Source organism: Solanum dulcamara, chromosome 8 (genome assembly GCF_947179165.1).
Source record: "Solanum dulcamara chromosome 8, daSolDulc1.2, whole genome shotgun sequence".
NCBI lineage: Eukaryota > Viridiplantae > Streptophyta > Magnoliopsida > Solanales > Solanaceae > Solanum > Solanum dulcamara.
The window spans coordinates 73,121,088-73,358,494 of NC_077244.1; the positions used below are offsets into that span (position 1 = coordinate 73,121,088).

Here is a 237,407-nt window from a genome sequence, read left to right on the forward strand (position 1 = left end):
ACTTTTTTTTTCACCGTCTTTTGAGAAATCATGATAAATAAAAAGAAGAAGAGTAATAAAAACAAACATATTACATATTCAGTGAAATTTCACATGTGAGGTCTGAAGATGGTAGAATGTATATATACACAGATCTTACTACTACCTAGTGGGTAGAGAGGTAATTTATCAGTTAGAAAACTTTTTTAAAACTTTACAAACTTCTTTACACTTTTAAGAAAAGAATTAATTGTAAAGATAAATTGAAAGAAATGTAATTAATTCTATCTTAATTTTATAAATTAGCAAGTATAATTTAAGACAACTGTTTATAATAAGGTGGAAAACTGATATGTGGGACGGATGGAGAGTACGATAATAGAAAACGTTATCCTCGCCAAAATTTGTTTGGATGGAGTTATGATACCAAATCTCTTAAAAATGGATGTTTTGATTATTGAGACTTTTTCTATATATGTCATTAATGTCATGATTTCATTTCTAGAAATCAACAAATTACACTAAACAAACATTACCAAACAAATGTTCTGTCCATGTAATTAATTAAAATAGTATAATATAAAGAAGGACAATTTGGTCAAATTACAACTCATTTATGTTAATGATAAATAGTTTAAAATAATTATTTAAAAGAAATCAAAATAAAGGAAGTAAATATAACATCACAAATCACAAAGAATGTTGGTGTTATGAATACTATTCATTCGTTCCAAAAATTTGTCTTATCATTTTGTTTTTCAAGAGTCGATGCACATTAATTTTGACAAATATTTAAGATGCATTTTTTCATCATATTGACATCATGAGAAGAACGGCAACTTATAGTACTTTTGATATTTTTTTTATGAATACCTAAATTTTAATTTTAAATATTAATTTAATCAAATTCAATTTAGCACTAAAAATTAGTAATTATGAAAAGATGAAAATTGACAACTATTTTGAGATGGAGTGACGGATTAAAGCTTAGAACTTAATCCACTTTTTTTTTGTACTTGTAACTCATACAAACATGAATATTGACGTATGCTTCACCAATTTATTTTGAAATAATTAAAGCCGCAAGAAGAAGAAGAGGAGGAGACGTTAACGGAACCAACGTGTTAGTGATTGTACACGGAGATTATGGGTGACTTTAATTTCCATGAGTAATCAACATTAATAATATACTTTTCAAAAGAAAAAATATTACTAACATTTTATTGCTACATCATGGCAATCCCTGTTAATTGTTGTAGATTTAATTCTATGTTACGTTGTTATACGATTTTAATTAAAATGATTAAGCATGAATATTGCGTTAAACTAACGGAATGCCTAACTTGGTGATTGTGGACCAAAGAAGAGAAAATGGCGTGATGGGAAAAAACTACTCCTCTTCTGTCACACTCCAAAGCTCAAATATTATTGAGCACATACAAAAATATGCATAAAATTTTGGAAAAATTCATACATTTTAATAAAATAATATATTTTCATAAGACTCCTATATAAATATGTGGTCCCATTAATATTATAAATTAGTAATTTTTTAAAAGTACAAATATATCTTAGATAATTTAGTGAAATATGATTCTATATTTTATTTTTTTTGTTAAAATTTATAGTTAGTTGAAGCTCATCTCTAACCTTCCTTATTGCATCCAAAAGTTTCGGTGTTGTCACACCTATAAATCTTTTTGAGTGTATGTGGAATGATCTCTTTTGTACTCACATAATACTTTATGTAATTGATCTGTCATTATTGATTCTGTGACAACTTTTAAATGAGAAATCATATTTGGATATGGTTTCAAGAATTTTCCTACGTGCTTATATAATTTATCCTCTAACCATCATACATTGAATGTTTTTAGTAAATATACAATGAATAAATTTGATTATTACAAAAATGATCATTATGTATAATGAATTTCTTTTTACTATAAATCATTGAATTCTTGAATTTATTTTACAATGAATCATTTCACAAAAAATATATTACAATGAATCATACACATACATTGTACTTTATATATAATGAATTTATTTTTTATATGAATTCAATAAATATGATACATAAATTAGTAAGATACAATAGTTTTGATATAATCAATTAACCTTCATTGAATCTCAAAACACTCTACTTCTATAAAATAATAATATTTCATGGCCCCATTTATATTGATCAGTGAAGTCTTTCTGTATGTGAATTTATGTAGTATGTTTTATATAATATTTTTTTTCTCTATATTTTTTTTCAACATATTTGTCTTAGGTGTCTTATATATATATACATATATCCTTTCTTCAAAAGCTAATTACCAATCTAGAATCTTGTCGTCTTTCATGAGTTTGTCGTGTGCATCAAACTAATTAAATTTATTCGATCTGTATTTCAAAGAACAGAAAAATAGTAACCAAAAATAAATTGGATAGGATAGAAATATAATTGAGCTCTCTGAATTTATAATGTGTCATTAAGGAAATTATTTCTCTTAATATATTTGAGATAATGAAATATATTCTACTAAGATAAACTGATTTACTCACTAATATAGCGGTGTCATAAACTTTGGTGAGCAGTGAACTCACTCAACAATAATAAATCATATAAGATTTTTTTTAAAAAGCTCAAGAAGAAGAGTAGAACATCAGAAAAAATTGTATATCAAAAATGAGAGAAAAGCCCTTTAATTATAATGAACAAAGGATAGTATGAACATGTGTTATTGTGTCTTATCAGAAAAGCCATAGCTTATCGAAAAAGTCACAAATCATTCAATATGAAAAGATGCTATATTCAAATTGCATTTTTCTCTTGATGCTTTTTCGCGAAAAAAATCATTGTTCATTCACACCTTTTAAAATCCAACATAAATATTTCATTTAATTAATTTATGTATTTTTATCTCGATTTAATATTATTATACTATTAAAATGATCCTAAATTAACACGGTCACCCACTTTGGTAAGTTTTTTTTTTTCCTATGAAGACGTAGACATAGATTCCATTCTCTCTGGTGTTGTCACTATTATAAATAAGGGTAACAGATCGGCATAACGTATACTTTGCTCTTCTTATTAATTAGCTGATCATTTGCTTATAATTACTGTTTAAAACTCCCTTCTTTTTCAGAAAAAAAAATCGTACTGCGTTTGTATGGCCACTAATTTACAGAAGGGTGGAGTGGTGAGCTTGGCGAAGCGATTTGTGAACCATATCAGTTATTCAAGTGCTCGAAATTCTGCGAACTCATCTCGTGGCCTCTCTGGCAGGTATATATATAGTTTGAACTTTGAACATAGGCGGAGTCTGAATTTATGGATTCTAAATTCTTGATAGCTTGCTGGATTTTGGATAACTTAATTATATGTATTGAGTGAATTTCTTATCACAAATATATAATTTTGACCAAATTTACTTAGTTCTAGTCAAACCTGTAACTTTCTCTCTGGCTCCGCCAGTGGGAATTAATTTTTTTGGTGTATGTGTGGTGCAGGAGGGCGGTGCACATGTCAGTGTATGAAAAGAATCCAGAGGAATATGTGTCGTTGCGGGTACCTGATGAAATAGTCGAGACAGAATCAGACGAGTACTGGACTCCTCATCCCCAAACTGGGGTATTTGGGCCAGGTACTAATCACATCATAAACTATGGTGAATATGGTTCCCATTTCTCCACCGTAGATTCTGTGTTGGAACAAAAGACATTCTTTCGCGATCTTGAGGATCTGGAGAAGCCAATTTACCCAAATTAAGTTTCACAAAATATTTAAGTACAACAGAAAATATATACTACTAATAGCAAAGGTGAAAGCTAAGAGGTGTTTGTTGTGTTCGAGACTTCTAGCTACGAGTACGTTAGTTAATTAATGGAAGTACAATATGGAGTGTGTATATAAATATATACATATAGAGAGAGTGAGAATAAAACTAGCCACTGTATGCTGGCTGCTTTTAAATGATGATCATATGGTGTGGTGTAATATTGATAATCAAACTTCTTTATAATATCATTGTTTGTTCAAAAAAAATTTAAATTATTATAGCAAAATGCTATTACAGAATATATAATATAACATAGGATTAAAAGTCATGTTCTGAAAATAACTCTATTGTTATAATTAAATATTTTTATTTAAAGAATGACCGTTATAACAAGAAATTGTGGCTATGGTTTGCATGGTTCATCATGGAGCATTTATTTTCCTTCACTAGAAGAAATAAGAAATTGTGAGTTCGAGTTACCAACGAAACAAAAGGGATTGGAAGTCCTACAAAGGGGTAAAAAATAATATATTTTTTTACAAAAAGAAATAAATGTTGATTGTTATATATTTGGAGAGAGAGGAACTGTAGAGTCTTTCAGAACAAAAGACAGTGATTATACTATATGATTAAGTTAATTGTTCAAGAGATTCATGCTAGAGTTGTTAAGAATATTAGAACTACGATTTACTGATTCATCAACAAGCTAAGGTTAAAGTTGGATTACCCAATCAGCTAACTGAGTCACTAAAATTCATAAGTATTTTTGCTTGTTTAGACACGACATTTAAAATAATCGGAGAGATGAAATATCCAACAACTTATCGTGTTCATGTATTGTCAAAGTCTACTTTTAGTAATAAAATTATTTATTTATCAAAAAATAAATAAATTTAACTCACCAGTTGAGCGAAATTAATTGAAATTGGTAAAATTAGTTCATAAAATTATGAGCAGCCTAATCCACTTAAGTTTGGATGGTTTAATAACTTGCTTATTTTGTCAACTTAAATTGCACATTTCAATCCAGGAAGACAATTTACATGCACGATTTTATAGGAAATCACTTTTCACAGAAAATGTATCATACCTACTAGGGGGTGTACATGAACCGGGTTGGTTCGGATTTTTTTACAAACCAAACCAAATCATTTGTATTGGGTTATTAAATCTATAAACCAAACCAAACCAATAAAAATCGGGTTTTTCGATATCAATTTTTCTCGGGTTTTTCGGATTTCTCGGGTTTTTCATAATATCTAATAAAAAGCACAGAAAAGTGCTTTTTAAAAAGAGTTCTAGTACAAAATATCAACATATAAGATGGAGGCAGAACATTGTTTGAAGTTTTAACTTTATAATATAACTTTATAAGATGGGCTTTTTTTGTATATTATTTAGATGAGCTTCTCAAGTCCAAATCTAAATGTAAGAAATAAAACAAAAATTATGAAAAATTTTAAAAAAATATTTATAAATTACATTTTAATAAATATTTTTATGTATAACATAATTTAAAAGTAGTAAATCTATAATCGGGTCGGTTTGGGTTCGGTTTGACTTTTTTTGGTTTAAACCAAACCAACTCTACAATGGTCGGGTTTTTTTTCCATACACTAAACCAAGTCAAACCAAACCACTAGTCGGGTTTTTTTTCCGTTTGGTTCGATTTATCGATTTGGTGCGGTTTATCGATTTGTCCAGGCCTAATACCTACCTTTACCAAACACACTCAAAACCACAAACATGAAACATAAATAACATTTTCTAATCAAACAAGTGCATTTTTAGCTGATTGTTTCAGTTGGAATTCTTGTATTTCCTTGATTAAAAGTGTCATATTGAGGTGAGAAGATCCACCACCTTCTACAGCCCTTTTTGCCATTTCTCCAAGTTCCTTAGCTCTTTTTCTAATCTCGTTTCCTTCTTTCTCCTTGTCCATCACCTTTTTTATGGCATCCGTTACTACTTTGTTGCTCACTTGGACTTCAAACTTCTCTTCTTCCCCCAAATGCACAATTGTCTGAGATTCAACACCCGCAGCTATCTTCAATACATGTAGTAATAACTTCTCATTAAGAAACTGCTCGGCGAATAAAGGCCATGTGATCATAGGCACACCAGCACTAATCCCTTCAACAGTTGAATTCCAACCACAATGAGTCAATAACCCACCAATTGCAGGGTGTGATAGAATTAGTACTTGTGGTGCCCAGCCACGTATCAAAAGCCCTCTTTCTTTTGTTCTTTCCTCAAATCCATTTTTCGATATCCAGTCCTCTATTCGAGCTTGTCCTTCCCCTGTTTTTATGACTAAAATGAATGGATAGCCTAATGCGTCCAGTCCTAAAGCCAGCTCCACAAATTGTACAACTGTAATACGACCGAGGCTCCCAAAACATGCATACACAACAGTCTCAGGCTGCCAAGAATCAAGCCATTTCTTCAAACTGTCCTCTTTGTCAAACGAGCCCTTATTCCCTCTCTGAACTTTATCTAGATTGTCATTGTTACAGAGAGACAGAGGTCCAATACACCAAACTCTACCATCTTGAAGTTTTCTGAATTCATCAACGTACCTCGGTTCCAACTCCTCAAAAGTATTGATTACAACCCCATAGGCTCTTTTTTCAGCTTCTCTTATTTTGTCACGAATATTTTGTATGTAAATTGTCCTTCCTGGATTGAAATGTGTAGGCAGCTGAGCTTTAGTGACTTCAATTCTATCTGGCAAATCAGGTATGACAAAAGTCCCTGATTCAGGAATTTTGTTTTGATCCTTCAAGATGTACAAGTTATGCTTACACATTTGGTTGAAACAACTCCTTCCATCAAAAACAATTCTTGGAATCTGGAACTTATCAGCTGTATCAGCTGTCCAAGCAACATACGCATCAGAAATAATGCAACTCGGTTTAGGCTTCATCTCTTGAAGTACTTTTTCAGCTTGTTCTTGTAACATATCGATTGCAGCAAAGAACTGTCTTCGATAGTTCAGACCGGGCACATCATTATGGTTTTAGCACCCCTCTGGCAGTCCTGCTTCCTTACCTCTAAACAGGAGCTCCACTACCCGAATAAGGAGTCCAGAAGTAATGGCACGATCAATTGCTGCAGTGAATCTGGCGGCATTTAGAGCTGTCGTGACTAACGTGACTGTCACGCCTTGCTGTGCTAATAATTTGGCCATGTCCACCAGGGGTATGAGGTGACTGGTAGAAAGTAAAGGTATCATAACAAAGTTTAGCTCTGCTAATGCTGTCATCTTTACTCAGTAAGAACTGAATATGTTAAATGATTCAGTTGCAAATGAAGATAGAAATTCTACACCTCAATAAACTGACAGGAATAGACGTAAACTGCACATATTGTGTCATTTAGACGCTCATGACATAATAAAGTTTGGAGGAAAATAAAAAATAAGAAAAAGACAGCACAATAATTGTCAGGATTTGGTGTCACATGTGTAGTGGAGGAGGTGAGAGCGGTACATTTCATTTTACAAGTGGGCTTGCTATATTAAATTGTGTCCTCCCCTATTTTTTATGGATATGACAGCTAATCAATTTTGTCTACATTATTACAACATGCGTATATATAGTATAGCCACATTTAAGTCGAGATATTATAATTGGAAGGCCGATTTACAAATATGATCTTTCGTTGCTATCATCGTGTATGCTTCTTTTCTGTTTTCTGAAGCTGGTTGTTAAACAACATAAACTGGTTTGTTAAAATTACTGCATTGAACATAGTCTGATATATATAATTCACAAAGATGAAACAAAGAAGTACATTCCATACTACTTGTGCATTTTCATTTTACGATTTGTTGAGATGGAATTCTTGTATTTCTTTGATTAGAATTGTTAAACTGAGATGAGAAGATCCATTATTTTCTAGTGCCTTTATTGCAATTTGTCCAAGTTCTTTGGCTCTTTTTCTCCTGTCATTTCCTTCTTTCTCTTTGTTCATCACTTTCTTAATGGCTTTAGTCACTTCTTTTTTGTTCACTTGGACTTGAGGTTTCACTTCCTCTCCCAAATGCATAACTCCTTGAGATCCAACACTCTCACCTGTTTTTAAGACATGAACTAAGAATCTCTCGTTCAGAAACTGCTCAGAAAATAAAGGCCAAGTGATCATAGGCATACTAGCAGTGATCCCCTCGAGGGTTGAATTCCAACCACAATGAGTCAAGAACCCTCCAATCGCAGGGTGTGATAGGATCAATACTTGTAGTGCCCAGCCACGGATCAAAAACCCTCTTTCTTTTGTTCTTTTCTCAAATCCATTTTCCGATATCCAGTCCTCTATTGGTGCTTGTCCTTCCCCTGCTTTTATGACTAAAATAAATGGACAATCTGATTCTTCCAGGCCTAAAGCTAGTTCTACAAATTGTACAATCGTAATACGTCCCAGGCTCCCAAGACATGCATACACAACAGTCTCAGGCTGCCAAGAATCAAGCCATTTCTTCAAACAGTCTTCTTTGTCAAATGACACCTTATTCCCTCTCTGAGCTTTATCTGGATTGTCATTGTTACAGAGAGACAAAGGTCCAATACACCAAACTCTACCATTTTTAAGTTTTCTGAATTCATCAATGTACCTCGGTTCTAACTCCTCAAAAGTATTGATTACAACCCCATAGGCTCTTGTTTCAGCTGCTCGTATTTTGTCTGGAATATCTTGTATGCAAAGCGTTCCTGGATTGAATGCTCCAGGCAGCTGAGCTTTGGTTACTTCAATTCTATCAGGCAAATCAGGGATGAAAAAAGGCACCGATTCAGGAATATTGCGTTGATCTTTCATGATATGCAAATTATGCATACATAATTGGGTGAAACAACTCATTCCATCAAAAATGATTCTAGGGATCTGAAACTTCTCAGCTGTCTCAGCTGTCCAAGCAATATGAGTATCACAAATAATGCAACTTGGCTTAGGCTTCATCTCTTGAAGCAAATTTTCAGCTTGGTCTTGTAGCATATCAATGGCAGCAAAGAAATTTCTTCGGAAGGCTAGAGCGGGCAGAACATCTGCACTTTCACATCCTTCTGGCAGTCCAGCTTCCTTGGCAGGGAACTGGAGTTCAAGTACCCGGATGAGAAGTCCAGAACCGATGGCACGATCAATTACTGCAGTGAATCGGATAGCATTGAGTGGCGTCATGACTAAAGTGACCGTCACGCCTCTCCGTGCTAACAATTTTGCCATGTCCACCATGGGTATGATGTGACTTGCAGCAAGTAAAGGTATCAAAACAAAGTTTAACTCTGGCTCTGTAATCATCTTTAGCATGAAGTAAGAGCTATAGTGTTTTATATTATATAAGTAGTGTTAGTACTTTTTAAGGTTATGATGTAAGGGCTTACATTTGCATTAAATTAATTTGCACTAAATTAATCTTGTATCCTCAAGTGTAGCAGTCCATTACGGCACTTTGAGCAATTACACAAGTAATTAAGAAATTCTGACCATATGCAACTCGACATTTCATGTGTACATAATAGCTAATCAATTTTGTCATTGAAGTGTAAGCTGACGTTCACATTCATCGTCCAATAAAAGATCAACTTTTGTAAGATAAACTTTAGGCATAATACATAAATATGCTCTTTGACTTGGATTCAACTGACATCTATGTCCTCTAACTTTGGGTGTGTACAAGTAGACACTCATATTTGCATAAAATTGAACAAGTGGACACACGTGTTCTATGTTCAAGTTTTGAATAGTTAAAGTGTCTATTTGTGCACTAGTAAAGTTATAAGTCATGGTTGTTTGATGAAGCCTAGTTAAGAGTTATATTTATGTATTATGCCTAAACTTGAAGTTGGATAACTTTTATATGACAAAAAAAATACTAAAAAATGATTTTTGTATGACAAACTTTAATTTGGAGGACTTTTACGTGATAAAAATAGAAAAGTGATTTTGGTGTGATAAATTCAAAGTTTGATGACCGCTGTGAAATTTTCTTAATTGAGATATGTTGTAGTGTGTGTTCTATAAAAATTCTTTTGGCCAGGCACATTATGAGCAACAGTTCCTTTTATGTGGCAAATACAGTAACCAATCACTCAATTAAAGTATACTTTATATAGAACTCACTGTTGAGAGTTGAAACTGGCAAAGTTAAGTTCATCTATAATTGTTCGTGTACCTCATAGTCACAGACAAAAGTGCAAACATGAACAAAAATAATGGTAAATCATAGTAGTTCAGTTGGTTGACTATCTGAATTTTCACCTTGCTGGTAAGAGCTCGATTCTCCGCCTTATAATCCCATCCCCAACTCCCTTTCCCCTACCCCTAATTTTAAGAAAAGAAAAAATCATAGTACATTGCATACTTGTGCATATTCATTGTAAGCTGATTGGTTAAGTTGAAATTCTTGTACTTCTTTGATTAGAAGTGTCAAACTGAGGTGAGAAGATCCACCTTCTTCTATAGATCTTTTTGCCATTTCTCCAACTTCTTTGGCTCTTTTTCTCCCATTATTTCCTTCTTTCTCTTTGCCCATCACTTCTTTTATGGCTTTAGTCACTTCTTCTTTGCTCACTTGGACTTTATATTTCTCTTCCTCGCCTAAATGCACGACTTCCTGAGATCCAACACTGATGCCCGTCTTCAAGACATTTACTAAGAATCTCTCATTTAAGAACTGCTCCGCGAATAAAGGCCAAGTGATCATAGGCACACCAGCACTAATTCCCTCAAGGGTCGAATTCCAACCACAATGAGTCAAGAATCCACCAATTGCAGGGTGCGATAGAATTAGTACTTGTGGTGCCCAACCGCGGATCAAAAACCCTCTTTCTTTTGTTCTTTCTTCAAATCCATTTTCCGTTATCCAGTCCTCTATTGGTGCTTGTCCTTCCCCTGCTTTTATGACTAAAATAAATGGACAACCTGATTCTTCCAGGCCTAATGCTAGTTCTACAAATTGTACAATCGTAATACGTCCCAGGCTCCCAAGACATGCATACACAACAGTCTCAGGCTGCCAAGAATCAAGCCATTTCTTCAAACTGTCCTCTTCATCAAATGGCGCCTTATTCCCTCTCTGCGTTTTATCTAGACTGTCCTTGTTACAAAGGGACAAAGGTCCAATACACCAAACTCTACCATTTTTAAGTTTTTTAAATTCATCAACGTACCTTTGTTCCAATCCCTCGAAAGTATTGATTAAAACCCCATATGCACTTGTTTCAGCTGCTCGTATCTTGTCTCGGATATCTTGTACACAAAGTGTTGCTGGATTGAATGCTCCAGGCAGCTGAACTTTAGTTACTTCAATTCTATCAGGCAAATCAGGGATGACAAAATGCCCTGATTCGGGAATTCTGTTTTGATCCTTCATTATGTACAAATTATGCATACATAATTGGTTGAAACAACTCATTCCATCAAAAATGATTCTCGGAATCTGAAACTTACCAGCTGTCTCAGCTGTCCAAGCAATATGTGTATCAGAAATAATGCAACTCGGCTTAGGCTTCATCTCTTGAAGCAATTTTTCGGCTTGGTCTTGTAGCATATCAATTGCAGTAAAGAAATTTCTTCGATAAGCTAAACCGGGCAGAACATCCACGCTTTCACATCCTTCTGGCAATCCCGCTTCCTTGGCTGGAAATCGGAGTTCAAGTACTCGAATGAGGAGTCCAGAACCGATGGCTCTATCAATTACTGCAGTGAATCGGATAGCATTGAAGGGTGTCATGACTAAAGTAACAGTCACGCCTCTTTGTGCTAACAATTTGGCCATGTCCACCATGGGTATGATGTGACTTGCAGCAAGCAAAGGTATCAAAACAAAGTTTAGCTCTTCTAATCTCAACTCTGAAGCCATTTTTACTAAGAACTGAACTAAAATCTTTAGTGTTTAGTTGCAAATGAAGAAAGAAGAGAGGTGTTTTTGTATTACTCTCTACGTGATTGGAATTTCGAGAGTTTTTCTTTTATAGTTTTTAAACATATAAGTATAAATTTTATTTTAAGAAAACGTAAAGCTTTTATGTTTGAGTCCATAATCAAAATTTAAAAGTTTGAATCTCAAAATTTTATCTGTGGCACATAAATTAGAATAGAAAAAATATTTTCTCTGTTTAAAAAAGATTGACGTAGTTTGACTTGATATGAATTTTAAAAAAATAAAAAAGACTTTTGAGTTTTGTGATTTTAAATTAAAATTATGTTAAATATATTAAAATATTCTTTAATCTTATGTCGTAAAAAATAAAAATAAAAATATTATTAAAAAAGAAAAAGAGTCCTTTTTTAAAAAACAAATTTAAAAAAAAATTAAATCATTTTTTATAAAAAGAATGGATGGAGTATATAATAACTAGTGCTAGTACTATTTTTTTCTTCTTTTTTTTCCCCGTATTTTGAAGGATTTATAGTGTTTTCATACTGAATGACTTGAACTCAGAACCTACTAATTATGGGTGAAGGTGATTAACCAACTGAACCATCTTCACTTGCCTAGTACTATTTGTTTAGGTTATGATGTAAGGGCTTACATGTACACTACTTTTGTTACGTTTAAAATGTGGTCGAATCTTTGTCGTATTGTCTTGTAGCCTCACGTGTAGCGTAGGTATCCATTACGGCACTTTGATCAACTATATATTCATGTAGTCCACAAATTCTGACCATATGCAACTCCATATTTCATGTGATAAGTCAGGTTTCTGTTTTTATGTGCACATGATACCTACTCGATTTTAATTGTTGGTGAAATTACAAGATATATCAAATTCACATTATAAAAAGGCTTATTTAACTATCATTTTGATGATTTGATAAAAAATATTTATTCTAACAACTATGAAATTTAAAACTCTATATTAAAAAAAGGAAAATAGTGAATTTAGCTGCAATGTGTGCACGTGTATGAATGAAAATAGTGAGGCAAAATATAATGTTAAAATGTTAGTTCAGTGGAATAGCTATCTAAACTGTAAAAAAATGATTCTCCTGTAGTTTTATTCTTAAATTTCTCTTTTTCTATTTTTGGTTTAATAAAATTTAAAATAAAATAAAATATACGTATCAATTATCAAATGAAAAAAATAAATATATAAATAATTGGGTAAATAAAATTCATGATTAAAAAAAAAGATTTGAAAGAATTTTTTTTAAAAAAGCAAAAGGAATGAAATGGAGAAGAGGAGGGTTGAGGAGGAAAGGAGAGGAGAAAGAAATAATATAGATGAGAGACGTAGGACCACATATTTTTTAATTCGAAAAATAATCCCTCACATACCAACTCTCTTTTTTTTATCTGTTTTTTCCCCAAAATAAAGGTTTTTTATTTATTAAAATCTCAAAATAACAAACTCATTTGTATTACGAAAAGTAATAGTGGATGTCCATTTTTATGGATCCACTAGGTAAGCTGCTCAACTTGCTTTCTTTTTTATGGCTATAAAAATAGTTATTCTTGGTCATTTTTTGGAATGTAAGAACACACAAAAAATACAAAATACATTACAAAATTCTCTCATCTTCTCCTTTCTTTTTTTCTTACTCTCTCCTTATTTTGTAGGTTAGTTTATTTTATAAGACATTATCAGTAAAAGCTTTCATCGCTTTGAGCTATATTTTTAAGAAGGTAACAAAAGGGGTAAAAAATTTATTTTCTTAAAAATATCTAATAGTTCTAAATTTGAATTTGTTGCTCTTGACATATCTGAAAAGGCTACTCATCATGGAAACTAGATGCCGAAATACATCTAGAATCGATGGGTCCAACAAACAACATTAAAGATGACAATATGACATCTAATCAAGACCGTGCCAAAGCCATGATATTTCTCCGCCAGCATCTTGACGAGGAATTAAAATTATAGTACCTTACATTAAAGGATCCCCTTAAATTGTGGAAGAATTTAAAAGAAAAATATGACCACCTAAAGTTGGTCATCCTTCCACAGACACGTCATGATTGGCTAAATCTGAGATTAATTAATTTTAAATATATAACTGAATATAATTCTGTCTTGTTTAAAATTATAGTTCAGTTAAATTTATGGGGAGAAGAAATCACTAAGCAAGATAAACTTAAAAAAACATACTTCATATTTCCACCCGCGAATATGGTCCTGCAGCAGCAATATCGCGAAAAGGAGTTTAAAAATATTCTAAATTACTTTCTCACCTTCTGATTGTTGAACGCTAAAATGAACTATAAATGAAAAATCATGATAGTCGGCCCGTTGGTTCTTTGCCACTCCTTGAAGTGAATTAGGTAAATTATAACCAACGAGAAATAGGTCATGGCCCCAATCGTGGTCGTGGTCATGGTCGAAAAAGAAATCATAATCATGATGCTCGGCTGACACCGACAAATGATCAGCAGTACAAAAAGAAGAGTGAAAAGCCAGAAGCTTTACCAAAGAAAAATTCAGAAAGTATGTCATAGATGTGGAGGTATAAGGCACTGGTCACGGACATGCCGGTCATCAAAACACTTGATTCAGGTATATCAGGCATCCTTGAAAAGCGCAGAAAATAATCCAAAGACAAACTTTATCTCTGAAGATAATATTGAGCCTATGCATCTGGATGTAGCTGATTTTTTTAATTTTTCAAAAGACAATATGAATATTGATAAGCCTAATAATATTAAAATAATTTCCTTTTTATTTTTCTATACTAAATAATGTGTTTGTATTTGTTTAATCCATGTAAATAAATAAAATTTGTATAATGGACCATATTTTAATTATAATATTTATTTTATTTCTTTTTGAAGAAAAATATGGATATGCCTCAAATTTTATTTGGATCAATGATCAATCATGAGGATATTTTTGTAATTGATAGTGGAACAACTCATGCCATTTTTAAAGAAGAGAAATATCTTTTCAACTTGCTTAAAAGAAAAATAAATGTTACTACAATTCCTGGTAATTCAAAAATGATAGAATGCTCTAGAAGAGCTACTATATTTCTGCCTAAGAGGACAAAAATTATTATAGAAGATGCCTTATTCTCTTCTAAATCCCAACAAACTTGTTAAGTTTTAAAGATATCTGTAGAAATGGATATCATGAATACTGAATATTTTGGTATAAACAAGAGTGTCTCAGGCCAGAAATATATTTTGGAAAAATTATCAACTTTGTCATCTGGCCTATATTAAGCAAAAATTAGTTCAATTGAAGCACATTTGATCATAAATCAGGAGTTTACTGATTTAAATACATTTGTGCTATGACATGATCGAATAGGTCATCCAAGATCAATAATGATGAGACGAATCCTTGAAAATTCAACTTGACATCCGTTAAAGAACCAAAAGATTTTTACGAATGATGAATTTTCATGTGCTGCTTGTTATCAAGGCAAATTAATTGCCAGACCATCAACCTTGAAGGTTGACACCGAATCTCCTAGCTTTTTAGAGTGTATATATGGAGATATATGTGGACTTATTTATCCACCTAGTGGATTTTTTAGATATTTTATGGTCCTAATAGATCCATCGTCTAGATGGTCTTATGTGTGTCTCTTATCATCTCGCAATCTGGCATTTGCGAAGTTGTTAGCACATATAATAAGATTAAGGGTGCAATTCCCAAATTATCCAATTAAGGTCATTCGCCTTGATAATACTGGAGAATTTACATCCTAAACTTTTGATGATTATTGCTTATCAATTGGGATAAAATTGAACATCTTGTTTCTCATGTTCATACTCAAAATGGCCTTGCAGAGTCATTTATTAAGCGCCTACAATTGATATCAAGACCTCTACTAATGAAAACAAAATTGTCAATTACTGTTTGGAGTCATGCTATCTTACATGCAACAGAATTTGTAAGTCTCAGATCGACACATTATAATAAATATTCTCATTCACAATTAGTATTTGGTCATGAGCCAAATATAGCCCATCTATGAATTTTTGGTTGTGCAGTATATGTGAATATAGCACCACCACAACGTACAAAAATAGGCCATCAACGAAGGTTGGACATCTATGTTGGGTTTGACATACCCTCTATAATTCGATACCTTAAATCGTTGACTGAAGACTTATTCACTCCTCGATTTGCAAATTTTCGATTTGATGAAACAACTTTTCAGCCATAAGGGGGAAAGAAAAAGGAACCCGTAAGAGAAATTGTGTGGAAAGTTTCATCACTATCTCATTTTGATCCATGTAATCGCACATGTGAGCAAGAGGTCCGAAGATCATCCATTTACAGAAAATAGCAAATCAAATGCCAGATGCATTTATTGATTTAAAATGGAAAACTAAGTCATATATCTCTACAGTGAATGTGTCTATCTGAATTGATGTCTCAAAAGGACTATCTACTAGTATCATAGTTTCTGAATCTCAAACACACCTGAAACATGGTAGATCATTGGGTTCAAAGGATAAAAATCTTAGAAATAGAAGCGTGAAAAATAATAAAGATGATACTACACAAGAACCTCCAAAAGAAGGTCAAGATTTGAGTAATCCTGATATTCCTGAAGAAATCAGTGAATCCGAGATTCAAGTGAATGAAGAACTTTCAATAAGTTCTATCGGTGATGAGATAAATTTAAATTGATCAAATATTACGGTGGATAATATTTTTGCATATAATGTTGTACTTAACCTCATCCAAGATAATGAAAGTCTTGAGCCTAAATCCATCGAAGAATATCGACGTAGATGTGATTGGCCAGAATGGCAAAAGACAATTCAATCAGAATTAGACTCACTTGCTAAACGTGAGGTTTTTAGACTTGTAGTCCAAACCCCTGAAGGTGTAAAACCAGTTGGCTATAAATGAATTTTTGTGTGAAAACAAAATGAGAGAAATGAAATTGTAAGATACAAAGCACACATTGTTGCACAAGGATTTTCTCAAAGACCTGGGGTCAACTATGAAGAAACATATTCATCTATTGTGGATGGAATAACATTTCGATATCTCATCAGTTTAGCTATACATAAAAAATTTGAAATACATCTAATGAATGTAGTTACAACCTACCTTTATGGTTCACTTGATAATGAAATTTACATGAAAATCCAGAAGGATTAAAATTTTATGAATCATGTACTAAGTCTCGGGAGATGTACTCAATGAAACTGCAAAGATCATTATATGATCTGAAACAATCAGGGTGTATGTGGTATAATTGCCTTAGTGAGTACTTGATAAATGATGTTATTTTCCTATGTGTTTTATTAAAAAAATAGAATCAGAGTTTGTCATACTCGTCATTTATGTTGATGACATAAATCTCATTGGAACCCCTGAAAAGGTACAAAAGACGATTGAATATTTAAAGAAAGAATTTGAGATGAAAGATCTTGGAAAGACAAAACTTTATCTGGGTCTGCAAATTGAATATTTAGCAAATGGGGTATTTGTCCACCAATCTTCCTATACTGAGAAAATCTTAAAATGATTTTACATGGACAAAACACATCTATTAAGTATTCCAATGGTTTTTCAATCACTTGAAGTGGAAAAAGATCCATTTTGACCTCTGGAATAGGATGAAGAACTTCGTGGTCCTGAAGTACCATATCTCAGTGCTTTTCGCTGCAAGTTTTATCCGCCTCATGGTATCCAAGTTGAAAGAGATAAATTGAACAAGTATTTTCATTTTCCCCCTCAAAACTAAAAACTACAAACACTACTAGAACGGCACGACAACAATACCATAACAGATATACTTACCGACAAGAGAGAGCGAGACTGTATCTTGCTAACGCAACCAGACCTGATATAACATTTTTGTTAATTTGCTGGCAAGGTATATCTCATCCCCAACTGGAAGGCATTGGAATGGTATCAAGCATATTTTGTGATACCTAAAGGATACCATTGATATGAGTTTGTTTTATACTAACAAAGGTTGTGCAGACCTTATTGGTTATGTAGATGCAGGTTATTTATCAGACCCACATAAAGCTCGATCTCAGACATGCTATCTATATACACACAGAGGAACTTCTATATCATGACGATCTACAAAGCAGTCTATTGTTGCTACTTTTTCAAATCATGCTGAAATAATAGCAATTTATGAAGCAAGTAGAAAATGTGTGTGGTTGAGATCGATGATACAGTTCATTTAAGAAAGATGCGGCCTAGAAAATGATGTCAAAGTAACCATAATTATATTCGTAGACAATGCTACGTGCATACCTTAATTGAAAGGTGGTTTCATAAAAAAAAGGAGACAGAACGAAACATATTTCATCAAAATTATTCTTCACACATGATCTTCAAAAGAATGGTGATATTGATGTACAACAAGTTCGTTCAAGTGATAATCTTGTAAATTTATTCACAAAGGCATCACCAACATCAACTTTTGAGAAGCTAAGATATAAGGTTGGAATGCGTCGTCTTCAAAATATCAAATAAAGTTTTCATCAGGGGGAATAAAATACGCGTTGTACTCTTTTTCCCTTAACCAAGGTTTTGTCCCATCGGGTTTTTCCTAATAAGGTTTTTAATTAGGCAACACTCAAAGCATATTAGCAGATGTGTGTACTCTTTTTCCTTCATTAGCCTTTTTTCCATTGGGTTTTTCCTAATAAGATATTAACGAGGCACAACATCCATAGATGTTCAAGATAACTATGTATATTTGTTGTTTCACTAAAATTTCTTTTTCCACGTGGACATCCAATGGAGAGTATTATGAAAAGTAGTAGTGGATGCCCATTTTTATGGACCCACTAGGCAAGCTGCTCAACTTGTTTTCTTTTTTATGGCTATAAAAATGGCCATTCTTTGGAACGCAAGAACAAACAAAAAATACAAAATACATTGCAAAATTCTCTCATCTTGTCATTTCTTTTTCTCTTACTTTCTCCTTCCTATTTTTCTAAGTTAGTTTATTTTATAACAATTTGAACGTATTACCCAAATCCAATCTCCTTCCCTTCCTCCTTCACAGTGTTGGTGCCTTAGCTATCAAAAGTACTCTTCCCCAGCTCACTCTTGTACCTCTTCCTTCCAAATGTGACTTTCTTGTTCCTTTTCTTTCTGGTACTGAATGTTTGTGATATTAGCTGTGTATTCCTTTTCCATGGGATGTATCCTCTTTGTTTTGCTGATGGATCCTGTTTAATAGCTTGAAACTTCTTCACTAGGTACGTATTCACTGTTATTCTGTTGAACCTTGAGCTCTTCTTTCCCCTCGATTTCTTGTAGGTGGTGGTGATATGGATTGCATGACTCAGACCCTCTCATGTGAAAAACTTTATGTTTTAGCCTCCCCTGTCCCATTATCCTTTCTCTGGTGATATTCTTAAATATGGGCTCTCCAACTTATCACTGTTGATAATCTTCCGTCCTGCTACATCCATGCTGCTAAAATTTGTAAATCTACATCCCACCTTGTCAATAGCTCTGTTAGCTAGATAGTCAACTAACTGATTTCCCTCCCTTAATATGTGCTGAAACAAATGATGCTTTTGATGCATGCTAGCTTTAATTTCTGCTACCATACCTGATATACTCCATGGCACTGCCCATTTATCCTCTAGAATTTTTAACATTAGCATGATTACTTGGTTGTGTTATGCTTGCTTACTGTGCTTACAAGCTTCTAGGATAGCTCTGGCTTCTGCAACTATATTATATGTATTATCTATTATATCACATTTGGCAAACAGAAGATCTCCTTTTTCATCTCTCAAACGGTAAGCAAAGGAATGTAATCCTGGGTTCCCCCTTGAGGCTCCATCTGTATTGTATTTAATCCATCCTTCTGGTGGAAATTCCCACAGTACCTTTGTCCACTTCACTTAGGAACATCTTTTTCCAGAAAGTTTAAAATTTCTGGCCAAATGTCAAGGCATGTCAAGTGTGGTTTCCTCACTTGAATGAGCATCTGCACGTGTCTAGTTACATTATGAATGATCCTTGGCTCTGATGTATCCTTTCCTTCATGCTTCTTTCTATTCCGTCTTCTCCATAATTCCCGTATAATAAAGCTTGGCATCGCTCTATAGTATGGTCTCTTTTCCTTGTTGACTTTTGATCCCCACCATAGCATAATGACTTCTCTTAATTGCCTCCCTGTCATAGTTAAACCTGCAAAAGAACAAAAGTAGGACCAGGTCCTGTTAGCCGTGGATGATTTTAGGAATACATGTGGCAATGTATTCTTTTCAGGATTTTCGCAATACCAACATTTGGATGGTCCATGCAATCCCCACCTCACATACCAACTCATACTGCCTCTCACGTCATAATTTTTTTCCTCTTTAAGGCTTGTCCATGCATTTTACTATACAGACGTTATGTTATATATATATATATATATATATATATATATATATATATATATATATATATATATACTGTATACATGTACTGTAACGACTCTGGGCTACAGTAACTCAAGTTCATGGTGCATAAATGCCTGTTGCGCGTGACATGCCATCTGTAGATCTTGTCAAGGTTATTGAAAAGATGAAGTCATGCAATATCTATGACAAGCTACATGTGGAGCGGATGAATGAGCGTTACATTGGTGCTAGGATGAAGAGGCTGAGAAGGAGGGTAAGTAGTGAGGTTTATCCAGTTGATATACCTGTCTGTCCCATGTTTTTGAGTTCTATTAAGTTGATTAGTGAATTCTCTTCAAATTTAGCTATTATAGCATTCAATTTCAGCTGATTGCGTCCATTTGTTACTTTGTTGATGAGATTTTAAGAATGTTTAAAATTATTTCCCAATGTTGTTACTTTGTTGATGGGCTTCCTCTGTCCCCATTAAAAATGCAATTATTAACTTAAAGTTGTCGAACAGTACGCTTTTGCTCCTTATCAAGTATATCAAGTGTAAGTTAATTGAGGCATCGAAATAACAACTCCTTTTTGTTGTTCTAAAATATCATCCTCAAGTCTTTAAAGAATAAAGTGCAAAAGCTATCACAGCAGATTTGGATGTTTTCAATCGGAAAGATATTCGACAGAAGAGCTTCTACAAGGCAGAGTCAGGAATTCAAATAAGATAATTGAAACAAAATAAATTATGCCAATGAGATTTAACAATTTATTTATATATATATTTGATTTTTTAAAGTTTTATTCCACAATGACAATAATTGATCTCAATTATTAACAAAGGACATATATAAATCATTTCCCTATTTTAGGGATAAATTTGACCATTTAAGAATTGGTAATACAATTGGCGGAGTTGATCATTAGAAGGAAACTATCATGACTGACGGTTGCTAAATATCATTCTCTCTTCAATCTATCTTATAAAGGAAAAATCATGCAAAAAATTTCCATCAAATTAATCATTGCTTCGTGAATAGCCTGGATATTTAATTCTATCTCTTTTTCTTCCATTTGAAGAAAGGAAGAATCCCAAAGAATCATTTGTCTTGTTGTTTCTATGAAAATTGATCCCAAATAACAGCCATTGTAGGGAGAAATGGCGGGGACCAATGTGGATATTGGGCCATTGAGCCAAAACTTTGGCGAAACGAGCAAAGAGAGATTGCTTCCCAAAAATTCAGAGTATGGATTGGATGCATCATTTTTCATCGAACGCGAAGGATTTTGGCGTCGATTCTGCAATCGAATTAATGAATTATGCAGTAACGTTAAACAAGGTTCGATCAATGCAATTGAGATGGGTCGTAAGGATCCTCGGAAGTTCATTTTTGCTGTTAAAATGGGTTCAGCTCTTTCCCTTGTTTCGGTTATCATTTTCTTTAAAGAGCCCTTATCCTATATTGGTACATATTCCATTTGGGCCATCCTCACTGTTGTCGTTGTATTCGAGTTCAGCATAGGTATGCTAACAATTTTGTTTCATATTCAAATTATTTTGTATTTGGATGAAATGGGCTTGAGTGGCGTGGAATGCTGATTACTAGAGAGGACTGTTCCCAATTAGTTTGGTATTGAGGCGTAGAAGAGGTATGGTAAATGTGGTCGTGTTCCAGTAATTAGAGGCAAATGAACCTAAATAGAGCCAAATGATGATTCACATGGCCAACCTGAACTACTTGGGATTGAGATCCAAATAAAGATGTTAAATATCGTCATGTTTAATTATTTAGTATTAAATGGAATGAGCATGAGTAGAACGGAATAGTTAATGGGGATTCATATTGATTATGGTATATAATATATAGTCAGTCGTATTCAAATTATTTAGTATTGGTATGAACCAAGTCCTGATAAGAGCAGAGTGTTTATGGATTTATACGAATAATCCCAAATACGGATGACCCTAACTGGTTTTGGATTGAGCCATGGCTAATTTATTGATCATGTTTACACAGGGGTAGTAAACAGTTATCAAGAAACTGACGAGGCACTTTAACTGTTCATTGTTCTTTTACATTAATCTATGTTTATATTTTTAATTTTGACTAGTAACATTTGTCTATTTTTAGTGGATGAGTGTTCCTGGATGATATCCATAATCTAATTGATTTACCAAAATGCTAGGTGCGACACTTAACAAAGGATTCAACAGGGCTTTGGGGACATTGTCTGCCGCAGGACTAGCTGTGGGCATTGCTGAATTGTCTGTTATGGCTGGAAAATGGCAGGAGGTTGTGATTGTGGTCAGCATTTTTATTGCAGGTCTCGTTTGAATTCTAGTATTTCACATCAAGAATATCCTTGAAATTTTACTTTTGCTTTATTCGTGATGTGTGAGAAACTTCAAGCACATGGGGTACAATTTTATTTCAAAACTTAGCAGTTGAACTTTTGAAGTGTCAGTCATTCTATTCATTTAAGAAGAGTCATTTTTAGACAAAACTATTAACTGAGGACATTTTTATTCAATTTCGCATAACCTGTTACTTCCTCTCCAAAGTAACACCTCTGTCTCCTTGTACTTGTGTGCAGCTTTGGTCTTATTACTTTTCTCTTTTGATTCAGGATTTTTTGCAACTTATTTGAAATTGTATCCTGCAATGAAGCAATATGAATATGGATTTCGGGTGTTCTTGTTGACATATTGTATTGTACTGGTATCGGGAACTTCACATTTTCTTCACGCAGCTGTTTCACGATTGTTGCTAATTGGGGTTGGTGCTGGTGTCTGTCTGCTTATAAACGTTGGCCTCTACCCTATTTGGGCTGGTGAAGATTTGCACAAATTGGTGGTAAAGAATTTTAAGCGTGTTTCTACCTCTTTGGAAGGTGAGGATTTCCTCTATTCTTCTTCTTTAATTTGAGTTTGAATTTGCTATCTCCAGGCTACTGCTGAACTGAATATCTGTGACTCTTCTTTTTAGGTTGTGTTAATGGCTATTTGCAATGTCTTGAATATGATAGGATACCGTCAAAAATTCTTGTTTACCAGGCCTCTGATGACCCTGTGTATAGCGGATACAGGGCCGCTTTGGAGTCAACAAGCCAAGAGGATTCTCTGGTACACATATTTCATTGATGCTTTATGGTATTTCATTCTTTCTTTTCAAATTGAATGTCCTATTTGAAGTGTTATGAACGTTAAAGGTGATAACTGAAAGTTCTGTGTAATTTTAAATGATATAGCATGTGGCGACCATTGGTAATGTCACGCTCCGAGAGGGTACCCTAGACGTAACCGGCACTCAGAAACCATTTCTGGCTCCCAAGCGAACCACATAGCCTGATCACACATCCGTTCATTCATTCAATCAGCGGAAAGTTTAAAAATGAAGAATAATTTAGCGGGCCACTCAAATCACCCATCTAACTCAAAGAATAAAGGTCATGGGCCGACAGATCAACTAAAATATTTGTCATTAAAAAAAATAGTTTGACAAGAATAACTCAAGGATAGAAATACTCAATCGACTCATTACTATCTAGTCTATGAAGCCTCTATCACTACTATCTAATTGGTGCCAATGACATGTTCATGGCTACCTCAAATCAAAATAAAAAGGGCTAACTCGATGCAAGAATACACAGATGGTGTCCTCTGAATGTAGGGGAGGACTCACCAATACGCTGAGTGCGAATAGATCCCCAATGATGCTCCTATTGACGATCTCTTAAACCTGTCTCTGCATCATGAAACGATGCAGGTCCAAATGGGCGTCAGTACGTGGAATGTACGAGTATGTAATATGGCAGAATGAAACATACCTCAAGGAAAAGTAGCAACGGTCCAAATATCTCAAATCAGAAAGATAAGAGAGACTCAACAAGGCGTCATAAGTCTAAAGTAATAATACATTTTTTTAGACAAAGACCACTCATATACCATACAGTCCAATCCAATCATACACAATACAGTTCAATCAAATCATTTACAATTCGACCCCTTTCAATCATGTACAATCCGATTATATACACTCAACTCAACAATCAACTCAATAATCAAATCCAATCTAGTCACAAACCATTCTATTCAATCCAATCACAAGGCACCTACTCCAGTCCAACCATATACAATCTACTCAACATTCAACTCAACAATCAGCTCAAAGGACTCAACTCAGTAAATATGTAACAACTCACTCAAGCGTCCTAAGTCTAACAAGAAATAGTTTAGACAGGACTAACTCATAAGCATATAGCAACTCACTCAACTCAACTACCTCAGAGTACTATCAAGACCTAAATGGGAGTTTCTCTTAACCGACAACCATCACTTATGAGCCAGTGAAAGTACAACAAACCGACGTTGTTGCCGCGTCCGTTCATACTTTGCCAGGGTATGAACGAATTAACCAATCATGGATCCAATCCAACCAAGTCCTATAATGTCAGGACAAATCTCTCGGGGAAGCATCTGACTTTAACGGTTCAATCCCCCCTACGTTTGGCAACATAGGTATTGGGTTCGAGTATGGACTATACTCTTGCCCAATTCGGTGCTCGATACTCCTCCCATGACTCCATGCTCATAAAAATCCTCCAATCATCTCAAACAAGCCCTCACGGCTAGTTTCATGTGGTACATTGCTACCTCATCAACTCTGTTCTCATTTCAACTCAATCAAGCCTCATTGGACCTTCTTTCAAATCGACTCATCTCAAATCATCAAACTCTTCTCTTTAAAAATTTATACAACCTCAACTCAATGAATGCAGAAAATATTATGTACATTAAAATATAATTTCAACTCTTCAACTCAAACTCAAAATAGATACTTTAATGTAAAAATACTCAACTCATTTAAAGGCTCCTCATACTCAACTCATACTTAAACTCCTTTCTGAATCAAAGATGAAACTAATAATTCTTTAGACTCAAAATAGTGTATAAGTAGGTTATGCAAAAAGGTTCACAAATAATTTATTTAAAGCTCCTCCTCAAAAGATCATTTATTTTCAAAATATTCCTAAGACTCCAATCCACTTCATCACATAACATCTTCATCAATATAGTATCATTTACATCATCATCAAACATTATCATCACATCATTGTCAAGTATCATCATCACATCAATCATCAAACATCTACTCCAAAATCCTTATTTTTGTCCTATGTTCATTTTATAGAAGCAAAGGGACATTCTTAACTAATCAATTCATTCTTTTCATTCCAATCAATACATATATATACACACAACTATCCATCTCAACCTCAAGACATTTATGACAAGAAATCTCATCTTGGGTTCATGTGAATGAAGCATGAACCCATACTCTCAACAAAACTCAACTCAAGAATATCGTCAATACCTATAAATCTATATACAAAGATACATTTGTAGTTAATAATATGAAAAATAACTATTTAGCAACTCAAGTCATTAAAATCATCAAGCAACCATTTGTATCTAAAAACATTCCATAGTTTAGGGAAAACTTTCAAGAAAACCTTTCTAGAAGGTGCAACTCTTTCACAACTCCTAACCAACACATCTATGGGCATATGGAAGAACTCAATCCATATTTTAGGTTAGCCTTACATACCTTGTTTGAAGACTTTGAAGGAACTTGATGTTAGGTCTTCAATGGAAGGCTTGAATTCTTGAAGCTCTTGAACCCTTCTTGTTGGAAATGGAGAAGAAGAAGAAGAGAGAGAGAGAGAAGCTCCTAGGGCTTTTAGAGAGAGAGTGGGGGCTGAAAATATGATCTCAAAATAGTCTAGGGTGATACATATATAATTTGGGTAAGTTCCCAAATTACCCCTCCTCAAAAGTTCTGAAAATAGGCTAAAAATGCACCTGGCGTGATAGTGGCGCGTCGCGACATTGCAGCGCCAGATCAATTACGCCAAAAACCTACACACCTCGCAGTGGCGCGCCGCGCCAGAGACCAAACTACTGAGGCATGTTTCTGGCGCGATAGTGGCGCGTCGCGCCCTTACAGCGCCAAGGACAAAATTTCTGGGTTCTTGAAAATTGGCTGAAAAACCCTGCACAACTTTTAGCGGCGCGTCGCGCCAGGGGCCAAACTACTGAGGCATGTTCCTGGCGCGATAGTGGCGCGTCGCGCCCTTACAGCGCCAAGCCCAGATTTCCAATAGTTGAACCTCAGGCCTGAAAATCTCTACTGTGCTCGTTCATCTTAGGATCGCCATATCTTTCGACTCCGAACTCCAAAATTTACATTCTTGGTGGCGTTGGAAAGAAGACTCGACGACCATTAATCTAATAGGTCGCAGGGCACCCAGATCATCATATATCAAAAGATAGGGTCGTTAGAAGTCAACCCCTCATGCAAACTCCTCCTCAAACTTAGCCACGACGAACCTTTTGGCTTGATTTGGTCCTAGGGGTCCTTCATGACCCCACATCACCTCTAACGCTCTTTAATTACTTAGGAACTCATCCTAACTCATGTGAAAAATTTCAAGTCCTCCGGTCCGAGTCTACACTCACGTGAAGAAATGTTCGAATCTTAGCGAAAAAAATTTCCGGGGTGTCACAGGTAACTTTTGGGATATTACACTTTCTTTTTTTACTAATTTTCAATATTCCTGGTGCAGCTAGCTTTTGCTGTATGGGAACCCCCTCATGGACGTTACAAGATGTTTAACTATCCGTGGGCTGAGTATGTTAAAGTCAGTGGTGCGCTGAGGCATTGCGCTTTCATGGTCATGGCTATGCATAGCTGTATTCTTTCAGAAATACAGGTAAAGCTTCACACTTCAATTCCTGCTGCATAACACTACGTACATCAAACTCTCTTCCTATAGGTGCTGTCCTTTTTACTGCCAACACAATCTACACTGTCCAGTTTCCTATGGCTATGCATAGCTGTATTCTAATTATAGATCCTTCGGAATATATAAACGTAAAAAATGCCAGCCTACTCATTGAGTACTCTTAGAAAATGATTAATGACTTTAGGCTTCATGGTTCCATATTAATTTATGCAATTTTTCCTTATTGTAGGCATCATCTGATTTGAGACAGATCTTTTGCAAGGAGATCCAGAGAGTTGGAGTTGAAGGAGCTAAAGTGATACGACATCTTGGAGACAAAGTAGAAAAAATGGAGAAACTTAGCCCTAGGGACCTTCTCGAAGAAGTTCATGAGGCTGCCGAGGATCTACAACTGTTGATTGACCAAAAATCTTATCTTTTGGTTCAGGTGGAGAACTGGGAAAATACAAAACAACATAACCAGTTTGAAGATCCTGAACGTATTCAGGAACTGAAAGACAATGAACCTAAAGGCATGGTGATAAACTCCCTTAGTGAAGCAACTCTTAATCTAAGGTCAGCTCATACATTGAAACACATGGATACTTATAATCCAAATTCTAGTATGAATATTTCTGCTGCACAATTGTGCTCCTCTGGAGATGTGTTCAATCAGATGGTGTGGCCTTCACGGCTTTCAATTCTTGGAGATGTGATTTTAAATGAACGTGAAGTACGTACATTTGAAAGTGCATGTCCATTGTCATTGGCGAATTTCACTTCCTTGTTAATTGAGTTTGTTGCAAGACTCCAAAATCTTGTAAATGCATTTCAACAGCTTAGTGAGAAGGCAAAATTTAAGGAACCCGTAGATGCAGCTGGTGCAGAGGAGGTGGTTAATTTCTAGAAATTAAGTCGATCTCTTTTTAAGAAAATTCAGTGTCATAAGTTCTATTTGTGCTAATGCTCATCATGAAGAAGATGATATAAGCAGCACATCACTTATGTAAGTATTTACTCAGTATGAAAACTATTCTTAGGAAGCTTGAAGATACATTTTATTTAGGAGATGACAACAAGTAGTACAGTAGATTTCTATGAGATGTCGAGAAAGTGGATTTTTCGTCTGCAGCAAGGCGAGGAATTCCAGAGTTTGAGATCACAGAAAACGAACCTGCTCAACCAAACAAGTAAATTCGTGTAGATATGATTATAGTACTAATGCAGCTAGACATGAGACCTGGCTTCTTTTTCCAGATTCCAAAGAGTTATTTTCTTGTATATTATTAAAGCTGTCAGGCTTTGATGAATTTTGAGGAACATTATCTGGAAACTGATGTGTTGTTATACATGAATTGCAGATAGGTTTATTTGTCTTTGTAATGGTTTAACATTGAATTGTTTATCAGATATTCACCTGAATGTTTCGAGACCCTTTAGGAATTTGGAACATCTTATAAAATTGGAGGGATCCTCCATCTAACATAAGCAAAAATGATCTATTTATCTTGCAGATATATCTAATGTTGTGGAGAAAATTTCTTTTTCTCAATATGTATCGTGGTAAAAACATAAGCATGTGATGCTTTTAAGTTTTTAAAAATAATTGTCAATTTTAATTTTTGAATTTCTAAAGTGATAATTATTTTAATTCAGGACACTTTAATATTTTTACTTTGACAATTAGATTATTTTATTTAGTATAGCCAAATAAAATCTGGATTAAAGGCGAATTAAGCAAACTGTCGTCGGGCAGGGAATCAACGAGTGGAAATGGCCAGTGCTGCTACTGCTCATCCATTCCCTACTAGCTTCCGGCTTTCTCCTCGCACCACTGCACACTTGGCTTATTTCCTATCATCACTACAACTTCAGGCTAAAAGGAGCTATTTCAATCAGCTCAAGGCTTGTCCTTTATCGCCTTTCTCAATTAAGTGTTCATCCTCGAGTCACGGATCTACCGTTGATGATAACTTTTTCCAACAAAACAAAGAATTAGATGTCAGTCTCTCTCTCTCTCTCTCTATCTCTATCTCTATCACACACACATCCCATTCTCCTATTGATTTTCTGATTTTTTATGTTTTTTGGTGTGGGATAAGAGCCAAGAGAGCAAAGGGTTTTGGAAGAAATGGAAGGTAAAGTAGACCCATTTCCTATTTTGAGTATAATGTCGAGGGATTTGGTGAAAACTGATTTGAAATTTGGTTAATTGACACTGTGTGTGCTTATCAGGAGAACTCAGCGGAAATGAGTGCGAAGCTAGCAAAGCTGGGGCTTGCGGCAGTTCTCGCTTATGGTATTATTGATGGTGTCACATATACTAGTTTCTTCGTACTTGCATTCTTGGGCTATGAGAAGACTACTGGGAATAATCCTGCTGCAAATCTCCAAGCTTTATTGGGGGTAAGTAGTAATTCTTACCTGCTAAGGATATTAGTTAGGTATGAAATATGCAATTGTTTCTTTCTGCCAAATGACCAATTGATAAAGGGGGGAAATTGGCATTAGCTTTGGTTTAAAGAAATGGAAACTTGATTTCCTAGAACAAACGGTCTATTGGAAATAGCCTCTCTAGTCCACAAATAGGGGTAAGCATCTTATCCTCCCCAAACCCCACTTGTGGGATTCTGTGGGATTATACTGAGTATGTTGTTGTTGTAGACTTGATTTCATAAACTCTTTAGCGCAAAGGTAAAAGTGACCTTATTATCGAAATGCAATAGGAAATTTGTGTTCTACACATTTAGAGTACTGGATGAATGCTTATCATACCATTTTCATTTGTTGTAGAATATCCACTCAGTATTTAGCATACCAAATTATCTTTTCCATTTCCTTAGATCAAAGTTAAGACCATTGTTTCCTTTTCACCAAATTGTTTGTTCCTTTATCTTAGAACAAATTTAATGTCATTTTTTTTTCCTCTTTACCAATACGGGCATCCAGGACAAACTCTGTAAGACTCTAACAATAATACTAATGAGAGTCATTGAGCAACTATAGCGAACTCGGAATTTTCATGGTGCCAATCTACTTTCCTGATTGGATATGTGCTATTTTAATTGCCCCCTTGTGCATTTTCCTTTCTCCTTTGCTCAAAAAAACATTATTCATAACGGCAGATTATAATAGCAATGTGGACGGGAAATAATGTGACAAGGCCGTTTAGGGTTGGAGGAGCAGCTGCTCTGGCACCTGTCATTGACAAGGGACTAAAGAGAATACAAAAATACTTGAACTTTCCAAGTCTGGTATATGCTTTTGCTTTAGTGGTGACTATAGTTGCCGGGACATGTTTCACCATTATTGGTTTACTCATCCTTTCAAGATGGGGAAAGTGAAAGATTGTACCCATAATTTATCTGGAAATTCGTTGTAATCTGTCTAGTGTTACTTGTATCATTGAGATAGTCCTCTGACTATATAATTTTTCCATTTATATGGTCTCGTGATAGTAGTTGGAAATGTATGTTTAGTTATTAAACAAATTTCTAAAGCTAAGAGATACTTAAATGAATGACAAGTTGATGCAATTAGATTTGTGTTTCTTTGCATAAGTAAATGCACAAATAAAAGGTTAATTTGAAAAAAATACAATTTCTTGCAGTACCTGTTCCTACTGTTTCATTTATATTACAGGATATTTTTGCTTCTTGCACCTATTCTGTTGTTGTTCTTCTGAAGTAACCTTATAAGTAGGGTCAACTTGAAGTACAATTTGATGAAGTGCAGGTATTGTAGGTTGTTGCCTTATTGGGTTGAAAATCAAACCTAATCTCCATCTCGTAGTTCCCTCTGTAGTAGATATGCATTAGTAGAGGGCTAGAGGATGTATGTGTTGGATCACCATCCAGCATCCAAAACACATAAATATGTACACTCAATCTAAATAGTTTTCTAAATTTGTAAACAGGAATTTATGTTTTACATCTAGTTGAAGCTTTAGAGGAAAGTTGTAGATTCCAATGATAGATCACAGACAGCATAGGCATGCCACAATCAGTGAACCAGATAAACCTTATACCATATCTAACATGTTACACAGATAAAATAGAATCACTGATATCCTAAACCATGCTCACTTTCGACCTGTGAACAAATCTTTTCCTAGGTTAAGGCATTATTGAGCACTGCAAGAGGGCATCTGAACTCAAAACTTCCCATCTCTCATAAGAAAACACAGGGAGCTCGTCACATAAAAAGGGAAGTATCTTTTTTTTCTTCTTTTCACTTCACTGAATAACTTTGTGAAATTTGTAAAGTAGTGCAAGGCTTCAAAATGCAGAACCTTTTATATAAAGACGAAGTCCTCCTATGTGAAGAACTTACATTTATATAGCCTAGATAGAAATATATCATACTCTGCATATCCATGCAGGACACAGTGAGTTAAGGCAATGTATTTTTTTCAACATGTACTTGCCTTTGGTTGTAAATATATAGTTCCTCTCACCATATACAAAATCTTTTTTTTTTCTTGGAAAGATATTGACTTACTGACTATCGTTTGGTAGCTGGTTTGAAAGTGAGTTATGTAGGTATCAAATCCTACCCAAGTAATACCATTTGGTAGTTAGTTAGGAGTTAAATTATTCATGTATAAAATTAAAACGGTGTTTGATTTGCAATTTAGAAACCTGCATAACTAATACATGTATAAGTTATGAGGAAATCTATATATTACTTTATGCAAAATAGAATGTGGAATAACTAATACATAAATAATTAATTCCTACATAAAATAATATGTAGATTCCCTCATAACTAATCTCTTCATATCTCTATCCAGCTACCAAATGATCCCTAAAAGTCAAGCTAAAAGTGCATGGATAAGGACGTGTTTGTTTCGAAGAAAAAATACTATGACAATGATAAGACTTATCATATAAACTAAAGAAGTTGGAACAGATATCAATATGTTTCTCCTGCTCCCATTCTAAGGACGTGTTTGGTTCAAGAAAAAATATTTTCACGAAAAATGTTACTCTTTTCATGTTTAGCTAAACTTGAATTGTTCTATGTTTGAGCTTTCTACCTTATTTTTCCTGAAAAAAATTAAATATATACATGGGATTACAATAAAAATTTAGTTTACCCATAACTGCAAATATTAATAGCAATGACCAATAAAGACAATGGATAATAGTCAAGGCATAACGACAGATTATGGATACTCAAAGGTACACAAAAACAACCATGTGTGCACTGGAAAAATGTTTCTGCATTTCGTAGATATGATATGTAGGAATGTCATCCAAGTTTGACAAATGGCACAACAAGGTACCAAAATTAATAGTTGATACTTCGAGTGTGTTTGGTATGAAAGGAAAATATTTTCTTAGAAAATGTTTTCTTCAAAAACAGCATGAATATAATTAAATACAATCAAACAAAATTCAATTTTGATGCAAAAATTCAAATTCAAAAATGAAATAGAAAAGATACAAAATCAAAAAATAAATATCACTAAAGGTGGGTCATAAACCTTATTAGATATCAGAGTCTTTCTAACTTATTTTCTCATGTTTGGTTGGTGAGTGGCAAATATTTTTCGGAAAATATTTTCTATTGTTTTGTTATTGAATGAAAATATTTTTTAGAAAATATCTTTTATTTTTGGCTAGAGAATAGAAAATACTTTTTAGGAAAATAGTTTCTGACATAAAAATCAACCTTAGTAATTGATTCGGGATCCAACCCCGACACTTGATGTGGGACCCAACTCGGCTTTCAACTCAAGATTCGACTTCCAAATTTAGACTCGATTCCGACTTTCGAACCGAAATCCGACTCCAGACCTAACTTTCAAATAATTTGATTTTTTTAAAAAAATTATTTTATAATTTTTTTTAGAGTGGGACGGGGGAGGGGGATGACAGGGGGGGAGGGGTTGGAGGGAGATGAAAAATGAAAATTTTCAAAACTTGAAATATATTTCAAAAATAAATTCTTAAATTTTTTGTGTGGGGGATGGGGGGGGTCGTGATAGGGGGTGGAGTAAAAAAATAAATTTTTCAAAATTTAAAATAATTTTTGGTAGGGAATGGGATAAAAATATTAAACTTTCAAAATTTGCAATATTTTTGAAAAATAAATTTTTAATTTTTTTTGTGGGGCGGCGAGGGGGGAGGGGGAAGGTGAGGATGAGGGGCGGGGGTGGTAGGGGGAGGGACGGGGGTGGAGATGGGGTAAAAAAAATGAAAATTTTAAATTTTGAAATATTTTTTTAAAAAAATAAAGTTTTAATTTTTTTTGGGTAGGGTGGTTGGGGTAGGGATGGAATAAAAAATGAAATTTTCAAACTGTGAAATATTTTTCAAAAATAAATTTTTAATTTTTCTTTTAAAAAATTATTTATTTATTTATTTATTTATTTTAGAGGAGAGTTTTGGAAAATGTCTTTTTAAATTTTTTGAAGTAAGTCATTTTCCTTAAATATGAGAAAAATAAGTAAATTTGAAAAATATTTTTCAAATTATTTAAGCTAACCAAATATGAGAAAATTAAAAAACATTTTCCGCCTTCGTACCAAATACACTCTTCATATTCATATCGATGTTGTCTTGCTTAATTATTTAACTTTATTATTAATTTAATAGATCAAGAAAGATATTGCACTACAATCCAGATTTTCAAATCAGCAAATAAAGTTCTTGAAAACTGTACGTTGTGAAATTGAAAATTCTGTACTTTAATGTAGGGGGTCGCGGTTTGGATAAAACAATCAATTCAAATTAAAAATATGAATTATGGTTTACCGGTTTAGATGTAGTTGGGTATGGTAAATAAAAAACGAATAGCGTATATACCACTAAATAGTAAATTCTTGTAATGTGTGGTTGGCTGTTGGATTTGTATCCTTGCACAAGTTGTCAAACTCTTGTTTTGCCATTTATATTATACTAGATAATTTATCTGCGCTTCGTACGGTGATAAATGACTCTTTAAATTTACGAATGATTTTTCCAATATCCAAATAGCAAGAATAATGAAAGTAAAAACTCTTACTTTACTACATGTTCTATGTTTTTTGGGTAGTGTCAAATCTTTTTTTTCTTTCTTCCTCTCTAATGTATAAATAATAAAAGTAGGTAAGTGAAGAGAATCAAAGGCATAAGAAAGATAGAAGAGATTCATGAATTTCTGCATAGACACAAACCAATATTAGGAATCAAAAGGCTTTGTACTTTCTTTTTAATAAAACAATGAAAATATTATTATCAGTAACAAGAGACAGTACAAATAAAATAAAAAGTCTACAAATTTGTAACTATTAGCTCAAAGAGTCCAAAACAATCCATAAACTACACCATTCTATCTTATGTATTTTCCTTGCACCAAAAATACAATGTTTGTAAAAAATTAAACTTAACAAAAAAAATGTGTACAACTATCTCTTCTTAAAGGACCTCATGTTGCTTTCAAGTCGTGTATTTAAAATGACATACATGGGGTTAGCCTTCCAGATATGTTTGCCTTGGATGTTCACCTTCTATCTCATCCAACATAATTGAAGTTTCTTGATATTTGGTGGCATTTGGTAGCTTATACCAAACAAATTCAAGAAAAGAGGCAAACACTGAAATGACCTGCAGTGCATAAAATATATGGTTGTAGTTATCCATAAATTTACTTCCAAAATGACATTTGTTGCAAAGTGGAATCATGAAGCTTTAGGTGTTAAATATGACTTCAAAATCTATATCCTTGGTCATTCGTGAAATTCTCAAAATGAGAAGTAAAAGGGAAAATATATCGTAATTAATTGCACAAAAAAATAACTCACTTAAAATATCTTTTGATATAGGTGGTTGGGATCTCTTTTTGGTAGTTCGACATCCGATTAAGAACAGTTTGATATCTTGATTGAAGAACACAACTACAAATAACATTAAATAACCAATCCAAAAGGAGTTTTTGAAGCTAATGGTGGGAAGATGAGTAGAAAATAATATACCGAGTCATCTTCTCATCTTTCGACACCATAAGCACAATTTGTGAACTCCACATATAAGAGAGATAAAAGTGAAAAACAGAACTCAAAGCACAAACAACACTTCTCGTTGAAACATCATTGATTTTTAGTAAGATTTTGCAAATGTTTTCTACTTCTTGAATAATTTTTAGGTTTTTGAGATTGGTAATCAATTCATGAACATATATTTAGAAAGGTTATTAAATTATTGAAATTCTGCAATAAAGTGAACGGGGTGTTTTCTGCAAAGAAAAGACAGACAGCAAAGCAAAAGTCAAGGAAGAAAAGGAAAAAGCAGCAATTGTTGAAAAGCAATTACAAGGAGGAAAAAGTAAAAGGCAGCAAGACAGTTGGCAACAGCTTTTGACTTTTGAGGATAAGTTGTTGCCTAACTTTGTTAACACATAGAAAACGCGTTCTTCCTTTGAAAAATTGCAACACGCAAATTTTTTTTACGCGTTTACACGTTATTGTTTCCTATAAATAGAGGGTCTTTTGCCCTCATTTAGAGCATCCACAATTCAGAAAGAGAGAGAGTAAAAATAAAAAGATAGTTACACACCAAGATAAATATTGTAGTCTTGAGTGTCCTCTTTAGTGAGTTGTTCCTTTTACAAGAGAGGAATGTTAATTGTTGTTTTTCTCCTTGTATTTGAGATCAGTGTACTCCCATATTTGAATAGTAAAATCCTTCTACCCCGTGGTTTTTCCCCATATTTGAATAGTAAAATCCTTGTATTTGAGATCAGTGTACTCCAATTTATTTTCATTATTTATTATCATATCAAACTTTAGTTGTGGTGTTTCCTCCACCCAACATTTTCTTCTCTTTTTTTCCATGAAAGATGTGTTCCTGATTGTTTGTTAAATAACTTATTGTGTACTAATCTATTTCTTGGGCTTAAAGAAACTTAACTCCAGTCACCCGACAAAACATACTTGAAGCCATGTAAAAAATTTATTGCTTCTTGTGATCTTTTTTCACTTGAAATTATCTTCAAGCGATGTCCTTAAGGATTTTTAAAGGAATTTCTTATTATACGTACCCATAACAATTTCAGTAGCCAAAACTCACGTGAATACTCATTAATCATATACTTGATGCTTCATATAACAATTCAATGGTCTAATAAATAACATTAACCTTCAATGTGTATCTTATAACCTCCTAGACAAAGTAAACCAATACAAATGATCAATGGAAAAAATTGATAATCCAAAAACGGTATAAACAACAATGCAAGTATACATAGGATTAGATGAGGGCATTCACTATTTCAAAATAAGAAAAACGTGTTTCAGTGACATTTTATTGACCGAAACTTACCTATGTCTGGCGCAATCATTAATGAGGAATATTGTTTTCTAATATTCATGTCTAGACTTAATAACAACATACCCATATAATCCACAAAGTGAAATTTATAGAGGAAAGAGTGTACAATGTTCTTACCCACACCTCATAAGTGGAAAGGTGGTTTTCGATAAACCCTCGACTCAAAGAATCTGAACTTAAAATGTTTGATAATGAACATTATCCCTTTTTATACCTTTAATAGGATTCCTATCAATCGAAAGCTGATGTAAGTAATTGCTAGTTACAATGAAAATAGATGTGAAGCCTTAAATAGTGAAGTCATATAGTTTATTAAATATAACTCACCCATAAAAAAAATTAAATCAGTCACCGTCATAATATAATTCGTCAAACTCAACAAAATAGATATATACAAAAATCAGACCACAAGAAAAATAAGAAAAAAGTTCTGAAATTTATCAGATTTAGTAATTTAGCAACTAATGACTTAGAAAAATCATCTCAACAAAAAAAAGAATGACATTTTGTTACACAAAATCGCCAAGACAAATGGATAAAGGAAAAGGAGAAAATTGCAAGCCCTGTTGCAAAGTCGGGATTGAGTTCATCGTAAGACCTTTTGGTCCCTCACCTCGCAACGACGAAATTGTCTTTTAAGTTAAGCTATTTCATAAGACGACTTCGCTTATTCTAGGTAGGAAAGTGAAAATAGAACCACCATGAAAATAGAGTCATCATAGCTTTCTTCCTCTTCTTCTTTCTCTTTCTTTATACCATATGTAATTTTTTCTAATCTTTTTTCTCCTATAGTCTTAGGTTGGAGATTTTGTTTATGGTTTTATGAACTAAAAACACTCAATTATAGAGAGATATAAAACTAAAGAAAGTAAAAAAGAAGAAATATTAGAAATAGACTTCAATAACTTGGTGAGATGATCAAAACGATAAGAACTTGTTTGTTCTTCTTAATGTAAAAATTTGCTACATAGCTCTGTGATTCTCGTGAATGTTGTTGTCACTTTTTCACTGGTTCAGCCTATGTAAAAAATCAAAACAATACCAAATTTAAATACAGAAGATGTTTGGATTTTTGTCTTCTTTAAATAAAAATTATTTTACTCAAAAAACAAATAAAAAAACAATAAAATAACATCACTAATGTTTTGATTTACAAAAACAAAATATATGCCGCAGTGGGTTAATCAAGAGCGCTAGGAATTGAAAATTGAACAGTATCTGTCATTTCAAAGTTATATATATTGAAGTTGGCTATATTATTGTTTTATGAAGTACATTGATCTGTAATTTCAAAATTATTTGTTATTGGCCTGGCTGAAAGAAGTGGAAGAGAGAAACAACAATAAAGGAAAATTGTACCCGATGGCCAGACATTCAGTAAAAATCAAACAAGATGACAAAGATGGTGGATTAAATTTCTATAAATTAAAGTTGGAGAATTAAAAAGGGAATTAAGAACCAATGACGTCGTTTAGGATAGGAGTGTTACCTTGAATTTGCAGTGTAATTCAGTAAATTCATCAAATATATTTTTTACTTAGACTCCAACAATGATAACCCTAGATATCTTGACAGTAAAAAAGAACAAGAAGAAACTGGGTGCAATTAGGAATGGGAAGATGCACCTTTTCTTTTCTTCTTTAGTAAACGGCACAATTTAATTTGTAAAAAAGGACAATAAATTTAAAGAAAACATAAATTAAGAATACTGATATAAGAATGTGTCACATCAGCTGGTAAGGATTCTCTTTTATATATATATATATATATAAGATTATGCTTGCAAGTTTATAGTTTTCTTTGGTTAATGTCTTGGTTATTTAAGGTTGCAATTTTAAGACCTTTTTATTTTTGTTATGTTTTCTTTAAAATTGAAACGAAAATAGTTACTTGTTCAAATGATGAAATCGAACAAACCAATTTGTGTAATTGAACCAAAATAATAATTTAAAAAACTGAATGGAATTGGACCTAGAATAGATCGAGTTAGGATGAGAGTTTTAGACAATTCAAATTTCAAATCGATGATGGCCAAAACCAAACCAAATCAATTCATGCACAGGTCTAGTGATTAATACTCTATCATTCTTAAATTAGAAATAACTTGAATATGAAATCGTCTTTAATAAGAAGTATTTTACTCATAATTGATGGAGCAAATCTAAACTAATCGGGTCAAAAGTGATTAGTGGAGATGGTGGAAAGCAATGGAGCAATCCTTTTCCTTATTTCGAAGAAAAAGAAGCGTAATTAGAAGCAAAGATGCCACACTTTACGTTACTAATATGTTTGTGTCACCAATTATGAAGTGTAAAATAGGGGACATTTGCTGGTTTAGGTACAAATGGCTCACTTATCTATAAACTGATGGAGTTTGCCCAATAATAAACCTGCAGCCACGTGATAAGTAACCTTCCAAGATATCAAACTTGTTAGAGAAGGGAACATAAAAGAATGACCCTAACTTGATCATAGGCAAGTGGTCAAATTGCTGCATGCCAAGTATACAGCAGCGTAGGGCTCGTTTAATTGTTAGAAATAATAGTAACCATCCAATCCGATCCATTAAAATGCGTGTTGGCTGACTTATGAATCACTTGTACAACAACAACGGATCCAATAATAGGGGTTTGGGAGGTCAATACAATCAATAAATATGGGATAATTACGGTAGATGATCATTAGGTTATTTTAATTATTAAAAAATATCATTCCATATATATTTGGTGTATATTTCATGTATAGAGTGTATCATAATGTACATTCAATATATAGCTCATGTATATGTAATCAATATTGTATAGTTAGTATATACTTTCTATAACTTTTGGCAAGTTATATTGTAGAGTCATTGTATATTTCCTATGATTTTAATTTGGCTATTTTTTATGTAAATAAAACATGGCTATATTTGTAGTAACTAATTAGTTGATTGTATATATATTTGAAATTGTCTCTAAAATATACCCATTGCTTCTGCATATGGTGCAAAAATTAAGTATCTACTGAACTGAATTAAATGTACATTTTTAGAGTATTATCTCAATTCAGAACCTATAACGTTTAAATTCTGGATCAACCATTGTGAAACAGAGGAAGATCACCTCGTGCATATTCATCAACTAGTCTTCTTAAACTTACTATATTAATTCAGTATTGTTAAGACTAAGATTGTGGTCCTAAACATAAAGTGACGATATCCACATGTTGAGCCAAAATCCCGTTACCAATTGCAATACTATAGACATTCTTTTACACTCAATTCCAGAATATATGAAAAAATATATTTTTCACAATCATAACATATACCATTAATCCCCACATAAGCCTTCCTCTAATAGAAATCTTTCCATATATATCAACAACAACAAGGAATGTCACTCAGAAATCATATAAGAAAGTAGTCTTCTTGTGGTAAGTATCATTCAATTACATATGCAAAATTGTGTACTTGTTTTACTATCTAAATCATTTAGTTCACACATGTATAATCTTTCCTTTTCAGTAAACTCTATAAGTAGTAAAAAAAAATCTTTCATGCAGAAAGGTCTTCATGATGTATTATAATTAAGTACTTGATTAGTACAAGTTGAGTTCCCAGAATACAATTGCTTGGTGAAAACACATCCATGCCACTCATGGCTCAGCAGAGTTCCCTCGACTACAATGTGAGTTGTTGTTTTTTCACTTCTGCTTTTGCTGTTGTTAGTGATTTTACAGGATTTGTGATCACGTTCTGAATATTTTTTGCTCTTAAGAAGGGTAAGTCAAAGAACACAATATTGACAAGAACTAGAAGGTGTTTCGAGCTAATAAGCAGAAATAATGTCACTTCTTATAATCAATCATCAGAGGTACCTAGCAGCCCTGCCAATGCAATGGAGTTCTTGAGTCGTCCGTGGAGTCCATCTTCTAGTGATCTCCTGCAGATGTTCTCATCAAGTGTAAGAAACCAACATATTGCTATTTCAGTCAGAAGCATAGTTAAGGATTATAAATAGAGAAAAGATTGTTAATCGTTAACCATATTCGTTTCAAATGAAAAGTTAAACAGCAGGAGTTGATCCTAACCACCATGCTTAACATTGCCCTCTCTTATCTTCTAAAAAGTTGTGCCTTGTTGAACTTGCTTAATGATCTTAAGACACTTCTCTGCTTTTGCAGAATCTCTTAATGAAAGACAGAGAGGATTATGAAGAACAAGGTGAGAAAATACTGGACAGTTCAAGCAACAGAGATTTTACCAACAAACAGTATATTAAGGTGATCAATCACAAACTCATTCCACTCCCCACCCCCACCCCAAAAAAGAGGACACTTCGAAGTATCAACTACAAAAAATGATACAGCACAATGACTCAGAGAGATTCTTTAAAAAAAGGTCTCACCAGCAGTCTTGGCTGTTAGTTGCTACTTAGAATGTCAAGCAATAACCATTGCCTGCAGTTGATGAAATCGAGTCTCTAGTTAACATGTATCATTGTTATTGAAATTCAGCTCCATTTATAATGTTGTACTCATCCTTTCGTGTCATAATTCATAGGTGAACTTGCATCTCATGAAGGGATGGCTGAAAAGCAAATCTCCATTTTGGTTCTTTAGATCAGATCAAGAGAAGAAAGAGAAACTCCGATTACAAACTGCAAAATTACATGCTGTACTTTCTCTCACACAGCTTGCTTCAGGTATTGCTGGCTTTGCCAGCAATAGCAGCTCAGAAATACGAGACTCGCATCAAATCAATTATGAGAGGGAAGGAAAATGGAGCTACAATATGGGTAATGTAGTTGCTTCAGCTGCTGCTCTGATGACTACGGTATGTGCTGAGGCAGCAGAATCTTTGGGAGCAGGAAGAGCTCAGGTTGCATCTGCAGTCAATTCTGGCCTGGCCATCCAAACTCCAATGGATATGATTGCGGTGACAGCAACAGCAGCCACATGTAATATATAACACATGTTTCTGTTTTTTCGGTTACATTAGCGTTAGTTCTAAATGATTGAAGCTCACTGCTTGTTCACTAGGTTTACGAGGAGCTGCAATTCTTAAATCGAGAGCCATAGAGGATTCCACTACTAGGATCCCAGAGATGCTCACTGCAGGTGCCCGAATATGGATAATAATGCCCTCAGGTAAGAATCGAATCTCCTGAAAAAATTTCTTATAGGAGATGCAGATAGGTGATTTAGCAAGAGACTCTCTACCTCAATGAGGTAGGAGTATGGTCCGCGTACACTCTACCCTCCGCAAAGCTCACTTGTGGGACTACATTGCCTAAATATGATGGTTTGAGTTTTGTTATTACATCACAGGACATAAAGAGGACAAATGGGTGACCCTACACTTGAAGCAAAACCAACTGATACTGAGCCTCAAAAGGAAGTACTTTGGAACTCTAGGAGCTTCAAAAGAATGTAATTTATCTATTCAATTTCTATTTATTGCCTCAAAACTTGATTCTTCTCTCCTTTTTAGGCATTATTATCCTCATAAAAAAGCTCCTAATACTTAAACCAAAAAAAAACTTACTGTTGTCCAGACAAGCTGATCAACATCATAAAAGAATGTTTGGAGGCTCAAGACGAGTACTTTGTTAGCTTGAGGACGGACAATGGAATCATCAAGCTTCTTTTCAAAGATGAAATGCAATCAAACATCTGGATATCTACCATTTCCGGTGTCTTGAAGATGCAAAGATCCTATTGAGAAAGAGATCTCTGTTGTACAAATTTGTTATGTCATACAGACAAGTCTAATACTTGATTACCATTCTTGAAATCATGCTCAACCAAGAATGTATACAAAATAATTCATGCTACATTTTTCTCATATGAAACATAATTCTGGTAGATAGTTACCGCCCAAAGTCATACATGACTAGAGGCAGAGCCAGGATTTGAACTTCGCAAGTTCTAAATTCTAGGATATATAGAGACATCATGTATTAGTAACTGATCAGTTCTAATTTAATTAAGCAAACTTCACATGCCAAAAGGTAATTCTAATTGTGGGATTAAACAAGAAAGATACTCATTGAAACATAGTGTTTCTATCAATTTAAAACTTCTAACCATAAAGACAAAACTATTACTAAAAAAAAGGTAAAAATCCCTGATGTATAAAACTTCTAAAAGCCCAATAAGAAGAGAAACAGCAAATGGTAGAATGAATATGGTGGGAAGATATATATAAATCAATATTTTATATTTTAGGTGGGAATATTTGCGGTTTAATAATTATATATCTTTGGCAGTATGGCAACTTCTAACATTTCATTATCAGCAATCCATATATACAGCATTCGAATTATTTGAGTTAATTATATCTGTAACTATCTATAGAATATTTTCACCAAAATTGATTTAGCATAACTTTCTTATAGAGGTAATGTACATAATCGAAATCAAGTTTCACTATTCATAAACGTTCACGTTTACTTTGATTTATAAAATTACTAAAATAAAAAGTTCCGGTTTTTGTCACTGAGTAGTTGTTTTATATTAGAATTAGTAATTCAATGACATAATTAATTTCCTTATTACAAAGAATAAAACAGTGGAGTCGATCCAAAACACTGGTCATTATGTTCTTTTTATTTAAAGATTTTTAGCTTTGTTCACTGGAGGGTTTTATACGTTTTTTCAAATGATACTCTTTCCTAATTTCCCAAAAGTATTTTACCACTTTGGTCCTAAATGTCTTATGAATAGCTAGTTCATCTGAACTCACTATTTTTTTAAGTACAAAATTACACTAAGATAGCAATAAATAGGTCATATGAAAGCATAACTTTAGAAATATAAAGGTCCAATACTAAAAACTCATAGAACTAAAATTTTGAAGCCGCATTTGCTGGTGGTACTAAACTATTCGTCCGCTGTACGGGTACCGGCAAGCACTTGCTTATAACTAATAAAGACAATCAGATGGCTGACACCCACTAAACCTTAATTCCCAATAGACAAATGCAAATACGCAATGAACTATTAAGAACAACGCAAGTGTTTCATATTTTATTTTCTTCCTCGAATCCATAAATAACTAGAGTTTATTTTTTATCACAAATTTCAAAAGGTTTTTCTTTTTTTACTAATATTATGTCAAGTCAAACGATAACACACAAATTGAATAGAGGGAGTATTTGTGCTCAAGTCAATTTGATCTGAAATTAAAGAAAAAAAACTATCCTGACAGGGACTAAGATTTTAAACCAATAGATGTCTGTGTAGAGAAAAATGAATATATTCAAGTTACAGATGCAATAAATATTAATCTGTCAATTTAAATTAATGGAATGATATCTTTACTAATTAATACATATTTCTATGTCGTCTAAAAATTATTTTATCTGGATAACTTACACTTGAAAACGTGTTCCGCACCCATTCTTTTCCCGAGTAATACAAGTTGATCTTGATAATGTAGAATATACAGTGGCATTACAATAACAATAACATACCCAATGTAATTCAACAAGTGAGGCTTGAAAATGATAAATTGTACGCCAATCATATTGCTATCTTTGCAAGGTAAACAAGTTATTTCAGATGGACCTTAACCCAAAGTAACATTATTGAATCAAAATAATACACTCAATCGGTTTTAAATGCCACAATAATTTAATCTTCTATTATATTTGTAATTTTGTTCATCAAAAGCAAGTGAAAGCAATTATACTTGATAGAATATACCGCAGAATAACGAATATATAGCAAACGCATAACTATGGGAATTAGCTTCTTGGATTCCTCAACTGCATGAGAGACTTGGTCCAATGACTTAAATCTTAAAAGGGAATTGAAAATAGTATACTATACCTAAATCCCGTAGTGAAAAAGCCCAATTATAACTTATTCCTTATTTTTTTTTAAATCACCCGATTTTCCTGATTTCTCCCAAATTTCTCATACATCAGTGGTTCTTCTAATACATCACGTTTTGGGTGTATAATAATTAATGTTGTTGATTTATTTATGGATAGTGACGTAATTTAAGGTAGGATTCCTTGTTTCAATCAATTACTTAGCTAAAATAAGGGAATTAACCCATACAAAGCATAACAGTTATAAGGGACTTGAAAAAGTAAAAAAACAAAGCATAGGATCGTACCAAAACTTCAATCCAAAATTCGAAATTCATCAAGCAATTCGAGATACATGAGAAGCATTAAAGTTTGATACACGAGAATCTGATACATAAACTTTCATCTTATATTTGAGTTTGGTATATGAGAATAACTGATACATGACCATTCGACAGATTTAGTACAAAAATAAGGAAAATTAAAATTGTTTACATACATTGGGCTTGCTGATGTTGCTACTTGAACAAGCAGATTGTGAATCTCTAGTGCATGTGAGTCCAGATTTTTGGATTTTTGCTTCTGGTGTTTGTACAGAATAATTTTCAAGTATCGGAGTATCATTACCAAAACAGAGCATTTTTGGGGAAGATGAAGTAGTGAAACTGAAACATCCTGCTAGGCCGCCATCATCGTCGCCGGCAAATAGTAGTTCTGAATAGGTTCCTCCGTCCAGTGTACTCTCTTCTTCACCCTCCATTGCTCTATCTGACATTTGTATTGCTCTATTCGACATATTAAGAGTTGATACATTGAAGATTTTTGTATTAGTTTTCAACTGAATTGTGGTTGATACATAACATCTTGTATTGATATAGGTTGTAGATGTATCAGAAGCAGTAAAGCTTCTGATACATGAGAATCTGATACACAAACTGATATATGAGAATAGTTGATACATGAGAATAGCTGAAACATAACCATATCTAATACATTCGATAGATTAAGGGTTGATACATTGAAGATTGTTGTATTAGTTTTCAACTGAATTGTGGTTAACACATAACATCTTGTATTGATATAGGTTGTAGATGTATCAGAAGCAGTAAAGCTTCTGATACACAAACTAATACATGAAAATAGCTAAAACATAACCATATCTGATACATTCGATAGATTAAGGGTTGATACATTGAAGATTGTTGTATTAGTTTTCAACTAAATTGTGGTTGATACATAACATCTTGTATTGATATAGGTTGTAGATGTATCAGAATCAGTAAAGCTTCTGATACATGAGAATTTGATACACAAACTGATACATGAGAATAGCTGATACATAAGAATAGCTGATACATAACCATATCTAATACATTCGATAGATTAAGGGTTGATACATTGAAGATTGTTGTATTAGTTTTCAACTGAATTGTGGTTGATACATAACAACTTGTATTGATATAGGTTGTAGATGTTTCAGAAGCAGTAAAGCTTCTGATACATGAGAATCTGATACACAAACTGATACATGAGAATAACTGATACATAAGAATAATTGATACATTCGATAAATTATTGTATTAGTTTTCAACTGAATTGTGGTTGATACATAACATCTTGTATTGATATAGGTTGTAGATGTATCAGAAGTAGTAAAGCTTGATACATGAGAATCTGATACATAAACTTTCATCTTAAATTCGAATCTGATAATAGTCTGGCTCCCGAGCGAGAACGAGAAATAGGCGATGCACCATCCTTGCATTGCTGCTACGTACGTTTTCCTTGACTTGACAGATTCATTCAATTGAACCCACACTCAAAGGAGGACTACAAGCTCAGGGCTCGACGAAACAGAAAGTTTCAGCATGTTGAAAATAGGGCCTCAATTAAACTAGCTTCCTCATCTTCTCTTCCCCCAACAACTTCACTCAGGAGGAATCGCATATTCTTAAGCGAAAGACTGTACCCGGCGTCCCTTTCTCTCATCAGGCAGCTATCTCGAGCTCATGTCTCTTCTCTTACGCAATTCCTGAGCTAGACATCAAGTAAGTGGTTTGATGAGGATAACTAAGCTGACACGCCGGAGTTGCCTGCTGGCACAACAGGGTGGTGCCTTACCGCACCGCAGGCGACTGGAATACCTCACTGCACCGGTACCAGTTATGAGCCACATTCAGCGAAGAGTTTCTGGTCTTTTTCCCCTTAATGCATTCTAAATTTCAAGGAAAAAGAAAAAAAAGTGGAATTCTATAGGTTTAGCTAAGGCGATTTCGGAAATTCGAAACTTATTCCTTTTTTGTTTGGTGCGAGCTCAACTTAAGCTATACATTGCCCGAGAAGAGCTATTTGGGTGCACCCAAACAGCTCTTCAACCACTTGATAGGCGGTTTCGCCTTCAAGCCATCAATAAAATCGAGCTAATATGTGATCATGACAGTACACTGATGCATAGGTCCTCGAATATTGCCTTTTGTCTTCCTCCTTCACTCTATATCGTAGAGACAATAGGTTAAACTCATTCATGTACTTTCTCATAGAAATTTAGGAAAAACCTTGTTTCAGATTCAGTTTTTTTGAGAATGAAAGAGAAGGTCACGGCGAGACAAGCCCTTTATCATTATGATAGGTATCAAGTGGAAGTGCAGTGATGTATGCAGCTGAGGCATCCTAACTCCCTGGGGAGTTTCACGCTCAAGACCAATCATCTATGTAAAATAGATGAGAGCGAGAAAGAAGGCTCGAGAGACCTATCTGGAATCAATCAACAAAAGCTTCACTTCACCTGCACAAGCACATGGTACTATACTAATGGAAGCCCTACCTACCGACGAACCACATGAAACGAAGAATAACCCGATTCACTGCCTACGTGCCATTTACGCCCAGGTATTTTCTTTTATGGTTCATATTCCGGATTGGGTTCATCCCTGTAGTAATCGAATGAATTGAGTTGTCAACATGAAAGCGTAAGAACTCAACGGGATTCCCAGCATCTCGTAGAAAAAGAGTATGTAATGTAGATTTTTCAGAAGAGTCTAAATAAGACAAAGGAGTTTTCATAATTTCATTTTTTTTCTCATAAATAATTGCTAACAAAAATTTGGTTCTTTTTACGAACTTGATATCGATAAATCTGCGAATCTAGAAATTCATTTCGGCCAATTGAACATTCTCAAACTCTTTCTTTTTAAGAACCAAAAAGATTTGTGCCAAAATAACAGATGCCAAGAAGAACAAAAGTCCTTGGACACGTAATGGATCTTGAAGTACTATTTCTGCATCTCCCTGACCAAATCCGCCTACATTAGGATTACTCGTTAATGGTTGATCAAATTTGATAGATTCACCCTCGGAAACAAGAAGTTATGGTTCGGGAGGGATAATATCAACCACTTGACGCCCATCCGACGCAACTGCCTTCGGTCCCCCAAACTTACTTACTCGTGGCAACCTTCAGGCCGCCCAACGACCTATTTTCTCTTCATCATTAAAATCCGCCATTCAATCGCAGTGCGGTGCTCTCAAAAAGCTCAATCCTCTAAGGCCCTTTCTTGCTGGATGACTACTATGGAAAAAGAGGACGACTACTCCCAGTCTCTGGTCAATCCATGTTGATGCTAGAAGAGCTATTCCCGCTGCCCACCCAAAGTTTACTATTTGAAGTTTTTCAAAGTCTCAAATTGGTTCCGGCCTTGTTTCGTAGTGAATTTATGAATTTGAATACTTCTAACACTGATTTTTTTTTTTGTAAATTCAACTTGACTTGTACCTGGAACAAAGAAAAAGGGTATCCAATTGAAATCCAGGCACTTTTTTCTATTTTTCTCTTGGTGGCGACTCGGATGGCATCTAGTCTCTATCCAGTGCTCTTCCAGCTCGATATCAGTAATGAAATGCAGGAATATACCTTAGACAATGGAAGAAGTCTTGTACTGTGTGTTGTGTATGTCTCAGGCGACGGCGGACGCTCGTCTCTTAGGTCCTTTTTTTCGGTGCAACACAGGAAACTGTCCATAAAACAAATCATGTCACTTTCTCTTTGTTAGTGTTGTCTGCCTATAATGATGGATGAAGGTTTTGTCAAGGTTAAGAATGGATGGTGCCTATAATCAGACTCAACCATTGCAGTACTTGAGAAGAAAGAAAAAATTCTTCTCTTTTTATCTAACTAAACCAAATTTCATATTTAAGCAAAGGTCTCGGTGTCCCCGACCTTGGGGCCTAGTCGCTGGCTTGATGGACGCTATCATTTCATCAGTCTATGGTACTAAAGACCTTACCGGTCGGGTAAAGCTTGCGCGAGACTCTAATCACTCTAATAGTGAGGTACGAAGTGGCTGAACGATTCATTGAACATAGTTCAACTCATTTCGTACCTGACCACGCTAGCCATGCATATTGGCAACAGGGGCATAAGTTCATATCCCAAAGCGAAGATAGTAACAAGACTTGATTTCTATATTGCATTATAACGCTTTTATGAGAATTATCTAATTCCACATAGATGATATGAGAAGTGAAACGTCACTTTATCTGCAATATGATCAAGGTACTGTACTAGTAGTTACTCAACTGTAAAGGTAAAGGAGAGGTTCGAAGATACTCGTAAGAGGAACGATGTTGACTGATTGCTCAGTCAATCACTCGATAAGATTGAATTATTAAGGGCTCATGTAGCCTATTAGAATGAGTTTTCTTGTCTGAATGTGGATGACACACCAATGAATCGTTAAATGTTGTTTTATCAGTAATAATCTCGCTATCATAGTTAAGGTGCGTATAGGCACACTTACTACTCTGATTGGGCGTGGACTGGGAAAAAGTAATGTAATTATATAAAATAAAGACTTCTGCATCCCGTCCATATTTGGGCTATGACTGTACTATCAAGTCTTAAGACTGATGGTACATTCAACCAAGAACGTCCGTTGCAGTATCTAAGACTTAAAAGACCGAATTCTTGTCCTTCACTTAAAACACAGCCTATGATGTTTCTCAATTCCTTTTTTTAAAACTGAAGTAGGCTCCCCCTTCTTTGGCGATAAGGCTCATCAGTAGATTGACTACGAGGCCCAAGAGTCTTACTACAGGGGTTACCACTCCTGCAAGACTGATTTGGGTTCCAGAGTTGTTATAAGGGTGGGACGGCGACAGGAGGAAGCTACTACTACCGGGCGAGATGTTAGTGGAAAAGAATAGGGTTCAGAGGAGAGGTCACAAGCTACCACTACTACGTAATCTACTTCTACTGCTACTTGAAATCGATTCTCTTTCATGACTCTCTTTCTCATTCTCTTTCCACCACTAGTTAGAAATAGACTAGAGCATTCCCTGGAACAGTCAATTCCCATCTATGAAAGGGATCCAATTCGGTATCTTGCATACGAATTCATGTTGTCAACGATTCTCTGCATTTGGATTCCAGGAATAACTGGATATGAAGAGCAAGAACTGAGGGCATTCCTATTCCGAAAAGGCTAGCTGCTGATTTCACTCAACCTCTCCTCGAAAGTACCAGGCGACGATGAAGTATGAGTCTAAAACACTATATACAGAGCTGCCTTAGCTCAATAGATCAACGAATCAGGAGATGACTTCTAGGCCATTCCGGACCTTTTCCTCATGGAACGAGAAGACCGATGCCACTATCGCCTCTTGTCTTTGCTTTCATATAATCTATTCGACTGGAAGGAAGGTTATACGAATGACTGATCTAATCAACTATGTATTTTAGCTGACGTATTGTTTCACATTTGAATTTCTCTTACATTCTACGTTCCCAAAATGGATCCTATCAAATATTTCACATTTTCTATGATTATCTCTATTTCAGGTATTCGGGGAATCCTCCTTAATAGACGAAATATTCCTATTATGTCAATGATGCCTCCTTTGACTCGTGCATGCTTGCGTTTAGATAGGTTAGATACTTCTTATATTAGGAGAATTATTGTAAAGGAGTATTAAGGGAGTGAAACCCTGTCGTGACTTGAGGGTGAGGGGAAGGAGCAGTAAAGAAGTAAGGAGGTCGACTAGTTCTTAGCTTGATTGAACTATGTGTTAAGCATATAGTCTGAGTAGCATGATGTTCACTTCTTAGCGCTTAGGCCACTACCTAAAAGTCAGCTTTTCGCTCTTTTCCTCTTACATAACAACGATGGAGGAGATAGTAAGCACGACTTTCTACGCAACGATTTCCTTTTCTCTTATGATTTCTCAAGTTACAGGGGGGAGACCAAGAGAGTAGATTGGCTGGTTTTTCCAGTCAAGTTTTGAAATCCGATCGGTGTAAACATGATATTAATTAGTCTTTGTCCTTTCTTAAGAGACTCCAGACGCTCCTTGTCGTAAGCCCCAGGCATTCGGCTACCTTTGCGGATCTCCACCGCCTGCTTTTGCGCTATTGTTACTTATGACGTCTCTTCTCTTACGCAATTCCTGACTAGTTGTAGTTTTTCTAAGGACCGTCCCGCTGATTGACTACTACATCTAAGTACGGGACTGATCCCGAAAGAGAGGTTTTTCTTTAAGCACTAATATGGGTCTGAAAGCGATGAGCAGCAGAAAGGGTAGCTTCACAGCAAGACCCTCTACTAAAGTAAGTAGAGAATAGGAGAAGTGAGAGATGGATTCCTTTAATAAATAAGGCCATTAGCCTTTTCATTCTTTAATTCATTCGTTTGAATCACTAGTAATAGCGGATCAGCATGCCAGCTAAAAGCAAGAACTCAAGTCCCTAGTAGTCGAGTTACTTTCTTACAAGTAAGTGACTACACGTTCCTCATAGCATTGTACGGGGGTAGGTTAGCGTCAGCCGGTACCGCATTTCTCTTTGCTTGGGGAGAGAGCCCCGTGTAAGGGAGAACAGGAAAGCCTACCCCTGGATGCGCCCCTTCACTTAAAGGCGGCCAAACCAACCCACTGAGCCAACCTTTTAGATTGCCGGCTAACGAGGTTATTCCTGCGTATGAGAACATAGTAATGGATAAGGTAATAGCCAAAATAGGATTCGTTTTGGCTAGAGCGCCTAAATCCACTATATATTTGACACGGGTTTGCCGTAATGCTAAAACTATGGCGAATGCATCTATCGTCATTGATGCATAAATAAAGATACCAATTAGTAGTGATTGAATTCCTTCTATGGTTCCACATAAGAAACCAGTACGAATATAACCTACATGTCCAATTGAAGGAGTTAAGATTGGTGGTTCGGTGATCGAGCGAAGGCTTGGTTCCTCCCTCGCTGTACCGAGGGAAGCCTTTCCCACTTCATCTCTAATTATTGGACATTATCTCACTGTTAGCAAATGGAAAGCAGAGTTTAGACCATCCACGGCATCAATCAATCTAGTCGTCATAGAAAGGGGGGATGGAGCCCTCTTACCCGCTCTCCTCTCCTTCCACCCCTTCACCCCTCTTCTCGTTACTTCGTCCTTCTCTATTCCTCACTTTCAAGTCATTGATCGGACTTCTCACCCGAGAAGTACTCTCTCTTCCTTCTAACCGTTCCCATTTCTACATTTCTATCAAATAATAGCTTATTTAAAGAAGTTCCCTATCTTTCCAACTGAAAGAACCGAAGGTCGCTCTACGACAACAACTAAAAGACCCAAAGAACTGTTGACTATTGAAGATGCTAAAGTACAACCCCAAATCATTTCGATTAAGGTGTATATAACACTCAATGGCCAATGGTCTGTTGCTGATTTTAAAGATCTCGAGGTTTACTAGATGGAATTCGATCAAAAATGAAAACTTTGGATATTTTTCTTAGAAGGAGATGAACTACCTATAGATTTGTATGTAAGTGCACGAAGGAATTAATCCTGTAGTGAAATTGAGACTGCTCAACCTCGGAAGCTAATTCGCGTGAAGGTCTAGTCTAGAAAAAACCCGGATTTTCTCGTTAGGGATGGGATTCCTAAGACTAAGACCGGTAATGCCGTATACTACGACCGGAAAAAAGAATTGACCTCTAGAAAACTCATTTTTAAGGTCTCTTTATGACCGAAATCTTTTTATAAGCAAGGAGCTATCTATAGGAAGATAATTGCCAGGTCAGTCTGGTCGGAAAGAAGCTTGCTATCATCGTATTATAATGATTATTACGACGTCAGAGCAGACGGGACTACCAATCCCAGAGTGAATTAACCTTGTCTGCACTACCACCTTAGTTTACTAGACCTTGGGGAATTGGCTAGCTACCTTCACTCCGTGTGGCAGCCTACCTACGTTTTGTCTTTTTCCTACGAGACCTCTATTTCCATTGCTTATCAAAGAAAGAATTCATCTTATCTGAACTGCGAGAATAACTGACTAAGCCGTGCCATAAGGGGTCATTCTCCAAATGGGACGGGGCCAAGCCTTTAGGTTGTTTAAGTAGGTTGGGTGACAGAAAATCCATATCGTCCATCCGAATTGTCTCAATTACGGCCAACTCCCCCTCCCCTGTCTCTTTCCCTATCGAAAAACCAGCCCTACTTATTTTGTTCTACAAATGCTAACCAAGTGACACACTGGGGCCATGGGTCATGAAAGAGGTTGACCCCCATCCTCCTGCTAAATTGTTGAATATCCAAAAAAAAAAATTACTATTGGTACAAAAATAAAATTGTACATTCTACTACTACAAAATTCAAAAAAAAAATTAAGATTTTTGATATATAAACTTTGGGCGTGTAGTTACAAAAACAGCTTTTTTTCCTCTTTTCTTAAAGCTTTTTCAAAAGGTTCATCAACTTCCGACCCAGAATTCGAAGATTGAACATTTTTTCTCTTTGCTATTTGCAGATTCATTGTCCCTAATAAATTGTTCCTCGGAATGGACCTATTTTCTTGAAACCCATGAACATTAAGATGAAAAAGTTGGTAAAACAGAACTTGGGACTGGAAGTTTAGTTGGCTCAGGCAATGTTTCAGGTTGTTTCTCTTCAGCCATCTTTAATTTAGGTGTATACATGGTAATATACTTATTTCACATTCAGAGCCTTCCACATCATCTGCTAAGCCCAAGCCAGTGCAACAACAAGATATATCGGGATTTGAGGATTTTTCTACAAAATCTCCTACAATGATACAAAAGTAATGTTCATGATACATAAACACTAGTCCAAATTGTTTATCAAAAAATAGATCAAACTATATCAGATAAACAGAGCTAAAACATGTATCATAACCAGTTTATAAATTTGATACATAATGATGATTCCAATGTATCAGATACACATCAAACCAAAAATATACCTAATACTCCTTAAGACCTTAATTAAACAAATGTATCATGTATTATTTTTTTGTATAAAGTACATAAATTGGATTACAAACATCTCGAGATGCACTTTAAAACTTTAAACTCTGTATATCCTTATGTTGTTCGACTTGTAATAAGAACCGAAATTAATAACAAAATTAGGGTTTTTATGTATCAACAAACACAATTTAGAACATGATACATCAAAAAAAAATTATCAGCATTCAATGAACTACAATTCTAGAATCAAAAATCAAAATTAAGAAATTTACAATGAAAATCTATACCTTGGGAAAGGTGGGTCGAGAAATCTGGGATCCAATTTTTCTACCCTTTTTGGGTTTTTTTTCCACATTTCTTTTGAAAGAAGAAGATACATCCTTCTTCTCCTTCTCCTTCTTAGAATTCTGCTTCGCCATATTTAATTGATCCTTTATTGGTTCGGATCTGATTTGTGTCAAAGCATTTTCAACAACATTATGAAGACAATCAGTATTATGCATGTCTAATTGGGTAATATCAATACTAAATGAAGGTGCATCATCCATATGTATCAGAAGTAAGAAGATACGAAAAAAAATTGAAATAAAATAACTGAAGATGAAGAAGAACGAAAATTACCTATAGAGTAAAAGGAAGTTGAGATTGAGTGGAGAGAGAACAAAATTTGAAATTCAAAATGGTAATTAACTGTAGTGATTTGAGGGAGTGAAATTAGGAAGAGATGGAGTGAAAATAGGAAAGAAAATCGTGTCTTGGGTTTCAAGAGTGATGTATCCGGATGAAGGTGGATTTTGAATATAAATAGGGATTTTTGAAATATTTTAGAATGGTAGGGAATAATAGTAAATATAGTAAGTAATGAAGTGTAGTTAAGTAATTTTTCCTCGAAAATATTATAAACTGAATAATCCTCAGACTTGGACATACGGAAACAAAGTAAAAAAAGACTAAACTATTTTGTCGATAATCTCATGCCAGTTAATGGAATATCAATTAATATGATAACAACTCATACGTACTAACTAATCTGTGGTTTACCATATTCTATAAGGTTAGACAACATGACCGACTACTATGTTTGTATATTATTTCCTCAGGTATATCCCAGCAAATATTCTCTGTGGACGTTATCAACTACATGTTTGTATTGAATAATAATATATGTTAAAACACATGCATATAAATAGAGCCAGTACGTGTGCATGAAAACAACAGAAAGAAAGATGCCTCAAGTTAGAGAGGCCATTGATGATCACAATGAACAGAAAGAAAAAGCTGAGGACGCGGATGATGCGACTAAGAAGGCTACATCTGAGACTTTGCCATTTCACAAACTACTGAGTGAAGCAGATGCACTTGACTGGACACTCATGGCTTTGGGGACATTGGGTTCCATTGTGCATGGACTTGCCCAGCCTGTTGGCTATTATCTGCTTGGCAAAGCCCTTGATGCATTTGGAAACAATATTGATGACACTGCAGCTATGGTTAGAGCACTCAAAAAGGTATAACTAACTTTGCTGGCATATCTTGATTGAAATTGAAGAAAAAAGAATATTTCAAGTTAAAAGTTGAAACAAATGTATTTGGAAGTGTAATACATATTCACTAGGAGAAGGGTCTTAGTCAGCTGTTTTGCTTAACACGTAATTTCAGGTCGTCCCTTATGTCTGGTATATGGCCTTTGCAACATTTCCTGCTGGAGTACTGGGTAACCACATCCTTCCTACACCATCATACTAAAGTTTCGATTAGCAAGACTCAAAATATTACTCTTTCACACTGATTTGAAAATGAAACTCAACTCCATAATTTAGAACTTAAAAAGTGCTAATGTGGCAGAGATAGGCTGCTGGATGTACGCTAGTCAAAGACAAGTAGCACGTTTGAGACTGAAATTCCTAAGTGCAGTGCTAAGACAGGATATTGGGGCATTTGATACAGAGTTAACTACTGGCAAAGTACTTACAGGTATAGGCAACCACATGTCACTCATACAGGACACCATTGGAGAGAAGGTACAAAAGCTCATCCCTGTAAACATTATTGTAAGCTTCAAAGCATTTACCAAAAATATAAATTAAGAAACATCTTTACAAAGAGAACAATATTGGAAATGAAAGGGAGCAAGAGTTAGTTTTTATTTGCTTGGGGGGAGGGGTATGAATGGATATTTCATGCATTATTAGAAGATCCTAAAGATAACTAGTAAAAATCTTGATCAAACCTAAAGTGCTATAAGGCAAAAAACAAACTTCTGGCTAATTCGAGCTTGTAAACACTAGGCTTATAAATGTGAGTATATAACTAATCAAACACCCTCATAATCAGTAGCTTAACAACTCAAGAAGCCCTCCCTTCCCTAGATGAGATACAGTTAATTTTCAAAGATGCTTCTTCATACCTGCACCAGTTGCCTGTCGTACAAAATCGAGTTCAAAGACTGTCCAATAGCAGGTTGAAAGATTTGCTTAAAAAGAATTACTTGTAACATGGTGCACATCCAGAAGTCAATAAATATATAATTTACAATCTAATATCCGTTTATACCTAAGAAATCTTCTTTTCACGTGACAGTTGGGACATTTTCTATCATGCATTGCAACGTTTGGTTCTGGAGTATTAATTGCATTCGTATCCTGCTGGGAAGTGTCTCTCCTATCCTTAATAGTTGTTCCATTGATAATGTTAACTGGCGCCAGCTACACAAAGAGAATGAGTAAGATTTCGAATATAAAAATGGCAAACCTGTCAGAGGCCACATCAATGGTAGAAGAGGTAACAAGTTATAGCAATTTCTGCATTAACAATATCATGTTATACCGCATAATTCAATTGCCAATCTTATTTTGCAATATCAAAAGACAATTTATTCATACTGCATATCTGATGCTCTATGACAGACGATCTCCCAGATCAGAACTGTATTTGCTTTTGTTGGAGAAAATTTATCAATCAAATCCTTCTCAGATTGCATAGAAAGACAAATGAAGTTAAGCAAGAAAGAAGCATTTATAAAAGGTCTTGGAACAGGCACGTTCCAGACTATAACTTTCGCTTCGTGGGCTCTAATTGTATGGGTGGGAGCTGTTGTTGTAACAGCCAAGAGATCAACAGGAGGAGATGTCATAGCTGCAGTTATGAGTATTCTGTTTGGAGCAATGTAAGAGCAAAAACCTCATATTCTTCAACAGATTCTTCATATTATGAAGAAGAAACTCAAGTACCTTAAAAACAGCAACCGGATGAGTTTTTCTTTTTCTTTTTCAAATTTCAGATCACTTACATATGCTGCACCAGATATACAAATCTTCAATCAAGCAAAAGCAGCAGGAAAGGAAGTTTTCCAGATGATTGACAGAAAACCCACAATAAATGCCGACTCCGGAGGGATGACATTTGAAGAAATAGATGGCAATATCAACATACGGGATGTACACTTCGCTTATCCATCACGGCAGGAGAAGTTAGTTCTTCAAGGGTTTTCTTTGTCAATTCCAGCAGGAAAAGTAGTGGCAATTGTTGGAAGTAGCGGGTGTGGTAAAAGCACCATCATGTCCCTACTAATGAGATTTTATGATCCCGTGAGAGGTTGGTCAAATATTCATTATTAATCATTACTCTTAGATGCTGAATTTGCAGAAGCATCCATAACAAAAGAAAGTTTCACATGTAAATGTCTAAAAGCTTCATAATGTTCATAATCAAATACAATAGGTAAATAACAAAAATCCAAAAACTCACTCAGTATGAAAATCATCAGGTGAGATTCTCCTTGACAACCACAACATCAAAGATCTTGATTTGAAGTTTCTTAGGAGAAACATAGGAGTAGTTTCCCAGGAGCCATCCCTATTTTCTGGCAGCATCAAAGAAAACATTAAGATGGGAAACATTGGCGCGAATGATCAACAGATTGAAAGAGCTGCCTTGTTGGCAAATGCACATTCTTTCATATCCCAGCTACCAGATCAATATCTAACAGAGGTCAGACCACTATCACTCATATACATGACCAACTGTTTCATTAGGCTAATTCTATAAAGAAAAAACAAAAGAAATATAACCGTCTACACAGTTTGTGGTATTCCGTTCCTTATATTTTCAATAGAATGAATGATTAGATTTTCTATAGTCATGGAGTTATGGGCAGAACAATGCCGGAAGGAACAGGAAAATTAATAATTAATAATAATACAACAACATACTCAGTGCAATTCCACAAGTGGGGTCTGGGGAGGAAAGGATGTACGCAGACCTTTACCTCTACCTTTGTGAAATAGAGAAGTTGTTTCCGATAGATCCTCGGCTCAAAAGAAATTTAACCGATGCAACAAAGTAAGAAAGAAAAAGAGATAACAAAATAGCAATGTACAAAACAAGTGCAGGTACAAATATTAATACACATTGGAAAAAAAAAAAGAAACTACGTGATAACTAAATCATACTACTAGAAGTACAACAACACTCAACTACCTACTTACCTTATACACTAATCCTCGACCTCCATACCTTCCTATCTAAGTCCATGTCCTCAGTCAGCTGAAGTCCTGCCATGTTTTGTCCAATCACCTCTGCCAGTTCTTCTTCGGCCTACCTCTACCTCTCCTAACTCCTGCTACAGTCAACCACACACCTCCTCACTGTCAAAATTAATAATAATAATTATTATACTCATTATCTAAGAAAGAAGGTTTTCTGCTTCTCCACCTCTAGAAATAAAAAGGAGACCGAAAGGCGAAAGGCACATCTAAGGATTGAGAACACCTGGAAGAAGAAAAAAGTGTGCACCTAGCAAGTCTTGTGCCTTTACCTGATTCCAAGGCAAAATGACTTACCTGGAAAATCCTTTTCGAAACATTGAACATAAGAGATTGTTAAAGTAGAAGAATGAGAATACATTGCTTTCCAACTCTCACAGTAGATATACTATTCAAGTGAACCATATAATTCCATGAACACCAATTTCAGCTGCAGCCTGCAGTATAATCATTTCCTCAAGAAAGCATTTGTTAAGATCACCTGAAAGTGCTGTTGCTTATTCAATTTGCCAGTATGGCACAGAAAGAAAATGAAAGAAGGCAAACAAGAGCAGCAGGCTACTACATCCCATACTAAAAGTACTAAGTGACATAAGATATAACAATTTGATGATAAACGAGGGTTGCTTACGTAAGAAAGCCCCTAAAATAGTAAATTGAAAACTACCGGCAGAATACAATTAAGAATAAAAATTTACTAATTAATACTATAGGAAATCAAGAGCCAAATACCCTAAACTGAAGATTCTAAACTCTTCCGCCTCTAATAGCTAAAATATTTTACTGCTCCTCTGTCATCCTCTAAGCATGATAAGTCAAAAGGAAGTAGTTGTAGCATGACCAAAGTACATTCAAAACTATGTGTCAATTCTTGTATAGCAAAGCTTCCATGAAAAAATTGAGGCATGCTGAATTAGCTTTCTTGTTAAAATGTCCTACTCTAGGTAGGGCAAAGGGGTCTCCAACTATCAGGTGGACGGAAACAGAGAATTGCAATAGCAAGAGCAATATTAAAAAATCCTCCTATTCTGTGTCAATTCTTGTATAACAAAGCTTCCATGAAAAAATTGAGGCATGCTGAATTAGCTTTCTTGTTAAAATGTCCTACTCTAGGTAGGGCAAAGGGGTCTCCAACTATCAGGTGGACAGAAACAGAGAATTGCAATAGCAAGAGCAATATTAAAAAATTCTCCTATTCTTTTGCTTGATGAGGCCACCAGTGCACTTGACACAGAGTCAGAGAAGCAAGTTCAAGAAGCACTTGAGACAGCAGCACAAGGCAGAACAGTCATCTTAATTGCACACAGAATGTCAACTATTGTAAATGCAGACATGATAGCTATTGTTGAGGATGGGAAAATTGTAGAGACGGGAACACATAATAACCTATTAACTACGAGTACATTCTACAACAGGCTATTTAGCATGCAGAGCATCACACAAGATTGTCAAACTAGGTCAGATTAAACTCAATACCATATTCATCATTACAATCAGACTGGTTAATTGATTCAAATGAAATACATAATTGATAGGTTGGAGGCTACAAATAGAAAAGTTCAATCCATACAAGAGGATTCATCTCAGGACCATAAGCAACCTGATGAACCCAATGAAAGCAAAAGAGAGCTAAAGGAACTTCCTGAGAAGGAGCAGATCCGAAGAAAAGAAAGACATATATTTTTCAGAATCTGGTTTGCCTTGAACGAGAAAGAGATCATAAAGACTATTATTGGCTCCTTAGCAGCAGCTTTTGCGGGCATCTCTAAACCTGTTTTTGGATTCTTCATCATTACAATAGGAGTGGCATATTACCATCCTGATTCAAAGGAGAAAGTAGCTCTGTATTCAGCAATATTTGCTTCAATCGGAGTGGCTTCTTTGTTTGCTCACACTTTGCAGCATTACTTATTTGGAGTAATTGGAGAAAAGGCCATGACAAATCTAAGGCAAGCTTTGTACACAGGTATCCTACTTATACATTCCCAGAAGATCGGATCCATCAATCTATGTTTCTTTTTTCTTCTATTTTCTCTTTTCTCCCTGCCTATTTTAATATTCAATTTAGTCCCCTGTATAAAAGTTGATGCTTATCATATTTCAAAAATTGTTTGCAGCCACACTCCGAAATGAATTAGCTTGGTTTGAAAAGCCCGAAAACAGTATTGGATCACTTACATCAAGGATAGCCAGTAACACATCCACAGTCAAGATCATAATATCTGACCGCATGTCTGTCATTGTCCAGTGCATTTCGTCCATATTGATTGCAACAATTGTCAGCATGAAAGTTAATTGGAGAATGGGTCTGGTAGCCTGGGCGGTGATGCCATGCCATTTCATCGGTGGCCTCATTCAAGCAAAGTCAGCTAAAGGATTTTCTGGTGATAGTAGTCTAGCACACTCCGAACTTGTTGCCCTAACTTCTGAATCTGCAACTAATATAAAAACTGTTGCATCTTTTTGCCACGAAGAACAGATACTTGAGAAGGCCAAACTGTCCTTAAAGAGACCACTTAGGAAAGGCAAGTCAGAAAGCATCAAATTTGGAATTATTCAAGGCATCTCTCTCTGCTTATGGAACATAGCTCATGCAGTTGCCTTATGGTACACAACAATTCTTGTCGACAGGAATCAAGCCAGCTTTGAGAATGGGATAAGGGCATACCAGATATTTTCCCTCACTGTACCCTCAATTACAGAACTATGGACACTGCTACCCACTGTAATATCAGCCATAGATGTACTAAAACCTGTATTCCAAATCCTCGACCGGAGCACAGAAATCGTACCAGACATGCCAGATATTTCCAAACCTGAAAGCATCAAAGGAGAAATTGAGTTCCTAAATGTCCAGTTTTGTTACCCATCAAGACCAGAAATAACAGTTCTCAACAATTTCAGTCTACAAATTGAAGCAGGATTAAAGGTGGCACTTGTTGGGGAAAGTGGAGCTGGAAAATCTTCAATTGTAGCGTTGTTACTGAGATTCTATGATACGAATGAGGGAAAAGTTCTGATTGACGGCAAGGATATAAGAGATTACAATCTTAGAAAGTTGAGGGCACAGATTGGATTGGTACAGCAGGAGCCGCTCCTGTTAAGCTGCTCAATTAGAGAAAATATCTGCTACGGGAGTGAAAGAGCATCAGAAGCTGAGATCGTGCAAGTATCAAGGTCAGCAAACATACACGAGTTTATAAGTAACTTGCCTGATGGATACGACACACTTGTTGGGGAGAAGGGTTCTCAACTTTCTGGAGGGCAAAAACAGCGAGTAGCAATAGCAAGGGCCTTGCTCAAAAGGCCAAGAATAATGCTGTTGGATGAAGCAACAAGTGCCTTAGATACCGAGTCTGAAAGGGCAGTGATGAATGTGCTGGAATCAATGAAACAAAACAGCTCCGGGATCACAAAAGTGACACAGATCACAGTAGCTCACAGGCTTTCCACAGTAATAAATTCAGATACTATTGTTGTTATGGACAAAGGTAAGATTGTGGAAAAGGGTAGCCACTCAAACCTGATGGCAGAACCAGATGGTGTTTATTCAAGATTTGTTAGGCTCCAAAGTATGGAGAAAAAGAATTGATCCTCGCTGATAATTGCATCAAAGGTAAGAGTTAGGGTTCACCCTCATGTAAACTATTAATTTGTTAGTCATCACACTGTTGCATTTGGTATGGGATTGATAGGTGTTGAATTAGTTAATTAGCTTCAAATAGATCCACTGTTATCTAAAGCAAAAAAGCAGCGCAAATAAAGCATGCAATCGGAGGAAAAAATACAAATATATATGTTTAGTCCAAGACTAAAATATATGAACAAAAATTACAATAAAGTGAAATATCAGTTGTTTAGTGTCACTCTTCAAAAGAGGCTCATTGGTAAGGAAAAGTATGCCTTCAAACCTTGATGACGACGTTGAAGCGCACATTAAGCGAGGCAAGCACTCAACACGTTTTGAGCCTCGCTTCAGAGCTTAAGCGCATTTTGACAACACTTAATAGAACTTTCTTAGGTGAATTAGGACTCTTCCTACATTTATTTTGTTAGGACTCTTGCTATTCAGCCAGTGAGCTTACTCAATCTGTAACCCTCTGTCTGAGAGGAGGTTGAATTTCCCTTAAACGGAAGAGATCGGAAACTCTCTGATGAGTTCCAGGGTCTGCAATTCCCTTCGATGTATTGCAAAAATTCAGCAATCATAGGCAAGTCAAGGAACAAAGACAAGGCTGAGACTTGTGTGTTGGGCCTGACTGTCCCGTTAATAGTCCATTGATTGATCCGGATCTAGGGACCTTAACATACACCTCCAACTCAAAATCTTTTTCTCATTTTAATAGATACAATAGATACAGGAGCTTAGTGTCACGATAGCTAATATTTGCAGAATATATATGGTAAAACAGTTTAACCTATATTTCATCTCCAAAATGACAGTACACATAATTAATACATGCAAGCTAAGAGCACTCCTTTAAAAAACTGTGAAATTCAAGTTTACATCCTTTGGATTTTAGGACTAAAATTCAACACGGATGCTGTGTAGATTCTTTAGGCTTTCAATCTGCTCCCCGGAGGCAATTCCAGAATCAAGAAAACATAACTGCAAGATAAATAAAACATTATTGATAACTCAAAAGAGGACAAATAATTAAATGTCAGACGGTTGAAATGCAGTATAACCTGATATAATGGCTTCTTTAGAGTGTGGACACCTCTTTTTATTAGCTTTTGCCAACCGAAGTTTCCTTTAAGAGATTTAGCCAGGGATTCTGTTGTCTGAGACAAGGTATGGTGGAACTTCAGGTTAAGTAATCTAGAGATATTAGACATGATTATCTTAAAAGTAACATGATCCTGCAGCAGGACAGGCAATTTGATACTTTGACAATATTTATGAGTAAAAAGAACAATAAAAATCAGAAGTCATCAAAAAAAAAATTGATAAGGAGAAGTCATCAAACTTCTTCCCCAACTTGAAAGGGCATTAATAGCTTCGAAATGAGCAGCATTGTCAGATTTCTTTTCAACATCTCAACAAGAATAGGGAGGGAGGAGAAACAAAAACATTTTGATAACTACAATGACTATCCCATGCATCATGCATCCCAAATGATCTTTTAACCATAAGTGATGAGAACTAACAAAAAAGGGAACAGATTGTACCAAGTTGATGGAGATCCTTTTATAAGTGTGCACATTTGCAGCACAACTCCATTAATGGTGAGTAGCACAATCACAAATCTCTCATATGTATTTTTCTAAACCACATATTCAATTTCAGATGTACTGGTAATGTAAGAATACCCTAAACAATATATTTACTGCAAAAGGCTAAAATTCCTTACAGTCTTAGTTATGTTACCAATTATACATAAGCAGGTTAAACAATGAAAGCCAATTGCCAATAAAGGAACTTATGGAGCACAAAGCAAGTTTCCGAGTCCTCATCCACCATCTGATATAATATGATTTTACATCTTCTAAAAATCATTACGACCATTTAACTAAGGAAAGGAAGACTAGGGATTTCACATACACTTCTCAAGGAAAATAATAAATACAGCCATCAGAGATGACTCAAAACACCTTTCAAGAAATATGACAATATAGGGAAACCATAATGACCAAAGCAATAACAGAGCCGTGAGGACAAGTCTTGCTTATGAATGAAATGTGCAAATACTTACATGACCTGGATCTAAGATCAATAGATTGTACTGCATCGATTCATTTCTCTGACATTTAGTTTGAATCCCAACAATGGTTCTTGAATGGCCATCATGCTGGAAGTACAACGGCCTGTTTCAACAAAGCTTATAAGAGACCTCATCACCAAAAGGAGAATGATGATGAAACACGAGATCGGTAACCAAGAAAATTTATGCACAAGTAAAGATGATCACATACATCCAAGTTAATCAAGGAAATACAGTCACTGACTAAATTCACTTACGCTTTTTCACTGACTAGGATACCATGATTGCCGGGTTTCCTGGATTTATTGTCAGAGAAGTAATTCCACACCCAATCAATGAGTGCCTGCTGGACCTTAGGCTTAGCTTTTACATCATATGAAATCGAAACAGCCTCAGATACATCATTTTTCCCTTTGGACAGATATCTATCCATTGGTCCATAAACCTGTGGTTCCATGATGCCCGCACATTTACCAACTCCACTTGACCTAATGTCTATCTCCCTGCTTACAAAGTCCACTATCCTGGCACGAAGGCCAAATGAACGGAAGAGCGTAGCACATTCTGTTGCTCCAATCCAATTTCTTTTGCCATAAATCGCTTGATCAAAGTCTTCTGAGCCCTGTTTATCAAAGCCTCTTTCCCAAGCAATTTCAAGCCATCTTTGGAGTGAAGGGATGTCAGGTACAAACCCAGAACCTCCATACAAGACCTCCCTTGCTTCTTGCCGCTGCTTAAGCAAGTGAGAACTAAGCATCTGGATATTACGCCAGCCACAACCCCACCCAAAATCCTCTGAATGGTTGCTTTGGAAATGATCAACGTTACCACACAAAATAGTGGTGGTCTTTTCAGTCTCCAACTCTAAGCAGTTCTTCAACAAATCCATCAAGCCTTGTCCAATCTGAGGACAGGCTTCATTAAGGCGCACACTAGATAAAATCCTTATTTTTTCAGCAATATCTTTCTCTCCAGGATTGCAATTTTTAGCCTCACACTTCAAAGAACTACTATCCTGATTCTTTCGATAACTAGTTTCACACTGCATGTCATCATCAACCTGATAATCAGGTAAACAACGTTTTAGAAAATTAGAGCTAGCAAAAACAATTCTACACCTTTAAAATATCTTCTATGACCCTCTATCCTAATAATATACCAATTTAAAAGGGACAGAATATTATAACTTTTTATTTCTAAAATTCTAAAGATTTGCAACCAAATGATTACCAATTTGACTCCAAAATCTACGGAGGCAGGTTGATGACCTCAGAATTGGTACTCTGAAGAGATGGTAATATAGAAGAGAATAATTTACAAAGAGAAAAAAAAAGGAGTACCGGGATATAAGGTGGACTTGAAGGGGCAAGGGCAATTTCTTGAGCCAATTCGAAGTCTTTGGCAATGTCTTCGTCGTCGAAGTGACTATTAGCGTGCCTGTATTAATCGCATCAATTTCAGAACTTTCTCGAAAGAAAAAAGAATAGAAAAAATTGAGATAAAACAAAACAAAATCAAGAAGAGTAGAAGCACCTCTCCAGTTCATGGGTTACAACTCTGAGATTACAGATAGGGCAAGCTGAGAAATCGGCCATTTTCGATTGCGGAGGGAAAACTCTTCTCTTTCCCACTTTTCCTCTTTTTATAAACGGCCAAACCCATCGGTTGCGTTAAAAGTGGCACTAATTTTTACTTAAACACCTAAATTATGAAATGTTTATTTTAGACACCTAATGTAAAGGTTTGATGTGTCATTTTGACACTTTTTAAATAGTTGGCCCCTCGCATGTTTTGCACTTACCTAAGGCGCGTAGAAGCTATTTTTTCATCTGATGTGGCAACAAACAAGGCCTATAACGGTCATCTCTCTTATTTATATATTTATGCCCCTTCTTCTTCATTTTTGCCCTAATTTCTTAGCTTGTTTTTCTGATTTGAAAAAAGAAAAAGGCAAAAATCAGTTCTCTCTTCTTCTTTGTTTTTTCTCTTTCATGTCACTCTTCTCCTACACTTTCATGTCGAGTTTCTTCAACTCTTCCATGGCCTTTTTGGATAAATGTCGATATTGTAAATTTGGTAATGAAGCACTATTAAAGACTTCTTGGACCCAATTAAATCCAGGTCATAGATTTTTTACTTGTAAACTTTCAAAGGTAAAGTAATTCTTTATGTTAATATTTTTGCTCATCTATTGCAACTTTTATTCTATGTTAAGATTCTTTATGTGAATCTTAAAGCTCCATTTATTTCTTGTAAGTACAACAAAAGAGGAATAAGTATTTTCTGTTAATTGTGGGCTTCTTATTTTTTTCTGATTGATTTTGTAGAAAATGGATGGCTGTGATTTTTTTTATTGGTATGAAGATCGACACCCTCCTCAAGCAAATAAGGTGATCTGAGGTTTGTTGAAGAAAGTCAAGACTTTTGATGAAAAAATAAATCGAGCAAGAAATATATTTATTGTTGGTGTGATCGCTACTGGGTTGGTAATGTTTGGAATATGGAGATTGAAGCCTAATTGTTAAAATGTGTTGGTTATGTTTTGGATAGGTGGTGGTGTAGTATTATTTTGATGTTGTTGTTGCTGTAAAGTTGTCTATGTTTTGGATGAAATGAATCTTTATGTTGTTGTTGTTGCTGTAAATTTCTAGCTAGGCCACATTTGTATGTATTTTGATGTTATTGTTGTATACAATTCACAATTCACATCTTGTTGAAGTGAATACATATTTCACTTATTAAAAGTTCAAAATCCTACAAATTGTTGGATATTGTGGTAGCTTTTCATTGCCTTCATCAATGGTATTCTGCAGCATCACTATTTGAGAAACAAGGCGCTAATTGCATTATTTGGGCTGACAATTTAATACCAAAAACATTTAACAATATCACAATGTAACTCAAAAACATAATCCACAATAAACTACAAGTTAGCATTATGCTAAATACCACGATCAGTGGACTGGTTTAACAAGGTTACAATCCTCAAAAGTGATTACGTTACACTTTATGTTAAGCTGTTAAGCAATCCGCAAAAAGTATTCAAAACTTCAAGCTGCTGTTACTTCTTCTTTTTGTTTGCCATTTGCCGCAACTGGGAGGTTACATCTTAAAAGGAATACTTGGAAGTGTCATGCTTTCACCTCCAAGCATGTAAACTACATTTGACATTACAGGACGCTCAGCTGGATCTTCTTTAACGCATAGGAGCGCCACATTCACACACTTTATCACTTCTTTTTCATCGCACGACTCAACAATGGTTTGATCCATCACGTCTAATGCCCTGTCTTTCATCCAGAGTCTCCATACCTGTGATAAGTAATTTTGAGTCAATGAAAGCTTTAAGCAGAATGACATATGTATTAATGAGAGAAAATTTGGTACCTACGTAGCCAATGAGATTACATCTTCAAAAAATTCCATGTTTATCCTCCCACTTATGATCTCGAGTAAGACCACTCCGAAGGCAAATACATCAGACTTAATTGAAAAGAGTCCCTCCAATGCATACTCCGGGGACATATAACCACTGTTTTTAGTGTTCCAGAATAGGTTAGTTTAGCATCTAATTTGTGTAAATCAATACATAAGAGTGAACTAATACCAAGTTTTAGATGTGTATATATCTTTTGCCCACCAAAACAATGGTGAAAGCAGTACTAAGAGACTTACTATGTTCCAACGACTTTGTTAGTATTGATTTCTGTATTTTTGCCTTCAACGATCCTGGCCAAGCCAAAATCTAATATTTTGGCATTCATTTCTTCGTCTAGCAATATGTTGCTTGTCTTTAAATCTCTATGAATGATTCTTAGCCTTGAGTCTTGGTGAAGATAAAGTAGCCCTCGAGCAATACCCAATATAATTTCAAAACGAATCCTCCAGTTCAATATTCTACAGAATGCATGATCTAATTGCAAGGTTTGTAAGATAACTTCAGAGGGAATCGATCATAAACAAGGAGTTTTGAGGTAGGGAGGGGAGTATACTAACCAAATAGAAATGTATCCAAGCTTTTGTTGGGCATATATTCATACAACAAAAAATTTTCATTTCTCTCAACACAATAGCCTAGAAGCCTAACTAAATTTCTGTGCTGCAGTTTGGCAATTAACATTACTTCAGTTTTAAATTCTTCAACACCTTGCCCAGAGTTATTTGACAATCTTTTACCTGCCATATCTATAACTCCTAGGAACTTACCCTACATTAATATTTCTCAGAACTGTTGCATAACGAAAAAGAAAGAAAAAGAATCCGAATGGTAAAACAACTTAGAACAGAAGAAGGAAAAAAAGAGAGTTGCAAAACCTTATAAACAGGTCCAAATCCAACTCTCCCTAGCTTACTTGCATTTGAGAAATTTTCTATAGCAACTAGTATTCTATTCAGGCTGAAAAACGGGACATCAATCCGTTTCTTATCACCTTCAGTGATTAAATCTTCATCAGAACTATCTCTATGAGGCAAGTACTCCATAGGCATTCCCAAAACAATTTCTCTGGCTTCTATAATCAAAACAATAAAGTGATCACGATATTCAAAAGTTGAACTTGAGAAAAAGCAGATGAAATTTATGCATTGTTACCTTCACTTCTTTCCACTCTTTTGTTCAGATAAATTATATAACCAATGCCGCACAGAATTATAACTCCAAGAATTAGAGAGATGGAAATAACAAGGGGTCTCTGATTCCTTGAGGATGTCATCGTTGTGTTCAATGGTCCTTGTGTTCCAACTTATGAAAACAATTCAAGAAATGAAACAAGTGATGGTATCAGAAAGGTAAAATGAAGAACTTATGGTCACACATCAGCTTCTTATTTATACATAAGTTAAATTCAAAAGGTAAGTACCAATAAGGGGAATGCGGATAAAGAGGTTGAAGCCACCAGTGTAGTTCTCCTGGAGATTATTGACCTTCAACCCCCAAAACCAGCATCTTTGATTATCATAATATGTGTATGCTTGGCACGAACAGTTGCCAAGACAATGTCTGCGGCAGTTCTCATTGGTTTTAATATTTGTATCTGACCATTCTGGATTCGAGAATTTCATTGAGCTCAGATCCACAAATGTGTCTTCTTTGCACGGGTTATTTGATATTCTCGAACAACCACCTGAAAATTTCCAGTCTTCATAATCTTCTGGATCATCACTCTTAAACCACCATGCAAACACAAACTAATGTCACTTCAAGAAGCAGTTGATAGAAATGTCAAAACGCCCAACAAAAATGCAATTTTCAACACTTGATTTCAACCTTTAAACCTGGAAATTGGCAACATAAACTAACATAACAGTTTGTACTAACTAAGAATTGAATGAAAATCAAGAAAGATTGAACTTTCATACACTTACCTAAGTTTTGATCGGTGAAGAAGGAAGAGGGTTTCGTTTGAACTGAAGAGACAATGGACACAGTGTGTTGAAGATCAAGTTTTGGGCATTTAATCTTAAAGTTATATGTGTAAAGTTGATAGTGTTGGCATGATTTAATTGGTCAACTAATCTATGTGGAGGAAAGTGTAATACATGCTCTAGAATCCAACTTCAGATTATTTAAAAAGTGTCAAAATAACACATCAGACCCTTACATTAGGTGTCTAAAATGAACATCTCCTGATTTAGGTGTCTAAGTGAAAGTTGGTGCCAACTTTAAGGAGTCACCGATGGGTTTGGCCTTTTATAAACCCTATTATATTATGGGGCGACGTATTTTTGAATTTTTTGAAAATATTTATCTGAACTTAATTTTACGTAGTAATCCTAGTAATTACATATAAATAATTTAGAAAATAAATTTTGATTTTTTTTCTTTTTATCTTTCATAAATTTTGTGTCCGGTAAACATGTCTGATCAAAAAGAAGAGAAAAATATGTCTTATCATAAAGGTTTAAAATTAAAGCCTTGAACAAATAAAGATTGTGGTGGCACGAATATAATCTCTCATCTTTAACGGAGGTATAAAGTTTGAGTCATGTTAAGGAGCACTTCCCTCATAAATTGAGTGTTACGTGACATGAACTTGAATTAACTAATATTCTAATGCAAATATCAAACATCACGTAAGAAAAAATATCAAAGTCATGAAATAGATCTTGCCCTTAGTATACTTTTGGAACAAAAAATAAAATACTTACTTATTTGATTACACTTTAATAATTATTAAAAAAAAAACACATTCAGAATGTGACGTTACTAAAAATTTGAATCTTTTGGTTAATCGAAAACTAAACCAAACCAAATTATTCTAAAGTGAATCCACAAATGACTTCCCTGTTTTCATTTTTACTTTTATGTTTAACATTTCCCTAGTTGTTACTGCCTATTTTTTTGTTTAAAAGTTTCGATTATTAATTTCATTGCTTGGTATTTTTATAAATGCTTTTTTTACTTTTTATACTTTACAATATAAACCTAAAATGCCAGCTTCACTCTTTAAAACAAATAAAACTACAATCCAGTGGATAGTTTATGGCTTTAAGCACCATCACATTCCCAAAATACCAGTCAGCCTCTTCTTTTGATTGGTTCAATTTTCCAAAGTACTCTTTCCATCCGGTGTCCGATATCTGAACTGTGCCAGATTCATGCCGGATAGGACCCATTTGTGGTGGCTAATACTGGAGGATAACATTACAGGGGGAAAAAATGCTTACCAGCAACTTAATAGAGCATCTTCTTTTAAGATTAGTGCTACTCCTTTCTTTGATCCACAAATGTTTTTGAGTAGTGTCAAAATCAGGTAATATATTGACTATAATACTTGCCATTTCCCATCGTTTATGTACAGAATCTGTTAGTCCTCACTCCTCTCACACAATAAACGCTCATTAACGTTACTTAGAAACAAGTATATATGTACATCAAGCTAAGTTCCCACCCTCACTGCCTGAGCGGGTCGTGCTCTTGGGAAGTAACATATCTTTCAATTGTGTGTAAGCTTTGAGCTCCTCCAATGCATCTGATGCCTTCCTAGGAACATAGAACTGAGATACAGTGCCCGTTTCTCCTTCTACTTCTGCCTTCAAAGATTGTGAAGTATAACAGCTAGAATCTTGACGCAAAGGAGGAGCAGTTCTCAGCATGTGAACAAGGGCACCTACAGCAGCGTCTTGAGATTTTCTAGTTGTCGAAGATACTTGAGACGAGGCTTCTGAACCCTTTCTGGAATCAAGGTTCTCTCTGCATAACGAGAATAGTAAACACTTGTTGAGTTGAAAATCTAAGAAAAATATATATGAAGATAGATGTCCACAACTTTGACAAACTCAGCCAGTCAGCCTGTTGTCTGTCAGCAAAGTTTTGGTGGGATGTAACATCTCAACCCTAACAATATGCATTAAGGCATGATAAAAATGGATCCAGGTCATATCAAACTACTGAAAAGGGGGATTTGAAAGCCTAACTTGTACTGATTTTAAAGTACTCTACAATTCCTTACTGCAAGTCAAATCTTGCATGCTCAAGTTTTTTGCTCACTATTATGCCTACTGACACCAAAACACATATATATACCAATTGTTTACCGTTTTCAGCTTCCTTAAACCTCACCTGCTAACCTTCCTTCTATTTTCTGCCTTTTCAACTCCTGGAAGTACGGCCTGAAGTCCCCGTAATTTTTACCAAGCCAATAACAAACCCAAACACAAAAATAAAGTGCGTTACTTTTCTTTCCTTTTTCCTCCAAGGAGAGAAACAAAGTGGGTTGTATCAGATGATAAAGGAAAACTGATGCAAATGGCAGCTTTCCTAGAAGGAAAATTTGCCTTTGAGGACACTTACTAAAGAAAAGGAAATACAAGTATCCAAGAGGGCAAATAGGATTCCCTAATATCGTTTTTTTTTTTGGTGTTTAATAGAATAGAGTGTGATTCCCAATAGTTGGCTAAATAAAGTTTTCTTCCAAGCAAATCTTAGGCTTTTACATATCAGATATGCCCTGAGGTGCAAATGATATCACCAATACAGATCACTACATAAAAATTTTCTACAATGTATCAGTAAGCACTATATGCATATTGACAACACCAGCTCATATATAGCACAGCAGGCAAATAACACTTGAAGGGCTAAATTAGGACTCATAGTAACCAAAAATCTCCCTTTTTTCATATAACTAAATATGTAAACAATAGGCACAAACTTGGTTGGAACAATATATTGTGCTCTCTCTTTTTTTTTTTTTTTGAGAAACAACAACATACCCAGTGAGAAAGGTAACAGTATATATATATCCACAGATATTGTGCTTCTCTCTTTGGATACATTAAATTTTAAAATTTCTTTTCCTCCACCAAAATTATGATCTCCTTCTCTTCTTCTTAGCTTAAAAATCCAGTTTCATCTTCATCTTCCCCCATCTCTACCATTGTTCCTATTTCAGTACAAAGTATCATGACAAATTGAACCTTTACTCTATTTAACGGTCAACCAAACATGTTCAAGAAACTTCTCAATTAAATCAGAGATAAGAAGAGAGGAATAAAAAAGAATTTGTGAATTAGTTCACAAGCAACCATAAGCTTTTATGCAATTGCATATCATTTTCCAATCCTTACAATGGCTTGTCAAGAAACTCAATGATGGAAAACGAAGTGTAACTTGAGACTTACCATACGCCATATGAGGAAGAACCTAACTCAAAATTATAAAGCCAAAGGCAGTTGTTCCAATAAAATTTTGCCAGCCAAAATACTGGAGGCAGGGGAAGAGAACACAAACACTTACATGAAAACTGCAAGCAGTCGATCAGTATTGCTGCTACTGAGAGGAGGAAAGGAACTTTGGGTAGAGTAGGGAAAATAACCATTTGAGCAATAGATTTAGTTGATAGAAGGATGGGATGTTTCACTTGAAAGTTGTCAACGTTGTGAGGCCCTAAACAAGAGATAACTTTTTCCTGCTTCCTAGAAGTTTGGAGAAAAGGGAACCAATGCTCACAAAAGCTGACCTAGTTTCCAAAAAATAAAGAAAAAATTCTACACAATACAACAAATAACCATAAACTAAAGCTTCAGCAATTGCATGGTTAAAATCAAGCTGCAGGCCAACTGAAAAAAAAAATGATTATGGTATGACGAGAGGCATCCAGACAAAGATTTGCAGACAACAAATCTGAAGAATTTTGCATGAAGAAAAGCCTTTTCTCTTCTCGTCGAATACTATTTAAGCTTCTAATAAAAACATCCCCAAGAATTAAACTTATCTGACTATATCTACATTTGGGGCACTTGATATCACCTAGGAATTATGAAGTTCTAACATGTCCCCATGAAGAAAATTCAGCAAGCTCAAAACTAGTAACTAAATTATCGATTTTCATGTGTCTGTGCAGGGGCGGACCTACATGCAGCCTAGGGGGTTCATCCGAACCGATGAACCCCCTTCGTCGAAAAATTACACCGTATGTATAGAATCAATTTGTTGATTTATGAGTATATATTTAATAATGAACCCCCTGAACACAAGCCAAAGACTTGGTCCAGCGGTAAAGGGGTTCACGAAATTGCAAATTCTGGAGCTAAGTCTGCGGGTTCGAGCCCGGGTAGCAACATTTTTTTTTTCATATTTTAGTTTCAGCCAATTTTAATTTTTATTTGCTTAATAAATGAAACGTCCAACCCCAATATTGTAATATTAAACTATATTATATGTGTTTAATTATTTTACATTAATATTTTAGAGCACAACATAAAATGAATTACACTTTACAATAAATTTTTTTCTATTTTTATAAAATTAAGTAAAAGTTATAACTTTTTTTGAGTTTTCATATTTAAAATTTTAAAAAAAATTCTCTCATACTCATTTTAAGTCAAACATTTAATTTTTATTTGATTAAGGAATAATATGATTATAAGTAAGATTAAATAAATAGGATTGGATTTTGGAAATATTCTCTTATCCTTCTACTACAGATTAGTGACCACAACTTAAGAAAAAATATGCCTTTAACGTACAAATCAAGAATTAAGAAAATCCTCATTATTAAACTTTCATTTAATTATTTCTCTTATTTTAATATATTTTTTTGGATAGTATAATCTTTTGTGTTCCTTATTTAGTTTCAAAAATTGAATAATGTATTTATACAACAATGACGGCGACAGAACCCATAATTAAAATTTTAAAAATACATTTTCTCATATTGATTTTAATATTATGTCAAACGCGTACTTTCTCTATTTTATTGTTAGTGTTGAGCTAAAGTTGAATTTTATCTAGTTGCTTATATTTGATCCGACCCGTTCATATATGACCCGATCCGATCTGCTTATTTGTGGATACTATTAGCGTGTTTACTTATTTTTTTGAACCCCCTCGATGAAAATCCTGATTCCGCCACTGTGTCTGTGTGCATGTCGTATGCATACTACAGTTGCCTGGCTTTGTTTGAAAAGGAGCCACTCTTTCAGTAGATTTTACTGTTTCAACTTTCATCCAACTTCTTCCAATAAAATTTTCACTTACGTCACACAAGAGACAAAACTAAAAAGTACAAACCTAAAATTATGCAGGTAAACCCACAATAAGGTGTTTCTTCCCCTACTTTGAAATTTACATGCATAAATAGACACCATTAAATTAAAAGCAGCACAGCACTTAAAAAGTTAAACATAATCTAAAAATAGGCAATATATAAAGGGCAGATCAGACACGAAAAGGCTAAAAAAAAGTGGACAACCTTCAAGGACAAAGTAAAAAAGAAAAGTGGGCTAATATATAGCTAACACCAGCTTCTTATCTCGTGGAGAACAACTACAATTGTAATGTCAAGCAAAAACTGGATGGACCTAAATTCACTGATGTTACAACCTTATTGTCTATATCATGTTATTGCAATATCTTTCCATTGACTCATTAAGTGAAAAGAGAAAGACCCTTCTACTTGATAGACTTTTTGCATATTGGAGCTAAAAGTTAAAAAAGAACTTCAGTTGAAAATTCATATGTATCCCTGAGAGTGATAGCTACGTGGCACCATTCAATAGGTCAAATGCTAACTTTCTCTTCGACGTTTCATCAGAAGATCAATTCTCAAAACTACCTAAAGTCCAGTTTCTTATGATGTCCAACCTGTTAGACAACAGCTAAATGACCACACATAGTTGGCTCCTATAAAACCAATTATCCAATGACAGAAAAACTTCAACTAAGATGAATCGAGAGAAGTAGTGTTTGTAAGAAGATGAATACTTCTAAAGATACAGTACACTCTAGCAAAATTACCTGGCTCGGGAATCAGAAATATCAACATCATCAACTATAAAAGGACAGGAAAAATCACAGTCATCCAAGTCATCCTGAAAAGATAATCTGCTGCTAGAACTTCTAGAAACTCCAACACGTGGTGAATCACTTGAAGATAGCAGACCTGAGAACCGCCCTGAATCGTCTCTAGCATCTGTGGACACCTGGAAAAAGAAACACATCAACAAAAGTTAGAAGCTGGCTGAAAGAAGGATCAAGCAGATACCATTTTTTAAAATAAAAATATTAACCAGAAAATGCACATATTTACACCTTGTTTGGATGGTTGTTACCCGTTGTATTGTATTGTTAGTTTAAATACAATGTTTATTTTGATTGTTACTTAAATTCTATTGTATCGTATTGTTTAAATCCATCGTTAGGTAACGACGAAAAGACCCATTTTATGTAACGATTTGGTGTGTTCGCATCGTTACCTTAATATTTTATTCTCATTTTGTCTTTATTTATTATTTAATAATTATATTTCATCTTTTACCTACCTTTTCATAGTAACTCTACCCCGTATCCTACTTTTCTTGTAAGTTTTATCATTTGAATCATGGATGTGTGACATTATATAACGACAGAGAACGACAGAGTACGATACAATCTATCCAAACACTTTATTCATTAAAACAATACAATACGGTACAACACAACACAATACTATACACTACAATACATTATAAAATAATACGTAACAACCATCCAAACAAAGTGTTAGTAAGAAATAGAAACTGCCCACCTTTTGTCCAGGATTAGTAGTTCCAGTATCTGGCTCTGGAACCCTTAGCAAATCTATTTTCCTTGATGACCTGATTCCAGAAGGGGATTCATGGGATGAAGAATCGTGCTTTGTGCATCTAGGTGACATAGGTGGGAGATAATGCCTGTTTGGATCAGACAAATTAGGAGATAGGTGTCTGGAAGTTCTGTCTATCAATGGATGAGGGATACTGACAGGACCAGTTTCTGAACGCAAAGGAGCCTGCACAAGATTTGCACCTGAGAAATTTGTGGGTGGAGATGGTGAAAATGGAGGGGAAAGCTGGTCATCATCAAAACTAGTTGCTTTCTGGTGAATCGGAAATTTGTAGTTAGGTGGAATCCTCTGTCCATATACATCACTGACTGAAGTTGAAAGCTCATATGGTGCATGGTACAAAGGTGGAGATCCTACATATGGCTGAGGTAAAGAAGGTGCCCTGAAGAGACCACTTGTCCAGGTCTGCGGGCGCTGAACAGGTGCTGAACAAGATGATTGTGTCCTTCTCAATGGAAATGAAGTATGATGAACACCCTTGTCCATTGAGGTCAAAGGGAATAACCTCATAGGATCAGTGAGTGGACTACCAACATAATCTGTAATGATTTCAGGTGGAAAGGATGCAGAAGTCTCCAGGTTGAAGTCCACCAGATTTTCACGATATGTCACAGATAAGGAAAGACGGCCTTGCTGGGCATCAACTGAAGTAAAAGTAAATTGCTTCATCATCTCCTCCTCTGCCCTTGAGAATGGTTCACTAAATGAAGATACCTTAAAATTAATATCAAAATAACAACTCTGACTTGAAGAAGATAGTTTCTTGAAGGCCTTGAATGCAGGCAGGAGCTTCAACATTGAATAAAGGGTACGGAGGAGTATAATAGTCTTCTTGTACATTTTCTTGAAAGATGAATCACCCATGTGAGGAACCATTGACCTCCGATTCTCACATTGCACGACCCACCTCTCTATAATTGTTTCTGTATATGACCCTGCAAATGCTTTACCTGAATTGTGCTCAGATGAAGTACAATCTTTATCTTGAACAAGTATTATATCTATTATCATGGGTTCCACCAAATTTCCTTGCAACAGATTCAAGTTATCAAGAACCGCAGGACGATCTCCTAACACCATATTAAACCATTTGTCACTCCTCTTCACTTGTTCAATCCCACCATACCGTCGTATAGAAGGAACCCTCAAGCCCAAAATAATATGCAAGCTTTTCAGAAGATATTGAGCAAGTATTTGCTCAAATCTTCCATACTCACCCTGTTGGTTACTCTGAAAATCCATTTTTTTCTGTTTTTCAAACAGATGCCACCACTACCTGTTGGTCCTCAACCATGTACAATGCGTAGAAAAAACAGATAACCGACTGTCGATTTGATTCTTCATATGTATAAACACCTGAAAAGTCTATAAAAATCAAAGAAAATCTATGTACAACGAAATCTAACAATGACCCAAGTACTTGAGACACTCAACAGACGCCTTCATAGAAAGGATCTAAAAAACGACAACTTCTTAAAATATTTTATCAATTTTTTAAAAAAAAAAAAAACGACAAACCCCGACAAACAGCAGGTAAAGAAGAATCAGAGACAATTATAGTAATATGTTAAATTGAGATAATTTTTGGGAATTAAAACTGCTATAATTTAGATGATTAGACGATAAAGAGTTAATTGACTAGAGAATCGATTTAACAAAAATAAGAACTTACCTGAGAGAACAAAATTTGGAGAGCAGCAGCAGCAACAAGAAAGAAACCAGAGAGTCGTCGGAGATAATAAGAGAGATTCCGTGTAGTGTATGGAGAGAAAGAAGAGACCACATATATAAGGACTACTAAATGACTCAAGTCTCAAATTTTCATCTTTTTTTATTTGAAACAAATATCCAAACAATATCATTCGAAGTTTATTCCTAGTATGTCTCTTCCAATTTATGTGACTAATTTAATATTTTAAAATTATATGAAAAATATTATTCCATTCATTTAAAGTTAAGTTTAATGTTTTTTTATATTAATAGTCTCAAAAATAATTTTATTATATGATTTTGATTCCATTTTGTTTAATATAAATCATTTTTTTGTGGAAATATTTCACTAGATAAAGTTACAATTGAATAACCATGAGGCTAAAATAGGAAATTCTGATTTTGCTTATGTGCTTTCAAAGTAATAAATTTACAAGCTATAGCCAGGACAAGTACACAAATAGCTGATTTTAAAAATCCTTAAAAAATAATCAAAAGTTGTATTTTCATAATCTAAAATTTTAACCTTTTAGCTTCATAGGCTCGCCAATAGCCCAAGACCTAAATTGTATGAAGTTTGCCGATATAGGTTAAACTTTAAATGACTTTTAAAAATTAACTATGTTTTAAAAAGTGTCATCACAAAGAACTACTACCTGGTCTCATTCTTAGGATATATTCAGCATATTAGCAAATGATTTTCAATTTTATCATATGTTACGACCAAAGGAAAAATCAGTATATGGCCGGACCTATAAGACTTAATTTAAGGAAACTTACATAAATATAGAACAACAACAACACAGTGAAATCCCATAACATGGCGTCTGGGGTACATAAATATACAATATTAAGAAAATATTTACCATTTATAGCAATAAAAAAATAATTTCACTGAACACTTATAATACATTTATAATACAGTTTTAATACATATTGCAGAAAATTATTTATAAAACATATATAATACAAGTTTTATAGATGGATAATACATTTATCACATATTTTAATAGACTTGTAATACATTGTGTTAGTTTCTTACTACACAAATATAATATATATTTTAAAACACTTATAATACATTTATATTGTATGCATAATTCAATTTTAATACAAATATAGATTTATAATAATATTGTTATATATTACTATAAATGATAATAAATAAAAAATATCACTAAAATCAATAATTAATTTTTAAAATACACTCGATCAATAATTTTTCCATAATTTAACCAAGCAAAGAAGGCCCATAAGTCAGTATCCCCACTATCTGTATGGCTATAGAGTACAGACTATTTTAATAAGTGTCCATACTTGTTCTAAATGGGAACAAAAGGCGAATTTCTCCGTGAGAAAAATACTATCAATCGAACACAAAAAAAAAAATTAAAATATTTTCATGTGCCGAACACACCTCAAAAATTTGATTAGAAACAATCGCGTGATATTTTTCCTTACACGTGGTATCCTGCATTTTAATATGTTTACTATCTAAAATTAACAAAATAGTATCGCCATAAAAGAAAGAGAAAAAAAAGAATTTTTTTTTGAAACTCCACAAAAATCCGCAGTCGAACAACCTCTTGCTACGGTCTTTTCCCTTCGGGGTGAGCACTTTGTGTGCACTAAGTAAATCCTCACTGTGCAATCACTCGTAAACCACACAGAAGATGTAATTTTATTAGTGGTTAAAATTTAAATTTTTATTTTCGATAATTTAGCGGCTAGTAATTTTATGTTAACGGAAAAAAATATGGTTGGCCAGTTGTACCAAGCTGGACACTTATATTGGGCCAATGACCCAAGCCCAATCTATGGAGATGTTAGTTTTAGGAGCAAACAATATAAATCCCACTAATTTAGATCTTAATTATTACTATTCACGGTGGGTTCGAATATTACCTCATTACCATATTTCTTTGATTGAATATATGTATCTTAACTCGACAGATACATATATTCGAGAAATTGACAAAGCAGGATACATGTTTAATTAAGGACTATAACTAAAATGCTTAATTTAAGGAAGAAATCACTCTTTTAATAGCCTTTGAGCATATCTAGTCTAACACCTTCTAAGAAAATTCAAAAAAAATCTAATTTCTTCCATTTATTTTTGAGCAATGACAAAGTGAACAACTTTTTTTCTAGAAGTTCAAATTTGTTTCTCTGAATTTCGAGCTTCCTCTTTTAGATACACGTACCCGAGAAATGTCAATTGGCAAATATATTACAAACGCGTGTCTTTTTATGTAGCATGACAGAATTGCTCAATTAGTGGAGTAAATCACTCCTTTAGGAATTTTTGAGAATCTGTAGCATAACCCCTTCCTAAAAAAAATTCAAAAATCTTGAAATCCTTTCCTTTCTTTTGTGAAAAATTGACTGAAACAATATGCATTGCATGTTTTTACCAAACTTTAAATAATAATGTATCTCAAAATGAACACAATATATATCTGAGATAAATAAAAATTGAACGAATAATCATAAAAGCTAATATTCATTCCATCTATATATACATAACTAACACTGTATCTAAATTAAACACAATGTATACAAGTAGATCAGATACATACGAAAATAGTTATATACATTGTAATAACATATACACATGGTAATATTAAGATACATGATAGAAGGTCAGATATATAGACTCAGATACATGACTAAACAAATTATGCCAAATTCGTGTGTAAATCTTCAATAATGCATAAATCTCCAATATATTTATTAGATACATACACATTTAATCATATACACTAATAAAAACTAAATATATATAATCGTATATCAATAATAATGTGTCAAATAATCATAAATATTCGATTATTGAAACATTTGGATTACGTCTGTGGCTGGTCAGGGGATCTCACTGCATTGGTGTTTGCTTCACCTTTTAATTCATCGATGTTGCTCGCTGCGCCTAGATCTGGCGGACCTTCGCCAGAGCTACCCAAAACTTCATTTTTTCGTCCCTCCGACCAATAAAGGTTTGAAGAAGAAAACCCACGAGCAATAACCCCAAGTTGGACTTGGAAAGCAAAATCAACTGCCATTTGAAAAATTAGTCGAACATGTGATGGGCAACGATGGGTGAAGTGACACGAAGTTTCCTGGTTGAACCATAAGATACAAGGTATGCAACTAGTACGATCATCAATGTCGAATTTGATAAATCTATTGGGCTTGAAATCTCTACTTACAACGATACCCACTATATCTGCGCGCGAGAGGCGTTTCCCCTTGCGAGAAAAATTGATGGGTTCGTGGGGGATTGGTTTGAGAGTAAGAAAATCGAAGACTAAGAGCTTGACGTGTGTGTTGACAAGCTGTAGAACATCCATTTTAATGGAGTGTTTCTTCTCAACGAATTTCGACTGATCAAGGGAAGAGGAAGAGTTTTTACCCTAACTCCTACTCCCTGAGAGAGAGATATTTGATTGTTGTCAAAACGTTAATTGTGGAGTTTAAATATAAAGACAATTAATCAATCATAATTTTAAGGGACGTGGATATCTGATTATATTTTCAGTTATATATGATATAAAATATTAAAAATAGTAATATATGTAATTATTTGAAAGTAGAAATAAAGGTTAGTATATATGAATAAGGTAATTTATCCTAGTTTTAGCCCATAGATGTTGAAGACTACGGTGAAGGCACTGAGGTTCAATTCCATGCAATAATTGAGTGGTTTCGGTTTGAATTACGGTGTGGATTTTATCTTTAATAACCAACTACAACTTGTAAATTAATCTCTGAACTGTACGCTAGCATGGGCTTGGTATAGAGTACGGTATAAAAATACTTTACTTTGGTAATTTTAAAAAGGAAAAAAAGTCAAGAATATCTCTAATTTATTAAAAATGATTCAAAAATAAATGAGATATTAATCTGCCCAAACACACGTTGGGTGGGTCATAGTTTTGTGGGATGATTTTGACACCCCTAATTACCTCTTATGAAACTATGATATAATTATTAATAATTAAAAACATGCTTGACAAACTTTTTGGAAGGTCAAACGTGTTTGTTTTTTTAAAAAAATAATTAATTTAGAAAAGCAAGATGACCAAGCTTTTAAAAAAATATTATATATGGAGAGTACGTAGCAAAAACTATTTCTAAAGAAGTTAAAATAAGTATAATTTTCAAAGTAAAATAATTTTAGAAGCTTAACAAAACAAGTTATAAATTGTGTACTTCTAACTCAATATTATTGTAGAGAAATCATGATATGTTAAGATTTTTATAAAAAGAACTTATTTGAGTTTACTTTTTTCTTAAAAGATTAAAGTATTATCATATTTTCTTTTTACTTATCTGAAAAAATATATAAATCTTTTTCATAGTTTGTTATCCTTTATTGGAGGAAAAAAGGAGCTTCTATAAACTGAAGATCATTCTTAATTCTTATACCATCTATAACATTCATAATATATCATTAAAGAATTTTGTTTAAAATTTTATTTTCACTTGATAGTTTTAATCTATAAATTGATTGGCTAAATTATATAATAATATTATATTTTTTTTATTAATCTCGTTTTTAAACATAAATTTTCGTCGAATTATTTCGATCTCAATATATATATATATATATATATAGTATTAAACGAAAAAAAATGTGAAACGGAAAGGAGAGAGTATGCAAAGTTGTGGAAATTGCGTTGAGAGCTACATGTTCTCGCTATTTACGTGTCGAATGACGCACGCATTATTGTTGGGTGATGCCTAACGTGGAGTCGTCCAGGACACTGACTATATATTAATCGCTCCATAATTGCGATTTAAAATTTTTCCAAAGTTGCTATTTCAAAATGAGTTTAAGTTTACACTATTAAATTAACTAGAAGACACATGCAAAATTTTAATAGTTTAATTAATAAATATCTGATTTTTTAAAAAAAAACTTTAATGAGAATTTTGTTAACCGCCTTCATTCTTCTGATTAAGAGCTCATTTGAATTGACTTATTTTTGCCTTCTTTTTGTAAAATTTTAATTTTTTTTTATTTGTCAAATACTTTCAAAAATTACATAGTATAAAAGCTGATCTGATCAACTTTTAAGCCAATCCACACAGACTCTAAATATACCCACATATAATATTTACGATACCAAATCAGTAGTAGCAAGATATGTATTTTATTTATATACTTTTATCACCTAATTATAAATAATTAATGTATATTCTTACCTCATTCATTAGGTAAAGTATATTAATTGATATAAAATTAAGAGCTGATAAATATTTTCTGAGCGCTTATTAAAAAAAATAAAAATTATGTATAGTTAAACCTCTTTAAAATGTGGATTTGTTCAAAAGCAAAAGAGACTTTTAAATTTTCACCCCATTCAATTTTACTTGTTTAATATTTTTAAAAATAATTTTTTATTTTTATTTATCACTTTTAAAGACAATTGTTAGCATTGATTATTTATTTGTCAAATTCAATATTTAGTAGTATTTGTTTACCACAGATACATTGAACCTGGACATACTTTATGTGGGCTGTTGGTGTATAAAACGTTGTCCAACTCCAGCGTTTCTTTGTGTTATTTCAAAACCACAAAAGAAAGCTACCTTTGTCCCTGACTTTTTTGGTATCCTAATCAGGAGCAAAATTCATTCAAAGCTATCTAATTAAAATGACTCCGACGATAGCACTGCCTTTTTGGGCCCAATCGAAACCTCCCCGCGTCGTCGTACCGGAGGAGGCTGAGGTGCTTAGAAAGAGAAACGAAGAGCTGGAGAAGGAATTGAAGAAGAGCATAGAGAGAGAAGAGAAAATGAAAGAGGAATTGCAAAAGACATGGAAAAGGCTGAAGGTAGCTGAAGAGGCGGAGGAACGCCTTTGTTGTCAGCTCGGAGAATTTGAAGCTGAAGCTGTAGATCAAGCTCGGGCTTATAGGGCCCATCTTATTAATTTAATGGAACAACTTTCAGCCGCACAAAAACTTCTTCAATCTCAATAATAGTCGATCCAAAATAATTATGCATGCAGCATGCACCTAGTTAGCCTAGCTAGTTTTTTCTTTTTTTGGTATATCAGATTAATTGCCTTCTCTTAATTGCAATACCTTGCAGCTTATTTGCGGTGCATGATCTTTTTTCTGTTTTTTCGTTTGGTAATCACACATTGATATCCGAATAATTCGAATTTGAGACTTTTTATTAAGTATAAAGGATTTTTTACCATTTTATCGTAACTTTTGCTGGTTTGGTGCGTGATCTGGTCGTGATTGTAGGATTCTGAGTGAATGAATGTATTATATATATATATATATATATATATTGAAATTTGGTCGGTTCTTATTATTGAATCCATAATTATATATTTTATAATTAATTATTATCTATTTAAATAGTAATATTATTAGTTTTAATATACATATATAGTTTACAACAACAACAAATTCAGTATAGTTCCACCATGTGGGGTCTGGGGAGGGTAGAGTGTACGCCAAAATATACCTATATAGTTTAATTATATAAAAAAATTACACTACTATTTTTTTAGGAATTTTTAATGTAACAGATTTTAAAAAAATTTAAAAAATAATTAAAATGTTAAAAGTGCTGCCAAAATCCACTAGAGAGGTGTTATCCAATTTTTTTTTTAGATAAATATAAAATTTAAATTTCTAACCTCATTTAGAGAGACAAATTTAAAAAATATAATATTATTATATATGATTTTGGAAGAAAAAATATGAGTTCACGATGAAATCAGGTTACCACTAAATATAACCCTGTGTATATCCCCCGAAATCTTTTCTGTGGTTGATTTTTCTTCAGATAAAGGATTGTGGAAGTAGAAAAAAGTGACCAGGAAATTCAAACTCAACAATTACATTTGGAGACTTTTTCGTTATTCAAATGTTACTATTATTCTCCAATTCATATTGTAAGAGGGATTTTAGGCATAGAGATAAGTCACATATACGCAAGGAATATTGAAAAGCTTCAGCAAAGATAGCATTTATCTGGAATATATGTTACGTGAAGTTATCATATAGTACGTACATGCCAGGGCAATTCACTGTATACTTTTCACTTTTCACACTTCGCCTAGAAGAAAAAATATTTCAACATCCAAATTAAAGCCGAATTTATAGTCATATAAATATTATAAGTTTTTATTATTTTTATATTTATATAAATATTATATACGCATGCATAGTCAAATCTATTACAACATATACAGTAAAACTTCACTAAATTAATATAGGGGATCATGAAATATTATTATTTTATAAAGATATTATTTAATCGATAAACTATTATTTATTAATTTAAAGAATGTTTTGAGATTCAAAAAATGATATACAAGACATGGAGACTAAGTTGGAATCCATAAGAGAAAACGTCATTTTTTAATGAACTCACTTGTGAAAACGTCATTCATGAACTTGAGGTCATGATTAATGATCTCGGTTACCACAATAAAATAGACTTCAATAACCTTTTAGAATTACCCTGGTGAAAATGATACATGTTCAGAAGTCCAGAGCTTAGAAGAAACGGTGGATACTATCGAAAAAACAATATTGATGATGAAGAGCCCGTTTGGAATGATTTATAAGTTGCTTAAAACAACTTAACTTTTTTGAGTGTTTGACTGACCAACTTAAAAAGTATTTTGTGCTTAAAATAAGCCCAAAAAATAATTGAGTCTGTTTGGTTTAACATATCTAAAACAGCTTCTAAGTCAAAAAAAAATAGAAAAAATTAGCTAACTGGGCAAATTTTACAGCTTGTTCATTGAAAATAACTACACTTTAAAAATATTAGTAAAAAGGACAATATTTTAGTCAAGTAGCAAAATAATGGTATTCTAAGTCCCTTCATAAATTATCTGATTTTTATTCCACATTTTATGCACCTGGTTTTTTTTCTCTTTCTTTCAATTATCTCATACTTTATCTTTCTAAATTTAAATTAACTAAAAGGTGAAATATTTTTCTCTCTCTCTTTCCCTTCATTCTCTCTCTTTTATTCCCTGTTTTTTTTTCCAGAATTTGTAAGAATATCCACAAAGATTATTCAATAGTCCTACTAATTCAGCTATTCTTTTTTTAAGAGTTATCTTTTTTTATTTTTTTTCATACTTTTATGATTTCGTTTCTTATATTTGAGGGGTTTATATACTTTAGATTACTTTATAAAGACATGTAATGTAGTTTTTTTTTTGGGGGGGGGGGGGGATTTCAGTTTGCTAAGTAGCTATATAAAAAAGTTAGTATCTCTATTTCCTACAAGTTCTTATCATTTTTAGCCTCTTTATTATTTTTAGGCAAATTTGTATCTATTTACTTTTTCATATAAATAGCTAAGTAAATAATAAAGAATTTAGTATTCATAAGAATATTTATGCTTTTCACAGTAAATGGATGCAGATTTTTTCTCAAACTCACTTAGAGTTGTATTTCTTTTAAATGGTTGAATTATGTAACGAATTCCTTAAAATTGTATACTATCCTCCTCAGTTTGTATTCATTCCAAAGAAAAATTTTATTTTCTTTTTGATTTGTATTCATTCCAAAGTAATGCCAATTAGAAATGTATTTTCTCTTTAAATAGTTGAATTACGTATCGAATTTATTACCTTTTCCAAAAAATTGTATCCTTTTCTCTTCAATTTGTATTCATTCGAAAAAAATTGTATACTTGCCTCTTCAGTTTGTAGTCATTTCAAAGGGAGATTTTATTTTCTCTTTGGTTTGTATTCATTCCAAAGTAATGCCAATTAGAAATGTATTTTCTCTTTAAATGGTTGAATTACGTATCGAATTTGTTGTCTTTTCCAAAAAATTGTATCCTTTCCTCTTCAGTTTGTATTCATTCGAAAGAAAAATTTTATTTTATTTTTAGTTTGTATTCATTCCAAAGTAATGTCAATTAGAATTGTATTTTTTCTTTAAATTGTTTAATTACGAATTCAATTTATTATCTTTTTCAGAAAATTGTATAATTTCTTTACAACTGTATTCATTCTAATACATATGCCTTTTGCATAGACCATGCATCTTTCATGAATTTTGTATTTTTTTTTGTTTGCATTAATTCAAAATTTATGCCAATTTTTTTTCACATTTTCAAAAAAAAAATGATTGAAAAAAATAAAATAATTGCCGTTGCCTGACAGAATATTGTATCCGTTCTGAAATTATTTTCATTCAAATCAGTATGCTTTTTATTTTTGTATCACTTCAAATTTTAATGATGCATCTTTCATTTACAGTTTACTTATTTTAAATTTGTATTCATTCCAAATTTATTCAAGCTATAAAAGTTCTTTTTATTCATCTCGAATTCATCACGCTATTTTTATCACTCACAAACAATAAGACGGACCAAATTTGAGATCATATAAGATTTAAATACATAATAGAAAAAACCAGAACCACTCTTTGAATTGATGCATTCGAAAAAAATTAAATTCAAAATAACATATTCAAATTGATTTTTGAGGTTCAAAACAAATCGAACTCTAAACAAAAAATTGAATTCAAAATACCTGAATGATTTTACTACGAAATCGAATTGCCAGTATCGATCTCCTTTTTCCAGCTACAAATTTGATCAATCGAGTTGTATTATACAAGAATTGCAGTTCGTTAATGGAGGACGAAGAAGAGGGTTGAAGCTCGTTAATGGAGGAAGAGAGAGAAAGATGATCGAAGTCGCATGTTTCCTCTCCTAAAGCATAACTATAACTAATTGAATATTTTTATGGAAACATTATCATACTTGAAAGATTCTCTCTCATAAATTTCTCTAATTGGTTATTTATTAGATGTATTCTATTAAATTAAAAAAAAAAAGAATACATAATCAGGTGAATAGCAACTCAAAATATTGCTATTATCAATAAATGTTGAAAGTGTAGCTAAGGAGTCCTATTAAATGATAAAATATTGTTGTTTTAAAAAATTTTCCAAAAAAATAATAACTTGGGCTAACTGAAAGCAACTTATAAGCTCAAAAAAAAAGTTGGGGTAGCCCAACTTATTATTTTTTTTGGTTTATAAGTTGTTTTAGATAAATTAGGTCAAACAGGCTCGAAGTTGAAGATGATAAATTATCCTTGGAACCAGTTATGTGTATGAAAACACTTATCACATCTAGACTTTTCACAATTTTATGGTGCAATTCGAAAAGATAATACCGAAACTTTTGGATACGATAAGAAAAGATAGAGATGAATTTCAACTAGATTTAAATTTTAACAAAAATAATAAAATCATATTTCACTAAATTTTCTTAAATATATTTATACTTTTATAGAATTATTAATTTATAATATTAATGAAATCATATATTTATAAAAAGAATTTTTAAAAATATTTTATCTTATTATCTTATTAAATGGATATTTTTTTTTATTGATCTAAATTGATACCCAAAAAAATTTTGAATATTAATTTAGTGAGATTTTACGGGTGTAATTTGAGGTGACTAGGAGAATAAGATTCTGGACAACAAATCCATTTCTAATTCAGTGACAGATAAAAGAGCCCCATCCAATACGCACACCACATAGTTTATTATTTTATTCATTACCGTTAATGCTTTTGTCTTTCAAGTATATGTATGTACATTTGTAATAATTGTGACAATGATTTAACATATGTTCCTCCATTCTTTTAATTATTTTTTTGTTGGTCAATACTCATATTATTGAAGTCTTGATTATTTTTAATTTGCATCGAGTAGGATTTCATATTCAAGGGCCCTAATATAACTTTTTATTTATATAAGCTTTAATATATTAACCATTTTGAGGGCCAGTCTAGTTCATTTGTTTGGATGGTTGTTATCTATTATACTTTGTTTTGATTGTTACTTAAATTTTATTGTATCATATCGCTAAATTTATCATTATATAGAGAGAGATATATGATGAAAAGTTTTATTTTATGTAACGATCGATTTGGTGTGATTACATCATTACACTCTCCCCCTCCCATTTTATCTTTGCTTATTACTAATAAATAATAATTCTATTTTATTCTTTGTCTTATATATATATTTTTTATAATAATTTTACCCATAGCGTATTTTTCTTAAAGAATTATTATTTAAATTGATGATGCGTGACATTATATAAGTTATCACGACATGAAATAATATAATCTATCTAAATATTATATTTATTAAAAAATAATACAATATGTATATAATAAAAAATAATACATTATTAAATGATACGTAACAACCGTCCAAACAAGGTTAATAAATACGCTTTAACTGAAAAAAAGATTGGTACGCTTGTTCTTCATCTCGAAATAGGAGTCGGACGCTTCTTTTCCTTCTTTCTATTTAATTTTGGCGTTCATCAACTAATTCCAATTTTTTGAATACTTTTGATAAATCAACTAATTCCAATTTTTTGAATACTTTTGATAAATCAACACGCATGTACGTCTAAAACAAACTAAACTTCTCCAAAAAAAAAGAGACAAGAGACTTCTTGAAAATGTTACAACGAAATTTAGCCACTATCAATTGAAACAATCTCCACATCTTTTCTTAAAAGAAATAGTCCTCTTTACACCAAATCATACTTATTTATGGTCCAATTAAGGTCTAGACACCAAGCAATTTGAGATATAATCTGCTGTGGTAACTTGGGGATGTGTTCTTTAGAAAGGAAAATGTTTTTTTAAAATATTTTTTCAAAAAAAAACAAGTGGATAACATATATATATATATATATATATATATATATTCGTAATTAATACGTAAATAAGAAAATATTATTTTAAAACTATTTATAAATAATTTGGACAAATAAGTACGAGGGCAAAGTAGGGATGGTGGGGACGGGGGTGGAGATGCATAAGTTGTGTTAGAGAATTGAGAGGACACCATCAATATAGAATATCATTTGTAGAATTTATTTCCCCTACTTCCGTCATGAAAGTGATTTTTTTTTATTTTTTTTAAAAAATATTCTCCAAAAATTCGAACTAACCGAACATGCAAAATTGTAAAACACCTTAGATGTCAACTGTTTTGCAGTAATTTGAATTGGTAATATAAGATGCCACTTTTACTTCAATTGTATAATGGGGACACTTGATGGTTTCTCATTTGATTCTCCTGCAGAAGCTTCCAAATTAAAGGTTACTATTCATGAAAACCAATTAGAAAATTTGTTTTGTATAATTAGTATAACAGCACTAATTTCTATTTAGTAACGTTCAACATATTTATATTGCACTAATACAAAATGTTGAACTTATGTCATTCTAATAATCAAGATAAATTATATTTAATGTCCAATTATATTGATGTGTCCTCAACTTTCCCCTCAGATTGTGTAATTAAACTTTATTGTAACTTATAACAACTGGTGATTAAAACAAACACTATTTATTTTGAAAATAAGCAAGATGCATAGTATCTACTTATATTTTTCTTAAAAGTTAAGGGTGGCCTGGTATTGTTTGGCTCTAAAATTTTCAGAGGACGCAAAAGTTTTCCTTGAAGCACCAAATGTTCCTCTCTGATCTGCTCTTCTGAATGTGTTCTCTTGTTGTTCTGCTGAACCATTGGAGCGGCCGCGTTCCATTAATCTGAATATCTGATTGATGTTTACAGATACAAGCTGGAAATCAGCAGCACATGAATCAGCATTGGGAAAGGAAAGAGTAGAATGTTTGAAGATGAAGCCATAGATCCTGCAAACTTTCCAATTTTACTCTCTTCAATAGGCCGAGCTGCTGGATTTGTTGATGATGCTTCTTCATTTGGTCTCTTTACCCTGTTTCAAAATTCAATTAACGTGATGGTGTTTGACTGAGCACGGAGTTTAAAATGAAAAATAGACTTTTAAAACTAAATATTTTAGTAAAACATAGAAAGACGTCATTTTTGGGACGGACACGGACACGGACACGGACACGAACGGAATATTTAAGATGATGAAAGTTTTGAGAGAGTACCCATCCATAGGACAAAAGATTATTGCATAGTCACTAGCCTTGCAGGTAAAAGTACTGGTACCATCATCAAATGCATAGCTATAAGCCCTTGGACAAGCATTCTTAAAGATGGTGGAATAGAATGATGGTTGACAAGTTGTTGGATTTGCAAACTGTCCTGCACAGCAATATTGGTCTAAACCAAAAGCCTCACATGCACTCTTGCAAGCCACCACATTCCCTTCTCCTCCATATCCACCCACCACTTGAAGTTCTTTTGGACAACCTGTTCCATTTTGTTAGAAATGAAATTGTTATTTCTTGTGTCAATGCTTCTAAAAGACTACTTTTATGCTTCTTTTGTGATGCAAGCAGAGTTTTTTTTTTAATACTAATTCAGAGCAACTAATGTAAGTTCCTAGTATAAACTCATGTATGTCCATGTGTTTTATGTATAATTGTTGTGATGAGCTAACAAAAATGACTAGATTGATTTCAGGCTAAAAACAGCAAGGATACCCATGTTAAGATTGGAGAGGCAGCCAGTGGCATTGCATCCTCCGTTGACGCCTTGAGGGACAGCAACCATTGGCAAATTATAGCCATCAACAAGGCTAACATCATAGAAATCTTTGTTGTCTCCCACGCCAAGAGTTATCTCGAAGAGGGAGGCAGGTGGCGTGGCACCAAGTCCACTACATTCTAGCTTCCCACCACAATCCCCTGTTTGACATGAGCCAATACCCGATGCATCAAAAGTGCAGCCAGTTCTAGCCCAAATTCTCCCTGACCATCCAGCTACACTTGGAATTGTGATGCTTTGCCCTGCATCTAATCGAAAGCCAGTGGCGGGAAGTGGAGGAGTTCCCGCACCAGCCAATGTACCAGGCCATATTGTAAAAGGACAGTTGTTTCTAATAATGAAATTGTAAGCAAAAGAGTAAGAAAAAAACGTGCACAAAAGCAATGAAATTGAAATCTTTTTACAGGAAATTATGTTCATAAGCATATTATTGTTGCCTTTTTTAGTGTTTGGCTATGTCCTGTCCTTGTAGGAAATAGAATAGGGGCAGGGAGAGGGTCCAGTATAGAAAAAAAATGAATCGTTGTAACATATTTGTAAAAAAAAAAGAAGGGAATTTGAACATATTGGATGCAAAATCCAAAGTGTGAAGTTGCTTTAATTTGCATTAGCCGCAAAATGTCACATTTGGGTTTAGCATTTCTTGGATCTTGGATGGCCTCAATAAGAAGCAATGCCTTTCTTTGGAAACTTTAAGGATGCATCTCCATTGAAACAAATAGTATTGAGAGTCAACATATAGAATCTTGGAAGTGAATCAATTTCGTTTACTGTGTACAAAGGTATGACCATATGAAAAAGGCTACCTAGATTCCCCCAGAAATTATATAACGACAACATCAAAAAGGCAAGTTAAGTTATAAGCTACCAAAATTGAATTTAGCAAAGGGAAAATTGGCACTAAATTAGCCTTGTCCGCGAGTTATGCAGATATATAGGAGTATTTCTTAGCACTTTATTGGTGGTTTCTTCGATCTATATGTGTTTCATTGTGACTAGGGGTGTACATGGACCGGGTTGGTTCGATTTTTTTACAAACCAAACCAAACCATTTGTGTCGGGTTATTAAATCTATAAACCAAACCAAACCAATAAAAGTCAGGTTTTTCGATATCAATTTTTCTCGAGTTTTTCGGTTTTTTTCGGGTTTTTTGGGTTTCTCGAATTTTTCATAGTATCTAATTAAAATCACACTTTTTAAAAAGAGTTCTAGTACAAAATATCAACATATAAGATGGAGGCAGAACACTGTTTAAAGTTTTAACTTTATAATATAACTTTATAAGATGAACTTTTTTTGTATATTATTTAGATGAGCTTCTCAAGTCCAAATCTAAATTTAAGAAAGAAAACAAAAATTATGAAATTTTTTTAAAATATATTTATAAATTACATTTTAATAAATATTTTTATGTATAACATAATTTAAAAGTAGTATATTTATAATCGGGTCGGTTTGGATTCGATTTGATTTTTTTTTAGTTAAAACCAAACCAACCCTATAATGATCAGGTTTTTTTTCCAAACACCAAACCAAGTCAAAACAAACCACTAGTCGGTTTTTTTTTTCCGGTTTGGTTCGGTTTGTCGATTTGATGCGGTTTATCGATTTATCCTGTACAGCCCTAATTGTGACAATAGAACGTACAATCCTTGAATATTTGAAAGTATCGAAGTGAAATAACTTTCTTATTCTTTATCATTCAATGAACATACATTTCTGTTTAACAGAAAGTTAAAACAGGAATGCAGCAAAAATAATTAAATCCAGAGTAATAGCGTAGAAAAGGCGAAGAGAAATACAAGAATTAGTTTTTACTATTGTTGTTTGATGAAATACAGGAGCCTCAACAAATCAATCAACTAATTTAAGCCTAAAGATATGATTGAAAATAAATCTCAAGCCCATTATTTATTTATTTATACATTATTTACTTCATAAGTTTTATTTACTGGGCAACAGTTTCAGCCTCTTTCTCTTCCTCAGCTGTCTGCTCTTCTTTGGGCTCTTCTTTCACAACCTCAACTTTGACTTCCTCTGCTGCTTTGGCTGTTTCCTCTTCTGCTTCGACAACAGCGTTTGTTTCTGTGCTTACTTCCTCAATCTTTGGAGCCTCTGTTGACACATCAATCAAAGGCTCTTCCTTCTTTGTTTCCTCTCCATCCTGTTTCTCCTAATTTCACTAAATAAATTTCAATATATTCATGTTTCAAGAATATCTTAACATATTGTGATTTTGAAATAGGATAAAGGATTTGATAAGACTTAGAGATTGTGAACATGTATATAAGAACAACTCAACGAACTAAGCTCCCGTTATATATATGCACATGATTTGCATAAGGGCTAACCACATTGGATCTATTGTTTGTAAAGCTTACATTGTATTTCTACAAAGTGCTATTTTCATGACTTGAACCCCTAACATCCTTATCCCACAACGATAATTCTTACTGTATTTCAATTTATATTTTTCAAAAACAAAAAGAAGAAGAAAAGAACATGTATATTTATTTACTCCATCCGTTTTAATTTGTTTATCTGAATTTGACTTGATACAGAATTCAATAAAGTAAAAAAAAACTTTTAAATCTTATGATTTTAAATATAGAATGTATCAAAATATTTTTTAGTCTTGTGATTTTAAACATGTCACACGAAAAGTTGAGATTAAAGAGTTTTCAAAATAGGGAGAGAGTCCATCTTTTTAAAATAGAATAAAAAGAAAAATAAGACAAATAATAATGTAAGTTATATGAAAATCATACCTGAGGAACAACGTCACCCTCGGGGGTGACAGATTCCTCGGCGGGAACTGGGGCAGGGGCCAAGTCCCTGTCCAAATCCTTAGGTCTGCTCGCACAGGCTCCCATGGTTGTTAGAGGCGAGCGAGCGAGCTATCAGAGAGAGTAGTATTAATATTGAGGAATCAAAGCTGGAAGGCTTGTAAACTTTATTTTTGAGGCTGATTTTAGAAATAGAACATAATGAAGGTTTTATAGAAAGATCTCCTGATTTGTTGCTGTGGACACAATAGAAAAAGGCCTTTTCTATCGTCAAATACATGCTCACATGTTTGTAAGGGCAAGCTGATTGTTAGGCAAAGTGGTGGCCTCGAACGTTTCAAAGAGTTCGTTACAAAATACAGTTGGTAGACATTTCATCATTTAAAAAAAAAAAAAATATTTCGTGTCTGAAATTTGTTTCTGGACTAATTCAGATTCAAGTAGCATAATACTTTTAATCAATTCCTTCAAAATTAGTCTCACCTCAAATTAAGTTAAATTAATTAAATATATTAAACACAGTATTTAAAAATTAAAACGAGAATTTATACATATAACTTAACCATGAATAAATAGTATGTAGCAATTCCCCATTCGCAACATTGCAGGAGTTTAGTGCTCAAAATTATCTTTTATTTCTTTTACTGTATTTTTAACATATGGTCCAGTATTTCTCATCAAAAGATAAAAAGAAAAATAGAAAAGGTTTCTTTTGGCCAGCCATTTGCTTTCTTTAATTTATATAGATGTTAAAAGGAGGGTCTTACATATTGTACTTATATTTATAGAAACATTCTTCTATTTTATTATTATAATGTACTTATATTTATAGAAATATTCTTCTATTTTATTTTTTTTCAAATTGTACGTAGTAGTTTCATAGTTCACCCATCCGTACATATACTCGAATAATGAAAGTATATAACTTTTATGATCAGAGTTCGTTCATGCACAAGACCTTTGTATATATAACTAAATGAAACATTAAGGGCAGCCCGATGCACTTAAGCTTCTGCTATGCGCAGGGTCCGATGAAGGGCCCGACCACCTCCTGATCACATGGCAGGAACTTTACCAGTTACTCCAAGGCTCCTCTTCTACATTACGTAATTTGTAAGTTAGAGAAATTTGTTTGTTTTTATTCCACAGCATAACGTATATTTGTAAGCATTACGCATATTTAGACAAACTTTAAGATTAAGCTAAGCACAGGACCTGTATAACTCATTGAAACATTACGATTAGACACAAGGTGTAAGTGCATGTATCATTCAACGTATTACGATGCTATTATTACATAATTTTACACGAAGTGGTTGATCAGTTACTTAAATTTTGATAAGTATTATGTTTTGAAACAGACCTTAACAATATAATAAAGCAACAATAACAATAATAATAATGATTACTTGCTCAGTCCATTTTAGAATAACATCCCATTGAACATGGAATAAAATGATTGGGTTGTTAATTGTGATTGGCCAAGTATAGATGAACCACCCCACCATGTGGTTCCTTTTTAAAAAATGACTATAACATGATGAATTACCTTAAAGTGGAAAAAACTATAAAGAATCAAATTTGAACACAAATATCAGAATTCCATTAATATCAAACTCACATGGATTGTTCATACCAGCCTAGACAAGTCTGTCAACACCTAAAACTAAATTAATTCAAATGCACCAAAGCTAGCGTAAGAATAAAGAAAATTAAATTGGAAAAATTCCAAGTGGGTTGGACCCACCAAAATAATTTCAACAATAATAGCTTATTATTTTAAAGATAAGTGTGCATTTTGCGATGTTTATTGTAAAATTTTAAAAAAATAATTTTCGTTTTCAAATAAAAATTAAAATTATCTTTAAAGATGAATACAAATTGAAGTCGTTTTTAGTTTTCTGGCGAGTAATTTGAAGTGAATTTGTTGTTTTTCAAATTTTTAAAATTTTAAAACTAATTTAAATTAAATTTCACAATTTTATGACCAAACATATTTTCGAGAGTTCTGACTAAAACAAAAAAAAAGGGGGGGGGGGGGGGGGGGGCAAAAGCAAAAGTAGGATAGAGTCATAGAAGGAACATAAAGGAAGAAAACTTCTCCCTTTTAGTCAGCATAAATCCCTAAATTCAATTCTTTCTAGGGTTTACAATTTCCTCAATTAGGATTCCTCTGTATAATCAATTTTTGGGAAAACGAGCTTCTTAGTCTTTAGAGGAGGTTTCCAATGAAATCAGAGTTGAGAAAATCCCAATTTCATCTCCTAATTCTGCTATTTGCTGTGATCTTTTTATCCATTACTGTCTGTTCAAGCGGTCTAAATCCACTACCTTCCCAACAAGACGACGAAGATAAATGCCCTAGAACTCCATTTCCTACCGATTCTTGCCCCATCAATTGCTTCCGACCCGACCCGGTTTGCGGTGTCGATGGAGTTACCTACTGGTGTGGTTGTCCCGATGCTCACTGTGCTGGTGTACGTGTTGCCAAGTTAGGGCCTTGTAGTGTGGGAAATGGAGGGTCCGCTGCCGTTCCGGGCCAGGCTCTTCTATTGCTTCATATTGTTTGGTTGATATTTCTTGGTGTTTCTTTACTCTTTGGGCTTCTTTAGCTTGATCAACTCTTTATTCTCGGTTTCTGTCAAGTTGATTTGTTCATTATGTGATAGAGGTTAGATCTGATAGTGTGATTTTTACATGTATTTTATTGGATATACGCTTTTATCTTCTGTATATATGAACAAAATCCACGGTTGGTTTCAGATTTGTCATTGTTTATTGTTGCGATCAATATAATTCTTAGAAGTTTCTGATATTTTGTATCTTGGTCGTCCTTAATTTCTAACTTAATTGTCTTTATTGAGTGAAGCCTCGATGGATGGATTGTGCCGAAAGCAAGAGTAAACCTTGTTAAGTAGGAAGATTTTGATTATTTGATAAAGCAGAGATCTTTTCCTGTAAGATTCTCATTTGAATATCGATGCTGGACATTTCAATCAGCAGCAGCATTACATCCCGCTTACAGGATTGTGATCAGCTTCTTCATACTATAACTTCAGGGGGAAAGCAACAAATGCTCCATTGCTAGACTTCAAAAATCCCCCCTTTAGCTAGTTTTTGTACTATAACTTCAGAAGGAAATCAACAAATGCTCCCTTTTTAGACTTCAAGAAATCGTGTTGGGAGGAATCGCCATGAATTAGAATCTTCTAGAGGTCTCTAATGGGCACCTTGATTAAATTGGACAGGCCAAAACAGTTTTGAGTCAATGAAAGAGCCATGACTCAACACGTCAAAAGTATGATTAGGTCAAGATTGGTTGAGCAATGGATCAAACCCAACCAATTCAACATAAAACTATTTTCTCAATTCTTTTCAGCTTGCACTAAGTTTATCTCATTTTTTCCTTATTGGATGAAGTGTTTTATGTGCTTCGCGACTAGAGAAGTATTCAATCAGATATTTTTGTGCATTGTAGTTATTGCTTGTGGAGATTAGAAGTTAAACAAATATTTAAGATAATCTTTGCACCTGTATAAGGCCACTGTTAGGGAGATTGGCCTTTAACTTACTGGAGGATAGAACTCAGGAGTCTGGTGATCTTCTCTTCTTCTTTTGACTGGTGGAAGGAGACGGGGGGATCGGGGAGTTCATTTGTTTTGTTCTTAAGCTACTAAGATATGCGCTCATAGTAGCGAACATTATTGAAATGATGCAAGTATTTTCTACTTGATAACGAGAGGAGATACACTTGAAGGATTAATCAGAGGATTCTTTCGTTTTTATAGGTTTAAATTGAGAAGATTGGTGGAAACAAGGCCATATTAAAAGAATAGGAATCCTATCATTGACCAAATCTACTAAGACTATAGATGTATGTAAAGCTAGATAATACGTAATGGCTAATTAAAAAGTAAAGTTACTCTATAGACGAGTCTGACAAAGCACTCAGTGATCCTTCTCGTCTTCTTCATCAGTAAATTCATCAATAATAGAGCGGTCATTGCTGATTACTGTAGATGAATCACTCTGCTTCAACTTAGCTTGAGAGGCCTCTGGAAGCTCAATGCCAGCACTCTTGCTCGTTAAGTTTTTGTATATGTTAAGAGCTTGAAAAGGGAAACACCGAAATAAAAATGATTAGCGAATCAGTATGCGTGATGATGGACTAAATTAGAAGGTATCTATCATGCTTCACCTCCTTTGCAATGTTACTGAAGGCTTGGACATACTGCTCTGCAATCCTCAAGCTTGCTGCCTACAAAACCCACTAGTGAAAGAGTTGTGAATGAGAATGCAGATTGGCAAAGACTTGGGCATGAATTTAGGGATCTCACCTCTGCGCCTCCATGCTCTTTAAGGGTTCGCGACACTAAGACAATTCCTTTTGCGGTAGCTTGTGCTCTAGAGAGAATGGCTTCAGCTTCACCTGATTCATCAGAGAAGGAGAGAGAGAGAGAGAGAGAGAGAGAGAGTATATGTGAGGGAACCAATAAAACAAGTTTGAGATAACACACTATAGGCAACAACGTTACTAACCTTGTGCTCTGTTGACCTGGTCCATCTTTGCAGCTTCTGAGGCAAGGATCACTGAACTCTTCCTTCCATCAACGATGTTTATATTTGCCTGCCTTTCTCCTGTTGTACGTGGCAATATACATCAAGTTTAATACAGAAAAATGCATTTCTTCACATTGCTCAAATCAGGGTGAGGAACTGATACCTTCTGACTCAAGAACTTGAGCTCTTTTTTTAAGTTCTGCTTCAGCCTGCATCTCCATAGCTGCCCTAACCCCAGGAGGAGGAGATATATCCCCTGAAAAGGAAACATACATATTCAGCAATGAAGAACCATAAATGCTTTTGTAACAACAAATAAATCAGTAGAACGAGCCACAAACTTATTTCATAACGAAGACATTTCAATCCCCAGTCTTTTGCAGCATCATTAATGGCCATCTGCAAGGCGAGTGCAGAACCAAATCAAGACCTAAAACAACTAAAATTTGGTTCTAATCATAATTATTCTTTTTGAGCTTCAGATAATCATACAGTGAAAGAACAACTGTCCAAACGTCATTGATGACGGACAAACAGAATCGAAAGACGCTATAGTTTTCTGATCATAACATTCCATTAAAAAACTTACCACTATTTTTTCATTCAAAGTATCCCTTTCTTCAAAGGTCTTGTCGAGTGTGATCTTACCAAGTTCACTACGCATGGTTGTTTATGCTAGTTGAATTATCGCATAAAACCTTCTCAACTCCATACGACGCCAATTTCGGGTCCAGTCTACAATTTACAGAGCAAAACAATCACATTATCCCGCATTTTAAAAATTCACATATAAATTCCGAAGTTCGTGCAAAAGAATAAGTACTAGTAGAGATTAAACCTTGACATAGAGAACACTATCAATTGAAATGCTGACATTGTCTCTGGTGATGGCGGTCTTGTCAGGTATCGGAATAGCCTCTTCCTTGAGTGAATGAGCATATGCAATTCGATCAATGAAAGGGATCAAAAGGTGAATTCCAGGAGTCGATGTTTTCACATATTTCCCAAACCGTTCAACTACATATGCCTTCTTCTCAGGCACTATACGAATCCCCCCAATTTATCGGCACTCGAATATGATACCTTCATCACAACACACAAAAAAAATAAAAATAAAAAATCACACACTACAAACTTCAAAAAAATACAAACCAAATAATTATAATGGAAATTTTACTTGGCATATGGATCTGGAGAACTGAAAAAATGGCGGACGGGAGTGGAAGTGAAGGAAGGGGGGATAATCGACGTGGCAGGAGCTGATTGGAAGGTTGCTTTGTAATTAGAGAAGAAGTTGTTGTGGAGATTGTTCTGATATGGGGCGAATGAAGCTGGTGATTCAGTAGCCGAAGCTTGTTCATAGAGCTTGATTTTGCGATGTTCATCTTGGTATTCGAATGCTGTAGATATGAAAACTGCAAATTGGATTTGTGAAGAATGAATGGAGTAGAGTAAATAGCAAGAAAACGAAGCCCCTTGCTCAAGTTATATTATATTGATGTTTTCGTTATATGATGAATAACTAGTACTAATGATTTAACCGAATTAAAAAAAAGTGGGAACAAATTTTCCGGAAAAAAAAAAGAAGATAAAGCCTACCTTGTTTCAATACTGTAAATAAATAAATTAAAGGGAATTTCCATTCTTTTGACTAACTTAGATTTGCACGGGTTAATGATCAACTTATTTTATTTAAAAAAATTATCTAATTATTCAAACATTTCGACCATAAATACAAATCTATTCTATGATTTTGAAAAAAAAAATATTATTTCATTAATTAATAATTCCGTACATGATTTAAGGTCAAATACGCTAATTCTTCAAATTCTAAGTCAAATACGTGTATCAAAGATGCTAGATACATGTCTTTTTGATATGTGACACATCTGAAATACAAATTCATAGTGAAAGAAGCAAGAGCGAAAGAGTCAATATATCCAAATACATACACATCACGCTGGGATACAATATAACTGAAATAAATTACACCTAATTTGACTAGCATGTATCCGATATACATGTATCTGAGTGTGCTAGATACATGTATCTGGGGAAGTAATTGTGGTATGGAAGGTAATTTCGAAAACTAATTAAGTAAAGGCACATAATTGGGCCCTAAACTAATGAGATTTGTGTTGTTTGCTCTTTTATTAACTCAACTTATTTTGATCTGCTTAATTTTGATCATGCAACTTATATTGACCTATGAAAAGTTTTATTAGGTATTCAAATAAATTATAAGAAAACAAATAAAAAAATTATAACTTAGTAAGAGTTGATGGGTTTAAGTTATAGTCTAGTTTTTAGCCCATTTCATTCTAAACTTTTCAACTCAACAATTTTTGAGTGAATCAATAACTCACTTATTTATTAAAGTAGCGAATATTGATATACTAAGTTTCAGTTCAACCTAATCATTTGACACAACTATATAGATATGCTCTTCCAATGTACACTAAAGGGAAATCATGAATTGCTTACCCTTTTATTAGTCTATTGTTATGCGTATTAATTGGTACAAGTTAGAGTAATTGGTACACTAATATGTGTGTTATGATCAGCTATGTACGATTTTAAAATACAATGATGAATTAGAAATATTAAAGAGTGAAGTTGACAAAAATAAGAAGAAAAAAACACATAATGCAAACTAGTTGGTATGTCACACCTCACAAACTTATGCAAATTTGTGCACACCCAAATTAAAGGGGGATAAATATCTGCTAAAATCAAGTTAAATGATATGTTTATGTATTATGTCTAAATTATTATCATACCCTCAATATGTAAAATAAAAATAATATTACAATCCCTGCTAAATTATCTTGCAATTTAACATCAATCAAAACATGAAATAACTTCATCCTAAAATTAATTACAAGCCTGTACATGTCCTTGTAAGTTGCAAAAATGAGTGAAGTCTGTAAATAGTTTTCTGCAAATATAACTGTGTTTCCCATTTTCATTAACTCCATTTTTTACAATTTCAACTCTATAAATGTCGAATATGCCCTTATGATAAATAGAAGGCACAAAACGCATTTCATACAAGCGATTTACATATAAGACTATTATAGTAATCATTTGGTACAAAGATTAATAACACAAGGATTATTAACGTAGTAATGCAGTGATTAGTAATACATGGATTATTTTTATCAAGTGTTTGGTTCATTGCTTCCCACCTAATGTGTGTTTGATTTAAAACTCTACAAAAAACTTCTTTCCAGTTATACGCTTGAATTATTATGGAATTTTCTATTTCATGTAATTGGGCCAAGATAGATAATTGCCGGACAATATTATTTTTTTGTGGCCTTCTAACTAGCTGGGAGAAGAACAATCTTATCGCCATGTTTGCTATTTTCTCACTTGAATTATTTGAGGGTAAATAATTATCATTTTAATAAATTGATCACTCACAAAACGTTAATTTTCAATTTAATAAATATTGACTATCTACTTTTAAAATTGAAAGACGGTAAACAATAATAAAATTAAATAAACCATCTATGATTACACATAAAAATTGAGAGTAAATTAGTAAGTTCAACTGAATTTGAACGCATCAAAATAAGTCAGAAGTCATAAATAAGGAAATTACTGACACCATCAAAGAATACTCGAGTTGAAATAGATTGAGTAAACATAAAACTGCTAAAATGAGGTGCACATGTAATAACCTCTTACGACATATTAAATAACACTGATTGTGTAAACATCCGTTTACATTGTCTATAAAATAAACAACATAAAAATACTAAAGTGAAGAGCATATAATAAAACACATGTAAGAAAATTACTTGTTTTATGCATTTTTTTCAATCCCCTAGTGAGAAACTAAGAGCATAAACTAAGAAAAGCCTCTTTTATAAACTTATGCACCTCTTCAGAGTTCAGAACAATGTAGCAATACACCAATTCCTCCATCTCCTTCCAATCTTTAATGCCAACATTTTTCACCATCTCTTTTATAGATTCTCTTATATCTGTCAATGGATCCATCGAATACTTCACAACACAAGTACTATCCGCAAACCCCCCGCGAACATCGTCAGGCAAGTTAGCTGAAAAACTAACTCTGTTCCTCTGGTGCTTCAACATTTTTTCCCCCTTGGAATTCACCATTCTAACAATTTTAATGTGACTTTGTTGAATGTGTGTGTGTGTTCATTGATAAGGCCATTATATAAGATGGTGCTGTAAATAAATGTGAGAGATGTACTGGTGCAAACAAGCACACATAGGGCAGGTGCTTTGAATGTGGTGTGGATATGGAAATTAATTTTTTGAGAGATAAAAATTAATTGAGGGATAAGATGATCAGGAGAACATGCATGTGAGGGGTTATTTGTGGATTTGTCATGTTCTCTATAATTGTGGACCACCGTTTATCCGAACCTCTTCGATAAAAAATTACACTATAGATAAATATAAGATAATTTCTTGAAAATATTTTATACACATATATAGAGATTTTAAATCCTCTGAATATATATATAAGACTAGAGTTTGATTCAGTTCTTTAGAATTCAAACTCTATGACTCTATATTTTTATTTTTTGAACAACCTTAGTAAAATTTTTGAATCCGCCAATATTGTTCTAAGATAGAAAAACAAAATTGAATGAATATAGCAAATAGACAACTTACAAAGCATGGTGGGAGCCTAAAAAATTAAACAAAAACCTGAATCTTGTGAATTATTGAAACTATGGTGGGACTTGGTCCTGTTTTGTCTTACAACGGACGCCGTAAATCATTGAAGTTGGAGTAGATTCAAAAAAACTTGATTGTGTAAAGATGTTCAGAGTTCAAATCCCAGTAAAAACTTGTCCGAACCTTGATTAGCAGAATTATTTGTAATTCGTGACTAACGTAACGTTGAAAAATTTAAGCCACGAATTATCATAAATATCCAATGAAATAGTTAATTGTGGTGTACGTAGGCTACTTCAAACATCACTATGAAAAATATCCTAAGTTCAAATTCCAGAAATCAACACTTATCGAGCCTTAATGAAAAGAATTATTCGTAAATAAATTTCAATGTAACATTTTAAAATATAAACCGTGAATCATAATAAATATCCAATAAAATAGTAAATTATGATGCACGTAAGCTACTTCGAACATTATCATAAAATTTATCTAGAATTCAAATCCCAAAAAATCAAGACTTGTTCAAACCTCGATGGATAAAATTATTAATAAATAAAACCGATATAACATTTAAAAATATAAGCCATGAATCATAATAAATATCCGATGAAATAGTTATTGTGATGTACGCAAGCTACTTCAAACCTCTCCATGAAACAAACACACACACACACCCCAAAAAAAAAGTCTCAAATCCTCTAGTTCCCCTGTCCAAATTAAGACGAAGAAAAAATAAATTTTATTTTTTATTAGAGAAGCTAATAAAAATTGTTTGGGAAGTATGCAGTACAATCAACAGAAATATTGTTTGCAGAGAAGGTCAGAAGGAATGGCACAATTTTGGCTGGGACTTGTGATCCACTCAAGATGTTTTTCTTTTCTTACTTGGCGTCATAATTAAATTAAAATAATATATTATAAAATTCATTTAAAAATAATGCTCTCAATATAATTTAAATTTAAGATTTCTAATTAAAGATTAAACAATTCCATCACTATATCATAACACGCTCGAAATGTTAATTAGCTGAACATCATGCTTCCCAAAGTCAAAGGAACATTAATTAATTATACTCCTATTATATTCATCTTACTGAACTTTATAATTACTTGTTGGACTGATATAACATTGCTACTTTATTTAATATGGTATTCGATAATTATACAAAAAAATATATATTGAATACAATAATGAAATAATTACACAACCATTTATATATTATTATCCTAATATTGATAAATTTATAAATTACTATTAATACAAAATTAATTGTTTAGATAATAAAATATTGACTATTCTATTTTGATTGGAATTTTTTTTTTGTTACTGATCTCAACAAAGAAAATTGTTTATACTTTCTTTTGAATATTTCTATATATTTAAGGTGTAGTTAACATATAACTAAGACATTTGTTAAAAAGCTAAAGTTATAATTACCTATTTATTATAATTATATATAAGTCGAATTTAAATAAATTATGATTATTAATTTATCTTATTATAAAATATTAAACTTAAACTTAAAAATATTAAATCATACCAAAATAATTTATTATAAAAATAATTAAGTATTTTTAAAATTAAAAATCAAAATTATCAAATCAAATTTTTAAATACCATATCATACCCTCCCCTCTACTTTATAATAGTAAAAATATGGAACCCTGGGATGTAATAGAACTCGATAGAGAATCTTTTGAAGTTAGTAATCAAGACGAGCAACTTTTGGATTATGGCACATCTTTTAATACTTTGGAGCTCTCCAGTCAACTTTGGGTGTTTAAAGCAATCACTTGTTTTCCAATTACAACGAGGAAGTGACAGTAGAAATTAAAAATTTATGAATTATGAATTTATCATCGAACTCATAATTTATTTTAGCTTTTACCTCATATTCAGGGTAATAATTGAAGGGAATAGATCAAATTTAAATGAGTCATAATATGTTAAGATAATAAATGGATCAAAATTTAATTCAATTTAAACTTGCTTGGTCAAAATGAGTTATATAACGGTTCAAGTTTCAATTCGATTTAATTTTTACTAAGTTTAATTATTTTGTTTGGTCTTTTAAAATATTTTAGTATCTAATAATTTATTTTTTTTTATTATGGTTATATATAGCATATCAAATAAAAAAATAAAAAAAAATTGACAAAATTTCTCATGAGTTACTTTAAATTATATATCAATCCAATTTATAATGACTTTAAATGAATTAGATTAAAATGAATTGAGCTAATAAATTAAAGTATCAACAACCTGCTAAAATTTGAATAAATTGAACGAATTGAGCGGGTTGAGTTGAGGGTAAGAAAATTAGTGGATTTTGTCGAAGATAAACAATGTACAATCCCCTTGGGCCTTGACTAGGACCTTTGCGTAGCTTAAGGACTAAGGTTCTTTCGATCCTTTTCATGAAATTAAAATACAACAAACAATACACCAAAAATTGGAGTCTAATTATGCCAAACAAGTTGCTTTTTGTCTGTTTATACTTTCTTTCCACAGATCACTTGTTATTACTTAGCATAGATGGAAAAAAGATTGAAAATGACATTTTTGTTATTTATTGTGTTTGGTCCAAGGCTCAATAGTTTCAAAACTACTCAAGAGGCAAAACTGAATATTCCCCCGTCTTAAAATAAGTGAATATTCTAGTCTTTCTGTTATATATTAAAATAAGTGATGCTTTAAGATTTTAAGAAGGAATTGATTTTATTCTTTTAAAATTACCTTTCTTTGCATAACCAAGAACTATTATAGCTTTTCTTTGATTAGGAATAAATTAGTAAAAGCGTTTTTTATTTTCTAAAAATAAATAATTTTTAAAAGGGTGTATCCATAGCTAAAAACATTATTTATTTTTGAACAATAGTGTATCTCCATGGACAAATTAATGGTCCACAAAGAACGGACGTCTCACTTAAGGGAGTAGGTATACGAGCAATGTTTCGTGTGATAATTTATATATCATAATGGTGGTCTGTTATATAGTTTAATATGGTATGAATTAGAACTTCTGCCTTCAAATGTTGTGGTTACCAAAATATAAAAATAAAAAAATTAGAAGAATATTTATGTGTTTGATTCAAAAAGAAAATTAAACTCATACCAGACAAAGCATATTACAAGCTTAATATAAGTAAATAAATAAACATGTCTCATCCTTTTATTATACAATAAACATATGGACGAGTACACAGAAGAAGAAAAACCTGCTAAATCAGCAAAATTCTTCGAAAATGATTTCTTATGATCACTTACAAATTGAAAAAAAATAATAAATTAAATTTTTTATATATAAAAATAAAAATTTCTTAAAAATAAAAATAAAGAGATTTCATAAAAAAACATAAATTTCAAAATTTCTAGAATATCCTTAATATAAGCAACTTAGAGGAATATGATCGACTGTGATGGACTTGGTCAGAAAATTATTTGCCCCATAGTCTCTATTTTATTTTGGGGAATTTTCAGATATGACAAGTCTTTTAAGTATAATTACTCCATATGAGTATAATTTTTCTAATTATTTATAATAGCAAACATAAATTTTGCCATTATACAAATGTTGTAGCGAGTTATACAAAAGTTGTAACGAGTTATACAAAAGTTGTAGCGAATTATACAATCGTTATACCCACAAATAATTTGTATACCGAAATATACAAACATTGGCATATATATGTATTTGTATATCTGGCAAGCGAGATTGAGAGAGAGGGGGAGAGAGGCGAGCAAGTTCGAGAAATGGAGGAGAAAGGTGAGCGAGAGGCAAATTGTATATATATATCTGTCGAATTGTATATGTATATTTGTCAAAAAATTATATATATGTAACTGGTATACATATATATTTGTATATCTGGCAAGCGAGATTGAGAGGGAGGAGGAGAGAGGCGAGTGAGATCGAGAGAGGGAGGAGAGAGGCGAACAAGATTGAGAGAGGGAGGAGAGAGGCGAATTGCATATGTATAGCTGTTGAATTGTATATGTATATTTATCAGAAAAATTATATAATAATAACTGATATACACATATATTGTATATTTGGCAACGAAATTTGCCATACCGAGTAAATATGTTTACGGCGAGCCATAACTATTTTAAAATATATCCATACTACGTAATATAGTAGAAAGATTTACCATACCGCGTAATTTTCCCTTTTATTTTTAGAAAAGGTCCAAATAGATTCTTGAAACTTTGCAATTTATCTTATATTTATTTCACTATCTGTTGGTCGAGAATGATTTTTTTAATGTTATTTTTATCTCGAGTATGCCTTTCTCATTGATAATTTTCTACTGTAGAAAATTTAACTTGATTTAGTAGAGGTATATTTGAAATATTTTCAATTGATCAGAAATATTTTTAGATATTTTCAATTGATCAAGAACATGGTTTAAATTATATTTCTGGGATATATATAAATTAATATGATAATTTACGCGTAAATTTAGACTTTTTGTTTGTCTACCAAGTAGATGTCAAAGAGCCAAGCTGAATATCAAGATAGACATGTAAGACAGAGATAATAATGAGAACTTTTATAAAACAAATATATTTTAGATGAAAAAAATTATTACTCTTTTGTTATAAAATAAAGACAAAACTAAAATCAAATGGAAAAAGAGAGAAAGAGGAAAGCATAAAGTAGTAATAATTCTTTCAGTTTGTATTACTTGCGCAAGGAAATTTGCTACAGTGGAGTGGCCCCATATGGGCATCCACTTGACTATATTATTTCTAACACAAATGAAATATTTTGGGAATAAATTTGAACTTTTTCTCCTTGATTGAATTGATTCAAGTTTCATAAGCTATCTTTTTTTTTTTACAAAAGAAATTCACATCTAAATTATTAAATATCAACACTCCCTTCTTTATCCAACAAATTATCATGGACTTATATTAAACTATTTATATAACATGTCACGTGAACAAAATGCTTCAAAAACTCCCTCAAAAACTGATTTTCTTTCGAATGAACAGATTAAAACTATTTTTAAACTATTACTATTTTATAAGTTTCCTAGTTCACGAAGCTATCATGAATTCATTGTGTTATATTGACAATTGTTTATTTTTTAGACAACTCTCGATAAGTTATTCCAAACAGTTTGCCATATATTTAACCAAGAGATATTTTTCTTTATATAAAAAAGATGGGAGTAACTAATCACTTAGCTAATTCAAATGGGCTTTAACACTCTTCAACTAAAAGGTTTTAATTCAAAATAGAGTTATAACTCGAAAATAATAAGAATTTCAATAATTTAATGATATTTAATTCGATAAAAATGGTACTCTGAGAAACATCATTTTTTAGCCGACGTGTACAACTCCTACTGGAGCTATGACTTTTATTCTTGCCACTGTGATAATTATCAAAGTAGGAATGTTCTGTTTTACGCGGTCTTTCAAGAATTCCAACGCGCTCTTTCAACTTTACCCTTAATGTGGGGATTTTACGTAATAAATTTGAATATGAATATAAAACATTCAAAATTAAAAATTTGGCGTAGTGAATTTTAGGTAACTACCATCACAAAGTCACATCATGTATGTCACTTTCTGCGATGTTTCCTCTTTAGTATCTATGGAAAACCCCACTGAATTTCCCACTAATATCTTTGTAATTCGATAAAAGGGTTTTCCACATCGCCCCTTCAAATACCCTTTAATTCATTTTCTTCTCTTTTTCTTTTTCAGCTATTGTGGATCAGCTTACATCATCTAGTTTGAGTCAAATTCCATCGATTCATCCGCCCCAAATACAACTTCTTTTCGTTTTCTCTAATAAAGTTTGAATCTTGGTAATGACGGTGCTTCCGCTGGGAAATCAGGTGGCAGTTCCACCGTTGAGTACTTTACCGATTGGATACCGTTTTCGGCCGACCGATGAGGAGCTTATCAATCATTATTTGTGCTTGAAGATCAATGGTTGTGATGAGAAAGTGGGTGTTATTCGAGAAATTGATATCTGCAAATTCGAGCCCTGGGATTTGCCTGGTTAGTTCCGTCAACATTTTTTTTTTTTTGCCTTTTCTTGTTAAATCCTTTTTCCTTTAATGTGTGCTTTTGTATTCTTGGTCAGCGATTTCATGTCAAAATCGAATTTTGAGGGAAGGGGAAGGGGGAACCAGTATTCATTGAACAATTACCAAAGTGGTTTGTGTTATGATTCTTATTGGTGATACTCAATCCCTTAAAAAGGAAAAGGGGCAATTTGAATTGGCCACTAAGTTTGATTCCTAACTCATCTTTTCAAGCAAAAATTAATTGTGGACTTTTGGTGATTGTAATTTGTTCCTTCGAATGTAAGAAGAAAAAGGGTGTGATTTGGTAAGTTATGCTGATTAACAGCTTTCAGGCTCTTGATCATCTGTCGCCGTACTTTTTTTTTTCTGTAATATAATTTTTTTCTTCCTTTGGTGGGGTGGAGTTGGGGGGTGTGTGTGAAGGGAGACAGTTCTGTTGATAATCCTCACAGTTGAAACAAGTCAACAACTGTGCTTAGCTTTGTTTCTGGGTGCTTTTGACCTGCTTTTATAGTAGGGAAGTGTTGAAATGAATGGATGAAGCTAGATAGAGTAAAATGATCTTAGTTTTTGGTCCACTGATTATCATTTGTAGCAATGTGCTACCATATGATATACTCTGATAATGTTTAGTACCATATTGTTTTTGGCTTAAGAAGTTCAGGTTGCAGCTTTCATTGTGCCAACACTTTTTTCTCCGTTGTCCTAGCTCAGAAGCTCCAACACCAACAAAGCCTGTTTGTATTTGTTGACTTTCAAGTTCATTTTTGAAAAGAATCTAATGGTATGAATTGTTTCAAATGATTGCAGATTTGTCTGTTGTAGAGTCAAATGACAATGAGTGGTTCTACTTCTGTCCCATAGATAGGAAGTACCAAAATGGGCATCGATTGAACCGAGCAACAGAACGAGGATACTGGAAAGCTACTGGTAAAGATAGAAACATAGTTACTAGAAAGGGGGCGAAGATTGGGATGAAGAAGACTTTGGTATACTACATAGGGCGAGCTCCTGAAGGGAAGAGGACCAATTGGGTGATTCATGAATATCGTGCAACTGACAAGTCATTGGATGGTTCACACCCTGGACAGGTGGGGACTGAAATCTCTCTTCTCTCTTCAATTTGAACTTCTTTTCATGTATCTTAGTTTTGGGACGGTTTTAGTTAGAAAAAGATTGTTTGTTCCATATATGAAATTATAGGTTAATCTAATCTACTTGAAGGTATAGTGGTATATTTGGCTGTTTCTTATCTCAGAAAAATCATGTCATAAGGTGACATTATATCAATAGTGTTTACTTAAATGGAGTGGCATATGACTGGCCAGTTTAATTGTAGTTAGTAGTCCGCTTATCTTCTGTTAGGACATCAAGGGGTTGGGTGCAACATTTTGTGATGTAGCCATGTAAAGCTTACTTTTTGGCTGGTGCAACATTTTGTGAGATTTCCAAGTCAACAACTGTGGATCAGATGCATCGTTGTTAGTTTAATCATTAAAGCTTACAGTTCCATTCCTATTTTGTGATGTAGCTATGTAAATTGGGCCATATTTGATTATTAGTACTCATTTTTCTGTTGCAGGGAGCCTTTGTGCTTTGTCGTCTCTTTAAGAAGAATGAATTGAAGCAAGATGAAAATGTCGAAAGTTCACACTTGGATGAAGTTGAACAGCTTGTTTCTTCTCCTGCTGTTGGAAAATCACCTATCCATGGTGAATTATCAGAGGCAGTGGCTCCATCTGCAATCATGGGAAGTGATGGTAATAAAAGTAATCCACCAAAAACCTCTGGAGGCAAAACTCATGACACAAGATTATCCATTGATAGTTGTGGCAATAGTTGCATTGCTGGTGATGCTGAAGATCTGATGTTGGACATTACATCAGTACAAGTAAGTAGGGCAATTCCTATTTCTGCCTTTTTCTTAAATATTGAGTTTTTCATTGCAGACAATTGGTTAAACTGATATCTACTTATTTCCTTGCTTCATATTATAGCCAGATCTCGAGTTAGAGGAATTGTTGGGACTCTTTCGGGACACTTCACCAGAGCCTATTGATTGGTCCCCGTTGCATTCACAGTCACAGGAGGAGTTTGGATCTTCTAACTCACATGCTCCCATGACCAATGAGATCAGTTGTGATCAAAAGGATGTCCAATGTCAGAACGGAATAAATGCTCTCAATACTAATGAGTTTTTAAATTCAATTCTTGTCAGCTCTGATGAGCTTTCCTATGAAGATTCTGCACTGGAATTGAGGTCAGCCTGGTTTGTCTCGAACAGTATTAACACTATAACAAGGGCACCAGTTAAGGACTCTGGAACGTGTAGTGAGTTGAAGGCACAAGTTACAAAAGAGCCAGTAAGTGGAACCTAAGTTGCTCGGACTCTTCACTTTCAATGCCGCACTCATGTCGGATTCTTCAAAACTACACTAGTTTTGGAGAATCCGACACGCACCCGGTATACTTTTTTGAAGAGTCCGAGCAACATAGAGTGGAACTCTATAGGCATCTTTCAGTTTCGTGCTTTGTGAGTTATCTCAAGACATCAGTTACTTGAAACTTTTTAACGTTTTTTTATAGAGAACTGATCTTCTGCCGCTATTCTTTTTGTCCCAGGTTAGGAAAGATTTATTTGAACCCGAGCTGCTGTTGGGAAATTGTGGAGAAACTGCAGTAATGAGAGAGATTAATTCTGTTGCAACCACAGTGAACAAGGCGTTTGCAACACCTTATGTTAGCAATGGTTACCCTGGAGAGGTTATTTTGTCTGCTGGTTCTGGTGGAATGCAGGTCGACAGTTCACTAAACTTTGATGAATCAAGCGATTATAGCAATATAGGCACTGATTCTGCTTTTGAAATAACACTAAGGACTCGGCGGATGCAGAATCAACCTGATGACAGACAGCTAGGATCTGGAATGCAAGGAACTACTGTTAGAAGAATACGTTACCAAGTGAAACTTCAAGCTGGAAGAGTAGTGTGTCACATGCCGACTGATTCTGATCAGGGTGTAGCAAATCATGAAGGACTGTCAACTGTGTTTGAGGTAAGTCTCTCTAATCCCTCATGAAAAAAGGCTAAAATGTGACACATTGACATATATTTAATAATTGGCATGTGCAGAATGAAAAATTCTCCAATGAAGATAGTTCTACTCCGAGTGCTGCTATCTCCAGTGATGAGACAGAAGATACCATGTGCAAAGATTTTAAAGGGGATTGTCGAATGGCTGAAGATTTGAGTGCAAATGTGAAAGATACAAATGGTTCAAAGAGATCAGCATTGTCTTCGTTTTCATTAAGTTTCTACATATCCAAGGTGCTCGCGGTTGCAAGTTTACTCATGGTCTTCTTAGGTGTTTGGGGATGCTTTAAGCTGAGACCGTCTGCATTCAAATTGTAGCTTCTTTGTAAATAGGTCTTATGGATGATAGAGGGAACAGGCTTAATATGTTTTCTTGATTTTTATCTCCTTTTTTATTATTGCAGAGGAGCTGAAGTTGAGACAACTTGTAACTTACTAGTGTATATTTTATAATTGGCTTGTTTTGTACATTACTAGTACTATATTGTGTAAGGAGATTCAGTCATAATTTAGACTTTATCCAGAGATTTGCATTTGGCATTTTGACTTCACCTCCTTGATTATTCTACCTTCCCTCAATATATGGACATCTCCCTGGCTCTACTCAAAGGAATGACCATAAGTTGGAGCTATTAAAGCAGTTTTGAGTTGATGTATCTTTTATACATTGGAAAGGATTAAAATACAATCACTCGAATGCAATAATGTCTATGTCCGCTAGGAGAAGAAACTCCATATTCTTATTAAGTGCATTTCCTTGTATTATTAGATCTTCATCATGCTTGCGCTCTTCGTTTGTGAGAAAATCAGCACATTGGTTTCCCTCTTATGGTTAGTATATGCCAAATTCTCCATATATATAGGTTTAATGTATACGTTTTATTTACTTTGTTTTATGTTCTCTAAAGCAAACACATTATTGTTATTTGGAAAGCCACGTAACTTTGTCCTCTTATTACAAATGTTCTAGCCAGTTACTGAATATTTTATTTATAGAAATTCTGATTTAATGTACTTCCTGTTGTAAATTGATAGAAAATAGAATAATCTAAAACATGAAATATAGACAAGAGTTGTAGAGTTTTTTTCTCATTCAAGTATATATTTGTGAAAGGAGAAGACTACTCATTTATATGACTGTACAAATCATCCTTGAGTTGCATATCTCAAGTAATACATTAGTTAGGTACAAGTATGATAAATCATTCACTGAATGAACATCCACTATTACTGAATTTTTAACACTTTTTATGTAATCCAGTTTTTATTATATAAAGAGAGTATCTTATAATGTCGGTCCATTTTAATTGTCACGTTTATTAAAAATAAATAATCTAACATAGTTGCTATTTTAGAAAATTAATATATAAATTAATTATTAATTTTCATTTTTATCCATTTTGGTGAAAAAAAAAGTGGCACTATTAGATTGATAATTTAGTCAAATTACTTTTTAAGTTAATTTTTGTTCATTACTTCATTCTTTTTTTTCCTATCCGAAGGGAGTTCAGTTGGTCAAAAAGTACAAAATGGATGATACTCTTTCAATTCGTATAATAAAAGTAAATTTTCAATTTTACTTGTCGACTTTAATATAAATCTTTTTTTTCTATTTTACTTTTAGTATTAATTTAAATATTTTTAATTATTTTTTATTTACGTCAATTAATATGAATATCATAATAAAATATATACTTTATTAGCAGAGATGTAAAATTGAGACCTTCAAGCAGAATAAAAGTCGTCGTAAACGATTATTCCATGAACCATCAACAACCGCAATCACATAGAAAAACTGGCAAAATGTTCTCATTTTCCCCTCTTTTACTACCCTTATTGCTTTTCTGCTTCAGCTTCCTATATTCAATTCAAGGCAGCTACTTCGATCAAGAATTTGCTAAGCAGGTACTGAGCTCAGCAAGTAAAGATAAAGATTGGTTAGTATCCATAAGAAGGAAAATTCATGAATACCCAGAACTGAAATTTCAAGAATATAATACCAGTGCACTCATTCGTAGTGAACTCGATAAGCTTGGGGTTTATTATGAATACCCTTTTGCTAAAACTGGTTTTGTTGCTCAAATTGGCAATGGTTCTCCCCCTGTTGTTGCTTTGCGAGCTGATATGGATGCCCTTCCTATGCAGGTTTGTCCCAATTGCTATGTACAAAAAGATGAGATCCAATTTTTCCTTATTTACATAGTCTGTTTTAATTTAACATAAAAGTTACGAAAATAACCGAACTTTTGAAGATATATTGAATTTACTAAAATGTCAGTGAATTTCGTGATGTTAAAGACGCCACGTAAAAAGTTAGAATGAAAAGATTTGTTAAAAAAAAAAGAGGCATTTGTTTTGAAATGGACTAAAAAGGAAAGTAAGACACCCCTGCCTGCCACGAGTGACGAGTTGGGTCTGTATCAAATCTAGAGGATTCAATATTAGTTATATTGTTTTTACACTGTTCATCAGCCTATCACAATCGTCCAACTTTATTTGGAATTGTGACAGGCTATGTTTTGTGAAGGTTATATAGGTGGAGTTATAAAGAGATTCTTAGTACTGTGCACATTTAAGTGTGAATTGTCACTGGTATTGATCTTGGGTGAATATAACCGTAGGAACTTGTTGAATGGGAACATAAGAGCAAAATTAGTGGGAAAATGCATGGATGTGGACACGATGCTCATACGACTATGCTTCTTGGTGCTGCTAAGCTGCTGAATGAACGGAAGGACAAACTTAATGTGAGTTTTGTTGATCTTTGGTTTAAAGGAACTTTACTCTTCACTAGTACTGATTCATTTGGAATGTAACTTGTGCTTGTGTGATTCTGCAACAAAAGATTCTTTGCACAATATTGATAAATGACCCGATTGACTTGTTCTCAAAAGTAATAATACTATCCGTGTATTGTTACAAAAGGAGGCATTTCTTATAGACAATAACATTCTTTTATGGAGGGGATATTATGTGTACTTTGTCCACGTAATGAAAGAATAGACTCCAAAGGAATTGACAAACAAGATATCTTATTATTTTCTTACAGATTTTGTTCATTACTTGTATTTCTATTGTTTGAGAAAATAACATAGAACAGTTAAACAAGAATTTCTTGTATGTTCATCTAAGACAGGTTGAAAGAAAGTGAATATTTCCATATAGGATCTTGTCAGTCAATAGAACTTACAGTTTTTTGTGACATGAGTACTGAATTTTTGAAGTGGTTAACAATGGTTGAGTTAACATCATGAGTTTCTTCATATTTCTCTCTTCAAGCTTCTAAAGGCCTCACGTTGAAGGGACAGTTTGATTCACTGAATTCTTCCTTCAAGCTCGTAGAGACCTTATCAAGGCCTAAAAGGAACTTAGAGATTTTCTCATTTTCAAAAATCTCCTTGAATCTTCTGGAATCTCCTGGTGTTCAGAATAAGGACTTTCAAAAGTAGCTAGTTGTTTCCAGAAATGGCCGAGAGCACAATAATATTGGTAACTGACATTTCACATTGTGGGAGAACATGTGGAGCACTAGTCGAAAAAGTTAATCTGGATTTTTATTGTCTTAATATCATAATATGTCTCCTTTGGAACTGTCTGAACTTCATAGCAGTGTCATAAAAAGGAAGTTTTCCTTATTTAGTTGTCGATGTTGCTAATTATCTAGGACATGATCATATTCTTCTTTGATTCTCAAAATCTGAAGTTGGATCATCCTTCCCTGGAGGACTACATATGCTTCATCTTTCATATATCCATCAGATTCCTTGTCAGTCTGTAATTGTCTGAATGATAACTATTCGATTTTTCTTTTCAACTTTATTACAATACATATGTCACATGACACTCCTACGGCACTGTTCAAACTCACCTAATTTGCTTTGTTCTTTGTGTGGCATCACACAATATCAGTCAATATCTATTTTTTGCTAAACTCAACGTTATTATAATTCTTTTGTTAACCACAAAGGGGACCGTGAGACTTGTTTTCCAACCTGCGGAGGAAGGAGGAGCTGGTGCATATCATATGATAAAGGAAGGAGCTCTAGGTGGTGCAAAAGTTATATTTGGAATGCATGTTGATTTTAAAAGACCTACAGGGAGCATTGGCACTAGTCCTGGACCCCTTTTAGCTGCTGTTTGCTTCTTTGAAGCAAAAATAGAAGGAAAAGGTGGGCATGCTGCACAACCCCATGAAACTGTGGATCCAATACTTGCTGCATCATTTGCAATTGTGGCATTGCAGCAGCTCATCTCAAGAGAAGTAGATCCCTTTCATAGTCAAGTACGTACCTTAATCTCATTTTTTGTCCAATGAGTGTTATCAAAGCGAGGCGAAAAACATGTTAGCACTTCGCCTCGCTTAATATGCGCTTCAGAGTCATCATCAAGGCTCTAACACATACTTTTCCTTGCCAATGAACGACTTCTGAAGAGTCCACACTAAACAATTGATTTTTCACGTTATGATGCCACATATATATTTATATTGTTTCTCCATTTGCGTCTTTTTTTCCATTAAAGCCCATGCTTTATTTGTGCTTAAACCCCAATGGACCTAAGAGCTTTTTTTCGCTTTTCGCTTTTGATAACATTGGTCCAATCCTTTATCTTCTATTTGCTTCAGGTGTTTATTTACCTCATAAGAAGTGTACATTTCGGTATGTTTATAATTATGTAGGAACATATATTCCTTTTAGGAACATTTCTTGTTTTTAACAACTCGTTAATTTTGAGGTGGAAGCTGTATTATGTTTGAGACCTCAAGCTTCATTTGATAGTTAAGCTGACTGATATTGAATTACTCGCTTCTGCCTGAAGGTTCTTTCTGTTACTTATGTCAGAGGTGGATCAGCATCAAATGTAATTCCATCTTATGTTGAATTTGGGGGAACTTTGAGGAGTCTTACAACTGAAGGCTTGTTTCAACTTCAAAAGAGGGTGAAAGAGGTACTTTGCTGAAACTTGACTCTCGTTAACTATCAACATCTACCAACTAGATTTTCTGGCCTTTTTTCTTAACATGTAGTGATTTTTTTGAGTGATGTTTAACAGCCTTAAACTGACGGCCTTCTTAGGCCATTGGGAAATGATGGGTTGCCTGAACCTATGTAATGAGCTAACAGGAGTAAGGATGACTTCTTGAACACATATCATAACCCTTTCTCCAGCTGAACGAATGACATAACTAATGGCGTTCTTGCAGTTTGCCCATAAAGATGTCATGTGATGTAACTCTAGCATTCGTAGCGGATCATCTTTCCCAGCTTTGCTTCTCTTTCTCTTTCGTAATCAATTTTGTTCCTTTCCTCAAAATAGAAGATTATTAGAATTACTATTGAATCCTTTATAACAACAACAACAACAACAACAACAACATACCCAATGTAATCCCACAAGTGGGGTATGGGGAGGGTGGAGTGTACACCAACCTTACCCCTTTCTTATGTAAGTAGAGAGGTTGTTTCTGATCAATCCCAGCATAAACACAACATATATGGGAATTACCATTGAATCCTTTATTTCTCGACATATTGTTGCAGTAGATGCTAATTGTCTTCAATATCCAGTATCAACGAAAATGCTACAAGTTCTTTCTAATAAGAACAGAACCTAGAGTTCTCTTAGTAATTTGGTGCATTTGAAATACACATTTATAAGGAGCCTGCAGGTAATTGAAGGACAGGCAGCTGTGCACAGGTGTAAGGCGTACGTTGACATGAAAGTGGAGGATTTCCCAGCATATCCAGCTTGCACAAATGATGAGAGCTTACATCAACATGTAGAGAGGGTTGGCAAACTCGTGCTTGGTCCTGAGAACGTCGGGGAAATTGAAAAGGTTATGGCAGGTGAGGACTTTGCCTTCTATCAACAAGTGATTCCTGGAGTTATCTTTCAAATAGGGATCAGAAATGAGAAGGTGGGCTCTACCCACGCCCCACACTCCCCTCACTTCTTTCTTGACGAGGATGTCCTGCCAATTGGAGCAGCGATGCACACAGCCATAGCAGAGATGTATCTGACCGATTACCAACATTCCACTGCATTTTAGATAATACATTGTTGTTTGGTGTTCTCTCGAGTTGCATAAACGTTCCAATCACTCATTCATTCTGCACATTGTATATAATACGACATAAATAAGCAAATCTAATACGGTGATGACCGTCTGTTCATGTGGTTCATTTCCATTTTCTTGATGTCATGGTTGCTCTTGTGCTTTTAAAAATTTCTCTTATGCAACAAGGCATCAAGCACAAGTAGCTAAGTATACAGATCCAGAGGCAGTTACAAAATGAATAGTGACAATACTCTTGACACTGTATATGAAAAATCTTGTGCAAGTTACTGTCCTTTGTGGCAGCTTGGTTCAGAATTTAATATTTGCTCATATTTTGTGGATTTCTTAATCATAAAGCTATTAGGTTCGGTGGAACGCCTATATTACGGTCTATATCAGCTCCATTAAGTTGACAAAAGATTTTATGTTACTGTTTTGTCACTTTTTTGTTTTTGCCCCTAGGAGAGGGGGCAGGGGGTTGGAATGTAGAATTGGAAGAACCCATGTGAGACCAACTTTGAAGAACGAAGATCTTTACACTCAAATCATTAGCGCTTTAGCATCCTCAAAGTTTGATACAACCCATTGTTGTTCAACTTACCAAGTTGTATTGCAACTTCTTTTATAATAGTGGTGCTTGGGTCAACTTGCATGTACCTAAATTAATTCCACTAGATACCTGTTACTACCTCTACCAACATAGATACCATGTAACTTTGTCCAAATATAACCTAGTTATTTTACCTCCAATGAGACTTGAACTTGAAAACTCATGGTTCTCTACCTACTTTATAAGATTATTCTCTGTGCTATTAATATTCTTTATGTCCATAAATTTGGGTATCCCCTGCTTTGTGGAATCCCCTTTAGCCTTCCCCTCCCTCTGCCTCCTGAATACAGTTCCAACTTATATACGAAAAGGAGAAAATTTAATAAGATTACAATTAAGAGGTACCCTTTATGCAGTTGGTTCCCCAACATGTGCTCTGCCATCGCACAGAGTTAGCTTTTTTCGCAAAAAATTTTGCAAATTCATATTGTCCTATTGTATATTATAGTTTGATTCTCGTCGTTTTCAGTATATAACTGGTTTCTCCTCACTACTCATCAGCAGAGACAATGTATAAAGAATTCAAACTGGTTAGTCACATTTTCCTTTCTTGAAGTTATTTCATCTGGTCAATCTGAGTTTGTGATATTCAATAGACTATGAGAAAATGTTAACATAGTGGATTATTATGTTTGATAGGAGCCTGTTAAGCAAAGGAAAATAGAGGAAAAGGGGGAAGAGAACACAGAGGAGAAGACAGAAGAAGTAAAACAACATTCTCCTTTCATTTTGTATGTAGACTTGCATTGTTTAGGATGTGCTAAGAAGATTGAGAGGACCATTTCAAAGATTAGAGGTTTTTTATTCTACTCTATTTACTTTGCTTGTCATGTTCTAGTCAGTTTGCATGCACCTTGATTATTCTTCTGTGTATTTTTGCATCTTTTTCTTCTGACGTTATTTTAGACAAGCATCAAATCTATATTCAAATGGAGCAGGGGTAGAGAGAGTAATGATAGATATGGAGCAAAACCAAGTGACAATAAACGGAGTGATTGAACCACAAGCAGTGTGTGCCAGGATTGGTAAGGAAACAAAGAGAACAGCAAACATATTGTCGCCTTTCCCACAAGCTGAGGATGAACCTATTCCTGAACATGTAATCTTTTCTACTCGTACAGTATAATTTCTTGCTGAAGAACATACACAAAGATAAGAAATGTAAATGTTTGATCATTGTTTTAATACCATTTTCAGGTTAGCAGGTTGACGACAGTTGAGCTTATTGTCCACATGCATTGTGAGGCATGTGCCAAGCAACTTAAAAGAAAGATTCTAAAAATGAGAGGTATAATATATGAACTATTCTTTTGTATATTACCTAACCAAATTTTGAGTACGTGGATCCAGAATTTTAAGTTAGTAGATGTGAAATGTCACGGTAAGTATATATTGGTGTCTACAATTTTGCACTTAATTAAGTGATCCGCAGATTAGTAAGAATCCATAGGAGACCAACTGTTATAACTTTAAGGATACCTATAGTACTAATAATATTCTTCATGATTAATTTAGGGGTGAGAGCCGCGGAAACAGATCTGACCTTAGGGAAAGTAATAGTGACAGGAAGCATGGACGCCAACAAGCTCGTTGACTATGTATACAGGCAAACGAAAAAGCATGCCAAAATTGTCCTTCAACATGAACCCCGGAAGCATAAGGAAGAACCAAAGAGTGAAGATCAAAATCCAGATGAAGAAGCTAAGAAACTCGAAGAGGAAGAAAAGAAAGAATGCGACGAAGACACTAACAAGGCATCAGAAGGAGAAGAAATCATCAATAAGATGATGTATTATTCCCAACCACTTTATGTCATTGAAAGAATCCCACCTCCTCAGCTCTTCTCCGACGAAAATCCTAATGCATGTTGCATAACGTAGCCAATAATAACAGTTACGTGAAAAATCATTTTCATCTATTTGAATTGTAAGTAGTCATAGGGGATCATTTTTCTCGGAGTTTTGTGATATCGTGGGATGAGACTAACGCATAAGATATTTGGTTGGATGACCAACTCCTATGTTTCTTACATTTTATATCAGCCAATACAGTTTCATCTTTCCCAATTTGATTTTACATATGAAACAGATGTGCAACAGTTGATCATGCCAGAGGAAAAAAATTTCAATGTTAAAATATCAAAAGGAGATAATGGTCAACAAAACTACAGTTGAAGTATCATTGTTTTTTGTAAGTTTCATACCGAACTATCATATGTTTGTTTCCTACCTCAACAATACCAACTATTCATTAAAATACACATAAGCTAATATAAGGATTAGCCTGAAGGTCTGAAAAATATATTCATTTAGAGGATTCATATATGAAGTCATAATTTCAGCGGGAAACTACAACAAAAATGTTACTTTCAAATTTTGATGAATTAACAAACTATGGGACATAATAGACGGACATGGTCCCATGAGCAGGATATATTCTAAACATAATGGAGACCAGGTGTAAAGTCTGCCACCACCAGCTGTGGTTGGTAGAAACAGCAGGGATAGCAGACTGTCCAGCCAGTCAGAAGACAACTAGGTTTGTTGGGCATATAAAAGGAAAATACAAAGTCTCCATATTTGGTTAGTCATTTTTCTTGTAGGAAAATATTTATGACTTTATAAATAGAAGCTTATTCCTTCTAAACATGGTAGCATTTACAATGTAGTCCTAAGGGGCTTTGAGAGTTTTGTGTAGGGAGAGAATTTGTGAGACACAGGTATTACATTTACACTTGTGTGAATCTCTTTGTATTCCGAGTGAATTGTGTGAGGTTATTTCTCTTGATATTTTATACTCTCATATTTATAGTGCATTGCTCATCTTCTCTTGTGGATGTAGGTCGGTTGACTGAACCACGTTAAATGTTTGTGTCTTTTGGTACATTTCTCGTATGTCTTCTTAGTCATGGTCTTTCGAGGTTTGTTTTGCTAGCTTCCGCATGATAGCTGATTATTTTCGATCCTAACAAGGTTGTGTCTGTCCAATGTTAACATACAACTTTGGACAAGAAACAACTCAGTTTTTTGCAAATCAAGCATACATACGCAAAGCTTGATTCTCTCAAGCAAGAGCAACTTCACTAAGACAACAAGGGACCTGAAAGAGCCATTCGTCAAAAAGTTTCAAGTTGTCCTGTATTGATGTTGCATCTTTTGTTCTAAATATTGTAAGATTAGTTCCTTTGTTATAATATTGATCGTTTTCATATTTTAGTTTGAGTTCCCGAGTTATAGCTAGAGTTAGCTTGATCGGGCTATTTAAAGTCTATTTCAACTAGAGTTAGTTGGGGTAGTTGGCAATAGAGAATTGCTTAGTTTGCCTTGTAACGGGGGTGTTACAAAAGGGAAGGGATTAAGAGTTTAATTCCTAGGTTGCACGAAGTTGTAATCCGAACCTTGGCTCGATTGATTAGTGAAGTTGGTTGCTAAACCCTATGGGACAGGTTGTGGTTTTTCCTCCGGTAAAGGTTTGTTGGAGCCTGGTCGAGAAGTTCAGATGTTCATCCTGCGTGATGAGGGACAAGCGGTGGAAGAGGAAAGTTTCGTCATGGATATAGGTTTCCTAATCCTAAGGGAACAAGGGATCTAAAATTACCATTTTCCTAATGTGTTTTCATTAGACTAAAGATAGAATTCTCTGAGGGTTAGGAAAGTGGAGATAGGGTCAAAGCAAGGAGGTTTTCTACGTAAAATCGTGTGCATTGTCTTTACTCTTTAGTTTGCTTTATTGTTTAGGTCCATTGACACTTTTGGGGACTCTTATAAGCTATCAAAAAAGGATAAAGAAGAGAAGAGGAAACTTTTGCAAAGGCAGATTATTGTATAAATCTGCTAACACATTTATTAGATTGCCCGCTCGATTGATCAGTAGTTGCGTTACAAAATCACACATAAGGGCAGCTATAAAAATAACTTATACTGTCGTTGTATAATATCCTAACACATTTATTAGATGACCTGATGGAACGGTAACTGTGTGACAATCACACTTAGGTCGATACAAAAGTAGTTGAACTCATAGTACTAGGTTCCAGCTTTCTTGAAAAGTTCTAAATGATGTTCCTGGTCTAAATTCCTGCTCCAGAATTTGTTGTAATATTCAGTATAAGTGAAATCCCGATAAATGGCAGAAGATCCATCTTCAGTTAAGGCTTTTGGAGCACTGATTATGGAAGTATTAGAGGGACAGAGGAAAGAAGCCACAGACATCCTTGCTTGCTCTGAATTTACAATAGCTCTATGCCATACACTTTTGTACTTTCCATTACTCAGTACCTGCACGACAAAGACGAGTCTTTTAAGTTGACTGTTGACGTGTCACCCTCACTCTCACCCTCACCCTCACCATGCATGACCACGTGTAAGTCTGATAACATGGGCGAATTACGTTTTTTTTTTTTTAATAATGAATGGTATAGTAAGACTTAAAACCAGAACCTCTGCTCTTATATCATGTTGAACTGAGCGTAATTCGTCTAAAAACTTAATTAACTAAGTTGCTAGAAATGATACCTGTTTATTTGTAACTAAATGACATATCTTCAATATCGGTAATTAATCGTAACATGTCTCATATGAGAACATGAAAAATAGGGTAATAACATGTTAGTATAAAAGGTAAGTTGCACTAGTGTAAATATCTTATTAAATCTACTTCTCCATCTCAATGTGTATGACACTTTTCGTTTTCCAAGAGTTCATTTGAAGCTAAATTAATTAGATAATTATATTAACTCAATATTATAAGTGCAATAAAATACTATAAGTGCAATAAAAAAATATATGTTATAAAATTGATCAAAGTTTACTTAGTCTGAATCATGAAAAGCAAAATATGTCACATAAATTGAGACCATGAAAGCAATTATGAAATAGAAGAGACATATATGTTTTACCTCCAATTGATCACCAAGATTGATGACTAAGGCATTAGGCTGAGGTTTAATGGCTAACCATTTTCCATCCTTGAGAACTTGGAGACCAGCCACTTGCAAATCTTGAAGAAGAATTGTAATTGCATTTGGATCTGTATGGGCTGGTAGCCCATAAGTTAGTTCAGGTTGTGGACACTGAGGGTAAAAATTGATAGCCGTATGTTGACCTTGTTCACCCAATACATTTTTAATACAATCTTTCTCAAGGCCTAGGCTCTCTGATATTGCTTCTTCCAATCTATATCCAACTTGTCGAACTTCCATGCAATATTTGCTCACTATTTCCCTAAGCAATTGAATATATTAAAGGGCATAATTAGATTATTCTTTCAATTAAATCGTGTTAAAAAAAGAAAGAAGAGAAGGATGAAACGCCAAGGCAATATGAAAGTTGAGACGTTGGTTAAGACTCATATAGCGCATGAAATATATAAGTAGTAGGTAAAAATGTCCTCTCTTTTTTCCCCAAGAAAATTATAGTAGGTAAAAATGTCCTCTCTCTTTTTTCCCCAAGAAAATTAATGCTAATATTGTTTTAATTTTTAAGAAACAAATTTTAGCTTTAAATAATAACTAAAAATATTTTCAAAAGACACAAAATGTTCTCAAAATACGACCTTAATCCAAAGGTACTATTTTTTTTTACAGAAAAATAAAATAGATATCAGAAAAAAATAGCTATATACTAGTGACTAATAACTGAAAAAGAAAGCAATCATCCATCACATGATTCTATCTTCTGCTTGCTACTAGTTTGAATCTGTCTTTATGTTGATATGCTAAAATAGACAAGTAAATATAAACATTTAGTATAGTAAAAGAAAAAAGTGAACGGGATGATCAATTGAAAAACTCGAGACCAAAATGATATTCGAATCATGTGAATGAAGATTGAAAGCTATTATGTCATCAGCCCATGTCACCCACGACGTCATGAAATATATCAAATTAACAGCTGGGCAATAGGGACTGTAACAGACAGGGACTGAGGCATTGACAATTAAAAACAACTTGACCAAAATAATATTGGAATTGTTTATTCTTGTGAGATAAGCAAATTAAAATCATAGAAGCATAAATCCATAGAAATTGGGAATAATATACTCCATAAAACATCTAATAAGGCTTTAAATATTTCGACCAACTAATTTATAAAATATATTTAATGTTATAAATTTCATATACTCTATACTAAATATATATTTATATATATATTATACAATTATATTAGTAAATTTAATTAATCGAACGGTACATTTGGATAAAAAGGCTGGCAGAACGGCCTAGATTTGGATTCGTTATCACCATTAAAAAATTGAAAAAGGATATTGGATAGATTTGAGTCGTTTTCTTTGTGAAGCAACATAAAATTTGACATAATCTAATTAATTATTGCTCCTAAACAATCAAATCAAAGTTTATAAACAAAACAAGTTAAACACGTAATTCCAAATAATTCACCTAGATAGTTACATAAACAGTTTAGATGCGTGACAAACAAAATTACGGACAAAAAATTTACACATAGCATATACACGTGACAAGCAAAAATACAAGAAGTAAGAAATATGACTAAAGACTTACAAAAGAACAACTTAAATACGTACCACGTTTCATATGAAGTCATCAATTACGTCACTTTAATGAATTTCAATCGATAAATAAATGGGAAATGAAAGAAAAAATGATTTGACAAGACATATATGTATATATCCACAAATCAAACTCATAAATGAACTACTACTTAATTATATTATAAATTCAATTGTGTTTAATTAATTACCTGAAAGAAGGAGGATTAGAAGGCCATTCAGGGGCATATTTGTCCAAAGGATAACAGTGCAGCCTAAGATAATCTCTCCAATTATGAACAGTTTCAGTGTTCACATTAAAACTAGTTGATAACCTCATAGTCTTTGATGGATCATCTGAGTACAATTTCATCTTCTCCTCCACTGGAAGCTTGAAAAATTCATGAGATACCCCTAGCATTTCATCCATTACCTTCTTTGTTACACCGTGATTTATTACCTGATTAAAAAATAGAAGCAAAATGACTACTCGTATACCAAGGTTAAACTAATTAATTTATTTTTGGTTGAATTATTTGATATAAATTCTTTAAAGTGCATTAAAAGTACCACTAAAAGTCATAATAATAGTAGTAATAATTCAAAAAATTTGAAAAAACGTAATAAAAAAAACCTCCAAATTGTAATGTTGCTATAAAATTGAAACAAAAAGAGTACGTACAACAATAACAATATATTCAATCCCACAAGTGAGATCAGAAACAATTGAATATATGCAAATTAGGGGTGTACATGGACCGGATTGGTTCGAATTTTTTCAAACCAAACCAAACTATTTGTGTCGGGTTATTAAATCTATAAACCAAACCAAACCAATGAAAGTCGGGTTTTTCGATATCAATTTTTCTCTGATTTTTCGGATTTTTTTGGGTTTTTTCGGGTTTCTTGGGTTTTTCATAGTATCTAATAAAAAACACAGAGCAGTGCTTCTTAAAAAGAGTTCTAGTACAAAATATCAATATATAAGATGGAGGCAGAACACTGTTTGAAGTTTTAACTTTATAATATAACTTTATAAGATGGACTTTTATTGTATATTATTTAGATGGGCTTCTCAAGTCCAAATCTAAATGTAAGAAAGAAAACAAAAATTATGAATTCTTTTTTTTAAATATTTATAAATTACAATTTAATAAATATTTTTATGTATAACATAATTTAAAAGTAGTATATCTATAATCGGATCGGTTTGGGTTCGGTTTGACTTTTTTTAGTTAAAACCAAACCAATCCTATAATGATCGGGTTTTTTTTCCAAACACCAAACCAAATCAAATCAAATCACTAGTCGGGTTTATTTTCTGGTTTGGTTCGGTTTGTCGATTTGGTGCGGTTTATCGGTTTATCCTATACAGCCCTAATGCAAATCTTACCTTGAAGAGGTCATTTTCGATATACAAAAGTGAAAAACCATTATGCATTAGTGAAATGAGAAAAAAATAACCTGGAAAAACCCATAAAGACGACAAGCTTCGCCAATTTGATGAACGATAATGTTCCTGTTAGTGCAAGACATATCGATAACTGGAACAAGATCTTCGCAATCAACAACTTCAGACATGCGGGGTCTTTTGAATTCAGGTTGAACGTAAATTTCAGGGATGGTTGAGTAGTTGGTACCACTGGAAAGAACACTTGCTGTTTTCATTATGTCTAACAACACAAAAAGAGAAGTATAATGTTTAATGTTTCTGGAGATGTGCAAGTAGTTTCACTGAAGCTCAAACTAATTAATATATATAGTAACACACATATATTGGGGGCCTTGGTTTTTTCACGTGAACCAAATCACATTGTTAGTGCTTACTCCAATAAATCAATGGGTTCATATTTGGTTTTCATATTTTACTGACTTGATTAAATTATTATTTGAGGGACGTAAAATAAACGTCACGCTACCGACGTAAAACATACGCGAGACTACCAACGTGGACATAATAAAGTTGGCTCTAATTGACACTAACACTTTATTTGGATGGTTGTTAAAGTATTGTTTTATATTATATCGTATTGTGTTGTATTATATTATATTGTATTATTTTAATGAAAATAATGTTTGAATATATTGTATCGTTCTTTGTCGTTATATAATGTCACATGTATATAATTTAAATAATAAATGTATAAGAAATGTAGGGTGCGAGATAGAGCTACATTAATAAAAATGTAGGGTAAAGAATAAAATAAGATTATTAAATAAAAAGTAAAGACAAAATGAGAAGAAAATATTAAGGTAACGACGCAATCACACCATCGATCGTTACACAAAATGAATCGTTACCTAACGATGTTGAAACGATAAGATACAATAAAAATTAATTAACAATCAAAACAAACATTATATTTAAACTAATAGTACAACACAACAAGTAACAACCATCCAAACACGGGGCGTTTGGATATATAAAAATTGTGAAATTTAGAAAAAAGTATTCTTCTATCCAAATTTGTACAATATATTTTTATAATTAGTAACAATTTAGTCTCAAAATGTTAATTTTATCTTAATGAGATGATTTATAGTCACAGAAACATCAATAACTTATTTTAGACTAAACAATATGATGATCTGCTACATCATCACGCCACATGGCACAAAGTTGTCCATGTGAAAGGTTTACATAAGAAAAAGACTAGTCCTTTATGGATGATTCTAAAGAATTATGGAGGTTTTCATGAAAAATTATAGAATTGCATAAAAGGTCCTTAAAATATTAAAGAGTTTTAGAGAAGAAATCTAAATGAAAATATATAGGGACTTATCTAGAAATAATTATTTATACTTTAACCTCCAAATGATCAGTAGTATAATCCATTAACCAAAAATCAATCAAATTTCTCCACAACACAATTCTTCCGAGCAATTCTCTTGTATTCTCTCTACCATTCTTTTATCGATTCCTAGAGTCTTAATCTGACTTAGAATAACAAGATCGTGAGCAAGTGGTGCAAGAACGCGAGAAAGTTGTCAAGTATCGCACGTGTGCTTAGTAAAAAATTAATGCCGTGACGACAAGTTCCAAAAGTAATTTTTTGTGTTTTAAATTTTGTGTCAAGTCAAACAACATCACATAAATTGGAACGGAGGGAGTAGTAAGTTTCTTTTCAAGTTGAAACTGATATTTGAAAATTGGAGTTGTTTTCTAAACATAAATACAAATTGAAATCGTTTTTGAATTTTTGTAAGTGATTTAAGTGAAAATTGTGAAAGTAACCTTTTGAATTTTTCAAATTTCGTAGAATTTCAACGTCAACTCAAGTTGAATCTCGAAAAATTATAACAATTTTATGTCCAAATAATTTTCTCAAATAAAATTCCGAAAACCCATTAAAACTATCCATGGCTATATATATAAGGGCACTCAAATTTGTACTATACTTTTAGTTTATTTTAAAAAGATACCACTTTTTATATCTAATAATAATTTAAATGTAAAAAAATAGTTTTACACTTAGATAATTTATTGGTACAGAAATATTTAAGACTTTTCACCTAACACAATTTTCTTAAAAAACAATCTTAAATATCATATCCATTTGAATAATAGCATATAATTTGGCCGAAAGGAATAATTCATGAGAATTGCTAACCACCCTTTTGAAAGCTAAATAGCTGCAAGATCTGTCAAGTTTTATCTCGGTTATGCAAGTTTATAGTCTATATTTTGTTATAAAATAAATTAACCTGACAAAATAAGAAGGAGAAAGTAAAAAAAAAAGAAAAGAGGAGAACAAAAGAGAAAAAGTCATGCATGTATTTGTGTATACCCTTACATTGTAGAATAAGGCTATATTTATAGCCATAAAAACAAGTGGAAGAGAAATTCAAGTGGGCAACTTGCCCACTTTAGGGGGGCCTACTTGAAAAAAGCAACCATATCATCAAACTCCCCCCGGATGTCTATATAAAAAAAAATTCTAGTGAAAGTACATATATTTAGTTATTTTCAATATTCATATATGTTGTGCATCGTTAAAACCTTATTAGAAAAAATCTAGTGGAAAAAAGCCTAGCAAAGGAAAAAGAGTACACACATCTGTTGATTAAAAAAACCTTACTAGGAAAAAACATTGGAACAAAATATTGGTTAATGAAAAAAGAGTACAACGCATATTTTACTCCCCCTGATGAAAAACTTTATTTGATATTTTGGATACAAGTCATTTCAATCTTATATCTAAGTTTCTCAAAAGTTGATGTTGGTAATGTCTTTGTGAATAAATCTCCAAGAATATCACTAGAACGAACTTATTGTACATCAATATCACCATTCTTCTGGAGATCATGTGTGAAGAATAATTTTGTTGAAATATGTTTCGTTCTATATTCTTTTATGAAGCCACATTTCAATTGAGCTATGCACGCGACATTGTCTTCGAATATAACTGTGGATACTTTGAAATTATTATTGATCCAGGATGACCTATTTGATCATGTCATAGCACAAATATATTTAGATAAGTAAACTTCTGGTTTACGATCATATGTGCTTGAATTGCACTAATTTTTGTATAATATAGGCCAGACAACAAAGTTGGAAATTTTTTTAAAATATATTTCTAGCCTGAGACACGCTTGATTATATCAAGATATTCAATATTCATTTAATTTAGTGTCTCAACATGATATCCATTTCTACGGATATCTTTAAAACTTAACAAGTTTATTGAGGATTTAGAAGATAATAGTCCATTGTCTATAACAATCTTTGTTCCCTTAGACAGAAATATAGTAGCTCTTCCAGAATCTTCAATCATTTTTGAATAACAGAAATAGTAGTAAGATTTGCTTTTCTTCTAAGCAAGTTGGAAAAATATTTCTCGTCTTTAAAAATTGTATGAGTTGTTTCACTATCAATTACACAAATATTCTCGTGATTGGTCATTGATCCAAACAAAATTTGAGGCATATCCATATTTTTCTTCAAAATAAAATAAAATAAATATTATAATTAAAACATTGCTTATTACACAAATTTTATTTATTTACATGGATTAGAAAAATACAAATATATTATTTAGTATATATAAAAAAAATTATTTAAATATTATCAGTATTATCGATATTCATATTTCCTTCAGAGAAATTGAAGAAAATCAACTACATTCAGATGCATAGCCTCAATATTATCTTTAGAGATAAAATTTATCTCTAGATTATTTTCTGCCCTCTTTAAGGAAGCTTGATATAGTTGAACCAGACATTTTGATGACCGGCAAATTCGAAACCAGTGCCCCATACCTACGCATCTATGACATATACTTTCTGACTTTTTCTTTGATAAAACTTCTGGTTTTTCACTCTTCTTTTTGTACTGTTGATCATTTTTTGATGCTAGTCGAATATCATGAGTATAATTTCTTCTTCGATCATGACTACGACTGGGCCATGACCTCTATCTCGTTGGTTATAATTTATCTGATTCACTTCAGGATTGGAAAAAAACCAACAGGCCGACTATCATAAATTTTCATTAGCAGTTCATTGTGGCGTTTAGCAATCAGAAGGTGAGAAAGTAATTTAGAATATTATTTAAACTCTTTTTCGCGATTTTGTTGTTGTAGGAGCATATTCGCAGGTGAAAATATGGAGTATGTTTTTTAAAGTTTATCTTGCTCAGTAATTTCTTCTCCGCATAAATTTAAATGAGCTATAATTTTAAACAAAGCAGAATTATATTCAGTTATATTTTTAAAATTTATTAATCTCAAATTTAGCCAATAATCACGTGCTTGTGGAAGGATGACCAACTTCAGGTGGTCATATCTTTCTTTTAGATTCTTCCACAAATTAAGGGGATCCTTTAATGTAAGGTACTATAATTTCAATTCCTCGTCAATATGGTGGCGAAACAGTATCATGGCTTTGACACTGTCATGATCCAACTCCGTAGGCTGTGACGGGTGTTCGAACTGGATGCTCGCATACACCCCTGCTAACGATAAATAAACCTGTCCCCTTTTTGAGTTATAATGCATCAATAGGCACGATAACATATAAGCCGACGAGGCTATCGTAAATATAGGAACAACTGTACACATATACATACACCACTCACATACATGTCCACCGACCTCTAAGAGTAAGAACAGTAACATAAGGCGGGACAAGGCCCCCGCCGTATTCCTGAATGAACAAAAAAAATATATACGTCAAGGGACTAGTACCAGAGCTAACCTCCGATATAATGGAGCTCTCCTCGAACTTGCTGATAGGAGTCTTAAGTAGGTGGGTCTCCAAACTGTGCGTCTGTACCTGTGGGCATGAAACGCAGCCCCCAAATAAAGGGGGTCAATACGATATGTGTATTGAGTATGTAAAGCATAAAATACTGCAAAGGGAGTACAGTTGATATAAGAATGCAGGGAATAATATAACAACTCATGAAACACTGTACATGCGTCTTATAAAATGAAGTCATGCATCTCAGAGTCGTATTTCATACCCAGCCCGTTGTGGGACTCGGTAAATAATCATACTATCATAATAATCATACCATCATATATCTTATCCGACCTTTTATGGGACTCGGTCGTATCTGGCCCTTTATGGGACTTGGTGAATAATCATGTCATCATATATCGTACCCGGCCCTTTATGGAACTCGGTGAATAATCATATCATCATATATCATACCCGACCCTTTATGGAACTCAATGGATAATGCAGTGAACTGCGCACGATTACGTACCCGGCTCGAGACTCGATGGTAGAAGGGTTACAGTATGCTCGAGTATAGTAGTGAGTAACCATATGCAATTTAAAATATTGTCAAAGACTCAATGAAGTAATAAAGACGAATTGTCGTTTGGTAATCAGGATGATAGTCATATCAATCATCCCTCCAATATCACTATTGATCATATCAAAAGAGCCTTAGAAATTATAGGCATGAATCAGGACGATACAAAATAACTTATCAAAGTCAAGAACATTAACTATCGGAGAATTTCTAAGAACCAAAATCATGAATCATATGCGAGACTTATGAATGGAATTACCCCCAAAGCTCATATTAATTCTTACTTAATTATAAGACATGCCAAAAGAAATAAGGGACTGCTTTACATACTCTCAACTTTTCCTCATGTAGTCGTCATATACATATATGACGTGGAACGTTCAGCTCGATCCTTAAATAGTAACATATATCATATTTGGCCCATCAAGGGACTCGGTACCATAAATATTTCATCATAACATCATAATTTATGTCAAAGACATATCGAGAGAGAAGAAATGTAGTTTTACATACTTGTGCCAAAAACATGCCAAAAGAAAGAAGGTAACTTCACATACCTCTTAGGGACTACTCTTACCCACGTTCGCCTCGTCGTCTTTTGAACCCATTTAACATGAAAGTAATACTAAGTTAATGACCTTTTACTTTCCAATTCCAACTCTACAACCAAGTCTCCATAGAGGTCATTTCCTTATCCATTTTCCTCGACTAGTTCATTACTAGTTCCTAAGTTACCAAAAATCGGACAGCATCTCCCCTATAACTTCAACATCCCCGAGATTTCAACTCGGACACCATGTCAACAACCATACCAACAAAAAAAACCAGCAGCATATATATAAGTAAATTACTTCAACATTACTCAATACAACTCTAAACGACTAGCTCAAAAGTACGATATCAAAATAGAGTTTTTAACCTTTATTTCATAAAATCTTTAACCATACCAAATGAAAGGTCGTGTGGCTGCAACCAGGAGTACCCACACCATTTTTAAAACACTTTAAAGCCCTGCAACACGCAACCCAACCAGTTGCACCCGCAGCACCACAATGACAATCCACTACTCGACTTCGATTTAGCTATAACCACTTCAATTTAGTTTGTTTCTAACGTCAAGCATTCTTATGCAATTTTTCCACTTCAAACCTTATTTAAGACATGTAATATACCTCATAACAACATCATAAACTCCAATTTAAAAGGGAAGCCCTTACCTTGCTCGAAACTCATCAAACTCGTCGAAACTTGCCTCGAAAGTTCCTTTAGCGCGCCTACAACTTTGTGTCTGCTTGCTAACGTTTTGGTGCTGATCCCAACCATAAATTTACATTACCAATGCCTTCATAACATCATGGTATACCCTAGATAATTAATTCACAGAACAAAATTGGAGAACTTACCTTTTTTTCTCTCTAGTCCGCCACTATTTTCTTTAGTTTTCTAGGGTTTCTTTTCTTTTTTCTTGCTCTTGAACTCTCTAGAAAGATGTGGAACTAATTAGTCATAAGACTCATATATATATATATATATATATATACTACTTTAGGGGTGACACATGTCATCCCCTAAGTGGTGACATATGTCAAGCCCTAAGTGGTGACATGCGTCAAGCCCCTATTAGGCCAACACACCCCTTTTCTCCAATCACGGGCGGCCATGTGGCATGTAGGACCCATCCCCTTTGCTCTAGTTGCTGCCACGTGGCACTCTCCCATGCTGCCACATGACACTTTCTTTCCCCCTATTAGGTGACACGCGTCAAGCCCCTATTAGGCCAACACACCCCTTTTCTCCAATCACGGGCGGCCACGTGGCATGTAGGACCCATCCCCTTTGCTCTAGCTGCTGCCACGTGGCACTCTCCCATGCTGCCACGTGACACTTTCTTTCCCCCCTCGTGGGTTCGTAATGTTTTCTTACTTTACGAACCTATGTAATCCTTGCTACATAAGCTTGGTATGTACTCAAGTAGCCTAAGTATGTAAGATTTCCAAGTTGGTAGCTTACGTAAGTAAGTCGAGTCCTACGATTCATTACTTGGCCTTCAACTTTTTTTTTTTCCCTTTGTTCTTCTCTTTTCTCAATTTCTCTTGAAAGTTCTAGAGGTTTATGACTAAGTGCCCATTTTTATTCATTCATCACATGGATGAATGACTTGGGCTTGGGTCTTTTGTTTGGGCCTCTCTTGTTTATTTATTTTTCTTCCAAGCCCAATCACTTAGTTCATAGGTTTTCATGAAACTAATTTTTTTTTTTGAAATTCCAATTTTGCCTTTGGCCTTTTCCAATATTTCCACATCCAAAATTTCATAACCAACTTATGTGAAATTCTAATTTTGCCCTTAACCTTTTCTACTATTTCCACATCTAAAATTTTCATAACCAACATATGTATCAAACAAGATCAAAACATAGCATTATCCTTAACTTGTTATAATTATCCCAAAATGTCCAAATGTGCAAAATACGGGTTATAACAGGCACGGTCTTGACTAGATGTCATAGTGTCATATTTGATGGTGTCTGTCAGACCCATCGATTCTAGATGTATTTTTGTATCTAGTGCCCATGATGAATAGTCTTTTCCAAATATGTCAAGAGGAATAAATTTAAATTTAGAAATATTAGAAATTTTAAGAAAATATTTTTTTTACCCCTTTTGTTACCTTCTTAATAATATAGTTCAAAGCAATGGAGACTCGTGCTGATAACGTGTTATAAAATAAATTAACTTGGCAAAATAAGAAGGAGAAAGTAAAATAAGAAGAGGAGAATAGAAGAGAGAAAGTCGTGTATGTATCTGTGTATACCCCTTACATTGCAGAAGAAGACTATATTTATAACAATAAAAGTAAGTGGAAGAAAAAATTTAAGTGGACAACTTGCCCACTTAGAGAGGCCTACTTGAAAAAGACATTCATATCATAAAATATTTCTTATTTTGATGATAATATTTATTGGTCGCTTATTTGATCGGATGAAATGATACAAGTATTCCTATCTTATTTTTGTTACTGCTTACTATTACTAACTGACGAAATTATATGATGGATCCTTGTACTTATATGAATTTATATTCTGGATCATTTTACTTAATCATTTGTCAATTGAACCGCTAAATTCATTAAAATTTAGTATTTTAAACTTTTTTTTGACCTATCATCCTATGTGTCATTTTTATACACACATTTTATGCGTGTGGAACCTTAAAAAAAAAACAAATATCAATTTTTTACCAAATTAAAAATCATCTTCTTCCCTATTTATTCATTCACCATAATTGAAAAAAAAAGCATTTTTGGGGCTTTTCTACTCTTCAAATTTTCTAATCAAATCTTTTCCCCATTAGATGTATCACCATAAACCTCCATCAGCTTGCCAAAATCAAATTGAACGCCTTAAAAATCTTAACCTTTGGAATATAAATATTTGTAGGGGAAAAGATGCTCGAAGTTGCTTTTTCAATTTCCCTGCCAATTGATTTAGGGATGAATTTGGCAACCAATTTCTTCAACTCACAGAAACTTGCTTGGTTTTTCATGATTTCAACCATCTTTCTACGGATCTGAAATCTATTTTTAATTATGTGTGTTCTTCTTCTTCGAGGAAGACCCCAAAAATGCTCCCCATCAATTTTTGCAAATTTGTCCAATTTCTTCTAAGAAAGTGATGTCTCCTAAACTTTCTTCAATTTTGCAGATTTGCCTTTTATTTAACATTTTTGATTAATAATTAAAATATAGCTATGAAGATATTATGACATGGCATTAATATATGTGACGTGGATATGCCATGTCATTTATGTAAAAGAGAGCGAGCTACACACATGATTGAAGGGATTTAAAAATCTCATTTTAATTAAATTTAAGAGTTCAATTGACAAATGATTATGTGAAAAAGACCAGAGTACAAATTCATAGTACAAATTTCATCTTCCCGCGGTCAAAACAAGACTTACGGATAACAATCAGACCTTATCAGGGACAGGAACCAAACTATAGAGCCTAATTAAAAAGAATTCGGCCATTTCGCCTTACTAAATAAATAATTTCTTTAAAGAATTTTATTTTTATTGGACGTAATCCATTAGAGAACTATACTGTTGCAGCATATAATTTGAATTTCATATATCAGCAATAAAAATATTGATGAAATGAATGAGTCAACAGTTAAGAAGTCAAGCAATTGACAAAAGTCTCCGAAGCTGATAAGACAGTGCACCTTCCACTGGGCCACTAGCTTGCTACCTATAATTGGATTGATGAGGTACAAAAAGTGAAAAGAGTTATTCCTTTCAATTTGGTTTTTCAATGATAGGAAATTTAAGAAATTAAATTAAAAAAAATTAAAATTCGTAATTATAAGTTAAAAAATATCTGATATATTAAAATATTTTTTAATATTATGATCTTAAATATACAGGAACTAAAGAATAGCTAATAAATTGGACCTTTTTTTACAAAGACAAACAAATTGAAGTGAGTGAATACATCAACGATCATAATTCATACTAGAGGGTACAAAATCGAAACAAAAATCGAATCAAACCACAAATCGAGTCAAATCAGAAAAAAAATCTGACTAGTGATTTAGTTTAACTTGGTTTGGTATTGAAAGAAAAATCCGATTACACTTGGGTTGATTTGGTTTAAATTAAAAAAAAAAAGTCAATACGAGACATTATATATATAATTTTTAAAAAATATTTACTTTGATATAATTTATAATTATTTCTTATACTTTTTCATAATTCTTTTTTTTTAACATATTGTTTTAAGTTTGAAACTTAAAATTTTGTCACTATATCCATAGCTACCCAAAATGTTTCTATCACGAATTATTTGCCTTTCCCCTCAAATATTAATCGAACAGCTTGAAAGAAGTCAATATCGAAGTATTATCTGCCACCTTCCCTCACGAGCTGGCTAGATACTTCAGCAGATCCATCCTCGCAATCGTATAGTTCAACATGTAGTGGCATAGGCCCATGTAAGAGCACAAGTGCTTATAAATCATTGTTAAATCCGTTCTCAAGCTCTTTTCGTACATGTAGGGCTAAACAAAGATATTTTCCATCAATATAACGAATAGCACTAAAGGATGAGATTTTATTTATATATGGTGGTCTCAACTCTTCCTTGTAATTTTCCAATGTCATGGTATAGCTCACGAATAGTGGCGTAGTCACATGTAGCGAAGTTGAACATTATCCATTCAAAAATTGTATTATGTATATTAAATTTTATACGAAATATATAGGTTGATCAAAATGTTTTTTTTTATATATATATAGTACATATTGAACAATCTTCACGAAATTTTTGACTTCACCATTGCATGACATGAACTAAGTGACTACATTAATTCACACTACGGCATTCATCATGATCTCGAAGAAGAAAAAATTGTAACTCAATGAATTATTTGAGCAAAAGATTTTGTATAACCATGCAATAAGTCTAAGTTTAGAAAGTGATCTGTTTTTTTTTTTGGTCTTACTTAAAAAATAGAATTAAATTCTTTATACAGATTCATATAAATTGATATCTATGTGTAAAATTAATATAGTATTTGATTTGTAAGTTAGAAACCCGCATAGCTAATATTTAAATTATGAAAGAATATATATATAATTTTATATGTAATAAAAGATAAAATAACTAATTCATATATAATTAATATAAATAATACATAAATTTCTTTATAATTGATTCGTCTATTATTAATATCTGTACAACCATATCTTAGCTACCAAACAAAATTCATTGGGACCAAACGTCAGTGCAGAAAATGAGGTGACAGAATTTGGATGGGTCCACTTATATATAAAGTTGGGCATCATGCAGATGATGTAGGCTAAATGACGTTCATCCAACTTCTCTTATCGATATCTAACTTTGTAAAGTTAGCTTGACACGTAACAATAATGGCTGTGTCAAAATATTTATCAAGAAATATTAAAAAATATAAAGAGAGTGAACATATACTAACCCTTTGAATACATGTGCTTCACTGTGGGATACAAGAATACCTAACACGGATTACAAACACACAAAAATTATACAGTTGATATATACAACTTAAATAAGTACAGTGTAATTTGATGAAGAGAAAAATTTCAAAACAATAAGATTTTAACATTTAATAGGACCCCTTAGCTACACTTTTAATTTTATTGAAAATAACTATATTTTCACTTGCTATGGGGTAATTTATGTATTATTTATTTTGGTTTAATTTATTAGAATATAACTAAGAATTAACAACTTAGAGAAAATCATGAAGAAAATCTTTTAAATTAGGTAAATACAACTGAAAATAATTAATTACTTATGTTACTTTTTAGGAGTCAAAAATATTGACAATGGGCAATTACAGGTATCAATTTGGTCATCTTCCTCATCCTCCCTAACGAGTTTGTATTCTCCCTTGTTGATCCTTCTACGAAACACGTTTGATAAACTTTTTTTGCGGAAAAAAGGAGATCGATACAGTGAAGATTCAATCGGAAAAACTTGGTGAAAAACATAATGTAAATTATGGTGAATCGTGAATTTGTTTTAGATTAGTTTCGAATTCAATTTGTTTCGAACATCAAGTAATTGACAGTTTTCTATCAAATTCTATATGCTTTGGATGCAGAAATTCAAATTTTTACGCTTATATGTTTCGAATTATAATTCTTATGTGCTTGTTTGTTTTTTGATGCAGAATTTGTATAGGTATTTGATTTGAATACACATTTTGGACATAAAAAAATACAATCTAAGGAATACATGTTTGTATGTGTATATCTTTCGAATTTTATTATTATTTGATTGTTTGTTCTTTGATTCAGAGTTTGTATGCTTATGTATTTTGAATACATAATTGCACCTAAAAAATACAAATTTGAGGATAGAATGGTTGAATGGTTTGTATTTTTTCTATGTCATATATTTGAAATACAAAATAATTTTTGAATACAAATAGACAGAATACAACGTGTTTGTAATACAATTGTTTTGGATCTTATTATGATACTAAATTTTTTATTTGTGAATGATTGAAATAATTATTTTTTTTGGAATACAGTTTTTATGCTCATCTGTTTTGAATACATAATTGCACCCAAAAAAAATACAATTTGGAGGATAGAATGGTTGAGTGATTTGTATTTTTTGTATGATATATATTTGAAATACAAAATAATTTTGAATACAATAAGTTGTTGTTCTATAAATTCTTTATTGATTATAATCTATTTCTGGAATACATAACAATAATGAATCTATTTTTTGTCGTGGAATGCAAAGTGTTTGTAATACAATTATTTTTGAATCTTATTATGATACTAAATTTTATATTTTTGAATAATTTAATTACATTTATTAATGGGTATCAGTTTCCTATGCTTCTATTAAGCCGAGGGTCTTTCGGAAACAGCCGTCCTACATTGGTAGGAGTCAGGTCTGCATACACTTTACCCTCCCAAGACCCCACGATGTAGGATTTCACTGGGTTGTTATTGTTGTTGTTGTTGTTGTTGTAATGGGTATCAGTTGAGAAAAATTAGAAAATAATTGTATTAAAAATTAGGATATCTTTAATTTGCTATAAAAGTATAATGTAGTTGTTTTTAATAATATTTTTAAATAAATAAGTTAGGAATTTTGACTAGTTGCATAATTTTTCCTTTTATGAATATGTATGTTCATTGATGTTTGGGCCCTAAAAGCGGGCCATCAAACCAGACGAGAAAGGTTACTGGGCCATCTATTTGTTTATAATGGACTTTTATGGTCCATCTGTGGGCTCTATACAGCATTCTATGTTAAAACGTTAAACCAGGTCATTCAAAAAGGTTTCTATTTGCGTGAAGCAAGATTCAAAATTCAACTAGTCACAATTTTGTCCTTGTGAAAAATTAAATTTATTGTTGAAACTTGAATTTCGTTTGACTTTCTAAGATTTTGAAGGAATGTTGCTGTGGTATGATCAAAAGAATTAAGTAGTCAACCTTCCTCAGATCCACTAGATGTTTCTCAAGACAAGATATTTCCAAGTTAAATTATAAATAACGTTATCTGCTCTTTTAGACATATTATATTCTTCAAAAAAATAGTAATTAGAATGATCAAATTAATGGTTTTCATGTATAAAACCGTACTATTAACCAAGCAGTGCGAGCTTCAACAAAGATATAGGAAAAGGGTATATATGATGAAAAGGGGATATTTCATAGTAAAAAATGTAGAATATTGAGTGGATATACAGCGTATATATATTCCATAACTTTGAGACACTTCCTCTCTTTCTATTTATGTATGTATATTTTTTGTGTATGTCTATATATACTAAGTTGGTCCCAAAATAAGTGTAATGTTCGTCCCAAAATTAGTGTCATTTTAGAAAGAAAAAAAATTCACTCCCATTAAGAAAAATAAATAAATAAATACAAGATATTATTTACTAAATTTCCTTTGTTTATTAAATGTTTCTTAAAAACTAAACACTATTAAAAAGAAGTAATTTTTTTAATATAAGAATAGCAATTACTGATCATCGTCTTCAATTTCTAAAGCGATAATTAGATAGTGCTGCCTGTTGTATAATATTGTTTTCTATTTTAAATAATAATAATAATATAATCGGCAGTTCACATATAAACAATATCTATAAAAATCCTTGATATGATACAGTCCCAACTCCCAAACAATTAAAATCAATTTTATCCATTTTCATATCTTCAATCAAACCCAGACACGTCACTAGGATATATATGAAAAATGAAATTTAACTACAAATTCGGGGACCATTCTTGCAAATCATGCAGAGGTCACGTGTCAACAATCATCATCTCATTTCGGATAACGCAATTCTTCTTCTTCTTCAGTCCACTACGGTGCCAAAGCAATAAAGTAAACTGTGATTCACCTTCAAAGTTCAAATCTCTAATCAAAAACCCACAAAATTCTAACTCAAATTCATCAACCCACTTCACATTTTACCCCTTAGATCGCTTAATTGACACAGAAATTTCCTGCAATATACAACAATGTCGACTCTTTCCCTTTCCCCTTCCGTGGGAACAACTTTTTACTGTCTACATAACTACCCAAATGGTTCTTCTTCTCCCACTACTGCTTCTCCAGCTTTGTCACTGACATTTTCATCTACCAGTTCAGGATTTTTAAATTCAGCTTTCAAGAAGAATGTAATTAATGTTCCTGTCAGGAATAGGGTGGCAAAATCCTTTGGGATTCGAATGTCTTGGGATGGTCCTCTATCTTCAGTTAAACTCATTCTTCAAGGGAAAAACCTTGAGGTTACACTCCTTACCCTATTATTATTTCCCTGCACTTTTTGTTATATATATGATAAAGTGTACTTCATAGGAACTTGGGTTATCTGGAAAATAGTTAATTGATTTTGAATCTACTCTCCTTACCTTATTAGGCTAGTTTCGAGCTGACGGTCCTATTCGGGATAAGGTCTGCCTACATCATCCTACACGTCTTAGACCCCACTCGTGGAATTACACTTTGTAGTAGATAGGGTAGTTTCCTCATGTTTGAATCATAAAAATTATGACTTAATTGTACCTTTTAGCTTTTAACTGTGTAAATTTAATTTTTTTTAATTAAAGAATCTGATGTCTCTAATTCAATCTAATTTTATAGGATCAACCGTTTATTGGAATCCAAGTAGCCTCAGTTGAAAAATAGGGCACAATGAAAGAAAAGTCTATTTAGGTGATAGCAATTAGTTGGATATATATAGTAGTGATGTTAGTACATTTACTTTATAGTCTATGTTTCTAGTAGTCCTCTAATCTTGTCAGAGAAAGAAAATATAGAGAGCTTCTAGTACCTTTTGTACTCTTTTCTATTTTTATTTTGCTTAATATTAGTTTGAGATGAGCTTAAATGGAGGGACATGGTCAATGAGGATTTATATAGCCAAGCAAACTTGCTTGTGATTGAGGCATAGTTGTTGTAAAACATATGAAGTATAAATTGAGATAAAAAAATAGTTTGTCAAGACTCTCGTATTTGGAACCATTAGGAAATACAATAGTTAGTTTACAATGAAACAAGGAGTCTTAGCTGATTGATTGCTCAAATGGATTTTTTTTGTTGCCTTAAACATGTTCATGGATGTGAAGTGGTGACTTATTGTTGTGGTGCAACTACAGTTAACACCTGCTGTGAAGGACTATGTGGAAGAGAAGTTGGGTAAGGCAGTTCAAAAGCACAGCCATCTAGCCAGGGAAGTGGATGTTAGGCTGTCTGTTCGAGGTGGAGAGCTTGGAAAAGGCCCAAAAATTCGACGATGTGAAGTGTGGACCAAAAACTTGCAAATTCGATATATTAAGTTTTTGTTCTCGTTCTTATTATTCAGAATTTACTTGACTGGCATTCCTGAACTATAGGTTACTTTATTTACGAAAAAGCATGGAGTGATTCGTGCAGAGGAAGATGCAGAGTCAATTTATGGAAGTATAGATATGGTATCATCAATTATACAGCGAAAATTGCGGAAAATTAAGGAGAAGGACTCAGACCATGGTCGCCACATGAAGGGCTTCGATAGGCTGAAAGTCAGGGACCCGGAGCTGCTGTTAGTTCAAGAGGATCTGGAAACACTTCCCCAACAGGAAGAAGTTGAAGATGATGACAAGAGCGAGGGCTATGTTACTGAGGTTGCCTCTGAACTTATATGTTTTGCCAAATATTCTTCTTGCACTCAACATATTGGTTACTACTAGTTTGACATGGCCTTTTAGCTTAGACTTGACTAAATTCTTAACAACAGCAATGATACATGCTTTTCACTGTGACTAAACTGGTGCTGGCAATTGATATCTTGCCCAATTAATATTTTTTAACTGAGTAGAATATCTTAATGGGTTTTGCCTGTGTGTATTCCATTTTTGTGTCACGTACTCTTGTCCTATTCTTTTCCATGATATGTTTAGAGTACTATAGAAGAGAGGTAGCAAGAGACCAGAAAAAGACATCTGATTGTACGATGATTTATATGGTTATCATCTTTTTGTTTGATGTTTAATGATGGAGTAGAATTAGAATTGAAGGTGGAATAACATTTGGGTATCACACTCTAGGATGTTTATTCCAGTCCTTGAATTAGTAAGGATCTTGAACGGAAAAGACTGGTAGGTGTTGTGGAGGTATGGTATGTTCGCTTTAAAGGGAGAAACTTCTAAATTTTACGTTAAAATGGTTCACCTAGATAGTATTTGAAATACCATAAGGAACTAAGATTTGGTGGCCTTTATAGCAGCATGAACAGGGGTGGCCTATGCCTCAAAACATCCTGATTTCTGATCTTAAGGTATGTGAAGCAGATGCGCCTGTCCATTTTCTCCGGGGACTCCCCTTTTCATTTGTTCCATTTACTGAACACTGAGGCATGTGCATTAGGCTCATATTTCCAATTACAATGTTATTTAAATTACAGGTTTAATATCCATTCCAGATACAATAAGGTTATCCTTTATCTGTAAGTGTTTTTTTTTGTATGGAACGCCTTTGTCCTTTCTGTTTCTACCATTCCAAACCCTCTCACTGCCTATCAAATGCCTGTGTCTTTATTCAATCCAAACCGAGTAGCCTATGCTGTAGCCAGATATTCTTAATCTCTACTTGATATAAATGCCTCGGTGGCTTCGACACTCACAGCATGCTTTGTCAATCTACCCAAGTATTGAAGCGTGCTTCGGCTCTTTTAAGTGAACAAATTCTTGGCTGTTGGGTGGGTATGTAGATCACTTTGGACTCTTCCTTTTTATGCTTTTAACTGCCTGTTCTCCAGAATACTGAATGATGCACCAACTCATTAACAGACATCACCCTTGAAATCCTAGCTTGAGATGTAATGATCTGATCGTCAAAATTTACTAAATTCACTTAAATGAGTCTAAACAACCATTTTAATGGTTAATAATGTTTTAGATATAGATTTTTTGTGTCTTTGCCTAATGTTTCTACAATTCTACTCCTGACTCACTTCCGCTCATATTTTATTTCAGATTGTTCGTAAGAAGTTCTTTGACATGCCACCTTTAAGTGTCACTGAAGCAATTGAACAGCTGGAAAATGTCGACCATGACTTCTATGGTTTCCGGAATGAGGAAACTGGTACTGAGAGATGACTTTAAAACTTCATAAACAATTTTCTGAATGATTCAACAGTAATTTTCCATTTTATTGAGGTTAATGATTTTATGCCTTGCTGCAGGTGAGATTAACATTGTTTACAGACGAAAAGAAGGGGGTTATGGACTTATTATTCCAAAGGAAGATGGTAAAAGTGAGAAGGTAGAGCCTGTGGAGGTTGAACCAGAGAAAGAACCATCCATAGCAGAATAAATTGATTTGGTAAAAGAGTTATTAGTTAGTCACTGAGTACATTTACTTAGCATTATGTTCACTCCTTGAACATCGCAAGAGAAACAGTTTTATGAATTGAGAACGTAGTGCTAATAGAGCTTCTGTATGAAAGTAGATGTTTCTACTTTTATGAGTTCTGTAAAATTTGTAATTATAACTTGAAAAAGAAAAAAATGCAACTGAATTTTACATTCTAGCATGTGTGCTTTCTTGGATCTTTGCTCATTTTGCCTCTGGTGAAAAGGAGCCAAAACACTTGTATGTTTGCAGCTTATGAAGATGAATTGTAAATCTACGTATCATCTATAAGGCAGAAACTACTTAATCTTCTCTTGTTATTGTTTGTGTATATGATGAAGGTAGTCATAATTTTGGGTTAAATGACATCAACTTTTCTTCTGAGCGCTATATCCCCTCCTGATTTCTAGTTTAATGTCAAAATCTCTTCAAATTTGAATGATAATATACTAGTTGAAATCTTTTCATTTCCCCATCCACCACTCTATTGTTATAATATATTAACCACTGCACATTTCCAACTACAATCCTTTATCTAATAACAAGCCTGAAAAATAGAGGGTCCAGTAACATCCTTATGAATAGTACGTAGTTACGTTCATCATATTTGAGTATCATTAATTGGATGTTTAATGGGATTCCGGTATTTGAGTATCATTAATTAGATGTTTAACAAAAGAAAACGTGTCAAATGCACTCAACACATAAATTATGTTAAGTGCATGTAGTGAGCAAGAATCCATATTTAAATGGTACAAAGAGCCTAGACGTTAATTGTATTCAATTCATGATAAGAAGCCACATATAATTACCTTTGTGTTTTATGTAATTAAGTCAGCAAAGTCTCTTACAAAAACTTGAAGATAAGGCATTTTCTTTCAAAAACCAACTGCAAAATGGAGAAATCAGTAACATTGTTAGTATTATTATTATACTTTGGATTAGCTTTTGGGGAAATTAATGATAATGCAGGCAGAAAAAAGAACAAGTGTATGTTTCCAGCAATATATAATTTTGGTGACTCGAATTCGGACACTGGCGGAAAATCAGCAGCATTCCGTGAGGTGCCCCCACCCAATGGTCAGACATTCTTCGGTAGACCCTTTGGGAGAGTGTGCGATGGTCGTCTCATCATTGACCTCATAGGTAAATAAAAGTTGTTTGTCGTTTGATCTGGAGATCACGGGTTCAAGTTGTGATTCTTTTTTTTTTCCGTGGTGTTGCAGCGGACAGGTTGGAGTTGCAGTACTTGAGTGCGTATTTAGATTCAATCAGTGCAGATTTTAGAAATGGTGCAAATTTTGCAACAGCAGGTTCATCGATACTCCCTGGTGGTTACAGTCCTTTTAGCCTTGCGGTTCAGATTTCTCAATTTTTACAATTCAAGAAACGTACTATTTTGCTCACTGATTTAGCATGTGAGTTACCTTCTACTTGCCTTAATTTTGTTTTACTTATTTCTAACATCCAAATGTAGTCAGAATGAGTGTTGACATTGTTCATGCAGTTTCAAATAACTCAAAGTGGTCTTCCTCCAAAGTTAGCATTCCAAAGCCAGAAGATTTCTCAAAGGCACTTTACACATTTGACATTGGACAGAATGACCTTTCCTATGGTTTTCAACATAGTCACGAAGCACAAGTCAGAGCATCCATTCCACTAATCCTAAACAACTTTACTCAAGCAATTCAAGTATGTTCTTTTTTTTTCTTCTTAGAATCGCATCAAAAATGCAGCTGAGATTTCGAATTAATGGCTTCTGATTCTAGAAAATGTAGCTTACTAGGTTCCTTATTGAGTTCTACCAAACCTGTAAACATAACATAGCTTCGTCCCTGCCTGGAAGATTATTGCATTGAAAGGGAGAGCCTCTCCTATTGTGGAACGATTCTCCCTCCAAAATCAAAGCCAATCATTTTAGAACGGCTCATCCACTAGTGATATTATCAGTTTTGGGCCTATCGTCGTGCCCCCCTCTCACAAAAAAGAAAGAATAAAAAAACATGTCTTTAGAATGTGTCACTAGAACCTAAGGCTTGCTTTCTTAAATGCCTAACATCTCTTGGGTTTTGTCTATGTGGGATTTGGCGTAGATGTTACAAATTTGGGAGACTGTTTTTTACCGTTAGTTCTCCTATTCTTCTTCTTCTTCTTCTTATTTGTGTATATACATAATTTGTGCAGCAACTATACAATGAAGGGGCTGTGAATTTTTGGATCCACAATACTGGTCCTATTGGCTGTTTGCCCTTTAGTGTGATTGATTACCCATTGAAGCCCCAGGGCTTGGATGGCATTGGGTGCATAGAGAACCAAAACAAGGTGGCTCGTGAGTTCAACAAGCAACTCAAGGACAGGATATTACACTTACGAGCAGAGCTCCCTCATGCTGCATTTACTTGTGTTGACATGTATTCAGCCAAGTATAAACTAATTAGCAATGCCAAGAAACAAGGTGATTTCTATTGCTTTGTTAATAAACTCCACTACTCTTTGAATGATTCAGAAATAAACCAAACTGTAAACTATGTTAATTTCCTCCTAGAAGTTGCAATGTTTGGGCAGCTCGATGCACAAAGCATCCCGGTTTATGTAGAGTCCGAAAAAGGGCCATACCCAAGGGATGTACTGTAGGCAACCTACTTTGATGCAAGCATCAATGACTGATTCCACTACTCGAACCTGTGACTTATAGGTCATATGAAGACAACTTTGTTGTTGCTTCAAGGTTCCCCTTCTAGAAGCAGCAATGTAAAAAGAAGGATTTACATTATATATACTAACACAGTAAAAAACTATTTTTATCAAGTTAACAATTATGAATGTTTATCATAGAGATTTAGCTTTAGCTACCTTATGAGTGAGTTGGAATGTGTAATATATTTTGCATTGCCAGTGCATAGAATTTAAACTTCGAACTTAAAACTACTATGATCAATTATGCATTGTTTTTTGATGGGGAAGCAGGTTTTGGAGACCCATTGAAATTCTGCTGTGGATGGTACAACAAGGGCTATGAAGTTGCATGTGGGCAGACAGGTAGAGTGAATGGCAGAGAGTATGGGAAGGCATGTAGTAATCCCACAAAATACATTAGCTGGGATGGGATACACTACACAGATGCTGCAAATGTCTGGTTAGCCAAGTACATTCTCAATGGCTCTTTCTCAGATCCTCCAGTTCCTATTGAACAATCCTGCATTCACTCATCCACCAGAGTTTAACAAGATGTGCTTTGGACCCGCCACAATTATCCTGCGATTTCCAAGATTATTACTGTCATATATATAGAGCTGCATATAGTATGTTTGTCTCCCACTGAGAAACCAATAGGAATTTCTCAATCTTATCTTTAATGTATGGTCACTTTAATATGTTATCTGCTACTCCATTATCTCAATTGTCATATGGTTGTTATAAGAAAAATGAGAACATGGGACATGATCTGAAGCTCAAACAACTATTACGCCTCAATCTCAAGCAAACTAATAAGTCACACTCCTACTTGCTACGTCCCCCCAACAAAAGTATCGGATAACTCTGTCCACCCAGGCTTGGACAGCTCTCTTAGTCATTTCTAGCAAGATTGTGAAAGAAACTTGTAAGCAAAAGCTGATTTTTGAAGTGCCAATAATGTCCACAGCTTTCTACTTCAACTGATAACACCGAGATGTGTAATGGCATAATCAACTATAATGTTAATTTCAGTAACAAGTTCATTGTCACTCGTTCAAGGTAAGGAGAAAGGACATGTTCCCTTTTCTCCAGAACTCACATCAGTATATACTCGAGACTTTGAGCTATTCATAATTTATGAGAAAAAGTTTCCACGTAAAGAAGAAAGGAAATCTTGAACTTCATGTAACTCCCTGTCTGCACAATATATATACTAAACTACTCTACCTCAACCAATTTTAGAATCTATACACATCCTAAAACTTTCAGCTCTTTTAACCACTTGGCGGTTGAAGGGCTATTGGAGCATGCTTCACAAATGAAAGGTGAGTTGCTAGTAGTATGCATTATGCAATCAAACTCATTTTCTTGTTTTGGGTTCTATTGTAGGTGACACTTGCGAGCCACCGCCGCCGCCACCACCACCACCACCAAGAGCTGCTGCAGCAGACTCCACATGAGTGAGAAGATATTCATAGATCTTCTTTCTTATCCTATCGATGGTCTCAGAAGCAATTTGGGGACTTTCATCATCCTTGCTAGAGGAAATCTCATCTAACCAGTCGTTCACACTCTTCAGCTGGGATAACATGCCAGCTATTTGACCATTATCTGATAAAGCTGAGGCATCCACGTCAGCATCCAAGAACCTTTCTACAAATCCTAAGAACCAGTCTTGGGATGCTACTCGTAACATCTCGGCTAAGTCAACAGCCTCTTCGAGACCATCTCCTCTGATCCAATCCGCTGGAGGGGGAGATTTTGGCTTCTGATTAGCAGCTACCCCATCTGTTAAGCGCCGTTGAGATCCTGATGACTGAATCTTAGAACTTATTGTTGGACGGGGTTTGGCTTGAGGTTTTGCAAGTGCATTTTTGGTTGAGTTGTCAAGGACTAGCATAGGTTGATTGAGAGTGATAGTCTTTGGGGTTGACGAGGGAGCTGAAGGGGCAATTGGAGTTGAAGTTGCTTTTTTGCTATACACTGAGAATGATGACAGATTGGTAGCCAACGCAGCATTGACCCATAGAGTTGCTTGCTTCCGTTTTTCCGATACAGCCTTAAGTGCTTCTTCAGATGGGTTTTCTTCATGATCTGATTCTGAACCAGCAGCTGATATGGTCTTGGATAAAGCATCACCAACAAGGTGAACATTCTTCAAACTTGCATGCAGTGCCAAGAATTGCTCAACAGCAGGCTGTGCGTTATCTTCCTTTGCCGAGGAGCTCAACTCAGAATATGTGCTGAACAATTGAAATTAAACAATCAGCAGTTGTTAGTTTGTGTAACAAAAGAATAACTTCAGTTGATTCTCTGATGAAAAAACAAACTGCAGAGATACCACTGTTTGAAAGTTTATACTAAACCCTAAACTGAACCATGGTCTGGAGATTCTGAAAGATGAATATCAAAGTTTATTTTTACTAGCCAACAATACTGGCAAGATAACTCATGGGCATGGCAGTTCAGAAGGGATATCCAGGATTGGGAGCTAAATGACCTGCAGGATTGCTTACAAAAATATCAGATTTTATGGTCAACTCTCAGGTGCAGGACAGATTAGAACGGGGAGGATCCAAAGATAGAACCTACAATGTCAAAAGAGGATATGGCAAATCTATGCTCCCCATATAACTGGTTTCATCTGGACAACATTGTATGATGGCTGCCTTACTCAAGACAACCTTAGCAGAAGAAGCATTAAGAAAGTGAATAGATCTTATATGTGCCAGGAGGAATCTGAGAGTGTGAGACAGCAGCAGCTGACATTTGGAGTATGTTTTTATCAGTCTTTGGACTTCGCTGGGTCATGCCTTGTAGTATTAGGATGCTAATGAGAACTAGTGTTCATGGAGAGTAGGGAAATCGATCAAAAAAAATTGGCAAATGGAGTCTGCTCTATTTTTGGTGCATCTGGAGTGGGAGGAATCATAGATGCTTAGATGGGATTTCAGCTCCTAATCACGCTCTTAAAGCTAAATGTCTCATCAATTTGCTTAATTGGTTCAATCAGGCCCCTGTAACTAATATTGAATTTATTTATTTTTTGGTTGGTGTGTTGTTCATTAAGTTTTTGTATATGAGCAGATACTCTTCTGTTGTATATTTTTGATATGCATCCTCTTGATGCCATTTAATGAAATTCTCTTCATAAAAAGGAAAAAAAGGGAAGAAAACCATGGTCCACTATTTGCATAGGATGGCAAAGTAATCCTTATTAACCCCACACAATTTGATTTAACTTGCTAATCAATCTATATGAACTGCCATAACTAGAATATTCTCCAGAACAATTCCTTTCTTTTTTTTCCTTGATGAAGTAAACAAATTTCATCCAAAAGCATCAAGAAGATGCAAAGCAGCCTGCACCAAGGGTGTGGAGTTAGTGGTCAATGAAGTGGTTGAAAACCATGAAATTTCAGGTTCAAATCCCAACAAAGACAAAAAAACAACTAGATGATATCTTCTCATTTGTAGCTAACCTAGATACCACGACTAAAAATTATTATTATTTTAAAAAAAAAAAGATGCAGAACAATTCCTTCCTCCAACATGATTCCCCACATACAGCTGAAACCTATCCCTTCCTGGCACTTCTGTTGGAAAACCAACATTATTGGCTGGAAGGACCCATTGGTTGCTAGTAGGGAGTATTACTTCCTTTTTGGTAAAAGAGTAGTAACTTGAAAAAGGTATGGAAACTGGGGCCAGCTGGATTGCATTCTTCCCTCCCTTCTTTGACCTCTTTTCAGTAATTCCAGTTGGAAATAAAAACTCCTCAACATGGTTAACACAAAAAGTCCAAGATGACTCAGTCAAGAAGCCCACAGCAACATTAAGAATGGCCCTTATAATTTTGGAAAATAAACATTTACTCTGATGATAATAGACATTCAAGGGCATGAAAATCAAATCATATATATCCCATATCGTCTTTCTTTAAAATCTATTCATGTCAGATTTCAAGCACCCCGATTGAGAAAATGCAATTGCTAGCATGGAACAAGAAATTTATAGATATCACTCCAACTGTTACCAATATGTAAAATGGAAATTGAAGCCACAAGGATCAAACCAGAAAACATTACTGAAAATTGCACAGCGAAAGATCTGTGGGTGGTCACTTTTTTCATTCAATAAGAAGAAAACTTTGTTATCCATACAAGTTAGTAAACGATTTGGCTTCATTATATAAGAGTATAAATCCAGTGAGACACATTTCAACGGGCTGTCTTGTGAAGGAAGACAACATGCTAAACTTATCCAACTTATTTGAAGTAAGGGAAAATAAAATTCTATTTGAACCGACTCTGAAATACATAGGCAAGGTTGGAAAAGTTTATCTTCCAGGAAGTCATCCTTAACACTTTTGAAGGAAGAATTAACTGATCAACAACAACATACCTAATATAATCCCACAAGTGGGTTCCTTTGTGGAGCAGAGAGGTTATTTCCGATAACCCTCAGCTCAAAAGAAAATAAGAATTCGAAATATCATACAAAGCAAAAAAAAAAAATACAAAGCAAATGAACAGATAGTAATAAACACCAAAGAACAAAGAAACTATTTTACCCCTCAATCAAATACTATTCCTACACTAATTTGGTACAAAATGTAAACATACACTATAATGAATTTATTAAGCTTATTGAACATCTGTTTATGTATTGTATACAATGCTTATGGAAATGAATGAAAGTCACAGCATTGATTCTTGCCATCTTGAATGATATATTAATTCCTCATTTATTAAGATACTAAACATCTATTCATATAAACAATGTACTATCCTTCTTTGAGTACAAGTTGGATTTTATTGTAATTTTATTTCCATTGACAGAGACATTGTACTCGGTGATTTGGCGTACTCTCATAGTCTTCGAGACTTTGGGTACTGCAGGTGTTTTAGGGTTGAGGAGGTTAGACGTGCTATTAGCAGGATGAGCAAGGGGAGAGCGACTGGGCCTAATGAGATTCCGGTGTACTTTTGAAAGAGCACTGACAAGGCAGATTTGGAGTGGTTGACTAAATTGTTTAATATTATTTTGAAGATTGCTAAGATTTCCGATGAATGGAGGTGGAGTACTATGGTTCCATTGTACAAAAACAAGGGTGATATCCAAAACTGTAATAATTACAGGGGTATCAAATTGCTAAGCCACACTATAAAGATTTGGGAGAGAGTGGTGGAGATGAGGAGAGGAGTGTCAATCTCAGAGAATCAGTTTGTATTCATGTCGGAGTGGTCGACTATAGAAGCAATCCATCTTATACGGAAATTGGTGGAGAAATTTAGAGAAAGAAAAGGGGATCTCCATGTGGTGTTCATTGACCTTGAAAAGGCTTATGACAAAGTTTCAAGAGATATTTTCTGGAGGTGCCTGGAGGCTAAATATGTTTCGATGGTGTATATTAGGGCGATAAAGGGCATGTATGCTGGAGCCAAAACTCGGGCTAGGACAATGGGAGGTGACTCAGAGCATTTTCCTGTTGAGATGGGACTACATCAGAGATCCGTACTGAGTCCTTTTCTTTTTGCCATGGTGATCGATGAGCTGACACGGTCTATTAAGAAAGAGGTTCCATGGTGTATGATATTTGCGGACGATATAGTTTTGATTGATGAGACTCGGGATAGAGTTAATGATAGGTTGGAGGTTTGGAGACAAACTCTGGAGTCCAAAGGATTCAGATTGAGCAGGACCAAAACGGAATACTTGGAGTGCAAATTTAGTGCTGCGATGGATGAAGAGGACATGGAAGTGAGGCTTGACACTCAACCTATCCCCAAGACAGAAAGCTTTAAATATCTTGGATCCATCATCCAGAGTAGTGGGGACATCGATGATGATGTCACGCATCGCATTGGGGCAACGTAGATGAAATGGAGGCTTGCCTCTGGAGTCTTGTGTGATAAAAAAGTACCACCTAAACTTAGAGATAAGTTCTACAGAATGGTGGTTAGACCGGCGTTGTTATATGGAGTGGAGTGCTTCTAGTAAAGAACTTTTAGGTTCAGAAGATGCATGTTACGGAGATGAGAATGTTGAAATGGATGTGTAGACACACTAGAAGTGATAATATGAGGAATGAGGTTATTCGGGAGAAGATGGAAGTGGCCTCCGTGGCAGACAAGATGAGAGAAGAGAGACTGAGATGGTTTGGACATGTGCAGAGGAAGAGTGTCGACACCCCAGTTAGGATGTGCGAGCGATTGGATTTGGGGGTTATGCGGAGGGGTAGGGGTAGGGGTAGGCCGAAAAAGTATTGAAAAGAGGTGATTAGACAAGATATGGCACTACTCTATATCACCGAGGACATGACCTTAGATAGAAAGGAGTGGAGGTCGAGGATTAGGGTAGAAGACTAATAAGGATAGAATGGTGTCTTGCCGTGTGTAGATTTAGGGTGGTCGTAGGTCTAGGCGTGCCTTTATAGATGTGTTGTTATTGCCTTTGTTTATCACATTACTTTGATATTGTTATTGTTCTTGTCTTGTAAAATTTGCATAGTTTTTCGTTTTATTACCATTATGCTAGACATATTATTTTTCTCTCTTACTTGGGACTCTGACTTTTGAGCCGAGGGTCTTTCGGAAACAGTCTCTCTATCTCCATGAGGTAGTGGTAAGGTCTGTGTACATCCTAACCTCCCCAGACCCCACTTATGAGATTTCACTAGGTACGTTGTTGTTGTTTATTGTTCTTTGAATATTTTTCAAATTAGAACAAACCATCCTACTTTTAAATACTTGGGGTGAAGATAAATATCTTTATTGTGCTTTGTTGCAAGTTTTGCATACATATGTATGTTCTTCTTCGACATATTCATACCATTAGGTTAGATTATCTTAATTAGCTCCACATATTTCTTACTTTATGGAAAATGCACCGTCTTGTTGTAATGAATTTTATTTAATGAATGAAATGTAAATAGTAAAATTAATAATGTAAAAATTTCAGCATTTCCTATTTAACAACTCTACTTCTTAAATACTTAGAAGTTTTATAATACTGATAAGGAACGAACGTGCAAAGCACGTTCTCAAAGACTAGTATTACTAAAAAGGAGCAGAGAGGAATCTAGCTCCTGGCTCTTCCACATAAAGCGTGACAACACTCAGCTACCTACTATCCTTCTACCCTAATTTTCAACCTTCATACCTACCCATTCAGGGTCATATCCTCAGTAAGTTGAATTTATGCCATTTCTTACCTAATCATCTCCCTCGTGTTCTTCTTCGGTCTACATCTATCCCTCCTAACTTCTATTACAGCCAATCTCTAACACCTCCTTACCGGCGCATCCACGCACCTCCTCTTGACATGCCTGAACCATGCTGGAGTACTGAAAAGTGAAGGAAGCATCATAACATTAACTTTTCTTTTTAGGTGGGTAACAGCAAAACAGCGTATGAAAGAATCAGTTCTAACGCAGAATTTCATTCGCCTAACCTAATCAATCTTCCTAACCTTTTCAATAGGCACGTTTGCATGCAGACCATCCTGATTAGAGTCGATATCCAAAACTGGAGGACTAAAATCACGCATATTCACTGAAGCTATGACCTATTCCCAAAGGAGTAAGGTTGCTGAATAGATGAAAATAAGCTAATCCGAGGATTTGCAGTTGTAGTTGTCTAACCATAATCAGACACCCAAATTTAATATGGAAAAAAAATGGGTAAACCAAAAGATAAATAGATATTCATATTATTCATTGCTTCCTATTATATAAAAATATAAGTACTCCTGAATTAGAAAAAAAAAAACTTTTTTTCTCCTTTTTGAGTGTGTTTGGTATGAAGAAAAATATTTTCGTCTCTTTTTGTAATATAAAATAAAAGACAATTTAAGGAACGAGAGTATCGATATTCAATATACTTTTTAAAACTTTTCTTTGAAAATCTGATTTTGAAATTGTGTTTGTGAAACAGTGAAAAGAAATGATAGTAAGCAAGTGTTTTTTTTCCTTTTTTCAGTTGTTAATTTTATTTTTTGTTTTTCAAAAAGAAAATTTGTTTGAAAACTTTATGCAACAAAGGAAATAATATGCAGGTTGATGTTTCTTTTTAAGAAGAGAATAAAGCATATATGTTTGGTTTTTAAAAAAAGAAAATTTGTGTGAAAAATTTATGCAACAAAGGAAAATGATGCAGTAGATAAAAAGGTAAGGACAGTTGTGCAAGTGGGATTCGAACCCACATACTCAAGCGTCTATAAAACTTTGGATCTTATTCTTTTCCACTGAACCATATGTTTGCTTTGTTAGTGGGTTTGCAGGATAGATATTAGTTATATTTACCAGATTTTTTAATGCAAATATAGAATCTATACAAAAGTTACTGGGTTTGTCCGAACCCCCGTATAACACTAAAGCTCCGCCCTTGATGCTAAGCTCATCCAAAGAAAGATTAAAAGAGTTTGAAGAGGCCAGCCAAACAATGACATACACTCTAAATTGTTGGTAACTGATTACAAAGAATATAGCCACGTGTGCAGCCATATATGATATAACCTGAATCTTTCTCAGTTGGCTCCAACATTACAAAATGTAGGAGTACTAGATATACAGCCCAACCCTTTTGATTAGTTTTTGATGCACCCACGAGGTCCCCTTTGATTAGTTTTTGGTGCACCCACGAGGTCCCTGTGTGTAGATTGTCTTTTGTAGAGAACCATTTTTTAGGTTTTATACAACTTGTAAACGAAGTTTTCTCCCCACAAAATCAATAAATATTACCTCATCAATACACACACACATGCAGCCTAGCTCAAGGGTCTTAACTTGAAGTGGATAAACTGATTTCAGCACTTAAAATTCACCTTTACTATGCCACTCAAAAAGAAGAAGTACCTTAAATTCTTACTTTCCAAAAAAAAAAAGGAAAAAGAAGCAGGACTACCTTAGACATCTGAGTAAGCTTTCAGTAGCCGAAGCCACCTGCATAGCCTCAATGGCTGCTATCTGTGCAGCATCTCTGTGCTTCATGACTTCCTATAACATGAAATGGTACTTTTCAGAGATCAAATAAATAGTCTAATCTCCGATAATACACTTTTAAAAAAATGAGAAAGGTAACAGTGCGATAATGCACTTTAATGATCCAATAAGAAAAGATTTCATAAGCAAATACATGGGCTGCACATGCCGACTCAAAATTAAAAAAAAACTTTAAACTACAGGACCATCAGGTAACTAGAAAAAGTGGGAAACAGAAAATGCTTTTCAGAAATCTGTAACTAAAGAGTAAATATACTAGGCAAACTCAACTCTGACACCATAGCATATAAACATGACAAAAACTGCACTAACATGGTAAGAACTGTCTTTAATGCTACAGGAACCTCTGGGTGAGAAATGGTTGTAGATGTAATATACACGAATAGCATTTCAGGACTGAACGGAGAATCCATCAAGCTGTAAAGAATGCAAGCACTTCAGAACGGCATACCTTTCCAATCTTTGTGAGAGAAGATGGGAGTGATGACCAGGCAACATTTCCATCCGCTAAAATTCTATTACTGACAGCAACTTTGACCAAGTCTTCTAAGCCATTATTGACCTCCCCGGGTAGCTTTCTTCCCTTGGATATTTTCTGCTTACTTGATTTATCAGCATCAACAGGCTCTCCATTTGTGGAAGTCTTCTTTAAGGATGTATGAACCTTATTTTCCTCTTTGGATGATTTTGCGAGTATACACCGGTTATCTTCTTTACTTGTCAATTTCTCACTGGTTGATTTTCTTGGAACCTGCCATCAGAGCATTCAGATAAAGAGTATCAAAATCTATTAAATGCAACAAGAGTCAAATAGTTAAATGACAATTTAAGGTGGCGTGCTGCTTGCAGAAAACTATCCTGCAAGAATACTGATCAAATTTCACTTCAAAATGTTAAACCAATCATAGCCTATGCCCTGAATCATAAAAGGAAAAGTGGATATACATTTTAATCAGTTTAAACCAATACACAAACCATCAGAAACTTTATATAACAGGGTAGGGAGATAAAAAACAAATACTTACAGAAGTGCTCCTCGGTTCAGGCTTCAAATCATGCTTGTTGACCCTCAACCTGGGACTATCTCTGCTCTTCAAATCCATATTCCCTTCCCAGCTCTTCCTCAAGGCCTTAGGCTCCAATTCAAGCCCTTGAAGATAATTCTTCAATGGATTCCCACCCAGCACTCTCTTCGGTGTTGGACTTGCCCCACGAACAGAACTTGACTTCTCCAATCCAGGTTTAGCTGTTGCTTTCTCTAGTCGTTCCAAGCCCTTAACCTTTGCTTGTTGCTTAACCCCATTTGAGAACTTCTCAAAAGAAGTTGGTAATGAATAACAACTTGTAGGAGATGTGGGTATTGATCTTGAGCTGGAAGATTTTACTCTCATTAGAGTATCCTTCTTCTCCACTACATTTAATGCTAACTTCGACAAGTGAGACTTCGACCAAGTCAAAGTAGGCTTCTTCTTTTCCAGTTTTTCCTCTTTGGCACCACCATTTGATCTAGAAACTGCAGATTTATTGTCTTTCACCCCCGCATGATTGTTGCCTAATGCTTTTGAAGGAGACTTAGTTTTATCTCGTGATTTTGAACCAGGAGACAGATTACCATTGTTATTGAGGAAGCCTAAAGAATGAGTTGCTACTATATCTTCAGGAGTTCCAACACAAGGGTGTCGGCCAGGGACGGGCCTAACACCCCTAAGAATAGGCACAGGTGAAGCAGCTTCAAGCCTCTCAACATGAATGAACTGACCCAATTGAATCTTATCACTAAGAATAAGATCATCATGTTCATCAGGCAAAGATACATAAGTGGCATGAGAAGAATCTGATACCTTTAGGTAGAACCCTTGGTTGGGAAAGAGCTCCCCACCTGCTAATGCTGGCACAATGCTAACCACTTGCAACAGAGATGACCTGTGCTCACCGGCAACTTTCACATCTGTGTTCATATGCTGAAGAAGCTTTAATAGAACACCAGGTACCAAAGTAGCCATTCCCCAAATCTTCGCTTAGCATTACCAGAAAAAAGATACCAAATTGAAGAACTTTCAAGATTTAACAAAGGAAATCTAGCAAAAGGGTTTTCTCTCTTTCTCCCAAATTTCCAGATTAAGAAAGAAAATTACAGCTAACAACTTTCACTTAAAAGGGTGAGAAGTTGGTTCTCCAAGAAGGGTTCAATCATACAAGTATAATAGAACTCAAAATCCCACAAAACCACTCAAACAGATGGAAAAAAAAATCAATCCTTTGAAACCCTATTGAGATTCACAGCCAAAGTAGCTTTCCTTAATCCAACAAAAGCATCCAACTTTCAGTGATTCAAGAACTAGGTGCCATTAGTGGTCAAGAGAAAGAGAAAGTGAGAACCCCAAAAATGAATCAAGAAGAGGAAGGAACAAAATGGGGGTTTGGCATTTATACATTTATTATGAGCAAAATGTATGTAAAAAAACAAAGTGATAAAATAGTACAGTAGTCCATAAATACATATGGATGTATTCTTGTAAAGAAAGAGTAGAGCTAAGAAAAGGGGTGAAGGGTTAGCATTGATTGCTCAGTACAAAGTTAGTCATATGGGTAAAAAAGGCAACTTTTTAAAGGGCATTTTCTTGATTATTTAAGTGTGAAAGATAAGGAGAGAGAAGGAGAAAACTTGAGAAGTGTCCAAATTGAAAGTGGGTTTCTGAATCTGAACCTCAAAATGGGAGTCTCATTAATATAAGGGAAACACAACAAAAATTGATGCCAGGAGATGAAGAAATCATCATTCATCACATGATTGATTCATTCCAACTATTGAAATTGGTCCTGTAACAGTTGCTGACACCAAAATTCATAAAATAAAAAAAGAGTATAAAATTAGAAGCATTTTGTAAGTTTTATCCATTGATATTGTTTTCTGTTTTTTTCTTTTACTTCCAAAGAATAATGCTTTCTGTTGGGATAAGTTTGTTTTTTCATAGAATATGACAGAGCCCAAAAAAATTGGAGCTAATGAGAATCTAACAAGAACGTCTTTTTAATTTCACTGCTTTTTCTTCACTAAGGATGTTTGGTATCATGAAAAATGTTTTACGCTGAAATGATGTTTTTCTTACATATTTTCTTGTGTTTGATAAATAAATAAAAAGTATTATCTCAATAATATTTATATGTAATTTAAATAAATATTATAAAAGATATAATAGTAGAGAAGGAGAGGTGTCAGATGTGGGGATGGTGGCGATGGAGGATTGCGGATGGGATGGGGGAGGGTTCTATCAGAGGTGTAGACAAAAGCTAAATGTATATGTGAGTCATTTATATAACATTAGGGTATATATGATTCACTTTTATAACGAAAGTTATATCAGCTATAAATAACAAAATTAAAAGTTATGTTAGGCTCTTTTCCCTTATAAACATGACATTTCACCACTATGTCAATTACTTTCTTCGCTAATCGTCTTCATTCACTATTACCGACCACCAACACCATCTACCACACATCAACCCCAGCTATACAACAACAACAACAACAACAACAACAACAACCCAGTGAAATCTCACATCGTGGGACAACCCAGCTATAACCATCACTAATTAGTTGCATCATTCACTAGCCACAATTTACTATCATCACTATTGATCACAATTACTACAATAATCATAAATCATCAGCGATAATATAAATGTCATTTATATACCCACAATCATCAGTCATCCTACTTTGGTAGGAGTAAGGTCTGCATACATTTTATCCTTTCTAGACTCCACGTTGTGGGATTTTACTGGGTTGTTGTTGTTGTTGTTGTAATCAGTTATCACGACAATTATTTAAGGGAAAATTACGCGTATAAGCAAACATATACTAGTTAATTAGCTAATATAGCTATAGTTTGAATTAATTATGGCTCGCGACAAACATCTAGCTATAATTACAGTTTGAGTTTTGTATAATCCGCGCGATTATACAGTTGAGTTTTATATAATTCGCGCGATTTATACAAAGATTGTGCGCGAATCGAATTGTATAGCAAAATATACAGACACTACAAATTGTATAAAGAATTATACAAACGTTAAATATACAAACGTTATACAAAAGCTGTGAATTGTATAGTAAATTATGTAAATATTGCGCGAATTATACAAACATTGCTATAACTATTACTACGAATTATAATTAACAAACTATAGCTATAAAACATAATCAAGATATTTTAAAATGATTATATACAAAAATTCCCCATTATTTATTATCACTATCCTCCGTCAAAATTATATCACGTACCGGCCAATTATCTCCAACCCACCACCGTTGTTAAAATACAGTATTAATAAAAAAATATAGGCTAAGTAAGTCTATCCAGACATCACTTTCATTGAATAAAAAAAGAAGAAATTATTACAAACAGATGTTTCATACAATTTTTAACATATATGTATATATAGGGGGGTGGGTAGGTGATTGGGTGATTTTATGGCAAATGGGGTGCATGTGCTAAGGTTATGGGATTGTCGGTTTATAGAACTGTTTCCAGTAGTTGGAGATTCCATACACTGACCTAATTAGTTGGCTCCTCAGCTGGACCCCTCTTTTCTTTTTTTTTTGAATTATTATTTTTTTCTAATTAATTTCCTTTTTTGTTTTTTTTAAATATTCAAGAATTAAAAAGAAAACTTAAGAATAGCATTAAATGTTCACTTCTCGAACTAGCAAAGTAAAATAGAGATATCTTCAAGATTTTCTTGAACTAAAAGTAATATGGAGTATTTAATAAGTAAGTTGCAAATTACACCAAGTCACACTCTTGTTCATTATATTTTCCAAATATGTCAAAATTATTTGATATTTTTAATTTTTTTGGGTTGCGTGTACGTCTGCAAATGGTGGGGGAGTGGAAAATGGAAAAAGGAAAGATATTTTAGACTCTTTAGTAGGACTTATATTTTGTACCCACGTGGTGCAAGGTGGAAAAATTAGTTTTTAAAGTATATATGTGCATGACAGTGAAAAAAAAATTAACACAATCATATGTCTTTGCAAGAGATAGAAAATAAATTATAATTATAAATAAAATAAAAGATATATAAGTTTATTGATAAACAATATGAGTATAAATTTATTTTTTCTCTTGATTTTTTTAAATTTTTTTCGTGATTAGAAAGTCATTAATGGTGTATTTGTCGAACATAGGATGATTTGAACTTGATCCTCATAAAAGAATTTGTGGATCTGTTTGAAGTATTTGTTATCAAAAAGAGTGTGACATATTTTGATTTCTTTATGAATATCCCAAGAATTTATGGGATATTCGAGATTCCTTTTCCAAGAAATATATTACCATTTATATAGGTATAAACTAGGGTTTAGGTTGGAGTATCCACCAAGAACACTAACTGAAATTGAACTCGATTTTATAGAGTCCTACAAAATTTCAATGTCTACAATATGATATTTATATATTGCATCAGATAATTTATTAAATTTTTAAAATTATAAATTTTATATTTAAAAAATATGATTTATAAATATCATTTGAATGGTTATATATTACAATAAATAAATAATCTTTGCATTAACGATCTATAAAAATAACCGAGGTATTCAATTTTATGATTACCAGCAGAAAAAGAAGATTAAACTCAAGATTTTTCGAGTGTTACTTCTTCATTCTTTGAGTCGTTTATTGGATTAGACTTATATTATAGCCATATATTATTTGAGTCGTCATTATTAACCAGAACTTCATATTAAATTAAATCACACCAAATATATAAGATCTAATTAAAACTCTGTTGGTTTTCAGGAATTCATCCAAATTAGCAAATATGAGATGTTATTATTTAAAAATTACACGAGTGACTATCATTAGTCAAGTAGATAGGGTGTGTTCGGTATAATGTTTTCTCATGAGGAAAAATATCTTTATAAAAAAATAAATGATTTCTCACTTATATTCTGGTGTTTGGTAATTAATTAATGTCACATATGAAAGTCATTTTTTTTTACTAAAATGCATTCAATATGTTTTTTAAGGGACAAAGTGGATTGATTTTTGCTGATGTGGCAACTCGTAAACTACTGGACTACACTACTGCTGAATATTGACCAATCATTAGACGTTGTTAATTCGTCCCTAAATTGCTCGTTATATTCACCGGCACAAATTAATGTTATGACTTATTTAAGATCACAAATTTTATATCACACAAATAATATATTTTAAATAACCAATTTTAAAAGTTTTTATATAGTCTCTGTTGCATCGACATAAAAAATATGAATTGTTATATTTAATTTCCTGCTTTGTGGAGAAAATGTAAACAAACCAAGGTTAGTTATAGGAGTTGCAAAAAAAATGCTATAATTTTTGTAACATGACAGTAGTGTCCAACTCTGGATAATTTTCGTTAGCGCAATTCACTAAAACTTAAACATATGAATTATGAAAAAGAAACGCAATGTATATATGACATTTGATAGGTTGTATACGATTTTGCTATGCCAAATTAGCAGATCATGACATTAGTCGATCTCCTATAGTTTTCACTTACTTTATTTAATGGTTGTATAAATTATGCTATTAAGTGCGCAAAAAATGTCTTATATATAGCATTGAAATTTGAATACTTGTGGCTAGTACAGAAATGGGGCAAGGACCACACACACATTGAAGGATTTGGAGTAAAGCATTCTTCTGTTCTGTCTAGGATATCCAAACAAGTTTCAACTACGTACTTTTTCAAACCAAACATCACCTAATGAATTTAAGTGTATACTATATATATATATATTCTTTGCTTCCAAGTAAAGGAGCTCATTGCACCAAATTTGCTGAGTATGATTTACTTACATTCACCATGTGTGCATTCAAAAAATAACGGATTACTTTGTCAACCAAAAAAAAAAGTAAAATTAAAGGACAAATTCGTGAATTTATCCATTTGTCCAAGGAACAAAGAATTTTATATGTTGATAAAGAAAGACGTTTGCAATATTTTTAATTACATGAATTAATAATGATGACATGCCCTGTTTTGACTTTTTCATTGCCGCTAGCTTAATTAATGTTTGCAAAGAATGTCATATTGCATTATAGCTTAGCTGCCTTGTAGCAAAAGTTTTTGCATCACTCCTTATATTATGGGACCGTATGTATTTAAAACTTATATTAAATTTTTTATGTAAACATTTACTTAAGTATTTATGATAACTACATCGCACGCTATGGATGGATCCTAAAGCTTAAAAATATTTATTTGCACTTAATTTGACGTTAAACTAAATAATTAAATTATAACAATTACTGTACAAATTGAAGTAAATACATATTGCTTAACTATGATTAAGTGATGATAATTTAGTTATTTGTTTAAAGATATAATATAGGCACAAGTGAAAGATCCAATAATGAATATAAAAGAAATTTATAAAACTAGAGAAAGAAGTGACATAAGGTTTTACTCAAATATCAAGTAAGCCTCGAGAAATATAACCTTGATACACAGAACCTAATTAAACACAAATTAGATAAACTATAAAAAAATAAATGTTAAACAAATTTGAAAAACTAATCTTGATTTAATTTCAATGTTTGTATAGTATAAAAATTGGATAAAAATAACTTTTTTTTCTTTCAACATATATAATCTGCTAGAATTAATAGGTTGTTGAATCCTAACTAAAATCATACATTATTGTATGGATAGATAATGGACTCTAAGATTGATAATGTCATAAATCAGTAATAAAGACGTAGTTGCAATAAAATTAAATTAGAAAGATTTGGTAAGTATTCAAAAAATTTAGTATTTCTTTATAACTTTATAAATACTTACAATTTTCTTGTTGGCAAATCAGAGCGTGTTGTTAATCTGTTATTGTCAAAAGAAATTGACAAAGTTGTACATTAAGGCCATATTATTTTTTAGTTAAACATTGAGGCCATATAATTATTATACATAAATCGTTACGTAAACAGCAAAATAATATATTTTGTCTCTCATGTATCTCCAAAAAAATTGAGCTCATGATTCTATTCAAGAAAGCAATTATAGTTCCAATTTTTAACATTTAGCTAATTTGGTGGTTAATTAGTCTCTATCTGTTGCGATTACAATTGTAAATTGACATATCATTTATTGGCATGAAAAAATTACATGATATAATCATGTGGTAGTTGAGAAACTAATCGTTTTATAATATTGGATTTAGATTCATTAAAATAGATCGAGTAGCATGAACAATGATGACTCATATATATAATCGATGCCAATTTATTTGAAATTGATCAATTTTTCTTTATTATCAATTTTCTAAAATCTAAAATTTTGAATTAATAACTCGTGTACTTGCATGTAATGTTCCAAAAAAATAAAATATTTCGATGTGCTTTAAAATATAGATAAGGCACTAAATTTGAGTTCCTTTATAATTAAGTTTACTAAAAAAACATTTTTAGTTCACCTAATTATGGTGGATTTAAAGATTAGAGACCATTAGCTTAATGTCGACAGGTGGAGTTGATGGCTCGTAATCTAATGATATTTTACCTGCTTTAAAAAAGGTATTAACCCATAATTATATTTTGTTAGGCAAAATAAAGAATAATTAAAGTAGTATTGAAATAAAAAATTAAATCTGAGAAGTGGTTGTACCAATGATTAGCGTAAAGTTAGTTAAGATTTAAGCATGAAGCTTCTTCTTTTTGCCTTTACTAATTATCATTAGTAGCATATCTCAAAGCTAAAAAGGTCCATATATTTGGTAAAAGATTAAGTAAAGCAAGAATCTTATTCATGTTAACGACGTGGTTTCATTAAAAAAAATATTTAAAAATACTTTAGTAGTTTATACATTTAATTGTATAAAAAAAGTTTTATACAACCAATGTAATTATTAAGTTATTATAACAAGTTAATTATCATTTTTATCAAATTATTAATTAGTGCTTATCAAAGAAATATACTTACTTTCATATTATTAGTGCATTAAACTTAAGTTTTATATATAAAGAAAAATTTAAAATTTTTCATGTTTGCTTGATCAAAATGTTTGAAAATAATTTTTTATATGATAAGAAAATTCTTGAAAATTAGGATAATGACTTGTGATATGGGTAGAGAAAATAAGTTTCATTAATGACATTTCACGTTGATTGTTTCCTCCGCTCTGATCCCGCACCACCATACCCATGCCCTACCCCTACCCCCTAACCCCACACCCCCAATTCTCTCCCTTGCTCCCCATCCCCAACAACCCCTTCCAACCACTTCACCTCTCTCTGTCACGTCGTATTCTACTTCAATAATATTTGTCTAGATTAAATATAATATTTTTTATTTACTTATCAAAAATTAAATAATAAGTAAGAAAATTATTTATTTTTTCTCTTCCATAAATCTTAATACAACTCAAAGTGCATTATGCGTGCTGTATTTCTAAATGACATTATGGTCAAAGACTTGAAATATTCCCTTCTAATTCCACTTTAGAAAACATGGATTATTCTAAATTTTCAACGCTATCTAGAAAAACATGTGGCCATGAAATACAAGGGAATATATATATATATATATATATATATATATAAATTCGAGTTGGTTCTCCATTGAGTGAATATTTTCGAAAAGATTATAATGGCATATTGAGACTGGAAATGTAAATGTTGGTCCTCATGTAGCCTCAACAAATAACAGTTAGGTTGGCTAATTTATGATAATGACATGTAAAAAAGAAACTTGGACCCTCGTTATCATAAATGCTCATACTAAAGGGGTGAGATATATAATTTGCGCCGACTATTATGCTACCTAATTTTTGTCACTATTTTTAGCTTCAAAAATTTAGCAATTTCCATGATATTTTTTAAACAAAATATATTCACTAAAAAAATTAGTACTAGTAAAACAGAAGGATATTAAAGAAACTTGCTATGTATCTTTTTTCCATAATAGTTTTATTTTCTTAAAATTTTAGATAATGTGTGATCAAATAAAGATTACTTTCTAGTGAAGATGAATAATTTGTTGAAGAATGACAAAAGTCCCACGTTGGTGATTAATGAGATGGGTGGACTTTTTATAAGACTTGGTCAATCCTCCTCACTTAAAGCTACCTTTTGGGGTGTGAGTTAGGCCTTCGACTTAATTTAACATGGTATCAGAACATGACCCGTCTCGCCCAATTTTGGCCTAACTCCTAATTTAACATAATTGAGTATTCATTTTATCTATGGAAATCTAACTCCTCCGATTTTTCTTTTTACCCCTTCGCAGAAGCTCTCACTTTTTTTCTCTTTTGGTGACTTGAACCTAATACCTTGTGTGATAGTTTCAAATTTCAATAGTGACTTGGAACATAATTTTGATATTTGCTTCCCAATAAATTAAAAGAAATTTTTGACAACATTTTTGAATCTGGTCATGGAATACTCAATTTTTCTGTATGTCCTATTTTAATTTGTAATCTAAATGAACTCTAAAAGCTGGTCAAATACTCAAATATAATTGACTCCTGAGCCTTGATAAACAAAAAATACACCTTCAAACGTTGTGGCAGAGGTAATAAAATCCTTTCGCCTTCAACCAAATGTATGGGTTCATGTCTTGGAAATATTAAAAAAATCTTGATAAAAAATGCTTTTGCATTTAATGGACCATAAATAATATGAATCTAAATCAGTTAAACCTAATATAAATACGTAACAATACGCGAGAAACTAAAAATCCAAAAAATATATTAAAAAAAATACATCAGTTGCCTTTATGAATTCCCAAAAATAGTCTCACGACTCCATATAAGCTCTAACAAGCTTAACAATACTTAACTAGTTAGTTGTTTAAAGTACGATAGTTAGATCAACATGAATTGTGATAGAATGATTGATAATTTTTTACTCTTAATCAGAGATTTCAAGTTCGAGCTCTTGAGATTAAAAAAAATCTTGTTGAAAGCGCGCGTGACGCCCAAAAATGAGTGCTACAACCCTATAATGCACAAACTCAATTTTAATCGGATCCTAACAAAGATACCTAACATCATGGAAACCACTGCAATCATTTTCACCATCTTATATTTTTCAGTTACTTTCCTTTTCTTGTCATTAAATAGTGGGAGAGTCCTTTCAAAGACATTCGAAATAAAATTATAACTAGAGGAAAAGAGTTGGCTAGGGGAACCAATCTAAGTTATCAGCAAAAAATCTTGGTAAATTCATAGGGCCCCAAAAAATGACTTTGCTTATATATCAATATAAAAAGATGGAAAGCAGCCAATCGATGAAATACTCTTTTTTCAATCAACACTTTTTTAGAGCCACAAAAAATCACTTTTTTTTGGTTGTTTAAAATAGATACTAATATTATTAATACTAATAGTTTGTTTGATCAAATTTTTCGTAGACAAAATATTTTTCACAAAAAGAAAACACTACGGTGTTTGTTCAAACTTTTGGGCTAAAATAAGTGTTTTAAGGGAGTAGCAAGAATTGTTTTTCAGAAGTTCTTTAAAAAAAAATACTTTAAAGAAAAATACATTTAGAAGCACTTTTAAATGGTTTAGTCAAACACTAATTGTTACTTATAAATATTTTTTAAATTTATCGGTGAAACACAAACTGTTTTTTATAAAAGGTTCATTTTCATAATAAATTAATTTTTTAATTTTAGAAGATTGGTCAGGCTATAAGTCCTAGTACATTTTTTGTCAACAAACATGGTATACCTGGAAAATCATTTTCAGTACATAACTAGAAGGCACAAATCACGTGAATTAGGGTTTACGCCTTGTTTCTGGTTCATCCTGATCTACTTCATTCAATTCAGAGCATGGACGCATATATAAAACTTTACTAAAATGTTAATAATTTTACAAGTACATTACTTTATTGAAATTTTTAAAGTTAAACTCATCAAATTTGAATCATGAATTTCCATCGATCCCTAGCTAATTAGCTTCTCTGGCTGTCACATATGACTCATATTTCACTACTAGAAACAAAAGCTTTTCCATCATGAATTAATAAAAAATTTATATTATAAATTATAATGTTCGTATCCCATATCCACCGAACCAATTTACTAAAAAAATACATAGTAGGAAACAGATTCTCGTTAAAATATGGGAGACAACCACGAAACATTTTTTCTTTCTCATTGATTCAATCAAAGTATCTCTGAGAATAGCCATTCAATACTTTTCCGTGAGAAATTTCAATGGAAAAATAGTGAATTTATAATACTATTTACTTCCATCAATCAATGTAAAATAAATTCATAAGATAATTTGCTACAAAGTTTTCCACCCAAAAAGGTATCTTCGATCTAAAATATTCTACATCCAAGTAGATGGAAGCTATAAGTAATACTACTAAAAGAAAACTACATATGAAACATGGGATACAGATTGACAAGCACAAAATATATAGGATTAGACGATTAGTTATCCATTTACTCTCAATTATGAGACGACAATATAGAGGAAAAAAGTATATTCTTGGTTACCTCCCTTATCACTTGAAAGTAAAGAAGAGAGACAAAAATACAGGTGGATGAGCGAGAACACACAAATATTTTTGTTAGATGATTTTTTCTAATTACTGTCCTTTTTTGCTAAAATGAATGTGCGGGAAAAGACTATCGGGAAGCTCACTCTCGATAAGGCTAGATCCAGATAAAACAGAATATTTCTTGTTAATTCTATTTTTGTCTAAGAAAATAACAAATCGAGCACCGAGCCAAAATGCATTGAATCACCATAGTAACTATAGTACTATGGGGACATAACTTAGTGAATGCCAAACATTAATGATCATTTCAAGAAGTATTTGGCTTATAGTCCTTGTCTTGATATTGATGTTTCATTTTAGGTTCATCTTATAAATTCATATTTCTATTGTGATTATGATTGATGGCCTTTCTTCGACACTATTGGACAGAGACTTCTATGAATGAATGAAGTTTAAGCTTGTGGGATTTCCCAAGTGAACGTATCATAATTTAGATCAAATAATTTTCTTTTCCAAAAGTATCACTATCTCAATATTCCAAAATGATATTCTTTAATTTCCTATGGTCAAAACAATGAGTAGTAAATTTCTACCAGTTTTTTTTTTTTTTAATCGTTATTCCTAGAGAAATTTAGCATTCCACTAATACACTTTGACACAAATTGTCACCTTTGATAATTGTGAAAAAAACTATTTAGGACTCGTTTATATTGGCATTCAACGTGCTATGTTTGTCTGTAATGATTATCCAATACGTAGTAGGGACATCAAATGGGAATGGAATTTCAAAAGCTAATATACGTCATTACGATCTAGTAAAAAGGATTAAGGTTATATATTGATAGTTTTAAAGGCCGCAGCTACTGGGATAGAATTAGCCGATGCTGCTTATTCCCAGATAGTAGCATCATTGCTTCTTCCCCTTCTTCACAACCTGTAGGCCTTCAACCTCCACACGGCTTTGTATACTTTCAAAATTGTTACTTTCAATAACACGCTATTTATCATTAGTTATCAAATAAACACTAAGTAAACTCTTTAACAAGAAGGTAAGTTTAATATCTCACTTGATACCCCCCAAAAACTTTAATAAATTAATTCTCATTTTATGAAATGCAAACTCCTCAGTTCACTCTTAGCCATCTTTACTATAGGACAAAGGCCCAGCTCAATTGTGCGTCTCATATTGCAATAGTGGACCGTCAAATTAAAGAGCCCAACCCAAGATCAACGATTCCTTCACTCAAGGAGTGAACCAACCTTTCATCCCTGACCATGAACTACATAGTGTTGAAACAACACCCGGGAGAGTTAAGTTCGATCAAAGGTGAAAATTGGGTGGAGTTCAAAGTCAGCTAACTCGCACCTGGACTAAATTCCACGGAATCCCCAATGGATATTGGATAATTCTATCCATAAAGACTGGGACATATGGGAAAAAGCCACCTACTAATATACCTGAGACGTCATAGTTCTCAACAAACTACATGTCGAATGGATTTCCACACTAGGAAGAAATGGATGTAGCCCCACTAATAATGGACAAGCTAATTTCTCTATTAATAAAAAGTAACTATGCAACACTAGTCATAGAAGTAATCAGCATAACTAAAGGCAAAATGAGTCAATTGAAGGATGGGCTGCTCGATTGTATTCTTGTAAGTGAATATTATAATTTAACCATCTCTGTCGAGGCTCAGGATACAGCAAGTATAGCCACTAATAAGTCTATAGGAATCAGCTGAATGATGATAAGAATTGAAGTAACAAAAGAAAAGGCCCATGGTCATGCCTAAAAAGCAAGCTCTCTACATATTTGTGAGGAGAAAACCAAGCAAACAAATTTGCTACAGCAAACAAACATGTTGTTTCACTAGTTTTCTTGCTCACCAGGATGCCGATATGGCAAGAATCTGTGGTCTTTTGCAGCATTCTTGCGCCTTTTCTTCTCAATATATGCTTCCAGTTTGCCAGATGCTTTGAGTTCCTTGTATTTCTCAATATGTTTGCGCTTCTGAATTTCAGATTTTTTGAGATAATAAGGTTGTTTTCCTTGCTTAGCAGCTTCCCTCTCTTTCTTCTTGTGCTCTGCCAGAATCTCTCTCTCAGTGTGCTTCATTCCTACCGATTTCAATTGTTTGTCAATCCAAGAAACACGACTTTTCAGTTCATTTATCTCTTCTGGGTCATTTGATTTCCTCATCTGTTTCTTCAGATCCTCTTTTTCTGCTGGAAGATTATCCTCGTAAAGGAAATTGTATCTCTTTTTGAACCGTTCTACATCGACCTCGCCACTTAAAGACTCAAAGCGAGGGTCACGAATGGCGTTTTTAGGAACTTGGATAATTTCCCTAAATCTGCTCACTGGCTTCTTGCTACTCATCTCCATTGGCCTGTTCTTGTTTGCTCGGCCACTTTTTCCTTCCGAATTAAGTTTCCTATACACTGTATCCGACCCATCAGACCGCGCTCTCTGCAATTCCTCAAAGGTCACATCAGCAAGCTCCTCCTTTATCTCCTCCTCCTCATCAAATCTGATTTTACTTGAACTTGCAACAACTGGCTTGTCTTTTCTCATTGATTGAGCTAGAGAAAAAGAAGTTTACAGAGATTGAGAGGAGTCAGAAGAACCTCAATGATAGTAGCATATTACACAAACAAACGAATAATTAAAACAGAAGAATATGAACTATGTCGGCATACTAAATAAACCAATGCTCGCCAAATTCACAAGACAAGTAGACACTCAAATTTCAGTCAAAAAGTTTCTTCTTTGATGAAGACGGTTCTCATCAAACACGCAGGACACCTTGACATCTCGACTAATCAACCAATCAGCCTGCTACCTCACAACAAGCAAGAATGCCATGCCTACCACCAGAGTGTTGTGTAACTTGTAACTAGGATGTGAAGTTGAACAATACAAGGGCGGCTCAATCCTAAAGCAGTGGCCTTAGGCCCCAAAAAATAAGAGCCTCCAAAGAACCAAAACCCCCCAAATTCAGTTCGCTCAAATACGAAAACATACAGAAGATGCACAAAAAAGAAAGAAATTCGACCGATTAAACGAAGAACCAAAAGCACTGAGCAGACAAAAGATGAAGGAGATACGTACATACAGATCTGATGAAGGCGATGTAAAATGTTGGTATTAATTGTGAGAAGCACCGCAATAGCACACTTGGAAGAAACCCTAAGTAAGAATATAAAAAAACTATGTATTTATTGTTATAGTTTGTTGTAAATCTCTTACTAATTATTATGCACATATATTTGAAATTTTATTATTGATGTAAATTGTAATTATAATAAAAAATTGAAAATAATTAAAATTTATACTTATTTTTTATTTTTTAATTTATCTAATTCACTTTAATTTGAATCAATCATATTTTGATATTGACTTTGTAAAATTGTCTTTAATTTTTTTGAGGTATTTCACTAAACATTTCAAGTTCAAACTAATCAGATTATCAAATAATTAAACTTAAATATCTTAAATTTGAATGTCTTCTAAAGATAATAATCTCTATAATATCGATTTTTGTAATTTAAAGTATTACGAAATATTATATAAGTAAAAAAAAATGATACTCTAATTAGCATATTCAATGAATTGAAGTCTTAATTTTATTTTGTAATTTAAAGTATTACGAAATATTATATAAGTAGAATAATATGTTGTCCATGTATTGATTTTCGTATAACTTATACGACATTTGATATATAAATATAAAATAAATTATTTATGTATAAAATTAATACTACGTTTGGTTGAAGGATAGAAGGTGAATGGAAGATTGTTCACTTTATGTAACTTCCTTTTTTCCCCTCTCTATCTTGAACTATTTTGTGGAGTGTCAAATGAGGGGTGAAGCTCAATAGGTGAAATGGACTTCACAGAAAATTATATTATATATAAAAGATCAATTTTTGGAGAAATTTCTGCCTCCGTCACTAGTTAGGTTAATCGGTCGTGATTAAGAATAGCATTTGGTCATAGTCCTATAACTAGAACATTTTTTCCAACGTTGCTTAGAATTGAGACATGCTCGTTTGTTCTCTATTCATATTAACGACAACATAACTCAGATTATCGGTATCTTCTGCAATTCCGTGCCTCCATCCCTTTGAATGCCCATCCTCCATATACGGCTCAAGGAAACCAATAAACTGCAAATCCAATGGAAATTTCTTAGTTTCCACCAGTTAGTTTTTGAAATAAACAAACCTTGCTTTTCATTGACAAGTGATGAGAAATCTGGTGACAACTATTTAATGTTATGTGATATATAAACTTTCATGAATGGTTGAACAGGAACTTCAGTACTAAGCATAGTATATGTACCTTACTTCCATCTTTTGACCACCGTGCACCGTAACCATTAACAACTCTTATCTCAAAAACAACACCATGTGGTGGAACAATATGCACATTCATCCAGCAGCAACGATTTATTAAGTCGGTGATGACATCCAGGGCGACTCTATTTTTATCGGAATCTGGAAAGTGAAAAACACGAGACAGTAGCACATGAATCATTGGGTCTCATGGGGCAGGTGATATAGGAATTCCTTTCCAGAAGTAACAGTGTACTCGTAAAAGAAGAATAGGAAGAAAAATTAACAAGCACAACTCAAGCATTAGAACCTCACATGCAAATCAAGGATGTTTATGTTGAAGGGCTCTGGAGTGAGGAACTAACCACTTCCAGAAAAACTACCCCAGTATTTGTCGCTGCTCCTGTTAACGTGCTTTGACAATGCCCTTGCTCCATCAGTCAGCATACAACCTTTAGCCTGTGGCAGAAACTAGATACCTTAGGATTACTCTCTCATATGTAAAATAACCTGCACAGAGATTTTATCCATTTGCTTTTCCTACTTTAAATAGGTCAACATGTTATCCACTATCCACCTTACCCCTCCCTGTTAACACAGAATATTGGCAATAGAATGGAGAAAAATGGTATTGCTTTACATAGGATGGACACTCGCAAAGAGCCTGAAACTGCTTCAGTATAACGAGTCCAACTCCCGTCACCTGTTTCTATCAAGTGGACATTTGCAATTCTGTCTAACTTGTTGATGTCTTACTGCCATATGAAAAGGCAAGCAGAAGAGCTTGCTTCTATTATTAGCCAAGAAATGCAGCAAAGAGGTTGTTGGAGCTTCAGAAGCAATGGGATACAGTTCTCTTCTTTCTCATCTTACTGTCGTCTCAATTAACTTCTATTAGAAAATTAAAAATGTCATCTCAATTATCCTTGACTTTCAACAATCATAATAACAATAAAAACAGCTTATTCACAAGGAAGCAAAAGCTTGCCCGAGACTATTTCACAAGGAGAAAAACCAACAACATAGTCATGTCATACATTTGGATTATGTGGCAACAGAAATGATGAGATTAGAGAAGATGTTGGCGGTGGAAGTGCCTCAGATACTGTTCCAACTGTACATACGAATCCTAAAAGCCTCTGAACACCTGCATAGCTCAGTTCCTGAAAGAAATTAGAGACTCTGAATTAGGACTTGACAAACATTTAGGCTATATGCATCCGAAACATAATCAGTGACAAGGATTAATGGGTCATAAAGGGTAGTAATGGAATGTATAAAGATGAAAGTCAATGTCCTCAAGGACTGCCAAATTATGGCTTTCAATAGTAGGAAATGTAATAGAATTATGGCCAATCAAGCTACGCATTCAACCACACTAAATATATATTTAATACTCATAAACAAGATATGAAGGAATGGACCTAGACAATAATATGAATACTTCCTTTTGAGATACTAGAATCATTTTTCCAACACTAAATATTATACCTCCAATGTCAAGATAAGTAGAGCTGAAAGCATACTCACAGAGAGCATGGAGCCCAGATCAATGGAAGGCTGAGAAACCAGCTTCTTCACACTGATAGCAAGAACACCATTTGACCGTTCTTTCTCTACTGAGTAAAATTTCCGGTAAACTTGGACACCTGAAATTTGCATGTTTATAAAACTTAGCTTTCATATCAGGAACATTTATCATAGAGAGTTCCGAATTGATTATCCATTTTACTCATTACAAGTATTGAAAAGTTAGTTACTAGCAGAAAGCAACAAAGTCCAGTATGTGATTAGCCTTGCCATCTCTTCCTCCATATTTACGGATGAAAAATGGCTCTACCAAGTCATGTAACAGAAAACAAGAGAAATGAAAGGTTTCACCTCACATATCAGTTATCACTTAAACATATTGCTTTCCACTTGCAAGATTTTAGAGCAAATGAGGCCTCAAACGGTCCAATTATATTACAATTTCTCTGATAGCTTTTAATGGAACCAACTATAATTCTGATCGCAAATAGAGCGATAAGAAACCAAACTAGGAATGACCATAGTTATTTAACAATAATTCCTATTTTTGTACTCTCAAATTATGTGTTCTTCACATCATTAGTAACAGCTACACATTTATGGAGTTGAGGTACTAAAATGATGAGCATCAGATGTGAGGTGAAAAGAATAGGAGAGATTGAGAAGGGAAGCTGGGATTTTCAAGATAGGGATGAGAAACCATGTACAGGTACTCATTACCACGTAGGTGAATTCCAAGGAGCGATGCAGGGAGAGGAACCCTCCTTTACCGTGGACAGGGGATCAAAGATAAACAATGATCTAACAGAAGATAATACTCTTAGATTCAAACATAAGATATTTGCAAACATATCCATAAGTTAATTGTCTTCCAAACAGATTAAAAGTCCCTACAAACATGCAAGATATGGAGTGAGAAGTAACATCCTCTCTATCATACAGTTAGAGATTTCTACCTTCTTCAGTGGTATCCACTCCAGGAAGAACTTCTTTAAGACTCTCTGCTTCTAGCATCTCACAAAAGGAATGATAATGACGGACATCCTGCAAACGGACATTTCGCTCAGTTGACATCAGATGTACCAAAGTGATACATAAAAAGAAATAATTGTACATGATGAATGCACCTGAACTTGAAGAACTAAGCATTTGTTGACGAGGATGAAAGCACCTGATTCAATTCTAACATCCAAAAAAGACATCATCTGAGAGAAGATAGAGGAAAGAGGAAAAGAGAAGAAAATATTCTTTTAGAAGATCAATGTGTCAAAGATGCTTCCTGGCATTTTCAGGCAAGTTCTACTTTTAGACTGAAAGGATATTTCTCGAAGTTGAATCATGAGGGTTCTGGTTTCAACACATTTAAAGATAAACCAGGACTAACTTTTCAGCACTGTACTAAAAGCGGTTGTATCATGAAATGCAGTATCAAAAAGTTACGGGAGTAAAAAAGTGAAATACAAGAAAACATGTTAAACAAAAACTACTAATATTAAATGTTCCCATGATCTAAAACATTAGAGATGGAAATTCTTCCTGCGATGGGAACTTTGATGAGGGTCAGTATAAAACAACCATACATGACTCTTTGGGCATCCTCTTCAGAGCATCCAAATTATCATATGACACAGAAAATCAAGCATTAACCAAATACAGTTTTATTAACCACAAGGTATTCTAAGGATAGCATTTTGCCACTTGACTTGATTGAGTAGACTTATTATGGCACATGAACTTAACTGACTGAACACCTTGAGAATCAGCATTAAGCACAACACATTGAATGAGGAGATGGGAGAAGCAGTCAATAGAGTAAGCAAACTGCATGCAAGTCATAATGAAGTCATACTTATTATAGTGTCCAACAGCACACCTTCCTTCAACTGTTTTTTGTCCATCTGCAAATAATTTCGAACACTTAACAAAGAATTCAACTAAGACAGCAAAGGTGAAATGCATTAAAAACTAAAGGAAATATAAATCTATGACAAGGTGGAAACTATTTTTGCTAGGGGAAAGCAATATATCCAGATATTTATACTTCTAAGCTGGGAGAAGTAAGGCTCCTGAACATGGAGTTCAAAGTCCACAGATTTTAGCACCTGTAGTTAGCAACATCCAACATACATTAACTTTGGGATGATGTATGAGAAACTGAAACAAAAGGAAGAAACACCAATACATGCATAACTTACATTGAGCAAATGAGAACCTTTTTCCTTAATCAGACTAGACCACTCTTCTTCCTTTTGCTTCAGATAACTAGTTTCTTGCATTACTACAAGTTTGTTTTCTGTCCTTGGCAAGGCTTCAGAAGAAATAGCCTTGTATAAGGATGCTGCAAGATGCTTGTATAAAGGATATAACGGAACTCCTTCAGAATGACCTGTCATATACAGGCAGCACAATATAAAAGAAAATTATCAACTTGATAGAGGGTCAAGTATCCAAAATCTGGAAAAAGTAGTACAAATGAGAATCTTTAATCTTTTACAAAAAAAAGATAGACAATTCTCATTGCATTAGTCAGCACCTACTCTCTGAATCCCTGTTCCAGAGAAGGGAGTAACAGCCCTTTTTTCTGTATAAAAGCAAAAGTTCCGTACAGACAATACTAACTATTTGGGATTAAACTAGTTATTCGTGTTTGAACAACAAACTTGGAGGACTCTTTTATGTTTTGTCTCAAGTTTTCAAGACTAAGCTAAAACAACTCCTAAAGTTATGGCAATATTTAGCCCAAAAACGTAGAAAAAGGAAGTGAGAATTAAGCATTTGCTTTATACTTCCATTGCATGCAATATATCTTTTAATGGCAAGGTTAATCACAGTGAATTATTCGGATGCTAAGGATCAAGCAATTCCTTGATCTGAAATCTATCGAAAACAAGCTCTCTTACCTTCGAGTAGAGGTAGGGGTAACGTATGCGCAAACTCAACCCTCCCAGAACCTCACTATGTGAACTACACTGGGTATTATGTTGTTAAGGATCAAGCGCTTGTTTTAATAAAATACCAAAAGTTGCATATGAAGTGGGTTACTTCTAATTCAATTGCTCCAAATAGTTGGTACCACAAAAAAGAGGGTGGAGAAGTAAGAGTTACCAGTCGGATTGGAAAAGGGGTCGGAGGGATCTTCTTGTAAGAGGGTGGAGCAGTAGTCTTTGGAGAGACCTAAGTCAATTTCAAGAGTGCCGTCAATGGAGGAAACAAGTGTGCATCTCACCAGCTCTTCTATGCAGTCCTTCAGTTGCAGTGACGCTCCAAATCCCGGTGATGCTGGCTGTGATTCCATTTTTATCGACTGGGTCTGTTCATATGATTCTTCAAATACACAGAAAATCGATGGTCGCCTATGACTGTTTATTTTTATTTATTATTATTGTTATAATTCCATAAGGGTACCGGGAGGGGAAATAGGAAATGGGTGAGAGGATTACGAGGTGGGTAATCGAACCCTCACCAATATAATGAGAATTCAAGTTGCAAATCAACAGGGCTACTAAGATCCCGAGCTTGTGATGGTAAGGTTATGATTTCATTACCATATATATACCTTAACTGCTCAATGATGTTCTTCTCAATAGATGAGGTGACTAGTCTTGATTTGTGTTGAGAAGTTTCACATTAGGCTAAAAGGCTTTCTAAGAAAGACAATTTTGTATCAGCAAGGTTTGAATCCGACCTCTGCTCAATAATGAGGTGATTAGTCTTGCTTTTTGTATTATACACAGACCTTCTGCCTCTAATACCAGCATTTACTATGAAAAAATATAAATACAATTGACAACACTTGAACATGTAGTTTCCGAAAAAAGATTGATAAATAGATGCATTTCTTTCTTGTTTGAATTTCAATCATGCCATTAGGGGCTTGTATTGTCCCCAATAAACTGGCTTGTTTTAACTTTCTAACATTAAAGAATCTCCTATATTGCTATGTTTCCATGTATAGAGATCCCTTTGATCTCCTATATATACTCTTCTAATCCCTACAATCTATTAAATCTGTATAATTCTCTAAGCTAACACCTAATCAGCTGTCATTTACCTTACTGAACTAGGATTAGTATCAGCCTTGGCTTCTTTAACCCTGCCTAATTCTATCATATCTACTGCTGCAGAAGAATGAGGCTTGATAGAACTATCAAAGTCGTGATGATGATTCTGTTCATGGTGTGCTTCAAATGTCCACACAAGGACTAACGAGACCATCACTACTGATAGGAAAACGAGTCCTCCCCATGTGATATGCACGTCTTTCTTTAATGGTTTGCAATGGTTATCAAGGATATCAGAGAATGAATCATACACTCTGTTGCATTCTGCTAGGCTTTCGATTCCAGGGTACACATCCAGTATCCTTTTGAGAGCAGTTGTATATGCCTCTATATTATTAAAGTCCCTGAGTGAAATCAAGACTCCTCCTATGCAGTTTCTATCAGTGCAAGTCAACATCTTGATTATCTTCATACAAGAAGAGAAAATTTCGTCAAATCAAATGTAAAGGAAAGACTAAGAACAGTAGCTATGTGGGAAGGAAATTGTGAATCATAGGCCTTTGAGTGAGCTATTTACCCGAGGGAGGTCTCCTATCCTGATTGCGCTAGATGGACAGTTCTGATCAGGCTCGTAGTTGTAGTCTGGTGGACCTGAGAATGGATTGCAAATTTGTGCAACATTTCCATAATTTGTAGATAGCTCTCGATTTACCTGCAAATTTCCATGTTTTGAAGACTAGTAAACACAAACTTTATTGCTCAAAATACTAACTAGTATACTTATTTTGCTGGGATATCATTGGATAAAGTCACAAGGGAAACATACAAAAGGAAAAAAAGAGATTAAAATAAATTAAATTTCAAGTTTACCCTGTTCACTACTCGATGAATCCCTTCACTGACTTCATATAGGATTGATTGTGCAGCAAGTAGTTCATCACAGGGGAGGATTGAACTCAAGCTATTGTTGTAGGGATTTATCTCGAAACTTTCTAGAGCTGAGCATGCATCTCCAGCAATGCTGCAATAAACAGATGCAATTTGATCATCAGTACGCCAAGGCCATATGTTTTTTGAGATGAAACACAAAACTTGAGAAGTTATTGGAAATTGTTTTCGTACTTGTCTAGGAAGAAATAAATCCCGAAAAATAACCAGCACAGAGTCGTAAATATCCAACACACTGCAACCAGCCTGCATGCATCAGAAAAATGTTTCGAAGTTAGAAGCTATCGGGATACTGCCAAGACGTTGGGAATGTTTAAATATACAAGAGGCTAAAATTTTGCATCATTGACATGATATACTTACAGGTGAAAAGTTCTTCTGAATTTGAGGATTCCAAATACTGCAATGAAAAAGATTGCAACTTTAATCAGAATTAGATATTTAATGATAGCTCTTCTCAAAAAATACCAAGGCGGATAAGTTTTTACACAAAAATAACTAGTATTTTATGGATATGTCTCCTTTTCTAGTTCCCTTTTTGCAAACTTAACAAGAGAAATGACAGAATTTGAATCTTCCCTTTTCTTTCCTTACTTTTTCTAGCTCCCTAACGTCAAAGGGGGTATTTTATACTCTTTCATTTAAGTTCTGATTTCAAGATTCTCTTCAAATAATATGGAATATTGAGGATATAACATAAAACAATAGGAAAATTCAAGTTGGATTTAGAACAGTCACCTGTTAAAGCAATTACAGCAACCAAGTTGAGTGAAATAATCAGTGTAGTTACTATATACCTGCCAACATAAAGTAATATGCATGTCAGTCTTTTTTCCTAGACACATAAAATGAGCGTAAACATGTTGGCTCACTTATTTCAATTGCCATGTAATAGTATGGACTCAAAAGCACAGGAAGAGCTATGACAGGTTATATATGTGGATTCAACTAACTTTATTTATTTCAACTCGAAGTACGTATGCATATGCAGAAAAAAAAATTAGTACATATATATAATATAAGATCACACTCATTCTGAATGATTCACTAACACTAGATTCTGGATTTGCCTTGACTGGAGGAGGAACACTTACAATATCTCAAGGGATTTCTTGATTAAACGCCTATTCGTGGTGGCTTCCCTATGTATATCAGCAGCCTGTCTGTCAAGACTTCTAGAGGTGGGAATGAGGAAATGAGCAGCCTCGTGACATATATCAGTATGTGCTAAGTCAGTGTTCATATCTCTCAGGGCTGTAGTAGTAGTGTGTATAGTCTCCAATGCCCCATCTGCTGTGTCAATGATAATATCCACAATTGTGACCGTTCTTGAACGAAGCTTTGCATTCCCTCCTAGTACCACTCCTGTAGCTGTTCTGCAATGATTGTGAAAGTAATTCAATTTTTAAGCCTTCCACAGTCTATGAAACCACTTTATTCAAGGATGCAGTACCTATATAGTTTTTGTTTCCCATACGGTATCTGGTATCTGTTTTGAGCCCGGCTACTATTTTGTTTGGTCAAATTTACAAAATTTCCTTATTTTGAAAATATTTTTAATTAGAATGCTTTCCGAAAAAAGTATTTTTGGAGAGTAGCCGTTTGTGTTTGACTAATTAATTTGAAAAAACATTTTTGTCAAGAGTAGCAATTTGTGCTTGATCAAGATTCTTAAAGTACTAAGGGGAACAAGCTCTCAGCTTCTCCAAAATAGTTTCTGCTACTACTTAAAAAAAGCACGTACTTTTGTACTAAAAGCTTATGCAAAACCTCAAATCTCTAAAATAAGCATTTCAAGAAAAAACACTTTTGCCATCCCAGAAACTTGATCAACCACGCTATAGCTCAGATTTGCACCAAAAAGTGCCCTCCCTACCGAAGATAATTCCTTTCTCAAAGCTCGAACCCAAGATGGGTGGGGGGTGGGCGGGGGTTGAGGAATGAAGTAACTTACATAGCTAAGATTGTCAAGAAAATAGCTGAGAGAGTAAGCCAGAGATAACAGTGTTTATAACAAGTTGATTTCTTCTTAAACTCTCTGTTTTTCCTTTTACAGCAGCAGGTAGAGGCTAGAACATATAGTCCATATCCTAAGCCACACAAGAGCCATAACACTGCAATGACATAGCCATATATACCTGTAAAAAGTGTGGACTGCACAAAAAAAAATTGAAATTTAGTGTTATAAATTACTTTTAGTATTGAGTCGTATCTCTTAGGCAAGTCATCTTAAAATCATACGATTTGTAATAAAGTGACATGATGGTATACAAATTTCTTATACTGACGATGTATATAAGTTAAACACATTAGGATTACGGGGTTATTATATGGTAGCTATGGAAATAAGAGATACAAACTCACACTCCAATAGTGTTTATTTGTAATGTCAAATCCTCCTCTGTATTTCTTGAAACTATCCAAAGCATCTATTCTCAATGTATCATCTGATTGCTTGGCTCCTGAAGCATAATCTAATTCAATTAATCTTCTTTCTGCATAATCAACAAGTCATTTTGTCAATTAAGGGCATTAATGAATATTAAGCTAACATATTCAGTGTAATTCTACATGAAAGTTATTTCAACATTTCTCTTCGTCCAGATTACTACATTCTGTGGCTCTACAAGTCCATTAAAGAACTACTAGTCAGCCATGCCAAAGCAAAATGAAAAATCCAACAAATGATTTTTTATTTTTTAAAAAAAAAAGGAGAAGAAAAAAGAAAAAAAAAATAGGTTGTTACCTGGTGCAGCTGCTAATCCTTCAAGATTAGTGAAATTAAGGGCCACGAAGAGAGCAAATAATAGGAGGGATATAGCCACTTTCCTCCTATGCATAAACTCCATCTTCGAACCTGTTAAGTAACAAAAAACTATAGTTAAATTGAAATACTTTTCTGTTATCCAAATTACACTATTTTTTTAAAAATAATCATTTAGTTATGTTTAGAGAATCCAGGTAAGCTAGTTTTAAAATATGGTCTTTTTATATAAAAATCATATGTTATCCAGAATTACTAATGACGACAACAATAACATGATAGACTTCTGAATAGATTATTTATACATATAGTATATATACGATGAGTCCATGACGAACGTTCTATCATAGTAAATTAAACAGACTATGATTAATGTATATGAACATACCTTCTCGATCCTATAGTTACAGAAGAAGAGAGTAAAAAAAAAAATATTTAAGGATATTTACGCACGGGAAATCTTTTCTAAAGGAAGACAAAAAGGTAGAGTACTATGTGAACACTTTTAATCTGAGAATGTTTAATATAACTTCCAATTCAAGTAAGGAACCATATGATCATATTATTAAGATAATAATACTAATCCTTATACATTATAAACACTGGAATAAATTAATTTATTCTGTTAATTATATATCCTTCTCCTATATTAACTCTTTTTAGTAGTGTTATGTTTTAAGTCCGACCAGACAAAGGTTCTCTTTAACTTCTTTTTTTATGAAAGAATATTCTCGAATTAAAAGTTTGTTTCCTGATCAAATTACTTTTTACGTAATTAGTACTACAAAATATCACGGAAGGGGAATCTTCACATTTAATTTCTAATTATTTTATTAAAAAATATAGTCAATTTTCTATAAAACATAATGAAAAATCAAGGAATATAGTACTAAGAGGTGAATGTGAAATTTGAACTTTATGTGTTTTATTTGTACGAGGATTTTCCAAATACTAACGATTAAAATGTGTACATATTTAATGTCATATACAAATATAAATTATCTTAATCTTTATCAGAATGGTCTCATCAAATAGCAAATTACTCTTGATATTTTAGCTAATCGTTAATGATCAGTTTAATTTTTTTTTTCATTTTAGCAAAAGTAGTAATTGTTCTGAAACTACAAGTACATCAATAGAATATATATTTAACGAATAGAGATTATATACCTTGACACATAATTGAGTAAAATAGTGTTCCAAAAAAAGAGAGGGTAAAACAGTAAAAAAAAAAAAAAGAACAACTCAACTAATAGTTTCTTAAAGAGACATGTATAAGAGAAACAATACCGGTAATTTGAGACAAAGAGAGTACTACTTATTCTAAATGGAAACAAACACAATATTAAAGAATTCTTACCAGATAGCTTTGCAGTTTGTTCAAGGCTTCTTCGATATGATAAAACTCATCTCAGTTGTCATATTTAATTTATTCAGGTAAAAAAAAAATCCAGTTCTTTTCTATATAAAAAGAAAAATTAAATTTCTCATGAAGAGGAAAGGTCAGTAAACCAACTGGTCATTTCATTATTAATACTGTACAATGCATTCAGCAGCTTCTCTAATTCTTCAACCCCCTTTTGTGTATTTTGTATACAAACAATTTAGAATTTTTGGAATTTTCAACTTAGTTATCTTTTTGAAAATTTATGAACAAGTTTACGAAATATCTACTTAATTATCATCCAAAAAACAATTACTTATACGGGATTTTATAAGGGATCTCAAAAATGATAAAATAAAAAACAAAAAATTAACTTGGCGTAATAAACTTGGATAAATGTTTCCCTTAAGTATCTTGGATTAGCCGTGCACAAAGTGTTATATATATGAAGTGAAGAAAAAGGATTAGCTTAATTTACTTATTAAATTAACAGATGATGAAAAATGATTAGCTTAATTTACTTTTAAAAGCTTAATCATCCTTATTAAAAATAGATGATTCAAATTTCAAAATAATTATTATTATAGAAACCAGAATATAATTAAGTACATTTTTTCCCTTAATAATAATTGTTCTTAAAAATGATAAATATTGACTAATTAGCATAGAAAATCGAAGTAACGATCGAAATATACACCTAAGAGAATAAATTTATTGAAGAGAGATACACAGTATGAAAAGAACACTTTATTAGTTTCGTCCAATCACTAAAATCGTCATCTTTTTATATGAAAAATGACTACAACTTCTCCTTTCTTAAACAACTGTGGATTGTTTTCCAAGAAATGGGGACATAATAATATCCCTTTTTGGTGATCATTACCCCAAAGAATAGGTAAAAAATAATAATCCGGGATTAAGAATAGAGATAATTTCAAGTGTCACAAAAACGAGGTGTCAAAATGAAATATTGTGCAAAGTTTTAGGGGCCATTGCTGTATTTGATAACATAATTTTCTAAAAAGTTATCCAAACAACAGAGTGATGAATAGAATAACAATACAGTTTACAAACTTGGACCAAATTTCCGCTAGAGCCGGGTTTTCCTTGGAAGCACCAAACCAAACATGTCGATTTACTCTAACTTTTAATTTAAAAAAGGAAAGAATTTGTGAAAGACTTGGCAAAATCTTCCATAACATTGAAAAGCAATGGTCACGATATCTAAGAGAGCCAATTACCGTAAAAGCTTTCACCTCTTTGTAGCTACATAATAGAGTCAAAGTTTTATATAGTCAACTGCAAAAAGAAACCTAGAAATTGCACCAAATTGGTCTACATCCGGATTGATAGAATATGAACTTCTCAGCTTTCGATCATGGGCAAGGGACCAGAGGGTTCTGTCTGTGACTTGCCTGACTGACCAACACTATTGAAAAGAATGTCTTTAATAACCTGAAAACCAAGGATAAATACATGGAGTGTCAAGACATTTCTATCCAGCAATGGAAATGTTCACAGAATTCAAGCTAGACGAATGATATGTGACTAAAGTAAGAATAGAACAGCGAATACCTGTGACATTAAGCCATGAACTTGCTCCACAGTAATCTTAGCACTATCACGTGTAATCTTCGCAAGCTGAGATTCTTCCTGCAACTCAGAGGACCAACACATTAAGTTCCACTATGCAACCAAAGTTGCATGATGCATGTTGTATTTTGCAAATTAGTGAAGCATGCATAAGTAGCTAGGTAAAAAGGAAGGCAAAAGACTACTGAAAAATGAAGTAAGAATATGATAGCATTTAATGCATAGCCTGAAGTTGTTGATCAAGTGGCTAACTACAGCATAACCAAGCTCAATAGCGCGAAAACAAATAGTAAGATACATGAAGTGAAACAATATGGAACATCACCACCTACTGCAGCAAATTGCTTATTGCTTCACAAAACATACATGAAAAGGGTATTGCAGTACAAGAAAGTGAAAGGCTCCACCTCGGTACCTCTATCAAGCTCAGCCCTTTCTACAAGTGCACTTAACACAGACATAGAGATAACAGTAATACTGATGATAAACTGCCAGACAATACCTTGTTGCCTAACTTCCCTACTAATTTTGGACAAAATGTTTACATACCCACTAAATTAGACTTTGGAAGTGGGGGGAAATGGTTGGTTCAATGCTTTCCGGATCTACTTTCCTCGGTACAAATATTGCATGTGCAAAGGAAGTAGAGAGAACACATAAAGACAGATTGAAAATCACTGCCCAAGGCAAAAGACTGATATACCAAATTGAATTCACAAAGCTCATCCTCAAATTTCGCTAGGTTAGTATTATGCCTGATATACCAAATAGTAATCACAAAGCTTATCCTCAAATTTCGCTAGCTAAATTGCTTGCTAATATAATGCTATAGCTTTTGTTTTCCACTCATTTGCCTTTGACTGCTTTCTCATCACTTCTATGCGTCTGCTTCAGTGCTTCCCCACCCCCATCCCCAAAACAAACCTCAAACCCCTAATGTGAGGATGAAAATACAGACACCTGTTGGTATTAAACAAAGAAAGTCAATAATGATAGTAAGTCCCCTTTTACACCAAGTTCTGCTCCACAGATCTGATATTTGGCAAGTGATTATTTTCCACCACTCTTAACCACAGCAGTAACAAATGTCTTTATTCCGCAGGTCTACTATAATAGAGGACCAAAACTTCATAGGCTTCAGTGCTTCCCCACCCCCATCCCCAATAACTTTTCCGATGTCCACTATACCTTATTTTGACATCTTCTGTTAAAGTAGTAAGAGAACTCTTTACTCATACAGTCTTGGCCATTTCTCCCTTTCTTAAGAGTTTCACGTACAAGCTGTTGCTAAGAGTTTCCTGAACCTAATCCTTAACAAATCGACAGCTAACCATATTTCCACATTTGAATACAGAATGTATCCTTTTTCTTCTTGTATTGCATTACTTTCTCCTAGTTGATCTTATAAGCACGCATTAGGTGCTCCAGTCTATAAATTTTAGCAAACACTCATCATTAAAAAAAAAAAGAGAAAAATGAAAATGTACAACTAGAGCCAAATTTATATTTAGTACCCTTTGCACATCCATGCACATTTTTATTCTAAGCAGTTTCATAGCCCACCAAAATATGATCAAAGGCCGAGTATGCTATAAGCTACAAAGTTCCAACAATAGTCTGTATTCTGTAAGCACAAAATATTACCTGGGTTTGATAACGTCAAAATAGGAACCACATGCCAAAAAAGATTCAAAGATAAATGGCTTCAACAAATCCAAAAGACTAAAGAACTGTCAAACTAATATTTTCGAACAAAGTCGGAGATAGACTTGTAAGTTCGAGTATGCATTATCAAGAATAAAGAGAAAAAAAAAATACCTCCTTCTTCCTTTGAGGGGGTGCCATTAAGGACCCAAAACGTGAATTAGACAGCTGATTTTCAGCTTGCTCCAACTTTTCAGCTGCATGATTTAATAGGATCAACTAATTTTAGGTGTTTCAATATTATGTAGACTCATATCCAGGCATCAAATCATTATGATGACAAAAGAAAGTGGAAAATTTAAGCAACAATGATATTACCTAGATCAGATATCTGTCCAGCAACATAGTCTCCATTTCCAAGCAAAGGAGAAGAAGAAAGTGTGTTCACCCAATACTTGTTCCATAGTAGGTCCAAGAGATGGCAATCGAGAGAAGACTTAAAATATGTAATATCCAATGAATAATACTGCAAATCAAGAGAAAAGTTGGTGAGCTATCAGTCAGAGAAAAGCAGAAGTTGAAAACCTTGATTTTAACATAAATGTGTGAGTGCATGCGCTCATGCAAAAGGTGACCTGCTTGCAATGTACTCCAAAGTCTTCAATTTTGTTCAAAGGAATGGTCTGGTACTCTGAGATGGGGTCATCTGGAGGCTTATATCCTTCAGGATATGTTCGAAAGGCACCAATCTCAACTTTTCCAGCAGAAACAGTTCTTGTTGGATCAATAACAACTGCAAGAAAGGGCTCCTGATATTGCTGGTTAAGCATTTGTGTAGTTACATCAATGCCAGAGAGCCAACATCCATAACCAGGATGGGAATGGTACCACCCAACCACATTTTCCAAACGACCAGCCTATACCAAAAAGTCTAAGAGAATGGTCAGAACAAACTGCAGTAACAAGCACACTCCAATTCAGAAAACCAATTGACACACAATGTATAAATCCTATATAACAATGTATACAGCTAAAATATAATCAGCTCAAAAGAATTTCTAGGTGCAGCAAGAGTAAACTTGAGGACTTATGGAAGATTTTTGACCTGAAGCTCAAATAAACTGCTAAGGTTACTAACTTCTGAAATTATAGATATATATAAAGACTTCAAGAAAATGCTTATAGAAACACATAAGAAGCAATAGATCATCGGAAAAAATTGGCTTTTTGCAGACGATTCTCTAAAAAATGTATGCGAAGACAAGCCATGGCACGTGCGCAAGAGTCTCATGTGTATGTGCATAATGATGGAAGTAACCTGTGCAATGCATTACAGACAACTAGAAAGTACTGACTATGCTGCTGCTCGGATCCTTCAAAAATGTTGCCATGCACGTGTCGGATCTCCAAAAGTTAATACATTTTTGGAGAATCCGACACGGGTGGATGGCATTTTCGGAGGACTCGAGCATCAAAGGTTTATGACCAAAGAATTAGGAATGAGGTCATTTGAAGCAACGGCATGAGCATGCTAACATGTAACTGGAGAGATTAAACTCTATTAACTTCAGAGAGCAAACACCAATCTATTTGTAGCAGCATCCTGACCTTGAATCAAGTAATGGAGCCCACTCTTATTTAATAGGATTAAAAACACAGATCACGATGATCATATCCCTTCTTAAGTTGTTATTTCTTAAAAGAAAATTGCAAACATTACGTAGGTTATAATAAAAAGAAAATTACAAATACTAGCACACAAAGGAATTGTTACTAGATACTCCTGAAAAGAGGAAATTTCATACTAGAAACTAGATACTCATGAAAATAGGAAATTTCATTTTAGTTAATCTTTGGTGCACTGGTATTATTGTTAGAATCATACTTTGCTGTAGGTTCTCTACTTATACCACTTCATGAAGAGTTTCCAAAACATTGATAAAGCATCAATAAATAAATAAATAAAAAGAGTGAGAAATTCACACATAAGTCCACAGAAAGCCCCAAAGATAATTGTGCATATATGCTATATAGGAACCAAACACAAAAATATGACATGGCCATTAGGCTTCCGGAATCAAACTAGGTTATTCTCTTCTCCACTGAGAAGATATCACAAATTCAATCCAGCAGATTGAAAAATCTTAATGTGGTTGGTGTAGAATCAGGGATAATAAGTTTTATATTATTGTCCTCTTCATTGGTAAAGAAAAGCCAAATGTAGACGAAACAGAATTAGGAATGTCAATCACAAAAGTTACAACACTCATCGCGAGCCCCTGTGGTCAAGTTTACTACACTTGTGCTTGTAGGCTATAGCAGACTGCTAGGTAAACCAGTCAAGCCAAACTGGCCCGGACACCAACTAGAACAAAGCCTCAATTTCATGCTAGTTGGAATCAGCTACACGAACCTTCACTGTTCATTTAGCTTCCATTTGAACCGGTTACATTCCAATATTTAGGGAGTAATTCTGAAACTGAAGGCATTTACTCAATCAACCTACAGTTCTGCTCCATTTGAACCAGTTTGATTCCAATATTCAGTAAATCTGAAAAATTCATAGTAAATTGACTAGGTTTATTCTAAAGCTCACAATATACTAGATACTCATCAAAAAGAAGAAAAAAACTATAAACGCACTAACCTGCTTGTTGGTCTGCGAATATTCGACCATATATTCATACGCATCAGCTTGAGCATTAACCCTAGTTTCAGTGCCTTCAACGGGGAGGGCAAAAGCGTCCATAACAATAATTGCATCACCGTCAGTCTTACCCTGCATGAGTCCCATGACCTCAATTGTACCTCCGGAACGCGCGTGAACAACCATCTTGAGAAGAGCGAGAGCACAGATCTTCACGCGCTTGAAGTAGTGAGGGTCACTCGCCCACGGCTTATCCCGCTGGAACTTGGTCTGTGCCGCATCGTCGTAGTGGAATATGGCGTCCGACGAGGAGTTTTCCGGAGTCGACCCCGACGGCGCGTCTACTGTCACGATGCTGTTCTCCAACTCCCAGGTTTGTTGCGCCATCGCCGCCGATGATGCGTAAGAATTTAGAGCGTCCATTGGAATTTCGGAGAAGGCCAATTGCAGAGCTCTTTACTACAATCTGATTTTATAAGTGAAAAGTCGACGAGGGTTACTTAAAAGTAAGCTTTAAAAAGAAAAAATTAGAAGACCCTATAATATGATTTAATTGTATACTATTCTCCTTATATTTTAAACCTGTTAATATGATAGTAATATTTATATTTCACGATATATAGTTCAGCTTACTACTTAATACTGTATTAAAAAAAATATTGACAAATAAGCAAGATGTCGATATGGCGTGTAAATTTAGTGAGTGATGTAAAGTTAGATGTCGATATGGAGTGTAAATTTAGTGAAATGACGTATGAAAAAGGCATAAAAGTGAGGCTTGACACACAAAAAATTTATAGAAGAGACTGATTTAAGTACATTGAGTCTGTAATCTAGGGGGGAATGGAAACATCGACGAGAGTATCACACATCGTATTGGTGTGGCGTGGATGAAGTGTAGGTTTGCCTGTGGAGTCTATGTTATAAAAAGGTACCACCAAAACTCAAAGGTAAATTCTATAGAGTGGTTGTTAGATCGATATTATTATATGGGGCGGAATGATGCCAGTCAAAAACTCTCATGTTCAGCAAATGCATATTGCGGAGATGAAGATACTAAGGTGGATGTGGATCATACTAGGTGCGATAAGATTAGAAATAAGGATATTCGGAATAAGGTGGGAGTAACCTTCGTGGTGGACAAGAAGAGAAAAGTGCGACTGAGATGATTTGGAATGTGAAGAGGAAATGCGTGGATGCACCAGTGAAGAGGTATGAGAGGTTGGTTATAGAGGGTACGAGGAGAGGCAGAGGTATCGAAAAAATATTGGGAAGAGGTGATATGACGCAGCTTCAGATTAACAAGGATATGACCTTAGATAAGAGAATGTGGAAGACACGTATAAGAGCAGAAGGTTAGTAGGTAGTGTAGTGTTATCTTGCTTAGGGTGGTTGGTATTTGCCAGTGTACTATTTTATTAATGTAGTTTTTGTTTTTATATCCATCATTAGTATTATTTTTCAATACTCTATTCTAGTATGTTATTTTAGTGTATTTGATTATTGCAATTTTTTTTATTGTTATATCCATCATTTATAAAAGGTTTTAGTTCAGTTGCACTCACTATTGTAATAAACTTGCTATATAGCTATAGGATTAAGAAAAATAAGAGATATTTATTTATAAGATTACACAATATGCAGATTATTCTAATTTTGCTACTTTTTGTTATTGGGATTTTAGTGAAATCAGTAAATTCTGAGAGATACATTGTTGGAGAAGGATATGATTCGCGTTCTGCTCCGTACCCTATTTACTATGAAGATTGGGGTAAAACTATCAAGTTAAAACCTGGAGATGAATTAGGTAAACTTTAATTACTCGTACTTTTTTTTCTTCTAAAGGAAGTATTTTATCTCATAAAATTATTTGGTTACCAATTTCTGTGTTTGGAATGATATAAAGGTACTGACTATTAGGGATGTACATAGATGATTTAGTTCAGTTTTTTTCATTTACCAAACCAAATCGGTTTAGTAACTCCAAAAATCAAATCAAACTAACAAAAATCAGTTTTTTCATTGTCGATTTTTTTGGTGAAGGGGGCGTCAATTGACTTTCTTTGGACAAGGATAGCTCCGTCCTAGTAACACTAACATCTAAACTATGTACTTTGAATATGACTCGTGACTTTATTTATCTGTTTAAAATGTTATTTTTCAGACCTTTATTCATGACTATTTATAGATCATTTTATTTGTAAAGTTTAGATTCCAAAAACCAGACGATTTGCTGCAGATTGCAAAATACGACTATTATGCATGCAGTCCCAACATTCTTTCCAGGCAGTATAAAGATAGTCCAGCAACAGTATTTTTGTTGGTACCTGGAGATTATTTCTTCAAATCCAGCAACAATACAAATTGCATTAATGGCCAGAGGCTTTATGTAAATGTAGCAGCTCCAAATGAAGACTAGCTTAGTGTATTTAAGAATTAGATGATAATCAAAGACAAATTTAAGATATCTAGAGTAAATGAGTTCAGAATGAAAATGATCTTATCATATGCATACATTTTAATCATAATTCTTTCTTATGTTTTTGCATAGATCGACTCGGAAGCAATCAGTTTAGTTGAACTCACAAAACCTGTCGTAGATCCTCTAGGACAATAACCAACGTCGAGCTATATTTTGAGGTGCTTTTACTTGTTTTAGATGGCGAAAGAATGCTCAGATGTGTATTACAGGAAATCTATTTTCTATGTGAACTTTGATGTGTATTACCAGAAATCTGTTAAACAAATAAAATAAAATAAAATAAATGAAGAAGCAACAGCTATAAAACAAAAACATATACACATCTGGGCTTAAAAAGAAAACTAGGCTCTCCACTCTTCTGGCCCAAATTTCACATTCTTCCATAACCCAATATTAACGAGATGTTCATCAGAATGTAGGGGTAAGGTCTATCGGAAACAGCCTCCTCTACCCCGCAAAGGTAGGGTTAAGGTCTTCATACACCCACCCTCTCCAGCACAAATCATAGTACGTCTTTTCAATTGCGGCATGGGTGAAGACCTGACAATTATCTGCAATACCAAAATAGAAAAAATGGATGTAAAATAACAACATAAACATGACCTCACTGGATTCAAAAGTTTCAAAGTACACTTACATGTAAGCATATCATACACATGAAATGAATCTCTTTCAAATGAATAAGAAATCATGGTCCTTGATAAATATCGTCCCCGACTAAATCTGGCAAAGCCTCTATGTAATTGAGACCTTGAGCTATGCTCCAATCAATGCCTTGAAGCTTCAGACGCTACTTCACACCTAACAACTCCTTCAGTTGTTCTTTACTACTGCATGTAGAACCCAGCAGACAAATATGCATTAGTAACAACAAGAAGTACATGCCATAACAAAAAAATCTATAAGGTGATTTGAGTTACTCTTTTTCGTTCATAATGCAAGAATTACAAAATGCAAAACAGAACACAGAACATTCCTACCTTTACTAAACCACAGGCAGACGGGATTAGTTAACTCGGACAAATTGAGTGAGATCACCTTCTTAAACAGAAATACTTGGTCTGCACTATAATATGTCACATTGGCTATTACTTTCACAAGACAGGGAGTGCGCATAATATGTTATAACTTGCTAAGACTCAAATATAAAGCTGTGTCTCTATTCAAAGCTGCTAATGGAGACTGAAAGAACTAGGTACAGCAAGCATAGAGGCAAAGTTCTTTCTCCTTGTGCCGAAACTAAAGATGATTCTTAATTATGTTCACTTAAGATCAATTCAAAAGGTTAATATGGATAAACCTCTATTGTACACTTATTCTAATACCATCTATCCTCTGTCCTCCACCAATTAACACTGACGTTCGCCTACCGCTCAAGTCCATTTATCAATAACTTGAACTTATCCTACCATAACATCAATTTTATGAACCAAGCTGAACAGGTCATATTTTGCTAATTGGTCATAGTTCCACATTTGGAAAACTTTATTTCTTTTAGGGCGAGAGAGGCAATTTTACAGTTCTCGAATATTCTATAATCCATTACTGACGGACTAAGTTGCGCGGATTCTTCACTTTCGATGCCACACCCGTGTCAAATTCTCCAAAAATACACTACTTTTGGAGAATCCAACACGCGTTGGCTTTTTTAAAGAGTCCGAGCAACATAACTGATGGATATATATAAAACAAAAAAAACAATTAGAACAAAGCAATTTGAGGTTCCTCCACGGGATTAGACTACAATAACTCTCTGGTCATTGGACCTGCAAAGTAGATGATCTATATTTTTTTGAATCATAAGTTGAAGATTAGTTTAGAAAAAAGCTTCTCTGAGTCAAGCAGCTTCCCTGCTCATGATTTTTACCTTCCATGTCAAAATAAATAACACTAGATAATGTGTAGAGGTAATATTTATTTATAAAGAGACCTGCAGCAGACTCAGAAGTACCTGTTTGCAAAAGAAGGAATTATCTCTTCAAGAGCATGGAGCATAATGAAGTTAGTGGTCTCACCACAGGAGCTTCGCCTGTTCTTGAGAACTGTAAATGAATAAAAATAGACAGTCAATCACCACCCTTAAAATACAAAATTTCAAAACTTCCAAAGGATTGGAAAACAATAGAACTGGTGTAGGGGTACATATATTTGTAAAGGTTCATATTTCAAAGACTAAAAGAGCGCGAGCTCGGTAGGTTTGGAGGTCATCTTTAAGACGGCAACGATGCCCGAAGAATGGAGGTCGAGCGTAATGATCCCTCTATACAAAAACAAGGGGGATATCCAGAGCTGCAACAACTATAGAGGTATCAAGCTTCTAAACCATACTATGAAAGTGTGGGAAAGAGTGGTGGAGATGAGGGTGAGGAGAGGCGTGTCTATTTCAGAGAACCAATTCGGATATATGCCAGGACGCTCAACTACAGAAGCCATCCATCTTATGAGGAGACTGGTGGAGCAGTATAAGAAGAGGAAGAGGGACTTGTATATGGTATTCATTGACCTAGAAAAGGCTTACGATAAAGTCCCACGAGAGATACTATGGAGATGTTTTGAGGCTAAAGGTGTACCTGTGGCGTACATTAGGGTGATTAAGGACATGTATGAGGGTGCCAGAACCAGGGTAAGGACAGTAGGAGGGAACTCAGAGCACTTTTCAATTGTGATGGGGTTGCATTAAGGATCAGCTCTTAGTCCGTTTTTATTTGCCTTGGTTATGGATGGATTGACGCGACAAATTCAAGGTGATATGCCATGGTGTATGCTTTTCGCGGACGACATAGTCCTGATCGATGAGACTCGTAGCGGAGCTAACACTAAGCTAGAGGATCGGAGACATACCTTGGAGTCTAAAGGGTTTAAGTTGAGTAGGACCAAGACAGAATACTTAGAGTGCAAGTTCAGTGAGATACCTCAGGAAGTTGGCGCAGAAGTTAGGCTTGGTGACCAGGCCATCCAAAAGAAAAGTAGTATCAAGTACCTTGGGTCTACTATGCAAGGCAGCGGGGAGATTGACGATGATGTCACACATCGTATTGGGGCAGGGTGGATGAAATGGAGGCTCACTTCCGGTGTGCTATGTGACAAGAAGGTGCCACCACAACTTAAGGGCAAGTTCTACAAAGTGGTGGTTAGACCGATTATGTTATATGGGGCAGAGTGTTAGCTAGTTAAGGTCTCTCACGTTCAAAAGATGAAAGTTGCCGAGATGAGAATGTTGAAATGGATGTGTGGGCATACCAGGAGCGACGGGATTAGAAATGAGGCATCCGGACAAGGTAGGAGTGGCCTCGGTGGAAGACAAAATGGGGGAAGTGCGACTGAGATGGTTTGGGCATGTGAAGAGGAGAGACACAGATGCCCCAGTGCGGAGGTGTGAGAGGTTAGCCATGGATGGTTTCAGAAGAGGTAGGGGTAGGCCAAAGAAATATTGGGGAGAGGTGATTAGAAAGGACATGGCGCAGTTACAACTTACTGAGGACATGACCTTAGATAGGAGGGTGTGGAGGACCCATATTAGGGTAGAAGGCTAGTACAAAGTCTCGTTATTCTTCCTTATTAGTAGGCGCATTAGCGCACTATAATTTCTTGTACTCTGATTTCTGTTATTATATACTACTCTCTGTACTTTGATTACTCTATTTTATCTGTGTCGCTTTCGTTATTTGCTTTCACATAACGCTTTGAACTTCTTGTACTTCTTAGCAGTATCTAACCTCTTTTTATGCTTCTATTGAGCCGAGGGTCTCTCGAAAACAGCCGTCCTACCTTGGTAGGAGTAAGGTCTGTGTACACTTTACCCTCCCCAGACCCCACGTTGTGGGATTTCACTGGGTTGTTGTTGTTGTTGTTGTTGTTGTCAAAGTGATGGCAAAATCACATTAAATCTGACACTTCCCTGACAAGCACTCAAGCTATCTCGAATCATTCATAACTTCGACCTTTCTAGGGACTCAGCAATAACAAAGTAACTTGGAGAAATTTACAAGCACTTTCCTTTTAGAGATTGCAAATGTTAGGATCCAGCGGCATCAATGTACCATATCACTGTATCAGTCACTCACTTAAGCAGATTATCTTCAGATAACAAACAACCATTCTACACCCTGCATGTTCACAACCCAACCACCCATCATACATGGATCATGGGCCTAAGTTGCTTGGTTTCCATTTCTGCTTTGTTTTGTTATAAATCTCAGGTTACTGTGTGTGCTGATTCGTTTTCTTTTTTTAAAGAGCCTCTCTCTCTCTGAGTCTGTGTTCAAGTTCCCTTTTTTTAATTTAATTCAGGTGGAATATAAAAAGTCTAATGAAATGCACATTTCACGTTTTCAACAGGCTCTTTGAGTCTGTTACATCCCAGACATACTTGACAACATTTAAGAGGCAAAATAGGAAGACAAATAGATCTGAAAAAACAGAATCCCAGAAGATACAGCAGTAATCAGAACAAATCACAGTATCGCCAGGAAGGTGTATAAGATTATTATTTTTCCATCTCTTTGCAGCCATAGTCCTTTTATATTTTGGGACTTTAAGCAAATCCAGGCTTGTCTGGTGTACCACATATTATCACATGGCACTGATGACCTTTTGCTAATACCCGAAATTGGAGAAGTAGCAGCAGCTTGGTTTCTGTGGACTTTCTTCAAAATGACTAAAGGGCTATTAAGGTAAGGCATACCAAACAATTCCCCTAACCAGTTAATACTATATGGTAAGTATCAATTACAACATGAAAACATATACTCCCTCCAGTCCCTTTTACTTGACAACTATACTAAAACAAATTTCCCCTTTTACTTGTCCATTTTAGAAAATCAAGAGAGATTTTATTATTTCTTCCAATATTGCCCTTATCATTAAGTAATTACATAGAGTACTAATAGTCAATTTAGATTTCAAGAGCATAGTTAATATGGGAAATTTAGTTAGTACAACAATTACCTAATAGTAAATGATTGCTTAAAGAGAGTGTCAAGTCAAAAGTGGACAAGTAAAAGGGAGTGAAGGGAGTACTAACCAAGCTATATGCTAGACCTAACCTTAAGGTAAGAGTACGAATGTACAATATCTATTTAGGAAACTTTATTCCTCTCCAAGTTGGCTTTCTTCTGAAATAACATTTATAGATTCAATAAAAAGCCTTCCTTGTTCACTAAAACTATCATTTGCATCCTTCTTATTGCTAATCTAACATTCATAAATTTTTTAATCTATGTGGGTCTTCACCCCTCCTCTCCAAAATCAGACTATCCTCTCTCACCTTTTAGACGACCATACTACAACTACGCCTCACCTTTTAGACGACCATATTGGAGAAAATTTTCCAACAGAAATCACTAACTTGTTCATCCATTCAACAGAATTTATAAGCTGCAAATAACTGATAATGTTTGCATTAGAAAACCATTGACATTTGACGTCAAAGAATATCTACCTTCGTAAAAAATACCAGAATGAACTCACAAACACAATTGTGTCATTTTCTCTTCCATTTCTCTTCCACAAGAGGATTGTTGCTCAATCATACTCATTCAGGTACAAGTTCAGATCCCATCAATACCCTCCTCCTTTCTTATATCTTTCTTCCTCACCCCCAAGAAAGAAGATTGAAAAGAAGTAACAACAACTAGGCCTCAATTCTAAGCTAGTTGTGAGTATGCAAAAAAGAAAAAAGAGAAGAAAAAAGAATAAGATAAAATCTAGAGCGCTAAACCTAACATCTCATTTCCTTTCTTATACCACAAAGACGCTAGAAGCAGCACAAGGAGAGTTTACTGTTCAAGTACCTTCGAAAAATTTGGGATCTGAAGTATTGCCTTGGAGATATGATACATCATCCTCAAATAACTGTAACCCATCCAGCTGAGCAAACTTATTCAAAATACAGCCAACAAGACTATAAGCAACCATACTTGTCTCATCAGAACCTTCCTGGATAAGAAGATACTGATTTCTACTCATGTTTTGCCTGTGAAGTGATACGTTTTTTTCTTCTGAACACTCTGTCGATGTAAATTTTGGTGGTGTGCATCCCAAGTCTCTGGCAGTTCCTTTTTCCTCCATATCATTCCTGCCTGATCCTCTATTAGGAGAGAAATGTATAGCAAAACTATTTTGATCTCTGGTTGACATAGATGAGCATGAATCCCTTCTTTCCTGTTGGCCTGTGCTTCCTAAATGGTTGTCTTTACCATTCATACTATTTGCGACTTCAGAAGCTTTTGATTCTAAAAATGACGAGGAATTTTCAAACCAATTGGAATGAATTGAATCTACTCCATCGGTATACATTGACTCTACCTTGACGCTCAACTTGTGTTCGGGTGAAAGCAGAGAGGATAAACCGTCATCTCGGCTAGAGGTGATTGGTGACTTGAAATCACTTTGGTTTATCTCGCCAACACTTTCTGCTTGGCTGTATGAGACATTAGGATCAGACTTGCAATTTTGAGGAAGATCAGAAAGATGTTCATCTTCATCACCACCTTCATAATAACTTTCCTCTGCATTCTCCATGTAAGCATTTGCAAAATGTTCACTGACATCACATTCAATGAGTAAATCCCAAACAATTTGTTTTATCTGAGCACTAATAGTCAGCACACATTCTACTTCTTCCTCTACCTCCTTGTTTGAGTAAGTTTTGCTATATGCATGCCTATATGTTTTGTTAATAATTGCTAGACTTTCTAGCAAACTTTCAGGGGTAGACTGCAAGTCGCTGCATTCGAGAAGATATTCAGTCAACAGTTTCTTCACGCTTACACGCAAACGAACACTTCTTCTGGCAGCTTTACCATTAGAATCCAGCACAAGAGGCAAATTTCCCAGCTCTGCAAAACTTACTTTTGTTTTATCATCTAGAATCCTGATTGCTTTTGCTATATCATTCTGCAATGCTTCTACATCTGGTGAAAGTTTTCGGAAAAAACTCTGAGAGGGACAATAATTAAGTTCTGGTTTTAGCATTAAAGCTGCTACAGACAAAGCCTTAGCCAGGGGTTCTGGTGGTTCATCCCCTTCTTCATAGTCTGATAACATTTTTAATGAAGTTCTCCTAATTTGTTCAACTAAACTTCCAATATTCCAACATATTCTAGGAGGCTGCAGAATAGGGATGTAACCTGTGACATCCCTCAGATTCCTATGCATTTTACTCAAAGTTAGAAGAGACAACTCCTCAAGTCTACCCAGAACATAAATAGCAGAACTGCGAAAGGATTCTGAAGTAGAACAAGAAGCCCCATGATTAACACGAAAGTTTTGAGGATCTTTGAGGAGTTGAGAAATTTGTTTAATTCGACTTTGACTGGAATCATCATGCTTATGGAGAATTTTGGGAAGAAATTGCTTGATTATCCTTCTCATTTGCCAATTGGTTTTCTCAAAAGTAATTGAGCCGCCAGTTACAGTCTCTGCAATACAGGATAACCCCGTGTTGTTCATCTTATCAAGCATGGAATATATGCCTCTCAAATTCTCAGCTGAATTGGAGAGCAATGTGGCTGGCGCACCATGACATGTCCTTTCACCCTTATGCACTCCAAATGCCTTTGCAACAGAAGTTCGAATGTTCTCATAATGTAACTGGAATTAAGGCACAAAGAAAATATATCAGCTTAGTGGGGAAAAACACTTCGGAATTTAGTTTAACAACTACAGATAATGTTCTATACAAACAAAGAACAAGTTTTTCTGAAATAGGGAGTGCATGATATCCTTTGCTTCAAAAATTACACGTGAGCAGTCTCATTTGGATTTAAGAAAAGAAAAGAAAAAAGAGATACAGTCGGGAATGTTTTATCAATTTTGAGTGGCAGCAAGTCATTACATCAGCAAGCATTAAAAGGACCACTTACATCATCTTCTCTAAGCAATGATTCAGGTAAACTCCTGCAGATACAGACAAAAGAGTCGAGGTTAAGTTTGAAGTGCAACACATTACTTGAAAAACAACATGCGCTCTATGCTAATTCATTATGAATCCAGATAACAATATTAATAAACAAGTTATCATTTATAAGATCAACCCATGTACTAATGTACTGTACACTTCTAATAAGTATGTAGAAAGAGTATAGGAAAACAACTTTCGCCAAGAAAGCACAATGCTTTAAAAGAGCCAAGTCAAGGAGATAAATTTGCTGCTTCATCTTCAATTATAATAGAGAGCACTGCTGTAGTCAGTGCTGCTCATAATTATGCATATCCAACTTAAAAAGAAGTGTCAACTGCACTATCTCAACAATATTTAACATTGTATGAGCCTGAATAGATGTGTGCATCAAGTCCAATACTTTTCGTGTCTTTCATTTTCTTCCCCTTCAAATACTCTCCTAGCTGGCAAATAAAGGGGTTCATAAATTTTATCTTGTCATCTCGATTAAATGGTGAGACCACACGCTTCATAGAAGTGCACGCATCAAACAATTACGTGCAAAGTGATCCAAATGATAAGTGGTCGGTTCTTTGAATGTTTGGCAAGTCGGATCATTCTCGGTATTATTGCATATAAGATACAGAATTAATTGCAATTTTATCATTTTTCTTTATAATCGTGGTGTCCAGGGCCAGCTTGCGCACACCTCAACTAATTCCACGAGGTACCTACCAGCTCCCACCAACATAAAACCGAGTAACACTGTACACCAAAGATTGAACAGATGAGAAGAAATCTCATGGTTCCCAACCAACTTTATTGACCACTAGGCCACACCCTTGGGTGCATTGCAATTTTATAATTATACTACTCCTAAATTCATACAAGTGTTTGATATTTTTTAAAGTCTTTAATTGTGAGCTTCACTTCAAAGAAGCATGCGCTTCATTTGTGGGTTTTTCATTTAAGGCCCCACGGTTTTTAGCGCGATTTACTTTTTCAATTTGCCTGAAAAACATGTGGCAATGCAAATCACCTATAAGATCTGCAGTTTTTGCATTGAAGTTCCTAAGGAAGTGCATCTTACTGGTGATAGCCTGTTCAGTATTATGCTTAGAAACTGTGGTGCTCTTAACGGAGAGACTAAAGACAGTTAACCATTTGCCATTGCATTGTCCCTGAGCTTCAGTAAGCTGTCCTTGTGTTTGTGCTGGTGGGATCCAATGGTATATGCCCTCATCAGTCGAGAAGTTGCTAATGGCTGGGAAAATGCACTTCAGAGGAACATATAGACGAATAGGGAAAAACATCTTCTCAAGTCTCTTTCAGTACATCCTTGTTCCGCAAAGGAATAATCAACTCTTTAAGAGAAATACGTCCACTGAAACGCAATTCACTTCACTTCTTTCAAAAACTGGCCTAGGGAACATCTTTTATGTGGAATAACAAGTGATTGTAAACTTCTGATATTTGTGTATTTTTGCACAGTTTATCCTTGGTATTGGCTTTTTTGTGTAATTTCCTTTTGTCCTTGGAATTGCTGAGGTGTCACATTTTGATATACTACTAGCCTAAGAAAAATGCAATCCACATTAGTAGAAGCTGAAAATAAGGACCACAATCATATGTCATGTTTCATCTCATTTACAAATATCAAGATTCACATTTTGAAATATGATTCATTACATTATGGTCTGCAAAGCAATCGATGGAAGAATATCAACATTCAATAGATGTGGAACAAAACTTTTACTAAGTGATCTTCAGTTTGTTTGTTCCCTAACTTAGTCAAAGCTAACAGAAGAAGGAAATGTCAAAGGGAATCGACAGACAACGCATTCACGTACCCTTGCAGTCAAATGGAACAGTCAATTTTGCAAATATTCAACAATACAAAAGCAGTGCAACTGCTAAAATGCCATTTCTAGGGAGAAATGTTTTAACTAACCAGGACAACACTTATATAAGAGACCCAAAAAGAAGAGTCTTTATAAATAAATAAATAAATATATATATATATATATGACTTAAAGGAGTAAAAAAGTTCTCAGGTATCACCGGGAGGTTTGAGTCTTTCCATCAATTTTTGCTCTCTTTCGGACAAATGCAAGTCCATTAACCAGGACAACACTTATATAAGAGACCCAAAAAGAAGAGTCTTTATAAATAAATAAATAAATATATATATATATATATATATATATATATATATATATATATATGACTTAAAGGAGTAAAAAAGTTCTCACGTATCACCGGGAGGTTTGAGTCTTTCCATCAATTTTTGCTCTCTTTCGGACAAATGCAAGTCCATTAACCACCTGCAAAATTAATTTCATATTCATAAATAATGAGTACTCAATATTATTCCCACAAACATTTTGTATTGCATTACGGATACAAAGAAAATTGTGCCCTCAATTAAATTTTATATGACACTCTACCCACTTTAGAACATCCTAAAATGTTTGAGAACATTCTCTCTCTACACAATTTTCACGAATCTAAGGAAACTTAAAAAAATAAAATTCATCAAATTATTCAATTCTTTTTGCCTAGTAAATTTTATTCAGTGTAAAAAGTGCACAAAGGTTTGTGCATGAATTTACAGAAATTATACATATTTTATATTTTGATGTTTTATCATTCAAACTCCCCACTTGTGGTACACTGGGTATGTTGTTGTTGTTGTTGTTTTGTCTATCAAACTAATTTTTCAACTCCTACTTTAATATTTTCTCCACTATCACTAATATAATAAGCAAGCCGATTTCATCTCAACCAGGCCAGGGCTTTGGTTTAGTAGTAAAAGTGCAACCTAAATGTGTGAGTTAGCACGTCAGTGGTCCGAACCATGCCACAAACAAAAACATGGTATTCGAGTAAAGAAGGGCAGAGGGATCGAGCTACTGACCTCAAAGATTTCTCGATTATTAAAAAAGTCAATTTCAACTCAAACTCCATACCTTCTCAAACACTATCAATACGGAAAAAAAATATAACCACTCAAACACAATCACATAAAAGGAGACAGATGGAGTATTACACAAAGAAAGTATCAAATTGGGAAGGATCATCAATGTAGTGCCAAAACTAAATGATGGAAATTCAACTGTAGCTTGCTTCCAATGAAGAGTTAAACTGATGTCAGGGAAAAGAAAAGGGTTACCTTCTCTTGAGCCTAAGTTCTTTATCTTTCTTCTTCAATTGAGACACCAAATCTTTACAATCCTCCATGTAGGCCTCCATATTATCTTATTCCTTCAGAACACAAAAAATAGTTTTAGGATTTAGTTCACTTCTTCAACTGAATTGACTTCAAAAAAATGCTTTCTTTAGTCATTTACATTCTCAGAAAACTTATACCAACTACTCAAATCCAAATTAGGTGGTGTATGGGTCAGCTTGGACGCAACTCGATTAATGACCCAAATTAGGATTACAATCACAACTTTGAGAAATTGCCACGAGAGAGAAAAATACGAAAGTATACTCAAAATTGTAAGAATCATAAGGAACTATGATATCAGATATGAAGCTTCACAAACACAGCAATATAATCCAAAATTCAGTAAAATTCGTGTTTTACCTTCAAAAATATTTGAAAAAAGAACAGAAAGGTACCGAAAGAGGAATATTCAGAGAGATAACAAGAGAAACGTACAGTTTGATTCCGTCGGAGAAAGAGAAGGTAGGATTTCGCGGCAGAAAGAGATGAAGAGAGCGGCGGCGGCTCGCGGCGGGAACGTTGGGAAGAATTAGAGACTGGGTTGAGTTCGAATTTGGGTCTATTTATCTTCTGTTAATCCAGCCTGCTAGACGTAACACGGGCTTGGGCCAAAATCTTGTTCCAAAATATAGCACCTTGTAATCCCTTTATTTAACATATTTTAGTGAAAATATGTGTGATATGACGCAAAGTATTTTAAAGAATTAAGCTAAATAGCTGTACATCTAATAGTTAAATTAAAATATATGTGGATAATTATATATAATTAATATATATATATATATATCGGCTAAAGAGTGAATCTAACCTACTATTTTGTATTTAATAAGATTCCTTCAAAGTTCAAACACAATATTGGATCAAGTTCACATTTTAATTACAAAAAGAGTTACTCTTTTAAATAGTAATGATGTTACAAAAATTATTAGTGGCCTTAATATCAATTAAAATCAACTAGCAGCTTTTACGATTACTATTTAAAACTTATTTGTCAGTAAAGAGGTATTTATAATTAATATTTAGGCGCTTTGAATTTAAAGTTTCAAACTTGAGACAAAAAAGTTCGAAGTTTGGAGTTTGAACTCTACATCTAGAATTTCAAACTATAAGACATGATTTTCTGAAATTTGAACTCATAACAAAGCAGGAATCTACCACTCAAACCATGAGATGTGGCTATGTTTTAAATACTTTACAAATTCTGAATATTTTTTTAACAATCTTACTCATGTTTTAGTAGAAAAATATATTTTTAATTGAAATTAGGTTTCTTCCTATCAAATATACAATATATTAAAATTAAATATGCATGTAAGCTGAGAGAGATATGCTAAGTTGGAGAGGAACTTCTAGCTTTTATATAATTGAAAGAGAAAATGATTTTCACCCGTATAATGATGACATTTGATATTTAAAATATCATTTCAAGACTAAATTTTACTTTTGATTTTGTACGGCGTATATTCTATCATCCCTAGACCTCACTTATGGCTTTTGAGATTTCACTGAGTATGTTGTTGTTACTGATGCTTTAAGTCAAGTTTAAGGTCATGCTTCAATGACCATTAAAGGTATTGGTATAGTACTTTTTTATTCTTAGTCAGAGATCATGGATTCGATCCTTAGGTATGAAGTTATTTTTGGGAAGGAGTTTTTATTCTTTAGAGTGAAATTTTCCAATACGAATCTAAATTAGCCGAACCTCAATAAAAATTCAAAAAAAAGGTCATGCTTCAAGAAATAACGGATATTACACATTGCCTTGGAATTTTTTCCTGCTCGACCCATCACTATACCGATATATTTTATTTGATGGATTACAAGTTACAATAAAAATATGATAATACATAAATTTGTCCTCAATTTTTTTTAATTATTCTCTAACTTTATGGGGTGACATTTTACACCCTATTCTTGCTAAATGTGTGTCTGTCATCCCATTAAAACGTGATATTAGCAATGCGTAATATCACATTTTGCAAAACAATTGAAATTTTGGGCATAAGATCCCTAAAAGAACCATCAATAATATAACACCACTTATCAAGTGTGTAGGGCCACAATACGAAACCACATAGGACACTCTATTTAAATGAGCGTATATTCCAAGTAAAATTATTGCGAAGATTGGAGTTGCAATCCAATAGGAAATTTATTATACGTCAAGCAAAACTTAAAAGACTAGTCTGTTAGTTAAGAGAGCCTATTATGCTTATAAACTAATCAATATATCTTTTTTAATCAATGAGAGATAATTGACACTTAATACTTGCCCCCGATTAATAAGGACCAACGATTGAATGATTTTGTTGGTCATGGTTGGGCGCTGATCGTCCCCTCTAAAAAATTGAGTCATCATATTATCGTGACCACGATTCAAATTTATGAATAAATTCAGTCAGCAAATATATAAGCCCGAAGATAAGCTTCTACATTTAAAGGAGTTCACGAATATCATTTCATTTTAATGACACTTTTACAAATGACCATAATATAGTCTACATGTCTCAAATTCTCAATTCACATCGAAGAATTCTTCATAAACCTTGGAATCCTAATATCCAAACATTTTCAAATCTCTCCCCCTCTCTCCCCTCTATATATTTGCTTTTCATGTACAAGACACATAAAAATAACCATGAAATAATATATCTCAATTCACATCAAAGGAATTAATTTAACCCTTCATAACAAAAGTTTGTATATCAAATATTCCTTATCAACAACAACATGTCCAGTATAGTCCCACAAGTGGGGTGCACATAGATCTTATCTCTATTTTCATGAGATAAAAACGTTATTTAGGATAGACTCTTGGGCTCAAATGTCCCTTATCAAATAGTCGTTAATATCGAAGCCAACGGGGACAAAAAGCTTCTCACGTTCCCACCTCACACGATCTGCTTTATACAAATAAGGAAAATTTGTGACACTCCAAAAGCATTTTGTACATTTGGATCTGACATTATAAGCCCAAAAGAAGCCATGTGTACGTGGATTAATGTACAAATAACACCATCTCATAGGGAAAGCAATTTGTGAGATGTTAAATTTGTAATTATCACCTGGAGGAAGCTTTGTTAAGGTGTTAATTGTGTCGAAATCTCTGCACATATAATAAATTGAGAAATTGTTATCGTTGGCTAATGTTACCTCAATTATAGGGAACATTTTGTTTACGAAACTTGTTTGTTCAGCATTTGAATATTGTGGGGAACAAAGGAAAATTATCAAAACAATGATGAAGAAAAGAGGACAAGAGTTTGTAATGTTTATTGCCATGACGATGGATTTTTTTTTCATTTTTTTTGGTCATGGCAATTGTTTAGGTTAATTTTGGGTAAGGGAATATAAGGGTTTGTAATAATGGAAATTGATGGTTTTCCTATATTTTGGGAATTTGAGGAAAGATATTTTTAGAGGAGTGAGTTTGTGAATAATAAGAAAAAGAAAAGAAAGAAAACTTCTTTCATTTTTTTATAAAAAAATTGAACCTAAATTACTTTTTTTCCCTTGGTTTCCTCGATCGATGTTGTTTTGTACTGACATTGGGTCCGACTAATCTAGTTTTGTTTCGTGTAAGCTCATTTAAGAGAAAATCACTTTCTAACATGATTTTTTTCCATATGGATTCAAAATCGATACATCTCATTAAGAGTGAAGAGATCGTATACGTCTCATCAAAACCCTTTAATGGTGAACCTTAATTACTTATTGGAAAAGAAAGTCTCTTTTGATGGCCGGAGGATAAAATTCTTGGTATTTTTTATCCATTTACGTAGGAAATATTTGTATTTGGATTATTTTTAAATGTATATTAACTTTCTTAAATATGGAGTAACGATACAAATTTAACATATCACATGAATAATTAAATTATAATGGAACGATTAATAATTCTGAAGACTTGTAAATATTCATAAGGGATCAAAAGTAGACTATACATTTCAAGAAATTGAAAGTTACATGTTCTTAATCATATAAAAAAAAATCAATAACTTACATTCCTTTTTGCAATAAGAAATGTTTTTAAAAGGAAAGGTGAAATCCCAAATTTTCCTTTATATCCTATGGTTAGGATTATTCCAAATAAATTATAGGTTAGTGCTAATCCCAATTACCTAGTAATAATAGATACCATTAACAAATAGGCAAGAAGCTTATCTTCACTGACCCATGATGTAAACAAAAATGCTAATAAGCCTATTTTTTTTATTATTTTTTATTTTTTTTTATGGGACTAATAAGCCTATAAATTTCATTCTTTGTGCTTTTCTATTTCTAGCTTTAGCTATATTAATACCACTGTACAAGTGGTGATATTTTGAGTGAAAAAAGAACATTATTGGATAAGCCCTATCTCTATGTGCATTTTAAAGGTGAAAAAAGAACATTATTGGATAAGCCATATCTATATGTGCATTTTAAAGTTTACTCATATAAATCGATCGTGTAAGGAAATCTTTTTTTTTTTTGATTTTTCATCTGTTGTCCAGAGCCAGTGGAGCCTCGAACCCAATACTTCTGATTAAGAATAAAGCAGTTCCATCATTGAACCACAACTAATGTTGGTTTGTAAGGAAATCTTCTGTTATTACATCATTTTTATTTATCGTAGCACATAGTTGATCTTTTTTCAATATTATAAATTAAATCATATTTTTTAAGGGGAATTAACTATATAAATATGTTTCGAGTGATACGAAGTACAATTATTATTTTTATACCAACAGTAACTATATACAAGATTGAATTCTCCTTCTTTTGGTTCTCTTAGAATTCTTGTTTATGCATCACAGTTCACACGGAAGAAAAGTACCAAATGTCTCTTTAATTTGTTAGTGGAAACACTTCCATTTTTATTTTATTTTTGTTTTTTATTCGTTATTTGATATTCATATTGAATTACGATTAAATTTGAATTCACGCATTACAAGATTCATTTCTGAAGGCGACCTCTGAAATAATTATTTTGAATTTTCAAAGGCTTGAATTTGAGACCTTTGATTAAGGTGGATGACGTGTAACTTTGCTTTTATTATAATATTTTTTTCTTTCTGCTTTTTATCATGTCTTACGGATAATCCACTATTGACTTTTAACTAAATCATTTTCAAGTTGGTAACAAAAATGTATCTCTAAATAATGCGTTGTTTTTTCAACAGTGTTTAATCACCATCTTCTCTTTTTAGCTAATGCAAACAGCAGCAAACATCACCATTGCCTTGTCTCAATCTAAAAGTAAAAGGTAGAAATACGATTGGTATCAAAATCCATTAAAAGAATCAGAAAAATTAATCTAAATAGTCGTCCATCCACTGATTAAATTAAAAATAGCCGGCAGATATATATTATATCTATAATCCATATATAATATGTGTATGGTCATGTATAATCAGTATATAATCCATGTATACAGGCTAAAAAAATAAATAGTAAATCTGTCCGACTATCGTAGAACTAATTGTGTATAGTTTGCATAATTTCAAGAGCTTTATGATTATAAAAATGTAATTAATATCAAAATGTCTGGGATTTTTCCATTATAAATAAGGAAGTTTCTTGAGGTAAAAAATCTCAAGAAACACTAATTCAAGTCTCCCCCCCCCCCCCCAAAAAAAAATGGCTACTTCATATTGGTTCGTGTTTTCCTTGTTAAGTGTCTTGTCTTTATTTGCTTCTTCTACTTGTAATTCTATACCATATGTAGGTTCTAATCAGCTCAAGTTTTGGAAAGAAAATGTTGTCAATGAAATGCCTCAAGCTCTTGTTTCTAAATTGTCTCCAATGAACAAGATTGACTCTGAATATTACATTTCATTAGTGTCCAAAAAGACATTCTCTTTTGATGTCCAAAGTTGCTTGGTTGCTGATATATTTTGTACTTCTGAGTCTAACGCCCTTCTTGCTGGATTCAAAACATCCAAAATCCCTGATCAAGCTAAAGTCTATGCTTTCAAACTCCCAAATCAAGCCAAAGTTTATCCCTCAAAAATTCCTGATCAAGCTAAGGTATACACAACCAGAATCCCCGATCAAGCTAAAGTCAATGCTTCCAAACTCCCAAATCAAGCCAAAGTTTATCCCTCGAAAATTTCCAATCAAGCTAAAGTATACACAACCAAAATCTCCGATCTAGCTTCTAAGGTAATCTACACAACCAGAATCCCCGATCAAGCTAAAGTCTATGCTTCCAAACTCCCAAATCAAGCCAAAGTTTATCCCTCGAAAATTCCTGATCAAGCTAAGGTATACACAACCAAAATCCCCGTTCTAGCTTCTAAGGTAATATACACAACCAGAATCCCCGATCAAGCTAAAGTCTATGCTTCCAAACTCCCAAATCAAGCCAAAGTTTATCCCTCGAAAATTCCTAATCAAGCTAAGGTATACACAACCAAAATCCCCAATCTAGCTTTTAAGGCAATCTACACAACCAGAATCCCCGATCAAGCTAAAGTCTATGCTTCCAAACTCCCAAATCAAGCCAAAGTTTATCCCTCGAAAATTCCTGATCAAGCTAAGGTATACACAACCAAAATCCCCGTTCTAGCTTCTAAGGTAATATACACAACCAGAATCCCCGAGCAAGCTAAAGTCTATGCTTCCAAACTCCCAAATCAAGCCAAAGTTTATCCCTCGAAAATTCCTAATCAAGCTAAGGTATACACAACCAAAATCCCCGATCTAGCTTTTAAGGCAATCTACACAACCAGAATCCCCGATCAAGCTAAAGTCTATGCTTCCAAACTCCCAAATCAAACCAAAGTTTATCCCTCGAAAATTCCTAATCAAGCTAAGGTCTACACAACCAAAATCCCCGATCTAGCTTCTAAGGTAATCTACTCGACCAGAATTCCGGATCAAGCTAAGGTCTATACAACTAGAATCCCTGATCAAGCCAAAGTTTATGCAACTAATTCACACTCTAATCATCACCTCGGAGAAGTCTCATTCTTCAGAGTCTCTATCCTCAAACCTGGAAACACAATCCATCTTGACAACTTAGAGAACCCCTTCCCTCACCGCTCATTTCTTCCTTCTCAAATTGCCTCAAAGATCTCCATAAACTCAAATCACCTCCAACATTTATTCCCTCAAACTTTCTCTTCACCATTCACAAAAGATACCACACAAACTACCATCCTCAATTGCAATGCACCTACTCTAAAAGGAGAAGTTAAAAAATGTGCAAAATCTTTAGAAGAAATGATAGAGTTCTCAAAGACTATCTTGAAACAAAACCAGCTAATTGCATTGACAACAAAAAGCAAACAGGGGTCAGGAGAGAAACTTAAAATTGAGAAATTTCATAAAATCAATTCCCAAAAGAGTGTCTCATGCCATGAGATTTTCCTTCCTTTTGCTACTTATTTTTGCCATTTGCTATCTTCAACTAATATTTATGCTGTGGACTTAGTTGATTTAAACACTAATGCCCATGTTAATACAGCTTTAGTTGTTTGTCATATGGATACTTCTTCATGGCCAGCTGATCATCCAGCTTTCAAAATGTTGAATTTTTCACCTGGAAAAGGAGAGGCTTGTCATTGGATGTCACAAGCTGATCTTGTTTGGGTTAGACATGATGTACATGCATAAAATAGAATGTCTTTATGCCTTTTAATTAAGCTTTAATTTGATTTTAATTGTAAAAATGATTTGTTTCCGTTTTAGGAATAGTAAGGTAGGAATTATAGAAAAATAAATCCCATCCTTACTTTCCCTTTCTTGTGTGAAGTCATGTGGTTTTATTCAGTGTGTAGTGCGATGGTTACTATTAGAAAATGATATTCCCTTTGGTCTTTTTGTGTCAATTTTAACAAGTTTCAGAATGATGTGATCAAGTTATATATTGATTTTTATTAATGTATTTTTGATATTTTGTGCTAGAGGAAGAAAGATATTTTGAGGGACATGACGCGATGCCTGAACCCAATTTTCTCTTGTCAATAATGTTATAACCTTGTAAAAGTTCAGTACGGTAAAATAGATATATCATTTGTTTGAATTTAAAGTTAGATTTGACAAAATCAAATTTCATATATATAATATCAAAGTTTACTTGATTTCAAATTATCTGAAATTAGCTTTTGACTAGCCAAACTTCAAACGTGAAAAAACTTCATACTCGCAAGTCGCACCTATGAAATTATTTTAAAGCGCTTAAAGTTGCAAAAGATTGAAACCTTTTGGCTATATCTTAAAATCGATTATATATGTGCACAGTGCACTTACCCCGGCTATGAATCTCCTCTATATGGGCCGGATATGGTTGCATCTGACCCATAAATATTCCGGGTCAAATAATATTATCTGAGACAGAGAAGAGAAAACACAGAAAAGTAAGAAATTAGCTTTACAGTAATGGGGCTCTCAGCTTCTAAGCGAGTTAGCAACTCACTCCAAAATTCATCCGAGTTCAACTCGGCATGTGACTCAGTCTACAATGATTGTCTCTCCCTATCTCAACACGCCTTCGCCGGAGTCAAACCCCACCAGCTTTTCTCCGCCACCGAACGCCTCCACGCTTCTCTCTATTCCTCCGTCCCTCTCATAACCAACTGGGTCAAATCACCTCCGACCCGATTACAAGTGGATAAAGCCTTCATAATCGTGTCAACGCGCCGATCCGGCGTAAAGGAAAGGGAGAAGGAGAGTGAAATTGTGCTTGGGAACAACGAGTTTAAGGAGTTTTCAGTGGAGGTATTTGCAGACGCTGTCGTTTCGTGTGCAGGGAAAGAGCTGTTGAAGCGAGTTCCGGTAGGTGCTTTGGGGATTGCTGGTGTTGGTGCAGTGGTAAAGCCTGGGAAAGAATTGATTGCGGCAGCGATTGGTGCTTACGCGCTCGGTGTTGCAACTTCGGTATACGTCAGCTTGGCTTGAGCAGCGTATGTTTTTCATTTACAAAAGTGAATAAAAGTTCTTTTTTTTACTTTTTATGATTAAAAAACTACTCTTTCATGAAGAGTACAGTACATAAATAAGTTTTGTTAATAAATTTGTTTATGTCGCGTAATAAATATGATGGAGGCCCATTCAACCTTTTTCCTTAATTCAATTAAAAAAAAATTCATCTAACCCAATTAATTACTTTTTTTCCTATTCAATTATTCATTTTTTAATCTTGTAAATTTAACTATAAATAACCATGTCAAAAAATGAAAAAAATACACAAAAAACACAAACAGTTATCTGTCTCTTTATCTTTGTCAATTATCTCTCTTTCTCTTTCCCTCTTACTTTCTTAAATGATTACTAATTTAGTTTCATAATATCTAAAGTTTGTTTGTTTTATAACCAGCACAAGTCTTCATCACTTTGAGCTATTTTTATAGAAGGCAATAAAAGGGTAAAAAAATTATTTATTTAAAATGTCTAATATATCTAATTTTGAATTTGTTGCTCTTGATATATCTGAAAAAGGCTACTCATCATTGTCACTAGATGTTGAAATACACCTAGAATCGATGGATCTGACAGACACCATCAAAGATGGCAATATAACACCTAGAATCGATGGGTCTGACAGATACCATCAAAGATGACAATATGTCATCTAGGCAAGACCGTGTCAAAATCATGATATTTCTCTGTCACCATCTTGACGAGGGTAAAAATTATAGTACTTCACATTAAAAGACCTTCTTAAACTGTGGAGAAATCTAAAAGAAATATATGACCACCTAAAGTTGGTCATTCTTCCACAAGCACGTCATGATTGCCTCAATTTGAGATTAATGAATTTTAAAAATATAATTTAATATAATTTTGTCTTGTTTAGAATTATAGCACGGTTAAATTTATGCGGAGAAGAAATCACTGAACAAGACAAACTTGAAAAAACATACTCCACATTTTCACCCGCAAATATGCTCCTGCAACAATAATATCGCGAAAAAGGTTTTGAGAAATATTTTGAATTACTTTCTCACCTTCTTATTGCTGAATGTCATAACGAACTGTTAATGAAAAATTATGATAGTCGATCCGTTGTTTTTTTGTCATATCCTGAAGTGAATCAAGCAAATTATAACCAACGAGAAAGAAGTCATGGCCCCAGTCGTGATCATGATCGAAGAAGAAATTATAATCGTGATGCTCCGATGGCACCGAGAAATGATCAGCAATATAAAAAGAAGAGAGAACAGCAAGATGTTATATCTAAGAAAAATTCAGAAAGTATGTGTCATAGAAATGAGAGAAATGAAATTGTAAGATACAATGCACGCTTTGTTACATAAGAATTCACTCAAAGATCTGGGGTTAACTATGAAGAAACATATTCACCTGTTATGGATTAAATAACTTTTCAATATCTCATTAGTTTTGCTGTACATAAAAATCTTGAGATACATCTAATAGATGTAATTACAACTTACTTTTATGGTTCACTTGATAATAAAATTTCAGAAGAATTAAAATTGTCTGAAGCATGTACTAAGTCTAGGAAGATTTACTCAATCAAATTGCAAAGATCATGATTTTGACACGTAAAATTACACTATATATATATAGGGTCAAATTTTATTTCTATTAGTATATATATTAAAATAAACCCCATTAACACAAACAACGAGCTTAACTTCATGGCTAAGGGGTTCAGCAATTGCTGGGTTCCATTCTAAGCAACAACTTTTTCCTCCTTTTTTTTTCTTGGAAAATCTAATAGCAAAGCTAATATGAGCTCAACATTTGGACTCAAAATCTCAATCCAATGAAAAGCAATTGAGCTCAATAGAGAGGTTTGTTGTTTTTTTTCATTATTTTTATTTTTATACTATTTCTACTTTCCAATTTTCATTTGTTTAAATGTATTAGGCACATTATTTTCATTTTTGTATTTTATCCTTCTTGTTTTTATTGCTCATTTTATTTATGTAATTCTCTTTTTATATACTAATTCAAAGAAACTCTTTAAAAATATATGAATTGTTCTTAACATGAAATTGATATAGAAAAAATATTTTTTAAGATAAGGTAAATTAAATTTGATCGAGCGAAGAAATTTAAAAGACATGAATATTCATGATATCGCATTCTTATTTTTTCAGAGAAATGTAAACTAAACTTATTTTATTTTTTTATCGCTTGTCTTTTATTTTTTACAAATGAAAAACCTTATAAATTGAATAAATGAGCTAAAAATCGGCGATGCCATTTATTTAACTTTTTAATATGCATTATAATATTAGTAACTCAATTTCTACAGATTTTTAAAGAATTTTGATAATTTTTAAAGTAACATATGATTGTACGAACACTATTTTTTAAAAAAATAAATAAAATAGAAAACTACAAAATAAAAGAAAAAAATCATAATTTTTTTTTAAAAAGACTCAATGGAGCAAGGTAAAAGTAGGAAGAAACGTTATATGCAATATGACAAGACAGTTAAATTTAGTGGGTTAAAGTTAAATTTTTTTTCCTTTTTGCTTTATTTTTCGACTTATTTCTTTTATATGTTGAACTCTAGCTTCGCCACTGTATTAGATTATTGACTATTGTAACACCTTGATAAGAGACTGAAAGCAAGTAGAATATTCATGTTTAGTTTTGATTAGATGATTAGTATTCTTAATCTACATTCATTATCACGTAGAGATATTTAAACGATCAGAATGCATTTTGTGAAAACGAAAGTCACGTGATAGAATGCGGAGTGGTTTGCTTCCAAAAAAAGACAAACATAATTAGGTGTTTATTATTAAAAAATTGCCTCAAGTGTTTGCTTACATTAATAGCATGAGTTGTTCTTTACCCCCCAAAAAAATAAGAAAAATAGCATGAGTTTAAAATTAAAAATTTAAAAATTATCTCAAACTTTTATATTTTATAAAAACTCTCATCGTTTATTTTTGGGAAGAGATTATTCGTAAAATGTGTGAAGATTTTATAAAAGAATAATTTGTTATTATCTCCTTCGGAAAAGAATAGTTTAAGTGATAAGATTGAGGAAAAAATAAATTATTTTTAATTCGATTAAAATATTGCTCTTGCTCATATTGTTATTTTGTTGTTGTTGATTGCTATCAATTATGTTATAAGATATATTTTTTAACGGAACATATTCATTATAAAATGATAATGCAAATTTATGAGTATTTTAAATAATTTTTAGAACTTACGAATACAAAATAATATTTTTGAAATAATCAAATATTTTTGAAAAAAAATTGTGATCAAATACATGATGAAATTTCATCACTCAAAAATTATTTGTTAAGAATATTTGAAGCCAAATAGTAACTTAAACTCGGCATTCAATCAAATATCGGTAAGAAAGAGTATTGAAAATATTCATAATTGAATTTGTATGGTCTTTTCATGGCAATTAAACATGTGGAATCAATAGAGGGGTTAGAAGGATCTCGATTAATAATGCAGAAGATAATATTTGTGTAGGATGATTTGCAACCACACAATTTGGATCATCTGGACCATGAAAAACAATAATTCAAGAATGATCTTGACCGTTGTTAGCCATGTACTAAGTACTTTAATCCAGCAACGTACAACTCATCACTATGAGGGGACCAACTTTTCCCAATTCAACGGTACACATTTCACAATAATTTGAACTCCCACCGTCTCAATTTATTGTTTGGTGTGAATAAAAAATAAAAGGAAAAAAAATAAAGGAAAATGAAAATTAAACAAAATTGAATAAAATTCCTTTTGCAAGAAAAAGGAGAAGAGCTTTTGAATTTATATATAAAAATACATCTGCTAGCTTTTAAAAGATTAAAAAAAACAATAAGTTTTGTGCTACCGTCACTTACTCGATCGACTTCAGTTAATTTTGTAGAAATAAAATTTAGAATTCTGACAAATTTTATTTTTCCTTTTGAAAAGACACATGGTCTTTACATAAATACATCATTTCGAGCAGTCATTTCTCACGCTATTTGAACTTCAAATTGCAGCTATAAATATAGAGGTATTGCCTCAATTTTCATCATCGAATTTTTATACTACTTCAGTATATTTTCATATGAATAAAAATTGTTTTTGTGTGATTTGTAATTGTATTCAACTTCAGGTAACATAATATTTTGAGAGAAATTAATTCATACACCTCAGATATAATATGGAGAAGGGTTAAATTTTTCGAGTATACACAATAAATTTTATGGGCTGAAAATATTTTTTTATTTCCTCTATATCATATAAATTTCAGCATATCTAGCTAAGTCGAATTGATGGTACACTCATACTCCCATCACTAAATCTTTGATCGTCATACTCTATTATTTATAATTCTATCTTCCATCGTCTATTTATATAAATAAAAATAATAAGTAATATAATAGATTTTAAATAATTTCAAAAATAATACAAAAATATTAATAAAAATAAAGATATATCTTATAAAAAAAATTAAAAGATTATCTATTATTGGAAGTAATTTTTTATTTTTTAATTTAAAAAATACTTCATTATTAACAAATAAAAATCGTTTATCTATTCAGACATTTAAGAATAAGAGAGAATTGAAACATGCATTTATATATATTAACATATTAAATGCATGTAATATTAAAATAATAATCATAAATAATAACATAAATTTTAATGACAAACTGATAAAAAAAATTGTTCTACTTATAATTTTAATGTGCTTAAATAAAAATCTATAAATACTTAGATTAAGAAAGATAAATAGTATACATTAGGATTTTGATTATTATTAAAATATTCACTTTTTAATCTACTCAATTATTTCATTATAGAACGTCAATAATTTATATATTCAATTAGGATTTTTTTACTTTAGTTTTTTGAATAGAAAATATAATTTTTTTAATAGAAAATGTGTTACCTAGAATAAAAAATAAAAAATTATGATTTTAAAGAAGTAAAAAAAAAAGACAAAGATTGATAATACAAATAGTAAAATAGGCATTTTGGAAATTAATTAGGATAAAAGGGGGGAAATAATTTTGACCCATTTAAAATATGTTATGTCCTGTTAATTACATTTTCTAACTCTGTTCGATTTACCTTTACTTCTCCTTGAACCTTTCATTGTCAACCTCTTACATTCTTATCGAGGCGCCAATGTTCCTTCTTTTCACGTGTCTAAACCATTTTAGTTTCGTTTCTCACTTCTCGCACACTGTGAAGGCTAGTATCACTTGCCCCGTATACAGGGGTGTATGCAGAAGGGTTCATCGAGTTCACGTGAACCCATACTCCCATTCCAAGATCATATATAGTAGTGTTATATTATTTTTTTAAAATCCTAAAATATAAATATGTGAACTCGCACTCGAAGTATCATATAATGTGATGATGCTTGAGTGCACCTCTGCAAGTGAGGCTAGAAATTTGAATCTTATATCTATCTTATTTTATTTTTCTTTTTAAAATAAGATAACACATCTCCAAATAGTTATTGGTAGCACTTTTGATGTTTTAATTACTATTGCTTCAGTCTTTCAAAATTTTCAAGTTTGTCACATAGAAATTTTTTAATTTTTTTAGCACGTATATCTATACACACACTTTTTGAATAAATAAGAATTGATTTTGAACCTATAATTTTAAAATTTTAACGATTTTTAGTGATGATAACCTAAATGTTAAATCATAAAATCTATATGTTAAATTCATTTTTTCGTAATAAAAGTGTACCTATCATTTTGAAATTCTGAATACAGCTCTACCCGTATATCATAACTTTTAATCTTGTCTCTCCTAATATGTCTATACATTCGTCTAAATATCTCCATATCTGCTACCTTCATCTTCAGAATATATAAATTTTAACCGATCAATACTCCATTTCACGTAACATAAGTGTGCGACTTTTAACTTATTAATACTCCATCCCATACAACACATCAATTTAACAGCCCCTCTATAAAACTTATTTTTAAACCTTAATAACATATTCTTTATCACCTCACTCCAATTATCAGTAAATTAAACAGCATCTCAAATTCATAAACTCCGATGTATCCGCTTCCTACTCTTAAAATATCATTAATATATTGAAGTAGATGCGTGTGAATCCGGCATTTCAACTCCCACCAACACCGAAGGGAGAGTAGGAATAAATAAGGCTCAAATATTTGTATCCACTAATATTAACAGCAATCCAATAGCCACACAAGAGGTGAGAAAGTGGAGCCTGCTAATAATGTGCTGTCTCAACACTCATCAAGTATTTTATACTCAAATCTATTCCCTTATCCACACAACCCCCCCCCTCTTCCACTCATTTTATTGTCTATATTTACCTTTCTTTCCTTTCTTCTTCTTCTTTCTCCACCCATTTTCCCCACTTCTCTCAATACAAAGACCAGATTTTTCTGTTTGTCATTCCAAGTTTTCTTTTTGATTATTTGGACTAGTTACCTGCTTTGGGTTTTCTTGATTTCTGCAGGCATAAAGTTTTGGTTTTTAGTCTGAATCGACCCTTTTAGCATACCAGGGTATTTTTTAAATCTTGAAAAGTTAAGTTCTCTCACCAAAAAGCTTCAAGACACTATTTTTCCTCTTTTTCTTGGGTGAAACTCAAAAGGGTATGTCTTAAATCAGAGTTGAGTAATAAAGATGAAGATCCAGTGTGATGTGTGTGAGAAAGCTCAAGCTACTGTGATTTGCTGTGCTGATGAGGCTGCTTTGTGTGCAAAATGTGATATTGAAGTTCATGCTGCTAATAAATTGGCAAGCAAGCACCAAAGGCTTCATCTTCAGTGCCTCTCCAACAAGCTTCCTCCTTGTGATATTTGCCAAGTAAGGGAACCTTTTTTTTTGTTGCCCTGTTCATGGAATAATCTGTTTTAGTTTAGATTGTATTACTAATATTTCAATCATATAGTTGTGTTGGTCCTTGATTAATGAAAAGTTAACTTGTCATGTTCCTATTGATTAGACACTGCTTATATTATTATAATAGGAACTGGTAAGATTTGTTACAACTATTCCCATTTCACATACAGTTAATTTTGCACTTATATGTTCAGTATTTATTACTCCCTCTGTTTCAATTTGTGTGTCTTCCTTCCTGTTTTAGTTCCTGCGCTTTAATTTCCAACATGTGACATGTTTTATGGCCATAGTATTCAAAGGGTGTAATGTTGATCTTTAGATTAAAGACCACTTGATTCAAAAGTCTCTGGCTCTTTCTTAAACTTCTTGGTCAGTCAACCTAAGATGCAAAATGAAGCAGAGGGAGTACGATAATGAAGTTCTTGCTTTCCTAGCAAAAGATAAAGGCGAGAGAGGGAGAATGGGCGGAGCCACATTAGGGATTAAGAGCGGTCCAATGCGCACCCTTCACTGGAAAATTATATGGCATACAGAGGTTAAATATTAGCTATTATGAGTGTATATTCAATTTTGCACACCCTTTGCCAAATTCCTCTCTCCGACATTGAGAGGGAGGGATGGAGGCTTACCAGACCATGCTCATGTCATAACCCATATGTATCACAAACAAGAAAAGAGTTATAGGTGTAGATTGCGCATAGTGAAATGATTTCATGGCTATGTGGTAGTTTATGTTTTGAATATCAGAGGGAAAATTAGATGAGCGGATTTGTTAACCTCTGAGTTTCGAAATTGGAACAAAAGGTTTCTTTTATTAAGTAAAAAAAAAGATCTTGTTTTCAATTGTTCTATTTTCTGGAAGTAAGAGCAAACTGAAAATAAAAATCTGTTGGCAGGGTGACCTATGGTGCTGTCAACCCTTTTAAGGACTGGAAACCTCAAATGAAATTGCATGTTTATATTATTGCAGATGTCTAGTTATACCTTATAGTTGAATAGTTATATGCATATGTAAGTCAAGTGATAATTCTAATTTGGAAAGCGTTGAGAAGCAAGAATTAAAAGTGATTTTTCTGAACATGGTTATACCTGCCAAAAAGGGATAAAACATACTGGGGAAAAAAAAGATTGAAAGTAAAAGATCAATGTTCTTTTCCCGAAATTTTCTGTCTTTCGTTGGGATACTTCATTATTGCTTAAATTTAACTTGAACTAACATGTATGCAGGATAAAACAGCTTTCATCTTCTGTGTTGAGGATAGAGCTCTCTTTTGCAAAGACTGTGACGAAGCAATTCATTCAGCCAGCAGCCTTGCTAAAAACCACCAACGCTTCTTAGCCACTGGGATCCGTGTAGCCTTGAGCTCAAGCTGCAATAAGGATGCTGTAAAAACCCAGCTGGAGCCACAACCACCTCAACAGAATTCCCATCAAGTTGGCTTAAAAATGCCTCCACAGCAATTGTCCGGTATCACATCACCATCTTGGCCTGTTGATGATTTACTAGGATTTCCAGATTATGAGTCGAGTGACAAGGTAAAACAAACTTATTCCTTTTACATTTTGCAAGTACCCTATATTTTCTACCACTTGGGTGGCTGGGGTTCAGTCTAATCTGTGAAATTGTGGTGACCCTTGATTCAGTATTTACTGTGTCATTGTCTATTCATCTAATTTGTAATGAATAACCTATACTGATTGTTTCAACCTATACAGAAGGAGCTACTTGAGCTTGGTGAATTTGAGTGGTTGGGAGACATTGATCTCTTTGGTGAACAAACAGCAGCTGAAGTACCCGAGCTATCAGTACCTCAGTCGAGCAATACAAATAATTACAGGCCAACCAAATATCACATGCCTTACAAGAAGCCCAGAATTGAAATCCCAGATGAAGATGAGTATTTTACCGTCCCAGATCTTGGTTGAACTGCAACCTCAAGAAGTTCCTAGTTAAACGTTTGTGTGCTTGCATGTAGTACTTAATCAGTGCACTCAATACTGTCAACAGATATGTTCAGTAAAGTAGAAGAAATATTATTCTGCTTAAGATAATCTTAATCTTTGCTTACTTTCGCAGTGCACTCGTATTGTCAACATATATGTTCAGTAAGTAGAGAAAACACTGTTTTGCTTAAGATATCCTTTAATCTTGTTTACTTTTTACCTCTCTGGTAGGGTTGCATCAGTCTCTTATTCTTAAAGTCTACACATAGGGATTCTTAGACATGTTATGCATATTGCTAGACCTGAGTGATTGGAACACAACGCATTGTGTTTTCCATTATGGGGAAAATTAATACCATGACATTTAACATTTCTGAAGTTTTTTTTTTAAAATAAAAAATTTCTGAAGTTGAATTAAATTTAAAGGTTCAAGTTTCTCTCTTTCTTTGAGCTGGTTAAACCTTCTTTTCGGGACAACTCCCCTATCTGTAGTTGTGTAATAGTTATTAATTTATAGAAGATTTATGCCAAATTTAGGCAACTTACCAGTTTTCCCGAAAACTTGTGGCAATCCTTCATCAATTACTGCAGCTTAAGATGCTACATAATTCATTCACTCTTTAGGCAAAATTCCCAACTTTACTGGGATTTGATGAAAGCAAGTTGAAACTGCCTCAGAAGCAAAGAGAGGCAAAATAATTGAATTTATGGAGATCTTGGCCTTTGATGAAGATGAACTGATATACAGGCAAGATTATTCCAGAATAAATGGGCCAATTCGCTCCAACAGAGAATGAACCAATTAATGGGCAGAATAGGACGCAAAGGCAGCCTACAAGAGGCAACTAACGCAAAAGGAACACCTCAAACAGACAGGCATGGTTCGTAGCTTTCGTGTACCCATCGGGTGAATAATGAAATACATAATGATGTGAAAGGAGAATTAAAGATGCACGGACAAATCTTTAGGAACAAAGCTTAGTTTATTAAGTGCCTTTATGCACAGTCATCACAAGAAAACATTAAAATCCGAAACCCCAAAACTGAAAATAGAAAGGCTGCTACTAGCTTGAAAGAAAAATCTCATGAAGGGACGAAATATATGGGAGATGAAAAAAATAAAATGAAAAGAATCTTTCTATGCTCCTCCCTTGAGCAAAGTGAGGGCTTCAGATTCAGTAGGCAGAGCTGGGATTGCTCCTTTCTTGGTGGTTGTGATGGCTCCACATGCACATGCAAACCTTAGTACTTCCTTCAACCTTGCTTCATCCTGCATTATTTCCACAAATTAGTCCAAGTTATTTGTTTATAACATGGAAAGGGCGGTGGAAAGGGCGGTGCAAGAGACATCATAAAAAATAAAAAATGATCGAATCTTCGGACGCTTAATTAGAGGGTAAGAAATTATATTACTACTATTATTTTACCTCAAGAATGGCTTGGTCATCAACAATCTTAGTTAGAAGGGCACCAACAAAAGAATCACCAGCTCCAGTGGTGTCAACAGTCTTCACATGGAATGCCCCAACGCTTCCATGGAATTTCTACACCCCAAAAAAGAACAAGTCAGAGATCAAATTATCAAAACTAATTACACACAACTTTCTCTCAAAAAGTATTTTTATTTTAGAGAAATATTTGCCAAGGTACAAGTCACTAAGCTATTGTTGTTGCTTGCTGAGCATATCCTACAAAGAAATTTTAGAAATCAATCAACTCTACTTTCATTTGATTATAGATACCATGTCTTCTTCCCTGTTTTGGCATTTGAGTCCCAACAATCAAGGAAGAAAGCATCGACATTACGTTGTGTATGAGAGCGGGAGAAACTTGATCTCAATTGGTTTAGTGAGGGCGACCCCGAAAGTCACCAAATGGGTATATTTCAATTTCAACTTCAGGCCCTACCCAATAAAAGTATGGCCTACTCCAAGTCTCTCTATTAAACAATTAACATTGAAATCACATATTCTAATTAAAAAGATAAGCACCCGTATTGGCCATGAGGGGACAATTTAAATTAGCAGTACGGCGAAAAGTAAAGAATACTTTTTATTATGTCATAACCTTTGGGCGTGGAAGAAATAAAAAATATGCACACCCAATTATGTACTAAAGCGCTGTAGGTCCTCCTTGGCCTACTTTATATGACTTTAATTACAAATTAAACAACAATGGTTCTTACCTACCACTCCTTCTTACCACTTTACAGCTATCTACTAGAAAACTCAACAACAAGCAATCAAATAAAATAACGAAAAATACACCTTGGTTTAAGCACCTGATAAAAGAAAGATATACCTTGGTGTAGTAATTGCAACCCTTCTCACCAAGGGTGACCAAGAGGAGCTTCAAATTAGGATGCCATAAGGACATGGCAGACTCATCATCAATCTTGTTACTTCCAGTGAGGAATTCGAGCTCCACATCACTGACCTTGATCAGATCAGCATAGTTCCAGATACTCTTGATTTGCTTCCTCGCCTCCTCTTCCGAAGGCCAAAGTGGCAAACGGAGGTTTGGGTCATAAGAGAGCAATGCCCCTGCCTCCTTTGCTACTTCCATTGCCTTCAAATGTGCTGATCTACATGGCTCCACGATCAAACTAATTGATCCGTAGTGGAACACCTTAGCCTATACACAAATCACACAAACAATAACCTATATTAATCAAAACGAAAATTAACACAAATTAATTAGTTTGAATAATTAAATGTGTAACAATTAATGACACTATGATAATGACACCTGACATGAATTTAACTGTACTTCCCACCTACCCTTTTGGTAACATTGGGTGCACTCTTTGCTCTAAGATCTCGGATGATACACACTATATTATTCCTCCTAGTAAATATCGTCATTATACACTTTTTGACTTTCATGAGTCCTTTTGGCCCCATCTATGCATTATTCATCTGTCGCAGTAAAATGTGACAATGACTTTTAAATTACTATACCCAAATTTTATCATTGTCTCATAGAAATAAACAAATCAATTTGGTTTAGTTGCAAATATCATTAAGATACTGAGTATATTTTATTTATTTATTTATAAGAGAACAGAAACAAATAGGCGCATGGAAACAAAAGAGTGATAATGCTATGAAGGGAAAGAGACAAAATATAGCTCTTTGAGATTTCAACACCTGATAGGCAGGAAAAGTTTGGCTAAGCTAACGGACAACACTCACCCAACTCTCAAGAAAAATCCGTGTCACTTACCGCTGCCTCTTAACTGCATGCAAGACATAAACTAGCTTTAAGGTTTACACTCTTCCTTTCCCCCAATTTCCGCTATTAACAGAATTCCTAATTGACAAAATTCTAGCTGTCTCTCTTTAAACAAACAAAATAAAAATAAAAAAAGTGGGTAGAGATCACCTTTTGCTTAGAAAAGCCCCGCCGATTTGATAAAGGAAACACGCTATTTATAACACCATTTTTGCTTTTTAACTTGAAATTGAAATACATGACATCAACTTTTTTTCATTCTATTAAAATAAAGCCGGATATTGAAATGGATGTGCAGTATACCAATAATACGGAAGGGTTATTCCGGATTGGATCTAATATAATATAAACATTGATCCAATTAGGCAAATAAATGAGAAGGCACAGGATAACCACCTACCACCATGTAAATAATGATATGTTATGTCTAATTCTTATTAATTAATTAATTACCAAAATTACAGTAAAGTCAAAAAAAGACACCAACCAACCCAACCAAAAATAAAAATAAGTTTTACGTCCTTTTCAATTATTAATTATTTTAATTAACTAAACTACGGTTGAGTCAAAAACAGACAACAACAAACTCACCAGCTTCTTCGTTCATATCAGTAACAAGATCACAAAACTACGAAATTGCACGTGAGAAACACGCACAAATCATGAAATCCAATGCGAGTTTGGGTGGGAAATTAAAATAAAAAGATTTAATGACGATATAACTTACAGATCTAATAAGATCAAGATTCAACTCGTCGGGCGTGAGCAACATATCGGCACTGGGATTCCTGTAAAACATAAACTCACGCTCTCCGTCGGCGCGTAGAGTCACGAACGCCAAAGCCGTCCTTGCGCCCTTGTCAAAATTGATCCCGTCGGCTTGTACGCCATTCGTTTTGAGAATACCGGCGAGCATGTGACCGAACTCATCGTCGCCGAGTTTCCCGACGAACGCCGACTTCCCTCCTAGCCTTGTCACCGCGATGGCGACGTTCGCCGGTGCACCGCCGGGAGCTTTCAAAAATCCGGGAGCCTCGGCAAGGGATACGCCGGAGACTGTCGGAACGAAATCGATCAACATCTCACCGAAACTCACGATCAAACCAGAAGAAGAAGCACTACCGTTAAATGCCATGGCGACGATGAATAGGGAAAATATATGTACCGATTGTTGTATCTATGTTTATATAATAGAGAGAAAGAGAGAGGAAGATAAATGAAGATTATAGGAGCTTTATATAGAAGGTGGTTGACGAGTTCTAAGAAGGAGAGGAAAACTATTTAATTACGGACTGAGATTTTTAAAAAAAAAATAAATTGCAATAATTATCCAAAAAGATAAAATGTAACATATATATTCCTTAATTTTAGGCTAATCTTTAATGGCACGTCACTTTTATGTGAACGTAGGACCTTTATTTACTTGATTAAACACAAGAAAAATATCCCACAAAAAAAAAACGAAGATTTTAGAAAATTAGAGAAATATTTTAGTACTATTGGAAAAAAAATATTTTAATAAATTACTACTAAAAATAAAAAAAAAGGAGAGAGAAAAGAAAAGGCTCGAAGATTTTTACTCCCTCCGTTCATTTTTATTTTTTAATTTTAGATTTTTCGATAGTTAGTTTGATTTATTTTTTAAAGTTAAATTAGATTATATTAATTCGATATTTTAATTTAAAAAATTATATATTCAATAACTATATGAAAATTACTATAATTTACAAAAAAAAATTATATCAATATGATTAAAAAATAGAGCTTAAAATGTTAGTCAAAGTTTAAATTATTTGACTCTAAAAAAGAAAACTACGATAATTAAAAAGGAACGGAAGGACTATTTTTTTTAATAATTAGCTTGATGCATCAGATTGTTCTTTTTTAATAATTAATACATGATATAATTTATTTAAATTATTCCTATTTTCTAAATATTTTTTGAGAATTAAATAATAATAAAAAGAACTACGTTTTTCTTTGATATTAAGAGTATAATTACTAATTATAATCTTGAAACCTAAATTAATAATTATTTTGGGATAAATTTTAATATTGTAGAGATAAAACTTAGAAAAATAAATTAAAATTGATGTAGGGAATCTAAAGTGCTTAGGATTTGATGTTTGCTAATTTATTTAATTTATGTTTAAAAAAGTTTATAGTCAAAATTATATAGAAATATTTTTTTAAAATTTCTAGTAAAAGTATATCTGATTTAGACTATTATAAACAGAGGTGTTTTTGATAACTTTTAATGTGAAAAAAAAAAGTGGAGAATTATACTAATCATTTACAGATTCATGGTATTTAGAGCAAATTAATTACTAATTATAATCTTGAAACCTAAATTAATAATTATTTTGGGACAAATTTTAATATTGTAGAGACAAAACTTAGAAAAATAAATTAAAATTGATGTAGGAAATCTAAAGTGCTTAGGATTTGATGTTTGCTAATTTATTTAATTTATGTTTAAAAAAGTTTGTAGTCAAAATTATATAGAAATATTTTTTTAAAATTTCTAGTAAAAGTATATCTGATTTAGACTGTTATAAACAGAGGTGTTTTTGATAACTTTTAATGTGAAAAAAAAAGTGGAGAATTATACTAATCATTTACAGATTCATGGTATTTAGAGCAAATTGTTTTACTTCATTAAAAAGTAAAAACCCATTATACAAACGAAAAAACTGTACCCAGAAAAATCCATCATTTTTACATATTATATTAAATAAAAAGAATATTGTCAAGAGAAAAACTCACTTCTAAAATTAAAAAAATCGACATAAATTCAAATTAGTCAAACTTCAAAGCGTATATATTGTAATCTAATTAGGGTTATTAAGTTATCATTTTATTTTATTTTATTTTCTGTTGGAAGTCTATTATATAACGATTTGAATATAAGGAACAAAATATGTCAAAATGCAATTTAATTACTCCATATAATTAATCTTCAATAATTTAATTATGATAAGTTTAACAAATGAAACTTAATGTAATTGATGTGCAGCAAGATAAAGTATGTTTTTTGGTGCTTCATAAATCTAACTATCTAAGGGTTTATGGACTAAATCGAATGTCCTTAACCATGCTGAAACTTAGATTATTAAAATCATTTTCCATATTTTTTTAATTCTTTATTTGATAGAAAATAATTTTCAAGCACCGCCCACCAATGCCTAACAAATAAAATATAAGAGTTGAAATTCAAGAAAAGGAAATTGTTGTTAATTAATTCAAAATCAAGTGATAAATATTATGAAGGCCTCGAGTGGTTTTCAAAAGATTCTGTTTTGGTAGCTGATATCAACCCATAGTTTTAGTTCCACTTGTTTCAATATCTTATTTAATAATGCCCCACCTGTATCAATGCAATATTTCTTTTAATAAATAATAAATTGTTAAGTTTTGGGTTTTATTGGATAATATCAAATACTACTATTTGTAGTCCTTATACAGTAAAATCTCAATAAAATAATATTCGATAAAGTAATAATTTCGCTAAATGAATATTTTTTTCCGATTTCGACTTGAATCAGTTATATTAAAGTAATATTTTCGCTAAATGGATTAGATAATAATTAAAAATAAAGTATTAAAGACCCACAAAAAATATAAAATAATAATTACTAAAATACATCAAGAATTTATATATATATATAATCAGTCAATAATACTCTTTTGTTTGGTCAATCAACAAAAGTTATGTTTCACTCATGCTTGCAAATCTTTTTGGCTAATAGTTAAATTCTCTTTCTTATGCTTACATATTGCGTTTCTTATTTTATTGGTTAAAGATGATTTTTGTGCGCCTTTTAAATGATGAGAAGGCATTATACTTGAATTATAATTTTTAAACATCTAGCTTTTTCCTTTTATAGTTAACATAAAATCTCTTCATATTCTATATACATGAATACAATTAGAAACATTAAACTTCACTAAATTCATTTAGATTTACTAGATTTAAATAATAAATATGTAAAGACTATACTTTTTAGTTTTCTAGATTTAAACTTTTGAAATTCTTAATTCAAATATTTTTTTTCTTTCTTATGACACATACTGCAAAATACTCTCTAAAACAAAAATATTTATTTATCGATAAATAAATATTTTATGCATTTATCGATAAACTAATAATTTCAATAAATAAATATTTTTTTTGGTCCCAAACATATGCATTTATAGAGGTTTTACTGTATAAATTTTAAGGTATAATTTTTTTTTATTAAATATTTACTTTATTTGTATGTTATCACTCAATAGTTGAGGTGTTTGTGACTTTCAAGAACAATTATCTCTAAAGATAAAAAAAAATAAATTAATTTTATCTTGAATTTTCAAAATAACTAATAAAATGAGATAATTGTTTTTTGAAACCAAACATATATTAAGATGAACGGAAAGTAATATTACTTTAAACAATCCTACTAAGGGTCGTTCGCCATGTGGGATAAGATGACATCTCTTAAGTATTAAGTTCGGAACTAAAATTATATTTTATTTGATTAAAAATGTAAATTTAGTTTGAAATAAATTTATATTTGTGACTGAATAGAATACAAATTTAATTATAATCTTAATTCTGAATATTTCATCTTATCTCATTTAATATCCTATCTTATCTCATCCAATTTAATATTATTTTGTCTCATATTTCAAATAAGATAAACTAATTTCATAATTACTAAATATACATCTTTAATCAAACAAAATATATATTCAATTACAATCTTAATTCTGAATACTTCACCTTATCTCATTCAATATCCTATTTTATCTCATTCAACTTAATAATATTTTATCTCATATTTTAAATAAAATAAATTAATTTTATAATTATAATTTCGAAATAACTTTATCCGCTAACTAGATGACCTCTTAATACGCAGAGTCTAATCCACGTGAATCATATTGTGTGATTTTAATTTGTGGGTGAATGGGGTCTTCTTATGACACCAACAGAACAGCCCCTTGTCACTTCATTTTTTTTGAGGGGATTAAATAATAAATTGTTATGTACAATTCTCTTTCAAAAATGTTGACACTGCAACTATACGTTTTCATAATTTGCAAGAAAATGCACGTTGACGATATCGACGAATTTAAAATCAATGATATTTTAATTTCAGCTCTATTTATTTAGCAAGTTTTAAATTAAATAAAAATGTTATACACATATATAGAGTCTACACTAAATTTACGGGATTCTATTCTTTCAAAAGTTTTCTAATCAGCATTTTATCGAATACATCGCCCTATATGTATAGGGGTGGAGCTAAAAGTTCGAATACGTTTCGATCGAGAGAAATATTAGATAGATAAGATCAGTTTCAAGGAATTATATGATATATATTCAGTTAATCTACCCTCTTCCAATTTGTAATTTATTAGGAAGAAGCAAGTGGATGTTTTACTTTATAACTTTTTTTTCCCATTTATTTTTTTCTCTTTTCTTTCCGCTCCCCATTGTCCCCATACGTTTTCTCTTTTTTCTTTGCTATAAATTGACTTGTTTTGACAATTTAAAGAACACACAGATACATACGAAACACACTGTAATTTTCTTTCTTTCTCTCTTTCCTTCACTAACTCTCTTCTTTTTAATTTGCCAAGTTAATTTATTTTATAACACGTTATCAGCACGAGACTCTAATTTTTTCTAGAAAAATTAACTTCTATATCAGATATATTTACTGAAAAAATTTAATTTTAGTTGTCTTTGTTATTTCTAAATTAATTTTTATCTCAATTTTTATCATGCAAACTTGTCAAACTTGGAGTTTGTGGCACTTGATATTTCTGGCAAAAATTATTTATTATGGATACTTGATGCTGAAATCCACCTTATCGCTAAGGGTCTTGGTGATGCTATAATTGAAGGAAATAAAGCATCAAGTCAGGATAAAGCAAATGCTATTATTTTCTTTCATCATTATCTAGATGAAAGCCTGGAGGTTGAATACTTGTCAGTGAAAGATCCACTTGAATTGTAGAAAGGTTTAAAAGGGAGGTATGACCACCTCAGGATAACGATATTGCCAATGGCTCGTTATGAGTGAATGCACTTACAGTTTCAAGATTTTAAAACTGTAATTGAGTATAATTCTACTGTATTTAGAATAACTTTACAATTAAAATTATGTGGGAAAACTATAAATGATGAGGACATGTTGAAAAAGATACTAACTACTTTCCATGCCTCTAATGTGTTATTACAGCAGCAATACCGTGAAAAAGATTTTCAGAAATACTCTGAATTGATCTCATGCCTTCTGGTGGCTGAGCATCATAATGCTTTTTTAATGAAAAATCATGAAGTCCGGTCCACTGGAATTGCTTCGTTACCGGAAGCAAATGTGGTAGAAGCACATGACCGGTCTGAAAGAAGACAAAATAAAAATCAAGGCCACAATAATGTGCGTGGACGTGGCAATGGCAGAATATGATATAATAATCGTCGTGGGGGAGAATACATCAAAGGAGACAGAACAAAACATATTTCACCAAAATTCTTTTTTATCATGATCTTCAAGAGGAGGGTGAAATAGATGTCCAACAAGTTCGTTCAAGTGATAATTTAACAGATATATTTACCAAGGCATTGCAGACGTCAACCTTTGAGAAAATGAGATGCAAAATTGGAATGCGTCGTCTTCGAGATATTAAGTGATGTTTTCATTATGGGGAGTAAAATACGCGTTGTACTCTTTTTTCCTTAGCCAAGGTTTTGTCCCACTTGGTTTTCCTGATAAGGTTTTTAATGAGGCAGCACTCAAGGCGTATTACCAGATATGTGTACTATTTTTTCTTCACTAGGCTTTTTTTCCCACTGGATTTTTTCTAATAAGGTTTTAACGAGGCACAATATCTATCGATGTTCAAAATAACTATGTATATTGTTTGTTGTAAAAAAATAATTAATGAGACACATTACACATGGATATCCAAGGAGAAGTATTAAGAAGAAACAAGTGGATGTTTCACTTTATAACTTTTCTTCCCACTAGTTTTTCCCCCTTTTATTTCCACGCCTTGTTTTGGCAATTTAAAGGAACACACAGGTACATACGAAATGCACTACAATTTTCTCTCTTTCTCTTTCTTTCACTCACTCACTCTTTTTTAATTTATTAAATTAGTTTATTTTATAACATAATTGATATTTTATATTTTTAATATCACATGTTTTATTAGAATAATTGTGACGTGACACCACATTGCTTTAATAATTTCATAAAAATATTAGCATTATGTGGACTTAAGTAAGTAGGGTTAATTAACTAAGGTTGAACATTCGAGGTTATGATAGGATGAATAAAATTAAATCTCTCCACGTTTTATTAATAAAATGCTTTAAATTCGAGCCTTAGGAAATAAAAAATCTCTGGTAGTAGGAGTTCTTTTCCACTTATGTTCCTACACATGTACGTAGGGCTGAGCGTTCGGTCGGTTCAGTTTAGTTTTTAAATTTTCGCTTTGTAAAAATGTTAATTCAAATCAAACTAAAATAAATTCTATTTAATTTTCGGTTCATGACATTAGTTGAACAAATTCACCTTTTTCGATCCTTCATATGAATTTTTTGAAAAATATATCACTGCTAGTATATTTCAATCACAAAAAAAAATATGTAACACACACACGCACAACTAATATTCACACAAGGAAAAAAAAGTAAAATAGACAAGCAAAAAATTTTTTTGTTCAAAATAAATATAAAGAGATCTACTGAATTGCAATGAGAATATATATAAAGAAATTCAGTGCACACACGGCCCTCCTAATTCAGCCTGTGGCTTTAGAAAAAAGGATTCAGGCCTCTACTGTGGAGAGTATATAAATAATTTTTTTTTTTTTATTAATCGAATGAAAATAGCTAAAAATCAAAAACCGAACAGAATAACCGAATTTTTAGAATTTAAAATCAAACCAAACCGAAAAATCGAAATTAAAAAAAAATAATTCAATTAATTTTTTTTGATTTGAACCAGATTATGCCCCGCCCTAATTTTACGAATTCGAAAAGGATTGGATGGTTTAAAAAAATACTACTATTGTTAGATGATAATAAGAATATTTTATTTAAAAAATGAAGTAGCCCACTGGACCAATGCTTTACAATTTTCTCATCAAATTTCATAGTTGGAAAGTGAAAACTAGCAATTTGTTGGCAAAGCAAAGTCAAATCATTAGATGGGAAGGTGTCTCACCAAATCTTGTCTATTCTTTCTTTGTTTGATGATTACACAAATCCAACCAACCTTTATTCTAATTAAAGCAATTAACTCTAACTCTACCTGCTCCATTATTATTTTCAGACACTTTTAATTAATTTAAGTCCAACACTACAAAGTTGTTCTCATTGGAATTAAGCACACTCACTTCCGTACCTTTTTTAAAAGAAAAATAATAATACTTCTTATATCTCAATTTATATAAAATAGTTCAAATTTTGAGAATTAAATAAAAAAATTCTTTAACACAATTTATTCTTATGTCATTTAAATATTTCAAATTATTAATTACTGAAATTACATTGAATCTCATAAAGATATGAAACTTTAAAGAATAGTAACTTCACAAAAGCAAAAAATATGAATAACTTCATATACATATTCTTGTGTTGTGTCTTACTAGGAATCCCCAATATTTGTCTACAAGATGAAACTGAAGACCAAGGAAACTGAGGTATTATTGTACATTCAACACTCTTTATATTTGTAACGAGTTGATTGAGCAGGCAATCAAATCTCAAAGGAGAGGTCTCAGGTGCAAAATTTGTTGGCGTACGTTTTCAGTCAAGGTCGTCATCATTATATGAGGTTTGTGTAGTGTAATCTACCTTCTCTATACATATGATTTACGAGTTATTACACAAGAAAAAGATTTACTTTGTGCATGTGCATCCGAAAATTAATAGTAGTTATGAGTTGACTTGTCAAATAAAATGTATTCTAACATTCTTCATACTGTTAGATCTAATCTTCAAATTCAATTTGGTTTCTTAACTAAATTTGTAGGACCTTTAGAGCCAACTTCTATTCACGTCACGAGTGTATCGTAGAACTGGAAAAGTACTGTATAAATTCAATAATTGCACTTAGCTACTTAATCGGGACTAATTAAAGGGAAATAAAGAAATGTATAATGGATATCACTAAAATGATATTTTCTCTGCTCAAAGCCTTTAAGTTAATGAGAGATGCTAAATACTCTAGGGTCAATTGTTTTTGTGATTAATAATAATTTTTTTATATATTTATATACAATATACAATTTCTTAATAGACCTTTTTTTAACACGTAAAAAAATATGAAAATACAATACAAGACATCAATTTTTTCAATTTAAATTATACAAGGTTATATTTAATCACATCGTCCAATATCATCCTATTTCAACTAATATTAAAAATTAAGTATTTTGACTGTCGTATTTCGAACACTCTGACACAAAGTATGTTTTCTATGCCATGGGAAAGATGAGGGCGTTGTTGTGATTATTTAGTTTTTGTTTTGGTACTAGGCATTAATAAGACGTAAATTGAGGACCAACAAGTACTCCTTTATCTTTAATCAAGAAATTTTGAATTTGAACCTTTTTGGGTACGGAATCATTTTTGTTATGAAGCGCTTTATTCTTCAATATAGATTTTTTTAATGCAAATCTAGAATTAGTCAGATTGTAATATGAATATCGGACCTGATGAAAAAAAAAGACTTAAATTGAGGGGCCCGAAGTAGTTGATTAATGGATGCACGTGATGGGGCATGCAAATCTGTGGTCATTTAGAAACAAGGAGAAAATAAAATAGTGAACTTGAAGTAAGGGGGAGGAAGGTTATATTTTAATATTATTTAGCCATATGATTTTGTAAGTACTGAAACTTTAAGTGAAATTGAAATATTGGACTAAAAGTGAATTTCAAGTAAAATAATATTTTCAACTCATTATTTTATTTGTAAAAATTAATCCCAAGTGAGCTTTGAAATGTGAAGTTATAATCAAAATATTGTTCGGTTTTAATTTTTTAACCTTTTATATGTTCACCGCCTAGTTAATTTCTTTTAGTTTTTTCTATGGGTAGAAAAAAACTTATATTACTCCCTCCATTTCATAATAAGTGAATTTGTGAAGCAATGCACACATATTAAGAAAAATATTTAAGGACATAATTTGAACCATACTTTTCACTATTGCACTTTGTAAAATCATAAATATAACTTTGCAAGTAGTGTGATTTATCTCATAGAAAATATAAAATTTCAATAAATATAAGGGCAAATATGAAAAAAAATTTAAACATTTATCTTGAACTTTGAACAATTCAATTATTTTAAACAATGAAAAATTCCTCAAATTCACTTGTTAAGTTAGTAAATATATATTCATGAAATTTAGGAATCGCAATTAAGCGGGGCGGATAAAGCGCAAAATTCATTTGTTAAAAAATTGAATGGGGCAAGACAAATGATGTTTTTGTAGAAAGAAAGATAAATCCCAGGCCCACAAAACTTAGGAGATTTGCTAAAATTTGGCTTTTTTAGAGAACTGATTCTAAACAAGAATAGAAGACAATATTCCCTCCGTCCCAAATTTGTTTTCATATATACTAAAAATAATCATCAATTTAAATAATTAAAAAAAAAATAATTATATTTTTTCAATTTTATTCTTAGCATTAATTATTCTAGTACTCTATTAATAGGCACATAAATAGATAAAAATTAAAAAAATTAATAAATGATATATTAGTCAAATAACGTTCCTAATTAATGTTTTCTTAAGAATTATACAAAATCTTATCATGATAATTAAAATGAGACGGAGGGAGTAATAAATATGGAATACATACATATTCCAAGCTTGATTTGATATCTTACCAATTGATTACATATTTGAAATAATTATGATAATGATTTCTTATATAAAAAATTGCGTCTACGACAAGCTTCTATTCAGCTAGTTTGTGCTTAGAATTTGCCATTATATTTTATTGGTCAAATTCCTCGATGATCCTTTAAAATTGACATCAAATTTTATTTAGACATATTATATAGGGTTTCGTTATGTTATTTTGACACTTTTTGCTGACATGGCAAAGTGAATGTGATATACTCAATAATAACGCCTGAAAGGCTTTATTTAGCCATTTTTTATTTTAATTTCTCTTCTTCTTCTCCATTTCTCAAGCTACCATCTCCCACCATTTTTTTCAAGCTTAAACTCCTTCAATGGAGGTCGAATTTTTTATTCAAATCCGTTATCAAGCCATTTTTTTCTTCTTCATTGTATTGCTTTTCTAAATCTACCATCACCCCCTCCACTTTTTTCTCATGAAAAATGGATACCAACACCCATATTTTATATTTCTTCTCGCTTTATTTCTTCTTTTCACCATCGCCATTAATTTTATCACTATCGTAAGATTTTTTTTTATTTTTTTTCAGATTTAAAAATCACACCCACCATCATCTTCTTCTCTTTTTTTTTTTACATCCAATAATTATAATTATGTAAAAAAAAAATGAAGATCTAAATCTAATGAAAATACTAAAATGAAAAAAAAGCAGAGAAGAAATTAAGGGTTCAGAGAGGCGCTGGAAAAGTTTGGGAAGAAAGGAGGAAGGAGGGGTGGGGTTTAGAAATATTTATTTTTTATTATTATTTGTGTCTGAAATTTAGTTTTTTTTTCTATAATGTATTTTTAAAATAATGCACGTGTTCTTTTTTAATTAGTCATAGTGTCAGGTCATTCGCGAGTGTGTTACACACACTATGTAATTTTAGCTGATTGTTAAATAAGTATCAAAATGACATAGAAGGACCCTACATAAGATGTTTAAAATGAACATTATCCAGTTAAAGTGTATAAATGAAACTTGATACCAACTTTAAAAGGACATCAATAAATTGGGATTTGGCCTATTTTATTCTTAGATGTGTAGCAAATGATGTGTGTAAAAATGAAAGAAAGTATAAATAGAGTAGGGCCGGACATGATTTAATAGGCGCATTCGGGGCAAGACAAAATTTGAAAAAATAATAAAAATGGTAGAGTAAGTCGGATCAAAATCTTAATAGGTCAGAAACTAGCTCATAGATGATATTTGTAAATAAATTGTTCACCTTATTTTGCTCGCTAACTAAATCTTTAATTGGATGCAACCTTTTTATATATGTTTTTGCTACACTTTTTTAATTCACAACTTGAACCACAGTTCTATATTGAACGATTTGGACCTCTAATACATAGTTGCACATTTTTTTATGATCACTTCAACTTTTAAATATTAGGTATGATTTCATCTTTTAATCTCAAAGAAGGTGACAAGTTAAAATTAATTAATTAATTACTAGTATAAGTTAAGACAACTTGCCTTCTCTTCAATTTCTTCTGCGTCCTTGATATCATAATTGTAGTTATGTATTTATTAGGTGGAAACAATCATTTTATAAAAAGATTTGTTGACCCTTTGGTGTGGTTTCATTTACATCGACCAAAGTATCCATATCTTATGAAATCCAATGTTAATTTCAATAATACAGCACACCACAACATATAGTTAATGTTTCCAATTTCCATATTTATTTTTTTATATCTACTTGTTTTTTTGTAATTAAGTTATAAGCACACATTATTCACTCTTCTTATCTTCAAAGTATTCATTAATTTAATCAACTCTCCTATCGATGAGAGCGCATGTTTCAACTACTTATCTCAATCTGCGTTTCTTGAACAACTTATCAAATGTTCATATAATTGAACTAATTTATGTACTCACAATAATTCCAAGAGAGTCTTTATTTGAAATCACTCAGACTTAAACAATAAATGTGATGAAACCCTTAGCCATTAAATATTTTATAAAAAAAAAAACAACATAACACGTATCTAAGATATTTCACTAACACTCATTTGGTCAAAGTTTTTAAAATTCATTTGCAACTAAAGAAGTTTAGTAGTTTACAAATAGTGAAATTTTATCAATCTTTTCCAATATTTAAAATATTGAAACACTTGATTGAGTATTACTTCTTCACTCGCAAATAGTTAGAAAGATTTTTTCCCCAACGAAGAGGCACAATTTTACTCTTTTTTAATTTCACTCTCAAAGTAGGTTTTTGAAAAAACATAAGCAAACATTGTCCCATTTTTTTGTGGTAAAAATATTATCTAAAAATCTACTTAAAAATAAGGAAAATCTATCGAAATCCCGCTAGTTTAGAAGCTAATTATTTCGATACATTCTAGTTTGTAATATTACGAATCTTACCAAATTTTGGTGCATCCATATACGTCTAAATACATGTATCTAGGGATACATGAGGTCAAAATTAGGTATAATTTATTCTAGATACACTGTATTCAAGTGGATTCTCGTGTGTCTGGAATACTATCATAAACAAATCTCGCTCACCTCCCTCTATCTCGCTCGCCACTCTCCTATGCATACCACGTACATATTAATCACACCATATATATATATATATATATATATATATATATATATATATATAAATACATGTATCTAGTATGAT

General features: G+C 33.5%; 31 protein-coding genes, 2 long non-coding RNA genes and 3 pseudogenes across 43 annotated transcripts; 18 read left to right on the top strand and 18 right to left on the bottom strand.

The window, feature by feature from the left end:
- Nucleotides 1-3,056: 3,056 nt before the first annotated feature.
- On the top strand, nucleotides 3,057-4,000 carry LOC129899844 (late embryogenesis abundant protein At5g17165-like). The gene is made up of 2 exons (XM_055974853.1): nucleotides 3,057-3,259; nucleotides 3,484-4,000. The coding sequence occupies exons 1-2, from the start codon at nucleotides 3,144-3,146 to the stop codon at nucleotides 3,740-3,742; spliced, it is 375 nt and encodes a 124-aa protein (XP_055830828.1). The 5' UTR covers nucleotides 3,057-3,143; the 3' UTR covers nucleotides 3,743-4,000.
- A 1,475-nt stretch (nucleotides 4,001-5,475) lies between these two features.
- LOC129901734 (UDP-glycosyltransferase 73C3-like) lies at nucleotides 5,476-7,106 on the bottom strand (annotated as a pseudogene).
- A 291-nt stretch (nucleotides 7,107-7,397) lies between these two features.
- LOC129901735 (UDP-glycosyltransferase 73C3-like) lies at nucleotides 7,398-9,243 on the bottom strand. The gene has a single exon (XM_055976993.1). It carries the CDS (start codon nucleotides 9,054-9,056, stop codon nucleotides 7,575-7,577), a length of 1,482 nt encoding a protein of 493 aa, XP_055832968.1. The 5' UTR covers nucleotides 9,057-9,243; the 3' UTR covers nucleotides 7,398-7,574.
- A 642-nt stretch (nucleotides 9,244-9,885) lies between these two features.
- On the bottom strand, nucleotides 9,886-11,711 carry LOC129899356 (UDP-glycosyltransferase 73C3-like). Its single transcript, XM_055974297.1, has one exon. It carries the CDS (start codon nucleotides 11,608-11,610, stop codon nucleotides 10,093-10,095), a length of 1,518 nt encoding a protein of 505 aa, XP_055830272.1. The 5' UTR covers nucleotides 11,611-11,711; the 3' UTR covers nucleotides 9,886-10,092.
- A 6,906-nt stretch (nucleotides 11,712-18,617) lies between these two features.
- LOC129900237 (uncharacterized) lies at nucleotides 18,618-20,428 on the top strand. The gene is made up of 2 exons (XR_008769586.1): nucleotides 18,618-18,885; nucleotides 20,136-20,428. It is a non-coding gene; the product is annotated as an uncharacterized LOC129900237 (long non-coding RNA).
- Nucleotides 20,429-21,023: 595 nt separating this feature from the next.
- LOC129900236 (aluminum-activated malate transporter 4-like) lies at nucleotides 21,024-28,225 on the top strand. Of its 2 annotated transcripts, none has more exons than XM_055975160.1 (6): nucleotides 21,024-21,551; nucleotides 22,216-22,353; nucleotides 22,657-22,920; nucleotides 23,016-23,152; nucleotides 26,656-26,802; nucleotides 27,065-28,225. In XM_055975160.1, the coding sequence occupies exons 1-6, from the start codon at nucleotides 21,188-21,190 to the stop codon at nucleotides 27,719-27,721; spliced, it is 1,707 nt and encodes a 568-aa protein (XP_055831135.1). In that variant the 5' UTR covers nucleotides 21,024-21,187; the 3' UTR covers nucleotides 27,722-28,225. The 2 variants fall into 2 exon arrangements, with proteins under 2 accessions (XP_055831135.1, XP_055831136.1); XM_055975161.1 differs by having other exon boundaries at nucleotides 21,024-21,368.
- A 293-nt stretch (nucleotides 28,226-28,518) lies between these two features.
- On the top strand, nucleotides 28,519-30,350 carry LOC129899702 (uncharacterized). Its single transcript, XM_055974728.1, has 4 exons — nucleotides 28,519-28,815; nucleotides 28,917-28,952; nucleotides 29,050-29,220; nucleotides 29,940-30,350. The coding sequence occupies exons 1-4, from the start codon at nucleotides 28,588-28,590 to the stop codon at nucleotides 30,156-30,158; spliced, it is 654 nt and encodes a 217-aa protein (XP_055830703.1). The 5' UTR covers nucleotides 28,519-28,587; the 3' UTR covers nucleotides 30,159-30,350.
- Nucleotides 30,351-39,757: 9,407 nt separating this feature from the next.
- Nucleotides 39,758-41,832, top strand: LOC129900157 (uncharacterized; annotated as a pseudogene).
- Nucleotides 41,833-53,486: 11,654 nt separating this feature from the next.
- LOC129898888 (uncharacterized) lies at nucleotides 53,487-58,930 on the bottom strand. Its single transcript, XR_008769448.1, has 4 exons — nucleotides 56,931-58,930; nucleotides 55,737-56,749; nucleotides 55,156-55,220; nucleotides 53,487-53,630 (listed from the first exon to the last, which is right to left on the bottom strand). It is a non-coding gene; the product is annotated as an uncharacterized LOC129898888 (long non-coding RNA).
- LOC129898886 (ABC transporter B family member 4-like) lies at nucleotides 54,365-55,143 on the top strand. Its single transcript, XM_055973601.1, has one exon. The coding sequence runs from the start codon at nucleotides 54,389-54,391 to the stop codon at nucleotides 54,695-54,697; it is 309 nt and encodes a 102-aa protein (XP_055829576.1). The 5' UTR covers nucleotides 54,365-54,388; the 3' UTR covers nucleotides 54,698-55,143.
- Nucleotides 58,931-59,160: 230 nt separating the features above from the next.
- Nucleotides 59,161-61,487, top strand: LOC129898887 (ABC transporter B family member 14-like). The gene is made up of 2 exons (XM_055973602.1): nucleotides 59,161-59,693; nucleotides 59,845-61,487. Exons 1-2 carry the CDS (start codon nucleotides 59,243-59,245, stop codon nucleotides 61,317-61,319), a joined length of 1,926 nt encoding a protein of 641 aa, XP_055829577.1. The 5' UTR covers nucleotides 59,161-59,242; the 3' UTR covers nucleotides 61,320-61,487.
- A 639-nt stretch (nucleotides 61,488-62,126) lies between these two features.
- On the bottom strand, nucleotides 62,127-65,079 carry LOC129898885 (uncharacterized). Its single transcript, XM_055973600.1, has 6 exons — nucleotides 64,966-65,079; nucleotides 64,773-64,869; nucleotides 63,690-64,492; nucleotides 63,424-63,535; nucleotides 62,417-62,512; nucleotides 62,127-62,336 (listed from the first exon to the last, which is right to left on the bottom strand). The coding sequence occupies exons 1-6, from the start codon at nucleotides 65,025-65,027 to the stop codon at nucleotides 62,253-62,255; spliced, it is 1,254 nt and encodes a 417-aa protein (XP_055829575.1). The 5' UTR covers nucleotides 65,028-65,079; the 3' UTR covers nucleotides 62,127-62,252.
- A 1,192-nt stretch (nucleotides 65,080-66,271) lies between these two features.
- Nucleotides 66,272-68,874, bottom strand: LOC129901552 (G-type lectin S-receptor-like serine/threonine-protein kinase At4g03230). 4 transcript variants are annotated; one of them, XM_055976770.1, is made up of 6 exons: nucleotides 68,797-68,874; nucleotides 68,292-68,706; nucleotides 68,024-68,173; nucleotides 67,747-67,943; nucleotides 66,820-66,964; nucleotides 66,272-66,744 (listed from the first exon to the last, which is right to left on the bottom strand). In XM_055976770.1, the coding sequence occupies exons 2-5, from the start codon at nucleotides 68,491-68,493 to the stop codon at nucleotides 66,917-66,919; spliced, it is 597 nt and encodes a 198-aa protein (XP_055832745.1). In that variant the 5' UTR covers nucleotides 68,494-68,706; nucleotides 68,797-68,874; the 3' UTR covers nucleotides 66,272-66,744; nucleotides 66,820-66,916. The 4 variants fall into 4 exon arrangements, with proteins under 4 accessions (XP_055832745.1, XP_055832746.1, XP_055832744.1 ...); XM_055976771.1 differs by adding an exon at nucleotides 67,108-67,345 and having other exon boundaries at nucleotides 66,824-66,964; nucleotides 67,429-68,173; XM_055976769.1 differs by lacking the exons at nucleotides 66,272-66,744; nucleotides 66,820-66,964 and having other exon boundaries at nucleotides 67,245-67,943; nucleotides 68,292-68,595.
- Nucleotides 68,875-70,125: 1,251 nt separating this feature from the next.
- LOC129899027 (autophagy-related protein 13a-like) lies at nucleotides 70,126-77,298 on the bottom strand. 2 transcript variants are annotated; one of them, XM_055973775.1, is made up of 4 exons: nucleotides 77,191-77,298; nucleotides 75,441-76,874; nucleotides 74,672-74,856; nucleotides 70,126-70,624 (listed from the first exon to the last, which is right to left on the bottom strand). In XM_055973775.1, exons 2-4 carry the CDS (start codon nucleotides 76,758-76,760, stop codon nucleotides 70,306-70,308), a joined length of 1,824 nt encoding a protein of 607 aa, XP_055829750.1. In that variant the 5' UTR covers nucleotides 76,761-76,874; nucleotides 77,191-77,298; the 3' UTR covers nucleotides 70,126-70,305. The 2 variants fall into 2 exon arrangements, with proteins under 2 accessions (XP_055829750.1, XP_055829751.1); XM_055973776.1 differs by having other exon boundaries at nucleotides 75,441-76,883; nucleotides 77,191-77,290.
- Nucleotides 77,299-82,781: 5,483 nt separating this feature from the next.
- LOC129900341 (protein RESPONSE TO LOW SULFUR 3-like) lies at nucleotides 82,782-83,440 on the top strand. The gene has a single exon (XM_055975303.1). The coding sequence runs from the start codon at nucleotides 82,889-82,891 to the stop codon at nucleotides 83,213-83,215; it is 327 nt and encodes a 108-aa protein (XP_055831278.1). The 5' UTR covers nucleotides 82,782-82,888; the 3' UTR covers nucleotides 83,216-83,440.
- Nucleotides 83,441-89,542: 6,102 nt separating this feature from the next.
- Nucleotides 89,543-91,260, bottom strand: LOC129899727 (pathogenesis-related thaumatin-like protein 3.5). The gene is made up of 3 exons (XM_055974760.1): nucleotides 90,692-91,260; nucleotides 90,194-90,458; nucleotides 89,543-90,012 (listed from the first exon to the last, which is right to left on the bottom strand). Exons 1-3 carry the CDS (start codon nucleotides 91,179-91,181, stop codon nucleotides 89,844-89,846), a joined length of 924 nt encoding a protein of 307 aa, XP_055830735.1. The 5' UTR covers nucleotides 91,182-91,260; the 3' UTR covers nucleotides 89,543-89,843.
- A 1,295-nt stretch (nucleotides 91,261-92,555) lies between these two features.
- Nucleotides 92,556-93,723, bottom strand: LOC129900900 (uncharacterized). 2 transcript variants are annotated; one of them, XM_055975982.1, is made up of 2 exons: nucleotides 93,525-93,723; nucleotides 92,556-92,929 (listed from the first exon to the last, which is right to left on the bottom strand). In XM_055975982.1, the coding sequence occupies exons 1-2, from the start codon at nucleotides 93,627-93,629 to the stop codon at nucleotides 92,705-92,707; spliced, it is 330 nt and encodes a 109-aa protein (XP_055831957.1). In that variant the 5' UTR covers nucleotides 93,630-93,723; the 3' UTR covers nucleotides 92,556-92,704. The 2 variants fall into 2 exon arrangements, with proteins under 2 accessions (XP_055831957.1, XP_055831958.1); XM_055975983.1 differs by having other exon boundaries at nucleotides 92,556-92,920; nucleotides 93,525-93,706.
- A 2,047-nt stretch (nucleotides 93,724-95,770) lies between these two features.
- LOC129900158 (uncharacterized) lies at nucleotides 95,771-96,154 on the top strand. Its single transcript, XM_055975099.1, has one exon. The coding sequence runs from the start codon at nucleotides 95,771-95,773 to the stop codon at nucleotides 96,152-96,154; it is 384 nt and encodes a 127-aa protein (XP_055831074.1).
- Nucleotides 96,155-97,439: 1,285 nt separating this feature from the next.
- Nucleotides 97,440-99,495, bottom strand: LOC129900930 (uncharacterized; annotated as a pseudogene).
- Nucleotides 99,496-108,336: 8,841 nt separating this feature from the next.
- Nucleotides 108,337-112,458, top strand: LOC129899286 (NAC domain-containing protein 14-like). Its single transcript, XM_055974193.1, has 6 exons — nucleotides 108,337-108,786; nucleotides 109,626-109,906; nucleotides 110,398-110,706; nucleotides 110,813-111,178; nucleotides 111,438-111,869; nucleotides 111,947-112,458. The coding sequence occupies exons 1-6, from the start codon at nucleotides 108,594-108,596 to the stop codon at nucleotides 112,223-112,225; spliced, it is 1,860 nt and encodes a 619-aa protein (XP_055830168.1). The 5' UTR covers nucleotides 108,337-108,593; the 3' UTR covers nucleotides 112,226-112,458.
- Nucleotides 112,459-113,633: 1,175 nt separating this feature from the next.
- On the top strand, nucleotides 113,634-118,089 carry LOC129899441 (IAA-amino acid hydrolase ILR1-like 5). The gene is made up of 5 exons (XM_055974410.1): nucleotides 113,634-114,052; nucleotides 114,529-114,654; nucleotides 115,875-116,189; nucleotides 116,726-116,854; nucleotides 117,576-118,089. Exons 1-5 carry the CDS (start codon nucleotides 113,669-113,671, stop codon nucleotides 117,954-117,956), a joined length of 1,335 nt encoding a protein of 444 aa, XP_055830385.1. The 5' UTR covers nucleotides 113,634-113,668; the 3' UTR covers nucleotides 117,957-118,089.
- On the top strand, nucleotides 117,693-120,682 carry LOC129899442 (heavy metal-associated isoprenylated plant protein 9-like). Its single transcript, XM_055974411.1, has 6 exons — nucleotides 117,693-117,753; nucleotides 119,045-119,105; nucleotides 119,215-119,371; nucleotides 119,514-119,674; nucleotides 119,773-119,863; nucleotides 120,091-120,682. Exons 2-6 carry the CDS (start codon nucleotides 119,085-119,087, stop codon nucleotides 120,453-120,455), a joined length of 795 nt encoding a protein of 264 aa, XP_055830386.1. The 5' UTR covers nucleotides 117,693-117,753; nucleotides 119,045-119,084; the 3' UTR covers nucleotides 120,456-120,682.
- A 1,710-nt stretch (nucleotides 120,683-122,392) lies between these two features.
- On the bottom strand, nucleotides 122,393-126,918 carry LOC129899675 (protein DOWNY MILDEW RESISTANCE 6-like). Its single transcript, XM_055974696.1, has 4 exons — nucleotides 126,547-126,918; nucleotides 125,295-125,542; nucleotides 123,473-123,797; nucleotides 122,393-122,852 (listed from the first exon to the last, which is right to left on the bottom strand). The coding sequence occupies exons 1-4, from the start codon at nucleotides 126,748-126,750 to the stop codon at nucleotides 122,601-122,603; spliced, it is 1,029 nt and encodes a 342-aa protein (XP_055830671.1). The 5' UTR covers nucleotides 126,751-126,918; the 3' UTR covers nucleotides 122,393-122,600.
- A 13,750-nt stretch (nucleotides 126,919-140,668) lies between these two features.
- LOC129900426 (ribosome-binding factor PSRP1, chloroplastic) lies at nucleotides 140,669-144,439 on the top strand. Its single transcript, XM_055975401.1, has 5 exons — nucleotides 140,669-141,155; nucleotides 142,026-142,169; nucleotides 142,263-142,532; nucleotides 143,883-143,991; nucleotides 144,092-144,439. Exons 1-5 carry the CDS (start codon nucleotides 140,886-140,888, stop codon nucleotides 144,220-144,222), a joined length of 924 nt encoding a protein of 307 aa, XP_055831376.1. The 5' UTR covers nucleotides 140,669-140,885; the 3' UTR covers nucleotides 144,223-144,439.
- Nucleotides 144,440-145,157: 718 nt separating this feature from the next.
- LOC129898611 (GDSL esterase/lipase At3g27950-like) lies at nucleotides 145,158-147,729 on the top strand. Its single transcript, XM_055973211.1, has 5 exons — nucleotides 145,158-145,407; nucleotides 145,488-145,679; nucleotides 145,769-145,953; nucleotides 146,446-146,716; nucleotides 147,229-147,729. Exons 1-5 carry the CDS (start codon nucleotides 145,158-145,160, stop codon nucleotides 147,483-147,485), a joined length of 1,155 nt encoding a protein of 384 aa, XP_055829186.1. The 3' UTR covers nucleotides 147,486-147,729.
- A 213-nt stretch (nucleotides 147,730-147,942) lies between these two features.
- On the bottom strand, nucleotides 147,943-158,676 carry LOC129898610 (uncharacterized). Its single transcript, XM_055973210.1, has 4 exons — nucleotides 156,967-158,676; nucleotides 156,393-156,692; nucleotides 155,844-155,935; nucleotides 147,943-149,180 (listed from the first exon to the last, which is right to left on the bottom strand). The coding sequence occupies exons 1-4, from the start codon at nucleotides 157,942-157,944 to the stop codon at nucleotides 148,298-148,300; spliced, it is 2,253 nt and encodes a 750-aa protein (XP_055829185.1). The 5' UTR covers nucleotides 157,945-158,676; the 3' UTR covers nucleotides 147,943-148,297.
- An 11,395-nt stretch (nucleotides 158,677-170,071) lies between these two features.
- LOC129901152 (uncharacterized) lies at nucleotides 170,072-171,710 on the bottom strand. Of its 2 annotated transcripts, none has more exons than XM_055976277.1 (2): nucleotides 171,567-171,710; nucleotides 170,072-171,033 (listed from the first exon to the last, which is right to left on the bottom strand). In XM_055976277.1, the coding sequence occupies exon 2, from the start codon at nucleotides 171,023-171,025 to the stop codon at nucleotides 170,321-170,323; it is 705 nt and encodes a 234-aa protein (XP_055832252.1). In that variant the 5' UTR covers nucleotides 171,026-171,033; nucleotides 171,567-171,710; the 3' UTR covers nucleotides 170,072-170,320. The 2 variants fall into 2 exon arrangements, with proteins under 2 accessions (XP_055832252.1, XP_055832251.1); XM_055976276.1 differs by having other exon boundaries at nucleotides 171,563-171,708.
- Nucleotides 171,711-172,329: 619 nt separating this feature from the next.
- Nucleotides 172,330-178,012, bottom strand: LOC129900606 (uncharacterized). Of its 2 annotated transcripts, XM_055975617.1 has the most exons (11): nucleotides 177,424-178,012; nucleotides 176,514-176,704; nucleotides 176,360-176,420; nucleotides 176,168-176,216; nucleotides 175,446-175,500; nucleotides 175,275-175,362; nucleotides 174,319-174,437; nucleotides 173,826-173,951; nucleotides 173,154-173,247; nucleotides 172,796-172,950; nucleotides 172,330-172,620 (listed from the first exon to the last, which is right to left on the bottom strand). In XM_055975617.1, exons 1-11 carry the CDS (start codon nucleotides 177,611-177,613, stop codon nucleotides 172,483-172,485), a joined length of 1,266 nt encoding a protein of 421 aa, XP_055831592.1. In that variant the 5' UTR covers nucleotides 177,614-178,012; the 3' UTR covers nucleotides 172,330-172,482. The 2 variants fall into 2 exon arrangements, with proteins under 2 accessions (XP_055831592.1, XP_055831593.1); XM_055975618.1 differs by lacking the exon at nucleotides 172,330-172,620 and having other exon boundaries at nucleotides 172,819-172,950; nucleotides 173,104-173,247; nucleotides 177,424-178,005.
- A 204-nt stretch (nucleotides 178,013-178,216) lies between these two features.
- Nucleotides 178,217-183,505, bottom strand: LOC129900605 (uncharacterized). Its single transcript, XM_055975616.1, has 11 exons — nucleotides 183,392-183,505; nucleotides 182,014-182,124; nucleotides 181,632-181,762; nucleotides 181,222-181,421; nucleotides 180,362-180,643; nucleotides 180,006-180,064; nucleotides 179,631-179,667; nucleotides 179,442-179,513; nucleotides 179,190-179,340; nucleotides 178,897-179,031; nucleotides 178,217-178,785 (listed from the first exon to the last, which is right to left on the bottom strand). The coding sequence occupies exons 2-11, from the start codon at nucleotides 182,114-182,116 to the stop codon at nucleotides 178,366-178,368; spliced, it is 1,590 nt and encodes a 529-aa protein (XP_055831591.1). The 5' UTR covers nucleotides 182,117-182,124; nucleotides 183,392-183,505; the 3' UTR covers nucleotides 178,217-178,365.
- Nucleotides 183,506-184,595: 1,090 nt separating this feature from the next.
- Nucleotides 184,596-189,802, bottom strand: LOC129899673 (COP9 signalosome complex subunit 5a-like). Its single transcript, XM_055974695.1, has 6 exons — nucleotides 189,300-189,802; nucleotides 187,288-187,569; nucleotides 187,031-187,178; nucleotides 186,827-186,909; nucleotides 184,991-185,068; nucleotides 184,596-184,870 (listed from the first exon to the last, which is right to left on the bottom strand). The coding sequence occupies exons 1-6, from the start codon at nucleotides 189,720-189,722 to the stop codon at nucleotides 184,781-184,783; spliced, it is 1,104 nt and encodes a 367-aa protein (XP_055830670.1). The 5' UTR covers nucleotides 189,723-189,802; the 3' UTR covers nucleotides 184,596-184,780.
- Nucleotides 189,803-190,937: 1,135 nt separating this feature from the next.
- LOC129900413 (early nodulin-like protein 3) lies at nucleotides 190,938-191,718 on the top strand. Its single transcript, XM_055975386.1, has 2 exons — nucleotides 190,938-191,106; nucleotides 191,504-191,718. The coding sequence occupies exons 1-2, from the start codon at nucleotides 190,938-190,940 to the stop codon at nucleotides 191,716-191,718; spliced, it is 384 nt and encodes a 127-aa protein (XP_055831361.1).
- A 204-nt stretch (nucleotides 191,719-191,922) lies between these two features.
- LOC129899653 (uncharacterized) lies at nucleotides 191,923-203,493 on the bottom strand. 3 transcript variants are annotated; one of them, XM_055974667.1, is made up of 8 exons: nucleotides 203,331-203,493; nucleotides 202,836-202,927; nucleotides 201,916-201,987; nucleotides 199,647-199,680; nucleotides 197,574-199,374; nucleotides 193,733-193,823; nucleotides 192,436-192,611; nucleotides 191,923-192,332 (listed from the first exon to the last, which is right to left on the bottom strand). In XM_055974667.1, the coding sequence occupies exons 2-7, from the start codon at nucleotides 202,913-202,915 to the stop codon at nucleotides 192,572-192,574; spliced, it is 2,118 nt and encodes a 705-aa protein (XP_055830642.1). In that variant the 5' UTR covers nucleotides 202,916-202,927; nucleotides 203,331-203,493; the 3' UTR covers nucleotides 191,923-192,332; nucleotides 192,436-192,571. The 3 variants fall into 3 exon arrangements, with proteins under 3 accessions (XP_055830642.1, XP_055830641.1, XP_055830643.1); XM_055974666.1 differs by having other exon boundaries at nucleotides 192,419-192,611; XM_055974668.1 differs by lacking the exons at nucleotides 201,916-201,987; nucleotides 202,836-202,927; nucleotides 203,331-203,493 and adding an exon at nucleotides 201,718-201,782 and having other exon boundaries at nucleotides 192,419-192,611.
- Nucleotides 203,494-208,512: 5,019 nt separating this feature from the next.
- Nucleotides 208,513-210,712, top strand: LOC129900852 (uncharacterized). Its single transcript, XM_055975931.1, has one exon. It carries the CDS (start codon nucleotides 208,518-208,520, stop codon nucleotides 210,495-210,497), a length of 1,980 nt encoding a protein of 659 aa, XP_055831906.1. The 5' UTR covers nucleotides 208,513-208,517; the 3' UTR covers nucleotides 210,498-210,712.
- A 278-nt stretch (nucleotides 210,713-210,990) lies between these two features.
- Nucleotides 210,991-211,938, top strand: LOC129900853 (uncharacterized). Its single transcript, XM_055975932.1, has one exon. The coding sequence runs from the start codon at nucleotides 211,263-211,265 to the stop codon at nucleotides 211,779-211,781; it is 519 nt and encodes a 172-aa protein (XP_055831907.1). The 5' UTR covers nucleotides 210,991-211,262; the 3' UTR covers nucleotides 211,782-211,938.
- A 6,055-nt stretch (nucleotides 211,939-217,993) lies between these two features.
- Nucleotides 217,994-220,831, top strand: LOC129898877 (B-box zinc finger protein 24-like). The gene is made up of 3 exons (XM_055973587.1): nucleotides 217,994-218,639; nucleotides 219,903-220,211; nucleotides 220,392-220,831. Exons 1-3 carry the CDS (start codon nucleotides 218,457-218,459, stop codon nucleotides 220,599-220,601), a joined length of 702 nt encoding a protein of 233 aa, XP_055829562.1. The 5' UTR covers nucleotides 217,994-218,456; the 3' UTR covers nucleotides 220,602-220,831.
- A 752-nt stretch (nucleotides 220,832-221,583) lies between these two features.
- Nucleotides 221,584-225,110, bottom strand: LOC129898875 (fructokinase). The gene is made up of 4 exons (XM_055973586.1): nucleotides 224,581-225,110; nucleotides 222,921-223,253; nucleotides 222,047-222,163; nucleotides 221,584-221,889 (listed from the first exon to the last, which is right to left on the bottom strand). The coding sequence occupies exons 1-4, from the start codon at nucleotides 224,986-224,988 to the stop codon at nucleotides 221,758-221,760; spliced, it is 990 nt and encodes a 329-aa protein (XP_055829561.1). The 5' UTR covers nucleotides 224,989-225,110; the 3' UTR covers nucleotides 221,584-221,757.
- Between the last annotated feature and the right edge of the window lie 12,297 nt (nucleotides 225,111-237,407).

Coding starts and splice junctions, on each gene's coding strand:
- LOC129899844 (XM_055974853.1), top strand. CDS start 3,144: ATGGCCACTAATTTACAGAAGGGTGGAGTGGTGAGCTTGGCGAAGCGA. Junction 3,260..3,483: donor TCTCGTGGCCTCTCTGGCAG/GTATATATATAG, acceptor TGTGTGGTGCAG/GAGGGCGGTGCACATGTCAG.
- LOC129901735 (XM_055976993.1), bottom strand. CDS start 9,056: ATGCTAAAGATGATTACAGAGCCAGAGTTAAACTTTGTTTTGATACCT.
- LOC129899356 (XM_055974297.1), bottom strand. CDS start 11,610: ATGGCTTCAGAGTTGAGATTAGAAGAGCTAAACTTTGTTTTGATACCT.
- LOC129900236 (XM_055975160.1), top strand. CDS start 21,188: ATGGCGGGGACCAATGTGGATATTGGGCCATTGAGCCAAAACTTTGGC. Junction 21,552..22,215: donor TGTATTCGAGTTCAGCATAG/GTATGCTAACAA, acceptor CCAAAATGCTAG/GTGCGACACTTAACAAAGGA. Junction 26,803..27,064: donor GTATTCTTTCAGAAATACAG/GTAAAGCTTCAC, acceptor TCCTTATTGTAG/GCATCATCTGATTTGAGACA.
- LOC129899702 (XM_055974728.1), top strand. CDS start 28,588: ATGGCCAGTGCTGCTACTGCTCATCCATTCCCTACTAGCTTCCGGCTT. Junction 28,816..28,916: donor AACAAAACAAAGAATTAGAT/GTCAGTCTCTCT, acceptor GTGTGGGATAAG/AGCCAAGAGAGCAAAGGGTT. Junction 28,953..29,049: donor GGTTTTGGAAGAAATGGAAG/GTAAAGTAGACC, acceptor TGTGCTTATCAG/GAGAACTCAGCGGAAATGAG.
- LOC129898886 (XM_055973601.1), top strand. CDS start 54,389: ATGAAAACAACAGAAAGAAAGATGCCTCAAGTTAGAGAGGCCATTGAT.
- LOC129898887 (XM_055973602.1), top strand. CDS start 59,243: ATGAAATACATAATTGATAGGTTGGAGGCTACAAATAGAAAAGTTCAA. Junction 59,694..59,844: donor AAGGCAAGCTTTGTACACAG/GTATCCTACTTA, acceptor AATTGTTTGCAG/CCACACTCCGAAATGAATTA.
- LOC129898885 (XM_055973600.1), bottom strand. CDS start 65,027: ATGGCCGATTTCTCAGCTTGCCCTATCTGTAATCTCAGAGTTGTAACC. Junction 64,870..64,965: donor GTAACCCATGAACTGGAGAG/GTGCTTCTACTC, acceptor CGATTAATACAG/GCACGCTAATAGTCACTTCG. Junction 62,513..63,423: donor TGATCTTAGATCCAGGTCAT/GTAAGTATTTGC, acceptor ACCTTGTCTCAG/ACAACAGAATCCCTGGCTAA.
- LOC129901552 (XM_055976769.1), bottom strand. CDS start 68,493: ATGAAATTCTCGAATCCAGAATGGTCAGATACAAATATTAAAACCAAT. Junction 68,174..68,291: donor TATCCGCATTCCCCTTATTG/GTACTTACCTTT, acceptor TGTTTTCATAAG/TTGGAACACAAGGACCATTG. Junction 67,944..68,023: donor AAGAGTGGAAAGAAGTGAAG/GTAACAATGCAT, acceptor TTTTGATTATAG/AAGCCAGAGAAATTGTTTTG.
- LOC129899027 (XM_055973775.1), bottom strand. CDS start 76,760: ATGGATTTTCAGAGTAACCAACAGGGTGAGTATGGAAGATTTGAGCAA. Junction 74,857..75,440: donor CTACTAATCCTGGACAAAAG/GTGGGCAGTTTC, acceptor TTCTTTTTCCAG/GTGTCCACAGATGCTAGAGA. Junction 70,625..74,671: donor ATTTCTGATTCCCGAGCCAG/GTAATTTTGCTA, acceptor CTCGTTATGCAG/AGAGAACCTTGATTCCAGAA.
- LOC129900341 (XM_055975303.1), top strand. CDS start 82,889: ATGACTCCGACGATAGCACTGCCTTTTTGGGCCCAATCGAAACCTCCC.
- LOC129899727 (XM_055974760.1), bottom strand. CDS start 91,181: ATGCTTATGAACATAATTTCCTGTAAAAAGATTTCAATTTCATTGCTT. Junction 90,459..90,691: donor CCTCTCCAATCTTAACATGG/GTATCCTTGCTG, acceptor AAAATGGAACAG/GTTGTCCAAAAGAACTTCAA. Junction 90,013..90,193: donor ATCTTTTGTCCTATGGATGG/GTACTCTCTCAA, acceptor ATTTTGAAACAG/GGTAAAGAGACCAAATGAAG.
- LOC129900900 (XM_055975982.1), bottom strand. CDS start 93,629: ATGGGAGCCTGTGCGAGCAGACCTAAGGATTTGGACAGGGACTTGGCC. Junction 92,930..93,524: donor AGGGTGACGTTGTTCCTCAG/GTATGATTTTCA, acceptor TAGTGAAATTAG/GAGAAACAGGATGGAGAGGA.
- LOC129900158 (XM_055975099.1), top strand. CDS start 95,771: ATGAAATCAGAGTTGAGAAAATCCCAATTTCATCTCCTAATTCTGCTA.
- LOC129899286 (XM_055974193.1), top strand. CDS start 108,594: ATGACGGTGCTTCCGCTGGGAAATCAGGTGGCAGTTCCACCGTTGAGT. Junction 108,787..109,625: donor CGAGCCCTGGGATTTGCCTG/GTTAGTTCCGTC, acceptor AAATGATTGCAG/ATTTGTCTGTTGTAGAGTCA. Junction 110,707..110,812: donor TGGACATTACATCAGTACAA/GTAAGTAGGGCA, acceptor TTCATATTATAG/CCAGATCTCGAGTTAGAGGA.
- LOC129899441 (XM_055974410.1), top strand. CDS start 113,669: ATGAACCATCAACAACCGCAATCACATAGAAAAACTGGCAAAATGTTC. Junction 116,190..116,725: donor TAGATCCCTTTCATAGTCAA/GTACGTACCTTA, acceptor TTCTGCCTGAAG/GTTCTTTCTGTTACTTATGT. Junction 116,855..117,575: donor TTCAAAAGAGGGTGAAAGAG/GTACTTTGCTGA, acceptor AGGAGCCTGCAG/GTAATTGAAGGACAGGCAGC.
- LOC129899442 (XM_055974411.1), top strand. CDS start 119,085: ATGTATAAAGAATTCAAACTG. Junction 119,372..119,513: donor GACCATTTCAAAGATTAGAG/GTTTTTTATTCT, acceptor CAAATGGAGCAG/GGGTAGAGAGAGTAATGATA. Junction 119,864..120,090: donor AAAGATTCTAAAAATGAGAG/GTATAATATATG, acceptor TGATTAATTTAG/GGGTGAGAGCCGCGGAAACA.
- LOC129899675 (XM_055974696.1), bottom strand. CDS start 126,750: ATGAAAACAGCAAGTGTTCTTTCCAGTGGTACCAACTACTCAACCATC. Junction 125,543..126,546: donor GTCTTTATGGGTTTTTCCAG/GTTATTTTTTTC, acceptor TTTTTTAATCAG/GTAATAAATCACGGTGTAAC. Junction 123,798..125,294: donor TCTAATCCTCCTTCTTTCAG/GTAATTAATTAA, acceptor TCAATTGCTTAG/GGAAATAGTGAGCAAATATT.
- LOC129900426 (XM_055975401.1), top strand. CDS start 140,886: ATGTCGACTCTTTCCCTTTCCCCTTCCGTGGGAACAACTTTTTACTGT. Junction 142,533..143,882: donor GCGAGGGCTATGTTACTGAG/GTTGCCTCTGAA, acceptor ATTTTATTTCAG/ATTGTTCGTAAGAAGTTCTT. Junction 143,992..144,091: donor TTTCCGGAATGAGGAAACTG/GTACTGAGAGAT, acceptor GCCTTGCTGCAG/GTGAGATTAACATTGTTTAC.
- LOC129898611 (XM_055973211.1), top strand. CDS start 145,158: ATGGAGAAATCAGTAACATTGTTAGTATTATTATTATACTTTGGATTA. Junction 145,954..146,445: donor ACTTTACTCAAGCAATTCAA/GTATGTTCTTTT, acceptor TAATTTGTGCAG/CAACTATACAATGAAGGGGC. Junction 146,717..147,228: donor TAGCAATGCCAAGAAACAAG/GTGATTTCTATT, acceptor ATGGGGAAGCAG/GTTTTGGAGACCCATTGAAA.
- LOC129898610 (XM_055973210.1), bottom strand. CDS start 157,944: ATGGCTACTTTGGTACCTGGTGTTCTATTAAAGCTTCTTCAGCATATG. Junction 156,693..156,966: donor CTGAACCGAGGAGCACTTCT/GTAAGTATTTGT, acceptor CTCTGATGGCAG/GTTCCAAGAAAATCAACCAG. Junction 149,181..155,843: donor AGCTTACTCAGATGTCTAAG/GTAGTCCTGCTT, acceptor TCAATTGTTCAG/CACATATTCTGAGTTGAGCT.
- LOC129901152 (XM_055976277.1), bottom strand. CDS start 171,025: ATGAGAAAAGACAAGCCAGTTGTTGCAAGTTCAAGTAAAATCAGATTT.
- LOC129900606 (XM_055975617.1), bottom strand. CDS start 177,613: ATGGAATCACAGCCAGCATCACCGGGATTTGGAGCGTCACTGCAACTG. Junction 176,421..176,513: donor AAGGTTCTCATTTGCTCAAT/GTAAGTTATGCA, acceptor TGCTAACTACAG/GTGCTAAAATCTGTGGACTT. Junction 175,363..175,445: donor GCTTAGTTCTTCAAGTTCAG/GTGCATTCATCA, acceptor GTCCGTTTGCAG/GATGTCCGTCATTATCATTC.
- LOC129900605 (XM_055975616.1), bottom strand. CDS start 182,116: ATGGAGTTTATGCATAGGAGGAAAGTGGCTATATCCCTCCTATTATTT. Junction 181,422..181,631: donor CAAATAAACACTATTGGAGT/GTGAGTTTGTAT, acceptor TTTTTTGTGCAG/TCCACACTTTTTACAGGTAT. Junction 179,514..179,630: donor TTCAGAAGAACTTTTCACCT/GTAAGTATATCA, acceptor TGATGCATGCAG/GCTGGTTGCAGTGTGTTGGA.
- LOC129899673 (XM_055974695.1), bottom strand. CDS start 189,722: ATGGACGCTCTAAATTCTTACGCATCATCGGCGGCGATGGCGCAACAA. Junction 187,570..189,299: donor ATTCGCAGACCAACAAGCAG/GTTAGTGCGTTT, acceptor TTTTTGGTATAG/GCTGGTCGTTTGGAAAATGT. Junction 187,179..187,287: donor TTGGAGTACATTGCAAGCAG/GTCACCTTTTGC, acceptor CTTGATTTGCAG/TATTATTCATTGGATATTAC.
- LOC129900413 (XM_055975386.1), top strand. CDS start 190,938: ATGCAGATTATTCTAATTTTGCTACTTTTTGTTATTGGGATTTTAGTG. Junction 191,107..191,503: donor AAAACCTGGAGATGAATTAG/GTAAACTTTAAT, acceptor TTTTATTTGTAA/AGTTTAGATTCCAAAAACCA.
- LOC129899653 (XM_055974667.1), bottom strand. CDS start 202,915: ATGGAGGCCTACATGGAGGATTGTAAAGATTTGGTGTCTCAATTGAAG. Junction 193,824..197,573: donor AGATCCCAAATTTTTCGAAG/GTACTTGAACAG, acceptor ATTCATTTACAG/TTCTCAAGAACAGGCGAAGC. Junction 192,612..193,732: donor ATTCCTTCTTTTGCAAACAG/GTACTTCTGAGT, acceptor TTCTACATGCAG/TAGTAAAGAACAACTGAAGG.
- LOC129900852 (XM_055975931.1), top strand. CDS start 208,518: ATGGCTACTTCATATTGGTTCGTGTTTTCCTTGTTAAGTGTCTTGTCT.
- LOC129900853 (XM_055975932.1), top strand. CDS start 211,263: ATGGGGCTCTCAGCTTCTAAGCGAGTTAGCAACTCACTCCAAAATTCA.
- LOC129898877 (XM_055973587.1), top strand. CDS start 218,457: ATGAAGATCCAGTGTGATGTGTGTGAGAAAGCTCAAGCTACTGTGATT. Junction 218,640..219,902: donor CTCCTTGTGATATTTGCCAA/GTAAGGGAACCT, acceptor ACATGTATGCAG/GATAAAACAGCTTTCATCTT. Junction 220,212..220,391: donor ATTATGAGTCGAGTGACAAG/GTAAAACAAACT, acceptor CAACCTATACAG/AAGGAGCTACTTGAGCTTGG.
- LOC129898875 (XM_055973586.1), bottom strand. CDS start 224,988: ATGGCATTTAACGGTAGTGCTTCTTCTTCTGGTTTGATCGTGAGTTTC. Junction 223,254..224,580: donor ATCTTGATCTTATTAGATCT/GTAAGTTATATC, acceptor ATTTGTGTATAG/GCTAAGGTGTTCCACTACGG. Junction 221,890..222,046: donor ATGACCAAGCCATTCTTGAG/GTAAAATAATAG, acceptor GAAATAATGCAG/GATGAAGCAAGGTTGAAGGA.